Raw genomic sequence first — 288358 nt, forward strand, 5'->3', positions numbered from 1 at the left:
TGATCATCTTGTAACTATTGATTTTATACGCTTCCGCAAAACTACTGATCATTTGGAATGTAATATTTCCCTTTCCGCACTCTGATATTATATTGTTTTAATATTAGTTATGACTGTGCATTGGGACACTGTGTCAGTGATCCTGGCAGCTTAGTAGGATGACAAGCGTCGTCCTAGTCACCCCTTATAATGTATTTTATCCCTTGTTGGGATGGGGGCGTGACAGGTATCCCAAGACCAAGGACTTCACATTATCAGCATTTTCAGATGCAGATTGGGCAGGTGCTTTGGATGATAGGAAGAGCACCACTGGAGGTGCATTATATTTGGGTGGCAACTTAGTGGCTTGGCATAGTAAGAAGCAAGATTTAGTCTCACTTTCTACTGTAGAGGTTGAATATATAGCAGCCACATCCTATTGTACATAGGTGTTATAGATGAAATAGATGATGAAGGATTTAAGTGTTGAGGTTGATAGGCCTGTGATGATTTATTGTGACAATACAAGTGCTATCAACATCTCAAAGAATCCAATCATACACTCCAGGACAAAGCACATTGCTATCAGATATCACTTTTTGAGAGAGAAGGTCACGAGAAAGAGCAGTGAAATTGGAGTTTATCCCTACAATAGAATAGCCAGCAGATATCTTCACAAAACAATTACCCTAGGAGCAGTTTGAGTTCCTCGGACGAGTTGGGAGTGGTTCTTATTCCCAAGCATTGAGGTGCATAGGGGCGGGGAGCATGCTTGTTGTAGATGATTTTCCCATTATAGACTTAGGGGGAGTCCTTGTACCTCCCTTTGTATTTGTTGTCAAAGGCGGAAAAAGAGTTTTCATCACTGTATGGGGAAAATTCTTATTCCTAGTTGGGCGAGAATATGGAGATTTTGCAAGCGGGGAGGAGTTTGTGTATGTTATGTATGATTGCAGGCACACAGTTGATGGGTAAGAAGCAAGATTTAGTCTCACTTTCTACTGTAGAGGTTGAATATATAGCAGCCACATCCTATTGTACATAGGTGTTATAGATGAAATAGATGATGAAGGATTTAAGTGTTGAGGTTGATAGGCCTGTGATGATTTATTGTGACAATACAAGTGCTATCAACATCTCAAAGAATCCAATCATACACTCCAGGACAAAGCACATTGCTATCAGATATCACTTTTTGAGAGAGAAGGTCACAGAAAGAGCAGTGAAATTGGAGTTTATCCCTACAATAGAATAGCCAGCAGATATCTTCACAAAACAATTACCCTAGGAGCAGTTTGAGTTCCTCAGACAGAAGTTGGGAGTGGTTCTTATTCCCAAGCATTGAGGTGCATAGGGGCAGGGGGAGCATGCTTGTTGTAGATGATTTTCCCATTATAGACTTAGGGGGAGTCCTTGTACCTCCCTTTGTATTTGTTGTCAAAGGCGGAAAAAGAGTTTTCATCACTGTATGGGGAAAATTCTTATTCCTAGTTGGGCGAGAATATGGAGATTTTGCAAGCAGGAGGAGTTTGTGTATGTTATGTATGATTGCAGGCACACAGTTGATGGGTAAGAAGCAAGATTTAGTCTCACTTTCTACTGTAGAGGTTGAATATATAGCAGCCACATCCTATTGTACATAGGTGTTATAGATGAAATAGATGATGAAGGATTTAAGTGTTGAGGTTGATAGGCCTGTGATGATTTATTGTGACAATACAAGTGCTATCAACATCTCAAAGAATCCAATCATACACTCCAGGACAAAGCACATTGCTATCAGATATCACTTTTTGAGAGAGAAGGTCACAGAAAGAGCAGTGAAATTGGAGTTTATCCCTACAATAGAATAGCCAGCAGATATCTTCACAAAACAATTACCCTAGGAGCAGTTTGAGTTCCTCAGACAGAAGTTGGGAGTGGTTCTTATTCCCAAGCATTGAGGTGCATAGGGGCAGGGGGAGCATGCTTGTTGTAGATGATTTTCCCATTATAGACTTAGGGGGAGTCCTTGTACCTCCCTTTGTATTTGTTGTCAAAGGCGGAAAAAGAGTTTTCATCACTGTATGGGGAAAATTCTTATTCCTAGTTGGGCGAGAATATGGAGATTTTGCAAGCAGGAGGAGTTTGTGTATGTTATGTATGATTGCAGGCACACAGTTGATGCGAAGGTTGCCAACAACTCCAAAGGGGGAGATTGTTTGGAGTTGTTGCATATAGGTTCTCATTATTGGCAACCAAGTGCAAATCAGTGATGAGATGGCCAATTTTGAGGTGGTGCAACAGTTCACAGTGTTCATAGGCTTTCAGACATGTCTAGCAATATTCAAGGGCATTATGGTCCATCTACTATGCTCAGGGGAAATTCGGTAATTCGGTGCAGCTGATAGTACAATGGTAGTACTGGTTGAGATGCCTGCCAAGTGGCATGGTTCCCAACACTTAGCCAAATTTTTGGCCGATTTCTCAAGATGAGCTTCTGTTTCTTAAATCTCTACAGGGGTTTAAATATAATTCTTCACTAGTTATGTCTATAGGGGCATACAAAGGTGAGGCCAGGGGCTTGATTGTAATTCAAAAAAATTGAAGAAGTAAGACCGAATGAATTGATGAGGTTTGTGTTGAGTTGTTTTGGGGATTCCAAAACAAGGAATCTAATTGGGGGCAAAGGAGAGGATTTGGAAACAAGCCAACGTGAAGTCCAAGAGTTTAACGTGGCTCATTTAATTCTTTGAATTAATGGAGGAGCTTTCAAAAGCTCTTGATTCCATGTATTAAAGTCTGATTGGTTCTAAAAAAGGTCAGTTTTGTAGAACGTGTAATGTGCAGCGTAAATTCCGTTCGGCCTGGTGCTTGCATGCTAAGAACATACACCCAAGTGTAGTCCAAGATTCCAAAAGCAGCTCTCTTATTCATTGTTTTCTGATATTTCTCAATTTGAAATTCAAAATCTAGGGCCAATATTCCTTCCCGCCTAAGGAGACAAGATGGATGGATATCTGGATTTGGCGTCGTACGAAGACTCAGATGACGTTATTTGACGATTTCAGTAGTGATGGAATGAAACTCATCGAATGGTTCTATTATACTCCTTCGTCACACCATACGTCCCTCTTACATTCTAATGTGTTAGCTCCCATTGGCCCGTGCTATTCTGATCTAACGTAGTAAGTCTGATGACTAACGCGATCAGTCTGCCCTTATGACCTAGATCCAACAATATTTCTTCATGCACCACATCGTTGGGTTCTCATCTTGCGGTTATAGATGCTCAAGATTTTGTACACTCCTATGGTCCCATGATTCCATTGTTCTTCATTTCACCATACACATGCGAGGAAGATTCCACTGGGAATTTTTTTACTGGCCCAACTTTGATTGGCCATATCTCAACCATCCGATATCGGTTTGAGCTCCACCATATATCAAAATCTCCAGTTTAATGAGCTCAATCTCTCTGTAACTCAAGAATTGAACAGAGGAGAATGAAAAACAAAAACAGCGGAAAAATGGGAAGAATGGAGTTTTGGTTTTGAAAAATTGTGTGAAATCCATTGAGCTTTCTTCTTTTACCTTGTGTTATTGTTCTTGAACATACAATGAAGGCAGAATATGTGAGTAGAAGTTCTTGGAGGACATTATCGATGGTTTGAGTGAGTTTGTTGAAGAATACAAGAAGAGAAGAAAAACAAAAAAGAAAAAGAGCTAACATCTCCAATGGTCTCCAGTATATTTCATAGTCATCTTAGATTGTTGGTGTTATCTCGGGACAAGGGTTGTAAGCATTTTCCTCCATTATGATTATCTATGTTTAATCCTTGTTATATTGTATGCTAGTAATAGGTGATGTATTGTGGAATGCCTATACTAGTATGTGCATGATTGTAGGATATTGATTATAAACCCAAAACAATTATATTACAGTAAAAGTGTATTCGGAAGGGGTGTTGAATACTGGGAGTGGGTGCTCCTGGTAGTGGGTGCTATCATTGTATTGGCATTTTTTTAATGCCCTCTCAATTCTATGCTGAGTAAACCTGGGTGTGGGTGCTCCCAACTGTGGGTGCAGCGAAGTGGAGTATTGAGCAAATACGAAGCCTTTAGTGGCATTGCTCTGTGGATGTAAGAAACTTGTCGAACCACGTATACCTTGTGTTGTGCGTGTGGATTTTTGCATTATATCTGTATCAGCATTTGAAGTGTGTGGATTGCAGAATGGGTGTACACACCTGGTAGAGCCTTTGAGTCTGGCTAGGGTGTGTGCATGACTTTGTGATCATTAGTTTTGACTCCAACAATGGTTGCCACTGTTTGTGTGGGAAGAAAATATTTGAAAGAAATTCTATCACTGATTCACCCCCCCTCTCATCGAACAACACTCTTTAAACCTATTTGTTCACTTCTGATATATCCTTATGTTGAACAATAGGTTAAGCAACAAATTCATCCTTGTAAGGTAACAGTTCATTAAATGAACTCTCATGAAAGACACGTAAAGGGATAAACCCTTCATTTTCTAATGTGAGGAACAGTTGATTTCCCTTGCAAGTTTTAAAAACCCAGAATCGGAATTGGATCAAAATTGGCTTGGAAAACCTTAGACTTGGCCTATAGATCCCTAACCTACCGATTCAGATGGGATCGGTCTGATCCAAATCCATATCCAAATTAACCCGTATTGGTCAAACCGATCCGATTTGTCATACACTCTTTTCTCTAAGCCCACCTAGCCTCCAGTTTGTCTAGAAGGTGATCCAAAAAAATTTAAACTGAAACAGAATTAGTAACTGATTGATTAACTTCCATTACTCTCATAAACTTATTGTTCTTCTGGTGAAGTCATGTATTAATCAAATGGGCAAAAAAACATACGAATTAGGTGTTGAAATAAACCTGATGCGCAGCAAAATTTGGATCGGATCAATACTTGTAGTTCATGATCAAGAGTAGGGAAAAAACAATTTCAAAAACAAAATTCATAGTTACTTTAGAGTCACAAGTGTAACTCCTCCTATGGATAATAGGTCTTCCAACTTGTGCAAATATGGAGATTGAAAACTTGTTCAACACTTGAATGCTTGTTCAATCCTTGCAACTTTTAGAAAAACACAAAAATCACCAAAGCCTCTTGAGTTCTCAAACTGAAGTCTCACACACACCACTACAAAAGAGGAGAGAGAGAAATTCGTGGGAGGGGGAGAGAGCACTACCAAAATCGTGGAGAGGCTCCTCCCTCTCCCTTTTTATAATTTTGGAGATCCTTGGATCTCAAATAATCCCATCCCATCTTGGAATTGGCTCAATCTTCCATTTTGGTGTTTTGTGAATCGTCTAATTTTGCAACCAAATTTGCTACTAAAGTTGAAGATATCGAATTAGGGATGTAAATGGATAGCCAAAATCCGAATCCGAATCCACATCTGTTTAAGGACATCCGTATTCGTTTAAAGATATCTGAAAAATAATCCTAATACTCCAATTAAAATCCATCCGGAAAAAAAAAATCCAAATGCTTAATAATAAAAAAATTAAGTAAATAATGATTTTGAGGGTTTTTTAAGATTCAACAGGTTCTAGAATATGATAAAAAGATAATCATGATCTAAGAGATATGGATTGAGAGTGAATTGTATCCACTAAGAGGAGGAAGGTCCGGGTTACACAAGGCAGAGATGTAAATAGATGGTCAAAAATCCGAATCCGATCTACATTTGAATCCGTTTAGAGGTATCCATATTCGATCAGGGAATATCCGGCTCCGATCACATCCGATCCGTATCTGATCCAATTCCGATCCGTTTACATCCCTACATAGAATCTCAAAAAGGATACAAAGGATACAATCTTTCTAAATTATGATTTATAAGATATTCTCATAATATCTATTGCCATAATATAAAAAGATATTTAATCATAAATCTTTTGTTCTCCCATATAATGTCATTTGTCCAATAAAATCTTTTATTGCACATAAGCTCTTCCATTTTTCTAATATCTCATAATGAATTATAGAGTATGTACTTTAATGCTACTAATCCCTAATTCATCATGTACGTTGATTGAGAGAATATGTGATTGTGATCAGTTGGTCGAAAAACTGAAATCAATTCTCAATATAATTTATATAATAATTTTATATTAAAAATAAATTAATAAAAATATTTCAATTAAACACTGGATCCAAATTTAGTTCCGACCAATCACTTTCTCTCTCCTAAATATTCCTCGCATACGGGTAGTGGATTCCATGTTGAGCATCCTCTTTGTTTACAATGCGGGACCACGAATCCTACGCACTGGTTTATGACATCAACCATTGGTTTACCAAAACCCGTAACACTACACTGCAACAAATGGAATCTCCCAGGTCTAAGGGCCATCAAGTGGCGGGTACGTGTATCACTCACACAACCAGTAGCATTACATAAGATACTCGTATCAGATTCTTATTTATAAACGTTCTCGACATGTACCCATACCTATACACCGAAATCTCCATTTCTCGTGACATGCGGTACGACGACCATATAAACAGGATGTCCACTCCTTTTCCCAGTCGAAACCAGTTTAAGGTTAACACCTAAGGAACAAACCCAAATAATATAATTAAAATGCTAATAATTAAATTCATTAATTTAATAAACGGGTTTGATGGACACATTTCCAACATTAGGAAGATTGATTATTAGGCATTTTGGAGCCAATTAATTAATCCACTTATAATTTGCTTCTAATAATACATGGAATTTGCAGAAGTATGGACCGAATTTCCCTCCACCCTCAATGAATGGAATCTCATTCACCAAGAATGGGTATGGGGGGTATTTTGGAACATACTAAAACCCTAGGGGGGATTTATGAACCCTAGGATGGCGGGTGAACCATCCTCTATGAGTGGAGGAAACTTTGTCCCAGAAGTATTATATGGTTTACAATTAGTCATAATTGTCATGATACGTAGTTGAAAAGAAACCAATATTGATGGCTTTTGCTTTTCTCTGCCTTCCTCAAGTTTTGAGTTAAGGAATCAAGTTTCCTTCATACATTCCTTCATCATGGGCATTTGTACCATTAGATTGTCAAGGGAAAGAATAGTTTCGACTTCGTCAATGCCTTACAAGTCCAATCATAGGGTCATTTCAGCAGTGGAGTTCTTTCTATACGGTGAGGAAAAACTTTTCGCCATCACTTAATGTTTGTCTTTGATCTTACGGCATATGTATCTCAATGGCCTTGTAGCATTTTAGGATGTAAATTAGCGGCGTACCCAGTGCACGAGGCTCCCACCACTGCGGGGTCTGGGAAGGATCATTTTAGGGGGTAAATTACTGTTCCTTATATATCTTTTTTTTTTTCTTGCTTGCTTAAGGGATTCTAAAAAAAAAATTTCTTAATATAAGACGGATTGTGCTAAGACTAAGCAAAGAAATACAGGTGAGTTAGATATGTCCATGGGCTCCACCTGATATGGGCCTATAAAATTTCAGACCCGTGTTTTCTCATGATTAATGTTAGGCCTTGCCCAATAGAATTTGTCCTCAACAAGCCAAGATTAGGCTGAAAGCATAACCCGGCCCAGCCTTCATTTTAATTTAAAAAATAAGATAAGGGCAAGAGATCGCTGTCTGGGCCTCTAGAGCCTGTACGTGTGCTGGCCAATAGGAGCGGGTGCGCAAGCGTCACCCTGATCTGAATTTTCTTCTTTCCATGGGGCAAGGTGGTACTTTTTTGCACTTCTATGTCTAGGCACAGAAGCCATGCTGGCCATGCGATCAGGTAGCGTTCTTTACCCCATAAGATAATTTAAAGGAACAATTTCCTCGATCAATGTGATAAGAAAAAAAAATTAGAAAACAAGTATATTTACAAGACAAAATAAGTATAAAACAAAGTCAAATCTACTTATCTTGTAATTAATTTTCGTATCTAATAGAATTAGGCAATTTTTTTCTTAATTTTTCTTTCTCATACAATTAGCTGTTGGTCACACAGAATTAACCACTTGCTGCTTGGTATTTTCTCTTTTTTTTTTTTTTTTTAAATTCCAAATAGAAATTTTTTCTCTCTTCTTAGCCTTTTGATTTTAGTTTAGGGTGTCCTGGTTCCTTAGACACCTGTGGTTGGAACCTCTCTTACACGCCAACATTGAGTGCCAACAACTACCACTTGGCTGATTGGATGAGGTCAAAATTTTGTAGACAAGTAGACCTTGAGGTCTCATGCTTACATGTCAAATAACAATCGAAAATTTTCCATTTGGAAATTTGGAAAATAGAGATTGAAAATCCAAACCTGTATAAGAGTGCATAATAGTGGTCGGGGTATCATAGGTGTGTGTATGAACATACATGTGAATGCATGACAATACACGAGAAATTAAGTTAGTATTTGTTTGAAGGGGAAAGTTTTCATACACGGCTGTGTAAGCCGTGTATGTGAGAGGGTCTCTAACAAAGAGTTGGAAAAGTCATAAATCCCCACCCATTAATTAATGCCTTGAAACTCCCACCCTCTCACATACACGGTTTACACGACCATGTATGAAAATTTTTCCCTTGTTTGAATTAGGTTCTAAAATTTGACAAATGGCTAATCCAGATTATGAACTCTCTATCCAACAGTTATAATATCCACAACATCCAACCCATGTGGCAATATTTAAAGTGGTTGCATTCGAAAGGTTCCTACCATGGGCGTCTAGGAACCATTTATTCCCATTTATTTCCAAAGTTTAGTTGCATTAATCCTTGTCAACTGTATCTTAAGTTTCTCTTTGGCCCAAGTTTGGTGTCTTAAACTTCCTCCCATCCTTGTTCATGATGGTGTTGGGGAAGTTACCCTCATGGGATCTGTATTAGATGATTAATTTGACTGATAACATTTTCATTTTAGCTTTTAAACAAAAGTGGGGGAGGAAAAAAGATTTGACAAAGAATTGGATAGCTGATAAGTACGATACAATGGGTCATATGATTTAGGCTGCGTTTGGTATGTATTCTTGGAATGCATTCTAGGTCGTTTTCACATTCTCGGCTGATAAAAATAGTTGTTTTCATCGTTCAAGAATACGAAATCAACTTAGAATACATACCAAACACACCCTTAGTTTGACCATGAAAATTAAGATTGGCTAATAATCATGTTTCAAATTTCATGACCGTATTTTGCAGCACCTTGGGATACATGGTGAGCTGTACAAATTTTACACTCGGGTAATCCAAAGGGAGCCCCTAGTTAGCTAGATGGGGATATTGGAAAAATAAATTCTATATTAGACCCATTAGATAAATTGTGGGTACTTCTTCTTTAGTAAAATACCAGGTTGGTGACTGATGACTGAGAAGGGTTGAGCATGATTTAAGGGTTACATACGGAGCTTGAAAATAACAAAATTACCAATCCAGAATATATATTAGAATGGTTTTCTTCCTTGTCACTATGTCTATGCCTGGTGAAGTATAACACTTCATTATTTGTCACATGACAATACACAGGTTAGTCCATGTGATTGAGGATCAAACAAACATCTCATTAGTACAAATTCAGCTTAAAATGAGTAGAGGAGCTAAAATTACAAAAGATGTCATTTTGCATTTTAAATCCATCTCCATTTGACGGCATTTTGATAATCTTACTAAAACTTTGAATCAGAGTTTGAGAAACTTTTCTTTTTCTTATTTCGGAATAAAATTTGGTCATTGAGATGTATATGGGTCCTCTATCACATGGACTAATCCATGGAAGAAAGTTCTCTATGGAGGGAGTGTACCACCCACAACCAAACCCAGTGTTGGAAACAATCTTCCAAAACATACATATCATTATATATGTAATTAAGAGGTTAAATTACTTGTCTTAATGTAGACAAACCGAGATCAATGACGACAATCTCAAGCACTATATAACGCATGTGTCATAAGCCTGAAAAACATGAAGAAAATAAAAGAAACGGTGGAGCTGAGTCGTGACAAAAGTCACTCTCCTTAAGACTATAGATGCCCCCTATGGTGCAACCAGATCCTTGCAAATCAAACTCCAAGATAAAACAATGCTCCAGTTAAAGCTGTCTAGTACGTAATGATGCACTTCAAATACTAGACTACTAAGGGCATGAAGAGTTGCACTCAATTGGATATAAACAACATAGAAACAAAGCTGAGAGAAAAACAAAAAGTTTTCTCAAAAATTATTAGAGAAATGGACAAGACTCTTCTCTTTATATAGGAGAAGAAAAGGCACCCCCACGGGGTGTCTCCAAAAGATATGCCCATAAAATATGCCTTTTTTCAGAAGACTTGTTAGCTGACCATTCAAACAAGTCTTCCAATAGATACACCCATTGATCATTTAGGTGTCTATTAGGAAGCGACAAAACCCTCTAATAAACTTTTTAATAAAGAATAAAAATATTTTAAATGAATTTAAAATTCCAACACAGAGGAGGGCAAAATAACCCTACCGCCCCCAATGAAAATCAGAAATCCTGCCCCTAAGATGGCAACGTGCATGTTCTCATTGGTCCCATACACGTAGGGGACCAAGCTCCCAAACAAAGAACTTCAATCCTATATAACTCCATCAGCCAGTCATTGTATGTTTGGGCTCATAACACAACAACAGCTGTGAGTGAAAAAGTGGAAATTAAAGGTTCAGCTTCAATGTTCACTTGGTCCTGTGCAAGTGTACATAGATACTCAATGATCAAGATTCATAGCTATTGTCTATTTGTAGAAAAAAATTTCTTTTCAGGAAACACTTGTGGGAATCAGAAACCATACGGACAGTGGGTGCGTGCAAATCATGATCTCTATTCTTTGGATTCTTGAATAAAAAAATAAAAAAGATAAAGAACGATGTGAGGGGATTGTGTCCAAGGACAAAAGAAGGCTAGCTGTCTCTCCTCATCAGGACCTGTCACCAAGTCAAGTCTCCATGGAGGTCCCCCACAAAGGCAAAGTGCTAAGATGGAGACTTATGCTTAAATTTCTAAGCTTTGAATTCAATGTCTCAAAGAACAAAGAAGGAATGCCACTCACTTTAATCTAATCCACTACGGAGCCAGAAAGTGGTTCAACTTTTAACCCAAAAGAAATTAAAATGAATATTCAACTGGTAGAATACTCCTCAGGTGATCTTTCCAGGCGGCGGACAGCCTATATACGACTCCTCCGACAGCAGGTGGGTGGTGGGCTACCCTCCTTTCTTGTCCTTTGTTCCTATCAACAGTTAACACAGACAGATATGAAAGAGAGAGAGAGAGCTAGGCTTACATTTGGTACATCACATAGAGAGTGTACACACTTTCTGATATTAAAAAAAAAAGAAAAAAGGAGAATGAATGTTAATTGGGCATGTATGGGGTGCGGCGGTCATTTCACGTTCATCTATGTTTGGGTGCAGGAGTAGCACATTGCACACGCTCAAGTAGCGCTCTCTTTCTTGAAAAAAGGAGAGAGAGAGAGAGAAATACACACTAGTAATGTGTACTTCATTTACCCTTTTCCTAATTAGATAATTTTATTAACAATCAAATTTGGGAGGATCAGAATGACACACCTCTATAGATTTTTAATTTCACTTGTCTTATTTCCAGAAGCATTGATTGTAGTTTTTTAATGAGGGTAAATCTATAATTACGAAAAGGAACTGCATTACATGGTTTTAAACTTCTAGAAAACTTCTTTTTTAACCCTACATTAAGTACTCATTTAAATAGCTTTAGGGATAAAACAAAGGGGAAAAAAATGTTCTTGCAGATATTTAAGTTTAACCCCTTATTAAGGATCGATTTGTAAAATTATCAAATTACGAAGAGGGTAAATGATGGGTTATATAATAGATTAGAGCCCTAAAATTTGACATGTGATCGATCTAAAGATCTTTTTTTTTTTTTAAATAAAATATCTAAAGATTCCTTTATACATCCAACAATTGGGATTTGTCACATCATCCCTCCTTATGATCAAAATAAATTGAAGCAAGAATACATGATTTAGCCATACAGAGGATCTTAACACCTTTTATTTGGAAACTTTAGTGTGGCCCAACTTTCTTAGACATCATTAACCAAACTAATAACCTTATCACTCTCTTATAAATTGCACATAAAATGCATGGGAATGTGGACTCCGCCAAAAATATGTCATTGACAATGTGGTCATGTTTTTTCAGGGTTTTAGGAATTGATCTATATCGATATCGGGCGACACTGATATCAATATCTGGTTGATATTGGATCGGTGATATGGTATGGATAAAGGGTAAAATTGTTAAAATTTTGTATCAATATCTTTGAGGGCAAAATTAATCAATAGGCCAATACAGATAGATACCGATACCAGTTTTAATCCGATCCCAATACTTAAAACCCTAATGTAATGGTCAGTACTAACTAAAGACGATTATAAATACATGAATTACTATGGCTCTTTGAAGGTTCTTCAAGTAATTTAGTTTCTTTAATTAATCATCTTCATCATATCCATAGAACCTAACCTTAACTGAGGCCAGATCCTCTCCAATGATGCCACACCCCATGAATGGTGTGAGATCGACTCTGGTGGTTAGATGTCATTGGAGAGGATCCCAGTTCACCTTAACCCCTCTCCCTGGCCCCACGCAAAAAAAAAAAAAAAAAAAAAAAAAACACACCTACCTAACCTTAAGTTTGTAATGGATTGTTCAAGCACAAATTTATGGTTACCATTTTTTTAACATACGCAAAGCATTCCATGAAAAATCAAAACCATTTGACAGAAATTGAAAACCAGATAACTATAACCTTTGACAAAAAGGAACTTTCGAACCAGGATGCTTTTGTTTAATTCATATAAAGGGAAAAAGAAATGCAAGATCCTTCTGTGAAGGAATCTGCATACCCTTTCACATAATTAAATAAAAAATATGGGACTCACACAACAACTCCCTCTCCTGGCCTCAATAAATATATGAGCCCCCATTGGACGAGTCGTCCTCTCATTGTTGGGGTTCCCAGTTTGTCATTGTGGGTGGGAAATCTCTGTCTTTCATATAAGGGTTTTCTTTCCCTTCACTATGTCTAGTTAAGTATAACGTTTCACTATTTGCCACATGGCAGTACATGGGTTAGTCCGTGTGACAGGGTCACGGATCTCAGGTTCAAGTCCACACAAATGAAGTGTTATACGGGATGGGGTGAGGCTTCATGTAACCGGGATTTTTCCTTGGGCTTGAACCGTATACCTGAGTAGTTCAAGGGTTTCCTCGTTAGCTAAAAAAAAAAATGTCCATGTGATAGAGGATCAGGCAAGCATCTCATTGTACAACTTCAATTTAAAATGAGTAGAAGATGTCATATTGTATTTTATATTCATTTCCCTTTGATGACATTTTGATACTAAAACTTTGAATAAGAGTTTGAGCAACTTCCCTTGCTTACCTTGGACTAAAATTTGGTCGTTGAGATGTATATGAGGTCCTCTATCAGATGGACAACCAATGTACTATCAAGTGGCAAATAATGAAGCATTATACTTCACTAGACATAGTGACACCTAGAAGGACCCTTCATATAATATGTGTATCAGAGAACATCACTTTTTCTTTTCTTTCCCTCAATCCATATCACCAAATAACCGCAACTTTTCTAGATTTGGTTCGTTAGTTGAGTACATAATAAACAATAGGAAGTGTTTATAGAACAACGTACTAGGTATGTTGCTTAGGAGGAGAATGTGCCAAAAGTGTGTAGGTTGCACAAGACCATTTATGGGCTGAAACAATCTCTTAGAATATGGTTTGAACAGTTTAGAAAGGTTGTTACTGGTTGTGGATTTTCATAATGTTATTCTGATCATTCTGTATTTGTTCGTCGTCAAAATTCTAAGGTGATTATGCTAGTAGTTATGTTGATGATTTTATAGTATATAGACTTCTAATAGTCCCCAAGTCAAATGAACAAATGACACCAGCTAACAATAAGATGGAAAGAACTTACATGACCAGTGGCAAATGAACCTATAGCTATAAAAACCCAAGAAGGAGCAAGAACCATGAATAGAAAATGTAAAGGCTCCCATCCCTTTAACAATAACTACCACACAAAAAAAATGGATCTAATACTGATAAAAGAACCTTCATGACCACCAAGCAAAGGCTTATATATTCAGATATCAAAAGGCCTTTTGATAGAACCCATGAATCCTCTTCCATGAATCTTCCCTTTGTATCTTCAGCTGCTTATAGAAGTTCCCAATGAATGTCTCAGCCCTAGTGAACAGCTCCTGCCCACTAAGACCACTTGCCTCCTCTTCTTCCTCCTCATCTTCTCTCCTGTCTTCTGCTTTAGGATCATTACCTCCTATGAAGAAGAGACTAGGGGTGGAGGGACATTTCTTCACCTTAACAACAGTAACAATTTTCTCAACTACCTTAGGCTTCTTCTGTTCAATCCACTCTGGTGATTCATGGCAACCCACAGTGTTTGTGTTAAGTTCACCCACCTTGTCAAGAGAGTTATCATCAGCAACAGCAATGGGCTTTGGTGCAATGAGAAGAGCAGTATTCTTCTCTTCTGAATGGTTAGAGAAGGTGGAAAGAAGACCTGCTTCTACCCTTAATGCTATGATTAGGAGATTGGTGAGGAAATAGAGATAAGGAGGTCTCATGGAAGGTGATAAAAGAGGAGTAATGAGAAGGAGGGCAACAATGAATAATAGCTTCACAATTTGGAAACTGATCTTAGACTTGTCCATGCCTTCAAGCTATGACTTCTATGGACAATTTAGAACTAAGGGAATTAGGAAGGGGAGATAAGTAATGGATGAAAGAATAAGATCAGTAGTAGTAAACTATGAAGGAGCCTATATACGTATATATAGAATCATATAGGCATGGATAACGAGAAGAACAAATAAATGGAGAGAGAGAGAGAGAGAGAGTCACTTTTCTCATGTAGAGACAACTTAACATGGAGGGGAGAGAGAGAGAGAAACTGGTTAAGGAAGATCATAACAGTAATGGCAAAGGGAGAAGTGAAGGTTAATGAGATTGAGTGTCACAACTTGTGATGACTCACAAGATAAGGTCGGTGTGAGCATATTCTCTCACTTTTTAACTTTTTTTTAAAGTTTTGATTTGTTTGTTGGGCTCAGGAGTGAAGAACGTGAGCCTTTTGGGCTTCTTTTATTAATTCTTAGTGATAATTTGTGGGTCCCCAGCCCAAGACCCACCACTGATGCTTTAGGATCCTCGTTTTGGCTCTTTAACTAAAATCGAATCTCGTTATCCAACTCCCCCACTTGGATTTGTGCGTACATGGTCCCTACCATTTTTAGGTTCCTCTCTGTCTCTCTCTCTCCAAAATTACAAGGTAAAAAACTATGATCCAATCCCAACATGGGCTAAAAGGAGAGATGGCCCAGCTCAATCCAAAGGCCCAATAAATGTCGATTACTTTGGGTCAACATAGACAATTAAGGTGCAAACTACAAAATGAAAGACATAAAGTAGGGGTGTACATGTATTACCAAAAAAAAATAGGGGTGTAAATGGATAGTGAAAAATTCGTAATCAATTCATATTCGTATTTATTTAGGGAATCTGTATTTGAAAAATCAGTTCTATAAACTATCTCAATCCATTCGAGAACTAATCGCATAGGATATTTTCTGATATGTTTTAATTCGATTATAAAAATATATTTTTTGTAATAGTTTAATTATTAATATTTTATAATATTAAAATAACCTTATCAATTCACTGTATATTACAATTAATTAAAAAAGTTTAATGAAAAAACAAAGATTCATGAGGACATCCATGTAATTTCATATATGATGTTTCAACATCTACTTTAATGGTAGTGGATTCAATCCTTCAATTCTCTCATCTTCTCAAATTTTCTTCTCCAATTCTCCATTACTCAACATAGACAATGACATTGTCTCTCTCTCTCTATACCAGGGTTTTAGTAGTTGGTATCAATCTCGGTTGATATCGACCCAGATCAGTCTGTATCAGACAGATTTACCCATGTTTCTTTTGGAGGAAAAAAATGAACTTTTTTTTTACATTTTACCCTTATCCGTACTTGATACGGGTAAAATACCTCTGTCACTCACAACACGACACGTGGATATACGAAATTAGAAGCATAACACAGTGTACTTCCAGCTCATCTTTCCCAATATAGAAACCTACTACAAATCGGGCACAAAATATGGAAATCATACTGGCGGTAGGAAACTAAAGAACCCTGCACCACGGTGCCTAAGATCTTCTATAGTCATAATCCAACTCCCTAGTAAGGGAAGGATTCCTCACAAAGCCAACGGGAATTAGAAGCTTTTCATAACCGGACTTTCCAAGCTTAAACCGTCTTCCAAAAGGAAACTATTACATTGGAAAGACGACACGTATTCAAGAGGGACTCTCATCATAGCCTTCGGCTACCAGACACTTCAGTATTAAAAGAGCCTCCTCCAAGGGGTAAGGAATGTTCAACAATCTCAATAACTCTAGACTATTACGATCTTGCTCTGATATTCCTCTTAGTTATGAGCAATCTGACTTAAGCATTGGAGAGCCCTCGCCGGAGTCTGCTCCGGCCCTCTCCAGGTGTTCTGTTCTTTGAGTCCTGTAGGTTCATCAACCAGCATAGCTCGTATCCGCTAGAAAACAGTTTTCTGCTGCAATCCATCAATACAAGAACAGTCAGAAATCGACCGATACTGATACGAATCGGACGATCCTGCCGATCCAACACCGATTCCTCAAACCATGCTCCAGACTCACAACTCTAGTCTCCAATCTTCACTAAGAATGTAAATGGATTATCAAATATTCGTATTCAAAAATTCGATTTTCACAAACTATCAAGATCCATTTAAAAACCTAATCGTATGTGGTTACGGATGGTGTTATATACGATTTGAATTTGATTCTTTCCCAAGAGAAAAGTTAAGAAAATGGAATAATTAGGCTCTAATCACATCTCCATTAATTCGGCTATGGGTTTTGACAACATTCGTTATCTTATTTTCTTTAGAAACAAAGCTCATGCCCACCACCCACGAATGATTGGGGTATATCTTGTCTTTCCACATTGGACTGCCCATAAAAGAGCCAATAGTTTACCACAATGTACGATCACCATATCCTTTTTTTTCTTTGTTTTTTGTTTCCTGATCCGAGAAACTTGAATATGATAGATTGATAGGCGTCTGTGTTATTTTTCCACGTTTAAAGCCAACCTCTTTTCTATTCTTGGGATTATAACTGCAAATATGGAACGGAACTTTCTTCATTCTTTAATCCAAAGAACGGATAGCTTTCGAGCTTGACATCTGTTGAACAATTACATTCTTCCAGAACCTCGTGTGCTTTCTCAAAGCGTTGCTAGCTGAACGGTTGAACCAAATAAAGTAGTATTTCAAAAAGAGAAAAAATGATATTGCTTCACGCCTAAGGCCCTAAACATGCCACTTCTTTTTACCTGAGTTTATCCAAATCTTCTCTCTCTTTCTCTGGCATGTCTTGTGAAAGCATGTTCGGGCTTTGATCACTTGATAGAGCTTTTTGATGCGCATTTAATAAGTGTTGGCATGAAATAAATTCATATTACAATTACCCCTAGCTAATCTGTCAGGAAATTGTGTTAATAATATATGTTGCGTTTGGTATGCATTTATGTCGATAATGCATTCTAAGAAATCATACAAAACACAGCCCTGTGTTTGGTATGCATTCTTGGAATGCATTCTAAAGTAAGAACACGTTCTAGAATAGAAAAAATATAGTTTGATATGCATTCCTATTCTCAAATCCTAGAATGGGTCCAAGGCCCATTCTGAAATGCCCTTTTTGATCCATTCTGTGTTCTCGTTCTGCCCTCGACTTCGGCTTGCAAAATAGCAATGAGTTCTGAGAAGGCATAAATAGATGAACACCCTTACTCTCTTTGTCTCTCTCATGTGGGGGCCTTCTCCCCTCCTTCCTTTACATCTCACCTCCAAGGTTTTAGTGCATAGTATTGGAACCGGTATCAGTCAACTCGGAAACCGATACAGTATCGGATCAGTATCAGATCAGTATCAGCAAGGATTAGCCGTATTGGATAAATTTTCACCTAATCCTTGTTTAAAAATAGGTTTTTTGACCGATTTACCCTTTGTCCATACTGTGTCATCGATACAGTATCGGGATTGACAATGTGCAAAACCAGTACGGATCGCCTGTTACGGGCAACTGATACCGATACTTAGACACCTCCTATGTAGTGTCATCCACCAGACTTCAGTGTCTGTAGTCAGTCTCTGAAGCCCCCTGAAATCCCTAACCCCATTTGCTACTCTCCTGCTGCCACTACCACACCATCTGCCTCTCTCTTAAAGGAATGCAAGTCTGTCTCTGAAGCTTGATGTATCCATCAACAAATCCTAGTCAGAGGTCTCATAGGCATGGCAAGCAACACCGTCCATGTACGTCGCTTGCGATGCTCCCATCTACACCCTTGCCGCACTTGAACGCCTCCCACCATCCCTTGCAGCTATCTTCAGGCGAGATGTTCGTCTTGCACTTCTTGACGACACCCTTAGCCTTTACTGTCGAATGGAGAAATTGGGATGGAGGCTTGACTACTACACCTTCCCTTTTGTTCTCAAAGCTTGCGGCAACCTTCCTTCCGAAGATGTGCTGATATCCAAGCTGTTGTGTGCACTCGTGGCTCCGAATTGAATGCCTTTGTCTACAATGCTCCTGTGGCAATGGGATCTTTATCCCCTCAATTTGCATGCCCCTCAATTTCCTCAATTCCATCTAATAGGGGCAACAATGACCACCCTACCCCCTGCCCGAACACAATGCCCGGAGTGGGGTCGACCTCACTCTATTATAGGGAATTGAGGAAATTGATGGGCAGGCAAATTGAGGTGATATTTTTCCGCGGCAATGTACGGTAGATGTGGTGCCCTGAAGAAACACGGCACGTGTTTGAAGAGGTGTTGGAGAGAGAGAGAGAGAGATCTTTTCTTGCATATACTTAATGGTCCATTAGACCCTATTTGATGTCTTAGCATTTAATTTCAATTTTTATGTGTTGTATGACTGTTTCTATAATTTCACGCTTTTCCCTGTTTTGTGCAATTCTTGAGTTGAGCTATTTCTTTTATTACTCTTGGGAATGTTTGCTTTCTTCTATCTCTTCGGCTTGCACCAAAAACATGGTCTTAGTTGGGCAGATTATGACTTTTTGTTCATGATTAAGCAGGAAAGGGATTGAATGCCCAGATTTGGCATCCATCGAATCTTGCGTTTTGGTATTGCTTCTTCGCAGAATGATATTTATGTTCTCGATTTAAGTGACATTAAAATTATATTTTGCTGTTAATTTTCAATATTTGATGGTAGCACATGAGGTGTTTGATGAAATGCTTAAGCATTCTGAAATAAAGAATACATTTTAACCAATCAATGTTCGCATTCTCAGTTAAGAATGCATTCTGAGCTTTGAGAATGAGATTTGAGCTTTGAGAATGAGAATATGGATTCTCATAATGGGAATACATACCAAACATAGCCTTAATTTCAAGAAATCCGCATTTATATCAATAACGCATTCTAAGAAATCATACAAAACATAGTCTTAATTTTAAGAAATCTGCTACGCTTTTAAAATATAGTTGTATAGCTCATCCTGTTTAAACACGATTTAGGGTTGAGATCTTCAGGGACTCGGGTGAATGGAACTCATAAAATGTCAAGATTGAAAAGATGAGATGATAAATATACATTAATTAAATAGTAAATCCAGACTCCAGATGGTTAAGATCATGGATGGAAGACAAGGCTGCATTTGGTACTAATCATAGTTAATTCTCATCATTCCTCTCAAAACTTTCTTACTAAAAGTTCTCTGCAACTCTCTTCCACGTTTATCCATGCTAGGTATAAATCTTACTTCAAAATACAATTTAGCAAACTGACCTTCATTATTAGTTTAATCACATTTATGGACTTCAAGACGAGTTTGGGATTTTTTTTGTTTGGTAAAACGAGTTTGGGAATTGGTTAACATTTAAAATGGCCTATCTAATCACAGGATTGCGTATTTTGAAAATCTTTATGCATCTTCCAACCGAATCAATATCAGTGAGTGCCAATCTGATTTCCCAGCTAAAGTTTTTTATGCCCAGAATTCCTCTCTTTTGTGCCTCTATCTCTATTGAAAAGATAAAGTTGTCAACTTTTAAATTGGAACTTACAAAGCTCCTAGCTTTGATGGGAGTCCTGCAAAATCATTTCACTCTAACTGGGATATTGTAGGGGAAGATGTGATTGTTGTCACCCAACATTTCTTCAATAACAACTTTATATTACTTGATTTCAATAGAACAACAATCATTCTATTAGTCTTTCCTCTATTTTCTATAAAATAATTGCTAAATGTCTAATTAACAGAATGAAGCCTATGTTGAACTCAATACTAGGACCTTATCAAATTGCATTTATCCCGTCCAATTCGTTTCAGATAACATCTATGTGGCCCATGAGATTTTGCATTCCATGAGGTTGAAAAAAAGGTGGTAAGGATTCATGTCTCTCAAACTTGATCTTAGTAAAGTCTATGATAGGACTGAGTGGAGTTTCTTGGAACAAGAACTGCATTATAGGTTTGGGTTTTCTCACACTTGGGTGCATTAGATTATGCAATGTGAAAACACGATTAAATACCATCTAAAAGTCAATGACTCCATTGTTGGTCGTATTGCCTCATGAGGGGACCTTTGTCAAGGTTGTCCTCTTAGCCCTTACCTCTTCATATGTGTCAATAAAGTCTTACACACCACTTTGTTCATACGGAATCCCTAAATTTCCTCCTCGGCTTTCAAGCTAATAGGGTTAAGCCTTAAGTTTCTCATCAATTTTTTGTGGATGATTGTATGATCTTCGTAAAAGCCAATGTTCAAAGCTGTAGCAATATTATCTCTATCCTAAATCAGTATTGTCGAGCTTTTGGGAAAGAAGTTACTTTTAGTAAATCTTGTGTTCTCTTTAACCCTAATACAAGTCCACCTGTCAAAAACTGAAATTTTTTTTGTATCTAATTTGAAGGTTGTCTGTGATCTAAGGAAATACTTGGGTCTAAGCGGCTTGCTTTTCGAAACATCATTGAACATTTGAACGTGAGCAAGCCAAACTTTCGGGTTAGAAAGAAAACTTCCTCTCTGCAACTAGTAAGTAGGTCCATTTTAAATCAGTTCTCTCCTCAATACCAATATTGTCACCAACTTGATAAGCTTTTACGGCAATTTTGGTGGAAAGATAAGAATGATAGAGGCGTCTTTTGGGAAAAATGGGACAATTTTTGCACCAACAAAGCTTGGAGGGGATGGGTTTTAGGGATTATGAATGTTTCAATCAGGTTTTGTTAGCCCGTCAGTGTTGGCGCCTGTAAGAAAATAGCAATTTCGTTGTTGTTCTGAGTTTTCAAAGGCTGTTATTTTCTTAATACTAGTTTTATGGAAGCCTCTGTTTGCTCCCAACCGTTTTTGGGCCTAATAGAGTCTTATAAAAGGTCGGATGCTCCTTTTGACAGAGTTGAGGGGTAAAATAGGAAATGAGCTCCAAGTTGATATATACAATGATGCATGGGTTCCCTCCCCTACCAAATGGTTGCATACATTATTAGCCAGCCCCTTGAACCTGGACCCCGTGTAGTTGCATTATTATCAACTCCCCTTGGCATTAGGAATTAGGACCCTAATTGGTGGTGGGCTTTTACCAATACTGGGGTATTTAGGGTCAGGTTTGCTTATTTTACGACGTTTAACCCTAAAATGTCCACAAATCATGGGAACTCATCTATTAAAGACCACTTTTGGTAAAAAAAAATCTGGAGTTTTGACACCTTACAAAAACAAAAAGTTTTTTGGGTTTTTTTCAAATGCACCCTTACTTTCCAAACTTTGTAACAATCTAAGTCCAGCCGTTAGTCTGGGACATTATGTTCAAATGTCTAGTCTTTTTTGTACATGGTTAGACCATTCTGCCCTTGATAGGGATGAATGACCAAGTTGCCTTCACTAACATTATTATTTATTTATTATCTTTTCATGATACAATTAGGAGGAATCAGGGGAATATTTTCCTTTCTTCCCCAAATGCTCGAAAGAGAGAACCCTGATTAGGGTTCAGCCTTGAAGACAAATGCATGCTTTAAACCTTTGTTCATCAGGAGGGTTCTTCGAGTCTTGAGGATTCGGAAGCTAGAACAACTCCAAAAATTTTCTGTGCAATAAGAAGCGACGCCAAAGCTGGAGGAGCTAGAGTTTAGATATTGCGAAAACTTGAAGAAGCTTTCTGGAGTTCCAGAGACCCTTAATGAATTGAAGTTGACCAAAATGCCAAAGGAGTTCACCGAGAGGTTTGTGAATCATAAAGGGGTTGTTGTTGTTATAGTTTAATGCAGTAGTTTGCTCGATCCGGGTGTGTATTATTTCTGGATTTCAGGTATGTGTTGTTAGCTGTTAATGATTTCCTTCCTTGTCTAAGTACTAATCAATTAGTCGTTTGCTTTACCAGCAAAAATTCCTCTTTTGTTTGTCATACACGATTTCCTTTTTTTCAAATCCTAAACGATTTGGGGTAGATGAGCTGCAAGTTTTTTCTTCTATTTTTTTTTCTGAAGGCATTTTTGTCAAACCATAATATTTTCGATTTTGATCAAATTGCAAAAAAATTCGATTGGACCTGATCAAATGGTATCCTCTCTTATATAACCTATTCTACACAACTTAAGACTAGAAAACACAACATTCAAAAAAATCATTTAGTAATACACCAATTGAAAAGTGTCATAGATAATTAGTAGCGATTGCCCATTTAAACATATTTATATACATTTGAAGCATTACATGGGGAAAAAAAAAAGAGAAAAGAACTCTTAAAGTGATAGTTTGGCTTGGATACAATGACATGATGGCTATGTCATCCTCTACTTAAAGAATCTCTCAAAGTCCATCACAACATATCTATTGGCAGAAAATTTGAAATTGTGGAAATTTCAACCAAATGATTCTGCAAATTCACCCAAATGTTGAACTGGATGCTTCACAGTTGACCATAAAGCCTTGATTCAGTAGCAAAATGAATGACTTAGCCAAAAAAAAGACTAAGGGTTTTTAAGTCTTTTAGTAGTAAATGCAAAATCTCAAAATTTTGTCAAAATGGGTTGAAATTCCTCAAAATCTTACAGAAAAGAGCTAAAATTTTTCCGAAATAAGTCGAAATGCTGAAAGTTAGGCCAAAATCTAATATGCCTGCAAAGTCTCGAACCGAAATATTCATCAAAATTTCAGTCATTTCGACAGAAATTTCAAACTATGCAATAAAGTGATGGAATCTCTTCACCATGGGTGAGGAGAAACTCAGCCCATCTTTAATTTCAAATTCTTATAGTACAAGACAGAAGGAAAAATATAAATCACCTTCTATGTTCAAGGAGTGCTAATTACATTAGTCAAACAGGCACATTTTTTTGACAAACCACACATGAGTATTTAGAGAAGGCAAGTAAATCTATTGAATTTACATTATCTTTGGTATTTGAGCCACATGAAGGGTGGAACAAGCGTTTACCAAAAAAAAAAAAAAGGGTAGAACAAGCTTTGGCACTTGGAAATGAGAGTTACATCTACTACATACGCATAGAATTTTTTAATTAAAAACAAAAAACCAACAGATTTGGTTACGCATAAATCATGCCACATGCACTTCAGCATGAGGAAAGAATACATGTAGGTCATCCAAACTGGGACAATCATGGATTGTCAAGCCCTGCTCATTAGCTAGATGCAAGAGACATATAAAACACAAATGGGGGGAGATATCCTTACAAGCTGCAGCTTGGCACTCAGCAGGAAAGCTACCCAATACTTGCCTGAAGGATACCTGGGTTTTGGCATCCTAAAGACAAAGAAATTACAGAATTAAAATTAAGCACAATGAAATTAAGAATCATAAAAGATATCATATTGTGTTTCCTAAAACAAAGTGGTTGGAAGAGATCATCAGGTTAAGTAATGAACCATTTTACTCCTATTAGAAATCCAGATCCTTGATATTGAAGACCATGGCAACATTTCCAAACGCAGCCTATAATAAAAGAGGGCAGGCCAAATGGAAATTTTCAATTATCTTTCCATATTGTTACTTGTTAGGACAGTTTGATAAGTCAATAACCATATATGGAATGTCTGCCCTACAGATATTCCCACCTACACTAGTATGTAGTAACAGTACACCTACTTGCACCATCAAAACCCAATAAGGGAACCAATTTCTCCTACTTGGTCAACCTATTGGTACCGTTCTTTGTTTCCTCTGGTTCTCTGAAAGCAAAAAAGGTACCTTATGTTTTTAAGCTTGTGGGCATATTCCATTGGTGGAAGACTGAAGCAAATGACCCACACAACTATGGTTTACAGCAAGAAACAACTAGGAGTTTGTTAAAACACAGGTTTGGAAGCATCGAACAGTGGTATACGAGGCTGAGATTTTAGATGGAAGGGAACGGATTTGGTTGTGTGTGGGGGGGGGGGGGGTGATTAATTTAATTGAAATGTTGTAGCCATAGTTGTCACGGCGTCATGGCGATCCAAGTCGGTGGAGGGGTGTCTGATCGATATATCGACACGTCGCCCGCCATGGCAATCATGTCAACCATGGCAGAATTGTAATTAAATCCAAAGTTGAATGGCAAACTAGTAGATAAATCAAGATTTATAAGAGCAATGGCAGAATTGTAATTAAATCCAAAGTTGAATGGCAAACTAGTAGATAAATCAAGATTTATAAGAACAATGGCAGAATTGTATTAAATCTGAAGTTGTAAAGGAGTGGCAGAACTGTGATTTAATGGAGTTAAAGAGAAAACAGAATGGGCTAAACAGAATAGCAATAGAGAATATAAGGGATTTCATATAAATAATATAAATTGTCCTTACTTGCAATTTTAAAGACTTAATGTCTTCTTCAACCTTACAATAACACGATAGAAAGAGAGGCAGAGAGACGGTGAACTGGAGTAGTTCCAGTAGAGGAAACTCCTTATGACGATGATTCTCCCTGCAATTTCTGGAACAAAATCGCAGCACCAAGGTCTGCCGATCCCAACGAGAAATAGGCCCAAAATTCTACTGACAACCGAATGGTGAGATCTGAAATCAGATCTGGCGGATGTCTTAGTTGCAGGTTACTAAACCAAAGCTAAAATAGAAGATTTAGGGAAGCAGAGAGTGGGTCTAAGGTTGGGGAAGAAACAAAAAATTAAAGAAGAAAATATCAAAGAGGGAAAGAGAGGCAGGAAGAAGAAATTGAAGAGGGAAAGAGAGACAAGACGCCATGGCGTAGGTCGATATGCACAGAACTCCAATGCCAAGACGCCATGGCGACGCCATGACAACTATGGTTGTAGCAGGCCACAAACTAAGGTTTTGAAGAATACATGTGATGACAAAAACAATGGTTAAGCACTAGAGGACTTTTATTGAAAACTTGTAGCAAGCAAGAAAACTACGGTTTCAAGAATACATGTGCAGACAGAAGAAACTATGGTTAAGCACTAGATTTGAAGGATGAAACCTTTTTGGATTACAGAACTGTCAAAATATATAGAACAATAGAAGAAAACTAGCATTTTTCCTGGAGAAAATTGATAATATGATTAAAAACATCTAAAACAAAAACTTCAAGGTTAAATAGATTTCCAAGGTTCTAGGTGGAACAACGTTATGGGATCGATCTTTAAGGAATGAAAATATGGCAAATAAGACACTCTTGATTGGATTTGATAGTGGCTTCAGTCTTTCAAGTAAAGAAATCGAACTCCAACAGGATAAAAGCACAACCCTTGCTACCTTTAGTTTATCAGTAAGGCTCAGGTGCTACTATGCTAGGTTTTCGTAGGAAGTAGGGCTTGGATTAATTTGGTTGAGGAGTTGATGAAGGTTGAGGTGGTGGAACAATAGGTTTGTTGGACTTAGAAGGTTCCATTTATATATTATGTGTTTTGGGTGTACTAATATGTGTGCTAATGTGCTAAGAGATTGATGTAACCCAAATTGCTGAAGAGGTACAGTTAAAGAAAGATGTTGATTAAATGAAGAACTGGCGAAGACAGTCTTCCGTGACTTGAAAGATCAAAGAGCTGAAAGCTACATCAAGTTGAAGGATTCTTTCAAGTACCACATTAGGATTTGACTATTATTGGTACATATTTGTAATCCTAATGAATCAACAAGATGCAAAAATCCCAAAGAATGACATAAAAAATTACCTAAATGGAAAAACTAAAAAACTAGGTGTTCGACTGACAAACATATCTAAGTCTATTGTCCACGTTCTTCCATAAACAGGGATGGACGACCGAGCTTAATTGGCAGACCAAAAATATTTTATGCCAGAACTCACGGAAAACCAAGGTTTAAAGGTTTGTATTTGTGGAGGACAATCACGGTCTTCCATGCGATCTTTCGTGCATGTCCGAGAGTGGTTGAAACTAAGTCTACTCAAACGAACAATCTTGTGGTCTTCCACGAATGTGGTGCAGTCTTCCGTTCGGTAGGGTTTAATGTTGCATGGTTAAGAAATTGAAACGTCTTTGACTTATTATTAATAACTACTTGGATTCTAAACACTTGAGTGGAACTCTAAAACATCTTCATTGATGTTAATGAGCACCAATAACTAGTTTTCTTGAAAATCATAAGTTGAATATTAAAGACTAAAATGGATCAAAGCTTCCAACTATTTTGAAGTATAAGTAGTTCTCCAACAGCTAGTTTCTCTTAGAAATGAAAGTGGAATTCAAATGTTCAAAGGAAAAACTGAACTTGACTCTAACGACTAGTTTGACAGTTAGTTCGTTTGCCTATAAAAGGATAGAGTCATTTGATGTTAATTAATCAATAAAATCTACAGTTATTTGGTCACAATTCCATCTCTTGCTCTCCAAAGGCCTCTTCTGCTAACATAAAAGATCTTCCAATAGCCACATCCGAGAATCCGATCCTCCCTTGCGCTTCCAATCTTCTTCCTGGGAACCCTTCCCATGGCCAAGGAAGATATAAATCAGGCGTTGTCTACGTCTTTGCTGAAGCGAACTTTCGGCTTCTAGGTCTCCGATATACCACACCGTAGGTCGCCAGAACCTACCAATGGTCCCTAACACTCCTTTACCCAACGGTAGCAATCGGTTTGCAGTCTTGCACTATGATGATCCTAAAGATCTCAATACTGTCTCCAAGGCAAGGTTCGAAAACTCGGGTCTCGGTGCCAACTCGGACCCTAGAAAAACCGAGTCGAGTCCAGATCTCGCCGAGTTGGTGCACTTTTTTTTTTCTCGATTCAAAGCCTCATCTCGGTGGGTTTTAGACCTAGTTTGGGTCTGAAACTTGGTATTCAGCCTATTTTAGGCCATTTAAGCACAATGGCACTATCAGATTTTGCAAAAGCAAAGTCCAAATAGGAGTTTCAGTTAGTGGGAAAGCAGGATAGACACTTATGCTAGAAACCAGGACAGATACAGGACAAACACACTTAATTATGCCTAATATCATTTAAGTAAATGAATTTGTATTTCATTTACTTAAGATATTATTCATAAATAAGCAAATACCCCCTATTTGAATCCAATAAAAATAGTTAAAAAATCAAATTCCAAAAGGAGAAAAAGTGACCCCAGGTTCAAGAACAAAAGCTGGATTTTATGGTAGGTGCAATTTTCAACTTTTAATCTTGGGTTTTTCTCAAATCTAAAAATTCCATAAATCTTAATATGGTAAAACATTGCTAAAAACCAAAAGTGCGGTAAAATATTCATTTGTTTTGATGTCAAAAATATATTTTCATTGAGCGATTTTGCAGACATTCCAGCATCGAATTAAGTTTGACCGTACATAACTCCTTCAATATAAATCGATTTAAGTAATCTTGGACTTGTTGGAAAGCTTTTCAAACAAAGCTTTCCAACAAGTCCAAGATTGCTCAAATCTGATTTATATTGAAAGAGTTATGTACCGGTCAAACTTAATTCGTGTTGCAATGTCACAAAATCGCTCAATGAAAATAGTTTTGGACATCAAAACAATGAATATTTTACCACACTTTTGGTTTTTAGCAATGTTTCACCATAATAAGGTTTATGGAAGTTTTAGATTTGAGAAAAACCTCAGCATTAGAAAGTTGAAAATTGCACCTATCGCCGAAAATCCAGTTTTTGTTCTTGAACTAGGGAGTTGACTTTTTTTCCTTTTGGAATTTGATTTTTTAACTATTTTTATTGGATTCAAATAGGGGGTATTTGCTTATATATGAATAATGTCTTAAGTAAATGAAATACAAATACAAAAACATTAATGAAGTACAAATACAAAAACATTAATGAAATATAAATACAAAAACATTAATGAAGTACAAATACAAAAACATTAATGAAATACAAATACAAAAACATTTACTTAAATGATATTAGGCATAAATAAGTGTCTGTCTTGTCTGTCTTGGTTCCTAGCATAGATAGGTGTCTGTATACAAAGAATTTTCGACAAGATCTTGAGATCTGGCACTCATATAAAGGACCTAGATGGGCATTTTCCTATGTCAAACCGAGATCTCGGGTCCGAGATCCGAGATCTCGGTGAGATATTGACATTTTCAGACTCGTAGGCAGTCTCGTCTCGGGATTTCGAAAAACCGAGAAACTCGGCGAGATCTTGCGAGTTCTCGAACTATGCTCCAAGGAAACCTCTGGTACTGCCATAGTGAGACGTCGCTCTCCCTTGAGCTCCCAAGCAGTCAACTATGGCAGACCCACCTCTGCATCACGATCTCCTTCGACTCTATTGTCAGACAGTTCTCTTCGCTTGCAGCTCCCATCCAAAAAAGACATAAACGTTAACACTCCTTTAATTGTCCCCACCTCTAAACCCTCCCCCTTTGCTAACCTTCAAGCCCTTTCGACTTCTGTGACGCCCAGGCCCTATCTCCCCCCATCCAAGAGACCTTCTTACCTGTGTGCCCCACCATTCCTGTCATTGCACGTGGAACCCCAGGAACCTAGGCTCCTTGTGGGCCTTTGCTTAATGTAAGTACCCCTGTAACCCCAGCTCCTCGTGGGCATGTGCCCAATCCCTTGGCCCATAATCTCGTAGGCCTCCTCCCTCATGAGCCTTTCGCGTCAATTACCCGCCCATCCCCAAACCTCTCCAACCTCCTCCCATCCATAAGGCAAAGGGCCTTTCTGGGTAGGTTTTGCCCGTCTCCAACCTAGTTGATGGATCTTCTCCTTCGCCCAACCACCTCTTGGAGTCTCTCCCTCCCAACGGCAACCATGTGCCTCCCCCTCCCTCTATTCCCCCTCAAGCCTCTGTTGCTCCTCATCGCCCCATTCGTGTCTACCATCGACGTGATTTAGCGCCCCTTCCTTCCACAAGAAGCTGCCCATCCGGGACTCTGTCGCAACCAACATTGAGAAGCTTTTGCCTTTAAGTTGGATATCCGTAACCATGTTTTTTGCCAAGATATTTTGCTATGACATAAAGGGCTATCTTAAGTTGAGTCTGTTGAGTTGTATTTAGTTTGGGGCTTTTAGACATCTTGTGGTTTCAGGGTTTTCCCCTTGTAAAGGCATGGCCTTGTTCTTTGTTTCTTCCCCCCCCCCCCCCTTGTCTGTCCTTTGGTAATGAATTATTTATTCATCCAAAAATAATACAATCTATAGCAAACAGCAAGTATGCAAAGCAAATCATGAAATCATCTTAAGTTGTTGAGTTCGAGATTCATTGTCATCCTCTTGAGAAGCAGTTGAGTGATTGTGCTCAAGAACTACATCATATTGAGAAAGGGGCTAAAGAACAAGAATTGCAACGTGAAAAGTGCTAAAGAAGAAAATTATATTGTATCGATCAAATATGTGATTAAGTGTTTACAGTATCAGGCTTGAAAAGAAGAAACCATTTTTGTTGTAAGTAGGCATGTGTGGCTTAAGAAGGAAATCCTTGGTCAGTGTGGCCTAGGTGGAAATCCTTGACCAAGGTGGTCCTAGTGCTCAATCTGAAAATAATCGAATAGTAGAGAAATCCTTGGTCCGTGATCAAGGTAGTGGACGTAGGACAGTTGTGTCCAAACCACTCTAAATCATAAGTTTTGGGTTTGTGTTTTTTTTGTTATAATTTGTTTTAGGGAAAAAGATCTCTGTCCGGGAGTGTGGCCTACGCCAACACCGTTTTATATCATCTGCCATCGTGTGATGTTGTTAGGACTAGTTTTGGGTTTGTGTTTTATTTGTTATCTATATATTTTGTTTTAGGGAAAAAGAACTCTGTCTGGGAGTGTGGCCTACACCAACACACCCATGTGTCTATCTCTCTCCTCCCCAAGTGAAAAGACACCTCTGCCCTCTTTTTTAAGGAGGAGAGAGATAGACACATGGGAGTGCTAGCGTAGGCCACACTCCCGAAAAGAAAACTGCTTCCCTTTGTGTTTTTTTGTCACAACCCAATTCAACCCCCTCTTTTTGGGTTGCACTCAATCCTGCAATGGCAGATCTGTATAAACTCAGACAAATACCTAGGTATTCAGAGCAATCACACAAATTTCAAAACATTTGTTATATAAATATGTCATTTTTGCAACTACTATATGACTTATAGAAATCTTAATTTTCCAGAAATAATTTAAGAGCCATCAATTGAGAAGCGTGTTTTCTTTCACTTTGTAATGTGATTGCTCCAAATCGCAGGTGTTTGCATAAATTAAACTTATAGTTATTCTACAACTCCCCCCCCCCCCCAGTTACTCATAAGACCACACAGGTGTCACTCTCTCTCCCATTAAATAGTCTTTCCCTAGAATCTTGCATTAATGATTAGTTAGGACTGCCATCTATGTTTCCAAAGAAAATTAAGTATATGAACCACACAGCATTTACTTCATTTCTTAAGATCCATTATTACTAGATACATCTACGTTCAATTTAATCTCAACATGATACATATTGACACTGGTAGTAGATATGATTGGTACTTTCAAGCTCCTAGTGATGTAGATGCATCAACAAAAGAGGCTTATTTTAATGGGACTAAATCTAGGGTTGGGTTATATACATGTTGGGCCTTTAATCCCATGGGTTTCCTATGTAATAGGCCACTTTTATGGGCCTAAAATATGGGTAATTATGTTGCATACGGGATGAGTTGTTTTAGTTCCATACTTGGTTTTATTTTGGTGTTTTTGTTCATAAATTGAACCAGTTCAACCAATGGTTCAATTTAAGTGATTTTAGTAGTTTCTTTTAAGTGTCTAATGGGGCTAGATTAGGACTCTGTTTTGAGTCTATTCCAGTTTCCTAGCCAGTTTAAGTTACATAATAAGTTAAGGATTAGGTTAGGCCTTTCCTTTTTAGTGTAGGAGTCTATTTTTGAGTCTTATAAAAGGTTGTAAGGGGGGCAAGCATTGTACACGAATTTTGATATTAATGAAAAGCATTTGCTACTCTTCTTTTCCATTGAAGATTTTTGTCTTATGTTTGATCAAGGCTGGTTGGATCGGTGTTTGATCCAAATGACACCTTGCAGTTGGAAGCCCGGGTCGTTCGTTGGTGGGATTGGTGTTTGATCCAATCGACACCTTGCAGTGTGAAGCCAGAGTGGTTCTTTAAAGCTTTCTTTCAATTCTTTGAAGATCTCCTTCAAGTTCAAGATCAAGACCAAGATTTATTCAAGATCCTCTAACCAACTGAGCTGCCCTTGCAACAACAGTAAGTTTGATCCATCCCATCAATACCATTCTTCTCCTAATCCTCCAAACCACCCTAAAATCCTAATTTTCCCACCCATCTCCAAATATTCTTAACAAACCATTCAGCTAACAACACCTTCACATGATTGGATCGAGTATTCTCCTGCCCAATTGGAATACTCGAACCAAGCTGTTTTCCCATTACCCCATTCAAACCACAACATTCCACCTATTTCCGGAGATCATCCCATTACCCAAATTCTTCACAGACCAATCCAACCATCAAAAACACACCATATCTGGATCGAATTTCATTTCTTACAATAGGAATAATCGATCCAAACCCTAGCCCCAAATTCCCATCCTAAACCCCATCCTCCTTTTCCTCTTTTCCAGAAACCTGAAACCCGTAAACATAACCTGCTGCCATTCTAGTTTACACACTTCCGCCCATCAAAACATCTCATGATCTTCACTAGTAGACTCCCCTACACCTGCCTAGCATAACCAACACCTCAAACCCTAACCCTAACCCTAACCAACCCGTAACCCTATTTTGACCTAGCCGATTCACCTGTTCATAACAGATCCTAGTTTACTGGCAACTAGTTGGTCTTCTACCAATCTAGGACTACATTACCAACTTTCTGATTTTGAGATTAGTACTTCACTGTTTGTATTCTCTTTATTGTTAATAGATTCATTGTATATCTTCTTCACATACACCTGAACAAATTTATCTGCTGTGTAAGACTTAGATAATAGATGCATGTAGCTAATAACAAGACGTAACATTGGATTCTATTGGCGATCATAATAACCTGTAAAGTTGGCATAAGAAGGCTAAAGAAATAACATTGAGGTTTATTGATGAAGCTAGAATAGAGTATGGTTATGCTTCCATGAGACAATTCTATACAGTCAAATGCCGTACATTTGCACAAGTGCCCTTTAAGCCATAACAAAGCCCAAACAAACAGTAGAAGATCAAGTCAATCACTCTTGTACATGTCTGCAATGAATTAGTTTTGTCCATTTATTGATCTTAGCTAAATGGCCCTAAGCTGTGACTAGAAAATAAAAAGCAATTCAACCTCTCAAACATTTTGGGAGAAATAACAATAATGTAGCAACAAAATAATCATGCAAAAGCAAATAAATCAACTTACAATTTCAGGCATCTGTACGGATTCTCTTATGTGGCTCCAGAGTGTTTCTTTTAATGCATGAACATCAACTTGCTTGGAGGTTTTATCATACTGGACTTCAATTTTGTTCACCTAAATTATTAAGAGAAGAATACCACCATTAGTTTCAAACAGTAATGGAGTTTAAACATTTTTTGCAGGGGACATCTGGGATGCATTCAGAACGCTCAGGGCATCTGCGATTGTCCTGGCTGGCCCATGCTTTTTGGCTGTTTTTTATTCAGGACATCATTCAGGCCAAAAAAAAACAGGCATCTGTGACGGCCAGAGTGTCTGGTGGAACCCCTGACCATCCCAAACCATCCCACATTTTTAAGATTACTATTTCTCAAATTAAAAGACAAGTAAGATAACTGAATTACCCTTTGGTAAGTTGTCAAAGATGTAAAGTACATTCTGACTTAAAATAAAATTGATGAGGATGCAGGCTAGGATAAAAAAGCGCAAAGTCATGTCTTGTGATGCAGTAAGTCAACAATTGAGCTATGCAGTAAAAGACCAACATGCTTAGTAGAACTGCTTGGTAAAAAGTAGGTTTTTAGACCCACAACACTCTTTATGTTGCTCTATTACCTCCACAGGATGTCATGATATGGCAATCCCAAAGACATGAAATGTATCATGCAGTCGGCAAATGATATTGAAGCAGTGTGATTATGTGAATGCAGACCCACCTGGAGTGGCTGAGAGATAAGGGTGCTTGAGTCTTCCAAATCACTGTGAGCATTTCCATCATCGAATTGGCCATTAAACACACTGTCATTGTCCCATGATGGAAAGGGTCCAAAATCAGAGCTTTGCTGCACTGGCTCATCTGAAAAAAGAACTAAAGCATGTTAACCAAATTAGCAACCTTGCTCAAACTCCTTAAGAGGTTATATAATAAAGAGGTACTGGTCTAATGCATCAAAAGCAAACACATTATTTTCTCCACCCCCCCTGCCCTTCCTTTCGATAAATAGCCACTTGTATCTTGTGTCTTGGACCAAGATACAATAACACAACACTTTATTTTAATTGAAAATCTGAAAAAGTGTGTTACCAATCCCCAAATGAACAAATAATAACTTTAAGAAAGAATGTGCATTCAAACCTTGCAATCTAGGCCTACTATATGCCATGGGAAGAAAAGTACCACCAGAACCAACAAAATAATGAGCCCATGATAAAATGATATTTGGGTTGGATATTAACAATAATGTCCACAATGGACCCCTCATTATTAGTAAAATATGATACATTAAATCGACGTTACAATTGCGTATATATATGAAAAAAATTCCATGTCAATACCACATTAACATAATCGAACCCCCCCCCCCCCTGAAAGGGGAAAAAAGCAGCTATTAAGATATGGAACAGTCACATAGTTACCAGTAATTACAGTCGCATCAAATTCAGAAGAACATCAACCAAAGGGGGGGAAAATAAGAAGAATTAAATATTTAATAAGGATTGTGATGCAGAATTCCTGCAAGAAGAGATGATGGGTCTATTGCTTTGGGTCTGGTTTAGTTTTTTGGGTCCAACTGAACCTACAGTTCAAGTTTAGTTAAAGTTAGGCTTAATTTGAGTGCCCAGTGGATTACATGGGCCATGTGCTTAATATTTTTGAGTTTACTATTGTAATGGGTCAATTCTATAAGCCCAATATTATCTAAGTCCTATATGGGATTAAGTAGTTAGTTTCTAATTTATTAAGTTCTAGAATGTTAGTTTCTAATTTGGAGAGGTTTCTATTTTTAAAGAATCTTAGATTGTAAGGATTTCTTCTTTCCACGCATAGGAGGTTTCAATTGTGGCTGTTTTCTATGAAGAAAAAAATAAAGAGAAGATGTCATACTCCCCACCAACAATTTTGATAAAAAAAACACTCTATGGCTATTATGTTCTTTTCTTCTTGTATGAAGCAAGAACTTCCATGAGATGCAGAAAAATCCTAGTGAGAGACTAGTGGTAGTTGGTGAAAAGCTAGCAAGGCTCGAGTGAGAAGCTCTTGTCATATCCTATCATCTTTTGGTTTCTTCTATCATTTCAAATCAAATCTTGCGCATCCAAGGAAGTAGAGTGGTTGTTCCATTTGATTTAAATATTATTTAAAGGCATCTGAAGAGATATTCTGCTGTGCTACTTGTTCCTATTACCTCTGAAGTTTCTTTTGACCACATACATGCCTACAGTTTCTGTGTCCTGCCACTATTGGACTGCAACATTGAGGTACTGATATCTCTACATCTAGCCTTTGGATTGCTGAAATTGTAGGACCTTATTAAGTAGTACTCGACCCTAATATGAACTTAATCTGTCCTGCAGATAGGAATGTATGGGTAGTTACTGAATCTGATGTCTAGTTGCTATGTCTTTTGAGTTGCTGAAACTATGGTTTCTGCCCATTGGATTAACTTGAGTTTCATCAAATATGTTGTACCAAATGAATGGATGAATCACTATGGAGCTGTTCTGATCTGAGGTTGCTAAGTTATAGCTTTGTTTCTATTTCTGTAACTAGTTATTAATTTGGATTCACTAATCATACCCTCACATCCAACCACTGGATTGGAACCAAACTTAGAGAGACCTAGGGAGGCCTAATTGTGATAGTAGTTTGGGAGATATTGCAGAACTTGTACAGCTTGTTGTGTGCTCCAGCGATTCTACTGTGGGTAAGATTCTGAAATCTATGGTGTTAGATTCAATCCATTAGAATGCCTGGACGAGAAAAGAAAGATGGAAAACAACATTTTATAACTTGGATTACCAATTTAATATATGATAAAATAAATAAAAAAGAACTTCATGTTTTAAGTCTACTGCAACATATATGGGCTGAGATTTTTTTTGGGTAAATAAATATGTATTACCTTACCCCAAGGGGGGAGGGGGCAGGGAGAAAAGGAAGAAAAGTAATAAACAAGGGAAAAGGGGGGAGGGGGAGAAACAACAGCCAACCTACGCAGAGGTGGTAATAAAAAGAGAGGCCAGATCAAGACCCCAGTAGACTGCAATGTGCCTGTTCCTAGGGGTGTCTCTGATAGCGCGAAGAAGGGTATGGCTGAGCTTGGAAGAGAATTCAAAAGAGATGGCTTTCCAAATCAGATCGAAGGATCGAGAGTTGGAAGTCCATCTCCTAAGGTTACGCTCCATCCAGATGTGATGGATAGCAGCTCCAAAGATCAGCTTGCCGATGGTGTCACAGATCGAGGTCCCAAAGAAGGACTTAGCCACCCAATGCCATTCTCTGTCAAAGGGAAGGGGTCTCCTGCTTCGGTGCTAGATGGAGGAAAGGGCTTTTTTCCAGATGGTAGAGGTGAAAGGGCAGTTAAAGAAGAGGTGGGGGATGTCCTCAAGACCATTCCAACAAAGGGAGCAGGTAGGGGAAACATGGATGTGACGGTGAATAAGGAAGGCTTGGGTTGGGAGGCACAATATGGGCTGAGATTATTGTTCCTTTCAGGTTTACAAATCCTACAAACCCAAGTAAGTACATGAAGCACAATCTCTGAGCGAAGTATGACTTACCTGAGGCTTTTCTTCCTCTAATGGAAATGCACTGTAAATGGATCAGATATTTCATCACTCAATGGAATAAAAAGAAATTAAAAAAGAACAAAGACCTCGAACACCATTCCACAAGAACAGTTAACTGAGATCTTCCTTTTCCATTTTCTGTAAATCAAATCTTACCATAACATTTGGAAGAAGAAACAACTTGACGAGATCCTCTGGCTTATAATGACAATCTTCTGGAAGTGTGGTATTACAAGGGACTCTATTTGGACATAACCGCAACAATTTAGGACTTTTAGGTGGAGCAAAAATCTCCAGCAGTTCTTTGTCCAAGGATATCGTGAAATCAATATCTACTTCTGCTTATTTTCTATTCTTGGATCTCTTAGTTGTTATGGGTGATCCATTTTCTGAAACCGGAGTATCCACTGAAACAAAAAAATTTATATCAGATTACATAATGGAATTGTTTGCATCATCTCATTTAAGTACATAAAGAAATGGTAAAAGTCTTATTTTCAAACCTTACCTTTAGCCTTCCGATACTTCCAATGGTCTGGACCAGCCCAAGCATTCTGTTTCGTAATCAAACCCAATCCTAAATACAAAAAATTAGCAACCTTCTCAAAACTGTCATCTACATCAGGTTCATCAAATGTGTAGGGATCATTTTCCTGCAAGAGTAATCTAGTATTTGTCCAACTGATCCTTCAACCTTTTTTAATTTCAGGGAAATTAAATATAAGTAGAAGGAGAGGACTAGCGAAACAACTTTAACATTTAACATATAAAACACACCACATGGTGAGTTGGAAAACTAGGATCTGTCTCATCAATGACACTTGCATTGTCATCATGATCAGAAACCCAAGTGTTACAAGTCTCAAATGCATCACCGTTGAACTCAACTCGGTCATCAACAGCTGCAACAACATGCTCAGCAATTTTTGGGCCAAGAGAAAATGAAATTGATTTCCTTTGATTGGCTTCGTCAAACAGAACGATAATATCTCTCAGAGTTGGCGAAATGTGATCCTCTCTGCACATGTTGACAACCATCTTCTCAATGTCTTCTGCAAAAATGAAAGGGAATCAAGAAAGAAAGGATTGTCTTATTTGAGCTAACGCAAAAGCAGAGATCAGAATCATCTTATCTGTAAATGTGTCACACCTCTTACGAATGAAATATCAACCGTATCCAAGATATCATTTCGAGTTTCATTTGGCTTACACTTCCCTGGTGCTTCCAGTGAATCAAAAAGTACCCGACAGCCACCATATACTCCCAGATTATTCAATAGAAGACCCTTGGCTCCACCTTCGTCAAATTGTGCACATGTTTGATGATACAGAGGATCCACTGCAAATGCAACTAAAGTGGGGAGTAGGGATGAGGGTGGGGAAGAATATTATAACTCATATAAAGGTTGTCTATTTGTAAAAAAAATATGAAATAGGAAGGAAAATTACCACCAAGCTTTTTCACATTAAGATCCTCAAAAGATAAAAATGAAATAGGAAGGCAAATTACCATCAAGCTTTTTCACATTAAGAGCCTCAAAAGATGACTCCAATGTTGCTAAAGGCGACATCTGCACATATTAAAAACAGTGAGCCAATTATCTTATGTACATTAACATATTAAAAAATAGAAATATATTGACCTTCCTCTCTTCTTTCTTAGAACAGCCCTCATCTTGTTCAACACCACCATTATCAGCCTCCAAAATTGCTTCTGTATTGACATATAACAACATAAAGTCACTAACAAACATTGAATGTCAAATGAGACACTGTGCAATCGTGCACCTCATTGTTGGAATAAAGGATATATCGTAGCCGGTGGGGGGAAAAAAAGATGAATTAAAAACACCACACACACACAAGTAAAGACGGCACACATATGAGTCATAGACTTTAGGCACCAATACCTTTCCCAAGTTTGAAATATTAGTGATGAATGGATAGAAGATGGTGGATCTGGTGTGGAATCAGAATCAGAATAGAAGGAAAACTATAGTACTAAATATTAAGAGATCACCTCTGTTTCCCACTGTCTTTTTTTCTTTTTTAATGAATCTACTTGCAATTTGTGTCACCTGGGCATGTGTAAACCCTAGCAGCAGTATGCACAATTGAATCAACCTCAAGTCCCAAGAAGAGAGAATCGAAAAACCAATTTATGGTACTGCAGTTTATAATTTGACACGTGTATACAGCTCCTGTTTTGAAATACCAGCATATAACCCTCAAACTTCATCAAGAGGGCTGCTACTTCATCCTAAGATAGCTGACACTCATTTACTTCATGTAATTCAAGATTGTTACTGAGTATCTAATTGAACGGCAGCAACATCCTTTTTCTCCATTCAATGTGTCAATGGGTGTACTGATCAATAGATCCATGACCAGTATCATTCTTGTTACAACCGCAAATCCCAAAAGCTCAAGCTCTTAAGTAAGGACTACAACAATGTATATCAACACACATATACATTCCCTCAAACATGCAGGCTCCCACACACACACGGCACTGCACATGACACCATCACATGGTGGCCCCATCACGTGGCACCAAAGGGCATAAAACACATAACACAAACCCCTCGGACTTACCAGAGATCAAGCACCCAACCTCTTGGCTCTGATACGATGTTACAACCGCTTATCCCAAAAGCTCAAGCTATTAAGCAAGGGCTATAACTGTTAAACAGCATAGTGTGTGTAGGGGTTTTATGTTATGTTCTTATTACTAGGTGGGTTTAGCTGTAATTAGACTTAACTATCCTTAGTTGTAATTTCTGTTCATATCAACAGTTCTGTTGCAATCTTTCTTGTTAGAAATTGTAACGAGGCCAAGCATGTGCACAAGAAAAACTTGTCTCTTTCCTAAAGATGGTGGTTTAAAATTTGAAACGTTTTACCATTAGTCCATTACAAAGAAAAGGGTTTTAATTTAACAATGGACATTAATCGCAGTAGGCTTACACAACAGATCAACACTGATCCATGAATCTCTACTTAATTACTAATGAGTTGACCAGGATATAGAGAGTTCCTATGGTGGATGTTGATTGTTGATGAGATGTTTTTATTGACAGGCACAGAGAAAGTATATACCAACTAGAATTATGGAAAAATGCTAGAATCAGAATATTTTAACTAAGACAGACTTAGAAGGCAATGTTAGAATATAGGGTCACGAACATGGGAACAGTTGAGATCAATGGCTTGGTCGAATCATACATAAGAATGGGGAGTTGAGGAAGTCCCGGGTGTATGTTGTACATTTATGAGATGGTCTAGACAATAATAAAAAGTAAAAAACACCAAGTTAGAATCAAAAGATCCTAATGCAAGCCAAATTAAGAGAAAATATATGGATTTCAGTTCCAAGAACGGTAGGAGTACAAATGACAAAATAGTTGAAACCAATAATTCAACCATTTGTAGATGCACTATTGTTGGTGAAGCCTGATTTGGTCCAGAAAGTGCGGTTGAGACCTTTGGAGGGCCGTTTCGGCCTCAAAACGACCTCGGAATGCCGAAAAATGGCAGGACTTTGGCGTGGAGTTGTGTTGGGCTCGTCGAGATCTTCGAAATGAGTACTTTGAGTCATGTGTTATGTTTTGGTCCGCCTCAGGTTTTTTGGCAATTTTTGGGCTAGGGGCATTTGTGTACTTTCCGGGGTTTAGGGTTTTCTTATATATTGTTCTTATCTCTTTGAGATAGGGTTATGAGGGTTTGTAACATTTTCAGAGAAAATAGTGAAACCTGTTCCACTGCTCGGCCGTGGATGTAGCTTCCATCTTGGAGGTGAACCACATAAATCTCTGTGTTGTGCGTTGTGTGTGCTCTCTCTATTTTCGTTTTTCTTCTGCAAATCGCCATTCTGGGCGTTGTTTTCTTAACATGCACCCTGTTTGAACCTGTTATGTTATTTTATATGATAGATGGTTAATACCTCTGCTAGTGTTTGCTGTCAATCCCAAGCCCGGATAAAGGAGGGTTGGTGCGTGTCAGCAGCCTTGGTGCATGTCGGCAGCCGGCACTAAAAAAAACCGTTAGCTAGGGCGCCCCGTAAGCAACGCGTCGCTTCGGCATCCGGATGTAGTGACAAGTAGGTAAGGATTCTTGCACAATGGATGAGTGTGGGTAAAGAAGCTAGTCCAAAAGCATAGGATTAGATTAGCATCTTGGAACTTCGGATCTTTAACGGGCAAGATCCTAAAATCGATAGATGTTATGAGGAAAAGAAGGATTAACACAGCTTGCATTCAAGAGACTAGATGGAAGGGTAAAAATGCGAAGGGAAAATTGCCTAGATCTACTAGATTGTAAAAAGATTTATAAAATGGGTAGGGATAAATTATATTTTACATACACAAGTTACAATATTGAAAAGATTTACCAAATCTCCATATGAGTGAAAAAGCTAAAGGAATAACCAAAAATACCCCAGCATCTTTCTCTATCTCCCCTCATTTTTTATTCCCCACTCTTGATCTTCTTCGTTCTTCTTCTACCGAGAAGGCGGGGTTGCAGACTTGCAGGGGAGGGCAGTCAAGTAAAGGGGGGGGCCATGGGTCCGCAGGGGTGAGTCTAGCGGGGAAGGATGGAGGCAAGCTTTGAGTTGCAGGGATTGAGTGGATCGGAGAACAGGGGTGGGGCGGAGCTGAGTCTAACAAAGAATGTGATAAAGGAGGTTCTGAGCGTGTTTAATATGGATTAATGATTAATAGGTACTGGCAATGTAGGATTATGATATTCAAAATTCTAATAGACGCCCTCAACTGAATTTTTGGAAGCTTATCCTTCACTGGATGAAACATAGCTCTATGGTTTGCGGTTTAGGTGGTACTGATTCATATCCATGTATATTGCTTTGGATTTTAACATTTATATCCATTTGTAAAGAGTTAGATACAGTCATCCAGTCACCCTTTCCCATTCTATTCTTCTTCGATTTCAACAAAAATAGCCTCGGCAAGTTTTCGATAATGGCAATAACATCTTTCTGTTCCAATCCTGCGTATTTTCTTGGTTTTAATGATGGTAGTTGCTAGATCTTCTCCATCGTTGCAGTTTCTTGTTTGTGGATAAGATCCTTGATAACCGGCCGGACTCCACAAATTCACAGTGTGAGGGAGGGAGGGAGGAATGCAGGCGTGAATGATGAAACCTATCTCTCCTTAAGGTTCAAGGATACCAAGAGGATAGATTATTTGAGAATTTGTTCACGAGATTTGATAAGATGGAAAAATCTCATTTTCTATACCCTTTGCACCCCAGCCCACTGTTGTTCCTCCACCCACACCATCCCCTGTTCTGCACGACCTACCTCAATCCCTACAACTCAAAGCTTGCCTTCACTCTTCTCCATTAGACTCACCCCTGCCTACCCCTATGCAGCCCGACGTTCCCACCCCACCCCTTGCTTGCCCGCCCTCCCCTGCAACTCCGCTTCCTCTGTAAAAGAAGCAGAAGAACAAAGAAGATGAATGGTGGGGAATAAAAGAATCAAAAGTGGGTTGGTTTGATTAAAAAACAAGGGAGGGATAAAGAAAGATGTTGGGGGGCATTCTAGGTTAGCTCTTTAATGTTTTTTTTTTTCTAAATGCTGATTTGGTTGATCTTTTCAATATTGTAACGTGTGTTTGTAAACATAATTTATTCCTACCAATTTAGTAAATCTTTTTGTTAACTAGTAGATCTTGGCAATTTCCCCAAAAGCCAAAGAGTTGAATGACTTTAAACTTTGGTATACGAGGGATAAAAGTAATAGAAGCAGAGTAGGCATAGTAGTGGATAAAGATGTAACGAATGATGTGGTGGATGTTGAAAGATTTGATGATAGGATTATATCCATCAAGATTGTGTTGGGAACATATGGATAGATTAGTGCAAGGTTTTAGTCAAGGAGAAAAGATTTTATAAAGGGTGATCTGAATGGACATGTTGGGAGAGATCGTAAAGGCTATGCAGATTGAGATATGGTTTTGGAGAGAAGAATGAGGAGGGGATTTCAGTTTTAGATTTTGTTGTGGCTTACAATTTATCCGTTATAAACACATACTTTGAAAAGAGAGGTGCATTTAGTTACCTTCAAAAGTGGCTATCATAGTAGCCAAATAGATTTCTTTCTAACTAGAAGGTCCGATAAGTTGTTATGTAAGGACCGTAAGGTTATAACAGGAGAGAGTCTAACCCACAAAACGTAGATTAATGGTCTTGGATGTGTCTCATTATGCCAAATCGTAAGAAAGTTGAACTTATTTGCCCTAAGATAAGGTGGTAGAGCTTAAAAGAAGATATCTTGAAATCATTTACTGGTAAAGTGGTTAAACAAGGAAAATGGGATTTTAATGGGAACACTAATAAAATGTGGAATGAGATGACTGCTTGTATTAAAAAGGTTGTTAAAGATGTCTTAGGCGAATCGAAAGGAAAACGTCATTCCTCTTGGGAGACTTGGTGGTGCGATGATGAAGTTCAAGCAGCAATTAAAACTACAAAAGCTAGTTTTAAGACATGGCAAAGGACCAAGGATGTAGAGGCTCTAAAGAAGTATAAATTAGCCAAAAATGAAGCTAAGAAGGTTGTGGGAAAAGCAAAGGCAACAAAATATGAAAGACTATCTCTAAAATAATTAAACAATGAGGAAAGGAAGATTAGAGATTTCAATCGTGTTAGATGTATTAAAGTGAAAATGGGAAACTACATAATATGGGATGAGGACATTAAAAAGAGATGAAAAGATTGTTTCTACAGCCTACTAAATGAAGACATTTCGAGTAATAGAATCCGGGAAGACTGCATTACCCACCAAAACACCTTATGTCTTACATATATACGAAAAATTAGGGTGCCTGGAGTAAAAGATGATTTAAGGAGGATGAAAGTAGGCACTAGATCCAGATGGGGTCCTGCTAGAAGTGTGGAACAGCTTAAAAATCTTCGGTTTATCTTGACTATCTAAGTTGTTTAATAAAATTATGAGCACAAGGAAAATGCCAAATGAACGGAGGAGAAGCATTGTGGTTCCAATTTATAAAAATAAAGGTGAAATTCAAAGTTGCAATAACTACAGAGGCATAAAACTAATGAGTCATACTATGAAATTATGGGAGAGAGTTATTGAAACTCTCGTGAGACAAGAAACTACTATTTATTTACTTAGGAGACTCATGGAAAGATTTAGAGATTACAAGAAGGATCTCCATATGATCTTTATTGACCTAGAAAAAACTTATGACAAAGTCCGTAGAGAGATAATCTAGCAAGTACTAAAGAAAAGAAGTGTTTCAAGTAAATATGTAGACAGAATGAAAGATACGTACAATGGTGTGGTGACTAGTGTAAGAACTGTAGAGGGTCAAGGTAGTGAATTCCCAATTACAATTGGGTTACACCAAGAATCAGCTTTAAGCCCTTATTTATTTGTGTTTATTATGGATGATTTAACCAAAAAGCATTCAAATTGAGGTTTCTTGTTGTATGCTTTTTGTCGATGATATTGTTTTGGTGGATGAGACAAAAGTAGTGATTAACACTAAGTTGGAGCTATGGAGATTGTTACGGCGAAATCTGAGTTGTTATCCACCTGGCCGAGCTGATCTGCACAGGTAAACAACACAAGACAAAAGAGTGCCGGTCTGAGCCAGTTAGTACACTCCGATGCCTAAGTCAAACCTCTGCACAAATAAATTCTCAAATTCAAAGAGCTTGAAAGTGAGAGAGTCCCCTTTACCTGGAATGAGAGTCACTATTTATAGGTTTGAGTTGCCAAATCGTTATGGGAATCATTGGTTCGTGGACAATAATTCAAATCTCATGTAATCCTAGGTGTCGTTCTCAGGATTCGACATTTGTCAGATCGGGGGTCACGCAGAAAGCATGGTCTTGATCAAATTTGGCACATGGTTAAGTTATTTTACTGCATCGATTTTAGGTATTCAGGGCTCTGAGCATGATCCGAGTAGACTAGGCCGATCTCACATTTTACTCGACGGCTAATTTTGTTATTTCGAGCTTATTCGTTTATCCCCTGGTCAGCGGGCTGGTTCTACTCGTTGATTGGGTCTTTCGGTCCTGTCGTGGTCTGGCTCAATTCCGCCATTGGCCGGTCCACAATGTATCATCTGTTGATTGGCCAATTATAATTATGGTTCATCAGAGATCAACCTTGGAATCAAAGGATTTTAAGATTAAGTAAAACGAAAACAAAGTATATGCTGAGTAACTTAAGTTACACTAAGACGAATAATGAGGTGGTAAATATTGATGAGACGGAGATTTTGCAAAGTGATTATTTTAGGTATCTAGGCTCAATCATAGATAAAGAAGGTGATATAGAGGATGATGTTTCATAGGGAATTAAAATAGGATGAATGAACTGGAGAGGTACGTCTACAGTGTTGTGTGATTAATGTATTCCTTTAAAATTTAAAGAAAATTTTTATTGGACAATCATACGACCAGCTATGATGTATGGTGCAAAATGAGCAATGAAGAAGCATAATGTGGATAAACTCAATGCAACAGAGATGAGGATGCTGAGATGGATGTATGGCAAAACTAGGAAGGATAAAGTAAAGAATGATCATATTAGAGTTAATCTGGGAGTAGCTCTAATACATGATAAGCTAAGAGAAAGTTGTTTGAGGCTGCATAGCCATGTTCAACGGAGGCCTTTGGAAGCTCCAGTCCAAAAGAGTGATTTGATTCAAATTGAAGGAGCTAAATGAGTCAAGGGCAAACCCAAAATAACTCTAGGAGAAGTGGTGAGGAAGACATGCATATCTTAGGCCTTTTATCATGTATGACCTCGAAGATAGCTGATTTGGAGGGTAAAAATCCATGTAGCCGACCCCATTTAGTTGGGATAGGCTGAGTTGTGTTGTTTGGTGTATGGTTACTGGTTGGTTGTTGCTTGCAAGACGAAAAAAGGTGAACCGGAACTGTGGTAGGAACCAAGGTTCAATTTCAGATTTCGAACCCCATTTTGATTTCTGTTCGAAACCGAATTATTACGGTGAAATTTTGGTCCATTTTGATACTGCAGTTTCGATAGTCATTTCGTTTCGATTTCGGTCGAACCAATGTGGGAACCACCAGAGAATTTACCAACTCAAAGCAGTGGCATCTTCACCCCACCATATTTAGTCCTTTTGTTCACATACCAGCAGGAAACCTCAATAGTCTCAATTTTCTGGGACAGCTCAGTTTTCCGGGAATGGTCAAGGCATCAAAGTGCTCATCATGCAACGATAAAAAAAAATAGCAATAACAAGAACTTCAGCCCATATAGCATTAGAATTACCGCAACTCTATAAATAAATCAATGCAGCCGCCCAACTAATTGAACCCTGAGGTGCAAAGGAAAAGAGCTAACGGTGTTCATCTTCTCGACCTGCTCGATTAATTCCACCAAGGACCTTATATGCTTCCGAATGCATTGAATCCACCCTCAATGAATAAATTTTCACCCCAGCTTCCAGTGTGCAGCTTGCCTACACGAAATATAAATGAATGAAAGAAAGTGGCATTCACTCAAAAGAATTAATTCCAAATTACTCCTCATAGAGTATCAACCTTTTGAAAATTAGTCTCGACATCATCTTGTGCTTCAACTTTAATAATCTCACTAAGATGATCTATGAGGTTCAGTTCCCACGTGTTTTTCTGATTGATTTTCTGCAAACGCAAACGGTACATTAAAAAGGGAAAAACAAACAAACAAACAGGGAAATGAAACAAACAAAAGCCGTTGAACACGAAATATGAATTGAGCAACTGCAAATAGCGTGGGGAATAACTACGAACATTTTCGCTTGACAGCTTAACACAATTCTGGAACAACTCAATAATCTGCTCCTTACAGAGGCAAGGATCGGAAGGTGGAGGTTCAGTAGCAGCAATGGCCTTACGGCGGATAGCGGCAGCACGTGCTGCCCGAGCCTGGGCACGTTCTAGTTGATCGTCGTTGGAGCCCAAAAATAACGGACTGATCGGAGATTGGACACGAGAAGCCATGAGTGCCCTCTGCCTCGTCGCGGTTGACGGATTAGGGCTCAAAGCATCCGCCATTAGTTTTAATTAGATCAGAGCATTCTATGGCTTTTCAAACTTTCTATTCTTTCCCAGACCTTTCTTTCTCTGTTTCTGGTTTTCCTTTCGAAGGGAGAGAGAAAGAGACGAAACGTTTCTCGTCGGGGATCGGAGCACCAGTAGCTTCTGCAACAAATGAAAAAATGTTCCCTTAGTTTCTCTGATTTCCCTCTTTTATTTGAATCGACTGGGAGGAGGGGAAAAGATATGGCGTAGTGCAAGGACTAGATTTATAAAATGCTGTGGTCCCCGCGATGAACGATCAGTGCCGCATCATCGTCTAGCTAGAAGACCAAACACTTGGACTGATAAGAAACGCGCCACTTTGATTGTATGTTTCATCGCTTACGTGTCAAGAATCAGGGCCAACCTATCAAAATGCTGGATCCACTCATATGTGGAATCAGGGGCTCGGTAGTGGGACTCTGATTAGAAAGGCAGAGCATCATATCAATTGCATTTCTTCTTTATTTTTTTTGTTTCTTTTTGTTTTTGTTTTTTTTGGAAAGAGGGAGATTTTATATTGATAATTAACGAATACAAGGGATTTACATTTTGTATAATTTCTTCCCATTGACATTTATCTTGTATTAGAGGGGAAAGTGTCTAATGGATCTCGTTTTTTTTTGTTTATAAGCAAACTATTACTGAGGGAACAATGTTCCAATAGAGTCAGCATACAAAATAAGGGAAATAAACTGAGGGGGAGAAGAAATCCAACACAACGAATGCTGGGAAGACGCAACAAGTGAAGCCATAGAGTCTGCCATAGCATTAGCCTCCCTCAAAGAATGAGAAAACCTAACATCATCGAACAACGAGACCAAATTGAGCAATCGTTAATGATTGTCCCAATCCTCCAAGGAATAGCATCTGTTTGACCGCTAAGAAGATGCATCACAAGAAGATTATCAGTTTCAAAGATGATCTTTCTTAGATTGAGAGAAAGTGCTAGCTTTAATGCCTTCCTAATCGCCAAAGTTTCAACAACCAACACAGAATTCTATCCAACTCTTTCCAAAAAGCTGCAAATGAAATTGGAGTTGGAGTCTCGGCAAACTCCCCCAATACTGACATTGCCCGGATTACCCAAACTTGCGCCATCAATGTTGAATTTCACATATGGATGATGGGGCTGATTCCAACGAACCAATCTTCTCTCTCTGGCCGATGTGAAGTGAAAGTGGCTAACAACTTCTCTTGCTCCTATGATTGCTCTAAGAACAATCTCTCTTGGGTTGAAAGTCTCTTGGCGGAAGATCCAATCCCAATAATCGATCTAGATGTTCCACAAGATACTGCAGCAATAAGAAATCAACAGGATACAATCCCTATCGGAATCATTCTGGCCTTTAATTAGATTGCAAATTGTTCTAGTCATTGACTGATTCATGAAAAGATGAAGTAACCCCGCTTGTTGCCAAACTTGACTAGTGATCCTGCAACCGCCAAACAAGTGCTCCATAGATTGATAATGCTCAAGACAAAGAGAACAATAGGGACTCAGATTTAGCCCTCTGCTAATTAAAAGGTCAGGTAGGGGTAGTTTGTGATGGAGAATTTTCCAAATAAGGTGTTGCACCTTAGGAACTGCAGGGACATGCCATATCTTGAGCCAAAGAGGATCAATTTGATGAGAGAAGCCATTCAATGCAATATTGTATGCAGAAGCCACAGTGAACATACCATTAGACGTTGCTGCCCATATGAATTTATCCTCCCTAAGGAACATCAGAATAGGAATTGAAAGTATTCGAAATGCCACATCCAGAGGCCACCAATGAAAAATCATGTCTCTTTTCCAAGAACCATTAGAACAATCGATCAACTCCGCAACCCGCTTTGGTGCACTACTAAGCATTGGAAATGGAGCAGCAGAAGGAGGATGCGATGGAATCCAATAATTAATCCAAGGGTCAATAGACTGCTCATCCCCTACCTGAATAAAAAGGCCCTTCCTGATAAGATCTCTTGCAGAGCATACCGATTTCCAACCCCATGATGCATTAGAAGGGCATGATGCAGAATGCAATGAGGAAAGAAGAGTTTGGAAAGTATTTGGTTTTCATCAATCTTCCCCACAACGAGTACTAAGATGTGAGCAGTTCCCATGCTTTCTTGGCAAGTAAGGCTTGGTTCATAGCAGCCGACTATTTTATATTAAGACCACCAAACCTCTTTGGTTCGCAAATAGTAGCCCAAGTAATAGTGGGAACCATACTCTTGCTGCCATTAGACCAGAAGAAATTCCTGGTAGAAGCATCCAAGGACTAGTGAATGGAAGCCGGAAGCTTAAAGCAAAACATTACATATAATGGCATAACAAACAATGTTGATTGTACAACACTAATTTTCCGGCCGGGTTGAGGAATTGTGTCTTCCAATGTTGGAGCTGCCAAGAATGAAAAAAACCGGCCAAGAAATCAGCACATGTATTGACTTTTCCCAAGTGATGCAAGAATACATAGCTTCAAAAAAATTCACGAAGCCCGTGAATGTCGCCAATCAACCCAATAGCAAATCATGGCATATCAATTGTATTTCAACTTGCTGAGATTAAAATGTCTAATTCCCTAGATCCCTCATTTGTTGAGTCTTTATTTTCGTTGGTTATTTTTAATACAAATAATACATTTTCGTAGATTCTTGGATGAAAATGAGATTAAAAAGAAAATGTTTAACATCGTAGCCTTTAAAGCTCATGGGCTTGATAGATTTCAAGCCCTTTGTTTTTTTTATCATCAATGTTTGGATCTTCTAAAAATTGTTTTTTGTAACTTTGGAAATAATTTTTTTCCAAACAAAAATCATTATGTTTGGGGTTAACCATGATCCGCAAGAAACCTAATGCTTCTTCTGTGGATGAATTACGATCAATTAGTTTATGTGCTGCTTCTTATAACATAACCGCTAAAATTTTAGTTATTAAAAGATTGAGGGCCTCTCTGTATCTTTTTATTTCTCAATTTCAAATTGTCTTTGTTCTTGGAAGGCAAATTGTAGATAACATAATTATTGCTCAAGAAATTTCATGTTACTTAAAAAATAAGAAAGAGAACGGTGAATATATGGTAATCAAATTAGATATGTCGAATTTGAATTTTGGGGTTTGATTCTAAGTGGTGTAATCTTGTAGGATATTTCTACCCCCAAAAAAATAGTATATTTAATCTTGTAGGATATATGATGTCTTTAGTGTCATACTCTAAGTTGCATGGAAGCTCTTTTGATAATACAGAAGCGTCGAGAGTTTAGACAAACTTGCCTATTACACCCATTTTATTATAGTTGATATGAAGGTCCTTTCAAGACTCTTGCGAGTGTATGGAGATATTAATCTATTCAATGGGGTTAATATTGCAAAGAATGCTCCTAAGGTAACTCATTTATTGTTTGCAGATAATACATTTTTTTTCTGTCTAGCAACTAAAGAAGATGTTTTGACAATTAAGGCCATTCTTAAATTGTTCTCTAATTTGTCTGGCTAATATATTAATTTCAATAGAAGTAAAGTCTATTTTAACAGAAAATTCTCATTGGCCGAAAATATTTGAGTGACCAGTTAGCTATTAAGGTCATATCATCGGAAGTCGTGTATCTAGGTACTAAGCTCTTCTATCCAATATCTAGAACGAAAAGATTGAAATCAATTGTTAGTAGGGTAAGTGAAAAAGAAACTAGAGTTGTGGAAATACTGGAAGAACAATTTGATCAATCTTCACTGATTTTGCCTTCTCTTCTAAACCCAAGGCTATGGGTTTAGGGTGTTTGTCATTGGATTATCATGGTAAACTGGGTAGAGTTGAAAAATACCATATTTGTTGGCAAGGCCTTTGCAATCCAAATGGGAGTGAAGATTGTTGGAATTAGTAAGGTTAGACTTCTTTTTGATTCCCAAGTAATTATTTGTTATATTGTTGATGAACTTTCTCAACCGCCGATAATAAGTTTTCGTTGTTAATAGTGAAAACAGATTGCTTCATGATGTCTTCCTATTCTATGACTTACGGTATATTTGTAGAGAGAAATTATCCCAAAAGATCCTGTCCAGCATCCTGCCCGGGTTGCATGAGGGGTGAGGCGGTCTTTTCACACCTCACTCTGTCCAACATTGCATGTGCAGCCGGGCAGAGTGCTGGACAGGAGCCAAGTCCGAAATTATCATGCGCATGGTATTGCTAGGTGGGCCTTATGTTACCTAAGGCCGGGTTTTTTAAAACTTTCTTCTTCATCTACTTAGCTTCTAAAGTTTCGATTGCTAATCGGAACTTTTTACCCCCATTATAATAATGTGGCACTAGAATAGAAAGTTTAATTTTGTGATTTCACAATATGAGAGAGAGTATGTGTCAGCAAGGGTGGAGGAGGGAGATGCAAAGGCAGTCAGAGCTGTCGCAGTTGCTGGAATAGCAAGGGAAGCAAACAAGATGAGTGTAGCAGTTCTTAGTGGCCTAATGTTGAAGGGATTTGGTGGAAGACAAAGAAGCATTTGACCAATGTATCAACGAGCACTTCATGAACCTTGACATAGACAGTGACAAAGTCCAAGTCCTCTCTTGCTCGGAGCTTTGGAAGGGATTTCGTTGCCTATTGTCAATGGGGAACAATTGGAAACCGAGGAGGAGATCAAAAGACTCTACGATATTATCTTCGTTAAAGTTCGCCACCAATCATAGTAGAACCTTCAATCATGATGAGTTCCAATCAGATTAAGGAAATTATGCTTATCGTAGGTCGTAAGATCAACAACAAGGGGCTGCTGGGGTGGCGAGGTTGCGGGTCAGAGTGCGGGATGAGGGAAATGAAAGAGACGAGAGATGGGGGGAGTTATAGGGGGTATGGGAGGTTAGTTACATAGATGAGGTAGGGGTGGGGCAGAGGAAATATAGTTGGGGTGGGGGAGGCAGGGAGCAAAGCTGGGGGGGTGGGGCATGTAGGAGGGCGGATATGGGGTGGTGTGGGCAGAAGTTGAAGGAGGGGATGGGGGACGGCAAGGGCAAAGGTAGGGATGGAGGTGCAGGTGAGGTTGGGAAAATACAAAGTGGGATGGGGAGGGCAGGAGAGCAGAGGTGGGGGTGGGTTCATGGAAATACAAAGAGGGAGTGGAAGGGAGAGCTAGAGCCGAAGAGGTAGGGGAAGGGAGAGGGAGAGCCGAAGGGAGAAGGGTGCCGAAGATGGAGAATGGGGAGAGGGAGAATGTAAAATACCCAATCAAAATGAGAATGAAAAATAATGAAGGACAAAAAAGGAAAGAGAAAGTTGTAACCACAAACAGACTTTCCCTTTTTTATTTAGGCTCTCTTTGGTATAATTTAAATTTATGTTTATCTGACACAAACATAAATAGATGTGTTTGGTATGATTTATGATCCCTATTTTCCATTAAAATAAATCAATATAAACATAAATTCATTAACAGTTCGAGAGTTGTTTATGATTTATCACCATAAACTGTTAATGTTTGTTTATGCGGGTACCATTAATGAACATGTGCAGAATTGCTATTTAAGTGAGGGTAAATTAGTAAAATTAACAAAAATTAGAACAAAGCCTCTCTTTTGTCCCCCTCTGTCTCCAACCCCATCTAGCCCCCACCATAGTACATGATATATTCTTCACTTAAGCATATCAAACCTATTTTTCATTATATAATCTATTATGTCTAATAGTAACCAAATGATTATTGTTTATAGCCTATAACCTATTATCATAATTGATTATTCATAAATAGGTCATAAATATAAATATAAACTATGCCAAAGAGAGCCTTAAGCTATTTCCATTTCCTGTTATGTGCCTAATGGGGTTCGATCTAATGTATGGGCCCTAGTTTAGGCCAATCTAATATAAGATAGGTTAAAGGGCTTGATTTAATGTGTCCCATCAACTCTGGAGCTTTTGACGTATCGATCAAGTACCTAACATTTGGTATCAAAATTACACACCACGTTACGGGTTCGAGTCACAGTCTCAAAAAAGGACTACCTGGAGTAGAATGAAAACCATCAAGAAAAGGCTACCTGGTACCTAGTAAAAACCTTGACGAAGAGTAGAGCTACTTGGAAAGAACTATCTAATGGGGTTTGCTATTGGTGAAGCCCAACTTTGGTTTAGAGGATTTTTGGAGGGCCATTTCGGCCTCGAAATGACCTCGAATGGCTGAAAAAAGCATACATCATGGCCAGAGGCAAGGAGTTGTTGTATTGGGCTCGTTGAGACCTTCAAAATGGTATATTTTTCGATATATGTTATGTTTTGGTCCAACCCTATTCAGTTTGACAATTTTTGGGTCAGGGGCATTTGTACTATTTTTTTTTGTTGGGAAAAAGGGAGGTATATATTTATATAAAATAAATTGCTTTTACATGAGGGCTACATTCTGAAAAATTTCTTCCCATTGACATCATCTCTAACCAAAGCAGAGAGCGTCTCTGGGAGGCAATCAGGACTTAAATGAATCTCTTCGCAGGACTGAACAAAGCTTGCAAGGAAATCAGCACATTTGTTCACTTCACGAACTTGATGTGAAAAACCACAGCTTTGAAAGCAATCATGAAGGCAATGGATATCCTCAATCAAACCAAGTCCATACCACAGCTTTTGGTATAAGCCTGTGATCATCTGCACTGCACACTGTGAGTCTGACCGAACCTGAACCTGGGGAGGATTTAAGGCTCGTGCCTTCTGAAGACCCCCTCTAATAGCCATCAATTCCATCACCAGAATGTTGGTTTCCTGGGCACCACCCGCGATAGCAAAGAGCACCTTCCCAGCCGAATCACGGCCTATAGCACCATATCCACCATGATCAGCACATACAGATCCATCACAATTAATAGCAACCCATTGGGAAGGCGGAAGAGACCAAACATGAGGCGTTGCTATAGAATGCTGATATGAGACATTGAGTTGCCAGCGGTGAAAGAAACTTTTGTTCACATCATTATCTAGAACTGGTTTTTCCACGTCCGAGAATCGCCCTCTTGTATCATGAATAACATGTCTAAGAACAGCAGAATAATCTTGCTGCCTTTGCTTGAAAACTCCGTAATTCCTCTCTCCCCAGATTCTGTAGATCATTGATGCTAGGCTGAACCTTCGAATGCAATTTATGAGGGATTCACCCTCAAAGTGATCAACCATCCAATCAATTTCCTCCTGCCACGAACTCAATGGTCCTCTCTGAAATCCATTTAGAGTAACGATCTCTTTCCAGATCTTTTTGGAAAAGGAGCATTGAAATAGGAGGTGATCAATGGTTTCAGGAGCCTCCAAACATAGAGAACAAGTTGTGTCGATAGCAGCACCCCACGATGCAAGGCGACATTTGGTAGTTAGCCTACGATGAAACACCAACCAGGTTATGAAAGCGAACCTCGTTTGGGTCGAAGAAAACCACACAAGTCTATGCCATATTACAGCTGCACCCTGTTGGCGAATAGATTCCCAAGCAGTCTTAATGGAGAACTTTCCATTAACAGAAGCAGTCCAAACAGGTCTATCCGACACAAACCTTCCAAAGAATTTAGTGCTAGATATCTCCCCCCCATCTTTCTTGAAGGATTGGGTCAGTAACATTTAAAAGATAATGAAATCTGTTCTGTTGCTCGGCCGTAGATGTAGCTTCCCATCTTGGGGGTGAACCACGTAAATCTTGTGTGTTGTGCCTTGTGTCTTTTCTATTTTCGTTTTCTTCTGCAAATCGCCACTTCTGGGCGTTGTTTTCTTAACAGGGTTCAATCTAGTGTATGGTAGTTTAGGCCAGCCTAGTATGGGATAGGTTAAAGGATTTTGGCTCTGAAGCTTTTGGCGTATCAGTTTAGTTCTTCAATAATTTCTTCCCCCTTTCTCATTGTTTATGATTTGTTCTTATGAAATATTGGATTTACATTATTGAAGCCTATAGATGTTCCCCAAAAGAGATATCCCTTGACAAAAAGACAAGTGCTTTAGAAGTATACGACTGTGGCCCTCCAGAAAAAGATGAGCGGGTTTAGGCAACTTTCCTTAGATCAGTCAATTATAAACAAGTCGCTTCAGTAGGACTTTATACAAGTAACGATTTCTTTTGGATGGGTAAGGAAATGCTTCTTATCCATAGCAATTGTTTTGAATAATTCATCAGAATGATATTTGCAGACAAACATAAAGTCATAGAATTGACAAAATTGCTCAATATGTATCAGCCATATTTTACAATCCGTATCAAACTTAAATCAGCTCACAGTGACCAAGTATTTCCATAATTCTTGCCTTTTTATTTCATTTTTCTTTTGATAATCATAGCTTCCTTTTTTGTGTGTAAGGTTGAACAGTCACTGCCACATTGCAATATTTTTTATGAGCAGTGTCAAAAACTGTTCTGTATACATCATGTAATGTAAAATTCCTGTCAGCCTCTGATGGGTGCCTCACTACAAACTAGACACTGAGCAATGACTACATAAGGAGATGGTCAAGCCTATTGTTAAAAGATGAGCATTAGTGCACCAAGGGCAATCAACCCACCACTCCCTGGGTCAAAAGGTGCATGGCAGCACCAGGTGAAAACTTCCTCGCAAACAGGAAGCAGGGGACAAATGTAGAATTGGTACGACACCATTCTGTTCTGTAATCAGTCTCATAGTACACATGATAGATTTCCTGCAACATTGTATAACATGAAAATTTATTGTAAAGAGAAGCAAAAGAATAAAAAATTTACTAAATCAGAAAGCCCTAAAAACCATGAAAGAAGGTGTTTAAGAGCATGTACAACAAAGGTTTAAAACATGGAAGAAACAGGGCAGCTAACACAAACAAGTACTATAGTTTGAACAGGGAAGGAGGTGGACCTCTGGCTATGAAGAATCTAAATTTTTTAAGGTAGTGATAGACCATACAGTCTAAAAGGAGCAATAATCTTGGTGGCCCCCATGTTTGAGGGCACCCCTCCCCTTAGGGAAACTGCAAAAAAACAAAAGGAAACCCAAGGCTCCATCTAGTTGGATTTAAAATGACAAAAATTAATGTAGAACATTTTAAGAAGAAAAGAGCAATAATAGAATTAGAGAAAATATCAACAATTTGGATATTATTAGTCGAAAAGTGAAGTAAAACTGTCTGCATTCAAACATTTTTTTAACTAAAATCTAAGTAATTAGGTTGAAATGTAGTAAAATCCAACCTGTAGAAAGTAAGTTTCTGAGTTATTTACTAATTCATTATTGGCAGTGACTAGAATAGTTTCCATTTTGGTGTTGTTTAGATCTTACAACATTTGACATCCAACCAACCCCAAATGATTCCTTGGAACAACGCAGTTATTGATATTTTCTGCCTACCCTTCAAGAGGAAAGTCCTATTTATTGAAAGATTTTTTTTTTTTTTTTTTTTTTTGGGGGGGGAGGGGGGAAGCACTCTAAATCCCTTCCTAAAATCACAACCACAACCACAAAACCAGCATAAGCATAAAAATGATAATATAGCTATGCCGACGGAGCAATTTTAGGAGGGCCAACAGTAGCTGAGCACCCAATCAGACTGCTCCATATGTAACTATTTTACAGCAGAGAGAATATATACAACCAAGATTACACAGCATGGTCAGTCTATCTATTGAGGACTCGCATGGCCAAGTTGTGAAGCATCAAAGTGATTCAGAGAGAAGGCAAGGTAATTGACCTTTAATTTTTTTATTTGTTGAGGTCCTGCCTTTGCATAGTTAAAAGTCACAGGATGCCAACCGTGCACTTCCATGTTAGTTGTGGAATGGTTCCAAATGGCGTAGGTTAATGTTCTCCTTTCAACTTCACCTTCAAGCTCGCTCATCTAATGCAAATGTGAAACATAAAAAATAGTCGAATAAGTGATCACCAAAATAGTGTTGAAGTTTGAAGGTTCCACAATATTTTGCAGCTTAGAACCAATCCATTTTATTATGGGAAAAAAGAACGCTAATCGGTCGCATGGTTCCTGCGCCCAGACACAGGACCGTGCAAAATTACCGCATAGCGACCAGTGAACTAAGAACTTAAAAATCTCATTCAGTCAAATGATCCTGCATGCATTCTTATTGGCCCCCACACTGGTGCAGGCACTACACAACCAGACAGCGATCTCTTGCCCTTTATATATGATGGCAATACAATGAGCTTCTAGAGCAAATAAAATATAAATTACTTATATATGGGAAAAAAATTCCCCATGCTGCCAGAGTGCAATTTCCCTCTCACATGGATTTTTTTTATTATTTTTCTCTCCTGCTTTGAATATGTGGACCCCATGTGAATGATGCCCTTTTCAAGACAACCATTGGTGTGGTGTATAGCTTCCTTCCCACACTATCAGTATGGGGGCCAATGGGAGTGTGCGCCCCGGCATCCAACATGGGGGCAGGGTGGTCATTTCACCAACCCTTTGCCTGGGCTTAGGAGCGTGTGACCAGGTAGTCCCATATATATATATATATATAAAACTATCAATTTTTATGTAGATAACAGGAGAAGGCTTTAGGAAGCAACATATATCATTTTGCATGTGCCAGTTGTGGTTGTGGGCCAAGGGGAGGGGGGTGTCCAGGGGTCAATGTATTTCATAATAGCATCCTCTAACCTATATGCAAGTTTGAGCCTAATGAGCTTGGAGAAATATGTAATAAATAGAACCATCCCTCTTCCCCCATATGAACAGAAAAAACCTTGTTAATGATGCCACAATAGATTACTGGGCTTACAGTCTCAGAAGAATAGATTATTAGACTTAAACTTGCAACATGAAGCAACATGAAGAAGTGTGGCAGCAGAATACATGCAGCATTCTAGTGCCACCATATCAGCTTCTACTTGCCAAAGCCTTTCCTTGCAAGTTGGGATCCTCTATGAAAACATTTTTATTCCCCATAAAAAACCAAGGTGCAGGAGAAAGCCTCTCAGGGGGGGGATTTTACTTAAAACATTGGCTGAAAAAGTTACACAGAAATCCATGTATTTACAAAACTACCCCTAGGATGTTTTCCTTGCCCTTGTTTGAGCAGATGATCGAATAATTTTGTTGGAATGGGGAAATTATGTAGCCTACTTTTTAAAACCAGACAGGTTCATTAAATTGAAAATGGAGCCAGTTCAAGCTCAATCCAGCTTTGACCTATTAAATGGTAGTTTTGAAAAACGAATTAAAAACTAATTGAAAAAACATCAAACAAAATAATTGTTTTTGGAAACCGGATGGTCTGATTCCAGCTTTAGTCCTAGGTGGTTCTCTGTCCAGACTCCAGACTGACCCAAATAGAAGGGCTGTTCCAGTCTAACCTGGTTTCAGTGTCTGGTTCGCTCATTTTCTTTTTTTCCTTGAACTATGCTATGAAGTACATTTCAAGAAACATAAAAATCTAAATAAGAAAATTTGCAGTAGGAAATTAATGCTTACTGATAGTAATGTCTGTACATAGTGTTCGTCTGGGATACAGTTATGCTGTTTCTGCAATTGCTGCAATTGATAAACATATTAAGGACAAAAATCCATATACTTAGATAAGGAACTACAATTAGAGAAGAGATTAAGAGAACAGTACTTATGAAGCAATGGGACAGAAATCATTTCCTGAATTTTGCAACATATCGGCTCTAGTTACATAGAAACTGAATCAACTGAACTATATAACAAGAGAGATATGTTTTTCCTATGAGTGGACGAAGAAGAAGACACATAACAAATGGTGGACAATGAAAGGCCTTAATGGTTCATGTCCTGAACAAGAAGGGGTCCGGCGGACTGTAGATGAAGGATTTTTTTTTCTTCCTAATTTTGCATATTGACAGTTTGGTTTAATATTTCCTTGGTATTCTATATTCACAAGTCTTAATGAGAAGGGGTTTTATGACTAGACAAGAAGGTGCCTTTTCCCTGCACTCCTATTCATGCATCATCTGTGTTTTGGTTTATGCATTTCCTCGGTAATTCTATAATTCCCAAATTTAGGGTGAGGGTTCCCTCCAACGCCCAAGTACTAATTCAGGCGAATGGAGGGACGGATTACGAACGTAAAATGGGGAGGTTTTGAGAGGGTGGGGTGATGCAATCTGAAAATCCATATAAAGGATCTAAGATGCAAGTAGGCCCAATGGTCAAATCTGAGATAAAGGAAGCAACTGCGTTGTCAAGGGAAGAAATCAGATTGATGGAAGGGGTGGGAAGAGAGAAGAGATCGATCTTCTTGGGAGAAAGAAGGAAGAAGAAGAGAACAAAAGAGATCAGATTTGGGACACCAATCCCGTATGCACTGCTCAACAGCACCAAAACTCTTTAAAAATTTATTCAAATCATCTCTAATTGATGGGGATGTATTACATATATATAGACCTTCTAAAATTCTTAATTTTTTGTACTCATAATTGTTAAGAATAGGATTTTTTGTACTCATAATAGCCCGACCCCCCCCCCCCCCCCCCCCCCCCCCCCCCCCCCCCCCCCCCCCCCCCCCCCCCCCCCCCCCCCCCCCCCCCCCCCCCCCCCCCCCCCCCCCCCCCCCCCCCCCCCCCCCCCCCCCCCCCCCCCCCCCCCCCCCCCCCCCCCCCCCCCCCCCCGCCGCCGCCCCCCCCCCCCCCCCCCCCCCCCCCCCCCCCCCCCCCCCCCCCCCCCCCCCCCCCCCCCCCCCCCCCCCCCCCCCCCGCCCCCCCCCCCCCCCCGCATAATAGGATTCCTAATCACTCTAAAACACTCAATAAAGTAAATAAACTCAAAACAAGAATTCTATCTAGCTATTAAGTATCCTAATCAAACTCAAACACATAATTTAACTACTAATCCTGTGTACTAACATTATCCCCACTTTATAAGAAGCCTAAGGTCTATAGAACCCAACCATGGGCCAAAATAAAGTTTTATGATGCCCAATTGACCCAATTGGACAATCTTAAGTTCTTAACTGCATTAGGGAGGAGGGAGAGAGAGAATGGAGTCAATGGACCCAACCTCTTTTTGTCTCTTGGCGTGCGAAAGAATCCGCACACAGATGGCATGCAGATATTTTGCCCTTAATTTATATTCTCCTGAAAAATCTATATTGCTTCAATGTGTCTGAGATTCCACTTGGTCTTGATCCGTTTAAACAATTATGATTATTTTGCTTATCTAATGATCCTTAGGCATGGATTAATGCTTATTCTATCATTTTCAGAAGCAACATTAAAGATTGGGTGATTCCATAATGCATCAATAGCTTCTGTCGTTCTTACAATGCTTCATCTACCTCTGTAGTTTTCACAAGATTAAGTCTTACATCTGATGTCAGCACTAGCAGAAGAAATACCTACCCATTAATTTAAGCCACTCCAACCTCTTGTACTAAAAAGTGGGATTCCCCTATATATGCAAACATGAGTGACCTTGCTTTGGCCCCCACTTGTACAAGCCATCACATTTTGTAGGCTATATAAGTATAAAGCGCTGTATGTAACCTGGGTACGGTGTATCATGTACAGCACAGTAAAATGAAAAAAAAAAATTTGAGCTATAAACTTGAGCTGAAATGAGAGAATTTTAAGCAAAAATTTTGCTTAAAAGACTAGTAGAAGATTTGGTGCAAGGAAACAACATTAAAATTGAATATAAGAAAGTTTCTATCCCATATTTCCCATTGCATTTACTTAGAGGTAAAGAAAAGATCACTTACAAGATTCAGCTTTCCCTTTCTGGTGTCTAAGGGTGGCCTTCGCTGCAGAGTAAGAAGCAAAAAACAAAATTATTATTATTCAAACAACAAGAAAAAGCATCTTCTACCCTAGAATGCCTCAAATAATATGCTTCCCCGACATAATGTGGTAAAGATAACCATTTGCCCTCTAACTATGCAAATATAGTATCAACACCCCAGGGAAAAGAAAAAAAATCATAATTTGCAATTCATATCCCACTAGGGTAGAGAAAAGGAAAGATTGCATCACTCAATGTGTTAAAATTTGGTCAGAGATGTAAAGTTGTCTCACTCTCACCTTGCAGAATCTCTTGAAAACTGGAAAGATAATATCATCATCTACCACAACTCTTGCATGTTCTCGAACTAATGTAATCCACTGAAATTTTCAAAATCATTTTAATGGTAAGCTATAATTGGCATCGATAATTGAAAGCCAAAGTAGAACTCTATCTGGAAATGAACACAAATGTAACATTTTCTGATGCTTGATTGAACACCAATGTGATTGTTTCACTGGAAGAAATGGAAGAAGTTCAGGCCAACTCGTGCCATGGACAGTAAATGCCTGCTTTCAGCAAACATTTTCCAAAATAAGGGCTTCTATGAAGCAGCATTTACTATTCCCATGAACACCTGTGACTTGGACTTATTTTTAATAAGGAAAGCATCTCCTTGCAACCAAACAACCCCTAAACAGCTACTGGCTCATTCAATTAATTTATTTTGAATACAGAAAGAAAAGTTTAGCAGACAGAGCTGGGCTAAGATATGAGTAAGCACAGAAAATTTTGCAATAGATTTAGAATGGTCAATAACCTGAACAAGCTAGTGATAAATTTCTTGTATGGTGATTAAAATAATAACTAACTTGTATCTTCTCAAAAGTATGTTCTCTGTGCCGCAGCACAGCCTGCGCCCAGGCACATGGGCAGCCTGTGCAAGGGGCAGGGTGGTCATTGCGCCCACCCCCATGTGCCTGGGCGCAGGCTGCGCTGCGGCACAGAGAACAACACCCCAAAATTAATATATGAAAAGAATAAAATAAAAGAGAACGAGGAGAACCTGAGAACCTTTTCGCCATTTATCCTTTGGTATTACAGGAGACATCTTTGGATTGTAACGACCTTCATTTGTGTCATGAAAGCTAGAATACAGAAACAACTACAAGTAACTCAGATAAAGTGATACACTACATAAAGTTCAGCTTCTTTTTTTTTTCTTCTTTTTCTTATGCATTCTTAAGAACAAGAATAATGTCCTGGGTAGGGTAGGAGCTACATTGCTAAAACAAAACCAACTTTTTTCTTGTGATGGATATCAAATTGTGAAAAGAAATCAGTAGCAACCATGTCAGGGTCATGAAACTATATTCACCTTTCCATGAAACTCCTTGGCGAAGACATAACATAATTATATATGTAGCTGAAGTTGTACAAAGGTACACAACTGCACAATCCATTGGTTAATTAGAATATGAAAACCTGATTTTGAGAATAACAGGAAATATTCATGCATGAACTCAAAGACTATAGGGTAAGAAGCAAGAAGAGAAAAGTGCAATCGATTGGTCAATTACTAGTAAACTGCAGTACTGCACTGATCAAACCCTAATCAGGGAGAGGAAGATTTCCTCCTTGGAATCCCAAAAGAAGAAGATATCAATAGAAAAGGATTGACTCGTCCCTAACATCAAAATTGGGCTCATAGCTAAATGTTGAAAAGGGTCTGAAACTGGCTTTGACAGGACCACAGATAAGTTGGATTGTGAACCATTCATACAGCTGTGGGTTCCCCCACATTTTACCGTTGCAGCTTTTAGCTTATAGGTACATCACATATCAGTTCAGTAATATTTTTTAATGCATACAAGGACTAGTAAAAATTTTAAATTAAAGATATAGAGATGCATCAAATATCTAGGAGACCTGTTTATTTTTTTTAACTACACAAGGGCTATAAGAGAATCTCACCCTTATATGTATTCCACGAAAGTCAAAGTAAGATTTGAGAGATTAGCACAATAGAAATGTAAACTTAAACAATAAGAACTCAATGATATGATAGTACTCCACTTGTAAAGCACTTGAACTTGAACACCAATTTGCTGCTTCAACTTGCTCCAAATGAATGTCGAAGTGATGGTGGGGCTGAGTCGTGCCACCAGTCACGATTCTTAAGATTGTATTCACCCCCTATGGTGCAAGAGGGTTATTGTGAATCAATCCCCAAGTGAAACAGCCCCTAAGGCCCTCCAATAATTGTTGCACTCACTTACGGGGCTACGTTGGGGAACTTTGCTATGCTCAATCAGTAAAGAGAATGGGGAAGAAGGAACTCTCAAACAGTATGTAAAAACCCAAAACCGAGAAAGAAAGATAGAGTGAGTTTAGAAGGAAGTAGGAGCACTTAGACTCATAGAATGATCTCTAGAAGTACCAAAAATGTCACCTATTTATACAGGAAAAAAACGCCCCTTGAAGCACCTGTCCAAGGGAGGTATCTCTCAAGAAAAGAGAAATAGAAATTAGCTGTTGCTGGCTCAGAAGAGGCATTGGCTGGCACCTGAAGAGGTGTCGCTTGCGCCGGTAACAGGCTGGCCGGCGCTGGACCATGCTGGTGAGATATAACAAGGGTCAGACAAAGAGTGGGTTGTGCTGGATGGGTTAGTGACAAACTCGGACACCATTTACTCTCTGGATGACACTTAAAGCACCTAACGCTAGTGTCGGAAAAGTCCTATCCGGCACCAGCTAGGTGAAAAAACAAGAATTTAGATTCAAGTCTGGAGCAAAGAAGGGTTTCACACATCCCAAGGCATCGCCACACCACACCACGCCACAACCTGGCCCAGCACATGCGCATGTGAAAAGCACCCCAGACCAACACCCATATATGTGGGAGGAGAGATACTTATCTTCAAGGAACCCTACCCTTGTAATTCCCATTTCCATATATTAACCTCCCATCATACTCTTCCATTTCCAATGTGGGACTAAAGTTCCCACACAAAAAAGTGCTTTAAAAATGCAACTTCTAAAATATCAAAGGAAACAAACCTTGTGAGAGGGAAACACCAAAACCAATTCAAGGAAAAAGGAAAGGAATTTTGAAATTTCAATTTAAAATATATTTTACAACAATTCCCCCACAAATTACAAAATACCAACTAAACAAAACAAAATGATTGAGCACATAAGAGTACTAGGACGCTTCCTTATAGATGTCTTTTGTATGTGAATCTACATTAGATCTAATAATAAGCCACACTACAGAGTCCGGGTGCCAACTGACTTGACATCCATATCCTAACATCCGAGCTTATTAGTGTCCCTTTCGAGTAATAAGGACAATTTTTATCTGGCCTTCCCATCTTCAAAGGTGTTTAGAGAGTCGCCCTTAAAACTCTAATTGGAGGCGACCTCACCTCCTACATCTACTTAGGTAGCCCACAGTGTGCACCACAATTAACACACCCACACATTTTGTCTGGACCATGGCTGTTTATGAGTTCTATGACCCATCCTCCAGTCATTATGGTGAATACTACCTTCCCAAGTTATATGGTGACTTTGTTTTTACCCGTTGAATCTAATCCCACGGATCTCCTATCACATAGGTTGGGTTTTCATCACATAACTTACGTCAACAAACAACAACTCAGCCTTATCCCAACCGATGGAGTTGGCTAAATTGATCCTTGCAAAGCAAAATATAAAAAATAATAATAGTAAAAAAAGGACACAACAGCATCAACAGCAACACAGCATTATCCCACCTAAATAGGGTCGGCTACATGGATCATTGCCCTCCAATCAGCTCTCTTCAAGGTTATACTTGAGACAAGGCCTAAACTATGCATGTCTTTCCTCACTACTTCTCCTATAGTCAGTTTAGGTATGCCCTTAACTCTTTTAGTTCCTTCAATCTGAATCAAATCACTCCTCCATACTGGAACATCCCAAGCCTCCATTGAAAATGGTCATGCCACCTCAAGCGACTTTAACGGAGCTTATCATGTATCAGTGCAACTCCCAGATCAGCTCTAATATGTTCATTCCTTACTTTATCCTTCCTAGTTTTGTCGCACATCCATCTCAACATCCTCATCTCTGCTACACTTTGTTTGTCTATATGACGCTTCTTAACTACCCAACATTTTACCCCTTACATTATAGCCGGTCATACAAGTGTTCTATAGAACTTTCCTTTATGCTTTAAAGGAATACATCGATCACACAACACTCTGGACGCACTTCTCCACTTCATCCATCCCACTTTAATTCTATGAGCAACATCATCCTCTATATCACCTTCTTTATTTATGATTGACCCCAAATATCTAAAAAAATCACTTTGCGGCATCTCTTGCTCCTCAACCTTCACCACTTCGTTATCTGTCTTAGTGTAACTAAAGTTACACACCATATACTCCATCTTCGTTCTACTAATCTTAAAACCTCTTGATTCCAAGGTCGATCTCCATAACTCCAACTTAACGTTAATCCCTGCTTTTGTCTCATTCACCAGAACTCATACATGATAAGCGCAAACAAATAAGGGCTTAAAGTTAATCCCTGATGTAGCCCAATTGTAATTGGGAATTTACTACCTTGACCCCTCATAGTTCTGATGCTAATTACCAGACCATCATACATATCTTTAGTTATGTCCACATACTAATTCAACACCCTTCTCTTCTATAATACATGCCAAATTAATTCTCTAGGGACTCTGTCATAGGCTTTTATAGGTCCATAAAGACCATATGGAGATCCTTCTTGCAAACTCTAAATCTTTCCGTAAGCCTCCTGAGCAAGTAAATAGCTATCATGGATTTACCTGGCATAAAACCAAATTGGTTCTCTGAGATTGTAGTTTCTCTTCTCAAGTGGGCTTCAATAACCCTCTCCCATAATTTAATAGTATGACTCATTAGTTTTATGTCTCTATAGTTATTGCAGCTTTGAATGTTACCTTTATTCTTTTAGTTTGGGACCACAATGCTTCTCCATTCATCTGGCATTTTCCTTGAGCTCGTAATCTTGTTAAATAGATTGGTTAGCTAAGATAACCCACAAAAGCCTAAGCACTTCCACATTTCTATTGGGACCCCATCTGGTCCTGGAGCCTTTCCTACTTTATCTTTCTTAAGGCTTCTTTTACTTTAGATACCCTAACCTTTCATATGTACCTATGGCATGTGGACTGATGAGGCCAAAGTGCATGGAAAACAATTTCAATCCAGCCTTTTGGACTGATGACGGGTATTTCAAGATTTTCCCCCCAATATATTAGGAAAACAAAGAAATTCTAAGTTTTGAAGGTGTTGATGGATCTAAGAAAATTCACTTGCTTGAATAAAAGAAGACCCATCAGCTTTGTGCTTCACCTGATTCCTGGACTTCTTTTTGTGGATCTAAGAAGATAGCCACAAAATGTTGCCTCACCTAGCTTGGAACCTCAAGCAAATCTTCAAAAGCTTTAAAACCTTAGTTTGGAATCTGGAAATATAACAGCCATCTCACTTGTGATTCACAGACCTATCAGTTTCTCCAAAAGAGGATTCCATAATGGCTGCAGGACGTCAATTTAGTCTACTGGAGCTTCAGTGACAAAGGAGTTGGAGAAATGATTGAAGACAATCCGATAGAACCACCACATAGTTTAAGAATCCTTAATCTAGACAAGACCAACACTGGTGCAGAACTAAAATCATAATAAGCTTGAGATGCAATGAGCACTTATTCAATAGAAGAAACCAACCTATCGGAGAGGAGTATAAATTTCTGATTTGCGGGGTCCTTAAGAGCCACTGCGAGCAATAACCTCTCTGCCTGGATCATACTCGATTCTCCCCACATTACCTGGAGCATGAGACTCAAACTCAATTTCAGCGAAATAGAACCATTGAATTTCTACCCCACCCAAAGAAAATAAGCAAATCTTAAATAAGATAACGTTTTTCTTTGAGGTACCTTAACGCTCTCGTTCAGCTGCCGACCATAAAAGTAAGGTGATCTCGTGGTCAATTCATCAAACACGAAACCAGGCTCTGAATGAATATAAATTGAAAAGTTCCCCGTGTCTGCATTCTGGAAACTCCCAAACTCAACAATCACCAAAATATAAAGCTTCGAGTCCATATTGGGAAGAAAACCAAGTATTGGATTAAGAATGAAAATTTACCTGGAAGAAGGTGTCCCATATAAAATCGAGGGGGAGGTCCCTTCGCACAAGGAATAAGAAAGCGATCTTGGAAGTTCCAGAGAAGTGCTCATCCAAGTTACGAGATCTGAGAGAATGAGCTATCGAGAACTGTTGCCTCGATTGCGAGTGAAGTCTAAGAAGAACGAAGAAACAGAGCATAATCGAGAGCGAGATTACGGGCTTCGATACCAACCAGAAAACATAGCGAACTGAGAATGTATGTCTCTTCTTCGACATGACTTATTCGAGACCTCTTCCTGGTACCAGGGGGAGGAGCAGACCATGAACGATAAACAAACCTCTTCCCCTACCAAAAAATGGATGATTCGGAGGAAAAGAGAGCAAGAAAGAGAGGGAAATGTTTCAGTTCCTTACTTACATTGGAAGAATGGAGGGAAGATTTCGAGCTAAGCATTTAAAAAGTTGGCCGAACAAAAAATATGAGCTGTATTTGTTAACAGTTGCTGTTGCGTGCTTTGATTGAATTCTTCGTAGGTTTAAGTTTCTAAATTCTGTTTTTGATAGAGAGAGAGAGGCGTTAGGCACCGTGGGGACATTGACAGTTAGCTTTTTTTTTTTCCTGTTTTCAGGTTCTGTTGCACAAGTCATGACCGTAAATCCGTAATAGACGGAAGCTTTTCAGGGAAGATTTTAAATTTCAATTTTTAATCTTCTTAACTAACTATATATTTCTTTGCAACTAACCCTATAACAGCCTATATCACACCTCCAAAAAATTGACACATGTCACCAGCACATACGGTCAAGTGATACATCTGATCTACCTACTAGGCTACTACCATGGTTTGAGATATCGGTATCGGATAAAGATTCTATCGGATAATACACGGTTTGAAGGTGATCGATACCAAGACCAATACCGATACTGATACTGATACCGATACCGATACCGATACCTAGTTGATACTATATTGGTGAAATGGTACGAAAAAGGGGTAAAATTGTCAAACAACACATTTTAAAGGAAAATTAGGGGTAAACTTGTCTGCTACAGCCTATCTGTGTCGATCATGGTTTAATGCATGATATCAAAAAGGGTATCGATCAACTCGGAAACCGATACATTATCGGATCGGTATTGGCACAGATCGATTGTATAGGACAAATATGCTCTGATTCTCTTTTAAAAAATGGGGTTTTTGACCAATTTACCCCTTGTCCATATCGTATCATCGATAAGGTATCGATATTGGTCACTTGCGAAACAGATACGCATCGCTCGATACAGGCAATATGATACTGATACCTCAAACCATGGTGTCGATACCATATTGGTTTCATATTGGTTTTGAAGAAGACTCATACCCGATCTGATACTTTACACTAAAACCATGCCTACTAGAGCTTAGAATGAGCAAGGGAAGGGTTTCAATTTGGGACTGGAATTCGAGTAGGGATGTAAACGGATCAGATTCAGCTCGTATACAGATCGGATGTGATCAAATCCGGATATTCCCTGGCCAAATACAAATATACCTCTAAACGGATTCAGATGGATTTGGATATGGATTGAATTCGGATTTTCGATCTTCCATTTACATCTATGCCTTGTGTAACGCGGACCTTCCTCCCCCTAGTAGATACAATTCACTCTCAATCCATATTCTTAGATCGTGATTCTCTTTTCCTCATATTCTAGAACATGTTGAATCTTCAAAAACCCTCAAGATTATTATTTATTTAATTTTTTATTATTAAGTATTCGGATTTTTTTACGAACGGATTTTTATCGGAGCATTCGGATTTTTTCCCAGATATCTCTAAACGAATATGGATATCCCCAAACGGATACGGATGCGGGTTGGATTCAGATTTTCGGATATCCATTTACATCCCTAAATTCGAGACCCTTTTCCAATTGACCCCTTGAACCGAAGCAAACTCATTCCATTATTAAATAGGATAGTTTAAGCTCTCTTAGGTATTATTTATGTTTTTTTTAATGGAGAAAAGTATCCTACTTGGTCGCGTGGCCTGCATGGCTCTGTGCCTAAACACAAAAACATGTGAAAGTACCATGCTACCCATGGAAAGGCAAAAATCCCACCTAGGGCAATGCTTGCACATGCGCTCCCATTGGCCAAAGCGTACATGCAGGTTCTATAGGCCCTAGGTAGGGATCTCTTTCCCTTTTTTTATATTCTATTTTAAAAAATTATTACTGAAAAATAGTTTTGATAAAAAAAAAAAATCGTTTGGTAACCATTAGATATAATAGAGTACATAATTGGAAACCGTTTGGTAACTACCTACGAGTAAATAATTTTAATTGGTGAGTAAAGGGATTCCCTTCAACCATCTTCTTGCCCATATTATACTATAATATAAATGATATTTCATATATAATATATATAAATAATATTAGATATAATATAATAATATATTATGTATTATATTATTCGTAATTTATAATAGGGTAAATTACACTTCACCCCCTGATTTTCAAACGAAACTCAAAACACCCCTTGGTTTTTGAAAATACTTATCCGTCCCCCTCTACAGTAACGATGTTAGTTTTCTGTTAGTTGTTGGTGTGAAAGGACTATTTTACCCTTGTACTAAAACATTAGAATTAAATTTACAATACTACTCTTCCTTCATCTTCAACCTAAATAAACCCCACCCCTTTCCTGCAACTCTGTTGGCAGCACCACCACCACCGCCTCTGCTTATCCCTAGCCCTATGGTCCATTCGTATCACGCCCATGCTCTCTAAATCCTCAAATCGAAATTAGAAATCAGCAAAATTGAGATTTCGCTTTAAACCATATTCGATTCTCGTTCTATTTTTGGGTTCTCTTCTCTCAATAAGTGAGTGTTTTCAGTTCCAGAAGCAGATTCAGAAATGGAGAGCGGCAAAACTGCAAAGGGAGCAGGAGGCAAACAAGGTGGTGACAGGAAGAAGGCAGTTTCGAAGTCCATTAAAGCCGGACTGCAATTCCCGGTTGGTCGTGTTGCCTGTTTCTTGAAGAAAGGTCGCTACGCACAGAGGGTAGGAATCGGTGCTCCCATCTACCTCGCTGCCGTTCTCTAGTATCTAGCCGCTGAGGTTCTGGAATTGGCTGGGAATGCATCGAGAGATAACAAGAAGACTAGGATCATACCAAGGCATCTGCTGCTCGTTGTGAGGAACGACGAGGAACTAGGGAGATTGCTTGGTGGGGTCACCATTGCTAGCGGTGGTTGTTAGATAGATTGTAATAAGATGAGAGATTAAATAAATATTATGTTATTTTAACTTTAGTCCCACATCAGAAAACTACAAGAGTTATAAATGGTATTTATTATATTACCTTCTTTATCTCTTAAGTTAATCCGGATAAGGGAGACATTCTACGGGGTATATGCGGGGACGGCATAGCTGTCTGAGCACGCACGTGGTGGTGGGCCATAGAGGCGTTAGTGGCGTACCCACGCACTTAGCACTTTGCATCGCGATGCAAGAAATCTGATCTGGTACGTTGATTTTTGACGTGATCAGATCCGTCGGATTAGAAGATCCTACGGTCATGTTTGATATGATATGACTGTTGTGAACAACTTCATCTATGTTTAATCTGGACCGTTAGATCGTGTGGCAATCGATCTAATGGTTTAAATACAAAGTGGACAGATATGTCTGTTCAGAAGAGGTGCTTCACTTCTATAAAATGGAAGTGCAGTGTTCAAACGAATTATCTCTCTCTTTTGCAATCAGTGTCTCTCAAAGATATTCTTTGTCTCTCTTTTATTGCTTTGTTGAGTCCTGAAGGTGATTTTTTGTCGTGGGGGAGCAAATATCTCCTTTGAGATAACGAGTACGTGTTCAAAGAAGAATACAAGTTCCTTCTCTATTTGATTTTTTCTAACAGTGGAATAACCACATTGTTTTGTTGCCTAAGAAGTCTGAGAAGAGCGAAAAGAGTGAGAAGGCTTCTCAATCCAAATCTCCCAAGAAGATCGCTGCTTAGAGTTTAGAAAGTTAAGCCAACATAGCTTAGATATTACGCTTTGTAACCAGAAATGTTCCTTCTCTCCCTTGCATCTTCTTCTTCCCAGCGAATTTTCTGTTGCCCTGTTCTGCTGGCCGGTAGTAGCAGCCCCAACTTCTGGTTTGATCTCTTCTCTCAAAAGCCCTTGTTCTTTAGGCTTTAGGGTTAAGACTCCCCCACCTTAGGGCGATTCAATCTTCCTAGCTCAGATCCGAAAGCCCGCTACTATCTTGAGTTTGTAATCAACTTTCAGACCTGAAACTACAAGTATTGCCATAGCTACTTTTAGAGATTTGTTTCTCTCTCAGTTGCGTATCTTTAATACTATTAAGGCTTGCATTCAGTAAAGTTTGGGAGTATAAAATGTGACTTTAAAATCCCACCCCAACCTTGTTTGGTTAACGGGGTGGTGAAAATACAAAAACTCAAAGAACAACATTAAATACTTTGTCTGCTGACGTGGCATTTGAAAATCTCACCCCTATCCTATTCAAAGTCCCACCAAATTAGATGGACTTTGGTTACTGTTCTTGGTAAAAGTAAAAATACCACCTTTGTTCCCCAACCCACTACACTGGACCCAGTCCCAAAACATTCCCACTCTATCCTCTCCATCAAACAAACAGTCCTAGCGGGTATGAAAATTCTTTCTTGCCTTCTTTTTGCAAATGACATATTTGTATTCTTGAATGCAACTTCCAGGTGTCTAAGGAATATCAAATAATTACTTACTAAATATGAAGCTTGTTTTGGCAACATATCATCTTAGAGAGAGTAAATTATTCTTGGAAAATCTGGCTCCAACAAAAAGACAGTTAACTGTTGACATTTTGGGCATCCTTGTTTGCTCATTAGCCTATGCAATACTTGGGAGTTCAAAATTTCAAAGGTAAAGTGAAAAAAAGAGCCTCTCCTTCCTTTGATTGTCTTCGGACATTATCCAAATCCCTTGAACAACTTGAGTGCTCAGGTTGAGTCTATGAAGAAAAAATGAATCAGGTAATGAAATGCAATATGAATAATACAATGATTATCTTATAATCATTCAAATTATAAGAAAATAGAGTTAATCATACTGTAAACTGGTCTGGATGACATTCCTCTGATGCAAGAAAGTGCAACCACATTGCTGCAACTGTTGCATACTCCTTTTGTAACACATAGCATGTACAGATTAACCCCTCAGTTGATACTGGTCATCTACAACTACTTAACCTGTTCAATTTCTTTGCACAACATTTGTAGTTGTAAAAAAGTTGGAAACAATGTCACTAATAGGATGGTTTGATTGAGCCAAACCCTTGCATTTATTCAAACTAAAATTCTAATTAACCATGATCAGAGAAATAAAAATCTCATCAAATAAAAAATCTTAATTTTTTTTCCACCTCTAATTTTAGGTTTTTCCCTCTGTGAGGCCATCCTATCTTGGAAATTCAGATAGGATCATCAGGTAAGGAAAGCCTTACTTAAATGCAGGCCAAAACCATCAATTTGACCAAGAACCTCCACACGGCTTAAAAGGCCAAACCATCGAAGTGTAACCTTCGCACCAAAACCATTGGATTATGATCAGAATCGACACTTGTATCGGTTTTGGCCGATACTGATACCGATGTTGATACGGATCGATTGTATTGGATTAGATCAAACTATTTTAGCCTTAAAATACTTATACTTTGGTTTTTTGGATCATTTACCCTCTTTATACGGATACCTTTGCTATAGTATCGTTATCGGGTACCGAGGATACCAATATGTATAGGTCGATACGGCGGATATGATACAAATACCTTGAACCGTAGCTGACCAATGAACTGAGTTTCCCTTCATCTATGGTGAAATAGGAATTCCTTAACCGTTAGATGGACACAAGAGAGGGTAGTTTTGACTTCTCCAATAGGTAGTGAGAGTGTAATGAGTAATGACAACAAAAGAGTTTAATCATGAGATCACTTCACCCATGATGATGGAATTCTTCCTTCTTCTTCAGGGGTGAAAGGAAACCTATCATTCTAAATGAATAGTCTATTTAGATCGATAAATATTCAAGGAGAAAGTTTTCCTCTACCCATAAAGGACAGTTCACCCACCCTCCTAGGGTTTACAAACTCTGTAGGCTTTTAGTATGTTCCCAAAATATCATCCAGAGGGCCCTCTCTCGTCCCACAGTGAATGGAAATGCATTTTAAGTTGATTTTGCATTCTTGGACGATGAAAACAACTATTTTTTATCATCCGAGAATATGAAATTGACTTAGAATGCATTCCAAGAATGCTTACCAAATGCTACCTGATCCAACAATATTTTACTAATGAAACTTTGACTTTCATAAGGTGCCAATAAAAGTTAGTAGCTTGTACATCCCCTCCGCCATTTGTTTATTACTTTGATTGAAACCAGTGATCCAATCAATTACACTTATAACTTATAGGTTATCAAAACCAATATTTCGAGGTTGAAATTGGTTGGGATGTCTAAATGTTTGGTGTTCGTCCAACCTAACCCACTTAGGGACATGTCACCCCCCCCCCAAAAAAAAAAAGGTCTTCTTTATTGTACTTGAAAGGTTAGAGGACATTTTTGTTATTTTTTCAAAGATCCTTAAAAAGAGGGAGAAGAATGTATCAGAAATTAAAATTTTATGGTGACATTTTAGTTTTGTTTTGTTAATGGGTTTCCAAGACTTTATTTGTAGCATGGAAATTCTATTTTGGAAGAAATTTGACATGTGATCAAGAAACCGTAGGCCTCAATTAACTTGTCATGTGGTAGATAATAAGGCCATACAGGAAAATCTTCTAAGTTGGTCTTCCAAGAAACATTTCCTTGTACAATTTAATAATTTTTGTATAAGAACTAGAATGAGTTTAGAAATAAGGTGAATAGTAGTTTTGGTTAATACAAGGGATAAAGGTTGGCAGCTTTGTTTAGATTGAGTGAATATGTATTAACAAAAACTAAAATCTAACCATTTAGCACATTGAGTAAATCTACCATATGAAAAATTTTGGCTGAAAATATGACAATTTAGTAGAACTCAGATTAAGTGGAGATATTGTCATGACATAATAAAGTTTTAGGTTAAATTTTTGTGCAATTTCATGTTAATTTGACACATTAATTTCTTTTTGATTGATTGATCAATTCTATTCCACATTGGAGTGATGAGTGAACAAGGGCAGTGACCATATTAATGGGCCTTAATATTTTAGTTAAATTTAAATATCAAAGATTAAAAAGAGGTAAATGTCAAGGCAAGGAATCTAGCTGAAGAGAAAAGGAGGGCTTGGATTTGGCAAGGGATTGGTCAAGGATTGAGGGTCTTCTTTCCTGAGCCTGACTCCCGAGTAGTTCCTACACCTGTTGGTTTGAGGAAATGAGGAATATCAGGCCAACTGGGTTGAAGTAGGGTGGGACCATGGCTTCTTTGTGGAACATTGGGCAATAAACCAATTAGATTGTTGATTTTGTCCCCGGCTTTGTGATTGTTTCTTTTTCTTAATTTGGGTGCAAGGTCTTAAGAGTATCCCCTAGCCAAGGAGGGAAAACATCAAACAGAGAAAATGAAACCCTGTTTAAGACACCGATTGCTATAAAATGGGCAGGATTTAGAAAATTTTCCAAAAACCAAAGCAAAACTAAAAAACTCAAAATTTTCATAAAGATTTTTAGCAGTAAAAAACAATGAAACTAGTATCGCAATCAACATGAGATTAGTTTTAATTTAGCCTAAAATGGTTCTCCATTTGCATCGGATAAGATATGAAACCTTTTATGAGTCCATCTTTGTTGTAGTTTGTTGAAATTTCTCTTGTAATGTGAAGATCTCAACACAATACTGAAAAAAGAAAAAGAATAAGATGACATTGAGTGATTTTAAAAAATAAGTAATCTTAAAGGTCATATGAAATAGGGCTGCAAATGGATAACCGAAAATCCGAATGCGATCCGCATCCGTATTCGTTTAGGGGTATCCGTATTCGGTTAGAGATATCCGGAAAAAAATCCGAATACTCCGATAAAAATCCGAATCCGAATACTTAATTATAAAAAATTAAGTAAATAACGATCTTGAGGGTTTTTGAAGATTCAACAGGTTCTAGAATATGAGGAAAAGAGAATCATGATCTAAAACTATGGATTGAGAGTGAATTGTATCCACTAGGGGGAGGAAGGTTTGGGTTACACAAGGCAGAGGTGTAAACGGATGGTCGAAAATCCAAATTCGATCCGCATCCGAATCCATTTAAAGGTATCCGTATTTGACCAGGAAATATCTGAATCCGATTACATCTGATCCGTATCCGAGCCGAATCCGATCCGTTTACAGGCCTACATATCGCAAATATACACTTACTAAATAAATTCCTATAATTGGTTTACTCCAATGTCTTAATTAGTCTTATCATTTGAAGTTTCATCATCATAATTAATTCTGTTCCGGATGAAGAAGGGCAAACTGAAAAAAAAAAAATAATGTCTTGTAAATATTTAAGGGCAATGAGTAATACAAACAAATATCATGTTAATAATGCATGATGATTTTGGGTTAGAAGTTGCTCATAACAAATGCATGTCCTTACTCCTTAGTAACCACCTACTAGTATTTCACATGAATTTTATCAAGGTAATAACATCTTCGTAAAATTTCGAGTGGTTGGTGCCTTCTTGGATTAACCGGCTAGATTATAAATATCACAAACAAATCTGATGAATGGTGGATTCTCTCTGTAGCATGGATTACAAGAAATTGGGCTTTTGAAAAGCCCGCAAACACATAAAGCTGAGAAGATAACTACTCTACAAATATAACATGATGTGGGTTGTCTAAGTGTAATTGAGCAGAAAACGCCTGTTGGCGTGGTGGTGGCTGTCAATTGCAGTTGACCACCGGCCTAAGTCGTGGGAGAGGTTGCTTGTTTGACTCTCCCCCCATCGGATGCTTGACACCCTCTTATTCACCATTGTCCCCTCCCTCTATGGGGACCCCACCTTCTGATGGTGGTAGTTCAATAATCTTACATAGAACGGGAGAATAGGTACTTGAAAAATTCCTAATGGACAAAGGGTTTCCACCTGTAAAAACATGGGCATTGATGTTTTTTTGTCCTCTCGAGTGTTGGGTGGACAGTTTGATTCTTATGTATGGTGAACTGGGCAGTACACCGCACTTGAGAGGATAAATTTCCATGTTGTAATCTATCGGGATCTTTCTATGGAGTTGTATTCGTAGAACTACCGCTTGAGGTGGTGGTTGTTTATTATTCTTCTTCTATTTTTTCCTTTTCTTTTTTACTTATCTAGGAGATGATTTTTATTCTTTTGGGCTTGTTGAATATATTTTAGGGGGAAAGTTTCCCGCCACCCATATATGGAGGAGGGTTCAACCACCATCCTAAGGTCTTAATTACTCTCCCCCACAGAAAATACACATCCCACCGTTCCCGATTCCCATCCCAAGGCACTCACTGACACACATCGGTGAAGGAATTCCTCGTGAAGGGAAATTCGATCTTATATTTTATGTAAAAGGTCTCTTTGAGCAGTAGTTTGCTTTGTCATAGGTTTTTTTTATTAATTCGTTTCAGGCAGCAGCTTGAATACTTGAAGAACTTGAATAAAAATCAAAACTTGAACTAAAAACTTGAATGAGAGCTTCAAAGAACCACCTGGGCTTCACACCGCAAGGTGTCAATTGAATCAAACACCAATCCCACCAATGAACCACCCGGGCTTCCCACCGCACAATGTTAATCAGATCAAACATTGATACCACCAACCTTGATCAAACACAAGTAAAAAATCATCAATTAAGAAGAAGAGTAGCAAAAGCTTTCATTAATATCAAAATTCGTCTACAATACTTGCCCTCATACATCCTTATATAAAAGACTCAAAAACAAACTCCTACATTAAAAAAGAAAGGCCTAACATAATTCTTAACCTATTAGGTAACCTAAACTGACAAGAATAGTGAAATAACAAAGGAAATAGACTCAAAACATAGCTGGACTTATAGAGTCCTAATCCAATCCAACTTAAATAATAATTAAATAGTCACATGCATAGTTGTCAAGGCATAGTCTAGGCGCCTTGGGCACCTTGGTTGCCTAGTTGGTGTCGACTTGATTTTGACCCCTCTCCAATGCCTTGGGTCGCCTAAACACCGTGCCAACTATGGTCACATGATCACTTAACTAAGTCACATGGTCACTTAAGTAATCACATGACCACTAATTACATGTAAATAAAACTAAGTATAGAACTAAAACTTCATCCTGTCAGCAACCTAGTTACCCATATTTTAGGTTTATAAAAGTGGTTTATTTCATAGAAAGCCCATGGGATCAAAGACCCAACATGTATATAACCCAAGTACCCACCCTAGACTTTTTTTTTTTTTTTTTGGATGAATAAAAAAATTCATTTCCAAAGAGGAAAAAGGAAATACATCAACCCTCAAATTAAGAGTGAGAGGAGAAGAAAAAACAAAAAGCAAAAGAGCCATAAGACTCAAACAGGAGAGTTAGATGCTCGAAGAGAGCTAGAGGAAAGACCCCAGGATACAACAATAAGTCTGTTTCTTAGGGGTATCAATACAAGTGGAGGGTACAACCGAATTAAGTTTAGCTTTAATTTCAAAAGAAATGGAATCCCAAATCTATTAATGAGATCGAGATTTGGTAGTCCATTTTCGGATATTGCGTTCCATCCAAATATGATTATTGACTGCACAAAAAGCCAACTTTCCAACCGTGTCACAGAGAGAGTGGCCACTAAAAGTCATATCAACCCAAACCCATTTTCTATCAAAAAGAAGAATCTTACGATTTCTTGTCCAGTATTTTGCAAGGATGCCTTTCCATATAGAGGAGGAGAAAGGGCAAGTAAAGAAAAGGTGGATGGAATCCTCAACCGCATTCCAACAAAGATCACAACTGGGGGAAACCGCAATATGCCAATGTCGAAGAAAGGACTGCGTTGGAACACAATCTCCTCTACTGTAGGGTTTCCTAGTAATAGAAGGCAAGATATTCCAAATATTATTAAGCACTGGGCTGGAGGAGGACGGGGGAACCCAGCCAGCCGAATCAAGAATATCAACCACTAAAGAACTTCGAGTAAGCCCAGAACCTTAGATAGTTCTAGGGTTGACCCAATGGAGAAGAATTCCCATAGGGTGCCCATGAACTAGCCATTGAGAAGTGGAGTACCCAACCCTAGACTTATTCCTAAGCAAACAAGCCCTATTTGGTGATGAATCTGTATCACCCAGACCCCGCAGTGGTGATTACCTTATGCACTGGGTATACCTTTTTGATTTTGGGAAATTTACGAAACACCCTCTGAAAATGGGCTGATACTCAGATCACCCCCTCTACACTAACGGTGTTAGTCTGCTGTTAGTTATTGGTGTAAAAGGACTATTTTACCCTTGTACTAAATCATTAAAATTAAATTTACCATACTACCCTTTCCTATTCTTCTCATCTTGTGTTTTCTCGAACCCTAGCTGACGCCCAACGGTGATACCCGTGCCCATTGCTCAACGCCATCTCCGTCTCTGTTCACGGTGGCAGCCATCGGGTGGCCAGGGGGTGATTGCAGGTCCAAACCCTCATCCTTCACGGCTTCACCCCTACCCTAACTGCTGCATCTGCCGCCCCTTCTTCTTCTCGGCTGTAGATTTTCGTTTGTTTGTTCATGGCAAAATTGGAGTTGAGGCAGATCCAGATGTAACGGCGAAGGCGTTTTCTTTTGATCCTCCGTTTCTTTTCTTCTCGATTTCTTTTTGTTTCTCTTGAAATCTCTCTTCTCTAAGAATGATCCTCTCTCTGATTTTTCTCACTCTCTCTCCCTGATTTTTCTCTTCTGAAATCCCTCCCTCGAAATCTCTCTTTCAGTTCTGTTTCAATCCATCGAATTGAGATGGCAATTGGGTTAATTTCATTATTCAGGTCAACCAAGCCAAAAAAAAAAAAACAAATCTTGATTTTACTGTTTAAAGTTTAGGACTTTAAAGATTCAATTTTGGTTCCTGTTCTGTTTGATGGGGATAGATTGTAGATTAGATTATAGAATGGCCTAGTTCAAATTGTAGAAAATAGAGTAAGGGCCTTTGTTCACTGATCTTATAAAACTACTACTACTACTGTTCACTCAGATCAGTTGCAGAGATGTTTTATAAATTGGAATCACTTTGTTCCACTGTTTAGTAAACAAAAAAAAAAAAAAAAAAAAAAGAAAAAAGACTCTTTTCTTGTTCTGAATTCAAATGGGTCATTTGAATCTGTAAAAACAATTCAAAGAAGAAGAAGACACAAAGATCCAAACGTACAACAAAACTGATAGTTTTCTAAAAAATCTTCCTTCTTCAAAAGAAGGGCCTCGAAACCTCAGTTCTGCAAAAGTAAGAAGCTCTTTAATTAGGCTTAAGGTGCAACTATAATATTTAGAAAAGAAAAAAAAAAGTTGAACACTGTTGAAGAACAGTGGAAAAGTTGTGATAGATTTAAACAAATCAAGCAAGCAAAACTAAGGATTTTGCTATGAGGCGGAAGGAAGAGGAGATGAGAGAGAAGGCCTTGAACTCATACACTATTTGGAACATGAATTGCAGAGGTGGGGATTGAATCAGGGTAGTTCAAACCCTAACTCCATTCGGTTTAGCAATTTGGGGAAGAAGGAGAGGGAATATTCCCTCTCCGATTCCTTATTTTAATTAAGAGAAAAAAAAAAGAGTATATTTTTTGGGTTTTAAGATCTAAGGGTAAAATAGTAATTATACTCTTCTCAAGGGTAGTTTAGGGTTTTCAAAAAATTTAACTAGCTGACTTCAACAGTTAACTAACTGTAGGGTCTAATTTTAGTATAGGGCTCTAATGCAGGGGGTGATCTGAGTATCAGCCCATTTTCAGGGGGTGTTTCATAAATTTCTCTTTTTTTATTTATTGTAACATTATATTTGTTAATTCAAATTTATACTGTCAATATATATTTTTCACTTAGAGCATCAGACTTTATTTGTGAATGGATTGATCAGATTGGATTGTTTTATCTACACAGGGGAATTGTTGCATTCTGTCAGTATAAATTTTTCACTTTCAAAACCATTATTTGCTCTATTAGAGGTTATAAACGGTACCTAAAGAAAAAGAAAAGAAAAGTCATACAAATGATTCCAAATTAAATAAATTAGGATTTGCCAATTTTGGTGATATGGGTGTTGTGTAACTTAGAGGGGGGTGAATGGATTACCACTAGTGGATTTTGTCTCTTTTTCGATTAGTCACACACTTAGATTGATTATAGCAATATAAAAGGATGAAAACAAATGAGACATAAGATTTATAATGGTTCGGCTAACTTAGCCTACATCCACTCCTCTCAACCTTGAGAGAATTCCACTAGTATTTTTCTTTCAATACAATAGGTGGGGAAATGATACATTTACAACTTTTTTTAACAGGATAAGAGGATCCTTACAATCTTAGTTCTAGGACAAGAGTATCCTTCAATCTCTTATGGATGAGAGGGTCCTTGTACTAATCTAATTATGGTCTAGATTAATACAACAATGCTTTATCAATTCAAAAGGGTAAACAATCAAATACAATAGAAAGTTTGGTATAAATACCTATCAAAGAGTAGTGACACTTTTACCCTTTGAGTGATGATGCACAATGATATGAATGAGAATGATGCACCTTGAATCTCCTAAATGATTCTCCTTGATGGCATAAATTGGAGAGAGTGGAGTGATGAGAGCTTGGTAAGATTTATTTGAAGAACTTGAATTGAATAACTTGGCTCAATGACAAATTTGTATTTTTTCACTTTCACAAATGTACTATGCACTTTTTCTATCAAAAGATGTGTTTTGTTTCTTGTTTGGATGTCTTTTATAAAGCCAAAAGTTGAAGTTTGTTTGTTCTCCAACGGATATAAAACATTCATATTTTTAGTCTATCGATCGACCTATAAAACTTGTCGGTCGACCGTAAAAAATTAACCATTGAAAAACTAGCCATTAAGGCCAATTTTGAGGCTGTCGATCGATTATCGGTCGACCTATGGATCGACCTACAAGTGTTGATCGACTGGCAGTTCTGTCGATTGCACTTGACAGGTCACTGGAATCAGGCTTGTGGCTTTTAATTGCTGTAGGTCAACCGACAAACAGTTTGTCCTGTTTTTAACTGTCTGTCAAGTGCTTCTTGGCCCGGTTTGTTTGGGACTTCATGGGGCTTTGTCTAATATATTTATAGCCATGTTTCTTGAGTCTAGGGCATGGGAACGAGTTCCTCCTAAGGTCTCTAACATGTGAATGCAATGTGTGTGCAATGTGATATGCATGTGTATAGAATGTGTTCTATGTGCACTTGAATCTTCTTGGAGGTTCTTTGTCTTGTGAGTGTGAGTTCATGGTCTTCTTTACTGATGTTCTTCAATCTTCAAGCTTCTTCTTTTCTTTAATTCTTTTATTATGAGCTCCGTTGATCGAGTCCTTCCTAGGTGCGTGATATCTTCCAACGTCTGACTATGAGGCTTGCTTGAAGATTGGAGCATTAGTATTAATCTCAATGTTTGTTATCATCAAAATCAGTTTATGGAGGAATGTGTTTTTCAATAATCTCCCCCTTTTTGATGATGACAAACATGTGACTCAAGATAAATATGCATTATTCTTTGTAGGCATGTAATTCAAGATGAATATGCATTATCATACATAATATGAATATTTGAATCACAATTCAAGATAAATATGCATGATCATATTATCATACATAATATTGATAAATATGCATTATCACAATTCAAGATAAATATGCATTATCATATTATCATACATAATATTGATAAATATGCATTATCATATTGTCATAGATAATATGAATATTTGAATTACAATAACTTCTGCCCCTTTTGTCAACACAAAAAGGAGGTGGAGAACATGATTGGCTCCCCCTGAGCCAGTGCTAGTAATCAAGAACAAGCAAAAATAGTCTTAGGGTGGCTCCCCCTAAGGAAATGACTTCCTGTATGGTTAGAAGAATAGAGAGCAAGGAATATTAAGCCAATTAAAGTATTAATACTAAAAACATCATTGCACAATAAGGTGTAGGATGCTGCAAATTAGAAGTTTCAAGTTTCAAAAGTGTGCCACAAGTTAGAGGTTCCAAAAAGGTGTGCCACAAAAGTACATATCAAGAGTTCTAATATAGAGTTAGTAATGTCAACCATCTTTACTATGGAGGAGGAGGAAAGAAATACAGATTGAGACGCTGCAGGATCACTTGGTTCTCCCTTTGGATGCAAAGAATCTCCTCTTGATCTTGGTGGATGGAGGTGAAATGATCCTCAAAGCCCTTCAAGCGAGTATCAAGTTGTTACTGAAAGCTTGAAAATTCATCTCTAGTGACATAGTCTCCTGAAGGTTCACCAACATAGTCTTCATCCTCACTATCTGCCTCTTCTTGTGAATCTTCTTCTTCACTTGTGACATGTTGAGTAGCTCGCTTCCTTCGAGCTTGTAGCGAAGTAGGAGCATCAACAAAACCCAGGTTCATCTTCTTGATTGTGGATGAGTCAATGTCAAGCATCTTGGGGTCAATGAATTCCCCAGAGAGATCCACTTCATGGAATTTAAGGATGGCAATTATGAGTTTGCCATATGGAAGGTTCCCCCTGTAATGAGGTACTGCACAGTGCTCCATGGTCTTCATGATCAAGTATGGGAGATTGATAGGGTTGACAGTGACAAGACACCAAGTGATATAGGCCTGAAAGGGATTGACTTGGTCCCTATGACCTCCTTTGGGCAGGATATTGTAGCTTACAATGAAGCTAATCAGTCTAGGTAGTTCAAGAAGTTCAATGGCTTTAATAGTTGGTTCAAAGCCAACAAAGTTTTTCATGATTGGTTCATAGACTTCATCTATATTCATAAAGGTCTTGGCATCCCCTTTGGGAGGAAGGTATCTCATGTCTCCAAAGGTGGGAATTCCCATGATTTTCCCTAGGTCTTCATAAGTAAACATGATGGGAACACCCTTAACTAGGGATATGATGACAAGCCTATCATTCACCATTTGGGTTCTAAGATTACAGTAGAAATGTCTGACAATGTCAGGATAGCAGGGAACAATATAGACTAAGGTATTTTCCTAACCTAAATATTTAAAATATTCTTCAATTTCATAGTTAAGGAATTGAGAAACTCTTACAGTTCTTTCCTTGTTCACCTTTCTCTTCTCAAACCTTCCCCAGAGAATGGAGGCTTCCTCTGAGATGAAGAGAGACTTGTCATATGCTGTAGAGCTCTCCCCAACTTTGGCTTTCTTCTTTGGTTGCTTGCCCTTGCTTTGCTGTGAAGCCATTTGGAACCTAGGGTTTTAGAGATTAGAGAAATATAGAGATTTTTTGGGTTGAAAGTGGGTAGAATGAGTAGGAAGAGTGATTTGGGGTTTGGATTTGATGAAATCTCAAGGGATTTGGCTAGGGTTTGTCTTAGAACACTAGGAGGGAGTGTTTTGGAGAGAAAGGGAAACCGGACAAGAGGGAAGGGTAATGAGCAAATGAGTTTCGGTTTTGGTTTTTATAACAGATTTTTTTGTGTCGGTTGACCTACACGAGTCTGTCGGTCGACCGACAGGCCAAAAACAAAGGATTTTGAGTTTTTAACCCAGATTTTTGCTAGCAGTCTGATTTTTGGGCTTTTTGAGGATTTAGAACTACTCAAAAAGGTTGCAAATCCCAAGTTCTCTCCTCAAGTAGCAGAATCTCTCTTCATTTAATGGTTTGGTGAAGATGTCTGCGAGTTGTTTCTCAGTTTCAATGTATTTTAGAATAATTTTTCCTTTTTGAACTGTGTCTCTAAGAAAATGATGCCTAATGTCAATGTGTTTGGCTTTTGAATGGAGAATGAGATTTTTGCTTAAACTGATTGCACTTGTATTGTCGTAATTAATTGGAGATGAATCTAAATGTATCCCATAGTCTAGGAGAGTTTGCCTGATCCAAAGGACTTCGGCACAACATCTACCGACCGTAATGTACTCGATTTCAGTAGTGGAAAGAGCAACAGAATTTTGTTTCTTGCTAAACCAAGAAACCAAGCAAGATCCTAAGAAGTAGCATATACCACTTGTACTCTTGCGATCAATATGGCACCCGGCAAAGTCGGCATCCGAAAAACTTATTAAATCAAAATTTTGATTCATTGGGTACCATAATCCTACATTTGTAGTACCTTTAAGATATTTAAAAATTCTTTTAACGACACTAAAGTGGGATTGCATTGGGTTAGCTTGGAATCTAGCACAAGCACACACGCTAAACATGATGTCTGGCCTACTAGCAGTGAGATAGAGAAGGCTGCCAATCATGCCTCTATAGCGTGTAGGATTTATGTGAGTGTCTTCCTCATCTTTAGATAGCTTTAAAGAGGTACTCATGGGGGTACTAGATGACTTTTGTCCATCAAAATTAAATTTCTTGAGAAATTTCTTGGTGTATTTAGTTTGACATATAAAGATTTCATTTTTTGTTTACTTAATTTGAAGTCCTAAGAAAAAATTTAGTTCACCCATCAAGCTCATTTCAAATTCATCACTCATGCATTTGCTAAATTCAACACAAAGATTTTCATTGATAGATCCAAATATAATATCATCAACATATATTTGCATAATAATAGAGTCTTTTCCTTTATGTTTAACAAATAAAGTTGTATAAACCTTATCCATTTGAAATCCACTTTGGATTAAGAATTCACATAATCTCTCATACCAAGCTCTAGGAGCTTGTTTGAGTCCATATAAAGCTTTATGAAGTTTGAAGACATAATCCAGATGTTTTGTATCCATAAATCCGGGAGGTTGTGCAACATATACTTCCTCCATGATAAAACCATTTAGAAATGCACTTTTGACATCCATTTAGTATAGTTTGAAATTTTTGTGACATGCAAAAGTAAGTAGCATTCTAATAGATTCCAATCTTGTTACCAGTGCATAGGTTTCATCAAGATCTATCCCTTCTTGTTGATTATACCCTTTGGCAACTAATCTAGCTTTGTTTCTAATGATTGAGCCATCCTCATCAAGTTTGTTCCTAAACACCCATTTGGCTCCTATAATAGAATGATTTTTGGGTCTTGGGACAAGCTCCCAAACATTGTTTCTTTCAAATTGGTAGAGTTTTTCTTGTATAGCTACAATCCAATCACTATCTTCCAAGACTTCTTTTATGTTTTTAGGTTCAATTTTTTATATGAAGACAACAGTATTGCAAATGTCTTGAGTTTTAGATCTAGTTTGGATTCCTTTGTCTAAGTCTCCGATGACATGATCTAAGGGATGGTCTTTCCAAGGTCTAACCTCCTTGGGTAGATCCTTTGGTTGGTCATCGGGTTCCCTTAGAAATTTTTTTTTATGCTTTCCCTAATTTCAACAAAGGTATCATCATCATCAACCAATGGCTTGTGTCTTTCTTTGGGAAGAGATTCATCAAATTTTATATTCTTTGATTATTCAATAATCAAGCTTTTCTTGTTGAAGATTCTATAGGCTCGACCATTTGAAGAGTATCCAAGGAAAATGCCATCATCGGCTTTAGCATCAAATTTTTCTAAGTTATCCTTAGTGTTCAATAAATAGCATATACACCCAAACACTTTAACATAATCAACCTTAGGTAGTTTATTATGATAAAATTCATAGGGTGTTTTGAGTAATATAGGTCTAATTAGGACATGATTTAACACATAACAAGTCGTATTGACCTCTTCGGTCCCAAAATATTTAGGAAGAGAGTATTCATTTATCATTGTTCTAGCGGTCTCTTGGAGTGATCTATTCTTTCTTTCAACCACCCCATTGGATTGAGGTGTTCTAGGAGCGGAGAAGTTATGAGTTATGCCTTGCTCATAGCAATAATTCCCAAATTGATTGAGATTGTCAAATTCTCCTCCATGATCACTTCTAATGGTTGTTATGAGATATCCCTTTTGGTTTTATATTTTCTTGCATAAAGATGCAAATTCATCAAAGGCTTCATCTTTATATTTTAAAAATAGAGTCCATGTGAAGTGAGAAAAATCAACTATTACAAAAGTGTATTTTGAACCGCCTAGGCTAGGTGTGGTAATAGGTCCAAACAAATCCAAGTGTAATAGTTCTAGGGGTCTAGTGGTAGACACTTCATTTTAAGACTTATGAAATACTTTGGTTTGTTTTCCTCTTTGACAAGCATCACATACATGATCTTTTTCAAATTTAAGTTTGGGTAAGTTTCTAACCAAATTCTTAGATGCAATAGTCTTAATTACTTTTATAATAACATATCCTAATTTTCTATGCCATAGGTAGGGATCAACATCATTTAACATAAGACATGTATTACTAGAATTAGCTTCATCCAATAAATAAATATAGATATTATTTTTTCTAATTCTTTTCAAGATAGTCTTATCATTCGAGTTTTTCACTAAACAATAGGAGATTTTGAAAATCACACTATATCCTATATTATATAGTTGATTTACACTAAGCAAATTATACTTTAAATTGTCAACTAGGCATACATTGGATATGATTGTACTTTCAATGGTGATTTCACCGATGCGAATTATTTTTTCTTTGCTATTATCCTCAAATGTCATCATTCCTCCATTTTGCTTATTTAGCTTGGTGAATAGATTAGGGTTAGCCGTCATATGCTTGGAGCATCTACTATCAATATATCATTCGATTGCTTCCTTGCTCTTCAAGCATACCTACAAAAAGAATCAATCATATGTTAGTCCCCATAATCTCATGGGTCCATTAAAGTTAGGATCGATCATACCCTCAGGTATCCAAACTCTTCTAGAAGTATGATTTTGTGTTGTAGGTGTGTGAGGTGTAGGTCTTTGATGTCCATATGATCTTTGGGTTCTTCTTGGTCCTTGGAATTCATAGTATCTATATGGAGCATAATATTTTTGTGATGTGTAAGACCTATTGTTGATATAGGGCTTTTGGTGATCACAGACCCTAGTGTAAGTGTTTAGCCTATTTATCATTTATGGTCTTTATTGTGTTCTTGGCCTGTAGTGATTTTGAGGTCTTTGGGGGTGCATATGGTATATATGAAGCATTTTGCCTATATGGTTGATATGACTTAGGCCTGGGGTATTGCCTTTGTGACCTTTGGGGCACAAATTCTCTTTGAGGTTTGTTGGTCTTCTTTTGAGAAGTGTAATAGAATGCATGATGCTTTCTTTTAGTATCCGATTCTTTATATATCACTTTGCCATCAACATAGACACCGATACAAGTTTCATGCCCGTGTAGATGACATTTTTCACATACAATAGGATGTGAGGTTAGATTTTGGTTTGGTTTTCTCCATTTTGGAGTTCTTATCTTTCCTTTTTCTTTAGCTTGATGTGGTCTTTTACCATCATAGCCTAGACCTTCTTTATTTTGAGGTCCCTTTTGTGGGGTTCCTAGCAATGTATCTAAGGTCTTTTGACCTTTAGTGAAGGTGTGCAATGTGGAGGTTAGATTCTTATTTTCTTTTTCTAGGTTGTGTGCATATGAAGTCAACTCATCAATTTTATGTAGAAGATTGACTACTTCCTTTTCTAAGGCCTTTTTAGAAGCTTCCTCTTGAAGACTTACATCATAAAGCTCTTCAAAGACCTTTTGAAGTTCTTCATATTCTAAATCATTATTGCAAACCGACAAGGAGCTATGATAAAGAGAGTTTACCTCGTTATCATCATTGTTGTGAGCCATTAGTGCCAAGTTGACAGTCTCTTCTTTGGATTCATTATTTTCTTCTTCACTATCACTTGAGTCCCATGATATCTCAGCGGTGCAAGCCTTTTTTTTTCTACTTTCCTTTCCTTCATTTTCTTTTAGTTTGGGGCACTCGATTTTGAAATGTCTGGGCTTTCTACTTTCATAACACACAATATCCTTGTTGGTATTGAAAGATTTTTCCTTTGAGTGTTTTACCTTTATTTTTTTTTTATGGTTGTCCTTTGTTCAATCTTTCTCCTCTTTTTCTTAGGAATCTTAGAAATTTTCTTATGAGTAGAGAGATTTCTTTCTCTAGATCCTCTTCATCGCTTTCTTCTTCTTTGGATTCACAAGAGGTCTTGAGTGCGATGATATTTCTCCTTGGTTCTTTTACTTCCACAACTTTATCATCTTCAAGGAGTTTAACTTCATGGGTTTGTAAAGTACCCATCAATTCATCCATGTGTAGGACCTCTAGATCTTTTACTTATTTGATGGCGGTCACCATTGGTCTCCACTTGGAGGGTAGTGATCTCAAGATCTTCCTTATATTCTCCACTTTGGTGTATTCCTTTTCTAAGCTTTTCAACTTGTTGACAATGTTAGTGAATCTAGTAAATATGTTAGAAATACTTTCATCATCAAGCATTTTAAACAATTCATATTCATGAATAAGCTTGTTAATTTTGAGTTGTTTAACTTGTGATGTTCCTTCATAGGTAACCACAAGAGTATCAAACATCTCTTTAGCTGTGCTACACATACTAGTTCTATTGAATTCCTTTTCACTAAGAGTACATTGTAGAAATGCAATAGCTTTGTAGTTTTGTTGCATGTGTGTTTCATCCGATGGTGTCCATTCAGATTTCTCCTTAGTTACAGTTTTTCCTTCAACTTCTTTTGTGATTTGGAGGGGTCCCTCTTCAATTACAGTCCATACATCAATATCATGAGCATACACATAGTTTTTGAACTTACACTTTCAATAGGTAAATTCTTCACCATCGAAGTATGATGGCCTAGAAGTGTTGAATCCCTTAATTTGGTGTGTAGATGATGATGATGCCATGGATCATTTTAAGCACAATATAAAGATAAATATGATCTTAGTTTTGAGGTCTCGCTCTGATACCAATTGTTGGGTAACCTAGAGGGGGATGAGTGGGTTACCACTAGTTGATTTTGCCTCTTTTTCGATTAGTCACACATTTAGATTGATTATAGCAATATAAAAGGATGAAAGCAAATGAGGCATAAGATTTAAAGTGGTTCGACTAACTTAACCTACATCCACTCCTCTCAACCTTGAGAGAATTCCACTAGTATTTTCCTTTCAATACAATAGACATTTATAACTCTTTTTAACAGGATAAGAAGATCCTTACAATCTTAGTTCCAGGACAAGAGTATCCTTCAATCTCTTATAGATGAGAGGGTCCTTGTACTAATCTAATTACGGTCTAGATTAATACAACAATGCTTTATCAATTCAAAAGCATAAACAATCAAATACAATAGAAAGTTTGGTATAAATACCTATCAAAGAGTAGTGACACTTTTACCCTTTAAGTGATGATGCACAATGATATGAATGAGAATGATGCACCTTGAATCTCCTAAATGATTCTCCTTGAAGGTATAAATTGGAGAAAGTGGAGTGATGAGAGCTTAGTAAGATTTCTTTGAAGAGCTTGAATTGAATAACTTGGCTCAATAACAAATTTACACTTTTTCACTTTCACAAATGTACTATGCACTTTTTCTATCAAAAGATGTATTTTGTTTCTTGTTTGGATGTCTTTTATAAAGTCAAAAGTTGGAGTGAGTTTGTTCTCCAACGGATATAAAACAGTCATATTTTTAGCCTGTTGGTCGACTTATAAAACTTGTCGGTCGATTGTAAAAAACTAGCCGTTAAAGCCAATTTTGGGGCAATCGATCGATTGTCGGTTGACCTATGGATCGACCTATAGGTGTCGGTCAACCTGCAGTTCTGTCGACTGATCGACCGACAGGTCACTAGAATCAGGCTTGTGACTTTTAATTGCTGTAGGTCGATCGACAAACAGTTTGTCCTATTTTTAACTGTCTGTCAAGTGCTTCTTGGCCCGATTTGTTTGGGACTTTATGGGGCTTTGTCTAAAACATTTATGGCCATGTTTCTTGAGTCTAGGGCATGGGAACGAGTTCCTCCTAGGGTCTCTAACATGTGAATACAATGTGTGTTCAATGTGATATGCACGTGTACAGAATGTGTTTTATGTGCACTTGAATCTTCTTGAAGGTTCTTTGTCTTGTGAGTGTGAGTTCATGGTCTTCTTTACTGGTGTTCTTCAATCTTCAAGCTTCTTATTTTCTTTAATTCTTTTATTGTGAGCTTCGTTGATCGAGTCCTTCCTAGGTGCTTGATATCTTCCAACGTCTGACTATGAGGCTTGCTTAAAGATTGGAGCATTAGTATTAATCTCAATGTTTGTTATCATCAAAATTAGTTTATGGAGGAATGTGTTTTCCAATAATGGGGAAGTATAAAAAGGATGAAGATAAGAAAGATAACATGATGTGGGTTGTTTAAGTGTAATTGAGCAGAAAACGCCTGTTGGCGTGGTGGTGGTTGTCAATTGCAGTTGACCATTGGCCTAAGTCTTGGGAGAGGTCGCTTGTTTGACTCTCCTCCCGTCGGATGTTTGACACCCTCTTATTCCCCATTGTCCCCTCCCTTATGGGGACCCCACCTTCTGATGGTGGTAGTTCAATAATCTTACATAGAACAGGAGAATAGGTAGTTGAAAATTTCCTAATGGACAAAGGGTATCCACCTGTAAAAACATGGGCATTGATGTCTTTTTATCCTCTCAAGTGTTGGGTAGACGGTTTGATTCTTATGTGTGGTGAACTGGGCAGTACACCGCACTTGAGAGGATAAATTTTCATGTTGTAATCTATTGGGATCTTTCTATCGAGTTGTATTCGTAGAACTATCGCTTGAGGTGGTGGTTGTTTATTATTCTTCCTCTATTTTGTCCTTTTCTTTTTACTTACCAAGGAGATCATTTGTATTCTTTTGGGCTAATCGAATATATTTTAGGGGAAAGTATTCCACCAACCATATATGGAGGAGGGTTCACCCACCATCCTCGGGTCTTAATTACTCCCCCCCCATGGAAAATACCCCTCCCGCCATTCCCGATTCCCATCCCAAGGCACTCACTGACACACATCTGTGAAGGAATTCCTTGTGAAGGGAACTTCGATCTTATATTTTATGTAAAAGGTCTCTTTGAGCAGTAGTCTGTTTTGTCATAGGTTTTTTTTTATTAATTCGTTTCAGGCTGTAGCTTGAATACTTGAAGAACTTGAATAAAAATCAAAACTTGAACTAAAAACTTGAATGAGAGCTTCAAAGAACCACCCGGCCTTTACACCGCAAGGTGTCGATTGAATCAAACACTAATCCCACCAACGAACCACCCGAGTTTTCCACCGCACAATGTCAATAAGATCAAACACCAATATCACCAGCCTTGATCAAACACAAGTACAAAATCTTCAGTTGGGAAGAAGAGTAGCAAAAGCTTTCATTAATATCAAAATTCGTCTACAATGCTTACCCTCTTACATCCTTATATAAAAGACTCAAAAACAAACTCCTACATTAAAAAGGAAGGCCTAATACAATTCTTAATCTATTAGGTAACCTAAACTAACAAGGATAGTGAAATAACAAAGGAAAAAGACTCAAAACATGGCTAGACTTATAAAGTCCTAATCCAACTCAACTTAAATAACAATTAAATAGTCACATGCATAGTTGTCAAGGCGTAGCCTAGGCGCCTTGGGCACCTAGGCGGGCACCTTGGTCGCCTATTTGGTGTCGACTTGATTTTGACCCCTCTTCAACGCCTTGGGTCGCCTAAACGCCGTACCAACTATGGTCACATGACCACTTAACTAAGTCACATGGTCACTTAAGTAATCACATGACCACTAATTACATACAAATAAAACTAAGTATAGAACTAAAACTTCATCTTGTCTGCAACCTAATTACCCATATTTTAGACTTATAAAAGTGGTTTATTTCATAGAAAATCTATGGGATCAAAGGCTCAACGTTTATATAACCCAAGTACCCACCCTAGACTTTTTTATTTTCTTTTGGGGTGAATAAAAAAATTCATTTCTAAAGAGGAAAAAGGAAATACAGCAACCCTCAAATTAGGAGTGAGAGGAGAAGAAAAAAACAAAAAAGCAAAAGAGCCATAAGACTCAAACAGCAGAGTCGGATGCTCGAAGAGAGATAGAGGAAAGACCCAAGGATACAACAATAAGCCTGTTTTTTGGGGGTATCAATACAAGTGGAGGGTACAACCGAACTAAGTTTAGCTTTGATTTCAAAAGAAATGGAATCCCAAATCTATTGATGAGATCGATATTTGGTAGTCCATTTTCGGATATTACGTTCCATCCAAATATGATTAATGACTGCACAAAAAGCCAACTTTCCAACTGTGTTACAGAGGGAGTGGCCACCGAAAGTCATATCAACCCAAACCCATTCTCTATCAAAATGAAGAATCTTTCTTGTCCAGTATTTTGCAAGGATGCCTTTCCATATAGAGGAGGAGAAAGGGCAAGCAAAGAAAAGGTGGTTGGAATCCTCAACCGCATTCCAACAAAGACCACAACTGGGGGAGACTGCAATATGCCGATGTCGAAGAAAGGACTGCATTGGAACATAATCTCCTCTATTGTAGGGTCTCCTAGTAATAGAAGGCAAGATATTCCAAATATTATTAAGCACTGGGCTGGAGGAGGACAGGGAAGCCCAACCAGCTGGATCAAGAATATCAACCACCAAAGAACTTCGAGTAAGCCCAGAACCATAGATAGTTCTAGGACTGACCCAATGGAGAAGAATTCCCATAGGATGCCCATGATCTAGCCATTGAGAAGTGGAATATCCAACCCTAGACTTATTCCTAAGCAAACAAGCCCTATTTGGTGATGAATTTGAATCACCTAGACCCCGCAGTGGTGATTACCTTGTGCACTGGGTATACCCTTTTTTTTTATTGTAACATTATATTTGGTAATTCAAATTTATACTGTCAATATATATTTTTCACTTGAAGAGCATCAGACTTTATATTTGTGAATGGATTGTTTTATCTACACGGGAATTTTTGCATTCTGTCAGTATATATTTTTCACTTTCAAAACCATTATTTGCTCTATTAGAGTATTATAAACGACTTAAAGTACCTAAAGAAAAAGAAAAGAAAAGTCATACAAATGATTCCAAATTGAATAAATTTGGATTTGTCAATTTTGGTGATATGGGAAGTATAAAAAGGCTGAAGATAAGAATGATAGAGCCACCTCGAATGAATAAATGAAAGCTAAGTTCTTGGTTCCTGTAAATCAGCATAATAGTTTAAAGGATGCAATAACATATCTTCCAGACCATTATGGGAGATGTAGCTTCACAGTTCACATTGAGCTGAAGGCAAGCACGGTGATAGAGGAAGATATACATACTAATTAATAGACAAATTTTGCCTAATAGCTAAAACAAATAATTCAATTTTGTAATTGTTACATTTCCCAACAAGAAGAACATAAGGGTAAATTACACGTTATCCCTTGGTTTTTAAACGAAACACAGATCATCCCCTGGTTTTAAAAAAAAAATAAAATCACCCTCTCTACAGTAATAGTGTTAGTCTGCTAGCTATTAGTTATTGGTGTGAAAGGACTATTTTACCCTTGTACTAAAACATTAGAATTAAATTTACAATATTACCCTTCTTTCATCTTCAACATTGGTCAAGGGTAGTTTAGGGATTTAAATTTATTTAACTGGCTGACATCATCACTTAACAACATAAAACTAATAGTAGGGACTAATTTATCATATTGGGATCTAAATCAGGGGGTGATTTGAGTTTTTTCAAAAACCAGGGGGTGATCTGAGTTTCGTTTGAAAACCAGGGGGTGACGTGTAATTTACCCAAAATATAATGAGGTCATAGTAGCAACTTCAGCCTACATTTAAAGAATAGGGAGAAAATACAAAATAATTAGCAACTTTGCCTAAAGATCAACTCATATTAAGCTTAATTACCAGTGAGATGCAAGCAACTGGTATGGTTTCAATATCAGTTTATGTCAGAGTAAATGGTGGAATCAATATTATCAGATGAGATCTTCATAACAAGAGAGACAAAATAAATAAACATTAAGTATCATTGTTTCACAGACCGTTGAAAAGATCAAGAAACAGGATACCATTGCCCATCTCAAAGCATTTAAGATTGATCTGTCATGTTTCCAATCAATTCAAGCCAACATTAAGATTTTCATATTGATTTGAGGGAGATTTTTAAACCCAAACTAAACCTATTAAGCCTGATTACCTTGGTTCTCTCTCGCTATGAATCTCTTATCCAAATGTGGGCTGTGTTTTCAGCGTCCTTGCAGATGTCAATCCGTTGAGAACAAGGAGGGGGGAAAATTATCGTCCCCAGTACTTGGGGGTGGTGTTGTGCGCATCATGCGGCGCAGCACCGCCCATGTGTGCACAGTGGGGCCCACCGTGTATACATAAGCGGGATTCCGGAATCCCGGAATCTTACTTTTAAAAGGTAAAGAGGAAAGGGTCCCCTAGAGAAGATGTGTTTCAACAGAGACGAGGTTGGAATTCCCGAAGAAGAGTCATGTCCAGGTTTAAAAATCAGGAATCGGTGACGGAATCGGTCCTGCCAATTCTGATTCAAATCGGATTGGAACCAGCCGGAATCGATCCGATTAACCCTAGCATCGGTTTAAATGACAGAAATCGGGGGACTCTGCCGGTGAATATCCCATCCAAAACGGGGGAACAAAAAAACGGAATCTAACCAATGCGATTTATCAATTTTTGAATCCTTGGTCCTGTCTGGTCGAAATACACAAGCAATCTCTAAATTGCTGAGATGTTGATAATGACATCGAGTCTGTGACTACTTCGAATTTATGTAGGGTAGTCAAGGTTAAAAAAAATCGATGAATCAGATTGAGAATCCGCCTATTTGTATCGCCGATACCGATCCGATCTGAATTTGAATTGAGAAGCCGATTCCGTCAGAGCAATAGTCATCTCTGCATCGCCCAGACAAAACACTGAAGTGAATTAAATTAAAACCCTACCTCCTCCATGATTCTTGAAAGAGAGCGTCCAGACTAGTCCCCTCTCTGTAAGAAAATGAAATAGGAGGAGGAGGAGGAGAAGAAGAAGAAACTCATTCCCATAATCCGGAGTCCGACCTTCTCCCATAAGACTTTTTAATAAAGGTATCAATTCAGACTTAAAACGAAAACTCAAGCTTAAACCACAAGTAAGACCAAGGGTGTCGCTTAGAATTGCAATTGCAAATCGTCCGTTTAAGATTTAACTGAATCGAAACAAATCGATCGGTTCCATTTTGACTTCAAAATCTAAATTCCTTTTTTTGTTCAATTTTAGTTAATGGATTGACATCAATGATTTGACCGAACCAAACAAATAACTTAATAAATAAAGGAAAAAAGTTCTCTGTCTGAGAGTGTGGTTTACGCCAGCACTCCCATGAGTCTATCTCTCTCCTCCTCATGTGAAATTATACCTCTGCCATTATGAGAAAAAGATTCTCTTGAGCCACTATGACTTGTAGGGGTGTCAATAGGTCCAATTTTGGGCAAACCATGCAAACCATGTTCAAACATAGTGGGGGTGAAATGACCACCTTGCCCCCCATGAAAGGCAGAAATACTGTCCTCCGAGATGCCAACGTGTGTGCTCTCATTGGCTGTCGCGCGTGTGGCCTTTGTTCTTTGGGTAGATACCCAGGTGTGCTCCCCCATTGGCCCAAACACTTGTGTAGAGACCATGCCACCAAGTAGAGATCTCTTGCCCTTACAATAATATACTATTTTATTCACATGAGATATGCAACCCATTATCATTTTTCCCTCAAATCATGAAACTAGTTCATATCATCTCATTTTTTGTATCCAGTTAATAAGTAGGAATACCACCACCCTCATAAGTTAGGATTATTTTAAGGTATGTTCTTAAGTTAGCATTCCCAAATAGACCTTTAAATTGACTACCAACTCTTTGGCAAAATAGTATGTGAGACAAGTGCTACCAGTCAAATGAAAAAAAAAAAAAGGTTTAACCTTAATTCTTAAAAATTATATAATATATATGATTAACATGTGAATATGTTCCAGTTCCTAATTGGTCTATTGATTTTGGAACCGTCGGAAAACCAATAATATAATTGGTAGATCCAAAACCAGACCAATAACTTATCAGTAGATCCAGAACTGGACCATTAAGCTATTGGGTGGGTAAGTTCCGGTTCCTAGTGGGTTGGTTTTAGTCCAAAATTGACGCCCTTAGCTGGGACATGGTACACTAACATCCATGTGTCTCTCTCTCTCTCTCCTCCAAAGATGAAATGACCTTACTGCTTGCCCTCTCATGCACGATATAAAAAGAATAAAAATCAGAATCGAAATCAAAACCAAACCAAATCGCTTGATGTGAAAAATAGGCTCATATTGGGTTTTGTTTTCCAAATTCTGCGTTTAGCTCGAACCAAACCAAAAAAAAAAAAAAAAAAAAAAAAACTAAATTAATTTGATACACATAGTCTCCTTTGAATAATTATCACCTCCAATTCGTGGGCACCTCTAATTCCTCTAATAGGGGGGAGTGGACCCCACCTTGGGCAGTGTTTTCGGGTAGGGAGTAGGGTGGTCATTTCTGCCCCCATGTGAGGAATTAGAGGAATTGAAGGAGACATCGAATTGGAGGGGATAACGATTCAGCCTCCCCTCATCCGAAGATTTCATTTAACGCCACGAATCTTTTACAACAGCTGAGCATTTTTGGTTTCTCACTTGGGCCACTAGAAAGCCGTCAAAGGGGAGATCTTCAGAAGGATTTTGTTTTTTAAAATGTGGTACTCCCCAACACTTGCCTCCACTTATGTCTGCGGCACATCTAGTCATTTTTTGCTAAAAGGTCATTTGCATTAAAAAGAAAAGAAAAAACAACCGGCATAGAGCTAGACACAACTACAAAAAAAAAAGAAAAAAAAAAAAAAGGAAAAAAAAAGAAGAGCTAAGTTAGATCCCCACCTTTGGCAATGCCAACAGCAGGAAACTAAAAGAGCAAACCACAAAATCAAAAAGATAACACCTGAAACCTCGATCTACACTGAGCAACCATTACAAGATCATCTTGAACAGAGGGAGGGAAGGGCACCGTTGAAGATGAGATTTGAAATCTTGCTGCTGGTTTTGCTAAAAAATCCACTACGGCACATCTAGTCATGAATCTCATGACTAATACTAAAAATGATTCATTTGCAAAAACTCAAGCCCCTACTTGACCATCCATTTAGATTTCAGTTCATAACTAAGGTTTATGGTATTTCAACCTTCATTGTAACAATCACATTCGGCCTTGAGTTTTAAAATACAAGACGACCCAAACGGATATGAATGTAACTTATAAATAAATTACAAATATACAAATTTTCATAGTTCCACACAATCTTCCACCATATCTCCGGCATATCATCCCAGGGTACATTCAGCTGTCTATAGCAAAATTTGTGTAACCGGGGGTTGGTTAAGCTGTTAAAACCAAAACAGCTGCATCTGTTCACTAGTAATCCCCTGTGTGCGTATAATTTACAATCTCCATTCCCCACCACTACTGCAACTCAACAAATGTACAATGAAGTTTGAGACACATGAAATCGTCAAGGTTGCTCCTGAACAACCTCAGACAAGGAGGGTGATGATGAACTACTGTATTTGCTTGGTACCGGTGTGTTCCTTCGGGACTGTCGTTTTGTGGGGACCAACACTCTATCCTGTTCCCAATCTTTGGTAACTGCATCGATATCGTCATCATCACCTTTGAAATTGGGATGGATATATGCATTTTGGAGGTAACCTTTCAAATTTAAATTTGGCTTCCTTGCATGTTGTAGTATGTCTTTCGTCATTGCCTCCTAATACCCAATAGAAAGGAACCAATGAGCAAATTGCAAGAAAATAGAACATGATCTAATAACCAAGAAACATGCCATGTTTAATAAAATAATGTGAATACAAGCCCAACTGAAATTACAACTTGCTTCCTTATCAAGCTCTTTGTTTAAGTTAGAAGGCAACATGGTAAGAGAAGTGTAAAAATTATTTCAAATCCCAAGTACGACACGCAGCTCTCATGACAAATAACAATACGAACTACCCGTTTGTAGTTTAATTTTACTTTCACCCATATAAAGTTGCACTCATTTACCATGACACAAAGCAGTAATTTCTGAATACAATTTTGAATAAAGATGGCGAAAGCTATAAAGAGGCAAATAGACTACTAAGATTGCATAGAAAATGACAATCAAACCACAGAATTTTCATGGGTATTCAAGCAGATTTTCAATAATTACTGCATTCCACATTACAATTTCCAACAAACCTGTAATGGGTATTTGACAAAAGCAGATTCATAACGGCCTTTGCAGAACCTATGGAACCATATTGTCAGAACCGGAAGTGCAATTAGCAATGGTGTCGACTCAGCAGCTTTCTTTGTACTCAACAATCCCATCAAAAGCAGCTGTGAGATGATCAATGCAGCAATAATACGCCCATGGACATCAGGCCAGAATGCTGCACCGCTCTCATATTCTTGATTGTAAACGTTAATGATCTACAATATCACATAAGTACAACAATTAGGAAAGGACTTAACAATGTCTGATTAGATTCTTGAGGCATAATTTTTTTCTTCTGAACATCTGAAGTAGGATGTGTTACAGTTAAGAGAGCTTATAATCATTAAAGCACCCCCCATGAAATAGTGACACCATCATAAATTCATGAACATCGTTTGGTAATATAAAGGAAAAAGAATGAAAAGCAAAGAGAAATAAACTACTTCTGAAGACAACAAAAAACTGTGAAAAACTTTTCAGCTCTCAAAAAGAGAAGACCCAGACTAGATATGACAACGAGAACCCAAGATATTTTGTATACCAATTTAAACTATTACCTGATGGCGGAAGACAACATATGCCAGGCCAAAGAATATTAATATGAAAGGAAGAAGAAACGGCGTCACCACAGCATAGACAAGGCCAAGTAAGAAGTAAAACTGTATTTGAGGTTCGCCTGTATTAAAACCAAGACTTCCTGGATCCATTGCCTCTTCTCTATCCTTTTCAGTCTTCACCAAGAAGAAATTCTTCAAGTGGAAGATTATCAATGGTTTTAACATCAAAATTTCCCCAGCAATTCCAGCCCAACCATCAACCATAATGTAGGATATGAAGAAAGTCGCTTTCATCGGAATTGAGACACCAATTGTTTTAGGAATTCTGCACCAAATAAACCAAATTCATTCATACTTGGCATCTCAGCATCTCAAACTAAAGCAACAGTTAACTTCATAGCAAAAAATTTAGATGGAGCAAACAATAAAAATAAATGTTAGATGACTCTATATCGAACCTGACTATAGAATCTATATTCATGAATCCTAAAATGTTAAAGAAAATTGAGAATTCCATATATATCATGATCAGGTAGGATGTGATATAAATTACATAGAATAGTACTTTTGCTAATAATATTGTGAAGAATAAGAGAAGAAGAAGAAGAAGAAGAGAGAGAGAGAATTTGTGCAACTTTGGGAGTCGCAACTTAGTGTTGGATCTCCCACTGTATTCACTATATATAACTAATCAAGGGCATAACAGGAAAAATAAGAAAAAGAAAATAAATACATAATGCCAAAACTATCCTAACCATCTTGGTATTAGTGCCAAGCGCTAATACCAAGACTACATAGTCTCGACTAACAAATATCACAGTCATTATGATATAATAGACTTAAAGACCAATCATATAGGCCATAAGAAACAAAGTAGAAATTTCAAGTCTAAAGAAAACATCAAAATCAAGGGAATCAAAATAGAGGGACTCAAATCCTAGACATAGAATCATGATGGACCCTCCACCCCCACCCCCCTCCTCCTCCTCCTTCCTTGCCTCCGATGACCTCCCTAGCCTCCACCTCCTCCGTCTCCACCTCCATCCTCTCCCCATCCATCACCTCCATCCCCAATGCCGTTGGTTCTAAACCATGGACCTCCCTTTTCCCTCAGTCACCTCCATCCTCCTCCTCGGGTACCAACCTCCACTTTGTCAAACCATCCTCTGAAAATGGTTTACCCTTCGCCCACTGCCTTGACTTCCTCCTCTCACCTGAAATCTCTAAATGGAAGTCTTGTTTGGTGGGTCATTTCCTTGGCTCTAGACCCCCTTTCAACATCATTAAAGCTTCCCTTTCCAAGCAATGGAAAACTTCTGGCTCCCTGGATACCTTCCTTCTTGACAATGGGGTGTTCATTTTTCGTTTCCTTTCGGATGAGGCTAAGACCCGTGCTCTTGATGGTGCTCCCTGGATGGTTGGCCCCAAACCGATCTTCCTCTGCCAATGGTCCCCTCATCTACTGCTCCACAAGGTCGACCTCAGCACTATTCCCTTGTGGATCACCCTTCCTGGTCTGCCTCTGCAATATTGGACCCAAGAATGCTTTAGTCATTTAGGCTCTATCATCGGCTACCCGCTCCACACCGATGCCCGAACTCTCAAGATGGATCGACTCTCTTTCGCTCGCTTATGTGTTGACATTTCTGCTGATAGTCCTCCTCCCTCTTCCATCACCATACTGGAAGATGACGGCTTCAGCTTTGAACAACTTGTCAAGTTTGAGTGGATTCCCCCTCCCTGCAGCCATTGTAAAACTTTTGGTCATCACACTAAGGCTTATGCTGCCTGTGCTCCCTTGTCGCTTGCTGCCCTGGATGCTTCTCTGGCTTCTCCAGAGAAACCAACGTCGACGCCTTCAACGGTGGTCCTGTTAAGAATAGTAGTTTCAGGGGTATTCTTGTACATAACCCCATGTATTTTATGTTTCTTCTGTTATTTGTATAAGGCCAGGGGCCCCTGTGTAATTTCTAATTCTTTTCAATATAAGCAAGTTAGTCTCTAGTTTGAGACATAATAAATTTATCGCCAAACCGTTTTTGCTCCTCTCTTCTCCTCTCTTCTTCTTCCTTTCTAAAACTGAACATGGTGCCAGAGCATCTTGCTCCAGGAGTTTGAAGGTGATAGAAGGCTGCTTGGAAGGTGAAGAGCAAACCCTTTCCTTCATTTCTTGTTGGTCTTTGAAGGAAAACCGAGAATACCTTCTCAGATCTGTTTCTTTCTTGTTTGCAATCCAAATGGAGAGCAACCAAGGGCTCTAGTTTCGTTTGGAAGCCCTTTTTCTTTCCCTTGTATCCCCTCAAGCCTCTTGGAAGCTGCTAAGGGTCAAAACTGCATTTTGGCCAGGCCATTTCTGCTCTTTTTTCCGCCAGCCAGAGTTGTTGATTCAACAGAGCACTTCAATAGAGCTTGGTTTGGGAGTTTTTTTGGGCTATCTACTATCGTTTCTTGGTAAGGAAGGTTATTCCTCTTTACTCCGCTACTGTTTGATGATTGTGTGAAGTTCGACAAGCTATTTCAAGTTTTTTGGTCTAGTTTGTCTCTGTTTTTTGCTGCTGGTTCTTGAGAACCAACTGTTTTTGCTTGTGGTGCTGTTGTTTACTCCTCCTAAGTGTTTGCTTTGAAGTCACAATGGGTGAAAAAACTGTTGAGACATCTGAAATCCCAACTGTTGCAGCAGCCTTGCCTTTATGCCCTTCATATGAGAATCCAAATGTTCAGCTCCCCATTGTCAAGTTTGACAATCATAATTACTAGGATTGGTCACGGTCTATGAAGCTCATTCTTCGGAGTAGGGGGAAGTTGGGATATATATCTGGGAGCTTTAAGGCTCCTTCCTCCACTGATCCAGGTTACTCCAAATGGGAAACCGAGAACTCCCTTGTGATGACTTGGCTTATTTTTTCGATGAAGCCGGAGATTGGAAGAAGATTTATGAGCAAGGAGACTGCCAAAGACATTTAGGATAGTGTTGCTCGTATTTTCAATAGAGTGGGGGACTCTACAAAGGTTTATCAACTCCTCCAACAGATTGTTAGCTTGCGCCAAGGTGACAAAAGTATCTCTGAGTACTATAGTCTTGTTGTGGGACTTTGGGAGGAGTATGATCACTATAGGGACCTCCAGCTGTGTCCTGTTGATGAGCCTAAAGTGCATCAGTTGTTTGAGAAGGAGAGGGTCTTGTTCCTTCTTGGAGATCTTAACCCTGAGTTTGAACCCTTAAGGGTGCAGATCCTTGGCCGACCAAGTCTTTCCTCCCTGGAGGAGGTCTGTGGTTATTTACAGAGTGAGGAGACCCGTAGAGGTGCTATGGAGACCACTCCCATTGTTGAGCGCTCTGCTCTTGTTTCATCCACGCCACAGGACCGTCCTCCCTTCACTAAGGGGGTTGGTAAAGGTCGATTCTCCTGTGACTATTGTGGCAAGTTTGGGCATAAGAAGGAGTTTTGCTGGGATCTTCATGGGAAACCATCCTCTACTGCATCTGGAGGACAGAAAGGACAGAAGAAGAATGGGCCTAAGGCCCACGTTGGGGTTCATGAGTCTGATCCATCCTCCCTCTCCAAGGAAGACATAGCTGCTTTTCGTCGGATTGTAGCCCACTTGGATGGTTCCTCCTCCACTGCTACCACTACTTCCACTGCTCTATAGGTCTCTACCTCTTCTGGCACCACTCCCTGGGTCATTGACTCAGGGGCCACAGACCATATGACTGGTAGGTCTCAACTTTTTAATTCCTACTCTGTTTGTTCTGGGAAAGATAAGGTAAAAATTGCTGATGGTTCTCTTTCTTCCATTTCGGATAAGGGAGATGTCCAAGTTACTCAATTTATCCCTCTGAAGTCTGTCTTTCAAGTTCCCAACTTTGCTACTAATCTTCTTTCAGTTAGCCAATTGACTAAATCTTTGAACTACTTTGTCACCTTTTTTCGTACCCATTGTCTCTTTCAGGATTTGGTGACGAAGAGGGTGATTGGCAGTAGACGTGAGGCTGATGGATTATATGTTCTGGACACTTGTGCTTCCCCTGTGGCGAAAGCTCAATCTTATGTGTGTGGGCAACATGGCGGACGTACACATGAGGATATTTTGCTTTGGCATCAGCGTTTGGAACACCCTTCTTTTTCTGTTATGAGGAAAATGTTGCCACATTTATTTACCTCTTTTCCTGTCAATCATGTTTTTCATTGTGAACCTTGTCTTTTTGCAAAAAGTTGTAAGACAGTTTATCCATCTTCTAGTAATAGATCTATTTCACCTTTTCGCATTGTTCACACTGATGTTTGGGGTCCTTCCCCCGTTACTTCTTTACGTGGCTTCCGCTACTTTGTCTCCTTTATTGATGACTTCTCTCGAGTTACTTGGGTTTATCTCTTGAAACAAAAGAGTGATGTCTATGCCGCGTTTAAAAATTTTTATGAGTTGGTGTATACCCAGTTTCAAACTCGTATTCAGATTGTCCGTTCTGATAAAGGTGGAGAGTATATGTATGGTGGTTTGGAGTCCTTTTTTTTTACTATGGCATTATCCACCAGGTGGCTTGTGTTAATACCCCTCAACAAAATGGGGTTGCTGAGAGAAAAAACCGCCACCTGCTGGAAGTGGCCCGATCCCTTTGGTTTACAATGCATGTTCCAAAAACCTTTTGGTCCGATGCCTTACTCACTGCTGTCTTTCTTATCAATCATATGCCCTCCAGTGTCTTGAACTTCAGAGTCCCTCTTGAGGTCTTACCCTCACTTTCTTCTTCTTTCTCCCTTTCCCCAAGGGTCTTTGGTTGCATCTGCTATGTCCATATTAGCAAATCTGCCCGCACTGAATTGGATCCTAAGGCCTTGAAGTGCCTCTTTCTTGGGTATTCCTCTACCTCCAAAGGATACACATGTTATCACCCTCCTACCCATCGGTGGCTTATCTCCAAAGATGTCCATTTCTTTGAAACCATCCCGTATTTTCAGTCACCTCTTCAAGGGGAGTGTTCATCTCTTGGTGGTGAGGTTGAAGAGGTTCCTGAGTTTGTTTCCTTTCCTCCTCCTCTCTTGTTCCTATTTCCCCTTTTCAAATTGACAAGGGAAAGAAAAGTTTTGAGGATACTGTTGTTGAGGGGGAGCCTCCGAGTGCACAGGTGAACAGAGAACAAGGGGAGCTACTGGTGTATAAAAAGGACAAGAGAAACCCTTCTTCATGGCTTCCTATAAAGAAGACCTGCCAAAATTCTTCTTCGTCTCCTCATCCTGAGCCTCCATCCATTGCGATAGGTATACCTTCCTCTACTCCTACAGCCTCAGACTTAGATCTTCCTATTGCTCACCGCAAGGGAACTTGGGCTTGTACTAATCCCATTGCCAAGTTTGTCTCCTATGATTCTATCTCCCCTACAGGTGTTGCCTTCACTGTGGCTATCTCCTCCATCTCTATTCCTAAGAATGTAGCAAAGGCTATGGCTGACCCAAAATGGAGAGAAGTAATGAATAAAGAGATGGTGGCCCTTGAGAAGAATTACACTTGGGATCTTGTTGAACTCCCAAAGGGGAGAGTTCCTGTTGGATGCAGATGGGTATTCACAGTCAAGTTCAAGTCTGATGGTACTGTAGAGAGATATAAGGCAAGACTGGTTGCCAAGGGCTATACCCAGGTGTATGGAATTGATTATCAGGAAACCTTTGCTCCAGTGGCCAAGCATAACTCCTGATTGGCCATTGTACCAGCTTGATGTAAAGAATGCATTCTCACATGTTGACTTAGAAGAAGAGGTCTACATACACTCTCCTCCTGGGTTCAAGCATCCTAGTGGCAATGGAAAAGTGTGTCGTCTTAGGAACGCTCTTTATGGCCTTAAACAATCTCCTAAGGCTTGGTTTGAGAGGTTTAGACAAGCTATCCTACAGAATGGATACACCCAAAGTCAAGCCGATCACACTTTGTTTATACAAAGGAAGGGCAGCACTATTACAACTCTTATTGTATATGTTGATGACATTGTGGTCACGGGAAACAGCGAGGCTGAAATCTCAAAGCTTAAACTTTACTTGGCTCGGCAGTTTGAGATCAAAGATCTTGGTCCATTGAAGTATTTTCTGGGGATTGAAGTTTCAAGATCCAAGCAAGGGATCAATGTTTGTCAAAGGAAGTTTGTCCTTGATCTACTTACAGAGACAGGATACTTAGGATGTAAACCAGTCTCCTCCCCTATTGAACAGAATCACAAACTAGGGGAAGATTGTGGTGAACCTCTTGTAGATGCTGAAAAATATCAGAGATTAGTAGGCAAGCTAATCTATCTTTCCCTTACCCGACCTGACATAGCCTATGCTGTTGGAGTGGTAAGTCAGTTTATGCATGCACCCAAAATGGGACATCTTGATGCAATTTACAGGATCCTCAGATATTTAAAGTCATGCCCTGGAAAAGGTCTTCTCTTCTATAGAAATGGTCACTTGAGGATTGAAGCATACACTGATGTTGACTGGGCTGGATCTATTTCAGATCGAAGATCCACTTCAGGATACTGTACTTTTGTTGGTGGAAATTTGGTTACTTGGAGAAGTAAGAAGCAACCTGTGGTGGCTAGGTCAAGCGCTGAGGCAGAATTTAGAGTCATGGCTCACGGAGTGTGTGAAATCTTGTGGCTGAAGAAACTTGTTCAAGAATTGGGATTTGACATTGTTAAACCTGTGAGTTTATATTGTGACAACAAGTTAGCCATAAGAATTGCCCATAACCCAATGCAACATGACAGGACAAAGCATGTTGAGGTTGATAGACATTTTATCAAGGAAAAGATTGAGTTAAAGACCATCTGCACTCCTTTTGTGAAGACAAATGAACAAGTGGCCGACATCTTCACCATAGGACTTAGTACTCATCACTTTAACTGGTTGTTGAATAAGCTAGAAATGTATGACATATACCACCCAGCTTGAGGGGGAGTGTTAAGAATAGTAGTTTCAGGGGTATTCTTGTACATAACCCCATGTATTTTATGTTTCTTCTGTTATTTGTATAAGGTTAGGGGCCCCTGTGTAATTTCTAATTCTTTTCAATATAAGCAAGTTAGTCTCTAGTTTGAGACATAATAAATTTATCACCAAACCGTGTTTGCTCCTCTCTTCTTCTCCTTCTTCTTCTTCTTTTTCTTCCTTTCTAAAACTGAACAGGACCAAGCCTCTTCCTCTCTTGTCGCTTCTTCGCTGGTTCAAGCTTCTACAGTTTAGTCTCGCCTTCGTTCTTCCTCGAGTCTTCATGACCCTTCTAGGTCCCCAAGATGAGGAAGATCCTCTGCTCGTTACCAACACAGTTGTCGCTGCTTAGATCGTCTCGCTGCCAGCCCTCCGCCGTCTATGGCGGAGCCCTCGATCTCTATTCCCGAGAATACTGTTGCACTTGCTGCTCTGGCTCCTCCTCCGTCAGATCCCCTGATGTCTGAGCATCTCCTTCTAAGCCACGAAGACCCTATTGGACGAAGTATCTCATTGCCTGAAGCTCCTCTTGCTGCTTGTACGATTTTGCTTGATTTCTCTGATCAGGCGCAACTGCTGTCCTTGTAATTACCTGTTGTTGCTTACTCTGTGCTTGGCAGACACGATAAGCCTTTCCCATCGCCTGATCTGTGGACTTGCAGGTTGCCCTGCCCTTCGGCTCCTCCAATCATTGTCACAGTCGAAGCCCAGGAGAGCCAGGTCGCCAGTTGCAATTATCGTGCTAAACGATCGCTTCCTACGAGAAGGTTTGATCCCCCCTTTCCTTTTTCTGGTTGTCCCCCCCCCCCCCAAAATCCCTTTTATTCTCTCCCTACACCATTTTGGCCCCCTTCTACCTAACCCCCCCGCCCACGTAGTCTCCTTTTCGATCCAAACCCCTTCCATCTCAATCCTTCGTTGGGCCCTCCCTCTTACCTTTTTCTCCCCTATCTCCTTTGGTTCCACCCCACAGGCTGCACCTTTGTCCCTACACCTCTTTCCCCTTCCCTTTCCTCCCCTACCTTCTTCGAGCCCATTTCTCAGGCCCACCCTCACCCCTCTACCTAGTTCAATTCCTTCTTCTCTTACAACCTCCCCATTATCTAACCTCCAGCCCATCTTTACCAAAAATACTACCCAAACCCACCCAACTCCTTTACCACTCCTACCCTTACCCAATCATTTTCAGACCGTCTTATCCCTTCCCTTTTGCCTACCCCCTTTGTCCCCCCTTGTTTCTCGTGTGTCCCCATCGCCCCCCTCCCCTGACCTTCCAACCTTATCCGCTAAATTCCATCCCTTTCTTCCTGGTGAGGTTCTGCCTCTTCCCCCTCATCGGCCATTTGTTAGCAGCCCCACCATTACTTATTCCCATTGGCGGTACGACAATACCCCTCTTCCTCTAGTTTCCCATGTCGGTTGGATTTATCTGGAATGTTTGAGGTCTTAACTCCCTGGCTAAGCACCAGGATATTAGATCCCTCTTTAAGTCCTCTCACTCCTCCTTTTGCGCTCTTCTTGAAACTCGGAGAATGCGGTCCGCATAGCCGCATCCATTGCCCCCTCTTGGTCCTTCCTGCCCAACTATAACCATTAGGGCCTAATGGTCGTATCTGGATCCTTTGGGACCCCTCTAAATTTCACATTTCTATCTCTCATTCCTCTCTTCCCAGCTTCTCTATCTCTGTTTCTCCTTTCCTAATTCCCCATCCTCCTTTATTTTCGTGATCTATACTTGCAACCAGGCTGCTGATTGTGTGTCCCTTTGGACTGATCTCACTCTTCTCAAATCTGGAATGAATTCCCTCCCTTGGGGAGTTGGTGGCAATTTCAATGTCATGAGGTCCCAATTGGAAAAAATTAGAGGTAGATCCATTGATCCCTCTTCTGTCAGTCCCTTTAATGATTGCATTGAGGATCTTGGTATTAAGGATCTCCGCTGGTCGGGCTCCCCTCTCACTTGGCACAATCGCAGAGTTGGCCCTGATCGCATTGCTTGCAAACTAGACAGATTCCTCATCAATAAAGCTTGACTCCCCTCCTTTCCCCATTCCCATGCCTCTTTCCTCCTCCAGGGTCTGTTCGACCATTGCCCCTGCCACATCCTTTTTCAGCCCTACTCCTCCTTTGGTCCCATTCCTTTTATGTTCTTCGACATGTGGACCTCCCATTCTCTCCACCTCCCCACCATCCTGAAAGCTTGGCGCATCCCTGTCTTTACCCCCTCCTTCCCCCTTATAGCCTTTGCTAGGAAGCTCCACCACACTAAGTCTGCCCTTTAAAGCTGGAATCTATCCACTTTTGGCAATATCCCCTCCCGGCTCTCCTCCTGCCGGACTGATCTTTCCCTTGCTCAATCCAAGCTCCAATCGGACCCTCTCAACCCTAAGCTGGCCAATGGGGAGAAACGGCTCTCCGAGGAATTATCCTCTCTTTCTTACCTCGAGGAAAGTTTCTTGTGCCAAAAATCTCGCATTAAGTGGTTGGAGTTCGGAGACTCCAATTTTTCTTACTTCCACCGCTCCATTAAAGCTAGGCAGAACTTCAACTCCATCACCTTATTGCATGCTATCGATGGGACCCCTCTTTCCTCTGTCCTTGAAATCAAGTCTGAAACAATTTCCTTTTACTCTTCTCTTTTCAATCCCCCCTTCCCCCCATCCCCCCTTCCTCTTGGCCTTATTGATAAGTTTATCCCCCTTCTCTTAGTTGATTCCCTTCTAAAAGGGGGTGTGATTAGGATGAAACGTGTCACCCCACACCGCCAGGATCTCGATTTGCAGTGTATTGAATCACAGTCAGAAGCTAATATAATCATTACAAATATACTGGTAAACGGAAACAAAGGAATATTACATTTCCAAGGTAAATCAGAATTGCGGAAGTGCTTAAGTAAGAGTTACATAATGTTCATCTGCCTAGTGTTAGATTATACAATAATCCAGTGATAATTCAAATGACCATTACATAACTGTCAAAACATAGTTTATACGATGCATGGTATAAACTCAAAAGAAACATGTTGAGATTGACTACTTTACCCGATAGGGGTAATTTAGTCCTTATTAGTTTAGTTATTTTATGCTTTAAATTCTTTCTTTTTCTGTTTTTTATCCCTTCTATCTGATCTCTGTTTGGGAGTCCTAGTTGTACTAGGAATTCCTAATAGGAATAGGCTTGGGGATTCATACTTGGATTGTAACTTGATTTTATTATAAATAAGGGGCTGAGTGATCGATCTAAGACACTCAAGCATTCATATTCAAAGCTGCTTACATGGTATCAGAGCCTCCTCTGATCTGAAGAGCAGCCCCCCCACGATTTTTTTTTGGTTTTCTTCTCAACTCTCTCGGCTACTGGTTTTCTTCTTCTCCAACACTCTCGGACTCTCTATCTCATTCAGGGCAGCAACTTTGAGGTGATCCAATGAAGATTTAGCTGCTGCCCTCAATGACACCTCACTGAAGCTTCTACAAATTGGTGTGATCAGAATCTGCCGCAGGTTTCTTCCAATCCTTAGAGATCGAGCTGCTACCTTTTACAAGCTGGATTTCTGTGTTTTTTTCGAGATTGATCCCTGCCCTTATTGATCTACACCTTATTCAATTTCAGACTGCAGATTTGAATCCAAACTACATCAGATTCAAAGCTGCAATTCCTTTACATTCAACTATTCCTAAATTTCTTCAAATTTAGGGCTTCTTATTGGCTCATCAGAAGGGGTCAATTTTTGGAGGGTGCCTTCTCCACTACAAGGGAACTATTCGATCACTGTTGCAGCCTGTTCTGACGGCTGAAACTCATACAGTTTCAAAACCCAGGGTTCTCCTCGATTGTGTAACCAGCCCTATTAGGGTTTCTTATTGCATCATCAGAATTTTCTGAATTTTTGAAGGCTTATTCCCCACCACTTGCAGGGAATTCGATCCCAGTTTCAGCCTATTCTGACGGTGGAAATTGCTGCAACTTCGAAACCCATACTTCAGATCTGATTTAGTTTTTGAATTTTTTTTTTTTTTTTTCAAATTTGTGGATCGGTTTCTACCTAAACTATGGGTGATTCAGAGACAACTACTGCTACTTCTGGAGGGGATGGTCAGACTAGGACTGACTTCCTTCCCTATGCTGCTGCCATTAAGCTTGATGGTACGAATTACTTAATTTGGGCCAGATCATTATCCTTGACTGTGGCTGGTAGGGGACTCACTAGCCATCTTACCGGCACCACCAAACAGCCTGCTGAAGAAAGTGCTGCCCGTACTAAATGGGCTGCCAATGATGCTATGGTGATGTCATTTGTTCTAAATTCTATGACCACTGACCTTTCTAGTCAATATCTCCTCCTTGACACTGCTACTCAGATATGGACTGCTGTCAAGGGAACTTATGGTCAATCAGGAAGTGGTGCTCAAGTTTATGAAATTAGGAAGACACTCCAAAACACTACTCAGAAGGAGATGTCTGTCACTAAATTCTATGCTGCCCTCAAGTGTTTATGGCAGCAATTGGATCATTATGCTAGGTTTCAACCTACCACTACTACTGACATTACTGCCTATCATTCTTATGTTGATCAGTTTCGGGTCTATGATTTCCTGGCTGGACTCAATGATGATTATGACCCTATCCGGATACAAGTCCTTAGTCGGGTTCCTTTCCTCACTTTAGAGGAGACCTTTTCTTATGTTCACAGTGAAGAGACATGAAGGGCTGCCATGATGCTTACTCCCAAAGTTGAGAGATCAGCCTTATAGACTGCTGGCTTCACCCCTATTACTTCTTCTGACAGTGTTGCTGCTATTACTACCACTAAAGAGCCTGTGAAGTGTGAGCATTGTCACAAACCATATCACACTAAGGCTCAGTGTTGGAAATTACATGGGAAGCCTGCGGATTTTGGGGCCAAACGTGGTCGTGCTAAATCTAAAAATAAAGCCAATCACACTGAAAGTGTAGCTCCAACTCCCACTGCTGATATCAGTTTCTTCCAGGAAGAACTCCAGGCTCTACGTCGAAGGTTGAACACATCCGCTGCCTCTACTACATCTGCTGCCAATTCAGGTTCCTTCTTTGCCCGTATAGGTATTTCCTTTCTTGGACATTGTGCATCAAGAGTTTTCACTCCATGGATCATAGACTCGGTGCTACGATCACATGACAAGTTCTTCCACCTTTTTAATACATATTCTCCCGCTTCGTAAGGATAAAGTCAAAATTGCTGATGGGTCCCTCTCCTCCATCTCAGGGAAAGGATCCATTGGTTGTTCTCCTTCCCTTACCCTGTCATCTGTGTTGCATATTCCCAAATTTACAACTAACCTTCTTTCCATTAGCAGTATCACTAAATCCCTGAATTGTAAAGTGATTTTTTTTCCCACTCACTATGTTTTTCAGGAACTGGACTTGGGGAAGACGATTGGATCGGGTAAAGTGCATGGCGGATTGTACCTGCTTGATGGCGATCCTACAACTACCCAAGCTTTACCGTCGGCATCTCTCTCTTCTGAATTACATAAATGGCACTCTAGGCTAGGCCATCCTCCTTTAGGTACTTTATCAAATTTATTTCCAGCATTAGTTAAAGACTGTACTAAGGAAGATTTTTTTTGTGAGCCTTGTGTCTTGGCTAAACAGACACGTTCAACTTATCCTATTTCTAATAAAAGATCATCTTCCTTATTTCATGTTGTCCATACTGATGTGTGGAGTCCTAGTAGGAAAGCTTCCCTGTCTGGCCATCGTTACTTTTATTAATTGCTATTCTAGGTTCACTTGGGTATACCTTATGCACACAAAAAATGAAGTTTTTACATGTTTTTAGCACTTTCATCAGTTGGTTAAGACCCAATTTAATGCCACTCGTCAAATTTTGAGGAGTGACAATGGGAAAGAGTATATGGAAGGTCAGTTCCAAAAATACCTTGGGCATCCTCCATCAGACCAGCTGTGTCGACACTCTAGCCCAAAATGGTGTGGTTGAGAGAAAAATGTCCCTTCCCTTTATTGGGGGGATGCTGTCCTTACTATAGCCTATTTAATTAATAGGCTGCCCAGTCGGGTTCTTCTTGCCAAAACCCTTATTGAGCTATTACTTGGCTCTTCTTCCTTTATAGTCCCACCTAAGGTGTTTGGCTACGTTTGTTATGCCAGGGATACACGGTCCCCTGGTAAACTTAACCCACATAGTCTCCGCCGCATTTTCTTGGGTTACTCTGCTACACAGAAGGGGTACAAATGTTATTACCCTCCATTCCGCAAGACTTTTGTCAGCATGGATGTTATCTTTCATGAAAGTGTTCCATATTATATGTCCCCGCCTCTTCAGGGGGAGAGTGTTAGTGAAGATGTGCTGACTCTTGACTCTCCATCTCTACTTCAGTCTGTTTACCACGAGTCTGAACCAGTTCGGCCTGCCCTTAGTACTCCCCCTGAGTCAGGGAGAGAGGTTCCTATACAGGGGGAGACTATTTCTATTCAGGGGGGAGCAATCTATCCTGGTTCAGACTCCTATCCAGAGGACTATTAGTGAATTTCAGAAGAGGATTGATGACAGTACTGTGAAGACCTATGCAAGGAAACATAAGCAGGTTCAATCAACTGTTGCTCCAGTACCCATCCAACTGTCGACCTCGGATCTAGAACCTGCCTCTCCACCTGGTAATGTTCCTTCTCATGAATTACCTATTGCTCTTCGCAAAGGTGTCAGAACCTGAACTCAGCATCCCATATCTCATGTTGTTTCTTATGATTCCCTTTCCCCATCCTTTCGTGCTTTTGTTTCCTCTCTTTCTTCTGTTCGTATTCCTAACACTTAGCAGGAAGCTCTATCAAATGGAAAGTGGAAGGCAGCTATGATGGAAGAAATGGAAGCCTTTAAGAAAAATACCACACGGGAGCTTGTGGTTCTTCCACCTGGGAAGAAAACCGTTGGATGTAAATGGGTGTTTGTGGTGAAACAGAAGGTGGATGGCACTGTGGATAGGTATAAGGCACGACTCGTTGCCAAGGGGTTTACTCAGACATACGACATTGATTACTAGGAAACTTTTGCGCCTGTTGCAAAGTTGAATACTGTTCGTGTGTTATTATCTTGTGTAGTCAACCTTGGATGGGACTTACACCAGCTAGATGTAAAAAATGCCTTCCTAAATGGAGCACTGGATGAGGAGGTGTATATGGACATTCCACCAGGGGTCTCTTGTGACAGAAACCAAGGAAAAGTGTGTAGGCTGAAGCATGCACTTTATGGGCTGAAATAGTCACCTCGAGCATGGTTTGGACGGTTCCACATGGCCATGATTTCTGTGGGCTATAAGCAGAGTAATGCTGATCACACACTCTTTATAAAGAGGGCTGATGAAAAACTCACTGTTCTTATAGTCTATGTTGATGATATAGTGGTTACTGGCAATGATGGTGATGAGATCAAACGATTGAAGACCTTCCTTGGACAAGAATTGTGAGATTAAAGATCTAGGGAAACTACGATACTTTTTTGGGATTGAAGTGGCCAGATCTTCTAAAGGCATTTTTCTCTCCCAGAGGAAGTATGTCCTAGACTTATTGGCTGAAACCGGGTTGCTAGGCTGCCATCCTTTAGATACTCCTATGGACCTTACTGTTCGACTCAAGGAGAAAGAGGGTGAGCCTGTTGATAAAGACCGGTACCAAAGACTTGTAGGGAAGCTGAATTATCTCTCACACACTCATCCTGACATTGCTGTCGCCGTGAGTACTGTGAGCCAGTTTATGCATGATCCCTACTCTTCTCATATGGAGGCTGTTATTCGTATCTTGCACTATTTGAAGTCAGCTCCTAGAAAAGGAATTCTTCTGTCTATGCATGGTCATCTACGGATAGAAGCATACACTGATGCTGGTTGGGCTGGTTTTGCAGATCGCAAATCTATTTCTGGGTATTGCTCCTTTGTAGGTGGAAATCTTGTCATATGGCGTAGCAAGAAGCACAATGTAGTTACTCGTTCTAGTGCCGAAGCTGAGTATCGAGCTATGGCATAAGGTATTTGTGAGTTACTTTGGCTTAAAGGTTTGCTACAAGATCTTGGTGTTCCTATTCGTCTTCCTATGATGTTGTACTGCGACAACAAGGCTGCAATCAATATAGCACACAACCCAGTACAGCATGATCGTACCAAGCATGTTGAGGTGGATAGGCATTTCATCAAAGAGAAGTTAGAAGATGGGCTCATTTGCATTCCCTTTGTGACTTCTACTGATCAACTTGCTGATATCTTCACCAAGGGATTGTCTGGGAAATTATTTCATCCCAATCTAGTCAAGTTGGGCATGATCGACATCTTTGCTCCAATTTGAGGGGGAGTGTTGAGATTGACTACTTTACCCGATAGGGGTAATTTAGTCCTTATTAGTTTAGTTATTTTATGCTTTAAATTCTTCCTTTTTTCTGTTTTTGATCCCTTCTATCCAATCTCTATTTGGGAGTCCTAGTTGTACTAGGAATTCCTAATAGGAATAGGATTGGGGATTCATACTTTGATTGTAACTTGATTTTATTATAAATAAGGGGCTGAGTGATCGATCTAAGACACTCAAGCATTCATATTCAAAGCTGCTTACAAAACAGAAGTAAGTCTCTGAATCAGAATGCCCCGTAGGTACAGTCATCACATGGACACCCGTCGCCATGTTCCTCTGTCAACAGCTCTGGGTCCTCTACGCTCACAAAATCATACTCAGATGAGTGAACCTCCAGATTCGCCACAAGTCCATCATCTGCAGCCATATCTAAAAAGGTGTACACAAAGGGGGTAAGCTCCACTAAGCCCAGCGAGGGGATGGGGAACACACAAGCAATAACATATAGTCCATGATGCATAATGCAGTCTAAATACAAGAAAGGCAGAAGTCAGGCATTCTCGGCTTTACCTGAGTAGAAAACAGAGTTCCACGAAGAAGAGTTGTGCTCATATAGGGCCTTCAAGCAGCAAGAAGGAGCACATGGACCATAACCAGAACCCTTGGGCGATTCTATTGCACCATTCCAAATCTTAAACCCATTTCGAGAGAGAGAGATACAGAGATTGCAAGCGGAAGCTGGTGGTAACTCTAGCAGTGGCTAGAAATGCTTCAAATCTTCAAGAGAGCTTCATCCAAGCTCAAACAGTAGATGCAAACACAAGAATGGGTTGTATCAAACCCATTTCATGCTCCTTTCAACAGATTTTTTACATAGGGAGCTTCTCCTTGAAATCCTTTGTGCCCTAGGATTTCAAAGAGAAGGAAAGAATAAGGAAAAGAAGCTGAATGCAACTCTCAAAACCTACGCTCTGATACCAAGTTGGATTTTAGGTTAAGAAAGTAAGTAAGAGAGGAGGAAGAAGTTGGAGGAGTAAGAAGAAGAGGTAGAAGGAAGAAGGAGATAAGAGAGAAGAAGGAGAACAATATTACGGTAGAATGTGTGTTGTGAGAGATAGCTCTCCACACCTATATTACTTCATTAATAGACTTTGAGAATATTACATACACCTCCTTAGGAAGGTAAATGGTAAGAAAGGTAAAAAGTAGAAAATACACAATAGGGCAACTAGATATAAAACTAGTTCCCAAACTACCCTTATCACATGAGTTCTAACAACATTAACAACGACAGCGGATGAATTATTTAAAGACCTTTCAGCTTGATGAAATTGAGAATAATGGCTTATGACATTCTGCCTATAGCCCACTTTATTTATAATAGACTAGAGAATGTTTTAGAATAGGTACAACTTTCTACACATCCATCTTAACATTCTCATCTCGTCTACACAAAGCTTATCAATATGACACTTCATAACTGCCCAACATTCTGCCCCATACATCGTGGTCGATCGAACAACAGTCCTATAGAACTTTCCTTTAAGCTTTAAAGGAATGCATCGGTCACACAGCACTTCAGACGCACATCTCCACTTCATCCATCCCACTTTAATTCTCTGTGAAACATCATCCTTTATGTCACCTTCTTTATTTATGATTGACCCCAGATATCTAAAATAGTTACTTTACGGTATTTCTCTTTCCTCAATTTGCACCATATCCGTATCCATCCTAGTGTGATTAAAATTACACATCATATACTCCGTCTTCGCTCTACTAATCTTCAAGCCTCTTGTTTCCAAGGTTGACCACCAAAGCTCTAACTTAGAGTTAATCCCTTCTTTTGTCTCATCCACCAAAACAATATCATTGGCGAAGAGCATACACCATGGGACCTCGTCTCGAATGCTTTTGGTTATATCGTCCATCATAAGCACGAAAAGGTAAGGACTCAAGGCTGAACCCTGATGTAATCCAATCGTAATTGGAATTCCTTGCCCTGACCTGCCCCAGATCTCACACTAGTCACTACACCCCCATACATATCTCTAATGACATCCACATATTTACTTTACACCCCTCTCTTCTCTAGAACATGTTGGATTAGATCTCTAGGGACTCAGTCATAGGCTTTTTCCAGGTCGATAAAGACCATATGGAGATCCTTCTTGCTTTCTCTATATCTTTCCATAAGCCTCCTCAATAAGTAGAAAGCTTCTGTCGTAGATCTACCTGGCATAAAGCCAAATTGGTTCTTTGAGATATGAGTCTCTGTTCTCAAACGGGCTTCAATAACCTTCTCCCACAGTTTCATAGTATGACTCATTAGCTTTATGCCTCTATAGTTATTATAGTTTTGGACATCACCTTAATTTTTTAACATCGGGACTACAATGGTTCGCCTCTATTCATTTTGGCATCTTCCTTGTCTTCATAATCCCGTTAAATAGATTGGTTAACCAATAAACCCCACAACCACCTAGGGTTTTCCATACTTCAATTGGAATCTCATCAGGGTCTGGTGTTTTGCCTGCTTTCATCTTTCTTAAGGCTTCATTAACTTCTACCACAGTAACCTTTCAAACATACCTATGATGTAAGGGGTCTTGTTTAATAATGTAATCGTCCGGGTCATTTTTACTCGACCTATCTCCATTTAGTACGCCACAAATATACTCATCCCATCTCTTCACAATGTCCTCATCCCTTACCCAAACTCTTCCATCATCACCCTTTATACACCTGACCTGATCGAAATTTCTACTCTTCCTTTCTCTCATCTTAGCTAGCTTATATATAGCTTTTCCCCCTTCTTCTGTGTTTAGGTTGCTATAGAGATACTGTGGACAGATTTAAAATTAGGGAAAGCTTGGATGATCTATTCATCCCAAGCACTCTTTATTTATAAGCGTAATAAAACAGTAAACATCTGTACGGTAGCAATGTGGGACTAAACCACATAATACAAAACTAATAAAATAACAAAGAAAAAAGGTCCAGAATACCCTCACGGTATTCTGGCCATATATCTAACACTCCCCCTCAAGTTGGAGCATATATATCATGCATGCCCAACTTGACTAAGATAGGATGAAACAGTTTGCTACTTAGTCCCTTAGTGAACACATCAGCCAGTTGATCAGTAGACTTCACAAAGGGAACACAAATGAGGCTGGCCTCAAGCTTCTCCTTGATGAAATGTCGATCAACCTCCACGTGTTTAGTACAATCATGCTGGACAAGGTTATGAGCAATGCTAATGGCTGCTTTATTGTCACAATAAAGCATCATGGGAAGATGGACAGCAACACCGATATCCTGCAATAATCCTCTAAGCCACGAAGTTCACAAATTCCTTGGGCCATCGCACGAAACTCGACTTCAAGATCTGGACCTGGCCACAACATTCCGCTTCTTGCTACGCCATGTGAGAAGGTTCCCACCAATAAAGGAACAAGAACCAGAGATAGATTTCTGTCGGAGAACCAGCCCAATCGACATCAGTATAGGCTTCAATCTTAAGGTGACCCGTGGGAGATAGAAGGATTCCCTTTCCTGGAGCAGACTTCAAATACCTCAAAATACGACGGACGGCATCCATATGAGAGGAATAGGGATCATGCATGAACTGGCTCACCAAATTCACAGCAACTGCAATGTCAGGTCGTGTGTGAGAAAGGTAGATTAACTTGCCCACTAACCGCTGATAAACACCCTTGTCAACAGGCTCACCCTCTTTCTCCCTAAGTTTTATAGTAGCTTCTATAGGAGTATCTGAAGGATGACAGCCTAACAGCCCTGTTTCAGTCAATAGATCAAGGACATATTTTCTTTGAGAAAGAAAGATGCCCTTTGAAGAGCGAGCAACTTCTATCCATAGAAAATATTTCAGAGGACCAAGATCTTTGACCTCAAACTCACGGCCAAGGAGGAGCTTCAAATCCCTGAAAGCATCACCATCATTACCAGTGACCATAATATCATCCATATAGACTATGAGAAGAGTTACCTTGTCACCAACTCGTCTGATAAACAAAGTGTGATCAGCATTACTCTGCCGATAACCTGCTGAAATCATAGCCTTGTGAAATTTGCCAAACCATACCCTAGGTGACTGTTTCAGCCCATAAAGTGCACGCTTCAGTCTACAGACCTTGCCCTTGGTCCTGTCATCAGAGAAGCCTGGTGGAATGTCCATATATACCTCCTCCTCAAGCTTCCTATGGAGGAAGGCATTCTTTACATCTAATTGTTGAAGATCCCACCCAAGATTTACAACACAAGATAATAGCACCCGGACAGTATTGAGCTTCGCCACTGGTGCAAAAGTCTCCTGATAGTCAACTCCATAAGTTTGAGTGAACCCCTTTGCAACCAGACGTGCCTTATATCGATCCACAGAACCATCAACCTTCTGTTTGACCACGAAGACCCATCTACATCCAACTGGTTTCTTTCCCGGAGGAAGAGTCACAAGCTCCCATGTATTATTTTTATGTAGTGCTCTCATTTCTTCCAGCATTGCTGCCTTCCACTTTCCATCTGTAGATGCTTCCTGCCAAGTTTTAGGAATCGAAACAGAAGAAAGAGAAGATACAAAAGCAAGAAAAGATGGAGAAAGAGAACTATAAGAAACAACACGAGATATGGGATGTAAAGTACAAGTCCTAGTACCTTTGCGGTGAGCAATAGGTAGGTCGGAAGAAGAGGGATTACCAAGAGATGGAGGATCTGGATCTGGAGCCGGCAATTGGATGGGTATTGGTGCTAAAGTGGATTGCAACTGCCCTCTATTGGTTCTGCCCCTTGTGTAGGTGAGTATGTTGGAGTTGTCAATTCTCTTCTGAAATGCACCACTAGTTCTCTGGACTAGAGTCAGCTCCCCCTGAATAGGAACATTAACAACACTATTTTCTATGGTCTCCCCCTGTAAAGGATTCCCATTAGGTGAGGGAGGACAGCCGGAGGAGGGTAGACATCAACCAAAGGAGGTTGGGCATCAGTCAAAGGAGGCTGGGCAGCAGCCGTGGGTGCCGTCAAAGGAGGCTGGACAGCAGCCAGAGGAACCTCTAGTGGAGGAATCTCGAAGGGTCTAATGGAAAACAACATCCATACTCACCAAGGTACGACGGGAAGGGGGATGGTAACACTTATAACCTTTCTGGGTTGGAGAATAACCCAAGAAAATACAACGGAGCCCACGAGGCTCAAGCTTGCCTGGAGATCTGGTATCCCTAGCATAACACACACACCCAAATACTTTGGGAGGGACAATAAAGGAGGAATGGCCCACTAAAATATCAGAGGGGGTACGGGAATTAAGAACCCGAGAAGGGAGCCTATTGATGAGATAGGCGGTAGTGAGAACCACATCCCCCCAATATTGAGAAGGAACATTCCTCGCAAACATCAAAGCCCTGGCCATTTCCAACAAGTGACGGTTTTTTCTTTCTACCACACCATTCTGGGCAGGGGTATCAACACAACTAGTTTGGTGAATAATGCCATGATCAGCCAAATATTTTTGAAATTGTGATTCAGTAAACTCGGTTCCATTATCACTTCTCAATATTTGGAGAGTAGCGTGGAACTGAGTTTGAATCATCTTATGAAAATGTTGAAAACATGAGAAAACCTGATTTTTAGTGTGCAAAAGATATACCCAAGTGTTCCGAGAATGACAATCAATAAAAGAGACAAACCAGCGATGATCAGAAATAGAGGGTTTGCGACTAGGGCCCCAAACATCAGAATGTACCAAATTAAAACAAGTACTCCTTTTATTTGAAATATGATAAGTTGAACGTGTCTGTTTGGCCAGAACACAAGCCTCACAAAAAAAGTCATCCTTAGTATGTAGGGTGACCAAACTAGGAAATAAATGAGCTAAAATTCCTAAAGGGGGGTGACCTAACCGAGAGTGCCACTGGTAAAGTTCAGATGGAAAAAAAGTGACTTTGCAGTTAAGATCACGAGTAATACTACTAATGGAAAGAAGGTTAGTAGTAAAAATAGGAATATGTAGAACAGAAGACAAGGGAAGAGAGGAAGTGCAGTTGATGAGTCCTTTTCCAGATATTGAAGAAAGGGACCCATCAGCCACTTTGACCTTATCTTTCCCAGAAATGGGAGAATATCTGTGAAACAGACTAGAGGAACCGGTCATATGATCTGTAGCTCCAGAATCTATGATCCAAGGATGGGAAGCCACAAAAGCATAATGACCTACAAATGGAATACCTGACCGGGCAAAGTGTGAACCTGAAGGAGCTGAGGAATTGGCAGTAGCTGATGTAGTAGAGGCAGCAGCAGCGGAAGTCCTGAGCATACGTAGGAGGGCCTGTAAATCATCCTGGGATAGACCAGTGTTAGTAGTAGGGCGGCTGCAGTAACAGTCTCAGTTTGATGGGCCTTGGTCTTTGTCTTTATCTTTGTCTTGGCAGCCCGTTTAGCTTCAAAATCAGCCGGTTTCCCATGAAGTTTCCAGCACTTCTCTTTGGTGTGATAGGGTTTGTGACAGTGCTCACAAACAACAGTCCCTGTAGTAGAATCACCAAGAGAAGCAGTGCCACTAGGTGCAAAAGGGGCCGGGGCAGCAACCTTGAGAGCTGATCTATCAGTAATAGGAGGGTGCAACATGGTAGCCCTACGGTTCTCCTCAGATGAAACCAATGCATAAGATTGTTCGAGTGTTGGAAAAGGCTTATGGCCCAACACTTGAACACGAATTAGATCATACTCCACATTCAAGCCAGCCAAAAAATCATAGACCTTGATCTTGTCCACATGCTTCTTATAGGAAGCAATATCAGCAACTGTAGACGGGTGGAAGTCAGAGAAGTGGTTTAATTGCTGCCACAGATCGTGAGAGTAGCATAGTACTTGGCCCGAAAGTTCACCTTGAGTGGTATGGAGGACCTTATGCCTAAGTTCATATACCTGGGCATCATTGCCAAGCTGCTCATAGGTTTCCCTGCAAGCAGCCCAAATCTGTGCAGCTGTGTCTAGAAGAAGAAAGTTATGCTGCAAATTTGTAGTCATTGAACCAATTAAGTAGGACATGAGAACACCATTATTAGCAAGCCACCTGTCCTGACCAGGGCCTGGGGCAGTAGGTTGAACACTAGTGCCATTAATATGGTTGGTGAGACCACGGCCAGCAATGGCAAAAGAGGCAAATCTAGACCATAAAAGGTAATTCGAGCCATCAAGTTTAATAGGATTTGGTGTGAAGCTGTGGTAGTCAATCTTGTGGTGACCATCGGTAGGTGGCTGATCTGAAGTAGCTGAAGAATCGAGAGAGTCACCCATACTGCCAGTAAAGAAGTCCAATAATGTCTTCAAGTGAAGGCTGAACTAACTCCAAAAAATCAAAGACAGCAGCAGTGAAGAGTCCTATATCGATAATGTCAGGGTTTTTTGATAAAACCTGAATTGCTGAAATCGATGAGGTTAATAAGGAGTCCAAAATTCTGCAGAAAAAATGGCTTCAACTGAGGTCAATTAACCCTCTATACTGGAAGAAACAGCCTGCAGAAAAATCAAGAACACTGGGCTGCAACAACTCCAAGATCGATAGGTGTCAGGGTTTTGCAAAAACCCTGTGATAGTAGGATCGATCTCAAGGAGGTCTTCAAATCAGAGATAAGAACTGAACCAATAAAAAGGAATCCTGCTGCAGTTTGTGGTCTTCAAAGGAAGGAGTTAATGCCTTGTAGTTGTTGTAGAAGCAAGCTCCAAAAAAACTGAAGATCCAATATCGCGACAGGCTTGGCGGTCCTTATCGAGCAGAATTATAGTGCATAAAAAGAGGCAATGGGGGCAGCAACTGGATCGTATGATCACCTCATCAGTGCTGCCCTATATGGGAATGGAGAACAAGGGAGAAGAAAGAGAGAACTAGAAGAGAAGAAGATCGAAAGAGAGAGGGAGAAGAAAACTGAAATTCGAAGGAGGGGTTTTGTCCCTAACTCGGAATTTGCTCTGATACCAGGTGGACAGATTTAAAATTAGGGAAAGCTTGGATGATCTATTCATCTCAAGCACTCTTTATTTATAAGAGTAATAAAACAGTAAACATCTGTACGGTAGCAATGTGGGACTAAACCACATAATACAAAACTAATAAAATAACAAAGAAAAAAGGTCCAGAATACCCCCACGGTATTTTGGCCATATATCTAACAGATCCTAAACATGCCCAACTTGGAAATAATTGGATGAAAAACTTTACTAGATAAGCCCTTAGTGAACAAATCTGCCAACTGCTCTACAGATGTGATAAAAGGGACACAAATGATGCCTTGATGAAGTGCGGATCAATCTTAATATACTTCGTCCAATCATGCTGAACTGGGTTGTGTGCAATACTAATGGCTGATTTGTTGTCACAAAAAAGTTGCATGAGAAGCTGAACAAGGACACGCATATCTTGGAGAAGACCTTGAAGCCAGAGAAGTTCACAAATACCGTGGGCCATAGACCTAAACCCAGCCTCTACACTAGAACGAGCAACCACTGCTGGTTCTTGTTGTGCCAAGTAATGAGGTTTCCATCTGATCGAAATCTCTACTCTTCCTTTCTCTCGTCTTAGCTAGCTTATATATAACTTTTCCCCCTTCTTTTATGTTTAGGTTGATATAAAGATCCTAAACATGCCCAACTTGGAAATAATTGGTTGAAAAACTTTACTAGATAAGCCCCTTAGTGAACAAATCTACCAACTGCTCTACAGATGTGATAAAAGGAACACAAATGATGCCTTGATGAAGTGACAATCAATCTCAATATGCTTCGTCCGATCATGCTGAACTGGGTTGTGTGCAATACTAATGGTTGATTTGCTGTCACAAAAAAGTTGCATGGGAAGCTGAACAGGGATACATAGATCCTGGAGAAGACCCTTAAGCCAGATAAGTTCATAAATGCTATGGGCTATAGCCCTAAACTCAACCTCTGCACTAGAACGAGCAACCACTGCTGGTTATTGCTGTGCCAACTAATTAGGTTTCCACCAACTAGAGTATGGTATCTGGGGGTGGAATGTCTATCGTCAGGAGAACCTGCCCAATCAGCATTAGTGTAAGCTTTAATGTGCAGATGATAATAAGAAGAAAAAAAACCCCTCGACAAGGAGTAGACTTTAGGTACCTCAAGATCCTATAAACAACTTCCAAGTATCCAGATATGGACCATGCATGTATTGACTGACCATACTAACAACAAATGCAATGTTTGACCTAGTATAAGAGAGATAAATCAATCTCCTAACCAATCTCTGATATCCCTCTTTATCCACAGGTTCACCATCTTTCTGCTTGAGATGAAAATTTGCCTCAAGGGGAGTATCTGCAGATTTGCACACTAACATCCCAGTGTCGGGCAAAAGGTCGAGTGTATACTTACGTTAGAAGGGAAGATACTTCGATTTGATCGTGCAACCTCAATCTCAAGGAATTATTGTAGCTTTCCTAGATCTTTAATCACAATTTTGTACCAAGGAAAGTCTTCAACTGAGCCATTTCATTAACATCACTTTTGGTAACCACGATGTCATCGACATATACAATAAGAACAGTAATCAGCTCATCATTCTCCTTGATAAACAGAGTATGATCAACATTACTCTGTTTGTAACCCACAAACATCATAGCATTATGAAAGCACCCAAACCACGCTCGAGGTGATTGTTTCAACCCATGCAATACTTGTTTTAATTTGCATGTCTTGCCATGGTTTTCGGACTAGAGAAACTAGGAGGGACATCCATGTATTTCCTCTTCAAGTTCCCCATGAAGAAATGCCTTTTTCCCATCCAATTGTCGCAGCTCCCATCCCTAGTTAACTGCACATGAGAGAATCACTCAAACAATGTTTAACTTGGCCACAAGAGCAACGGTCTTCTGGTAGTCAATGCCAAATGTCTGGGTGAAGCCCTTGGCAACCAATCGAGCCTTGTATCTGTCAATCATACCATCCATCTTCTGCTTCTTAGTAAACACCCATTTGCATCCCACAGGTTTCTTCCCCGGAGGAAGAGTGACCAAGTCCCATGTCTCATTTTTTCTAAGTGCCCTCATCTCTTCCACCATAGCAGACTTCCAGTTTGGATCAGCCAAAGCTTCCTTCCAGTGCTTAGAGATAGAGATAAATGACAAGGAAACGGAAGCATGAAAAGAAGGTGAAAGAGACTCATATGAGACTACATTGGAAATAGGGTGTAGAGTGCAAGTTCTAACAGGTTTACGAATGGCAATAGATAAATCAAGTGTAGGATCAGAAATAGGAGAAGACTTACCAGATGGAGACTGTGTAGGAGAACTTGGATTAGGAGGTGACGATTGGAGTAGCATAGTGGTAGTGGTGGTGGCTTCATCTTGCTGCCTTTCAGACTTCCAAGTGAACAAAAACATTCAATGAAACCATGGGCTTATCTTGGACAGAAGCCGTGGGCTCCCCTTGGGCTGAAACCTCCCCTTCTTTCTGGTCTGAAATCATGTCTTCTTTTAAAACCGAAACCGAATTTGGGATTGGAGCAATCAAAAGCACATCTTCCCATGAAGAGGACTCCCCATGAAAAGGTGCAACAACGGGAAAATATGCCTCATTCTCATGGAACACCACTTCGAAAAACATACGGTGAGAGGGTGGATGATAGCATTTATACCCTTTTTTAGTCGCCGAGTAGCCAAAAAAAATACAGCGGATGCCACGAGGATCAAGCTTACCACGCTGGTGATGATTATGGGCAACGCATACACAAGTAAAGACCTTCAGAGGTACAATGAAATTTAGGGAACCCATAAACAACTCCAAGGGGTAGCGAGAGTCTAGAACACAAGAAGGCATCTGATTAATGAGATATGCAGCCATAAGGACAGCCTCACTCCAATAAGGGACAGGGACGTTCATTTGAAACATCAAAGAAAGATCAACCTCCAATAAATGCCGATTCTTGCGTTCGGCCACACCGTTTTGAGCAGGGGTGTCAACTGTCAACACAACTTGTTTGATGCATGATTCCATTGTCACCGAGATATGTTTGAAGGACCCATCAACATACTCACTCCCATTATCTGTGCGTAGAATCTTGATCCTGGCATCAAACTAGGTTTTAACTATCTGCTGGAAGAGCTAGAAACAGCAGAAGACTTCACTCTTTTGGTGGAATAAGTAAATCCAAGTAACCCGTGTATGATAATCAATAAACGTAACAAGCCATCGGTATCCAGTAACAGAAACACATCGAGTAGGGCCCCACACATCAAAATGAATTAAATGAAAAGGCAACATACTTATATTATTAGAAGGGGGATAGACCGAACGAGTTTGCTTTGCAAAAATGCAAGCATCACAAAAAAAAATGGTTCGGGTTACATTTGTTAAATAAATCAGGAAAAATCTGAGCCGAATTCCCAAGAGGTGGATGACCTAGACAATGATGCCATCTATATAATAGGTTAAGGCAACTTTAGAAGAATTAGGAGGAGCTTGTGTTATCAATGCTGAGGAAGATGAGTCTACAGAATCAAGCAAGTATAAGCCATTGACCACTTTACCACTGCCAATCGTTTTCTCTGTCGCTAAGTCTTGTAAAATACAATGGGAAGGAAAAAATGTTACTTTGCAATTCAAATACCAAGTAAGGCTACAAATGGAAAGGAGATTAGTAGCAAGATTGGGCACATGCAAAACAGAGGATAAAGAGAGTAAAAGAGAGCATTTGATAAAATCCTTCTCAGAGGGAACCATCAACAACCTTAACTTTAACCTTATACCAGGGAAATACTAAAAGAAAGAATGAGATGAACCAGTCATATCATCAGTGGCCCCTGAGTCAATGATCCAAGGATTGGATGCAACAAAGACACAATGATCACAGACAGAAATACCGTTGTGGGCAAAGTGGGAATCTGAAGAGATTGGCATGAAAGTGACAACAAATGCTGATGGAGAAGAACTGGGCGGAGCAAGAAGACGGCGGAGCTGAGAAGTGTTCGGAGAAGGAACAAAGGAAAGCCGCGATCACTAGAAGTGTTCGGAGAAGTCACATCGGTGGTCACACCCGACATAGTCAATGGCCAGAGAGCAAAATCTTCAACCAAAAGGCTTCTAAAAAACAAAGGGCATAGCCAAATCAGACAAAAAATCAGAGTTTCTGGAAAAAGACAGATCTCTAAAAGGGAAAGAGAGCTCACTCAAAAAAAACATGGATTCACCAAAAAAAAACCCTCCCTCGGTGAAAGAAATTACCACCGAGGGGTGGAAAGAAAGGAGCATCGGATGGTGAGAGGCCCTAGAGACGAAGGAGGCAAATGTGGTGGGTTAAACCGAGAGAGAGAAAGGGAGGCGGAAGCGGTGGCGCTGGAGAGAGGCAGTGGCGGTGGCAGCATTGAGAGAAGGAAAAAACTAGGGTTTTGACATTTTGGGTTCGGATCCCAAGGTTGATCCTTGCTCTAATACCATGATGAAATTGAGAATAGTGGCTTGTGACATTATGTCCCCAGCCCACTTTATTTATAATAGACTAGAGAATGTTCCAGAATAGGTACAAGTACAAGAATACCCCTAAGGGATAAAATAAGACAAAATTACCCCTGTACCCAAATTACAACACAGCTAATTAAATATCTTTTCTGGATTGGAAACTTTGATTTTTTAAACGATTGTGTAAAATAGGGTGATCCCACGACGGATGGCCCCCCCCCCCCCCAAAATAAAATAAAATATATATATAAATAAATAAAGAAAAACCCCGAGGAAGTAGTAAAGCTGAACTGGGGTGGGTGTTCCTTGGGTGTTTCACATAAAATTTTATTTACACCTTGAGTCCTCAAATTAGCCTGAAGCAATACAGGCCATTAATTTGGATATTATAGTTCTTCTAGTTTAATCAAATCATTGTCAACAGTTCACATATATTTATCATCATCATTTTCACCTCCAACCAACTGATTTCCCTATCTCTAGCCTGGTCAATTGGATTCCCTCCCGTCTTTTTGGTCAATCTCTCATCAAAGCATTCTTCTAGATGCTAGGCAAAATGTGAGTGTTTTGTGTACAAAATATGCTTTGCCAACTCATTGTTAGCTGATTACCATATAATATTTTGAAAACTTCTAGGCCTCAATACATCATTGCCAATAAGATGATAAGAAGAACGACTCTATGAGATCAAAGGAAAACAGAACTAAGGCAGCTCAAACTGGTGATGATTTTCAAACCAATAAAATTAATATTCTTATGCTGTAAGAAACCAAAAAAAGAAACAAAAAAAAAGAACATACTCATTTGCTGACTGGTGGATGAAAGTATCTAATTGTTCAAATGCAGTTCCTGTGATTATGCTCCCAAGAAACACATTAACAAATATGAAAAGATAATATTTAGCTGCAGATTTCCTCTCTAAAGCTGATAGTGATATAAAGCCTTCAAATTTTGACATCATCATCAATATTGTTGGCAGAAGAATGAGGAAAATCTTTAACGCAATCCCAGGTAGAAAACCTTGGATGAGTGATTTGATGAATTTCCTGCATGAAGAATGCATGACTGTGAGTATGCATTAGTAGTAAAAGGTACTGAACAACAGAGCAAGTAACTGGTGTTTTTCTTTTGTTAGAAGTAACTAAGTATTGAAATGAAATGCAGCAGTTTCAAGATAAGTGAATCTCAACAGACCTACAAATTAGGAACTACTTTTAGGTTCTTTTTATGACTGGACTTTGAGGATTGCAAACATCAAAACCTCTGAAGTGTTAACATTCCTGGGTTGAGATGCTACAATTGATCTCTGTTTTGAGTTGGTGGATGGAGAAATTATCTGGCTCATGGAACTCAACCTTTCTGATTCTAAATTTCTGCTCTACTTCGAAATCCCAAAATTGAATCATCAAAGTCTGATTGGAGAAGTTGGATAAGGACAAAGATGGAAATTTCACTGTGAGTTCCATATTTGTTCTCCTGCTGGACACAAGAAAGAAGCCCTTTACAAACCGATCTGGGAACGGAAAATTTCCAATCAGGTATGGTTTTTTCAATAAACAGCTGTGAAGGATGCAAACTCAATGGTTGACCATGGCAGTAACATTACTAATTCTTGTTGTTTCTCTAAGACCATAGCTGTGACATTCCTAATTATTGTCATCTCTCTGAGAGGCTGATAAATCTGACTTGTTCTCAAGGTGAACATATCCTTGGGCTGTGTGGTGATCTATAACAGAGACGTTTGGTTAGGTTTGGAACTGTTCTCCAAGTTTACTTATCCTTATTGAAAACTGGAAAAGCAAAAGCTCCATATCTGAAAGGCGCTTTGGACTTTGGAGCGTATGCCCTGTGGCTATCTTATGGATCCTTTGCATAGAAAGAAACAACAGTGTTTGATGACTCCAGAACTGATAGGATGAAAGCCTTCTAGGCTTCAATTAGAACAAAATATCTAGAATCAAGTATGCCTACTTCAACTCTTAGCTGGTTTACAGTCAAAAGGAAGAGCTTACCTTGCAGAGCAGGTTTCTTTTTTATTGCCAGGTTTTGTACCTTCTGTGTGTTTTTTTTTTTTTTGGTATATTCTGCTTGTAACAAGTTGGCTCACATTGTGTAATCTTGTATCTTCTTGTGGCTCTTCACCACCTTCCTTTCAAATACAGTACTTTTCAGTATTGCTCAAATGCAAACTTCCTCCCTCCCCCCTCTTTGTGTGCGTGGGGAGGGGGGTGGAAGGGGTGACGATTAGTACAGCTAATGCTACATGGTTCACAGTCAAAAGGAAGAGCTTAGATTGCAGAGCAGGTTTCTTTTTTGTAGCCAGGTTTTATATTCTGCTTGTAAGGAGTTGGCTCACATTGTGCAATCTTATATCTGCTTGTGGCTCTCCACCACCTTCCTTTCTAATACAATACTTTTCAGTATTGCTCAAATGCAAACTTCCTTTTCTCTTGTGGGGGGGGGGGGGGGAGGAAGTGGCGACGATTAGGATAGACTGTATAGTTAATGCTACATGGTAATTAGGCATTCATACTAGTCTCTGTGAGGAGCACATGGGTCAGTGATAACTACTAGATGAGAAATTGAGATTTTGAGTAGCTACAATTGGGGTGCATGTTTGGCCTGACAAGCCTGTCCCTGTCCAAGGCCCTCCCAAAACTTTCAGGGCCTGGTTTGGGCTTTTCAGTTCTCAGTCTGGGCTAATCTAACATATATATATATATATATATATATATATATATATATATGAGATTGTCTAAGTACACTCTATAGGTGTATTTAGAACACGTGTAACCTTCTTTTGATTGCCCCTTGTCTTATTCCCAAAAGTTATTGAAGGTAGGGGTAAAAGGGATTTTCAAAATAATTTGAAAGTGGCTTATCATTATGTCATTATCTTGCACATTTTTCGAATACGCATGTGAAGTGACAGGATTTAACCTTGAAAAAAAAGTTTGTACTAAAAGGGTAAAAAAGAAAGGAGTAGAGCATTCAGGCCCAGTCCGGCCCTCCCCTTAGCCCCACAGGCTGAGGGTATCCCAGGCCGACCATGGGCCAAGCTGGGCTTAGCCGAGGCATATATATACAATACAAAACTAAAATCATGTAAAGTTCATAAGTATTTTGAGTTTCAGGAGTATAGAATTTATTCCATATTTAATGTAAAACCATGCACAGAAATAATAACTTCAGAAAGAAGCCTAAGTGAAACTCACACTTTGATTATGGGACTCAAGAATGGAGCTGCTTTCACGATTCCTTCAATATTTGCAAGGGACTGAACAAAGAGTATCGGGATCATAAAAAAGAAGGTAAGGAAGAAGAATGCAACAGCTATGATCAACCTCCGAACTGTGAGTGAAACAAATGGAATGGCCAAATTGTCCCAATAAACATCCCGGGGCTCTGGAGCCCACTCAGTCAACCATATAGTTGGGTTTCTGGATTGTTGAGTTTGAGCAGCGACAGCAGCACCCCACCGAGTTTTGAAGGAAACAAACGCTGCAGCCATAATTGACTTTGGATTGTTTCTAACACTCTCTCGTTCTGCCTCGATCTGAATACAGACCAGTGAATCCAAAATAATCAAGATCAGCTTAAATAACAATGTTCAAATTGCACGGGCATAAGAGAAAACACAATGACCAAATATATCAACACTCCATTTTAAAATACAACTCAAATCCCAACATCTGGAGCCAGTCATTCTAAACCAAAATGTAATATGAAATCTAAAATTCAATCCTAATGCTCGCAGACAAAAGAAGGGGTGGGAGGGGGGGGACTAACTGATCAAGTTCTATACTCCAGTATAAAATTTAAAAGGAAACTACACAAACACCCCCCATAAAGGGCGACTTGCATGAAAGAATCTACTAGGCCGATTTGCATTGAATTTAAAGTAGCTCTATGTCACATGTGTCACATGAATATGGATTTTGGTGTAACAACCTGAAAAATGACATGAAGCATCAGACTAATTAAAACCACCTAAGTGCCTGAAAAGATATAAAACCACCCATAATTTTTAAATATTTTGAAATTATATTGTTAGCAAAACAAGATTTGAGTGAATGGCTTGAATGATCTAATTGATCAGACAAGCCCTTTATTTATAATAAATGAAAAATTACAAAGGGGACAGAAATTCCCCTACACTAGCCGACTCTATAAGAGACAAGACTATACCTAATGAAAAAATAATTAAATTACCCCAAAATGACCAAAATACCCCCATGGTATTCTGGTGTACATATTCCAACACTCCCACTCAAGCTGGAGCATACATATATCAAAAGAAAACTCCAGCTTGAACTAATAAAAAATAAATAAATGCACTCCAACATTCTACCACTCCCCCTCAAGTTGGCGCACTAATGCCCAACTTGAACAAAATAGGAAGAAACAGAGTTGCAACAGAGTCCAGCTTGACACACTGGCGGATAGATGAAGCTCCCAAATAATGTTTGACATAATAAATCTTCAAGAACTGGAGATAATTGATCTTCAAAACCTGGACAGTCTTGATCAGCAAACCGGGACAAGAATGTTTTGCAAAGCCTGGGAAGGGTCGATCTTCAAGATAGAGAGAACCACCAACCTCAATAAAGGCAGAACACAATCTTCCAAAAAAGGCAGCTTTCAACGATCTTCAATAGCTGTCCTGTAATGAATCTCTGATCGTCATAGTGACATTAAATTTTGAAGATAAATAACTAGGGCAGCAATAGGGCAGCAAGCAGCGGAAAAACATGAATCAACTCAGCTGTAAATCCTCAAATAGGGCAGCCAAATAAGATTCCCAAAATATCTTCAATACTCTTCAATACTTCAATCTCCCCCTTATGGCAAGTTCAACCCAATAACTAAAGATACCCAATGGCAATGGTGGAAAACAAACTGATATTCAAAGTTTTGCACAAATGTTCCTGCAAGTTCTGCAATGTCTGCAAAGTTTCTGCAAGTTCTGCAATGTTTGCAAGTGAATTGTACTACAGTCTCCCCCTCACGTGTAGTAGTACACGTGGACAAATAACGGAGATGATGTAATGGATAATGGCAAAAGTATAATTTTCCAGAATTTTCCAAAGGTGCTATGGGTAATTAAAGAGGAAGGAATGACAAAATTTTACCAGAAATTTCCAAAGTTGTTACAGGGTAAATACCAAAGGTATGGGATATGGGTTATTGAAGAAGCAGTGGGTAAAAGTATTGGTTAAACCGTGGGTCAGAGAGAGGGAATAAAATAATGGAATGGCTTGTTGTATTGATAGGTAAGCCCCTCTATTTATAATAGAGGGGAAATTACAAATAGTCTAAGCTAGGCGATGTGGGACTAAAACCCACATAATCAACATAAGCTAAGTACACTTAATAACATAAAAATACCCCAAAAGGACTAGAATACCCCCACGGTATTCTGGAGTACATATATTCTAACACTCCCCCTCAAGCTGGATTATACAAATATTAAAGAAAGAAGATCCAGCTTGGACTAAAGAAAAAAGAACTCCATAACAATGCTAACACTCCCCCTCAAGTTGGCGCATACAAGGTACTAATGCCCAACTTGAATAAAATGGGAAAAGATAAGTTGTAGCAGAATCCAGCTTCAAGATGTATGCAGCTCCCAAATAAACCTTCAAGAACTTGTAAAATTAGATCTTCAAAACTTGGGCAGACTTGATTAGTATACTTTCACCAATCTTCGGCAGCTGTCTAGTGATGAATCTCGGACTGATAATCTTGAAGATAAGTGACTAGGGTAGCGAGCAGATGTATCAAGCAGCAGTAAAGAGCAAGCAACGGAAAAAAACAACCCAATTGTAGAACCTCATATAGGCAGCCAATAACCAAACATCTTCAAAATTTTAAGACCAACCTCCCCCTTATGGCAAACTCACCCCAATAACCAAGTAGATACCCATTGGCAATGGTGAAACCTCTGACCTTCTATGTTGTGCACCAAGTGTTCCTGCAAGTTCTGTTTTCTGCAATGGTTGCAGGTATACTGTATATAATCCCCCCTTCAAGTGTAGTGCACGTGGACATAAGAGAGATGATGTAAGAGATAGGGCAAAACATAATAATCCAGAATTTTCCAAGAGCTGCCAAGGGTAATGGAAAAATAAGAAATGGCAATGAATAGAATACTATTAATTTCCAAGGTGGTTATGGGTTATGCCAAAGGTATGGTTTAGGAGGTGGTGAAGAAAAAAAACAGTGGGATAATGAAGTACGGAGTAAGTAATGCAACATATAAATCTCCAACCATCTTCAAACAATCAAACAAACACTTTTGATGGAAACTCCTGCAGGGGAGAAACTCCAAACTCCAATATTCAAATCTGACAAGTATACAGATCTGATTTGAAGTAAGGAAAAGCTCCATTCGTCAAGGCTTGATCAATCTTCAAACAAGGAGGAACAAGTGTGCAAAAACCCCAATGTATAAACTCCCACATGCTTAAAAGAACAAACGAAGATATCCGGACAGCAATGGATTGTAGAAGCTCCAACAAAAATTTGGATTAGATCTCAATTAGTAACAATGCTAGGATTCAAGCTCTGGTGAGCAAGATATGAACCAGAAAAGCTTCACATAATTGAATAGGTTCGTAGTTGCAACCAAGAACCGTGGAATGCACTGTTGTAGTCCCAAATAAACTAATCTCCAGGGTAGCAGATTCGAGTCTTCAATAACGAAAGAAATTAGATCTCTAATAGTAGGAAACTCAGTTACAATAATAGGGCAACAGTCACATAAAGGTAGCAGTAACATGTCAACCGGTCATGCTTACAGAAGCCAATCAATAACACCAGCCAGGTAGGTATGAAAGCTCAAAATAACCAGCAAATATAAGATAGATAACCAGACAGATCCATAGGTAGTTGAAGCAGCCAGCCATATAGGAACAAGTAAGAAACATAGGTTGATAATTGGAGAAACCGAGCCATAAGAATGAACCTGAATTTTTCCAAAAAGAACTGATGAATGATGCTGAAATAGGGGCTGAATAATCCTCTGATGTTTATAAAACTCTCCTAAAAAAATCAGCAATAGTGGACTGCCCTAACCCTTAGATCGATTATAGTCAGGGTTTTGTAAAAAACCCTGAAAAAGGAAGATCGATTGTAGGGAAGGGGGCTTCAACAAAGTGATGATGACTTGTCAAAGGTGATGTCTTCTGGTAATAGATGCTGACCACCACTGCTGGAATGGATCTCCAGTTCGAATAACCAATCTCCTTGGTAATTGAGACTTGATCTTCACGTGGGAGAAACACCAAAAAATTGCAGAAAAATAGGGCAGCAGCTATCATGTGCAATAGACCTTCTTCAAGCAAGGAATAGTTGAAGTAGAATGTCCTTCTTGATGGTAGAAACACCTCCAAAAAACTCCAATAGCAGCAATCAACCCTAACCCTAAAATCGATATTTGTCAGGGTTTTGAAAAAACCCTGAAAAGAAGGATCGATTGGGGTTAGGGGTCTTCAAACTCTTGGAAAGAGGCTGAAACTGAGGTCGAGTGATCCTTGTAGGTGGAGTAAGCATCCCACAAAAAGGCAGAAAAAACTGAAACTTATAACCCTCATGTCGATTTGAGTCAGGGTTTTAACAGGTAACCAAAAATAGCAGGTTGAGAAGGTTTTGCTGTAGGTACAAATCCAGCCATCAGATAGTGGCCAAACTAAGGTCGATTAAGGCTGGTAGTAGTAGGAAATTATCCCTGAAAAATTAGCTGCATCTGACAAGGGAAGCCCCAAAATCGATTGGAGTCAGGGTTTTGAAAAAAAACCCTGACAAGGTGAGATCGATTTGGGGATTGTGGCTGGAAAACTTAATAAAAGATGGAGAGAAAGAAAAAAGGGAAGTTAGGTTTTGGAATAGGGCAGAATAGGGCTGGAAAAGGCTGCATAGGGTGTTCCAAAATTAGAGGATCAGTTTTCATAGAGATCTGATCTCAAAGAAAGGGAACTCCAAATCGCAGAGAAGGATCCAGCAGAATTTTAATGGAAAAATTCGAATAGAATGAAGGAGGGCAGCAACTAAATCATTGGATATTTTATTTTCCTCATTAGTGCTACCCCCTTTACATGGGTAAGAAGAAGAAACCCAGTAGGAGGAGAAAACTGAGAAAAGGGAGAAGAAGAGAGAGATCGATTGGAGGAGAAGAAGGGAGAAATATGGTTTTTTTTTTCTCTCTAACCTAGATCAGACCAGCTCTGATACCATGTTGGTTGAACCGTGGGTCAGAGAGAGGGAATAAAATAATGGAATGGCTTGTTGTATTGATAGGTAAGCCCCTCTATTTATAATAGAGGGGAAATTACAAATCTTCTAAGCTAGGCAATGTGGGACTAAAACCCACATAACCGACATAAGCAAAGTACACTTAATAACATAAAAATACCCCAAAAGGACCAGAATACCCCCACGATATTCTGGAGTACATATATTCTAACAAAAAGAGTCATGGAGCAATGCAATATATCAATCTTCAACCTTCTTCAATCGATCAAACAAACTTCTGAGATGGAAACTCCTGCAGAGCAGAATCGAACACCAACCTCCAATGATCATATTTGATTTAAATAAGAAAAAACAAATGTGATTTGTAACAAAGGAAAGGCTCCAATCTTCAAGACTTGATCGATCTTCAAACAAGGAAGAACTAGTATGCAAAAAAACTCCAATCTATAATCTCCCAGATGCTGGATAGAACTAATGAAAATATTTGGGCAGAATCGATGTAATAACCTTTCAGAAAACTTGGATCAGACCTGAATTAGGGAATAAGGCTTGGATCAATCTCCCAGAGTAAGCTGTATATAAACCTGTAGAAAAGCTTCACACAACTGAATAGATTTGAAGTCGCAACCAATAACCATGGAACAAACTGTTGTAATCCCAAATAGAAACTGATCTCCAGAGTAGTAGATTCGACTCTTCAACAAGGTGAAAGAACTTCGATCTCTAATAGTAGGTAGACTCAGTCTCAAGACCAGGGCAGCAGTAGTCCTCATGAAGGCAGCAGTAACATCTTAACCAGTCATGCTTACATAAGCCAATCAAAAGAACCAAAAAGTGATGAATTAAAGCTCAATAGAACCAGCTCATAGAAGACAAATAACTCAGCAGATCCAGCAAGAATTGATACAGCCAGCCACAGAGGAACCAGAAAAATATAGATTGATAGTTGGAGAAATCGACCAAAAAGAAGAAACCTGAATTTTTTCAAAAGAATTCCTTGAATGATGCTGATATTAGGGTCGAGTGCTTCTCTGGTATGTATAAGACTCCCCTCAAAATATTAGCAAGATAGGACAACCCTAACCCTAAGATCGATTAGAGTCAGGGTTTTGGAAAACCCTGAAAGTGAGATCGATATAGGGAAAGGGGGCTTCAATTGTTGATGTAGACTTGCAATAGATGCTGATCAGAACTGCTAGAATGGGACTCCAATGCGAACAACCAATCTCCAGTAATAATGAGACTTGATCTTCAAGAGGGAAAGACACCAAAAATTTGCAGAAAAATAAGGCGGCAGCTATGGTAGAAACACCTCCAAAAAATTACAGCAGCAGCAAGCAGCCCTAACCCAAAAATCGATATGTGCCGGAGAGATCGATTAGGGTTAGGGGTCTTCAAATAATTGGTAAGGTCTAGATAGATGCTGGTTAAGGTTGCAGATGAAGCTCCAACAATGGAAAATCAGCCCTCAATAGTAATAGGGATCTGATCTTCAAAAATTCTGGAAAACTCCAACATCGCAGAGATGGTTCCAGCAGCTATTGAGCAGAAATTAGGTTATGAAAAAAAGGATTAGTTGGTTGGAGGGCAGCAACTAAATCATTGGATCACCTCATTAATGCTGCCCTCTTACCAGTATGAGGAAAAAAAAAAAACAGAATAAGTAGAAGCCGAGAGAGAGAAAGGAGGGAGAAAGTGATAGGAAAAAATTTTTTTCTTTCCTGTAACTCTAGATCAGATTAGGAGGCTCTGATACCATGTTATCAAAACACGATTTGAATGAATGGCTTGAATGATCTAATTGATCAGACAGGGAAAATTACAAAGGGGACAGAAATACCCCTACACAGCTACACTAGCTGAATTTATAAGAGACAAGGCTATACCTAATGAAATAATAATTAAACTACCCCCAAAAGGTGTACATATTGCAACATATATGAACATCATAATAAAAATCATTCTACAAATCTTATAAAAAATATCAAGTATTTTTTGTTTATGTTCTCTCTTGAAAAAAAAAAAAAAAAAGAGGGAAAAAATGATTACAACAATATATCAATTATTTATTCCCCTTAGAGCCATAACTATAGTAGAATAAGGAAATCCCCCCGATCTGTCTACACCAGCTTCACTATACTACTCTAACTAAAATTGTGTCAAAGATGGATTTGGCTCCTATTTTGAAATGCTTGGTAAACATAATTGATGTGATCCCAAGCTCAATAAACCCTGATTATGGGTTGCTATGGGCCCATAGGTAATCAAACACTTCAAGTTTTAAAGAGCAGTGGAAAACTCGTAAATACTGATGACCTTTTAGGCCAATCAGGGATGAAATAGGAATTAAAATTTCAAGAGAGGATACTTCTGAAATTTACATTTAGGGAGGAGAATGAATGGAATAAAGCAAGGATTAATGGGCTTAGCTGTAAATAAAAATATTACAGTTAAATACATAGTGAGAGGTTGATGAACCGCTCGACCAAGAGCAGAGTGGTAAACCAGGGTAGGTTCAAGTGGTCGAACTCATCAAGGAACACACTGATCAGGCCAAGACTTCAGGGGGAGGTCAGATTCTTGAGGACCAGTTGATTTCAGCAAGCACTCGAAGGATCGAGCAACTTCAAAGAAAACCTGCAGTAAGATAGCACTTTGTTCTAGTTGAAGGTAAGTTCGCACAACAGAAACTGTTTTCAGGGTCAAGCACTTTGAGTCGCCCGAGAGTGATGAACTGACACCCAAAATTTCAGGGTAAACCAACTTTTTATGATGAGGCGGGTAAGCCACTCAAACTCAACTTCTATACTACCGTTAGCAGGGAAAAAGAAAAAAACAGAAGATAATAAAAATAGAAAGGAAAACAAAGAGAAGGGTAATGGAACAGGAATACCTAGGAGAATGACAAGAACTGAATAGATTCAAAGAGAGGGGAGAGGTTTGCACACCCGCAGCTCTTGCCAGCCAACGACGTAAACTCAAATTTGATTCATTCCAATCTGAATATTATGATGCTTTAAATTAATATGAAGACTTGTAACAAAAAGTAAACCTATTCAAACTCAATGACTGAAGTACAGTTTGAATCAAACTCCACAACCCTATCTCCTACAACTCTATCAATATGATAAAAGGAATAAAGAAAATTACCAAAAAAAATCCTAAATAACTCTTCGTATAACTGCATCAATAATGGTAGCCAAAAAGGACCATTTGTGGGAGAACATATATCAGGAGGATTCATCATATTTGAGCTTGGAGATTCATGTATAACTGCATCAATAATGATAGTCAAAAAGGATCATTTGAGGGAGAAGAGCATATATCAGGAGGATTCATCATATTTGAGCTTAGAGATTCATGCCATACAGGACCTAAATTAGCTAGAGAAATAGTAGCTTTAGGAGATAACCGATAATACCATGCATCAATATATGGACACTGAATCACTGTGAGCCATAAACAATGAGCTGAAGTAGGAAATTAAGGCAGTTATCCCAACCTATCCCAACCAATCCCAAATAATTAAAAGATGACATAATGGCATAAAATTAAAATTATGATCATCAGGGTTTATTTCCTGGGGGAAAAAAATGGGTTTTTACAGAAGAGCTAAAGATATTATCATTGCATGGGTGCTTACATCTTTTGATAATTGATCAGTCTTAGTTGTGTAAAAATCAATTGCATCCACTCTTTCTCCCCGAAGACCAAGAAAACCAGTCTGTTCAATGAATCAAGAAACAATTTCAAAAGTGAGAAAAAACATAGTACCAACATAAACAATAAATACACGTCTTAAAATTACAAGACATTCCAAGTAACTACAAAAATATAACCATACCTTCATAGATGGCTTCTTAGATTTATTTCTAGAATATTTGAGCTGATAGTAATCTAACCAGTTCTGCATCTGCTTCTTCTTTTTAACTAATTTGGCAAGTTTGTTTGCATCATAAACAACCTGAATGCAATTCTCAGATTAAGAATGAGAGCATAAAGCATCTTCTCCTCCTTGATAACATATATTTAAAATATGTAACTGCTTGTACTTGTACAAATATTACACTAAAGAGAAAAGTATGTGAATTATGTTTAGTGGCTTCATATGATTCGCTTTGCTGTTATCTAGACCACATGAATATTTGATAAATAAGACTTTAGAATTGTTCAGGAAGCACTCATTTGCCACAAGACTCCATGTATCTTATGGACTTGGAGATAAAAATTGTGCATCCATGATGGCTGTCTTCAACTAATACGTTCTTTACATCTTAGGAATTTCACTTAGTATTTCTTTTTGGTGGCTGTCGTCAACTAATTTGTTCACTCAGTATTTCTTTTTGGTGGGTTACTCTCCAATATCATTATATGATGGAGACATGCACTCAGCTATAGCTTTGAGCCATTATCACATAATGTTCCCTACAACTCTTCTCAAAATATCCATGGCTGAGGGAGAGCTAGAGAGATCAGGATGCAAAAATATTCTAACATGGTGTAATCCCATTCACAGGCAATGCAAAACAATTTTGCACCACATACAATAAAATTAATAATGTAACTACAACATAACAAACATTTTTATGTCAACTATCAATATATCTGATTAAACTTATCCAATCAGCACTATCTCTTTATCTTCTTGTGACTAAAGATTTGGATTATTGAAACTGGGTGTAACAACAATGTTAAGACAATTCATGATGCATGGCATTTTTGGCCCAAGACCAAGCACAGCTGTGGGTTAAGCTGGCCAAGCCTAGGCCTGCGACTTTCTTTACTGGTGGGGCCCTCGTAGGCTAGCCCAAGAAGCCACTAGAATATTTTAATGTGTCTTTTAGTATTCTCAAATGTATTAATGTAACATTTAAAATCCCTAGACTAGAAGTTTAAGAGTTAAAGTCTAAGATTTTAATACATTATTGGTATTAGTTTCTAGGGTGAGTTATAAGTCTAGGGAGTCCAATAGTTATGTGCTAAAAAGTAATTTTCTTGGAGTTAGTTTCTAGGCATTTATATAGTTAAGACTTACTTTTTCTTTAAATACTACTTTTGTAGCCAACGAATGTAACAGTGAGATTGAATTGAAGATTGAAAACTGAAGCCTTTAACCAAAGTAGTGCATTGAGCACCTTTTCCCTCTCACTTTATTTGGTGAGTTATATCTCTCCCCCATATTTTCTTCCTCTTATCTTCTTTAACTTTCAACCTATCATCTTCTTCTTCTCTATTTGAATTTGACCCATCATCTTCCACTTGACCCATCACTTTTCCTCATCCCTACCCCTTTGCTTCCCCTACTCTCCATCCTCTTTCAGCCCTCAATAATCAGATTTAAATCAAATGCTCATTGTAGGACAAATCCTGGTGTGCTAGTCCTCCCAAATTGCACCAAATTGGTATCAAAGCCAGAGTGGCCACTTTGATGTTGTGTATCACATTCTCAGATATTTGAAGTCTTCTCCAGGGAAAGGACTGTTGTATGCAAGGCGCAATCACTTGAGAGTGGAAGGCTTCCTTGATGCCGATTAGGCTAGATCCATTATAGACAGGAGATCTACCTCAGGCTATTGTACCTTTGTGGGAGGTAATTTGGTTACATGGAGAAGCAAAAAATAGCATGTCGTAGCCAGATCCAATGCAGAGGCAGAATTTAGAGCTATGGCTCATGGAGTGTGTGAACTCATATGGTTGAAAAGGCTTGTTCAGGAACTGAGATTTGACACTGAAGGCCCTATGAGACTCTACTATGATAACAAGGCAGCCATTAGTATTGCCCATTATCCAGTGCAACATGACAGGACCAAGCACATTGAAGTGGATCGACACTTTATCAAGGAAAAGATAAACTCAGGCTGCATTTGTACTCCTTTTGTGAAGACCGGTGACTAACTAGCGGATATCTTCACCAAGGCTCTGACCTCTGTTCAGTTTGATACTCTCCTGTGCAAGTTGGGAATGCATGACATTTATTCTCCAACTTGAGGGGGAGTGTTAGTGTTGTTAGAACTCATGTGATAAGGGTAGTTTGGGAACTAGTTTTATATCTAGTTGCTCTATTGTGTATTTTCTACTTTTTACTTTTCTTACCTTTTACCTCCTTAGGGAGGTGTATGTAATATTCTCGAAGTCTATTAATGAAGTAATATAGGTGGTGAGCTATCTCTCACAACACACATTCTACCGAAATATTATTCTCCTTCTTCTCTCTTGTCTCCTTCTTCCTCCTCCAATTTCTTCCTCCTCTCTTACTCACTTTCTTAACCTAAAATCCAACTGATTCGTGTTCAAGTGTTGGGCCATTCTCCATTTCCCACACTTGAACAGTCCTATGCCTTGGTCTCTTCTAAAGAAAACCGTAGGGCTGCTATGATGCACCCTCCTATTACTGACCAATCAGCCCTCCAGACTGTTGCCCCAGCTACTCTGCACCTGTTGGAAAATTTTCTCTTGGTGATTCTACTATAGGCACTGTTACTTGTAAGCACTATCACAAGCCCTACCACACCAAAGAGAAATGTTGGAAGCTTCACGGGAAACTAGCTGACCTTGAAGCAAAATGGGCTGCCAAGAAAAAAATTAAAGAACAAGGCTCATCACACTGAGACTGTTACCATAGCCCCTGCTACTGACATTGGTCAATTCCAAGATGATCTACAGGCATTCCTACGTGTGCTAAGGTCTTTTACTACTGCTACTTCTACTACATGAGCTACTGCCAATTCCTCTGCTCCTTCAGATTCACATTTTGTCCGGTCAGGTATTTCATTTGGTGGTCATTGTGCTTCAGTAGCTTCCCATCCTTGGATCATAGATTCTGGAGCTACATATCACATTAATGGTTCCTCTAGCTTTTTCCATCACTATTCTCCCACGTCTAGGAATGACAAAGTCAAGGTAGCTGATGGTTCCATTTCCTCCATCTCTGGAAAATGAATCATCAACTGTACTTCCTCTCTTCCTTTGTCTTCTATTTTGCGCATTCCTAATTTTACTACTAACCTCTTTTCCATTAGTAGTATTACTCGTGATCTTAACTGCAAAGTAACATTTTTTCCTTCCCATTGTGTTTTTCAAGATTTGGTCTCTGGGAAGGCGATTGGATTGGGTAAAGTGTACGGTGGATTGTACCTGCTTGATGATGGTTGTCTTACTCCACCACCAGTACCTTCTTCGCCACACCAGGACTCTTTGGTCTCTTCGGAACTTTACCAATGACACTCTAGATTAGGTCACCCTCCATTAGGAATTTTAGCTCATTTATTTCCTACTTAGTCAAAAATTGTAATAAGGAGGATTTTTTTTGTGAGGCTTGTGTTCTGGCCATACAGACTCATTTAACTTATTCTATTTCAAATAAAAGGAGTTGTTCTTGTTTTCATTTGGTGCATTCTGATGTTTGGGGTCCTAGTCGCATAACTTCTCTTTCTGGTCATCGTTGGTTTGTTTTATTTATTGATTGTCACTCTCGAAACACATGAGTCTATCTTATGCACACTAAAATCAAGTTTTTTCATGTTTTTAGCATTTTCATAAAATGGTCTAAACTCAGTTCCAGGCTACTCTCAAAATTTTGAAAAGTGATAACAGAACCGAGTATAAGGAATATCAATTTCAAAAATACCTTGCTGATCATGGCATTATTCACCAGACTAGTTGCGTTGAAACCCCAGCCCAAAATGGTGTGGCTGAAAGGAAGATCCACCACTTATTAGAAGTGGCAAGAGCATTGATGTTTACTCGATCTCACTGCAGCCTATCTCATTAATCGGTTACCTACTCGGGTTCTTGACTCTAGTAGTCCGACTGAGGTTTTACATGGGAATTCCTCCTTTGTGGTTTCACCAAAGGTGTTTTGCTGTGTGTGTTATGCTAGGGATACAAAATCTCCTGGCAAACTTGAACTCCGTCGGTTACGATGTATCAAAATCTCCTGTTAAACTTGAACCCTATGGGTTACGATGTATCTTTTTGGGTTATTCTCTAACCCAGAAAGGTTACAAATGTTACCATCCCCCTACCCGTCGTACTCTGGTTAGTATGGATTTAATTTTTTATGAAAGCCTTTTATGCTATCCTTCACCACATCTTCAAGGGGAGAGTTCTAGTGAAGATGTGTTGACCTTTGAGGTTCCTCCTCTTTTATCTCCTCATTGTGATGAGGCTGCCCCTACTTTAGCTGCTGTCCCTACTTTGGCTGCTGCCCCTACTTTAGCTGCTGCTCCTACTTTGGCTGCTGTCCCTTCATCCAAAGGGAATCCTATACGAGGGGAGATCATGGAAAATAGTGGTGGTAATGTTCTTATTCAGGGGGAGTTAACTCCAGTCCAGAGAACCATTGGTGAATTTCATAAGAGAATTGACAACTCCAACATTATCACCTATAAAGAAAGAATGTTCCAGAAAAGGGCAGCTTCAATCCACTGTAGCACTAATACTTATCCAGTTGCCGACTCAGGATTAAGATCCTACTTCTCTTGGTAAGATTTCTTCCAACCTACCTATTTCTCATTGCAAAGGTACTAGGACTTGCACTCAGCATCCCATATCTCGTTTTGTTTCTTATAGTTCTCTTTCTCCCTCCTTTCGTGCATTTGTGTCCTCTTTTTCTTCTGTTTCTATTCCTAAAAATTGGCAGGAAGCATCTACAGATGGAAAGTGGAAGGCAGTGTTGGAAGAAATGAGATCATTAAAAAAAATAATACGTGGGATCTTGTAGCTCTTCCTCCAGGGAAAAAACCAGTGGGATGTAAATGGGTGTTTGTGGTCAAACAAAAGGCAAATGGAACAATGGATCGATACAAGGCACGTTTGGTTGCAAAGGGCTTTACTCAGACATATGGAGTTGACTACCAGGAGACCTTCGCACCGGTGGCAAAACTCAACACTGTACGAGTTTTGTTATCCTGTGCTGTAAATCTTGGATGGGATCTTCAGCAGTTGGATGTGAAGAATGCCTTCCTCCATGGAGAGCTAGAGGAGGAGGTATATATGGACATTCCATCAGGCTTCTCTGATTATACTACCAGGGGCAAGGTTTGTAAATTGAAGCGTGGTCTTTATGGGTTGAAACAGTCACTTAGAGCTTGGTTCGACAGGTTTCACAAGGCTATGGTTTCTGTGGGATACAAACAAAGCAATGTTGATCATACATTGTTCATCAAACGAGTTGGTGATAAGGTAGCCATTCTCATAGTATATGTTGATGATATTGTGGTAACCGGAAATGATGGTGGTGAGATCAACAAATTGAAGCTCTTCCTTGGCCGTGAGTTTAAAATAAAGGATCTGGGAACTCTAAAATATTTTCTAGGGATAGAGGTTGCTCGGTCTTCAAAGAGCATCTTTCTTGCTCAAAGAAAATATATCCTAGATCTATTGTTTGAGACTGGGCTGTTAGGGTGTCATCCTTCAGACACTCCATGGAAGCTACTAAAAGACTCAAGGAGAAGGAAGGTGAACCAGTTGACAAAGGTCGTTATCAGCGACTGGTGGGCAAACTAATCTACCTCTCTCATACACGACCAGACATAGCTATTGTTGTGAGTTTGGTGAGCCAGTTTATGTATAATCCTTATTCCTCTCATATGGAGGCAGTTCTTCGCATCTTGCGATATTTGAAGTCTACTCCAAGAAAAGGAATTCTTTTATCTCCCAATGGTCATCTAAAGGTTGAAGCTTACACTAATGCCGATTGGGCTGGCTTTACCGACAGAAAATCCATTTCTGGATATTGCTCTTTTGTGGGTGAAAATCTTGTCACATGACGTAGCAAGAAGTAGAATATTGTGGCAAGGTCCAGTGCTGAACCCGAGTTCCGTGCGATGGCACAAAGAATTTGTGAACTATTATGGCTTAGAGGATTATTGCAGGATATTGGTGTTGTTGTCCATCTTCCCATGATGCTATATTGTGATAATAAGGCTGCCTCATTGCTCATAACCCTGTCCAACATGATTGTACTAAGCATGTGGAGGTTGATCGACATTTCATAAAGGAGAAGATTGAAGCCGGACTCATTTGTGTTCCCTTTGTGAAGTCTGCTAATCAGTTAGCTGATGTGTTCACGAAGGAGCTAAGTGGCGAAATGTTTCATCCTATTTTAGTCAAGTTGGGAAGCATGACATATATACACCAACTTGAGGGGGAGTGTTGGATTGTATGGGCCAGAATACCCCCACTTTTTACCTCTTTATTATGCTTTCTATTGTGTAAGGGCAATTCTGTCCATGTTTGTGTCATTTTCTCATATAAATATAAAGCTTGGGATCGTCTAAGATCAACCATGCATTATTATTGTCTAATATATATATATAGAATCTTTAATTCGATTCCAACAAGGAAACTGAAAACTATCGTATGTTATCCAACTTACAAAAGTAAACAACATAAAACAAAATAAATAAAAGATAATATTAAGCCCCACCAACCCTTATTGGACCAAAAGCTCCAGTTCAACTTGGTCTGGCTTTCTAGATCGGGTCATGCGGTCCAGTCATGATAATGCCACTACATGATGAAGTCCCAATAATAATTGCATTCAGTCAAGGGTTTCACACTCGGCAGGTAACTGCGTCCTTCGTAAGGCTTAGTCAGCTTCAAGGTAGGATCTTCTTTGAAGCTGTCTCATTTACATACCTATTACTATGCTAAAAATAAATTTCCAGACATTCAAAGGCCAGAAAGCATTGTTAGAACCATATCCAATTAGCAATTGGATGGTATGAAAGAAAAGGCACATTTTTTTAAGATAACGGAGGTCAGAGGAAAGCATTCTGAATGCCCCTTGGGACTATAAGAAAACAAAGCTCTCTGTTATCCGTTAGTTTGCCGAAACTATCTTTCTCTCCTATAGTGAATTGGGTGCTCCCTCATCATAGAGTAGCTCGGCCAGGTGCTTTGCTTGGCATCTTTATGCCATATAAAAATTTGAACTTGTATCCAAAATCTGGGTAGACCTCATCAGAGAGTAGCGGGGTCAGGTGCTCTGCTAGACATCTATATGCCATGTAAAATATGTAATCGTATCCTAACACCCACCCCCACAAGTCTCTTACATTTAATAAGCTTCTAGGTTTTCACCCTAGAGGGGAGGATGTGTATTTGACAGATTATATCTATTTGTTTGAACTATTTTCCTAACTCAAAATGTAAAGCTAAGCTATACCACCTTCTTGTATAAAATACAGAATAAATGTAATGAATTGAAATAATTTAAAATATTAACCTCTCCAACGAAAAAGAAAATGAAAAATTTAAACACAATTAGTCATTTCACTGTTTTCTCTTCATCCTAGGATTTCAAAGTATAAATGAAGTTGTATGAGTTTGCAAGAACTAACCTGATGGGTGAGATAGTGATCCGGATTGTTTACAAGAAAAAAATGCTCCACAAGCTCACTGACTGATTCATCAGGGTCCGGAGGCACATTTTTTACAAGAACCTGCAGAAGATCAAGTTTCATTTTATATCTAAGGAATAGGAAGTACTTATTGAAAGGGTAGTTGGAAACATTGCAGCTTAGAACATTTCAAGCATCTATGGCCTTACTAATTATAATTAAATGCATGTACATATATATAAAAAATATATAATTAAATACGGAATTAAAATTCCACCTATTTTCTAACTTCAAATATAAAAGGTCCAAAGTTCTAGCAATCTGCATTACTCTTATAAGGAAATCAAACATCTTAGAGACTACAAATATTCCAGAAAACAACCAAACAAAGTAGGTATTGGCACAAAGAACACGATGCAGTGAAAATCTTGAACTTCTCAATATAATGGTCTTTTGCAACAATAGCCACTAGTAGGAACTCCTGGCAGAGGAAAGGGAAAGGGAATAGAAGTACAATGTATAGGTTTACAATAAAAATCTCAATCTCCTCTTCCTCCCAAAATATACACACATAAAATACATGACACATATGAGGCACTTGAACTAAACCCTTACTTAGAGCCAAAATTAAATGGTGACGATTTGCAAATGTACAGGGACAGTGATCAGACGTAAATCCAAGACCAGCAAATCAATTGGACCCTCGAAATGGAATATCTGCACTGGGACTATGTTGGTAGAATAGTTCAAGGGCCTCAAATGAAAATCCGCCTATTCTAGTGCCATATGCATCAACACAAGACCACTGGAACAATTAGAAATGTGAACATAGTGGCGGGGAAAAAAAGGAGTTGCATTTTCTAGTTGAACCAAGAGAGTAAGATAAGCCACACATAACTGCTTTAAATCGTCTTCACACATTATCCACATCCCTTGAACAACTTGAGTGCTTAGGGTGAGTCTATGCAGATAAAATGAATCAGGTAATGAAATGCAATAAGAATAATACAATGACAAAATTAAATTCTCTTGTAATCACACAAATTATGTGAAAATATTGTCAATCTTACGGTAAACTGGTCTGGACGGCATTCCTCTGATGCAAGAAAGTGCAACCGCATTGCTGCAACTATTGCATACTCCTTTTGTAACACATAGCATGTCCAGAAGGTAAAGACGTAAGCCATTACTAAATGAGCCCAAAACCTGGGGAAGGGGAAAGGAATTGTTATGAGACACTGAGGAAGCAAATCAAATAGGTGCAAGGCTGAATTGCTCAATAGTAGGTTCGATAATTCTGAATAAAGCATGACTTTATGTAAAAAAACAAACAGAAAATACAATTCCTGCTTTTGAATTCTGTATTGGTTTGATTAGAGAAACTTGTTCAAAGAGTTGAACATTTATAATAGTAAATTTTTTCCCTTATACAAAATTGTTGTGCAGAGGCAAGACAAGAAAATGGTTAATATATGGATCTCTTTGAGTTTTACCGATGGGAATGGACACTAAAATCATACAGACAAGGCATTGGTCATAAAATCAACACATCTGTTTTCCAGACAAATTAACCCTCTGTTGGTTCTGGTCATCTACAACTACTCAACCTGTTCAATTTCTTTGCACAACGGTTGTGGCTGTAAAAAAGTTGAAAACAATGTAACTAATAGGATGGTTTAGATATGCCAAACCCTTGCATTTATTCAAACCAAAATGCTAACCTGATGATCAGGAAAATAAAAATATCATCAAATAAAAAATAGTTCAGATAGGATCATCAGGTAAGGAAACCCTAACTTAAATGAAGGCCAACATTCAAGAGAATGCCAATCAAAGGCTCTCTCCCCCCCCCCCTCCCTCCCCCCCCTTTTCTCTTGAACAGGAAAGCTTTATTTGAAGGCAGTAAGATGCCCCCAAGGCTAAGAAGAAAATAGGCAGCAGTTGTTTATAGAGATTCCCAATAAAACTTAAGAGTCATCTGAATGTGGTCTCCTTTAATAATTTTCCAAACAAGAACAAAGAGTACAAGGATAAGGTGCAGCCAGAAGAAAAAGAACTTAACGAAGATAAGAAAGCTGAATAGAATCATATATATATATTTTTTTAAAAGAAGAAAGATAAACATTTTAACTTGAAATATATATTCACCATCTATTGATACCAAGTTTTATGGGGGGAGGGGGGTAGTAATATAATAAACGGCTTCTAATAGTGCATGGTATAGAGAATAATGCAGATGGAATATAAATTATGCCCATCAGTACAAAATGCAATGTGAAGTCATCCTTTTCTTTTTTAATTCAACAATTCTTATGTGACATGAGTTGATGGTGATTAAAATGTGCAAAAAAATAGCAACAGAAAATGACAACACACCTTTCTGATCCTGCTGGAATATTTGAAATAGAGAGCTTGTCTATGTCACTAAAAACCACATTTGAATGTTCAAGGGTGCCATTGGTCCAATTAACTGGTACCAGGATTGCCAAAGCAAGGAATGTAATAGGAACAAAGATTTTAAGCCTGCAGGAAGGGGGGAGGGGAAGAAGAAATCAGCATCATATTCTTAACAATATAAAAAAATGAGCAAAGAAGAAAAATTGTCAAACAATAAGCAGCAAGATCTTTTAGTACTGTAACTAAATTGACAAAGATTGAGCAAATAAAATTTGGTTAAGAAGTGACCTTCCTCTTCCCAAATCCCATACTTAAAATATTACCTGCCTCCTACTTAGCAACTAAATATATTCTTAACACCCTAAGAAAAGCACAGTTCAAGTGTTGCTAAAACTGTAGACCTTCAAAGAAACAATTCTCTAGCAGAAGAAAACTTGAAACATAAATAACATGCCAGTGGGAACTTCAATGCGGGGTTTGCACAAAAGATCAACAGATGAAAAACAAAAATGGTATGTGGAGAATTGAGAATAATGGCGTGTGACTATATGATCATAGCCCCTCTTTATTTATACTATATGAGAGAACATTCTAGAATAGGTACATGGACAGAATACCCCTAGGACAAAAATACCTTGACCACTCCCCCTCAAGTTGGTGCATAAATATCAAACATGCCCAACTTGCTAACAATAGGTACAAAACTTTTACTACTAATACCCTTAGTAAAGATATCAGCCAACTCATAACCAGACCGAATGAATGGAATGCATATTGCTCCTTGCTCCAACTTTTCCTTGATGAAATGACGATCGATCTCAATATACTAGTACGGTCATGTTGAACTGGATTGTGAGCAATACTTATTGCTGATTTGCTATCACAATATAGACGCATAGGCAGCTCAACAGGAACACATAAATCACAATGGAGTCCTTGCAACCAAAGAAGCTCGCAAATATCATGGGTCATAGCCCGAAAAGGATCAGGCAACTACAGCTTGCTTCTTGCTTCGCCAAGTCACTAAATTCCCACCAACAAAGGTGCAAATCCCAAGGTAGAACTGTTAGATATATAGGCCAGTTCCTGAAAAACACAATGGGAAGGAAAAAAAGTTACTTGGCAGTTAAGATCACGAGTAATACTACTAATGGAAAGTAGGTTAGTAGTAAAATTAGGTATATGTAAAACAGAAGACAAAGGAAGGGTGGAAGTGCAGTTGATGATTCCTTTTCCAGATATGGAAGAAAGGGAACCATCAGCCACTTTGACCTTGTCTTTCCCAGAAGTGGGAGAATAGCGATGAAATAAGCTAGTTGAACCAGTCATGTGATCTGTAGCCCCGGAATCAATGATCCAGGGATGGGATGCCACAGAAGCACAATGACCACCAAATGAGATACCTGACCGGGGAAAATTTGAACCTAATGGAGCAGAGGAATTGGCAGTAGCAGCGGAAGTTAGATGGCAGCAACTACCTGCTATGGTCACGATCTGCATCTTTTGCTATTGCTGAAAGGGGCCTCACTGGCCACATTGATGGCTCTATACCCATGCCGACTGCTCCAGGTGCTGTCCAGACTGGATGGCTTGCCAACAATGGTATTCTTATGTCCTATTTGGTTGGCTCTATGACTTCAGACCTTGCACAGGGATTTCTCCTCCTTGATACGGCTTCTCAGATTTGGTCTGCCTGTAAGGAGACATATGGACAGCTTGGTAATGATGCTCAGGTTTATGAACTTCGAAAAAAGGTCCTTCATACTACTCAGGGGGAATTGACTGTCTCTAAGTATTATGCCACTCTCCGCAGCCTTTGGCTGCAATTTTGACAACATGGTATCAGAGCCACGATATCTCTGATCTGTTTTCAAAAAAAACCCCACCCTCCCATCGTGTTCTCCTCTCTTTCCCTTCTCTCTCGATCTTTTTTCTCCCCCTTCTCCTTGCTTCTTCTCCTTCTCTAAGGGCAGCACTGCAGAGGTGATCAGATGATCTAGTTGCTGCCCTCTTCCCACCTCTTTTTTTTTTTTTTCTTTTTTCATGACCTATTATTCCTATTCGATGGATGCTGCTGGTTCTCTCCTACGGTAATTGGAGTTTCCAATTTTTTTTGAAGATCAGGCCCTGTGATTTATTGGGACTGTTTCTCCCTATATTGGAGACCTTCTGCGACAATGGACTGCTGCTATCAAGCTTCATACAGGTGCTGAAGACCCCTTTTCTCCCATTCAATCTCTTAATTTCAGGGTTTTTCTCCAACAAAACCCTGTGCATTATCAACATTGGGACTACGGTTGCTTGCGGCTGCTGTTTCACTTTGGATTTTTTTTAATCTGAGCCATTCCCTACAGGCTCTTGGACATATTCAGACAGGCTTCTTCTGCAGCAGGTTTTTTTGGGTTCCCCTCCCCACATCGATTTCTCTTTTTTGGGTTTTTTCCAAAACCCTAACACAATCGATCTTGGGGGGGTCACCTCTATTGCTTCTGCCTTTTTTGGGGGTGTGTTTCTCATCACAAAGGGGCACTCGGCTCTGCTCTCAGCCCTTGGTTTAGCTTTTGTTTGGGCTTCTCTACATCACAGCCCTTCTCAGCCCTATGGGTGACTCCACTGATACTTCGACTGCCACCTCTGATCAGGGTAGCCATGATAAATCTAATTATCGTGATCTTCATCCTAACCCTATCAAGTTAGTATGGTCAGCCATTCATGCATGATCCTTATTCTTCTCATATGGAGGTAGTCCTTTGCATCTTACGATACTTGAAGTCTGCTCCGAGACAAGGGATACTTTTATCTCCCAATGGTCATCTGAAGGTTGAGGCATACACTGATGCGGATTGGGCTGGTTCAAGTGATAGGAAGTCCATCTCTGGATATTGCTCTTTTGTAGGTGGGAACCTTGTTACCTGGCGTAGTAAAAAACAGAATGAGGTGGCAAGGTCCACTGCTGAGGCTGAATTCCGTGCGATGGCTCATGGTATCTGTGAATTGTTGTGGCTTAAGGGGCTATTGCAAGATATTGGGGTTGCTGTCCAACTTCCAATGATGTTATATTGTGACAATAAGGCTGCCATAAGCATCGCTCATAATCCTGTCCAACATGACCGTACTAAACATGTGGAGGTGGACAGACATTTCATCAAGGAGAAACTTGAAGCTGGACTAATCTGTGTTCCCTATGTGAAGTTTACTGATCAGCTGGCTGATGTGTTCACGAAGGGGCTGAGTGGCAAAGTGTTTCATCCTTTTCTAGCCAAGTTGGGCATGCGTGACATTTTTGCACCAACTTGAGGGGGAGTGTTAGATATATAGGCCAGAATACCGTAGGGGTATTCTGGTCCTTTCCTCCTTTTGTTTTATTCTCTTATGTTTATTCTTTCTTTTCCTTTGTTTATGCTATGTCGGCTCTGTAGGGGCATATTTGTCCATGTAATTCTGTTTTATTATTATTAATAAAGGGCTTAGGGAATCATATTGATTCACTTAAGCATTAATCAATTCTGTTTTCACAACAAGAACTCCTATCATCTGGACATCTTGCCCAATCTGCACCAATGTAGGCCTCAACTCGTAAGTGACCCAGAGGAGAAAAGAGGACACCTTTCCCGGGAGCAGACTTTAAATATCTCAGGATCCTATATGCTGCCTCTAGATGAGTAGAATGAGGATCATGCATATACTGGCTCATCACACTAATTGCAAATGCTATACCAGCCCGTGTGTGGGATAAGTACATCAAACGACCAACCAGTCTTTGATAGCTGCCTTTTATCAACGGGATCTCCATCTTTACCTTTTAGGTGAGTATTCAGCTCCAATGGTGTATCTGCAAGCTTACATCCCAACATTCTTGTTTCAGATAACAGGTCAAGGGTATACTTCCGTTGTGAGAAGAAGATACCTTGAGCTGAATGAGCGACCTTGATCCCAAGGAAATATCTGAGTTTTCCTAGATCCTTGATCTCAAACTCTGCCCCTAAATAGGTTTTCAGTTTACCTATTTCATCAAAATCACTTCCAGTGATTACAATGTCATCCACATAAACGATCAATGCTGTGATATGATGGCCTCTCTTCTTGTCCTCTTTATAAATAAAATGTGATCAGTATTACTTTTTTGTAGCCAATCGACACCATGGCTATATGGAAACGACCAAACCAAGCTATTGGGGAGTGTTTTAGTCCATATAGAGCCTTCTTGAGGCGACATACCTTGCCCTGAGTTTCTCTAGCAGCAAAACCAAGAGGAATGTCCATGTATACCTCCTCTTTAAGCTCCCCATGAACAAAGGCATTCTTCACATCCAGTTATTGAAGATCCTAACCTTGGTTAGCAGTGCAGCAGAAGAGATGATGACTCTGACAATATTCAATTTTGCTACTGGGGCAAAGGTTTCTTGATAGCCGATCCCATGTGTCTGAGTGAATCCTCTAGCAACCAACCTTGCCTTATATCTTTCCATTGTTCCATCTGCCTGATGATTGATTGTGAAGAGCCACTTACAACCAATGATTTCTTTACTGGAGGGAGACTCACCAAGTCCCAAGTGTCATTTTTTCCCAGTACGCTCATTCCTTCATTCATTACTTCTTTCCATTTTAAATTGGCCATTGCTTCCTGCTAGGTGTTAGGGATGAAAACAGAAGACAAAGAGGAAACAAAAGCATGGAATGATGGAAAAAGAGAAACATAAGAAACGACATTAGAAATAGAATGCTGAGTACAAGTTCTTTGGGGTTTACGAATAGCAATTGGTAAATCTAGACAAGGATTTAAGTCTCGGTGCGTATCGTATCGTCTCGGCCGATACGTCTCGGTATCGGTCGTGGTCTATCACGATACAGGCCGAGGCGTATCTTTTTTTTTAAATGTAAATGTCTCTTAGTATCGAGGCGTATCGACCGAGACGCATCGACCGATCACGATACGATCGATACGTATCGATACAGCGAGAGTTTTTAAAAAATTTATTTTATTATATTTAAAAAGCGATATGTATCGAGACGTATCGATACGTCTCGATATGTATCAACCGATACATATCGAGACGACTCGATACGTCGGTATGTATCGTTAACTTAAAAACACATGGCCATTTCATCATTTTCACCCAAAACTCGATTTCTAGCAGTCCAGCGGAAAAAAGGTCTTCCCTTTGAGAAACCCTTCCAAAAACACATTTAAACTTGCTTTTTGGGTAAGATTTCTTGAGGGCTTTCAATTCTTTGCCAAAAAGGAACTTAGAGGAGCTGAAATCACATCATTTGGTGGATCTAACAGCCTACATTCGAATTCAAAAGCTGTTCTTGAAGGGTTAGGTAAGTTTTTGAAAAAAACTTGAATCTTTTGCTTTAATCTTTGATTATTGGTATGTTTTTGGTATGAATCAAAGAGAATATGTTAAACAAACATAGAAATTGCATTCTTTGTATGCATTTACAAAGATTTGGTTTCAAATCCATGTTTCTTTGACCATTTTTACCCAAAACCGAAAATTCCTTCTTTAAAATGAAATTTTTTTTTTTCTTCTTAACTTTAAAACAAATGGTAATGTTTATAAGATATGGAGTACATTATGTATAGATGTATGACATCCCAAGAAGATTATACATTTACCCTAAAATCTGTTTTTTTTTTTTTTTTTTGGTATTTTCTGAATTTATAAAATACTTAAAAAATGTAAAAATCTGATTTTTCCATCTATACTCTTTCATTATAGTTTGATAAAATGTATAATTGGCTGAAATAGAATCAAAGACTTAGATTCATATATGTAGTACATTATGTCATTTTTTTAATTATTTAAAAATTAAATAATGTGTAACTAGTTGTACAAAATATAAAAATGTTTAAATATTGTTTATGGCAACTTTGCTAGGTAGTAAATAAAAGAAGATGATGCAATGCATGACATGCATCATAATGTGTGTCTATACTTGTATAGTTGTATAAATAATAAATTATTGATGTGTGGATTTGAATATTGTTTAATATATATCTTATATAGTTATCTACTTTTGTTTGGTATTTAGGACGATGCCGCGACAACAAGACATTGGGTGGTCTTATTGTACCAAAATAAATAATAATAGATTGCATACAGTGCAACTTCGTGACACCCAACATCTTGGAGGTGGGGTAACTCGGCAAAAAGAGCACATGGCAGGAGGATATGGAAATGTTTCCAAGTGTACACAGTGCTCTGTAGAGTTAAGCGGGCAATGCAAAAACACCTTAGAGATTCCAAAAAAATCCAAGCAAGCACATGATGATGTTGATGCATTGGTGAAAAATTTGATGGAAGATTTTGAAGATTATGAAGGATCGGATATGGAAGCAGAGGAGGACCCGAGTTGGCGTTGGCGATGAACAATCAAGACATGAAGCAAAAGAGCAACAATGGAGAGCGAGCAATTGATTAGAAGTCAATCAACTTGACCTAGCCAGGGCCCCTGTAGATATTGGTGTTGGCTCCTCTTGTCGTCCATCTCTAAGTAAGGGTAAGCACTGTTGGCCTTAGTAGAGCAACCAAGTGTGAAGGGGATGTTTGACCGGTTTACAAAGAGTGGTAAGGGTAAGAGAAAGAAGAGCCCGGATATCGAGACATGGATCCTAATGTCTATAGAGCAAGGGATGCTAGCCAACAGAGGATTGAAGAAAGCTTTCAACCCAAAACACTTAGTAAAAGGATAGGCGAGCAATCTCCGGATGGTTCCGAGTTCTATGATTCCACCACATAAGGCCAAAGATCCCCTTGAGGCCATGGTAAAGGAGATTCAGCGGTGTGGGAAAAATGTTAAGCCACCCACACCTCATGAGATTGCTGGGCCTTACTTGGATGATATTGTCCAAGAGGTGCATGAGTATGTAGAGAGGTTCAAGGAGAAGTGGCCACTATATGGGTGACCATCAGTGTGATGGATGGAGTGGACCAACAAGATTATCCATCATCAATTTTCTTATCTAGTGATGGAAGGACGATTTTCCACAAGTCGGTCAATGCATCTAGTGAAATCAAAGATGCCAACTACTTGTACAAGTTAATGGATGAAGTTGTGGAGGACATAGAGAAGAAAATGTTGTCCAAGTAGTAACCGACAATGCAGCAAATTTCAAGAAAGCTGAGTTGCTTATGTTAAAGAGGCAACATTTATTTTGGACACCATGTGCAGCTCATTGCATAGATTTGATGTTTAAGGACATAGGAGAATTGCCCAAGGTCCAAAAGTTGGTTGGTAATGCAGGAAAATCACCAACTTTATTTACAACCATAGTTGGGTTTTGGCATTGATGAGGAGTTATACACAGGGGATTTAGTGAGGCCTGCAACAACAAGATTTGCAACAAATTACATTGCAATTGATAGCCTCATTTCCCGAAAGCATGGGCTGCTACGATGTTCACCTCTTGAGTGGTTGACTAGCAATTATGCAAGGTCTGAAATTGGGAGATTTGTTCAAGATCTTGTTACCTCCTCAAATTTTTGGGCTGCAATGGGCCGACTTTATAATGTTATGATGCCACTCTTTTATGCGCTTCGAGAGGTTGATGGGGATAAAGAGCGACCATGGGTAAGATGGTAGATGCCATGGGATGTGTGAAGAGAAAAATACATGAGAATAATCCAACATCAAACAAGAAGTATTTGAAGATTATATCCGATCGATGGGAAAATATGTTGGTTCAAGATGTTCATTGGGCAGGTAATCTTATAAGTATATGACTTTGGTTTCATTTTAAACACTTAGTAGTTAGTAAGTTACTATTTATTTATTTATTATTAGAATTTCTAGGTTTCTAACCATCCATTACAAACCATGTGCAGCAATTATTTGAATCCGGATATCCAATACTCCAATGATATAGGGTGTAGACCGGATCTATTGCGTGCCTTAAGGAATGTTGTGAACAAAATGGAGCCGGATGTAGCGAAGGCCACACTTGCCATGGATGAGGTTAGAACTAAATTAGTTGTATAAATGATTGAAACCAAGAATAGAGTGATTGGTGGAAGTGGAACTAATATATATATTTTTTAATACCTCTCTAGGCTAAGTATTTTCGGGAGGCCACTCGTGGTTTTCTTTGATAGAATGGCTATCCATGCTAGGAGCACACAATGCCCGGTAAGTTAGGTTTACCTAATTTATTATATCATTTAAAATTTGTTTTAAGGTTTTGTCTTTTAATATTTCATTTATTATTGTGCGGCTGATTGGTGGCTCAATTATGGGGTACTAGTGCTCCACACTTAACCCGAATTGCAATCCGAGTATTATCCCCGACGGCATCCTCTAGTGGTGCGAACGAATCGGAGTACATTCGGGTTGATACACACCAAACCCGGAATCGTCTCGGTTATTCAAAGTTGGAGAAGCTAGTGTATGTCCATTACAACACGAAGCTGAAGCTTAAATATTTAGAGTGGAAAGAGAAGGAGATGATGTAGATGTCAACCCAATCGACATCAACCACCTACTTGACGATGAAGATCCGTTAGAGCATGGATAGAAGATACTGATAAGGTATTGGTGATGGATCAATTAAGTGAGGATCGCCAGACAACCAAACCTGATCCAGTGATAGAGAGCATCATTCAACGAGATGGATGAGGATGCAACACGACCACCATCACAAGATCCTTGTCCTAATGTTGAAGAAAATGAAAGTAGCTCGAAGAAGGTTTAGTCGGAGGGACGAGGTCAGGTCATCCGTATGGAGGAACTCAACAACATTTTGATGATGAGGATGAAGAGACGCGATGGTGATGGTGATGGTGATGGTGGTGGTGGTTCTGTTGTTGTTGCTGCTGCTGCTGATGATGATGATGATAATGATGATGATGATGATGATGATGACGATGATGATGATGGTAGTGGTGGTGGTGGCCATGAGGCTTCACAACATCGTGCTGGGGTTCAATTCACATGTGAGGCGGGATACACACATACTACCCAAGATATGGATCATGGTAGTCAACCTCTGGCCATAAGACTTACTCGCGGAAGCCGCATAAGGGCAAGTCGCAAGCGCTCCCACAATCCATATGATAGTGATGTGCTTATGAGTGGCATGGAGTCACTTAGCATTAGTTCGATTATCTGGTGCTTCATCGTGCCATGGGCATTATGCATCGAGTTCTTCTTCAGCTATGGACATGGGGCTTCGTAGGGTATGGAAGTTATGGATACGGAGAGAATCAAGCACAAGCACAACCTAGTCTTTGTCGTGACATTAGCCACTCCAGAGCAAGACACACGATTCTACTATGAGTGGGAGAGTCACTACCATCGTATTTTGATGGGCTCGATGATTGTGCTTATGTTCGGACAGATACACAACATCATCCTAGTCGCTCCTATTGTTAAAGACCCTTACAGACATGACTTTGATCCACCCCGACATTCTTCATGGCAATAGAGTGACTCTATATGTAAAGAATTTCATCATTTAATCTTTTATAACAATTTCAAAGTGCTACACTTGTCGGTTATTGATTATTCACAATTCTTAGTATATATGCATGATATATGACACAAATTGCTTGTTTATATTGTTTTTGTGTCCAAAAGTGTATTTTCATGTGTATTTTGATCATTTTCATGCGTTTACGCACCGATCGTCACGTATCTCCGATACGAACGATACGATACGTCTCTTAAAATCGCCCGACCGATACGATACCCGATCACGAGACTTAAATCCTTGAATCTAGAGTAGGATCCAAAGGAGACTCACCAGGAGGAATAGGTGAAGAACTTGGATCAGGGAGCAACAACTGGTTAGGTGCAGTAGTGGTGGTATTATCAACTTGTTTTTTTTATACCATGTCCCTCGAGTAAATACCTTTAAGGTGTTTGATTTCCCAAACTCCCCCTGGACTTGAGATTGCTCCTGTTCCCGCCTCGTTATACCATCCTTGAGTTCAACCGATGTGTCTTCTACAGTGGGCACATCCAGAGAAGTAATCAAAGGCACCTCTTCACTGGCAGATTCCCCTAAAGAGGGGCGTGAGATGGAAAATATGCCTCTGTCTCTTAAAAAACAACATCCATGGTAACAATCAATTTTCTTGATGGAGGATGGTAGCACTTGTATCCTTTCTGGGTAGCAGAATAACCCAAAAAAATGCAACGCAACCCTTTAGGATCAAATTTTCCATCAACATGGTGACTGCGAGCAAAGACCACACATCCAAATACTTTGAGGGGCACCACAAAAGTCGATGAGCCCAATAACACTTCAAAAGGGCAGCAAGATGCCAACACCTTAGAGGGCAGCCGATTGATAAGGTATACTGCTAGCAGTACACCATCACCCCAAAAACCAGGTGGAACAGACATGGCAAACATGAGAGATCTAGCTACTTACAAGAGATGTCGATTCTACCTTTTGACGATGCCATTCTGAGTTGGAGTATCTGCACAACTTGTCTAGTGTACAATACCATGATGGGATAAATATGCCTGAAAAGAACCATCAGTATATTCCTTCCCATTGTCAGACTGAAGTATCTTGATCTTGGCATCAAATTGAGTTTGGACCATTTTGTGGAACAATTGAAAGCAAGAAAATACATCACTCTTCTAGTGTAAAAGATATACCCAAGTGGTTTGACTAAAACAATCAATAAAAGTTACAAACCACCGATAACCAGAAGTAGAAACACAACGGGCATGGCCCCATACATCAAAATAAATTAAACTAAAACGAACCAAACTTTGATTATCAGAAATAGGACAAATGGCTCTAGTTTTCTTTGCACAATGCAAGCATCACAAACAAAATTGTTGGGGTTACAATTATTCACTAAACCAGGAAATAAAATAGATCAAACGCCTAAAGAAGGGTGGCCCCAACGACGATGCCACCAATGTAAATCATCCAATGTAGATGTAGACGAATTAAGGAGAGTAGCCTGGGATACCAATGCTGACGGGGAACTATGAAGCAAGTAAAGACCACCATCCACCTTACCACTGTTAATCGAATGACCTGTCAATCTTTCAACAAGTCCTAAAAAAGACAACGATCAGGAATAAAGGTTACTTTGCAATTTAGGTCCTATGTAAGACTACTAATAGAAAGTAAATTAATAGAGAACTTGGGAACATGCAAAACAGAAGAAAGGGACAATGAAGGAGTGCATTTGATGATGCCCTTCCCAAAAACAGAAAAGAAGGAACTATCAGCTACTTGAACTTCGGTATTACCTAACAAAGGAGAGTATTGGGAAAATTGAGTGGAAAACCGGTCATATGGTCAGTAGCCCCTAAGACAATTATCCAGGGAATGGATAGGACTAAGGAACTATGGCCACAAAAAGAGATACCTAGATGATCAAACAAAGAAAAAGGCGGCGGTTCAGAGTGCCCTGGCAGGGAGGTGGCCGAAGCTGCAGATGGAGCTGGTGAAGAAGATGAGTTAGCCAAGTCATCAAACGTATGGAGCTCCTCCTGAGAAAGAGATTAGTCAGTAGCAGCGTCCTCAGATGAAGTATGATGTGCTCTGGCAGAAGACGGACGACTTTGTCCACGACCCCGAGTATCAGTGGGGCGCCAATGTAATTTCCAACATTTGTCTGACATATGACATTCCTTGCCACAATAATCAGACTTCACTGGAGCCCGATCAAGAGTATTACAATCACTACTACCACGAGAGAGCCCACTATAGGATGAAGTTTGAAAACTAGTGGAAAGGGCTGATCGTTCTTGAGAAAGTGGGTGAACCATGGCATTGCGACGGCTGTCCTCTGATTGTACCATGGCATAGGTCTACTCAAGTGTGGGAAAGGGATCTTGATTCAGGACATGAGCTCGAATCTGATCAAACTCAATGTTGAGCCTTACGAGGAAGCTGAAGACACAAAGACTCCTCCCATTTTTTAAAGGCAGTAGCATTAGTATCGCAGGTAGCAGTTAATGACCCATAAAAATCCAACTGCCCTAGGCACTCCTTCAATGTCTGAAGATCCGTCAACCGTTGCCTCCCCACCTGATCCTTTCTCCTTCTCCGCCACATCCCTGTCTCCCCATCCTGTATCCTTCGCTGGAACGGAACTGAGGACATCAACCACCATTTCTTTTCTTGCCCCCTAGCCTCTTCTATTTGGAAAAGAGCTTTACAGTCCATTTGGCCCCGCTGTACATGCCCCCCTCTTCCCTTTGCTTGAGAGTGGCTTTGGCTTGATAGGTCCTTTTCTAGTAGCTCTATTTGCGATACTATTGGCAAGCTTGTGTTCGGGGCTGTTATATCCCATATCTAGATGGAGCGGAACCTTCATAGATGGACCTCCAATTCCCAGTCCCTTGACCTGATTTGGAAATCCGTCTTCTTCGATGTCAGCTCTAGGCTTCACTCGCTCCCCCATGGCTCTCGTATTGACTCCCCAAGAAACAGGCTCATTGTTGTTACTTGAGGCTTAAATTCTTCTATCTTTTGCCCCCCTCACTAGGCCCTCTTGGCCTTGGGCTTGTATAGTTCTCCTTCCCCCCCCTTTTTTTTTCACTCTCTTTGTGTATCCCCCCCCCCCCCTTTTTCCTTTCTCTTCCCTTTAAGGTTTTGGTAATGAATTATTTATTCACCAAAAAAAAAAAAAAAAAAAACCTGGAAAAGACATAACTCCCCTTCTTTGGCTGCATGAATTTTCTGGTGAAGTTCATAACACTGGGAAGCGTTACCAACCTAAGAATACGGTGTCTTTGGTTGTCTTCCAAATCTTGGCAGCAGTGTCGAGAAGTAGATAGCCCCCGATTATGGTAGGATCCATGGAGTTGATGAGATAGGACTGTTGAATTGTATGGTATACCGTGGGGGTATATGGGTACTTTTTTATGTATTTTTCTGTTTAGTCATAGTAAGGGTACTTGTGTAATTTTCCTCTTTGAGGCTTATATTATAAATAGAAGCTTCGGTTGTCCAATAGAACAACCAAGCATTCATCTCTAAAACACTTTCTCTCATCTTCTCACATGGTATCAGAGCTTAGAATCTGATCTAGTTTTTTCAGCCTTCCTTCCTCCATTCTACCGCAAACCCTTCATCACACTTCTCCGTCCCTTTGTCCTTCCCTTTGTCCTTCTAAACCATGGCAGGGCAGCACTAATGAGGTGATTCTTATGAATCTAGTTGCTGCCCTATACTCACCTCAATGAGATAAACAATCTGTCCCTGCAAGAATCAATTGGAGTTCTTCCCACTTTTCTGAAATTTCTGAATCTTCCTTTTTTGGAGTTTTGAGTCTACATCATCATTGAAGATCAATACTCCTCTCCCTTTGAAGATCCAGTACTCCACCTGTGGAAGAATCCATCACTGCATGCAAGAGTGAAGATCATCTATCGATTTCAGCTTTTAGGGTTTTTGGTCAAAACCCTAACCTCATCGAGTTCAGCCTTTCCCTTCTCAGATCAAGCCAATACTTTGAGGATAACTTCAGCAGCATAAAAGGGGAACTCGATCCTAGTTTCAGCTCCTTCTGCCTAATTTTTGGAGTGAACCTTCTTCCTAATATTTGGGTTTTCTCCAAAAAATCCTACAGGATCGATCTCAGCTGTTACTTTTTCAGTCATCTCTCTTCAGACTGGGCTGATTTTTTTGAGGAACTACTTGACTATCCCAGAACAGAACTCGATCCACCTTTCAGGCAGTTCTGATTTCTGGTTTGAAAGTTCTCTGGAATCTCCCTTTTTTGACCTAATCTTGAGATTTTGGCTTTTTTGTTGACTCATTAGAAGTTGCTCATTTTTGGAGCACATCTCAACCATTCCAAGAAAAGCACTCGATCCAGATTTTAGCCTATTCTGACGGCTGTATTTGGAGCTATTGCTGTGACTATTTTTCAGAAATCATTCTCAGTTTTGCTGCTAATTCTGGAGATTTTTTTGGGATCACCATGACTGGTTCAAACCTTACTTCTGCTTCCTCTGGAACTGATGGACAGCCTTGGAGTGATTACCTTCCTCATTCAGCTACGATCAAGCTCGACAGTACCAACTACTTGATGTGGTCTAGATCTACCTACTTGACTATTGCAGGTAGAGACCTATGAGGACACATCGATGGCACCACTGCTAAACCAACTGAGGACGGTCCTGCCAAGAAAAGATGGACTGCAAATGACTCCATGGTGATGTCCTTAGTCAGCTCTATGCAATCTGATATTTCTAGTGGGTACTTGCTGATTGCTACCGCAGCCCAGATCTGGGCTGGTGCAAAGGAGATATATGGGAATGATGCCCAGGTGTATGAACTCTGTAAGAAGACTCATGACACCACCCAGAAGGAACTATCTGTCTCCCAGTACTGGGCAGCCCTGCAAAGCTTATGGCAGAAACTTGATCATTATACCGACTACCAGCCTACCAATGCTATGGACATTGCTACATACCGCAAGCATGTGGACAAGATTCGAGTGTATGATTTTCTTGCTGGTTTAAATGTTGAGTGTGATCAGATTCGGGTTCAAATTTTGGACAGAGTTCCTTTTCCTTCCTTGGAGCATTCCTATGCATTGGTCCTTACAGAGGAGAATCGCCGAGTTGCTATGTTGCACACTCCTACTATTGATCGATCAACCCTCCAAGTTGGGGCCAGCCCTACTACTACTGACAGTTCCTCTCATTTGGGTGCCTCTTCGAAAGTAGCTGTTCGATGTGAGCATTGCAATAGGCCATTCCATACAAAGGCTACTTGCTGGAAGCTCCATGGGAAGCCTGCTAACTTTGAAGCCAAACGTGTAGCCAAAGGTAAACCCAAGACCAAAGCTCATCATACAGAGATAGTTGCCACTTCACCTCCTACCAAATTGGGTTTTTCTCCGAAGGAGCTCCAAGCCTTCCGTCTCATGCTGAGGGCCACATCTGCTTCCGCTGCATCCTCCACTGCCTCTGCACCGGCCTCTTCAAGTTCCCATTTTGCTCAGTCAGGTATTCCTTTCGGTGGTCATTGTGCATCGGTTGTTTCCACTCCGTGGATCATTGACTACGGTGCCACTGACCACATGACAGGTTCCTCCAACTTATTTCATAATATAATCCTTCATCTGGAAAAGACAAAGTTCGAGTGGCAGATGGATCTCTCTCCTCTGTCTCTGGAAAGGGTTCCATACTCTGCTCTCCTTCTCTTACATTGTCTTTTGTGCTACATATTCCTAATTTTACTACTAACCTTCTCTCCATTAGTAGTTTGACTCGAGATTTGAATTGTAAAGTAACCTTTTTCCTTGATCATTGTATTTTCTAGGATCTGGAGCATGGGAGGACGATTGGATGGGGTAGGATGCATGGTGGTCTCTACTTGCTTGAGGGCGCTTCTACATCAACAGCCTTACCTTCTCAGCTTCATTCGGTTCCTCCTCAGCTTAGTTCACCTTCTTCTGTTACGTTGTATCAATGGCATTACCGTTTGGACCATCCTCCCTTGGGATCTTATCCTTTTTATTCCCTAAAATTGTTAAAGAATGTAATCGAAATGAGTTTTTTTGTGAGGCATGTGTTATGGCCAAACAAACTCGAGCTACCTATTCTCCAGTTAATCAAAGAAGCAGTACCAGTTTTCATTTGGTTCATACTGATGTGTGGGGTCCCTCTCTGTACTTTCATTTCTGGTTACCGTTGGTTTGTTACTTTCATAGATTGACATTCCCGTATCACTTGGGTTTATATGATGCAACATAAGAGTGAAGTATTCCATTGTTTCCAACTAGTTCATAAATTGGTTCAGACCCAGTATCAAGCTACCATTAAAATTCTTAAAAGTGATAATGGCACTGAATACACTGAGGGCCAGTTCCAGAAATATCTAGTTGATCATGGAATCATTCACCAAACCAGTTATATTGACACTCCTGCCCAAAATGGGGTGGCCGAAAGAAAGAACCGCCATCTTTTGTAAGTAGCTTGTGCACTCATGTTTGCTCGTAATGTTCTTTCCCAATACTGGAGCAATACTGTCCGTACTGCTGCTTATTTGATAAACCAAATGCCTACTCGGGTCTTGAATGTTAACTCTCCTATTGAGGTTTTGAAGGGGTCCTTCTCTTTTGTTGTCCCTCCCTGCACTTTTGGTTGTGTGTGTTATGTCTGTGACACTCATTCCCCTAACAAATTTGAACTTCATGGTCTCCGGTGTATTTTCCTTAGGTATTCTCCCACACAGAAGGGTTATAAGTGTTACTTTTCCCCTGCTCGCCGTACTGTGATGAGTATGAATGTAGTCTTTCATGAGTCAATTCCCTATTAATCCCCGCCACCTCTTCAAGGGGAGTGTAATAGCGAAGATGTGGCTGTCTAGGAACCTCTTCTCCCTATTTGTGTTCCTTCACCATTGCCTATCACTGACATTTCAACATAGGGAGAGCCTTCTTCTCAGGTACAAAGGCTGAGGCTAATTACTGTACCCAACCTCAAAGTCTGTCACAGAAAGTAGTCAAAGAAAAAGCAAGTTGAGATCTCCACCACAACAGCACCTGAACCTGTTCAGTTGGAATCCCCTGAGCCAGATCCAAGCTCCATTGGTAATCTCTCTTCTCCTCAACCTTCTCTTGATCTTGATTTACCTATTGCACACTGTAAGGGAATTAGGTCTTGCACTCAGCACCCTGTATCTCATGTTGTCTCTTATGATGCATTGTCTACTTCCTATCGTACCTTTGTTTCTTCCCTTTCCTCTGTTTGTATTCCACACAAGTGGCAGGAGGCCCTTGCAAATGCAAAGTGGAAAGCAGCCATGGTAGAAGAAACAAAGGCTTTAAAGAAAAATAACACACGGGATATTGTAGCTCTTCCTCCAAGAAAGAAACCAGTTGGGTGCAAGTGGGTGTTTAAGGCGAGACTTTTGGCTAAAGAGTTCACTCAAACCTATGGGATTAATTTCCAGGAAACATTTGCCCCAGTTGCCAAGCTGAATACAATGAGAGTTCTGTGTCTTGTGCTATGAATCTAAGGTGGGATCTACAGCAACTTAATGTGAAGAATGCTTTCTTTCATGGAGAGCTTGATGAAGAGGTGTACATGGAAGCTCCTCCTAGGTTCTCATCTGACACAACTAGTGGCAAAGTATGTAAGTTGAGGTATGCTCTATATGGCCTCAAATAGTCCCCTAGAGCTTGGTTTGGCAGATTTCATAAGGCTATGACCTCTGTGGGGTTCAAACAGAGGCGATGCTGATCATACTTTGTTCATCAGACGCCATAGCAACAAGGTTACAATTCTTATTGTATATGTTGATGCTATAGTTTTGACTGGGAATGATAGGGAAGAAATGAATCGTCTCAAGGAGTTTCTTGGACGTGAGTTTGAGATCAAGGATCTAGGACAGCTAAGGTATTTTCTCGGGATTGAAGTTGCCAGATCAGCCTAGTGAAACCCCTTTAGAGGCTAACACTAGGCTGAAGGAATGTGATGGAGAACCAGTTGACAAAGGTCGTTATCAGAGGTTGGTAGGAAAGCTGATCTACCTATCTCACACACGGCCAGACATTGCCTTTGTTGTGAGCTTGGTAAGCCAGTTCATGCATGATCCCTATTCCACTCATATGGAGGTTGTTCTTCGTATTCTTCGATACTTGAAGTCAGCACCAAGAAAGGGAATTCTCCTATCTCCACATTATCACTTTCGAGTTGAAGCCTATATGGATTCTAATTGGGCTGGCTCTTCTGATCACAAGTCTGTGACAACGTATTGTACTTTTGTTGGCGGCAACCTAGTCACATGGTACAACAAGAAGCAAAATGTGGTGGCTAAATCAAGCGCCGAGGCTGAATTTCGGGCAATGACCCAAGGTATTTGTGAGCTGTTATGGCTTCGGGGGCTACTTCAAGATATTGGTGTTCCTATTTCTTTTCCCATGATGCTATACTGTGACAAGAAGGTTGCAATCAGCATAGCCCACAACCCAGTCCAGCATGATCATACTAAACATGTGGAAATTGACTGACATTTTATTAAAGAAAAGCTTGAGAGTGGTCTTGCTTGTATTCCCTTCGTGAAGTCTGAAGATCAGCTCACTAATGTATTCACTAAGGGATTGAGTGGAAAACTATTTCATCCTTTTGTATCCAAGTTGGGCATGATAGATATCTATGCTACAACTTGAGGGCGAGTGTTAAATTGTATGGTATACCGTGGGGGTATATGGGTACTTTTCTATGTATTTTTCTGTTTAGTCATAGTAAGGGTACTTATGTAATTTACCTCTTTAAGGCTTCTATTATAAATAGAAGCTTGGGTTGTCTAATAGAACAACCAAGCATTCATCTCTAAAACACTTTCTCTCATCTTCTCACAAGGACATCACCAGAAAATTTGACGCCATCCATTTGTCTTGGCAGGCCCAGTAGTGGTAGGCATAACAATATCGCCTGTAAAATAGCCTGACAGACCACGAGAACCAACGGCAAGGTAGCAAGATCGTGACCACATCAAATTATTGCTTCCATTTAATTTAATGGAGCTAACAAGGAAAGGAAGAAGATCTCTTTGATCGACTCCTTGTTGTCCAATAGATGCGGAGGATATCTCAGAGTCACCCATGGCTGCTAGTCAAAGAAGATTCACAAATACATCAACACGACGTGGATCCAAAATAGAACATCAATCAGTATGAATCGAAGGAGAATCAGACCACTGAGTGGTCAAAAAATCCCTTGGTAGGAGAAAAACAAACCACAAAGGGTGAACCGAGAAGGAGGCGAGGGCGGTGGAGCCACTAAAGGTGGTGGGAGGCGGTAGCGGTGGAAGGTGTAGGTGGCGGTGGCTGAAACCGAGAAGAGAGAGAGATGGTGGAGGTGGAGGTGGTGGTTGGTGCTTGCGGCGCAGAAACCGAGAAAGAGAAAGGGAAAGAGAAATGATTGAGAGAGCCTAGGGTTTCAACATGGTATGCTACCAGAGGCAACCATTTGTCATCAAAGCTAGTGATCCAGGCATTTAAGCTCTGCTTCACCAAAGCTAGGAGTAGTCCAGGTCATATCGAACCCACAGTCACTTTGTTATTCATATCTATAAGGTTATCCAAATTGTCTTGTAAATCAACTAAATACATTTACTGTCATAGTATATTCTTTACTATTTGTTTATATCTCTGGAAGTGATATCATCCTAAACATTATACAAATTACTGAAAAGAAAAAGAACAATTGAAGCTGTTTTAGAACATCTGATCCAAAACACCTGATTATTCAAGAACTCTGTATTTGGTCCAATATCAGGAATGTTTTGGAATTTCGATATAGGCATTGTGCTAATTTTGTAATGGGTCTAAATTATAAGCCTATAAGATGGGGGTGAATCAGTATAAGACACTAGTATCTTAAGTTAAGAGTTTGAGTTAGATTAGGATACTTACTAGTTAGAATAGAGTCCAGACTCCAGATTTGATTTTGTTTTTCTTGTTCATGCTATGAGAGTGATAGGAGGTTCTTTTTTTATTTCAGTCTCCCATTTATCAAACGTAGGTGAACCAACTGCTGGAGCCTTGATAGTACCTGTGATATATCCAAGTTTTCCCTTACTCCTAAGGGAAAGTCTCACGGAATGTGACCAATCTAAGTAATTAGTACCATTAAGCTTCACAAAAGAAATCTGTTGGTGAGTACTATCATAAGCCAGCTGAGGAACAACAGTAGTGGGCTGGGAATCAGCAGTCCCAAGCACAGATGTATCCGAATCAGGCATGATGGCAGGAAAAAAAGGCACTCTCATATAAGAGTTAGAAGTCATGTAATAAGGGTAGTTTAGGAACTAGTCTCTTTACTAGTTGCCTTAGTATGTAATTCTGTTTTTCTTCTTTTATTTCTCTTGTACCTCCCTAGGGAGGTGGATGTAATTCTCTTTATTATGATTGAAGTAATATAGGTGTATGGAGAAGTCTCTCCAACACACAACATTTACAACCGAAACTATTCTCTTCTCTCTTCTCTTCTCTCTTCTCTTGCCATCTTCTTCCTCCTCCAACTTCTTCCTTCTCTCTTACTTACCTTCTTAACCTAAAATCTAACTGAGAGGGGGTTGAGAGGATCGAGGAGACACAGTGGTGAACCCCACTCCAGAAGTAGTGACTGGGAGAGGTAAGAGGGGGGGTATGGAGGAAAGGCGAGAGGCAGTAGTCGAAATAGGCTGAGGTGTCAAGAGTTCACAAGGGTATTTTAGGCACATGCTTTATATTGTAACTTGATGTAATGTGTTCTTTTCTTTTTACCTTTTATCTCCCTTGGCTACCTTATATTAGTATAGGGGGGAAAGGATGTAATTCTCTTTTCTTAGTTAAGTGAGCAATATATGGAAGAGTTGTGAAGATATTCACAACACATTCCACCGAACTATCTCTCCTCTCTTTCCTTGTCTTCTTCTTCTCTCATCTTCTTCCTTCCTTCTTCCTCATCTTCATCTCTTAAATTCCAACTTGGTATCAGAGCTGGTTTGAGACTCGACCAAGCTCACCTTTCCTCTACACCTCTCTTTGGAACCCTAGAAAGATAGAGGGTTCCAATAGAGGCTATACCATGTAAGATACTACACATAGCAGGTTTATTGGAGTTCTATTCTTCAACATAAGACTTAATGGAGAGAGTTTGAGAGCAGTAGAAGACGATTAAAGCTCGAGAAGCCCTAGACAGAATTACCGCCAGCCACTACTTCCCTGTTCCGATTCTCGCTCACCAAGCCATCATTTTTGATGGGGATAGGCTAGTTAGAATCGCCCAAGAGTCCTCAAAGTGAGCTATATGCCTATATGGTCCCCTCTGCTGAAGACAAGATCTGTGTAAACACAACTCATTATCATGAGGACTGCCAGGAATAGACAGTTTTGATTTTTTTCCTGCTTTTTTGAATTTGGAATACAATGCACGATGATTTCCAGTTATAAAATGGTTGTGGAATGCCTTATATGGTTCATTGATGTGTTGTGAGATGTTGTTACCCTTCAAAGGGTTTGTTTAAGTCGAGTTACTTCAGATTTGGTGTTTGTTTTTTCTTTCCTTGGCTGGAATTCTTTTTTTTCTTGAGGGGTTCCAAGGAAGAGATTATTATGTGAAATGTTTGACAAAATCTTGCAAAGCACATGAACAAGAACCATGGAGACACCAAGAGAAGATCGCAATTGAAGTTTAGAGGTCAAATCGAGCACAACCAGCCAAGGAAGGTATTACCGCCAGCCCCTGGTTTGTCTCTATTTTGCCTGTAATATTGATCTGTGATGCTTTTGACTGCTTGGTGTTGATGAGAAGTGTTGTCTGAGCTTCCCTAGTGGTTGTGTGATGAAGATATGCCTTGAAAGTTTTGGTGGAGTTGCTTTTCTTTGAAATGTTTGTCTTGTTTGATTGCTGGACTGAAATTACCAGTGTTTGAAAGGTTTTTTTTTGGGCTTGTTTGGGTAGAGTGTGTACTCCCCATTTGGATTAGGTATTATCCCTATTTTTTGTGTATTCCTACATTACGATAGTTGTTAGAGGGAGAGGCTTAGTTCCACCCTAAGGGAATGACAGGAAAAGATTCAGCTATAACTACTGTGGGAAATTTGGACACACTCGAGAGAGATGTTGTATACTTTATGGCTATCCCGGGGTAGCCAGAGCACACACTATGATGCGTGAGGTTGAACCTATGGGATATTAATCTGGGCTACAAACAGACACCAGACCTCTCAATTAGGATGATATTGCAGCATTTTGCAAGGTTTTGTCATATCTGGATAGCTCTGCTTCTACACCTGTAGTGTCGGATTCTTCAGCTTCTACTCTGCAAGCCTCTACATCTGTTCCTTCTACTGCCTCTATGTGGGTCATAAACTCTGGAGCCATTAACCATATGACTGGCATATCTCAGTGTTACGACTCCTACTCCATCTGTTCTGGTAAGGAAAAGGTTAAGGTCGTTGATGGTTCCCTTTCCTCTATTTTTGGTAAAGGTAGTAGTGTCCATGTCACTTTTCTATCTCCCTTGATTTTGTTCTTCATGTTCCTCAATTTAACACTAACCTCTTATCTGGGAGTCAGTCATCTAACCAAATCCTTGAATTGTTGTCACTTTTTTTCCGTCTCAATGTGTTTTTTCAGGATTTGGTGACAAAGAGGATTATTGGCAGTGGACATGAGGAAAAGGGACTTTACCTTCTTGATCCAGGAACATCCTCTCTCCCTACTACTTAGTCCTATGCATGTGGGCTTAGTGACAATAGTACCGTTGACTCTGTGATGTTGTGGCATCAAAGCTTGGGTCACCATTCTTTCAGTGTTATGAAGCACAAATTACCCCATTTGTTCTCTTCTATTCCTTCTTCCCATGTATTTCAGTGTGAACCATATCTATTTGCTAAACATTGTCCTTCTTCTTATCCTTACAATGGCAATAGATCCACTGTTCCCTTCCATATTGTGCATACTGATGTTTAGGGACCTTCTCCCACTACATCTTTATTTGGTTACCGTTATTTCATTTCGTTTGTGGATGATATTCTCGGTCCACTTGGGCTTTTTTGATGAAGTATAACAGTGATGTCTATGATGCCTTAAAATTTTTTATCAGATGGTTCTTACTCAGTTTGAAACTAAAATCAAAATTCTTCATTCTCATAAAGGAGGGGAGTACATGTATGGTGGGACTCCAAGAATTTTTCACTGATTATGGCATTATCCATCAGCTAGCTTGTGTTGATACACCCCAACAAAATGGGGTAGCTGAGAGGAAAAATCGTCATTTATTGGAGGTCACTATGAGTCTTTTATTTAGCATGAATGTCCCTAAAATTTTCTGGTCTGACGCTCTTCTTACAACTGCTTTTCGAATCAACTGCATGCCCACTAAACTCCTAGGCTCCAAGTCCCGTCTAGAAACCCTTTCACCTCAAACTCCTGCTTTTTCCCTCCCTTCTAAAGTGTTTGGGTGTGTCTGCTATGTTCATGTCAATAAATCGGCTCGGACAAAGCTTGACCCCAAAGCACTCTAATGTATCTTCCTTAGCTATTCAGCTTCTACTAAAGGGTATAAATGCTAACATCCTTCCTTTCGAAGGCGACTTCTCTCCGAAGTTGTCACCTTCTTTGAGTCTATTCCTTTCTTTTCTCCTCACAGCATCCTCTTCAGGAGGAGACTAATGGAAGTGAACAGGCTGCTGATTTCATTCCTACCCCCTAGGAGGATCCAATGGTTAACCCGAATACCCGAAGTATTCAAACACCTCCAGGATCCAGATGCTGTAAATACATGTCACAAGCATAAAAGTTTATAATATAATTAAGGTTTCATTGACAGAGTGCGCTCAAAGTTAATATTTACATACAGTTCCAGTTACATTGTCTTCATTCTAATCCCTACATTTAGATTACATTTTATAAACAATTCCCCCAAAATGGAAAATTTAACCTATCTAATATTTACAATGGATTTTCATCCATCAAAAGAATGTAGGGAATTTTCAAAAAGAAACAGAAAGGAAGGTCTTCATCATTAGTCCCTATTCTCCCGGGACACCCTAATCGTCCGGATAATAGGGGTCACACCCCTCTTGGTCCATACCAGCATACACATCATTATCATTATTGTTGGAAGAACCGTGGGTTAGAAAAAAGAGAATGAGAGAAAATAATAACTAGTATTCACTGATAGGTAAGCCCCTCTATTTATAATAGAGGGGAAAATACAAAGGGACTGAAATAGGCGATGTGGGACTAAAACCCACATAGCCGACTATAGACATAATTACCCCTAACTAACTGTCTCTATAAGAGCAGTGACTTAAACCTAATAACATAGGAATTAAACTACCCCAAAAGGACCAGAATACCTGGATTACATATTCCAACACTCCCTCTCAAGCTAGATTATACAAATAAGTAAAGAGAATCTCCAACTTGAACTAATAAGAAAAAACTCCATAATAATGCTAACACTCCCCTCAAGTTGGTGCATATAAGGTACTAATGCCCAACTTGAACAAAATGGGAAGAAACTAAGTTGCAGCAAACTCCAACTTGGCAGATGGAGAAAAAGAAAAAAGGGAAGGAGGACAATGGAATAGGGTAGAAAGGGGCTGGAAAAGGGTGCATAGGAGTCTCCAACAAGGGAGGATCAACCATCTTTAGTGATAGAAATCAGATCTCCAAAAAATTCTGGAAAGCCCCAAATCGCAAAGATGGTTCCAGCAGAATTTTAATAAAAAAAAAATCGATAGAATGGAGGAGGGCAGAAACTAAATCATTGGTTAAGGTTTTTACCTCATTAGTGCTGCCCCCTTACAAGGATAAGAAGACGAAAACCAGAGGAAGGAGAACCCGAGAAAGAGAGAAGAAGGGAGATGTCGATTGATTGAAGAAGGTCTTGTTCTTTCTTCTAACCTAGATCAGACTAGCTCTGATACCATGTTGGAAGAATCATGGGTTAGAAAAAAGAGAATGAGAGAAAATAATAACTTGTATTCATTGATAAGTAAAAGCCCCTCTATTTATAATAGAGGAGCTTATACAAAGGGACTGAAATAGGCGATGTGGGACTAAAACCCACATAGCCGACTGTAGACATAATTACCCCTAACTAACTATCTCTATAAGAGCAATGAGTTAAACCTAACAACATAGGAATGAAACTACCCCAAAAGGACCAGAATACCCCCACGGTATTTTGGATTACATATTCCGACAATTATCCTCTCCCTCGAAATTATCCTCCCCGCCACCATACTATCCACCTGTAGGATTATCTAAAAGAAAGAATTCCACAGGGGTGAGCTCCACTAAGCCTAGTTAGCAAAAGATAAACCACACATAAGCATATTCAAACAAAATCCTATGTGCATGAATTCAATTTTATTCTTAATTCCACCTATCAAAAGTCTAAGTCACTAAGTCTGTACTACGCCAACAACTTGGGAGAACAGTCCCGGTTCCATCTCACTTCCCTGAGACGTAATCTCAATTGTTGTATGGAGCCCACACCGGTCATAATCTTCCAGATCCCCCCCCTCGTGGGTAAACCCCGATAATCATAGCCTAAACCCCATCCCGGCGTATCTCCATCACCCATTTCCAGCTTGACATTGGGAAATATAAAGAGGTGGATGTTGTTGACATTGATACTCATTCAGGTGTTAATGCTAGCAATGACAAAGAGTTGGCTATCAATGAAAAAGAATTAGTTGTGTACAAAAGAGGTGAATTCTTGAAGGGAAAGGGAAAGAAGACCTGTCAAGAGTCCTCTTTGGTTCCACATCCTGAGCTTCACCTTCCTCAGTCAGGTAACACTGTCTCTCCTCCCTCTTGAGTTAGATCTTCCCATTGCAGTTCGAAAGGGGAAGAGAGCTTGTACTAACCCCATAATCAAGTTTGTTTCCTATGATGCTCTTTCTCCTATAGGTATTGCCTACTCTACTGCTCTTGCTTCTTCTTCCATTCCCAAAAATGTCACTGAGGCTATGTCTGACCCAAAGTGGAAGGAGGCCATGTCTAAGGAAATGATGGCTCTTGAGAAGAACTGTACTTCGAAACTGGTTGATCTTCCCAAGGGGAGAGTTCCAGTTGGATGCAGATGGGTTTATACCATTAAGTACAAATCAGATGGTACTATTGAGAGATATATGGCCAGGTTGGTGGCCAAAGGATACAATCAGATGTATAGCATTGACTATCAGGAAACTTTTGCTCCTGTGGTTAAACACAACTCGATTAGAGTTCTCCTATCTTTGGCGGCAAATAGGGATCGGCATTGTTCTAATTGGATGTGAAGCATGCCTTTCTCCATGGTGAATTATAAGAGGAAGTATACATGCAGACTCCTCCTGGCTTTACCATTCCGTCAGCTGAAGGGAAAGTGTGCCTCTTAAAAAAGGCACTTTATGGTCTCAAATAGTCTCCCAAGGCTTGGTTTGAGAGGTTCAAACAGGCCATTTTGAAAAATGGGTACTCTCAGAGCCAAGCTGATCATACATTGTTTACCTGGTGAGGTAATGACACTATCACAGCCCTCACATTATCTATGTAGATCACATTGTGGTGACTGGGAATGATGAGGCTGGGATAATGAGACTAAAGTCTTATTTGGCCAACAATTTGAAATTAAAGATCTTGGATCTTTGAAGTATTTCTTGGGAATTGAGGTGTCAAGGTCTAAGAAGTGAATAAACATCTGACAGAGAAAGTTTGTGCTGGACTTATTGAAAGAGACAGGAATGTTGGGTTGCAAGCCAGCGAATTCTCCTATTGATCAGAATCATAAACTAGGAGAAGACTATGGACCTCCTTTTGTTGATGTAGGGAAATACCCGAGGCTTGTAGGGAAATTGATTTATTTCTCTTTGACTCGCCCAGATATCACCTATGCAGTTGGGGTGGTGAGTCAGTTTATGCATATGCTCCCAAGAGTGCACTTAGATGTCATATACCGGATCCTCAGGTACTTGAAGTCCTACCTAGGAAAAGGTCTTCTTTATGCTAAGCACAACCATTTGAAAATTGAAGGCTATACTGATGTTGATTGGGCTGGTTCAGTTTCAGACAGACGAACTACATTAGACTATTACACATTTGTGGGAGACAACTTGGTTACATGGAGGAGCAAAAAGCAACCTGTGGTAGCCAAATCTAGTGCAAAGGCACAATTTAGGGCTATGGCCCATGGAGTCTGTGAACTTTTATGGTTGAAGAGGCCAGTTCAAGAGTTGGGGTTTGATATGGAAGCATCTATGAGACTTTATTGTGATCACAAAGCTGCTATAAGTATCGCTCACAACCATGTGCAACATGACAGGACGAAGCATATTGAAGTGGATAGGCACTTCATCAAAGAGAAGATTGACTCCGGCCATATATGCACTCCTTTTATGGGAACTGGTGTTCAGTTAGCAGACATCTTCACCAAGGGCCTTATTTCTCATCAATTCAGTTACTTCAGTACTCTCCTGTGCAAGCTGGGAATGTATGACATTTACTCCCCAGCTTGAGGAGGATTGTTTGAGTTCATAAGGGTATTTTAGGCACATTCTTTATATTGTAACTTGATGTAATGTGTTCTTTTCTTTTTACCTTTTACCACCCTTGGCTATCTTATATTAGTATAGGAAGGCAAGGATGTAATAATCTTTTCTTAGTTAAGTGAGCAATATATGAAAGAGTTGTGAAGATATTCACAACATATTCCACCAAACTATCTCTACTCTCTTTCTTTGTCTTCTTCTTCTTCTCCTCCTCTCTTCTTCTCTCATCTTCTTCCTTCCTTCTTCCTCATCTTCATCTCTTAAATTCCAACTAGAGGATAGCGACTTGACATGGGTGCTACAGAAGGGTTCTCGAGGTCTGGAGTTGGCAAGACGAGGGCACAGGGGGCAGAGCAGGTGGTCCTTCACCAGAGGTTTGAAGCAGGGGGAGATAGCTTGTACCAACGGTCCCAGGAGAGGAAGGGACCAGCAGGATGGAGCTCGAAGCAGTGTCGTGACCAATCGGAGAACCTGAAGCTCGTTTCTTGCAGAGTCGAGATCGACGACAGCAACGGCTTCTGTGACGCAAGGGTTGGGAGTGCGAGGGATAGCAGAGGGCGAAGGGTCAGGGTGAAGAAGAGGAGGGGGAGGAGGGTACATGGTATGAGGAAGGGTGGTAGTATTGTTGTTGGCAATGGAGGTCGAAAGAGGAGGGAGGATGGTCAGAACTTCTTTGTTAGAAGACCTTGGAATGCAATTTTTGGAGTCATGCTCAAAGGCCTTACAAGCAAGGCATTGGGGGGAAAGCCACTCGTAGGTGACATGCTGAATGAAGAAGAAACCTTCATCATCAGAAATCCTGATTGAGGGTGGAGGGGCTTCAGTTGCTGAGATCTCCACACAAATCCTAGCAAATGCCAAGCAGTGTATCCTTTTGGTGCAAGCATCAGAGTACAGAGGCTTACCAACGACAAAGCCCACTATACTAAGGCCCTCTTTACACTAGAAGTGCTGAGGGAGACCCAACTAGGAGATCTAAACTGGGATGGAGCTAAGGTTGATGCGGTGGAGCTAAAGATGACGATCCCATTGGCACAGCAGGATAGGTTTTCAACCGATTTGCCAGGGACCTCCTTCAAGGGCTCGAAGCTTGTCGTCTTCAGAGGAGAATTTGAATATGAAGAAGCCGTTGTCTAATAGGTAAGTGTCTAGAGAACGAGTTAGTTTCCATTGCTTGGAGAGGGAGGTTTTTACTATGGGGAATGGGGGTCGGCTGCGTATGAAGTGGCCGACCAGAGAGTTGCACCATATCGAGGTTGCTGAGTGCAAGAGACTGAGGGGCAGAGAGCCACTTTGGAGTCGCCGTCAAAGGAGGGAGGGACAAAGTGGAGGGAGAGACCATTCCCCAGGGAGGAGTGGGGCTGGGTGAAGAGAGAGCTCCAAGTCACCCTGGCTGGAGGAGAGTTGGCGGAGGGATAGGGACAAGGGAAAGGAGGAAGAGGAGGGGGGTTGGGAGGTGGCGGCACCTCGGGAGGTGGTGGCACCACCGAGAGACAGTCACTCATATTCCCTCCATGCAGTGTTTTTTCCAGTTATAATATTGAACTAAGCATGATTTGAGTAAAGGTTATTCAGTTTTCTTAACAGTTTAAGAGTTTTTGAGTTGTTAAGCTTATGCATATGGGACTGTTGTTTCATATTTGGCTGCTTATCTAGCTGATCAATTACTTAACCAGGTGTTCTCTTCCTTCTCTTCTTCAGCTTATCCCTCTTCTTCTCCTTCTTTTATCTGATCGATTACTTAACTAGGTGTTCTTGAAATCAGTTAAGCATCAATAGCTCTTATACACTTGTCTCACTGAGTAGCACATTTAATAGAATAATAGTTTATCATAGACCCCTGATTCAGGACCATTTATTTCACGTGCTAGTTATCTTAATTGTTAATAACTTTTTGTCACTTGTAAAAAAAGTTTTTCTACTTCAACATTTTTACCTTGTAATATTTATGTTAATGGATGTGTAAGTTGTCCAGGTTCGATGTATCTGACTAGATTCAATGTACCTTGTGTGTGCTAAGGTGGAGCTGAGTCATCTCCACCAAGCATACCTTATCTGTTATCCTATTTCAATCTATAAATAAAGTGGGTCTCTGTCCTCTATAGACAACCGAATATTCTGATATTCAACTTGGTGTCAGAGCCGAAAACCCTAAAAAGTTTTTTGGTTTTCTTTCCACCGCCGCTAAAGGCAAGATGTATTAACAACTTGCATCTTTTCATTCCAAGCAGTTGGCTCCAAGCTCAACTCGGCCATATCAATAGATTCCTATGCAGAGTAGCTACGTCGAAACGAATGACCCAGCGGGAAGGAAGAGATCTCGAATCGAGGAAGTCACTAATGGAGAAAACTGTTTGAAAGAGAGTAAAACGACACAAAATCCTAGGAGCTGATCCAAAATCACCTACTCGATTGACAGGCATAGCTTTTGTAGCTGCTTTATCTGCCTGAAGTCGTGTAAACCAGAAATGAATTAACAAATATGAAGCAAGACCTACTCCCTCCCATCCCAGGAATAATTGAAGAGAGTTATCTCGTGCCCTCTTCTAGGCCCCGCTGCCTAGCACTCTAGCACTGTATTTCACGTTACTGATGATACAGTAGCCCTTCCCACCACTACTCTTTGCATTCTTCATTTGCTACAGCACCCTTTCAATTACTTTATTGAGATTCCAACTCCTTAGCGGAGGATAGTGATGTTAATGACTCCGCGGGAGATATTGGGGGTAGTGAGGTGAGTCGTATTGGGATTTATTGCCAAACCTCTCACTCAAACCGGGTCCTACAAAATTGAATGGGTAATTACCTCACATGGTCACAAGCATGCCTCTTAACTATCCATGGAAATCACCTTTTAGGGAATTTGACCGGAGACACCCCCATACCATCTAGTGGTACTGCCAAGACTACCTGGCTAGCTAATGATGCCATGGTAATATCTTTCCTCATGAGTTCCATGGAACCTCCGATTAGTGCCAGCTTTGTTCCTCTAAATTCTGCACAAGAACTTTGGGAAGTTGTCCATCAAAAACTTATTCTCAGACAAGCAACTATGCTCAAATTTATGAGCTCCGCCATCAGGTTTGGGAAACCACACAGAAGGATATGTCCCTTACCTCTTATTATGCTGCCTTGAATGCACTCTAGCAACAACTGGAATTTTATCATCCGGTCCCTATGGTATGTTCACTGATACTACTACCTTTCAGAAGGAACATGAGATGGAGGGTCTATGGTTTCCTCACGGGTTCAAATCCAGAATATGGCCAGATTTGAGTTCAAATTCTGGGCCGAGAAAAGTTCCCGACTCTTCTTCAGGCATATAACATTCTGCAGCATGAAGACCGCTGCCGCTCCATGATGATGCCATCTACTCTGCCTCCTCGTCTACTGAGGTTTCTGGACCTGCCACTGGGTAGCCTGCTGCCTCTAAGGCTCCTACTAGTGCCAGAGAACCAGTTAAATGTGACTATGGTGGCAAGCCTCGGCACACTCGAGAGACGTGTTGGAAGCTCCACAGTCGCCCCAAGGGACACCAGACGCATCTGATGAATCCTCTGAAGCTTCCCTCACTAGACAGCCTGCACCTGCATCTAATTCTGCAGCTCCCTTCTCTTAGGATCAGTAATTAGCTTTACAGGGCATGATGTCTCAATTGGGAACCCCTTCTGCACCTTCGCCTGTCTCTACTTCTAATCTGGACCAATCAGGTATTTTTCATGTTTCCTTTGGCTCTAGTCCTTCTTGGCTCCTTGATTCTGGGGCCTCCAATCATATGACTAGTTCCTCAGACTTCTTCTGCTCCCATCATCCCACATCAGTTAAGGACAAGGTTCATATAGCTGATGGATCTTTATCCTCTATATCTGGTAAAGGTCCATTAAGTGTTCCCCTCATATATCCTTACCCTCTGTTTTACATGTTCCTAATTTATACACAAATCTGATTTCTATTTACCATCTTACTGTAGATCTCAATTATTGTGTCTCATTCTATTCTACCAACTGTCTTTTTCAGGATCTAGTGACAAGGGCAACGATTGGATAGGGTAGGGTACATGATGAGCTAGTGCACAGACTGCACAAGTGACCAGGAGCAGCAGGATGGTGATTATGATGCTTGATAGACTTGAAGATTTGAATAATGGATATTAGGATATTTTATTAATTGAATTTGGATTTAATGGTTGGATGTAGCACAATTTGACTTAGATACTGTTTATTTTCTTTTATGTTAGCTCTTATGCTTGTGGGATGAACATATAATGATTATTTCGAATTGCCACTAGATTTGGATGAAAACATATATTTATTTGATGATATGCTGCTTGATAATCTTCCACGTAGTTAGAAAAGGTGGCATGCTTGTATGTTAATGAAATATAAAAAAAAATTTCAGCCAATATTTAGACACATGCTAGGTTAAGAAAACGATCGCACGATCACCGCCCGCGAGGGTTGTACTCTTACCCTTATCCCGGGTTTAGGTTGTCACAACATGGTAATACTACTTGGATATGGGTCCTCCTCAATTGATGCCTCCACTCTCTGTTCATACCTTTCGTGTTGACAGTACTCTCCAACAGGTTCATGGTTGGCACCAACGTCTCGGTCACCCTTCATTTCGAACTTTACAGTTAATGTTTTCTTCTTTAATAAAGGATTGTAATTCCAATATTTTTCATTGTGACATCTGTAAGTTGGTTAAACATACTAAAACCTCTTATTCCCCAAGTTATAATAAAAATGATGTTCCTTTTTCTGTCATTCACTCTGTGTTGAAAATGGCCTTCTCGTATTATTTCCAGAGATAGTGATAAGTGGTTTATTTGGTTTATTTCTTTTATTGATAATTGTACCCGACTCACTTGGGTGTATCTTCTCTATAAAAATCAGAAGCCTTTGCATGTTTTAAATCTTTTCACAATATGATTCGGACTCAGTTTAATGCCCAAGTCCGAGTCCTTCATAGTAATAATGGAATTGAAGATGGGGGTCACCATTTTCAACACTATTTGGATGAATTGGGCAACATTTTCCAAACCTCCTATGTTCGAACTCCTAAACAAAATGGTATTCCTGAATGGTAGAATAGTCACCTTCTTGATGTGACCCGTTCTCTCCTCTTTACCATTCCGAAGTTCTATTGGGCTGATGCCATTCTCACAGCAGCTTTTCTCATCAATCGGGTTCCATCCAGTGTCTTGGACTTTAAAACCCTTATCACCATTCTCTCTGATCCTTCCATAGCATCCTCTATCCCTCCTCGGGTCTTTGGGTGTGTCTATTTTGCCCATAACTCCTCCCCTACCTGCTCCAAGCTTGATCCCAGGGCCTTCAAGTGTATATTCCTTAGGTACTCCGGCTCTCAGAGAGGCTATAAATGCTATCATCCTCCCTCCAGCCGTCTCTTTGTTACCATAGATGTCACCTTCCATGAGACTGAACCTTACTATCAGTCACCTCTTGAGGAGGAGCTTCTTGACATACTGCCAAAGGTTCCTTCAGGATCCATAATTGAAACTGTACGCATTGAGGGGGAGAGATCTCTTATGCCTCAAGATGATAACAATGGTACAGGTGTTGCTCAGTAGAAGGATCCCATTACTTCCAGGCAAAAAAAGCAAAAAGAAAAAGAGTTTGTGCTTGACTTACCATGTCCAATGGCACCTCCTGATCTTGATCCACCTTCCTCACCTTAGCCAGGTAACTCCTCTACACCATCTGACCTTGATGTCCTATTGCTATTCTATGAGCCCTTGTCTCCTTCCTATTGAGATTTTGTTTCGTTTCCTCCATATCTTCTGTTTCTACTCCGTATGGATGGAAAGATGTTATGGCTGATCCCAAGTACAAGTCTACTATGTTAGAAGAGATGCAGGCTCTCAAGAGAAATGGTATGTGGTTCCGCATCCTCATGGGAAGAAGCTAGTAGGATGTAAGTGGGTGTACACATTAAATCATAAGGCTGATGGAACCATTGAACGGTACAAAGCAAGGCTGGTTGCTAAAGGCTTCACACAAACGTATGGCCTCAACTACCAAGATACATTCGCCCCTATTGCTAAACTGAATTATGCTCGTGCCTTGTCATGTGCTGCCAATTTAGGTTGGAATCTCCAACAGCAGGATGTCAAGAATGCGTTCTTGAATGGGGATCTGGAAGAAGAAATCTACATGGGACATACATCCTTGGTTTGAACCCTCTTCTACAGCAAGGATGGTATGATGACTGAAGAAATCTCTCTATGGCCTAAAACAATCTCCACGAGCCTGGTTTGGGCGGGTTTTGAAGGCTAAATTGAAATTTGGTTACAAGCAACAAAGCCAAGCAGATCACACTTTGTTCGTCAAGCATGGAGGTGGCAAGGTTACAGCCCTCAAAGTATATGTCGACGATACTGTTGTGACTAGCAATGATGAGGATGAGATTACTAAAATTAAGACTCCATTGGCACAGGAGTTTTGAAATTGAAGATTTGAGACCTCTCTAATATTTGCTGGGAATTGAGGTTGCTCAATCTAACAGGGGAATCTTTATTTCTCAGAGAAAATATGTCCTAGAGCTTCTCAGTGAAATTGGAATACTAGGATGTAAGCCAGCAGAGTTTCCCATTAAAGTCAACCATCATCTTAGCAGCACAAGTGGTGATCCAGTTGACAAAGAGAGCTATCAGAGATTAGTTGGCAGGTTGATCTAACTCTCTTACACTTGGCCAGACATAGCCTATGTAGTAGGAATTGTCAGGAATTGTCAGCCAATTCTTACATGATCCTCATACTTTATATCTCGAGGTTGTTTACCGGATCTTAAGACACTTGAAATCAGCCCCAGGCAAAGGTCTCTTATTCTCCAACAACAACAATCTTTAGTAGGCTGGTTCTATTGATGACCAGCACTCTACTTCTGGGTACTTTCCATGGAGGAAACTATGTTACCTGGAGGAGCAAGAAACAAGCTATTGTATCCAGATCTAGTGCAGAGGCTGAGTACCGAGCAATGGCGTAGGGAGTCTGTAAGCTAGTTTGGCCCAAAGTGTTACTAGGCAATTTGGTCATAGCTGTTGCAGCACCTATGCATTTATATTATGACAACAAAGCAGCAATCAGCATAGCACCGGTTCAGCATGACAGAACCAAACACATCGAGACCGACAGACAGTTCATCAAAGAGAAACTGGGCCAAGGCACCATTTGCATTCCTTTTGTCACTACAGCAAATCAATCGGCTGATGTATTTACAAAGGGTCTCCATTGTAAAGTGTTTCACTCTCTAGTCTGCAAGTTGGGCATGCGAGACATATATGCTCCAACTTGAGGGGAGTGTTAATGGGTGTGTAAGTTGTCTAGGTTCAAATGTTCACTATACCTCGTGTGTGCTAAGGTGGAGCTGAGTCATCTCCACCTAGCATACCTTATCTGTTATCCTATTTCAGTCTATAAATAAAGTGGGCCTCTGTCCTCTATAGACAAGCAGAATATTCTGATATTCAACTATTTATGTCTGTTGTAATTTGGGGTACAAGGGTATTTTTGTATTATTTTACCCCTTAGGGGTATTCTTGTACTTATACCTATTCTAGAAAGCTTCGTAGTCTATTGTAAATAAAGTGGGCTGTGGACATAAAGTCACTAGCCATTACTTGCTAATTCTTCTCTCTATTTCGTCATGGTATCAAAGCGAAGACCATTATAGGGATCCAAACCCTAATGAGCAAACCCTAGAAGTTCTCCCTTTTTTAGCACTGCCACCGCCTCCTTCCCTTTCCAGAACCAACGCCTCCCTCTCTCAGCTCCGCCTTCTCTCGATTTCGCCTCTGTCGCCTCTGCCTCCTTCCCTCAGCTCCGCCTCTCACCTCCGCCACCTTCTAGTGGCTCCCCTTCTTGGTGCTTTCTTCTCCCACCCCCTCAATGGTAATTTCTTCCACTAAGGGTTCTTTTTTATTGCCCCATGTCTGTTTGAGAAGATCTCTTTTTCCTTTTTTTTTGCGATCTATGTTTCTCTTCGTAGGCATTGTTTATTTTGCTCGAATTGCCATTGCCTTTTTTCGAAAGGCCTTTTGTTGGAATTGTTTTGATCTCTAACCAGCCACCATGTCGGGCATGACTACTGACGTTAATGGATGGGAACAATTATTTGATGTGGTCTTGTTCCTTCTTTGTTTCTATAGCGTCCCGTGGATTTTTTTTGTTCTCTCACTGGTGATGCTACGAAGCCTGAAGAAGCTTGTCCTATTTAAACAAATGGCATTCGGACAACTATCTAATAATGTCCTATCTTCTTAGTTTCATGCTCCCAAATATTGCACGGGGTTATCTCTTGTTGGATTCTGCCGCCAAGATCTGGAAGGCTGTGAAGATGCTTTTTTCTACTCCAGACAAAATAGAAAGAGATGACATTAGCCCAGTGTTTTTCTGAGTTGCGGAGTATGTGGCAAGAGTTAGATTATTATGAAGATTTCTCTGCCTCTTGCCCCACTGATACCTTGAAGTTCCACAAGCGAGAGGACAGGTTTCGTGTGTACGTGTTCTTGGCAGGTCTTACTAATGAATTTGATCTGATTCGAGCTCATTGAGTCATGATCCTTTTCCCACTCTGGAGCAGGCGTATGCTATGGTTCAATCAGAAGATAGCCGTCGTATAGCGATGCTATAACCTGCTGTTCTAGATCGGTCTGCACTTTTTTCGGGGAGTGGATCCTCTTCCCATATGGGAAATCAATGTTCCAGTGATCACCCTAGTTCTGACAAGGGTCCTATTAAATGTGAGTACTACGGGAAGGAACACCACACCAAGGAATTCTGTTGGAAGCTTCATGGGCGACCTACAAATGGTAAAGGTCATGGTCGTGGCTGTGGGACTGGTTCGGCTCAAGCACATCAAACCAAAACTACTGAAGGTGCACCCATTGGAGCGTCTCTCTCTGGAAGATTTGATAGTCCAGCTCCGCCATCTCCTTACACCGAACAACCCTTCTCCATCTGCATCTGTCGTTTCTTCCATGCCAGCCATCTCTGATTCTCATTTTGCTCACAAAAGTACTTTTGTCGGTGGTCACAGTGTCTATCTTGCATCCAATCCTTGGATATTTGACTCAGGAGCCAGCGACCATACGACTAGTTCATCCCACTCCTTTTTTGAGTATTTTCCTAGTTCAGGTAAGGGTAAATTCGGGTTGTTGACAGTTCTCTCTCCTCCATTTCTGGGAAGGGTTCTGTCAAACGCACTCCTTCACTCTCGTTATCCTTTGTTTCACATGTTCCTAACTTTGCTACTAATCTTCTTTCCATTAGTAGCCTTACTAGGGATTTAAATTGTAAAGTAAACTTTTTTCCGTCCCATTGTTTGTTACAGGACTTGGTGACAGAGAAAACGATTGGCAGTGGTAAAGTGGTCAATGGGTTATACTTGTTGGATTCCAAAGACTCCTTAGCCTTCATGACACAAGCTCCTCCTGGCTCTTCTGAAGTTTCTCTAGCAGATTTATATAAATGGCATCATCGATTAGGTCATCCTCCTCTTGGGACTTTGGCCGAGATTTTTCCTGATTTATTTAGAAAATGTAACCCAAACCATTTCTTTTATTTTTTGTGATGCTTGCATTTTTGTAAAGAAAACCTGTTCAGTTTATCCTCCTTCTGATAATATTAGTTTGGAACTTTTTCATTTAATCCATTCTGATATGTGGGCCCTGCCCGTTGTGTTTCTATATTGAATACCGATGGTTTGTTACAATTATTGATTGTCACACTCGGGTTACTTGGATCTACTTGTTGCGCCAGAAGAATGAGGTCTTCCACTTTTTCCAACTCTTTCACCATATGGTTCAGACTCAGTTTGATGCCAAGATCAAAATTCTTTGTTCAGATAATGGGCGAGAATATGTGATGCTTGCATTTTTGTAAAGAAAACCTATTCAGTTTATCCTCCACCTCATAATATTAGTTTGGAACCTTTTCATTTAATCCATTCTGATGTGTGGGCCCTGCCCGTTGTGTTTCTATATTGGATACCGATGGTTTGTTACATTTATTGGTTGTCACACTCGGGTTACTTGGATCTACTTGTTGCGCCAGAAGAATGAAGTCTTCCACTTTTTCAACCTCTTTCACCATATGGATCAGACTCAGTTTGATGCCAAGATCAAAATTCTTTGTTCAGATAATGGGCGAGAATATGTGGATAGATCTTTTGAGAATTATTTGGGTGAGCATGGCATAATTCACTAGACCAGCTATGTGGATACCCCTGCTCAAAACAATGTTGCAGAATGCAAGAATCGCCATTTGTTGGAAGTTGTACGTTCCTTGATGTTTCAAATGAACATCCCTGCCCCTTATTGGAGCAAAGCTGTCCTCACAGCTGCCTAACTAATTAATCAGACGCCCTCCCATGTCTTGAACTCTCACTATCCATTGGAGCTGCTTATGGGATCTATTAATTTTGTTGTGTCCCCAAAAGTATTCGTTTGTGTGTGTTTTGCCCAGAACCATCATCAACATGGTAAACTGATCCTCGTGACAGCCACTACATTTTCCTTGGCTACTTGGCCACTCAAAAAGGGTACAAATGCTATCATCCTCCCTCTTGCCAGGTGTTTGTCTCTATGGACATGGTCTTCCATGAGACTGAAGCATATTTCCCAAGTGTCGCACCTCTTCAGGGGAGTCCTTATCACCAGAAGATGTGCTTCTTGTTGCACCTCCAATTTCTGCTCCAAATAAACAATTTTAGCTCTAGAAGAGTAGACATGACTTTGGTCAAGAGGGAGCCCATGGCTATCCAAGAAAAGTCCATGGTTCCTTTAAAGGTCTTTGTTTGCAACAAAAGTAGAAGACAGTAAGACGAAGCCACCACCACTACCACTATACCACTTTAATCGTCTCCTCCTGATCCGAGTCTCCTACACAGTGTCTCCATCTAGTAAGTCTTCTCCTACTTATGATCCCACACTTGATTTACCTATTGATGTTCATAAACCGGTTAGGACTTGTACTCTTCATCCTATTTCCAATGTGGTCTCCTATGAATCTCTTTCTCCCTCTTTTCATACCTTTATTCCCTCTTTGTCATCCATTCCTATTCCTAAGCACTGACAGGAAGCATTGGCAGATTCAAATTGGAAGGCTGCTATGGTAGAAGAGATGAGAGCACTTGGAAAAAATGAGACTCGGGACTTGGTCACTTTACCTCCGGCGAAGAAACCAGTGGGGTGTAAATGGGTATTCACTATAAAGCAGAAAATGGATGGTATTGTTGATAGATACAAGGCTCGATTGGTTACCAAGGGCCTTAACCAGACATTCGGCAAACTACTAGGAGACTTTTGCTCTTATGGCCAAGTTAAACACTGTTCGGATAATTCCCTCATGTGATGTGAACTTGTGATGGGAGCTGCAACAACTAGATGTGAAGAATGCTTTCCTTCATGGGGAACTAGAAGAGATTTACATGGATGTTCCTCTTAGTTATTCCGGTCCAGATACCCAAGGCAAGGAATGCAAGTCAAGGCAGGCATTGTATGGATTGAAGCAGTCACCACGAGCATGGTTTGGACGCGTTCATAAAGCCATGATGTCTGTGGGTTACAAACTGAGTAATGCTGATCATACTCTATTCATTGAAAAGAATGGGGAGTTGATTACTGTTCTTATTGTGTATGTCAATGACATCATTGTTACAGGAAGCAACAGTAATGAGATAGCCCGGTTGAAGACCTTTCTGGGCACCGAGTTTGAAATTAAAGATCTAGGAAAGCTTTGATATTTCCTTGGAATTGAGGTTGCAAGATCAGATCAGGGTATCTTCCTCTCTCAACGGAAGTATACACTTGATCTTTTGACTAACATTGGGATGTTGGAGTGTAGACCGGCAGAGACCCCTTCAGAGGTAAATTTTCATCTCAAGCAAAAGGATGGTAAACCCGTAGATAAAGGGAGATATCCGAGATTGGTTGGGAGGTTAATTTACCTGTCTCTCACTAAGCTAGAAATTGAATTTGTTGTTAGTATGGTCAGCCAGTACATGCATGATCACTACTCTGGTCATTTGGAAGTTGTTTATAGGATCTTGAGGTACCTGAAGTCTGCTCCTAGTCGAGGGGTTCTTTTTTCTACTCATGACCATCTCCGCATTGAAGCTTATAATGATGCTGATTGGGCTAGCTCTCCTGATGATAGACGTTCCACCACTAGATACTATACTCTGGTTGGTGGAAACCTTATAACATGGGGCAGTAAGAAGCAAGCAATGATCGCTCATTCATGTGCAAAAGCAGAGTTTAGGGCTATAGCCCATGGTATTTGTGAACTTCTCTGATTTCAAGGTCTTCTACAGGATCTTTGAGTTCCTGCTCAGCTCACCATGCAACTTTTTTGTGACAGCAAATTAGCCATCAGCATTGCACCCAACCCGGTTCAGCATGATAGGATGAATCACATTGAGATCGATAGTCACTTTATCAAGGAAAAGCTTGAACAAGGGGTCATTTTTGTTCCTTTTGTTACTTCAGCGGAGCAACTTGCAAATGTGTTTACCAAGGGGTTGTCTAATAAAGTTTTTCATCCGATTATTTCCAGGTTGGGCATGATTGACATCTATGCGCCAACTTGAGGTGGAGTATTATAATTTGGGTACAAGGGTATTTTTGTCTTATTTTATCCCTTAAGGGTATTGTACTTGTACCTATTCAAGAAAGTTCCATAGTCTATTATAAATAAAGCGGGCTGTGGACATAAGTCACAAGCCATTACTCTCTAATTCTTCTCTCTATTTCGTTAATGTCCTTGGTTTTGTGTCACTGAGTCAGTGACTCTTAAGACTTGCAGGTAGCAAATAATAGTTAATGCTATTTGGAAATAAACTTGAAAAAGCAAGACTTGCACCAGCAGACAACCCTTTAGAAATAAACCTAATATTTACTACAAACATAGACTCCCATTCAGTTATCTATCTTTTGTCCTAGGAAGAATAAATACTTCTATCACCCCATGTTATACCTCATTTGTTTGTTGGATTTCATCTTTTAGCACCCTCACTTATTTCACTGGTATACTCATCATCTAATCACAATACAAGCGAGACAAGTCAAACACTAAGCTTGACATAAACAGGCTGGTACACAAACTGCCACAAGAAGAAGATATGGAAAATTGATATCTATTGGAGCGTACCCAAGCAAGTAAATCCTCAAGTAAACAGCAGAGTCAAGCCCAGCATGCTGAATAAGCTCACGTTCTGGCATTTGCAGTGCAGCGGGCATCCAATTTAGAAACCTCCAATATGATCTAAAGTCCAAATTGACAAACTTGCGTACGGATGTGCCTGAGTGTGATGGACTGCTCCTCAAACCACTGAGATACCATTTTGGAAAGTACACCCTATCATTGAAAGGTTGGATTCGTAACACAGCAAATGCCAAGAAGAAAACAAATGCAGTGACAATATTGATAGCTGCTGCAACTCCTATATCTTTAAGTGTAGCCATCTACAATTTCGAAGAAAGAAGAAAAATATTTCCCTGGAAAAAAGCAAGATATTGAGTTAGATAATATACATATAAAGCAAACTATGAGAACAAAAATGAAACAGACTGCTAGAGTATGTGCAGATTATGAAACCCAAAAGCAACATATCTTGGTCTAGTAATCAGAAAAAAAAAAAACAAACAATCCAAAAAGAGAAAAGCAGAACAGAAAAAACTTATTAAAAAAAAAACTACAGTTCAACTGACATTTAAGAACAAATTGAAGCATTTTAACATAAAACAATGAAGGAAAAACAAGGGACCTTGATGATGAAGCTTACAATAAATAGAGATGTGTTGAGAAACTTGAGACATGAACAATGTGTTATTATAGATATCATTTTATTGATTCAGTACATAGCAAAAGGAGTTGTTAAGGGAAATTAATGGGGGGAAAATGTGGGACTCCCTGCCACACCTCTTGAGAGTAAGTACAGTGGAGCAACAGGAACCATATTAATCAGAATTTCTAGGCACTTATCATCCCATATAATAGTCTTTTTGAGAATAACTACATGGGAGAGTGTTCTCTGAGCAGGCGGCATAGAAAAGTGCACCAACGAAGTGTGGAAAACAGTATCGTACATTGGAGGGCAGTAAGGCCATTTTATGTGAAGAGGAGAGAGAGACATAGAGGTGTTAGTGTACCTTACCTCAGCGGTTCAGAGACCCTTTTCCCCTACATTTAACAGGTTCTTAAACATGAAATCTAAAAAAATTTCCATGGGAAACAAGTAGGTAGGATGTTCTACATAATGGTGTCATTTGACGGGGTAATTTAGTAAAGGAGACCTCTAAATATCCAGAAAGCAGTGTGCCCTAAGTTAGAACTCAATAGATATACATGTATGTGGCCTCAAATATAGGGATAGCTAACAGTGACTAGAATAGGGTTTCTTCTTCTCTTTTTCTGTTCTCCAGCTTTAAAGGGGAAAAGAGAGTAGAAACTCAATAATATGATGGAATGTGTCCAAGAAAAGACAAGAAATAAATAACCAAAACAACTGAAAAGCTGAGAAGGTTCACAATTTCTGTTTTCATGCAGCTTTACACTGCGGCCAATCCAGGGTGTTGATGGCACCTGCTGTGGCAGATGCATCATGGAACAATTCAAATCAGCCCCATTGCACACACACACAGACTGTACCATCACTTTTAATCATCTTCCAAGTATGGACGCACACATGAATTTGCTAATCGATCCAACACGATCTTCCAAGAAACCATTTAATTGCCAGAATTAAAGAAGACGGACAAGTAGATGAAACTAAATCTAAGAGGAAATTCATAAGATAGAAGTTCAAACAGCTCATACTCTTTGAATTATCCTTCCGAACTCCGTCTGGCGACTGCCAAATTCCCACCTGAAACAGAGACAGCAATCGGCGATGGAATACGACTGAAAATACCGATAAAATTTTAGGAGGCAGAGAATAGCAGATCCAAAGAAGAAAACGATAGGAGAAGAGTTTGGTTTCCTTCAAGCTCAATCAAAGTAAGAATATTACATAACATTCTCTGGCTTCGACAGGTAAAGTTAGATTCTGGCTAAAATGTGACTTTATCCTTATTCTAATTCCTTTTTGGAGGAGAAAGTAAAATGAAAGGCATTACTGTTTCTGTTTGAAGGTGAATGATGAATGAAATGGATAACTGTAAATTTGATACAGAAATGGAAAGAACAGTAACAGATAAAGATATGAAGTGAAAAACCAAAAAATCTCGTCCACTCCTCTGCCTTCACTGGGTCCTCTGTAGTGACGACCTAGTGTTAGTTCTTCTCCTCTAATGGTGGTTGGCATGACGTTTCCGTTGATTAATGGCTTCTGCTTCGGCATTTTGGTCTTAAAAGTATAAGTATTGAAACGACAGTTTAACACTAGAGACTTGTTAAGATTTCCGTTGTCGGCAAGAACTCACATGTAACGAAGGGGGATAACGGGCCTAACGGCTAGTTTTTTGTTTTTTCAGAGTTCTGTTAATCTTCCAGAATTGACTTGTTTATCAGCAGATATTAATCTGGATTGTTCAGGAATCAGCCAATTGAACGATCCAGATGGGCCAGATTCTAGTCCAACGGTCGAAAGCACCTGGTTTATGAATTATTGAATGGATCAGGTCACTTGAAAGAGAAGAGGGAACATGTACAAGTGGAGGGGCCAACCGGTCCCAACTTGTTCATCGTTCAAGCATGAGAGCTTTGTGCAAATCTTTCTCTATGGTTTCTACCAAAACAAAAAACATCTTTCTCTATGGTTTACTCACAAAAAACAAAAAAAAAAAATCTCTCTATGGGGGAAGCTAGGAAATAGTGACTAGCATTTTTTTATCTTATTTAGCAATGATTAGTTGCTGGTTTTTTATTTGCTTAGAGTTGATTTGGTTTATCCGTAATAAGGGTAAATATGTCATTTCATAAGAAAGAAGAAAGATAGATATAGGAAGGTGCCAACATATGCTACCCAGTCTTGTTCTTTTCTTCATATATTTTTTAGATTAATGAAGCTCTTTTTTTATATTTTAAAAAAAAAAATTTATTTCAAACATATATTACATAGTACGTCTTGTCCAGTCTCCAATCATCACTTTTTTTTTTTTATAGGGGGAGAGGGGTTGAGTTGGAAGAGTGTGCTAAGTATTATGATTTTTTTTTTACAAAACCACTACGTATTGGGCGCACATTCTTTGTCCAGGAGCGCATCTAAGTGTAAGCTCTGGCCAAACACATGGGATGGAAAATGGGCAGGATTAGGGTCATCCGGGGGGCGGGCCGGTCATTTGGCCCACCCCCCATGTGTTTGGGCGCACCCTGTGCCCCAAGTGCAGAGAACTTTATCCCTAAAGTATATTAGCCACATTCCACATTCAACAAAAGCTGAATTAGGGGAAAAAAAAGAAAAATAAATAATTTTTTTCATTGGGGGAGGGGGTTAAATGTTTAATGGGAGAATGTTCTCTGTCCCGGGGGCGTAGACTGTGCCCAGACACATGGGGTTGGAAGCAATGACCACCCTCCCCACCTGAGTGGCAGGCCTATGTGTCTAGGCACTGCCTGTGCTACGGCACAGAGAACATGAGCCCATGTTTAATATTACATTGAATTTTTTTTTGTTTGGGGGGGGAGTAGAAAACTCAAAACCTCCTGGGGCCTAGGCCCAACTGCACTAGCTTTAAGCTGCCAGCTGTGCTAGCAACTATTCTCAACTTTGATGAGGATGTTGCTTGGTTGTGTAGCTCCTGCGCGTAGACTCGGGAGTGCACAAAGTTACTGTTCCACTTCTTTGTAGAAAAAATCCCATCCATGTTAATGCTCATGCGAGTGCTCTCATTGTCCCCCGCGTTGGTGCAGGGGCTACACGACCTAGCAGTGATTTCTTGCCCTTTTTTATGATAAACCAAACAAAACCTTATTCATATATATAGTTAGATACATCTGATTCAATAGTTTGGTTTATCTTACCATCCTATAAGCTAGTATAATAGAAACAAAAAAGACATACTTATCCTTGCACATTATAATTACATGAAGTTTCTCAAACATAGAAACCACCGATAAAAGAGAGCAAAATAAATCCCACACCCAACCCGAAAAGTTTCTCTGTATTAACCATCGACATAGCTCTTCATTATCCACCCAAATTTCTATCTTCCTGAATCTTTTTGTCATAGCTTGTTGCAGACTCTGCATGATGCCTCCTCTGGTCTTTGACACCTATAAATTGGATTTAAAAAGTATTACATAAGCCCATCCACTATTATAAGAAATAGTATCCCCATAGAGCCATCACAAATGAGGATTGGGTGATCCTCAGTAAATAAGGTTTTATATTCAACTAGAGACATAATAAATCCAAAGACAAAAGAATAATAGAAACATCAACAGAAATTACAGAATTAGAAACCCCCTCATATAAATTATATCAACAACATTAGATTGAGGTAAAGTATGATTTTGGAACACATTTATTCAAAAAAAAGATCAAACAAATTACATAGTTATGAAAGAAATAGAAAGAATGCGAGAAAGCTCAAAGTTGGGGAAGTGAATCATTAAGCCAAAGAGGTCATAGATTGAAGAAGCCTGGAGCAATTTTGTATGCAATCCCAATAGCCCAGCAACCCAAATATGTTTCGATACCAAATAAAACAAAAAAGAAGTGCCAAGCTGACCCATTCTCAACTTTACACAAAGGACAGGTAATATCAATAGGAAGAAAATGACCAACCCTATCTTTAGTATACAACTCATTATGCAGTATTCCCCAAATTCTTTGAAACAAGGGTGCACCTTAAATTTCCAAATAACAAACCAAGTCCTTCTTTTATATTGCAAACATGATCCACCTAAATTATTTTTAATAAGGTACTTAGCAGCCAAGCATGTAGATAACATGCCACTACGAGATAAAAGGGCAAAACCAAGAATCATGATTCAGGAAAATGTCAACTGGTGTCCTACAAATTAGCCTCGCAATTCTAAAGTGAAAAATAGAGTAAAAAAGATCCTCATTCCAACAGACCTTAATCAACAGCTCATGAATAACACAAAATCAATTTGACAGATGACAACTCTTCAATATACATTAATTATCTAAAAGGGGACACATGGCTCATTCAAAATAGGGATGGAAGTTTGAGGATGAATCTTACGATACACCATTTGTTTAAGAATAGGCACAACTTGACAAACTGCATCCCATTTAAGAGAACATCCCTTAATAAGTAAGACTTGATGTTCAAATAAGTAGGAATAGGGAAAGTACTTAGCTTTCAAGACACGAACCCAAAGTTTATAAAGATGGTTTAACAATCTATGTCAACTTAAATAACAAAGCCTGCATATGAAGAGAACTAATTCGAAATCCTAACCCACCTAGAGATCTAGGTAAACATAAAGTATTCCAAAACACAAGAGACCAATTTTCTATCATTTGATCAGCCTTAAAACTCCGTTTGTTTAGAGGGGAAGGTGGGGTGGGATTGTTGGGAAGATGAGACCCACATGTAGGAATTATTTAATTCTCTAATTGTGTGTCCCACATGAGCCTAATTTATTGATCAAGTATGTCTCAATATAGTAATTGAATTTAATTAAAGAAACCTATTGACTACCAACTTGGGGATTAGAGTCCTACTCTAAATATCAATCCTTAATGGGAGGAGTGCATCACAATATCTATATAAAGGACTCTGGGTTCTCTCTCTGTCTGTGCTAAGTTTCATATCAGTTCATCACTGAGAAATATTATGGGAGATCAAAAGGGAGAAACTTAGAAGCTCTACTATTTGTCCTTTTTACAGTCATTCGAAGACAAACATCATCATGACTAGTGGGCGCCAAGAAATCGTCACACAACATACGTAGTGAACAGTATGCGTTTTCTCTCTTATGTTTGTGATTCTTAAATGCATTGGCAAGATTCTTATGAATTGTGTAAATGGGGATATTAATCCCACACCACATGTTAGTGGGGTTTTTTTGGGGTGGAAATATTGAGGTAAAGTTTTTTTTCCTATGAATAGTATTGATAGCACTCTGGATAGGCTAGGGGTGGGATTTTGAAGTGCCACACTAGCAGACAGCATTTAATGATGTTTTCTAAGTTTTTGTAAGTTCACCACCACAGGATAACCAAATAAGGTAGGGGTAGGATTTTTAAGTACCACATCAACATTCTTCCACCCCTAAACAAATGGGGCATAATAAAATCTAACTAAGAGAGCATTGCCTCAGCAAAATGGAACATAAAAATCCAAAAGGTTGGCACTGAATTAAGCACAAATTTGATTCACACAGATCTTCCAGCATGAGATAATAAAGGGGCCTTTCGTGGACCCAATTTAGAATTAGAGCACACTCAACAACATTATTTCATATCACTTTCCTCCCTTTTTTTATACTAAAGGAGTTCTCAAATATGGGGAATCAGCCATGAGAAACACTCCTAATATATAATATTTTATCTCTAATGGCTAAATAAATGTCCTTATGAAAACGCTATTTTTAAAAAAATTGATCTATTGACCCAATAAATCTTGAAAATGTTTAACACAAATAATAAAGAAAGGGCATCATGCTCGATGCCCTAAAAATCAAAGTGTCATCACAAATAAGAACGCATAGTTAGTACAACTGGACCAAGATTGCATAATCTAAGAGTGCATATTTAGTACAATTCGACCAGGATTGCATAATCTAAGAGTGTATATTTAGTATAACTTCCATCTAAATCACCTGTTAACTCAAAAGCATACTAGTTATGATAGCTAAATTTTATTTTACTTTTCATTCAAAATATCTCTGAAATTTTAGTTTCCACGTTTCATAAGCATGTTGTTGAGATAGTTATATACTTATTATTAAGTGATAAGTGTAAAATTTTATGGGAAAAATGAGTTTGTCTGGGAGCATGGCTCTTGCGCCCAGACATAGGCTCCGCGAAATGATTGCCCTGCCCTCCTCCATGAAAGGCAAAAATCCTACCATTGTTGATGCTTTCGCATGCTCTCCCATTGGCCCCATGCTAGTACAGGGGCCACGCCCACGCTCCTGAACAAAAAACTCTCCCCCAATTTTTTATTTTATTTTTATAGTAATCTGAATTTATTTAAATAAGAGATAAAAACTATATAATTTTGGAAGAAAGATTACAAACTTGTCTCATATCCTATATTACCCCATACATTTCTAAATCAACAAGGCATTATAACAATTACTTCCCTTCTTCATTTAAATAAGGGACCCAATTTTTATGCATGGTTGTGTACGTACACAATCGTGTCTTTCAACCGTTGGATAGATATGAGTCAAGTTTGTAGTCTTTCCTCCATAAAAAAATATGTAGGTTTTCTCATTTAATACAAAAGGTTTTATGCATAGTCGTGTACGTAAATGCTCGTGCCTTTCAACCGTTGGATCGGGGGAGAAAACCTACATACTTTTTTATGGAGGAAAGACTACAAACTTGACTCATAGCCTATATCACCCATACATTCTTTATCAATAGGCATCATAACTTTTACTTCCCCTCTTTATTTCGGAAAAATCTTGTTGTCACTATGGTTGGTTACAACAAGATTATAACCTTAATTTTTTAACTTTTTAGTTTAACACACTTCTTTTTTCCATAAGGATAAACCGTGTGATTTCACGTGGATAATTACAACTATTGAAAATGAAATAATGATAAGTCACTTTCAACTTATTTTGAAAATATATTTTTACCCTTGAATTAAATAACTTTCGAGAATAAGACAAATGACAAAAATGTGAGGTTACAACTTCTTAGCTCACCTTCTTGGTGACAACAAGATGCACCATTCCACACAATAAAGAAAAAAAAAAGAACAACAAGAAGATCCATGCTTATTTAAATAAGGGACACAATTTTTATGCACGACTGTGAACGCACATGGTCGTGCCTTTCAATCGTTGGATGAGGATAGGGGTAAAACTGTAATAACACATCCTCCTCTCCCCCTCCTCCCATCTAACAGTTGAAGGCACGACTGTATACATACACGACCATGCATAAAATCTTTATTTTATGGAAGAAATACTGCTAACTTGACTCATAGCCTTTATTACCCACACATTGCTAGATCAATAGGAAATCGTATCATTTACTTCTGTTCTAATCAAATAAGGTCTAAATGTATTTCAACAGAACAGTGGGACCAAAAAAAAAAAAAAAGAACATTGGATAAATTTCTCTAGATACCATTTTACACCAAATATGATTATTAGGTCAATAGTAAGTGAGCCAATCACTACTCAAAGGTTTATTTGGTACATGATATGCATAAAATCAACTCACCAATGGATGACTGACATGTGGCAGGAGACTAAGCCAAAACAAGATTAGGTTAAAACCATACATTTCTTTGGGACTCTGACTCTTTGCCACACAACGATCTTGAGACTCTTCGTAAAGGTATTTCCCCATGAGGGCAAAAATGATCTTTTAGTACTCATTGGGATTAGGGTTACATCACCTCCATCTTATAAATAGAAAGCAGGGGCACAAGGTACGGGGTTCAAATTCTTTAATCCTTTCTCCTGTCTACCCCTCTTTCAAAGGGAAAAGCAAGAAATATACATATAGGGTACTAGCATACAACATACCGCTAGCATACCCAGTATTTTCTCATAAGTGAACTGAAATAATTTTTCCAAAGAAAAACGTTGTAAAAAACATGGCAGCTTTGTACTTCTTTTATGTCTGTCCTACATACATGGGTTTAAGGCTCAAATTGGAATCAGTGAAAGCGACTTGTCAATTCTAATTAAACCTAATTTTACGTATGCAATTACGACATAGTCCGAATGATTTTTGGCTGATTCTAGGACAATTCGAATCAAAATAAAAAATCAATGAAGACCAATTTGTAGTATTTCATGCTTTTTTTTTTTCTAAACCAAAATTACAACCCATACAAAATAAATCACATTCAATATATACGATTAAGGTCAGGCTCCCTTTTTTTCCTTGTGTTTTTGTAATCGTCTAGGGATGCTTAGACGGAAATTCTGTATATCCTCTTTTTTTAAATTAATTAAAATTTTTTACCCTTAATAAAAAAAATAAAAAAACCAAAAAATAGAACCGTTACCGTTTTGTTGCATTTAGTAAAAAAAAAAATACTATAAAAAATAAAAAATATTTTATAAATAAAAATGTATGAATAGCAGACATTGACGCAACAATAAAGTGGCTCCATTGCAATTTGATGGTCACAAGTTTGAATCAGGAAACAACCTCTCCATGTAGTCGGGATGAGACTACGTACATATCTGTCCCTCCCCAAACCCCATAGTGGCAGGAGCCTCATGCATTGGGTATGCCCTTTTCTTGCGAATAACATTCTTTGACTTCATGAAGAAAGGTTCCAAACATAGTTACAAAAAATGCAAAACATTAATTCAGGTATAATTTAATAAAAAGATCAAGAATTACGATGAATAACTAAACATAAACAGGTAATAGAAAAGTTTTTTTTTTATTTTCTGATTTTTAAACTCTAATCCTTTTTTTATTCTTTGATAAAATGTGTATATAAACCTTTTTTTTATTATTATAAGAGATTTTCTTATTGACACCCTTAGGCCCTGTTTGTTTGCCAGTAAAAACTGGGGTGGGATAACTGTCTTTTTCCCTAAAATTCCCAAAATGATAGTTGAATGGATACATGGGGTGAGATTTGAACAAACAAAGATCTTTGAATTAGGGATTGTGTCTGCCTACGTGACTCCTTATTTCTCCTAGCCCATCCCTCCCAAAAGTCCCACCAAATTTAATGGGAGTTTCTCATTATTCATGGAAACGAGCAACATGGACCCACTACACTATTTTTCCTTAATTTTCCCATCCTTCCCTTTACTGTTGACTCATTCCACTACACAAGGGACCCATCCCATCATCTTACCCACCTCTTTTTTTCTATCAAACAAACGGGGCCTTAAAGTGGCAAATAATTTATAACCTTATTTTCTATCTTCTTAGTAGAACACACTTCTACTTTAGCGAGAATGAATTTTTGTCATTTCACACATGGTACTTGAAAAACATGCAAAAAATGATACTTCCTGACAATGATATTATGGTAATATACTTTCAAATTATTTTGAAAACTTTTTTTATACCGTTAACATAAAAAAGTTTTGGGAATAAGACAAGGGGCAATCAAAAGAAGGTTACAAGTTCTAAATACACCTATAGGGATGTCATTTAGGCAATCCCTTGACTAAAATTATCACTTATGCAAAACAATTGTAAACTCTCTTTAGTCTTTACATCATCATTGGTTAAACTGGTCTTTATGTTCCATTAAAACAAAGTTGGCCAAAAATATCTTGAGTTAAAATACATGAAATCTTTTACCTTTTGTGAATCTTGTAAGGATAAAAAGACATCAAGAAGAATTGAATCCATGACCTCTTAATTATGAGGTGTTATCATTGCCCTTGCAAAATTTCATTAAAAAAAAAAAGGAGAGGGTTCCCTGAAAGATAGCATGGCCCTTGCTCCAGCATAGAGTTCAATGGAGTGCACACGGAAGCATCAACAGGGGCAGGATTTTTGTCTTTCTTAAGGGGTGGGCAGTCATTTCATGTCCCTTTGTGTCTGAGTGTAGGCCATGTTGCTTTTCAAGGTTCTTTTACCCTAAAAGAAAATACTATTTTCAAATAGGACTAAGTAAAAAATTGTAACTAAAAACTTATATTTAAGTAAAAAATGGGGATGAAGGAATTAAATGCACATGACCACTTAGCCTGCATGTCATTGGGAACCCATGGGACAATAATGGCACAATGGTCCACTGGTGACGGGCCCAACCCTCATGAATGGAATCGATACTCATCCACTGTTATAGATACTCTTAGCATTTTCATGGACCCATGTGCCCATGCAACACTGAGACGGTATGGTAGTGTTTATGGTGTCCCATGTTTGATCTAGACATTGGACCCAAGTCCCACCCATTGGCAGTTGTCACTAAAATCGCCAAATGTCTTAGGTTGTATTTGGTAAGTATTCTCGGAATAGATTGTGAGTCTAGAACGTATTCTAAAACCAGTAAAAATATTTTCTTACTTCAAAATGCATACTAAACTTAGAATCTATTCTGAGAATACTTATCAAACATAGTCTTAAGGTTTTTTTTGGAAATATAAACTATTCCAAAACCATCTATGAAGTCAAGCCACCAAATTATTGGACCAAGGTCTAGCAAGATTGAAAATTTCGAAGCCCAATCAGTAAACTCATTTTCATCTAACCAAAACGCAAGTCCACTTGGGTGATCCTCTGTTAGGTACTTGACTAATACACTAAAATCTCCAAAGCTCATGGAATGCGTTAAATCAAGCCCTTTAACCTATTCCATTCTAAGTTGGCCCAATCTAATGTCCATACACTAGATCAAACCCCACTAGGCACATAATAAACCATCACACTTTCCTACTCGTCGTCTTCAATTTTTGCCAAGCAACAAGTAGCTCTTTCTTGATGGCTGTCACAGTACTCCAGGTAGCCCTTTCTGTGACTCGAATCCATGACGTAGTGTCCGGCTTTGATACCAAATGTTAGGTACTTGACTGATACACCAAAAGCTCCAGAGTAGATGGAACGTGTTAAATCAAACCCTTTAACATATCTCATACTAAGCTGGCCTAATCTTGTGCTCATACACTAGATCGAACTGTTAAGAAAACAACGCCCAGAATGACGATTTGTAGAAGAAAAACGAAAATAGAGAGAGCACACACAACGCACAACACAAAGATTTACGTGATTCACCTCCAAGATGGAAGCTACGTCTATGGCCGAACAGTAGAACAGATTTCACTATTTTCTCTGGAAATGTTACAAACCCTCATAACCCTATCTCAACGAGACAAGAACAATATATAAGAAAACCCTAACCCCAAAAAGTACACAAATGCCCCTAGCCCAAAAAAGCCAAAAAACCTGAGCCAGACCAAAACATAACACATGGCTCAAAAGTACTCATTTTGAAGATCTCGACGAGCCCAACACAACACCATGCCTTTGGCTGGATCCCCACCATTTTTTGGCATTCCGAGGTCATTTTGAGGCCGAAACGGTCCTCCGAAGATCTCAACCGCACTTTCTAGACCAAATCAGGCTTCACCAACAACATGAACCTCATTAGGCACATAACATCCTCACTGTCATTAAACCCTATAACCACCTGGTAGATGTAGTCGGGTGGTCAAGTGTATCATGGAATTATTTATGCATCAAACAAAGATTAAAATATTAGCAAATAAAAAGAGTTCTTGTCCATTCCAAATTGTAGCAAATATAAGGGAAAATTTGCAGAATAAGGAGGGATTTTTATCTGCTACTATACTGACATGCTCCATTTTGCTACTGTACATACTTAGATGCTTGACACGTGTACTGACATAATCCAACAGTCATAAAACAGTTAAGTAAAAACTTGCTTTTTCTTGTTTTCACTTTTACTTTTAACGTTTTTTTATTTTACTTTTTCATTTTTTGATTTTCACATTTCCCTCTCATTCTTTCTCCCCCTTTCATGAAACCTTCCTTCATTTCTCTCTAGTCTCCGACCACTCTGAAGAATCTCTGCCGGTGATGGAGCATCTTTGAAACACAATCCTAGCTTTTCTGCTTTGATCAAGTTGAGAGAATAAAAGGCAATAACTTGTAATGCTCTACTCTGCCATTCTTCCTTTTTATGGTGAGGCTTTGCCACTCTTCTTGGGTGGGTTTTTAGATAAAGAAAAAACCAAGAACAGCAAAGAAAAACTCAAAACAGAAAGGGATCGAACAGTGGGAGAGTGAAAAATGAAGACAAAATTTAACAGCCTAACCATGAGCGTTATTGGAAGCTCCCTATCATTAATCTCCATCTGACCCCCTCTCTCTCTCTCCATCTCCTTAACATCTGCCTTCTTTCTCTCTATTTCATGTCTCGATCCAATACTCATGTTAGAACTCATACTATGGAGAGAAATGAAAAGAAACAGAGCAAGAGGAAGATAGAGAGAGAACACATAAGTTTAAAGTGGTTCGGTTGAGGCAACCTACATCCACTGAAAAGGATATTTCTCAATGTTCAATCCTTTGGTATACAGTCCTATTTAAGGAAGATTTCTCTTGGTTATTTACAGTAATAAGAGGTGGCTCTTTTGAGAGTTTCTTAAGCTGATTCATTCCTATAGCTGTAGCTTTAGTTTTGCCAACTTGATCCTGTGTAGAGCAATCTTTTATATTAGAAAACTTATCTTGACAGCCTAGAATCCGGCCTTGATTGTGTGTCATTCCATTGTAGTTGATGGAGATATTTTTGAGAGGGAAATCATGCTGATCCGATGAAGCTATAGTATTATCATCTCTAACACTCCCCCTCAATTGAAAAGGGGGTGGAAGCACCTTGAGATTGGCCTTGAGTGAGCAGAATCTTTGATGAGATAGCGGCTTGGTAAAACCATCGGCGATCTGATCTTTTGTTGAAATGAAGCGAACTTCTACTGACCCTTTTGCAACCATGTCTCAGACAAAGTGGAAATCAAATTCCCACAGGCATGAAAAACTGGGTTTGTCGTGAGGTATGTGGCCCCTACATTGTCACACCATAAGACTGGAGCCTTTGGAAGAAAAATATGCATTTCCTTAAGTAGCGACTGCAGCCAGGTGACTTTGGCTGCTGTCTTAGCCAAGGCCCTGTACTCAGATTCCGTGCTTGATCGTGCAATTGTAGCTTGTTTGTGGGAACTCCAAGAGATTAAGTTATTTCCATGAAATATAGCATAGCCGCCAGTCGATTTTCTATCATCAGGGCACCCTGCCCAGTCAGCATCAGAGTAGGTAAGTAATTGCATCACATTCTGTTTTGTCATGAATAGTCCATTATTAGCTGTTCCTTTTAGATAGCGTAAAATCCGTTTCACGGCAGGCCAATGATCTGTGGTTGGGTAGTGCATGAACTGACATGCTTTATTGACTGCAAACTGAATATCTGGTCGACTTAATGTTGCATATTGTAAAGCACCCACCGTGCTACGATACAGTGTGGCGTCTTGCATTGGTTCCCCAGAGTGTTTTGACAGGGAAGGAGAGACGGCCATTGGTGTAATAACAGATTTGGAATCTACCATGTTAGTCCTCTTGAGTAAATCCAAAATATATTGCTTCTGTGAAAGTAGCAAACCGTTGGTGTCGCGATGGACACCTACCCCTAGGAAGAAATGAAGGGGCCCAAGATCCTTGACTGCAAAAGCAGAAGACATGTCTTGAATAAATGCAGTGAGAAAGGTGGCACTGTTTCTTATGAGGATTATATCATCCACATAGATGAGGATGTAGATGGTGACCCCGCTCTTGTGATAAATAAACAATGATGTATCTGTTTTTGAACCAATGAACTCTTTTTCGAGAAGAAAGGAACTCAAACGGTCGAACTAAGCACAGGGCGCCTGTTTGAGACCGTAAAGAGATCGATGCAGGCGACATACATGATCAGAGTGCACTGGATCAATGAAACCAGGGGGTTGATGCATAAAAACTTCCTCAGTAAGGAACCCATAAAGAAAAGCATTTTGAACGTCAAGCTAACGAATGGGCCAATCATTTGACAGGGCTATAGAAAGGACAATACGGATTGTTGTTGGCTTGATTACAGGACTAAATGTTTCATTATAGTCCAACCCTTCTTGTTGATTATATCCCTTTGCAACTAGTCGAGCCTTATAACAATCGAGAGTCCCATCCGCCTTCTGTTTGATTCGATAAACCCACTTACAGCCGATAATGTTCATTGATTTGGTGGGTGGAACTAGTGTCCATGTTCCATTCTTGACTAAAGCAATGAGCTCAATATTCATGGCTTTGCGCCAGTCAGGGAATTTTGAGGCTATAGTAAAAGAGGTTGGTTCAATCTCTTCAGGAGCAATGGTTGCATTGTAGACCTTAGGCCGGCGGGTACCATTTTGGTTTCTTGTTATCATTGGGTGACGGGTAGGTGGTGGAGGGCATGGAGAGGGTGGATCCATAATTTGGGTGGGTGGAGGTGAGGTGGAGGAAGAGGATTGGTCCATCATATGGGTAGGTTGACGTGAGTCGGTTGGAGAATTGGAATGGGGTGGTATAATTGGAGACGAGTGTATTACTGGAGACTTGGGTGGCTGATTTTGTGCTTGAGTGGGATGAGTAATGGATGGCCAATTGATAGTGAGTGGTGGTCCCAAGATAGATGATTGATTTTTTTGTTGGAGTGGTGGCAATGTTATATCTCGAAAGGGAACCCGGTTCTCATCAAAAACAACATGGTGCGAGATGATGCTTTTCTTTAAATCGATATTGTAGCAGATATAGCCACGATGGCATGCACTGTATCCCAAGAACACATGCAACCCGGACCTATAATCCAGTTTATGTTGATTGAAGGGGCGCAAGAGTGGATAACATGTACACCCAAAGACCCTCAATTGATCATATTGCGGATGTACCCCATGCAACCGAAAATGAGGCGAAACATTGTTGAGTATCGGTGTGGGAAGCCGATTAATTAAGAAGACCGCAGTCTCAAAGGCATATGTCCAAAACATTCTGGGCACATAAGCATGTGCAAGTACGGAATCTGAGTACTATTTGTCGATGACGCCGTTCAACAGCCCCATTTTGTTCATGGGTGTGAGGACATGACACCCTATGTTCGATGCCCACTTCTTTAAGCATTGTGGAAACAGTACGGTATTCACCACCCCAGTCACTGTGAAAACGCTTGATTTTCCTGTCAAATAGATTCTCAACAAGAGCTTTAAAATTGTGGAAAATATTAATAACCTCTGATTAGAGAGTTAACGGGTATAGCCAAATAAATTTGCTATAATCATTAAGAAAAATTACGTAATACCGTTACCCATCAACCAATGGAATTGGGGAGGGCCCCCAGACATCAGAATACACAAGATCTAGGGGGCCTTTAGAAACAGAATTTGATTTATTGAATGGTAATTTATGGCCCTTGCCTTTTTGACATACCTCACAAATAAAATGAACAGAGTCCTTATTTACTGGCAAATCAAAGTTATTTACAATATGTTTCACTAAATGGGGTGTAGGGTGGCCTAGTCTGTTATGCCACTACCTAGTAGATGTTCTTTCTCCCAAAAAGACCTTTGCATTATGCCTGCCATCCTCCTTATTTAATACCAACTGGTACAAGCCATCTTTATTTGGCCCCTGAAGTAGAGGCTTCCCCGTGCGACAATCCTTCACAAGAAAAAAGTTAGGATGGAACTCAAAGATCGCGTTATTATCGTGAGTAAACTGTGGCACATAAAGCAAATTACGAGAAATGGCTGGTACATGCAAGATATTGTTTAGAACCATATTAGAAATCTTTGAACTACCAGTGTGTAAGATGTGCAAACCTATGCCATCTCCAATTTGAACGTTCTCTGCTCCACTATATGGTTTGGAGAGATTCAGATTGGCCAAGTCCGCAGTGAGGTGGTGGGTTGCTCCAGAATCAGGAACCCAAATACTTTCATTAGCCGAGGGTGGGTAGTCAACCAGATTCGGAGGAGGGTTGACAAAGCTAGTGTGAAATGCATGATTAAAACACTATCGACAATCGATGGCCTTGTGACCCACCTTTTGACATATTTGGCATTGTAAACCAGCATTAGTATTTCCATGTGTGCCACAACTAAAAGAACCATGGCCAGAATTAAAAGAACCTCCATTTCCAGAATTAAAAGAACCATCATATCTTCCACGATTAGAACCACTATACTTGCCGCGGCCATTGCTGCGATAGGGGCTTCCTCCCCCGCAATTCGAGGTATTGCTAGCAAAATTAGCGGTTGGAGAAGAGAGAATGGGAGCCCCCAAATCATCCTTCAAACGTAATTCCTAGGTAAGGAGCATACCTTTGAGATCGTTGTAAGTAACAGGGGTTGCTCGTGTTGATACGACAGTAACAAACGCACTGTAATCAGCACCTAAGCCGTTGAGAATATGGAGACACAAGTCTTCATCCTCCACAGGTCTTCCTGTAGCAACAAGTTGATCACAGAGCCCTTTAATCTGAAGAAGATAATCATGGATACTCATCGACCCACAACGTGTTTGCTGAAGTTGGAGCTTGAGTTGCATTATACGAGCAGAAGAGGTGTTTGAGTAAAGACGCTCCAGGCTATTCCAGACGACAGCAGATGTCACACCCCAAACCACCCCCTGGGAGTATCCGACGGGTGACCCGGATATCAAACCACATCCGCCAAACCCCAAGCATCCAGAAGCAGTACTTACATGTCACAAACCACCAATAGGGGTAAAAGATATTAAATAAATATCAGAGTGCAACGGAAGACCAAACTACTCACTGATGATTTATATCATTTATAATAAAATCCCAAATACCTATGTTATACCATATACATATCCATTTATGTTCAAAAGGTACATTATCATGGTAATTACACTTCCTGAAAGAGAGAAATTCAAATAATAACAAAATCTTCGTAGATCAACAACATGAGGAAGATCTACAGTCCATCAACAGCTTCATCGTCCATTGGCAAACCAGTACCTGCATAACCACCTAAAAGAGAATATACAAGAGTGTGAGCTCCACCGAGCTCGTGAGTGAAATATAAACCATGTAAGCACAACCAAATGAGTCCTACATGAGGTACTGTTCATTTTATTTATTAGCCACCTAACATCACAACTAAGGCGGGTTAGTACTACTACAATCCCCAATACATGTATCCCTGGTGCGGGCTTTTAACTCCTTCCCACGATACACCCATTGAGTTGTCGGAGAAGACCAGTCTGCTTCAGCATCCCTCCCTAGGTCAACCCGACCGGCCCTCTAGGTTACCACTATGCTACCACCAGCCCGATTGACTAGTGGACCTATCGACCGAACAATGTCTTCTTAAGACATTGGCCTTACACATTTCTCTGCTACCACCACGTCCTAATGATCATGATGGGTTAACTGACCGAGCAATGCCCTTTAGGACATTGGCCTCACACTTTTGTGGTATCCAACACCTAAACCCCTGTTGGCAAGGGTTCGTAGCACGGGTGATGATTTCTTAGCCATATGCATTCTACATGATATAGTATGAGTCGGGTGGTGCCCCGCATCCCATTCTATGGGTCACCACTAGCCTCATTTCCAAGCCGGCTACGGCATATAGATTAGCAGTTTTAGTGATATCGTACGAGTCGGGTGGTGTCAACCGTATCCCATTCTATGGGCTACCACCGGCCTCATTTCTATTTAGGCTAACAAGTTATATGCAAGCATTCCATCAACAGTTCTCAACATAATTCCAATAAGAACATGAGAATATAAATATAAAGACAAAAATATAAATTGTTATTGTTATCATACTCATTAGTTATGCTACACCTACATGTATGGTGTAATTCCACTCACCTTAGCTATGCTCCACTTACTCGAAGGACTGTCGGTCCTCAAAAGCACTTTGATATGCATCGCCGGACAAATAGTTAAAACCTATGGTAAATAAATTAGAATTTTATATTAATACACATTAAATTATCCTAGGAGACTAGGAGTAACCATGGTTTAGTTCCCAAACCAGGGCAAGACATAAAACTGCCACGACAACAACAGTGGTCGATTGGTACTGGTCCATCCAATGGACCAGTAGGCTGCTGTGGCCAAAAATCAAAAGGGGGTTTATGGTCTTTGACCCAAAAGGGTGCCCAAGTACTGTCTTAAGTAATTACAGGGGTTAGGGTCATGTCCTTCATTCATGGCTTACATTGGTTGATTGGACTGGTTTGTCCAATGGATCGGTGGCAATCAACCCATTGCTTAAAGTGTAAGGATAGGGCTAGAATGATGTGTTTTATATTATGGATTGTACCAATGACTCTAAGAAAAGTGTTTCCGTCCTCGGGGTAGGTCAGGGACAACACAGGTTTAGATTCCCTGAAGTGGTTGATTGGTACTGGTCCATTGGTGGACCAGTAGCAATGGACCAGTAGGGGTTTCAGTCACAGAATTGGAAAGGGTTCACACCAGGGGTTTTAGATGGCACTGCAGTAGTTCCATCAGCGATTTGGGTTATAATTCCATACTGAATATGAGTTTGGTCGCCCAAAACCTATCCCGGGGATGTCAAATTGGCTCCAAACAGAGGTACAGTGCATTATTTTTAATAGGGATTTCATGTAGGACCCTATGCAGGGCATTACAGACCCAAAGCTAGACTAGGGGTAACACAGGTTTCAATTTCCTGCAGTGGTTGATCTAATCGACTAGTGCATGAGCAGCTCGAGATTTTCAAAAGCTATTGTTGTTTTGGCTTGGATCTATGGATCAGTAGCGTGCATGGATGATCAGAAGTTACGGTAGGGTTCCATGCATGACCATCAACATATGTATGGTGAAAAATCAAACATGCATGGGGTTCTTGGGGGTTTGGATACCTATGCAAGCATGCTTGGCTGCTCATGCAAGGAACAACAGAAATTACACAAGAGTAGGTTTAAATCTGTGCAATAAAAATTCTGTTTCAAGAATTACAGCCATGGATTCATCATACATTCAAAGCAAGCATGGCCTACACTTATTTCCATGGTCTAACTATACACCAAAGCATGACAATCGATTATGCAAAGCTGGAAACAGTATGCACAGCATACAAACACCAAAATAGAGTGGGTGAAGGGCCAGGTACAGCAGGTTGCATAAGCTTGCATAAATTCACATCAAAGCTAGGAAAGCATGACAAATATAGTAGGCACCAGAGAACATGGCTGTACAGCCAACAACAGGGAATGGATCATGGTTACAGTCATGATAATGGCTATTAAACAACAGGGAACATCTGCGTTTGGGTTTTACCTTGGAGGATCCAAGCTCAAGGAGGTCCCAAGCCTTCTCTTTTCTCTTCTTCTCTTCTCTTTCTCCTTCTCCTTCTCTTCCTTCCTCCAACGAAATGAACAGGGCTGTTTTAGGGCTAATGGTTGGCTTATATAGGTACTAGCCACTAAGGCCTGTTTGCCAAGGGTGTTTTTATGGAGAAACACATTCTTGAAACCATTTTTCCATGTAAATGGCTTCAAAGTGGGCCCCACATGATCACAATGTTAGGGCAATATTTTCTTGGGTCATTCTAAGTACGGAGAGGTGACCCAGGGTGCGAGACACTGGGCCCCACGCATCTGAGATGCATTCTGTGCAGTACAGCAGCACTGGTCCATTGGACTGGTTGATCCAGATCGACCAATATGGATGGACCAGTAGGTAAATCCCTGCTGTTTTTGCATTTGGGTCCCACTGAGGCCTGTGCCATGCTTAAGACATTGTCCTTGTACAATTTGTGGCCATTAAACCATGTTTAAACATTTAAAATTGAATTTAATCCTGTTTTGATTAAGCAGGGGTTGTACCTTAGGTTGCTCATCAACTGGTGTATGGAACAGCAACCCAGGTCGAGTAGTTGCCTCCGGACCGGTAGATATGATATTACCGGAGATTTTCCTTAAAAATGAGTACTGGGTCGGTGCACCACAAGTTACTAGTGGGTAAGACCCAAGATCCATCGGGTTCCGGACGTACATTCGGAGTTTGGGTCAAGGTCCGAGCACGGGTGTAATAGCAGAGGTGGTGCATCCCACAACTTGGGCATGCACAGGTTCTATGAGTGATGCGAGCAACGGCCAAGAACTCAAGAACACCTTATCAATCCTTATGGCTCTCTCTCTCTCTCTCTCTCTCTTGGGGCTAAGAGGGTTTATTGTGATTACGTTTGTTGTTTTTGGAGTGTTTTGTGATCTTGATGGTCTTATGGAATGGTAGATGGTGATGAAATCTTTCAAGAGAGCCCACAAGATAGATGGAATGACTCATGGTGTTTATTTGATGGAATCAAACAGTCTTTTTGGATATCTATACGCTAAAAGCATTCAAGGCCTCAATAAAACCAAATTCCATCTCTCCCTGGTAATGCCTTGGTTCTTAGAACTTCTCCTTCGATCCTTGCTCTCTCCCTTGCCACACCCACTTCATCTGCGGCATCTCCTGCAGTCCCGACCTATTGGAGCAAATCTGATCAAACCAAAATCCACTGTTGGAGCAGATCTAATCTCAATCGCAAACCAGAGATAGACGAAAGCTGCCTTGGAGACGGAAGAGGTCGGACCAGAGATTCTTCAGACTACCACACTCATGGCGAAGACTTTAGCTCTTCACATTACATGTGCTCCATCATCGACGGAAATTCTTTAGAGTGGCCGGAGACCAGAGAGAAACGAAGGAGGTTTCATGAAAGGGGAGAGAGAATGAGGGAAAGGTCTCGTGAAAGGGGAGAGAGAAGAGAGAGAAAGGTAAAAATAAAAAAGTGAAGAATTGAAAATTAAAAAGCAAATTTTTATTTAGCTGTTTTATGATCGTTGGATTATGTCAGTACACGTGTCAAGCAATTAAGTATGTACAGCAGCAAAATGGAGCATGTTAGCACAGCAGCAGATAAAAAGGAGACCCAGGTGATCAAGTACGACCAAGGGATCTGTCTATACGTTTTAATGATTTGGATTGATCACATCAACCATCCACACTAATCCCAATGGGATAGGCTGTTAACCCAATCAAATATCAGAACCCAATGCCCCACTTTTATTTCACAAGTAGTACTTTAAAGTGACATGATAGGAATATAGGATCAGCCAACAAGGGGAGGTCATAAAGGCAATCCCAGACAAATACCGGTTGTACAAATCTAACAATTTTCAAAAATTAACTATTCCGAATCCATCAGAACCTGTACATTTTAGGGATAATACTCATGTGTCATCTTCACATTTAGGTTCCATCTGGTTGAAATTTAAAGGAAAAGAAGTGAAACCACCTTTAGCTTTTGAAAGATGGGTGAGATTTATCTAAGCAAGCAATATAAGGGAGAACACTAAAGAGGGAGACGGAATAATGGATTATGAAATAAGACCTATTTATAATTGACTTATCAAAATAGACAAGATTAGGAGATTAATTATAGACCAATATTCTATTAATAAGGAACATAGAAGTCATCTCATGTGTGATGAGAGAGAGAGAGAGAGAGAGAGAGGAGTATGTGTGTGTGTGTGTAAGAGTTGGAAGAGAGGTAATTAGAGAAGAAGAAGACAGACAATATTTACCGTGGTTCGTAGGTTCTAGGAACCTACGTCCACACAACAGATTATTTCATTCACTTGCTTGGAATAGCCATTACCCTTCCCTTTAATAGAGATGAGTTGGGAGAGGATACGGTAAGGGATTTACATATCTTTGGTAACACATGTCGCACCCTCTCTGTAGAGGATTTACAGGAAGATTTATAGCTATTTGTTCGCTTATTCTCAGTGATGTCAATCTTGGTTGAGCTGTGATTCACCGTGAGACTCTCAATTTGTGAGAGATTTGCTTTGGCTTTAGTAGATGGGATTGACGTGTCATCCTTATCTCTTATACGCCCCTCAAGATCAAAGGGGTGAAATCACCTTGAGCTTGGACAGAAGATACTGAAAACGTGGCTGAGATAGGGCCTTAGTGAAAATGTCGGCAAGCTAATCCTTCGTCGAAATGTACTTTACTGCAAGATCTCCTTTTGCCACCTCATCACACACAAAATGGAAATCGATTTCTACGTGCTTTGTTCGGATATGAAACATTGGATTGACCGTGAGATATGTGGCTCGCACATTGTCAACGACCATGGGTTCCAACTTACCTTCAAGCTCTAGTCCTGGGAATCTCACTGCACCCTCTCTGTTTCCCCCTCAATCACACTATCTCCATCAAACTATCAGAAAGCAATTACTTATTGTGGCGTTCTCAATTTATTCCCATCTTGCGTGGATATGAACTTTATGGTCTGGTGACTGGTGCAACTCCCTGCCCACCCGAGTTTCTTCCCGCTGCCGACGGTGACACTGCCGCCACTACTATTCTCAATCCTGCCTATGCAACTTGGCAAAAGCAAGATCAGTTGATGATGAGTCTTCTTTAACAGAATCTGTTCACGCCCAGATTGTGGGCTGCTCCACCTCTCATGAAGTTGGAGTACACTTGAACGTGCCTACAATAGCATGTCTAATGCACGCCTCATGCAATTGCGCCTTCAGCTTCAAACATTAAGAGGGGTTCAAGCACCATTCCAGAATATCTCCTCAGGGTAAAATCAATTACTGATCTCCTTGCTGCCGCTGGTAAGCCTATTGGATTCAGAATATGGACCGTTTGTAACCTCCATCACCACTAGACGTGATGCCATTTCATATTGTGGCGTTCTCAATTTATTCCCACCCAGGAAATCTGATTGCTAAATGAAAACCCACCCCTTGATGTCTCTAATATTTCTGCCAACACCGCCACTGCTACCCCTTCCTCAGGCAGTGGTGGTCGCAGTAGAAGTAGTTCTTTCCGAGGGCAGTCCTTATCTCTTATAGTGTGTGTGTGTGTGTGTGTGTGTGTGAGAGAGAGAGAGAGAGAGGAGTGTCAATTTGGGATCAGAACTGGATCCCAAAACCATCCGGTAAAACCCTACCGGATTGTCCCATTAATAAAGGGTCAAAATTGGGATATGATTTTGTTAATGGATAACAAATGGGACGAACGGTTCCCAATAGTATCAGTACCTAAATACTGGTTAGATATCAGAACCACCAATATTGTTTCAAATGATAGATTTCATGTCTATCTATTCAAGTTTTATGGTTATAATTTGATGTATTTAGATGATATATCCTCTTATAGAGGTTTCAGATGATGGACTTTTAGCTCTATTACCATTAACTTGTTTGGTGATGACATTAAAACCATATCAGTACTTGTTTATTTGCCCATCATTAATATCTAGGTCTTACATTGCACCGGCTGACAGACTTGCTCGTTTTGCTAGGATTAACTCTATTACTTCAGACTGTTTAGGGGATCTTGTAAATATTATGTTTACTTAGTAAAGGTATTCTCGTTACCCAAAAAAAAACCTGTTATTTTTGACAAACTCACATTGATCTTAGAAAGTTTGCCGAATTAAATCATGACATTCATGATGATTTTGTATTCTAGTTTTCTCTTTAAAGTAAGAGCCAACTTAGATCTCATGATACTGAAAAAATCCACAACACTAATAATGCAACCATCTCGTTAAGACTTAAGAAACATTGAAGTTCTCCCTTTTCTACACTGCCTAGAACCTAAGAACCAATGTCGTGCCGTTAAGTATTGGCCGTTAACTAAACAGGATGGTTGTGGGATTAACACCTTTAGTATCAGGACAATTCTAGACCCGTGATAAATACCAGGAACCGTTACCGATTGACACCGAGAAAACGATTACAGAAGTTGTTACTTCGATTTTAGTTTGGTTTTATTTTCTTGCCATTATTTCCCTTACAACTAGATGAGAGTCATAGGGAGAAAGAGACGGCAAATTAAGTAATTTGGTATTCAGAATTTGAAATTGACCAAGTGACCCTTTTGACTATTAATCCGTGGAGTTCCATATGATCGACAACCTGGATACCTGATTAGCCTCATCCCATTCAGAATTGGCCTGAACCCTAGAAATGGATAACTCTTTGAATGGGGAATTAGATCCAGCCCATTCCGATCTGATTTGACCGGAATCAGGTTGCTGATTCTGATCTCTCAAATAATGGCTACTCCACCAGCATCCAGACTTTACCATCCCAAATCCCGACTCCTCACTAAAAAGCAATATTAGTTTCATATGAAACGATCAAATAATAATAATAAATATTTTTTGTGCATATACAAATCCATCAACCAATCAAACACCATGAATTGTAACGATTATCCTGCTCACAAACCAGAATAGCTAGGGTGACTGGTACAAGTTCAATATTTTTCAGTTTCGGACGAAGAAGCAGTCTTTCGCAGTTCTGGCATTCCAACGGGTCATGCATGTTCTGTCATTTTAAAGAGCTAATTAAAATTTCTCTTTTTTGCCAACCCCCCACCCCCCTTTTTCACAGTACGGAATGGAATTTCCTAAATCAACTCTATAAATAAGGCTTCTTGCTTGCTCGTTAGACCTAGTTCTCCCAGAGATAACCCACTCTCACCATCACTGAAAGCACGCCGAGGATATGGCCTCACCTGTCCAGCATGAAAAGAGCAAATAGTGTCAGCCATCTTCCATTGAACTAGTGCTGCAATTATCGGGCAACTCTTGCATTCTTGTAACATTTCAATTAGAAGAAAAGCAATGCTAGGGGGATCATCATGAACTCCAGCTGTTCAATCTCGGATACTCATGATGCAAAGAACCAGCAAACCATTTCTCTTGAAAAATTTTCATTCTCATCAATACCTCTGCAGTTATCATAAATCAAGAGAATTTTGCTCTTATTTTAATGCTTTTCTGATAAAATGATAAGGAGGCTACTAGGGCATACCATTACATCATCAAGACACAAAAGATCTTCAAACAGACAGATAACAAGCAACAAAGCCTCAGCCATAGTTTTAAAATCACACTGGAGCGCTAAACCAGACGGTTTTCTGAAAATCACCCGCTAAGTTGGATGATTTTCTTTTCTTTCAGTGTTTCGGTTAAGGATTTATTCCAAATATTAATCAGTACCCTGATCTGATTGGTCAAAATGAGTGAAACAGAGCCAGGACCCTTTTCGTACCATCCCTGCTTCGTTTTTAAACTATCGACTCGCCCACCACTAACTTAGGCTCAGAGAATGGATATAAGGGGCAAAATTCAGGTGGTTAATGTCAAAGTACTGTAACAGGCTATCATTTTCATAGCAACTCCACAGGAACACAGAAGTAGCCCTATGATCCTCCTAGCATTATGGATGCCAAATCACACACACACACACATATATTAGGGTGAAATTATTGCTGCTCACGAGTGTCCTCATTTTTCCTCCATTTGTACTTCCCATCTTATGTCAGATGCTCAATGTGAAAAAAAAAAACCATCCAGGGAAATCTTAATAATTGTTAGAATATAATCAATTTTCTGTTATTAATTTGAACCTTCCCTCCTGCACCAATACCCAAAAGTACAGCATAGGCACAGAAGGATATATTTGCATGTTTATTCATTAGGTTGCAACCCACTAAGCACAGATGTAAAACTATCAGAAATCAAGTAGACATGGGCATAGAAAAGTTACCAATTTGTAGGTACCAGGTTTAACACCCCTACCCACATCGATGAAGTCAAAGAGCGACTGTGATGCAAAACAAAGCAGACGTTAGATTGAGCCAAGATCAAAGAATCAAGAATAATTTCTACATGAATGCAAAGGACGATATGTCCATCAGTTCTACCTGAAGCTTGTCTGACTTAAGAAAGCGACGGCCACGGCGGCTACCATCTGACATCCGGACAAGAAGAGTTACAGCATTCTCATCATCTGAAGCAGGTTCCTGAGGAAGAGAAGCTTCTTTTGCAGCTAGTTGTCTTTCAAATTCCTGCCATCAGTGAGGGACCTAGTCAAACATCAAGCATGAAGCCACAAACATTGAATGCGATACTCCCTGTCTACAAGAAGGTTTCTGATGTAGTATATAGGTACTAGCAGCAGTACCAGGAAGAAGATGGGCTTCTGCAGCAAGCTAGAGCCTGTGGCCAGAGATTACAAGAATTCCAGCAGCATGCGGCTCTGAATTTTCCAGATGCCTCAGTTTTCCTAGTCTCTCTAAGAAACTGATGACCATCGGGAGGTACTGTTTGGGTGTACTTTTGTTTATTTTGATTAAACTCCAGTCCTATTTAGGTGTTTTTTTTTAATTAGCAAAAGTCCTAGTCAGTGAGGACTCTCCAAAGTAGCTGATCGATGGGGACGTTGTGGAGTCAGTTTGTGATTTTTTTTCCCTTTTTCCATGAAGATTGCCATAGGCCTCTCCTATGCTGAGTATGAGACAGCTTTACCTATTTCAATAAATAAGTGTATGTATAGGGCTTCAGCCCTACCAACTGATTTTTGAACGAAGAAGTAGGCTATGCTGTTCTGTTCAGGGGTTTCCGTGGATTCAGTAAGTGTGGCTCTGGTGGATTCCAAGCCTGCAATGGTGGATCCCTGGATTAATATCTTTCCCTTGTATCTCCTATGTTTCTCCATTCAGCTACATGTCAGAATGCGCATAATATATCAAACCCTGCGGCTATAATATTTCTCTAGTTTTAGAAATTTCTGGTTTGAATTGATTAAGTTCCGGTACCTGAATTAAGTGCTATTTATACTCTAAAACTGTTGCTATCAAATTACTTGTTGAGTTCAGATTCAGTTCCTGATTTTGATCTCTAATTTCTAAATTGATATCAAGTTTCCTGATTCAATTATACTTCTTCAAATTCGGGATTTTGAATCTGATCAACGTTTTTGGTTTTCTGGTTTTTATTACTTGCCTGATTAACTGATTATTACATCAGTAGAATTCTGTTTAAAACCCTAAAGCCTGCCATCGATTTACTGTTCTTCTCAGTTTCTAGAATCCTAGTCCTAATAGGATTCTTCCATATCTTGGAATCCAACCATTGGATTTTCAACAGACTTGGCAGAACCAAACCCCCTGCAATATTGACTACTAGACAATAATTCCAGGCCTTTCTGAATTGTCTTGGTTAACTATTCTGCTTTCTCTTGAATCTGGTTTATTGTTCCTATCCCTGCGGCTCTGGAAATCTTCTAGGATTTCTAATCCTAATCCCTTAGGTGATTAGTGACCCCATTACTTTCCTTTACCATTGAAGCAAAGGCGCAAACAGTTTCACTTGTATCTAAATGTTTCCACTCAAATTTTACTTCGTCTTAATGCTTAGATGATGAAGAAAAATCACAGAAGCAGGATTATTATAGTGGAAATAAGCCACAGGTTTGGTTCTATACATGTTAGGCCTTTGGTCCGATGGGTTTTTGGACCAACTTTCCTTCACCCATGGTGAAGACAGAATCCTTTTAGCCATCGAATCTCAGCCTCTGATTCAACCAAGGGTATTTCGGACCTTCGTCAAAAGGGGAGGGAGCTAATGATGAAACTCATTGTTCCAAGATTCCAATCATAGTGGTAAATCACTGTGGATGAAGAGATTCTCTCTTCACCCCGGGTGACGAAAAACTTACGCCATGGGTTTTTATTATAATAGGCCACTTTAATGAGCCTACATATGGGTAAGAAAAATGAACATGGGATTTATTAATTAATTAAGTTGTGGGGTTTAGTCAGTCCTATCCAAACCTAGTCACTCGGGTAAAAATCAAGTCAAGGCCAGTCATGTTTCTTGAGTTGTAAATGTTTCAGGGACAATAATATTCACCATACTTAAGGGTGTAAAAAGCTTCACTATTCCTTTCGAACACTTTAGCTACCAGAAACAGTTGTCAAGTAAGGGGGAAGCACGGAATTTAGAACTTTCCTTAGATGTTTCTTCGTGAAGAAGAGGGGTTAAAGCAGGTTCTGTTCAGAATTGTAGGCATTCCGGCAGCAAAAGAAATTTAACACCTTCTAATGCAGAACCCAGGTCACAATACCATATTTGGGTTCACTTATGGGCCCACAAATATGATAAATAACTCAAATTAAGAGTGTAGTGGCAAAACAGTAAATACTGTGAATGTTTGCAAGGGTAATGGCAGAATGGTAAATAAACTGAAAGTTATAACGGAATGGCAGGGCTGCAAATAAAGAGAAACTATTAAAAGGGTAAACAAATAAGAAGAGGAGACGAATCTGGTATTTCAGCAAAATAGAGATAGGAATAGGACCAACAAAAGTAAGAACTTTTATGTAATTAAAACATATGATCTGGGTATGATGTATGGTTTGGGCAGTTAAGAAGCATCAAAACTCTGTAGCGGAGATGAGAATGTAGAGATGGTGAGTAGCAAAACTAGGGAGGATAAAGTAAGTAATGATCATATTAGAGCAGGTTTGAGAGTAGCCCCGATACATGATAAGCTACGAGAAAGTCTTTTGAGGTGGCATGGCCATGTTCAACGGAGGCCTTTGGATGCTCCAGTACGGAGGAGTGATCTGATTCAGATTGAAGGAACTAAAAAGAGCCAGGGGCAGACCTGAAATGACCTTAGGAGAAATGGTGAGGAAAGACATGCATAGCTTAGGGTTTGTAACAAGTATTACCTCGAATGGAGCTGATTGGAGAGCAAGGATCCATGTAGTCGACCCCATTTAGTTGGGATAAGGCTGAGTTGTTGTGGTTGTGGTGGTCCTTATTCGTAAATTCACAAAATTTACTTCATCTTCAACCTCCCAACTTCTCAACAATGCACAAAACCAGAATTGATTCGTTTGAGAAAATTCATTCAAGAACGCACAGATCAACCTGAAACTTCAGGAAATGAGTCGCTACCACCAGTCCTATTGGATGCACTCACTAGTAATCCCAACAGACAACAGAGGTGAGGTTTATACTTTTCTTGAACAAACCCTGGCGGTCAGTGAGGAACCAGACTTGAGTTCTGGTTAGAACTTTCAACCAAGATCAGATTTCGAACTCAAAACCTACGAGTTGGGGTCCTCTAGCATCCAGATCACCTCTTAAAATCTAGAGTCAATCCAATTAGAACCACAAGAGATTGGTCTCGGTATTTGGGCTGCAAGGTACTGCCCAAACAAAAACTGGGAAATTTATGACAGAATAACAAGAAAGGAGAGAGAAAGAATAAAGAAGAATAGAAGGAAGAACCGTACCAGAGAGTCTTGAGACTCGGGAGAGAGGATCGGGGGTGGAGAAAAAGAGATGCACAGTGTTAGAAGTCCCTGTTGTGAAGGTATAAAAGTAAATATTTAATTAGTTTGGGAAACAAGCCCACATGTACAGGTTAACTTGTAAGGGATCATTTATGTAATTTCCTTATAATTTTCTAATGACAAGTGAATATAGAGGAGAGGTACCAATTGACCTCTCCCACCAACTTTGACACCATAACTCATCTTCTTCTTCTTCTCCCTTCTCTACCTGCCTTCCATAGTTGCTGTGTGCGAACTTCGTATCAAAGCGAAGAAAGTTTTGAGAGTCGATTCTGAACTCAGCCTGGTCTGCTCTCTTACTTTGGAACCCTAGAGTGTAAGAGGGTTCCAGGGAAGAGACATAATTTGAAGACTTCAAGAGAACATCATGTGAGGACTTGAATCAGATTAAAGGAGCAGAATAAGAAGTGTTAGTGAGTGCTGAGACCAAATCTCGCAAAAACAGAACCAGAACATAATTACCGCCAGCCCTGGAAACCAGTCTCTCCTGAACTCAGTTGGAAGGGGGACCAACTTAATTGAGTTGACCTAGGGTCCTTGAATGGTAATATAAAGGGGTGAGTATAGAAACTGCCGGATCTAGTTGAAGTGATTCAAACATGAAAGCATTGTTTTAGCGCCTCTTTGAGCTTTTTTGGCATCCTTAGAGCTCTTCTGATCAATAGGCTCACATTCGGTCAAGTTGGTTAGTAGCAATCGATGATTCCACCTCATAATACAAGCTAGAAGTGATTTACAGTCGAAGTATTATTGTTATGGATGCTTTATTACTGTTTCTATGAAATTCCTGTTTTCTTGGGGAAGTCCTACTTGGGAAGAATAGTCTCTGTTGTTAGTAGAGTGTGAAGTGTGAAAGCTTTGTTTTTTAATCTCCACAATGGATAGTTGCTGAGACATGATATCTTGGTCCGTTATTGTTAGTTGAAGTTCAACATTCTGTTGTTGGGAAGAAGATTGGGTTTAGTGTAAACTCACCACCTGGTTAGGGTATCAAACCAAGTACCCATGAATATTTGTAAGCCATGTCTGGGTTAACGGACAAGTGGAGTTCTTTGCTAGAGGATCAATCAGTGTAAATCCCAGCATGTTTACTTTGGAGAGCTCCACTGCTTAAATTTCTATTGTCAAGCTGACAATACAGATCATATGGACTATACACACTTTGTGAGACTGTCCTTGAGAAGTAGAGGGAAGCTGGAATACGTCAATGGAATGACTAGAGTACTAGACTTCCAAGTCCTAGTGATTCAGCATACCAGAAATGGGTGACAGAGAACTCAACAGTTACGACTTGGCAATTCCAAGGTTGTGGTTTCCCATGTGGTCTTGGGACCTACATGGGTGTAACCCCTAATATGATTCTACGGCTTCTTAGAAAGTGTTCCCGCAGTGACAAAGAATTGCGCGGGGCTAATCTCTGGATGGTTCTTCGGTTTGTAGCCGTGGCTTCAAGAGGAAACATTGTGTCTTCTAGGCGAGGCGGAGCCAGGACTCTCACTGTGTTGGCTACCACTGAGTGCTTGGGGCCCTGTTCCTGACGGATCACGACACAGTTGAGCAGTACTCCTCCCACAGCTACATCTTCCCTCTTAGTCAGGTATTTCAGCCTTTGCCCTCCATGCCTCCACCACCACTCCTATTCTATTTACTCTGGTAGAGATAAGGTTGCAGTTATTGATGGTTCCTTTTCTTCTATTTCTGGGAAGGAAAGTGTCCGTGTCACTTCCTCCATATCCCTTCATTCTGTTCTTCATGTCCCAAATTTTGCTACTAATCTTCTTTCAGTGAGTCCTTTAACTATAACCAAGTCTTTAAACTGTTGTGGTACTTTCTTTCCTTCTCACTCTCTATTTCAGGATTTGATGATGAAGAGGGTTATTGGTGGTGGACGTATGGAGAACGGGCTCTACCTCCTTGATTCCAAAGCATCCTGATACAGCACCAAGTAGGAAGAAGAAGAAGAAGAAGAAGAAGTCCTGAAATTAGGACTTCGTTTGGAGCCATAGCTTTAGGATTCCATTCTAGTAATTTTCCATTCCATAGTATATTTTTCTGTTTTTCAATTGAACCGGTTCAAATTGGTTGCATCCAATTGGCTCAATTGGCTCAATTTAAGTAACTTAAGTTAGATTCTTTTATTTTAAGTTAGTAGGGGTAATTGAGTCTTTTTCTTTTAAGAGTATTAAGTTGTTTCAATTTTAGTCCCACCCTTCCACGATTTATATGGTAAGAGGTTATGCTGTATTAGGATTTGGCCTTACGCCTTTAATTATAAAAGAACAATCATGGGAGGCTCCCCCACAGTTTTGAAGTTTAAAAAAGCAATTGTATTTTCTGGCCATTGCTGCTGCCGACTGCTCTTTATGAGTGTTGCCTTGTGGTTCCATCAAGGAAGAAGGGCAGGTGGATCTCCTGCAACTCTTTACACCGTGATGGCTGGGAGGGTCTCTATCTGAAGTTGGTTCCATCCATAGTTGTCAAGGCGACGCCTAAGCGTCCAGGCGCCTTTCTCTCACCTTGAATTTGGTTGTCTCCTTGGTCACCTAAGCAACGCCTTGTAGCCTTGTTGGTGCCGACTTGATTTTTAGTCCTTTCCATCGCCTTGGTTCGCCTAGGCGCCTTAACAACTATGGTTCCATCCTTCATTACTCAAGCTTGCTGTCAGTGGAGTTCTGCTGGAAGTTTGAAATTTAAATTCTGTTTCCATTCCATTACTTTCCCCAATCGATCCTCTTTGTTTTTTTGTTTGATTCATGAACCCTAATCTCTCTTAACCCTATCCAGCCTGAATCCCTCATCAGAATCCCATCAAATTCAGGCCACAGCTTCCCTTCCATAACCCTTCCACTCGATTGTAAGCTCAGTCACATTCAGCCTTTCAAACCCTAATTCCCCCCACCTCTAGTAAAACCCTAAAAGCTTCCTAGACCTAACCAGCCATCAGAATCATATCCTATTACAACTGAACCTCCTTCCCATTGTCCCTAGCACTCGACCAAAAGCCTTGCCTCAAAATCCCATTAACAACTCTAGTTTCAGCCTAAGTTCTAAAAACCAAAACCCGAAACCCTAACCCTAAAATTCTGGAATTTTAAATTCTCATCTAAACCTAACCAAGCCTAGTTCATTACAGTCCCTAAAACCTGCCTAGTTTAATCCTATAAACTATATTCTCATTACCCTACCCTAACCCTAGAATTTTGACCTAAAACTATAATTCTGCCCTATTGTAACTGCAAAACCAGTAGCCCCTTAGCTCCTTGTTATTGGTCCTGGTTTAATTGGCTTCTAGTAGGGCTTTACCCTATCTAGAACTACATTAAGTGGTATCAGAGGCCATGGCTGAATCCATGGCTGCAATGATCGAGATGTTCCAGAAATTTGCTGCTGAACAAAGGGCTGCAACTGAAGCTCAAAAGGTTACCACTGATGTAATCATGACTAGATTGCAACAATTGGAGGAACAAAGAGTTCCCCCTGACAGAGACAGCAACTTACCTATAGATGAAGATAGGTACCAGCTCAATTCTGTGGTACAAAGACTGCCTAACAGAGATGGGGATACCAAAGGTGATTACAGAGATCCCAGAGATGGATACAGAGTTCACAGAGAGGAACCCAGAGATCACAGAGATGGATACAAAGTTCACAGAGATGAACCCAGAGATTACAAAGACAGACTCAGAGATGACAGAGACCATTACAGCGATCATCGGGACAGAACCAAAGGTACCTGTGAATCTTCCTGGGAATACAGAGATCGAAACAGAGGTTACAGAGACAGAGATAGAGAAGACTGGGACAGAAATAGAGGTCGACAACCCACTTTTGAGGAGTATAAGAGATCCTACTTCACTGGAGATCAAGGTCCTAATCGGCGCCACACAGATAATCAGAAGGTGAAGCTTGAACTGAAAGAATTCGATGGAGATCATGACCCTCAGGTATTTTATGACTGGCTTGCTGCCCTAGATGATTATTTTGATTGGTATGATCTGTCTGAAGAGAGGAAGATGAAGCTAGTTCGTACTAAACTTGTTGGACCAGCACGTGAGTAATGGAGGAACACTAAAAGAGAGATGGACTTTAATGGAATAGCACCCCGCACTTGGGAAGATATGAAGTACAACCTGAGTAAGAAATACTTTCCAAGGCACTTCAAGTTTCAGCTACAGGATCAATTCAATTCCCTACGCCATGGGACTATGACTGTGTCTGAGTACATGAAGAGATTCAATGCACTCTCTTCTCGCACTGGCATTAGAGAGGAGGGCATTCAGATGCTTTCACGGTTCAGGTTGGGTTTGACAAGTGAGATCAACAGGGCAATTCGAGTGATTGAAGTTACAGACATTCGAGATTGCTTTGAGAAGGCCTTGAAAGCAGAGGAGCTACTAGCTTCAAGCAAACAGTCAGGTTCTACTTCCAAGCCAGCCTACATCAACACTAGCACCTCACGACAAGGTCCCTCTATAGGTAGCACCTCACGCCCTGCTGCCCCCCATGTGTGGATAAGGTCAAAGCTCCTATGGGACGTAATGAACCCTTCACTTGTCTCTATTGTCAAGACAACGGGCATATTGCTAAGGACTGCCCACACAAGAAGAAGTCCATCAACGTGGCTGCCAAGGAAGAAACCCACGATGATGATGAAGAAAAGGGCTTCAAAGCTTATACCTGACCGTTGATGATGATGATGTGGCTGCTTACTTTGAAGACGAGGGTGCTGATGGCAAGAGGTATTCATGTGATGATTCAAGAGGCTGCTGCCCAGCCAGAATTCCAGCCTTCCCCACCCATCAGAGAGCTGCTGTCCGCCTACAAGTTCAAGCCATCTGCAGAGGATGATCTTAAGAAGCTTGACCCTGATTTGGATGACCATTCCATGATCTCCAACCTAAGACGGGGAGAGTTGATGCAGCACCAAGTAGGAAGAAGAAGTCCTGAAATTAGGACTTAGTTTGGAGCCATAGCTTTAGGATTCCATTCTAGCAATTTTCCATTCCATACTTAGTTTATTTTTCTGTTTTTCAATTGAGCCGGTTCAAATTGGTTGCATCCAATTGGCTCAATTGGTTCAATTTAAGTGACTTAAGTTAGATTCTTTTATTTTAAGTTAGTAGGGGTAATTGAGTCTTTTTCTTTTAAGAGTTTTAAGTTGTTTCAATTTTAGTCCCACCCTTCCACGATTTATGTGGTAAGAGGTTAAGTTGTATTAGGATTTGACCTTAGGCCTTTAATTATAAAAGAACAATCGTGGGAGGCTCCCCCACAGTTTTGAAGTTTAAAAAAAATTCGTATTTTCTGGCCATTGCTGCTGCCGACTGCTCTTTATGAGTGTTGCCTTGTGGTTCCATCAAGGAAGAAGGGTAGGTGGATCTCCTGCGACTCTTTACGCCATGACGGCTGGGAGGATCTCTCTGAAGGTGGTTCCATCCTTCATTACTCAAGCTTGCTGTTAGTGGAGTTCTGCTGTAAGTTTGAAATTTAAATTCTGTTTCCATTCCTTTACTTCCCCCAATCAATCCTCTTTGTTTTTTTGTTTGATTCATGAACCCTAGTCACTCTTAACCCTATCCAGCCTGAATCCCTCATCAGAATTCCATCAAATTCAGGCCACAGCTTCCCTTCCATAACCCTTCCACTCAATCGTAAGCTCAGTCCCATTCAGCCTTTCAAACCCTAATGCCCCCCTCCTCTAGTAAAACCCAAAAAACCCTAAAAGCTTCCTAGACCTAACCAGCCATCAGAATCATACCCTATTACAACCGAACCTCCTTCCCATTGTCCCTAGCACTCAACCAAAAGCCTTGCGCCAAAATCCCATTAAAAACCCTAGTTTCAGCCTAAGTTGTAAAAACCAAAACCCGAAACCCTAACCCTAAAATTCTGGAATTTTAAATTCTCATCTAAACCTAACCAAACCTAGTTCATTACACTCCCTAAAACCTGCCTAGTTTAATCCTATACACTATATTCTCATTACCCTACCCTAACCCTAGAATTCTGAACTAAAATAGCAATTCTGCCCTATTGTAACTGCAGAACCAGCAGCCCCTTAGCTCTTTGTTATTACTTATTAGTCTTGGTTTAATTGGCTTCTAGTAGGGCTTTACCCTATCTAGAACTACATTACATCCCCTTTGAAAGAGGCACAATCATTTGTTTGTGGGTATTGTGACAGTAGTTCGGTTGATATTGTGATGCTTTGGCATCAGCGTTTGGGTCATCCCTCTTTTTTTGTTATGAAAAAACACTTGATTCCAAACCATCCCTTTGAAAGAGGCACAATCATTTGTTTGTAGGTATCATGATTCGTGACAGTTGTTCTGTTGATATTGTGATGCTTTGGCATCAGTGTTTGGGTCATCCCTCTTTTTTGTTATGAAAAACCACTTGCCCCACTTGTTTTCTTCTGTGTCTAGTTCTCATGTATTTCAATGTGAACCATGCTTATTTGCCAAACATTGTTGGTCTCATTATCCATATATTGGTCATCGGTCTACTACTCCTTTTCATTTGTTCACACTGACCTTCTCCCACCATTTCCCTGTTTGGCTATCGCTATTTTATCTCTTTTGTTGATGATTGCTCTCGTGTCACTTGGGTATTTCTGTTGAAATAAAAAAGTGTTGAGAACTGTAGGATTGGAATATTTTCTCTTTATGTTAGGGTTTGTTTAGGGTTTTATTCATTTATCCCTCTTTACTATTTTGCCCTTGGGCTTGTAATCATTATAAATAAAGTGGACCTCTGTCATTAATGACAAGTCAATTCATTCTCCTAACTCTGATCTTGAACTTGGTATCAGAGCGCAAAACCCTAGGAAGATTTTTTTTGGTTTTTACATTGTAAATTCTCCACCGCCGCCGCCACCTCTCTTAGAGGCTCCGCCTCCTCGTCTAACATGGTAGACGGCTCTCGCACCATGCACACTTGAACTTCTGTCCACCGCGCCACCTCCCTGCGCTATCGCTGCTGCCGCTACCTGTTGCCGTCGGCCCTTCTCTCTCCCGACGTCATCCCTGCAACCGCCTCTTCTGTCCTCCGCGACCTCATCGTCGCCACGCCATCTCCGCCTAGCCCTCCTCTTGCCGGTGTGCCCTTGTCGCCGCACCACATCCGCTGGCCCTCCTCTTGCCGATGTGCCCTTGCCGCGACACCGTCGTCACACCACATCCGTCGGCCCTCCTTGCCAATGCTGCCATCGCCGTGATCCGTTGATCACACGGCCACTCAGCCGATCTCTCCGCGCTCGGGGTGTTGCCGCCTTCTCCTTGCGCTACTTTTGTGTCCTCTTCTCGAAGGATCCCATGGATGATGAGAATACCAGTACTATTTCTTCTCGAGTTTCTACAGGGCAAATTATTGGTCGATCAAGCACCAATGGTCATCCCTCACTCCAGCATGGAGCTATTAAACTCAATGGCCAAAACTATCTCACTTGGTCCCAAGCATGGCTTCTCACACTTCGAGGACACAACTATTTTGGCCTTCTCACATGGGATACTCCCAAACAAGCTGATCCTATAACTGCAACTACTTGGCTGTCCAATGATGCACGGGTCATGTCGTTGCTGTTGAACTCAATGGAACCCTCTATTAGTCCCAACTTTGTGTTACTTAATTCAGTCAAGGAATTATGGGACATTGTTCGCCAGCTCTACTTCTCGGCAAGCAATTATGCCCAGATTTATGAGATACGACGTCAGGTTCGTAATACTACTCAGAAGGAGCTCACTCTTACGGCAAACTATTCTGCCTTGACTACTCTCTGGCAACAACTGGAATTCTACCATCTGGTTCCTATGGTGTGCCCTGATGATGCTGGCACCTTTCAGAAGGAACGAGAAATGGAGCGCATCTACGATTTCCTCACTAGTCTCAATCCTGAGTATGACCAGGTTAGGGTGCAAATTTTGGAATGTGACACCTTTCCCCACTTTCCTTCAGGCTTATAATTTGGTTCAATCTAAGGAGCATTGCCGGACTATTATGATGCCTGTCGTTCCTCCCATTCGGTCTGCTCTGCTGACTACACCGGCCCCATCCACTCTGGCTTCTACGAACATCTCCAAATCTTCCACTCCTGCACGAGCACCTGTTATGTGTGATTATTATGGTCACCTCCGTCATACTCGGAAAACATGTTGGAAGCTGCATGGGCGCCCTAAAATTGGGCGTAACCCTAAACCTGGCGGTGACCGTTCCCAGGCACACCTCACTAAGCCTTCTAATGCTGCACCTCCTACTGTGGCACCCTTCTCTCCGGATCAGATGGCTGCTATCCAAAAATTGGTGACACAATTAACCTCTACTTCTACCTCTTCCTCTGCATCCAATCTTGCTCAGCCAGGTAATTTCCTTGTTTCCTCCTTGAGTCCTTTGTGGTTGATTGACTTTGGTGCTACAGATCATATGACTAGTAACTTTGAGGTATTCCATACCTGCACCCCTAGCTCTGGGCGGGATAAGGTATGTGTTGCCGAAGGGTCTATGTCTTCTATATCAGGTAAACATGTTGAGATAGATAGACACTTCATTATAGAGAAGCTTGAAGGAGTGATCTGCATCTCTTTTGTTAGTATAGAAAATCAGTTAGCTGATGTTTTTACCGAGGGCATAAATTGTAAGATATTCCATCCATTGGTTTCCAAGTTGGGCATGTTTGATAATTTTGCACCAACTTGAGGAGGAGTGTTGAGAACCTTAGGATTGGAATATTCTCTCTTGATGTTAGGGTTTGTTTAGGGCTTTATTTATTTAACCCTCTTTACTATTTTGCCCTTGGGCTTGTAATCATTATAAAAAAAGTGGACCTCTATCATTAATAACAAGTCAATTCATTCTCCAAACTCTGATCTTGAACTAAAAGTGATGTCCATGATGCTTTTAAGAATTTTTACCATATGATGAGTACCCAATTTGACACTAAAGTCAAGATTGTCCGATCTGATAGGGGGGTGAGTACATGAATGGGGGGCTCCAAACCTCTTTTACTGATAATGGCATTGTCCATCAGCTTGCATATGTTGATACCTCCCAATAGAATGGGGTGGCAAAGCGAAGAAATCACCATCTATTAGAAATTGCAAGAAGCTTGTTGTTTGGTATGCATGTCCCTAAAATTTTTTGGTCTAATGCTCTTCTTGCTGCCACCTTCTTGATTAATCGTATGCCATACTCTATTCTTGGCTTTAAATCTCCTTGGGAAATCTAGTCTCCCGATGCTTCTATTTTTTCTGCGCCCCCCCCCCCCAAAGTGTTTGGGTGTGTGTGCTATGTGCATATTAACAAATCAGCCCACACTAGCTTGATCCGAAGGCTCTCAAATGTGTCTCTCTTGGCTACTCTCCTGCCATAAAAGATTACAAATATTATCATCCCTCTTCCCGAAAGAGGTTTATATCTCGTGGGCCTTTGATCCCATGGGTTTCCAAAGTAATAGGTAGCTTTTATGGACCTAAAGTATGGGTAATAGGGTTGCATACGGGATTAACTGATTTAATTCCTTATTTAGTTTTATTTTCATGTCATTAGTGGTCCTGTGATCACTTAAGTGATTGTGTGACTTGGTTAAGTGGTCAAGTAAAAACTTGAGTGGTCATGTGACTATTTAATTGTTTTGTAAGTTGGGCTGGATTAGGACTCTATAAGTCCAGCCATGTTTTGAGTCTATTTCCTTCAGTATTTCAGTTTTCTAGTCAGTTTAGATTATCTAATAGGTTAAGGATTGGGTTAGGCCTTTCCTTTTTAGTGTAGGTGTCTATTTTTTAGTATTTTATATAAGGTTATAACTTATAAGGGGGGGCAAATATTGTATATGAATTTTGATATTATTTAAAAGCTTTTGCTGCTCTTCTTTTCCATTGGAGATTTGTCTTGTGTTTGATCAAGGCTGGTGGCATTGGTGTTTGATCCAATCGACACCTTGCGGTGTAAAGCCCGGGTGGTTCTTTGAAGCTCTCATTCAAGTTCTAGTTCAAGTTTTGATTTTTATTTAAGATCTACAATCAAACAAGCTGCTGCCAAGGAATTCTGCAACTATAGTAAGTTTGAATCATCCCCAACCCCTACCATTCTTCTTCTAATCCTCTCACAGCCCAAACCCTAAATTTGCCACTTTTGCTTTCAATTTTCCCAATACCTAAATTCTTCCCAGACCTAACCAGCCATCAAAACCCTCCCATATTTGGATCGAATTCTCCCCTCATCCATTGGGAAACTCGATCCAAGTCTGGTCCACTTTTGACCACTCTAAACCCTAGATTCCATCTTCTTCCTCTTTCACAAAACCCAAACCCTAACCTTGCTGCCGATCCATTCCAGCTCACTTCCATCCATCAAAACTTAACGTAACCTTCACTGGAAGACTCCCCTACATCAACTTGACCTAACCCCACCATCAAACTCTAACCCTAATTTTGACCAAAACCACCTATTTGACCTAGCCAAACTACCCTATTCATAGCAGATCCTGATTATTTGGCTCCTAGTTTAACTATTCAAACCCAGGACTACATTAGACATTGAAGAACTAGTTGATCATCACCTGTTGTATATTCGTCCATTTCTCAAGGATATGGATGCTGATGTGCCCCCATCAAAACCAGGGGGAGCAGGTATAGAAGGGGAACCTAGTCTTCTGGGAGGTAACAAGCAGGAGGAGGCAGGCAAAAGAAGATAAAAGAATACCTACCAACAGCCCTCCTCAATTCCACTTCCTCTGCGGCTTTGCCTACTGTTTTTTATTAAGTAACACCTCTCCTTCTGATTTTGTTCTTCCCATTGCTGTTCAGAAAGGAACCAGAACTTGTACTAACCTCATAGGAAAGTTTGTTTCCTATGATGCCATCTCTCCTACAGGTCTTGCTTATTAGGTTGCCCTTTCCTCAGTTTATATTCCCAAAAATGTCAATGAGGCCATGGCTAGTCCCAAGTGGAAGGAAGTTAAGCGTGAGGAGATGAGGGCTCTTGAGAAGAATTGTACTTGGGATCTTGTTGATCTCCTTAAAGGAAGAGTGCTAGACTGCTAGTAGGTTGCAGATGGATTTACTCAATCAAGTACCAATCAAACAGCACCATTGAAAGATGTAAGACTAGGTTGGTAGCTGTTAGAAGAGAAGTGTTGTGGGGCCCATTACAGGTCTCGGGATTAGCGCCAGACTGGTGCACGACTTACGAGATTCTCTTTCCCTCTTTCTTCTTTTCTCCTTTTTTTTCCTTTTCCTTTTCTGCGATTCCGGTTGACCTAACCAGAGATCTGCAATTTTAAGAACAGGGGTTTCACCCCTCCTTTTCGTTCGTTCTTTGGTTGCGGGTTCAATAATATTGATGATGGATTAAATCTGCTTCTTCTACAACACACAAGCAGATTTCGGATGTTATTTATGGTGCTGGTTGTGAAGGATTGATGACCGCAGGTTGCTGGGTTGGTATTTTTTCGTTTCGGATGGTGTTTATGCTGCTACTTGTGAAGGATTGATGACCGCAGGTTGCTGGGTTGGTATTTTTCTGTGATTCTGGTTTTGGGTTTCTGGAATCCTTTCTTGGATGACCTGAACCTTCATTAGGAAGAGGAAGGGTTTGCTTGGAATCTGAGTGTGGAAGGGGAGAGAGAGAGAGAGAGAGAGAGAGAGAAGGCTGATTTTCAGCCATCGCCATATGAGGGAGGTGAAGAGAGGAGACAGAGTATCAAAGAGAGAGAGGGAGAGAGATTCCAGCTCTTCGAAACAAAGATGGAACCATGTTGATTTGTCTTATGATTCACCACCATCAAATCTGCCACAGAAAAAGGGGGCCTCTCTCTCTCACCCAAACAGAGACAGAGAAGGATTCCAAAGAGGGAAAGCGCTTGGGAACGAAATGAGGGATATGATTCAGGTGTTAGGGATTTTGGACAAGGAGTGGTAAAATAAAAATGACAAGACTCGGCTATTCTCGTGTGACTATAGGATTCGGGTCTTACAGATTTTGCACAAGGAGCAGTAAAAAGAAAACTGAGAAGACTCGGCTATTCTCGTGTGAGTACGGAGAGAACTCCAAGTCAACTGCAAATTGAGATGACTTGGACAGAGTACCAACATTTTTATGCCTGAGCGAGTCCACATAACTCTTGAGCAGGTTTTCAGTGTTTTTTACTCAACCTGGGTGGGTCGCCCGGGTGCATACTGGGTTTTCCAATAATGATTCTTTTATTTCTAGTTGTTTCAAGTGTTCTTCTTGGGCTAGATTAGGTCTTCATGAGTCCAGACTTGTTCAAATTGTTTTCTGTATTATTTTATAGTATCCTAGTCAGTTAAGGCCACCTCCAAGCTAAGCAGCTTCAGCCTTCAGTTTTGTGGTGATTCAGTACGGTCGCTACTGTAATGATTCAGTAGGCTCTCCCGGCAGTGATTCCAAGGTAGTGTTTCAGCTGGTGATTCCAGAACACATATCTTCTCTTTTTATTCTTCCAATAATTCAAACAGGTCAAAACTTCTCTCCCCTATACTGAGGATACTTTCCTATTCTGTTCCTAGTTTATTATTGATTTGTTAGTTGTGGTGTTGTTCTATAACTTCAGTTTTCAACTCTGTACATCATTCCTAAATTGTATTCAGAATCAATCTTCAAAATTCAAACTTATCTATCCATTTCTAGAATCATGCTTGTACTTCACTTCCTCAAAATCTCTGATACTAGAAGTGGATCTTCAAATCTGATTTTAGAATACCTCTGTGGATGAGCTGGTGAACATTTTTGTTATTCTTGTTCAAGATCCAATCAGTGTTTACCATCAAATTGAACAATCCTTACAAGTTTGTTTTCTAAAATTCTTGTTTTCTGAATTGAATTTTGGAGATCTGATCTCAAGACTATGTTAAGATTTCATTCTGCTGTCAATCCATTACAACCAATCAACATTGACTACCGTTTTGAATTCAGAATTTCCTGAAATCATACTCTGTCCTGTACATGGTTTCCTTGTTCCACTAGGAAACTTCATTAACTTGAAATCCAGCCGTTGGATTGGTCTCAAATTTAGATATCTTATTCCCATACATAAATTGAACACTAGACCAGCTTAGTAGCCAGATCAGACCTCCTGGATTTCTTTTTTCCTAATCCTTAAGTGATTTAAAACCCCATCATTAGAGTAGAAAACACAACTAAGAGTTGACGAGCATAGAGTAGTCCTAAAAAAATAACAAATTTGCCGAAGACACAAGGGTCAACATATTACTTTAAATTTTAGTTATGTCTCAGTGAGCAATTACTTCAAAACCAGACAGATAATATGCTTGAACTATTCGATGTCGCTGATGACCTGAACTGTTCAACTTGGAAACTCTTGTTTTTCAAAAACTGCTAGAATTAAAAATACAACTGAACCCACATGACGACGCAATCAGGAATTTGTAACACTGACCTCATAATGAAAATGAATTTTGCTCATTCAGCAGAGATATGCATACAAGAACTTAACATATTACGGGGAACTAAAGATGGAAAAATCATTAACCTGCATGAAAAAAAAAAATCCACCCAAGTCGGAATTTCATCCTCTCAAGTGCGTGCACCACCACTTAAGAATCCAACCGTAAAAACATGGGCAGTGGCGTCTTTTCATCCTTTCAAGTGCTGGGTGGACAGTTGGATTCTTAAGTGTGGTGCACTGACTGGAGAGGATAAATTTCCAAGTCTTTCGCAGCAATTCTACTGAGGTTAATAAAAACATGCCAAAGATTTTTTTTTTTTTTCTAATCACTCCATATATCACTGCTGATGCGTGAGCTTAATTGGCATTACCTCTTCTTCTAGCAATTTCATGCGAGCTTCTTCCTCCTTACGTCTCTCTTCTTCAAGGGCAGCTTCTCTAGCAGCTTCTTCTTCTAAGCGACGAGCTTCAGCTTCCTCCCTGGCCTTCAATTCTTTTTCTCGATCAGCTTGTAGTGAAGCAAGATACTCATCATCCTACAACCTTAGACTATCATCAATGGCTTGATAAATAATAATATCATAGATCATGGCCACAAAAAGAAAGGACAAACCTGCTGTTCTCGCAGTAACCGTTGAGCTGCTAGAGTGGGAGAAGGAGGGCGTGGTGTTCGAAGAGGATAGGAACCCACATCAAAGCGATATGCAGTCCCTTCAGGAATTCGACCAAAAAGTGCAGCTTCAAGCATAACTGCTTCATCATGTTCCTCTGAAGATATGCCTCCCCACTTCATCAAAGCAAGAATGTAAACAATCAGAAAATCTAAAACATATCTCACTAGCCTGGTCAAATGACTATGTTGCACAGCACAAATGAAATATGTATGTCACAGCAGACCTACTTCATCAGAAGGGAAATTTTCCCTATTGCGCTCCTGATCAGTACCAACATCATGAGGTCGAGGACTTGACGGGGGACTGTCGCTCATTTCTCCATCATCTTTTGCAGATTCCATAGATCCAAAAGAAATACGTCTAGACCTGTGCCTCACCAATGGCTGCTCGTCTACATCCTCAGCTTCATCCTGCACAGATGAGCTTCCTGCCTCCAACTTAAATTGACTTGAAGTTTCCTTGCCCAACGAACCAAATCCTTGCCTCCACCAGGAAAAAGAAAAATCACAAATCAGGAACATGGATGAAACACCATCCACTCCCACAGACAAGCCTAGATGTATGCACAAGCATGCAATACTCACACAAAGTGAAAGGCTAGAAAGTTCATTTATAGAGAAAATGAAACAGCGAAATGAAGTATCCACCTCTCATTTGTTGATGGTAGTTTTCCCAACCCTCCTACATCAGATGGGCTAAAAGCATGCTGTTGAGCTGCTCCAACTGACTCACCCTGCTCACGGCGTGCTTTCTCTTGCTCTGCCGTCTGAATTCAATTGGAATTACAAAATGACACAGAAAAGCAGAAAACAAAATTCTCAAAATGAAACCATATTGCAAAATAGATACCCTTAATGACAATGAAACTGCCTGTGCAAGATCAGTATCATCTAATGGAGATTGTGTTTGTTGTTGTATTCCAGGACTTGATGAGTCCTGCATTAAGATGAAAATCTGTCAATATATGCAATTCGACGTACATCAAATTGTACAAGTCATGCTCAGTTGTTATAATTACTTTACATACATTAGCAATACCAAGTTGCCGATTTGGATACCCCTCTTCAACCTCTCGCTTTGAAGCTTCAATGGCAGCTCGGACCATCTCTTCTTCTATATCATTACTCCAGTCGCTGTCTAAATCAGGAGCACTTGCGACACGTGCCTGATGAAGACTGTTACCTGAAAAGCTAGTTTCTCTTTCATTATGGCCTTCAGTATGTGCAAGGGGATCAATCGGAGTAATTTCATCCACTTCATCATCAATTATGACACGTCCATGAGTTTCAGGACCATGTGCATATGCAGTTCCAGTGACATCTTCGATAGTAGGAGCAGGTCCAGAATGACCAGGCTGGTCATTTACATCCTTGACCTCTATGGGGATCTCCCGAACCTCTCTTGGATGTGAAACAAATGGTGCACGGCTGGAAAACTCGGAAGCACCCCTGCTTTCAAAAAAACTTCTACCAAAATTGGGGTCAAGAAGTGAGAATGGGTTCAAATTTCTACCAGAAGATAGAAATGGTAAAGGAGGCTCTCGGGTTTCAAGTCCAATTGGATCATCTATTTCCATGAAATCATTTTGAGATGCCGCAACAGGTGCCCGTTGTGTTCTGGACATCATAAACATGAAATGTAACACAATTATTCAGAAGAGATAACATCCCCATGATGACAGTGACCTTTATGATAATAAAAAGAAAATGAGGGAAGAAATATTATAGACCAACAGTCACATACGTGTTTCTATCTCCTGCACTAAAATGTGCATTGACAGCTTCATTGAGATCACCATCATGATCCTAATTACCAATCAGGAGAGAGCACAAGCATAGAATATTAGAGCAACTATATGGGTCTCATGAAGAGAAAATGAAAAGGAAGATAACAAATAGTACAAAACAGTCAACATAAAGAAGTGGTAAAATAGATCGAAACAGGAAAGTAACAAGATATTCTAGTAGACACTTGAAACCAGCAACATTAGTAACATGCAAACAATATGCTCAGTAAAGATCAAAACCTGTAAAGGAATGTCTTCAGGAAGGATAGTTTGTTCCATACTAAATAAATGAGTAAACAACAACTGATCATTGTGGAGTCTGTTGAGACTTTCCAAAACTTCACGCACAAATAAAAAAAGGTGAATGGTGCATGTGAAGGAATATTAAACCAAAGATCTGGAGTAAAAAACCAGAACATAGCACCATAGCTCAAGGTTTGTAGTATCAAATACATTATTTATTAGCATGGACAACAAGAATTCTCAAACCAAAAGAACATAAACTAATGTCATTTTTAGTGATTTTCTTATCTTTAAGAATAAAATTAATAAAACAAATAATCCATTAGACTCTTATCCTATTAGGTAGCTGATGCTTCAAGAGTGTTCCCTACTTGAAAGTTAAAACTGAATTATGGAACAAGTGGTAATGGCATCAATGAATTCTACGAGGAAGATACATATTTCACTCCAAATGTCATACCACATGACTGATTCTTGCTTGCAAATTGAGAATGAATATGCTTCTTAGAAGCTCCTTTTAACCAACGGTAACATCGCAAAAGAGCATGGATGGCTTGATGGTTCCTCCAGGGTAGTATGGTGCACATACTGAAAATTTGATCTAATTTGATTGTTCCTAAAGGTCTAGATTGATGTTCCCATGGCAAACTACTTCTTAAGCACATTATCAACCCACCTACCGGGCCACCTAGCAACCCGCGCTTTTTTTTTTTTTTTGGATGTCCTTGTTTCATTGCATAGATGAGCAATCCCCAGAAATATCGATTGCTGAATATGATAAAATCTGTTAAATGAAGGAATTGTTTGGTTGAAGCTTTCTGCATTACTGGTCCATAAGCAAGGAAAAAGTAGAGAAAATTAGTGGTATAAATGCCTAGATAGACACCTTAATTCAAAAGAGCAAAAGGCTCCCAAGGATTTGCACCATAACGGTACTTACTGCTCGGTATGTAAGTAAAATGTAAAGAAAGATTTCAGGAGGACTATTAAAAAGAGACTTACCTATTCGCATAGTTTTCTAACCATTGTGTCATCGCTCATAAAGGAATATCAGTGGATGACTGCTTCAGAATCAATGTGACATAAATCACCCATTTTAGAAAATCTAAAGGACTGGTAAAATCACTTGTTAACTGACCTTCATTCTCATGCGGAAGAAGCTCGAAAACCAACTACAGCTATTAAGTTCCTACACTTGACTACAGCTATAAAAGACATAACAATTAATTTAGAAACAACTTCATACTGTCAACCACCAAGGTCCTTTTAGCAGTTAGCAAACCGTCTCCAAAGTAGCCTGCTTTGGGGGCAGAGTATCCTTATATGAAATATTTACAAGCGAAAGACAATTTATAATATGGTCGAAGACAAATAACCAAATCAATTAAACATCTTCTCGCCCAATGCGGCTGCCCAATTCCGGGAGGAAACATTATTTGTAGCGTTAAGAAATTTCAGCGGATCCATTAGAAGTCACACAAACCCTAAAGCTTCCTCCATCGGTCGGAGTAATCCATAACGTGTTATGCAAGGTAAACCAACAATTGATGAAGATAACGAAAATCATAACTGCTCCAAAACCAAACTATTCCAACCCCCTCCCGAAGAAAAAAAAGGAAAAATAGAAAATTAAAGAAAAACCTAACAAAAATTCGATTTTAATCAGATAATCGGAAGCCAACGGAAGAATGAAAAAATTCATTAACCAAAGCCGAAACCCTAGATAGTTCAACAATGAAATAGTTGCATAACTCGAAATTCGATCAGAAAGACCAACCTCCAGTCTCTGTAACGCCACATCCTCGGATGCACCGGTAATGCTCATAAACGTATCGATTGCGTCTCGATTAGCTCTCGCCATTGAAGCCAGAATTTGCAGAAACTTAGCTTATTTCACACGAAAATAGAGAATGAGATACAGAGACTGAGAGAGAACGGTATCGACTTCTGAATTCTGAGTCTGATAAACCGGAAACGTGTTCGCGTTAATTGTTGCTCAAGAGTCCAGATATCGGAATTGAAATTAAAATTGAAATTGAAATGGAATGAAATGTCCGAGTTGTATTACAATTACAACTTACAAGTATCGATTGCTCCGGAACTCAATAGTTAACACTGGCGAGGAGGCACGTGCTACGTTGCAAAGCGCAGCGCGTGCCTTTTCTTGTGGGAAGGTATGAAGGGTGTCAATCCGTTCAGTTTCCAGTTGGTTCGATAACATTTTGATAAGCTGAAATCAAAATCGATAGGAATCAATCATAATTAGAATTGTTTTGCATTTGGTCCAATTTTATTGGTTTTTATTTGATTTTTTGAATCTGGTTCACAACTAATTTACATACGGTTTATAATATTGATTTTGGAAAACAATAACGAAGATAACCTCAGTTTTTCAAACCCTATATATTCTTGTGTTCCTCATTCTCTCACGGTCTCCCCCACTCATCTTATTTCACATGCCTACTCATAAAACAAAAAACACCATCTCATCTTCATCGACCCTTTTTTTACTTTAATGTTCCTTATTTTCTCAAGTTTTTTCTCGACTCTTACGTGTTAAACAAACTATTCCTTCCATTAACATGCAAGGTTTTGTTAATCCATCTTAACATGACCCATCATTTTCATTTTGTATTTGAATATATATTTTATGTAATTAGTCCCAAAACATGCTTATGTTATGTTTCAAGTGTGATGCAACAATTGTTGCTCATTGAATTATTTATTATTTTATATATTAAAACAATTGATGTGTGTACTAGTTTTCAAATTAGAGGTACTAGTTTCTATTCAATTTTTTCGGTTCCTGTTTGGTTTAGAACTGTTGGTTTTGCGGTGCAAATCAAAATCGAATGGAACGAGATCCTATGAAATCAAAACCGGATCATGTTTCTGAGGTATTGTTTGGTTCGGTCATAAACGGTCGGTTCCGGTTCCGATTCCGATTCCATTTTGACACCCTTAGTATGCTTTCACTTTTGTGGCTTGGAAACCTCAAACCCAAACCCCATGGGATTCAGTCGCAACCATGGATGAAGGAATCAGTATCGGATCACTAGAATCGTCCTATCCATGTATGAATATCGACGATTAGCGATACCAAATCTGGGGTGATCATGTATCAATAAATCAGGACGAACCAAGGGTAAAAAAGTATAAACAATTTTTATTGAAAACCAGGAGCAAATCAATCTGACACCAACGATTTGAATCGATGTCAGTCGAGACTAATCCCATGTTCGATACTGATTCCTAAAACCGTGGTCCCAACTCCCAATAGGTCCAACGCTAGCAGGTAGCAGTGTTAACCGATCAGTTTCGATTGGAGTTAAATTGTTCCCCATCAATTTAAGGCCCCACATCTTTCTGAGTATTCAAGTTTCGTAGGCTAGGATATGGACACATATCTATTCGATTGGTCGGTTACCAGTCGTAATTGGGTTGAAGATAATCAGACTATAATCATACTTTAAATGAGCGAGCTAATTCACTAATTGGGCTATAAACAATCATTAACGGAGCATAAGCAGGTTATAATCGAGTTACATGGGCTTAATCAGACCATAAACACCGGTTACAATATTCGATCGATCCAACTCAACCGACTATTGGGCCACTACCTTGCACCGAGGATGAATGATTATTAATGAGTCAGTATTTGAGCCCGACATGTTTAGCAATTGGTCGAGCCGTTCTCAGGCTTCAATCGGTCCGTTCAAATTGGGCCTACCAATGCGGGCTAACTTTTGATACCACTACTAGTAGGCATGTTCACTTGTGCATCAATTTGGTTGTCCCAAATAGGGGTGTAAAAAACATAATCGAACTGGTTAGACTGATCAAAATCGATCAAACAAAACCAATTTGAACTGAACACTTACCGATTTGGCTTCAGTTCAAGCTATGTCACTCTATGCATCTCCATTCAGTCTAGACCAATGGGCGCTAGGTATGCCCATTTGTTATGACTGAACTAACCCGAAACATGGAACCAGACCGGTGAAACCGATTTTTTTTTTTTGAAAAAAAAAACCTTGGTATAAGTATCCTTATTTCCTATGTTATTGTCAAACCCTCAATGTTAGTAAATCCCTAATCTTCTCCAGTTCTCCTTCTCAACTTCTCTTCTTCTTGAATGTTCTAGCATCTCAGCGACTCAATCTCTCACCTCTTAGTCTCTTGCTCTTTGCCATCTCAAACACTTTCACCTCTTCCTCCTCTCTTATCTAATTTTTCTGTTCGAAAATATCTTTCAAGCCAATTACCTTTTAAGTCCTTGATTAAAGGTGTCAAAACCAAACCGATGTAAGATAACCTAGAGAGGGCTGGATAGGTTATCACTAGTGGATTTGCCTCTTTCTCGATTGTTTGTGAATTACAATGTATGATGTGAAATTATATTAAAGTAATTCACAATAGATAGATAAACAATTGCAAAAATAGGAGAGACACAAGATTTATAGTGGTTCGACTTTACAAGTCTACATCCACTCTTCTTAATACTTGAGAGAATTCCACTAGTATTTTCCTTTCAATACAATAGGTGGAGAAATGTCACATCTACAAATCTTTTTCAAGGATAAGAGGATGAGAGGATCCTTTAATCTCTTTCAAGAATGAGAGGGTCCTTGCAATAGTCTAAGTACGGTCTAGATTAAAGCACATTAATCTCTTAAGAATGAGAGGGTCTTGTACTAAACTAAGTATGGTCTAGATTAATACAATGCTTGCTCTATTTTATAGTTCACAAACTCAAGAGTTAAAATCAATTACAAATAGAATGGTAAAATATTACCTATCAGGGAGTGTGATACTTTACTCCTTATGTGAATGCATAATGATATGATGATGAAATATGATGCACTTGATTCTCCTAATCAACTTCTCTTTATAATTTGAGTTGAAGAAGATGTAGAGAGACTTGCATGTTTGAGTTCTCGTTGAAATAGAACTGAATGCAATAGTTGAACTCAATGCCAAAAGACACTTTTTTTATTTTTACTCTCAAGAATAAACCCTTTGTTTGTATAGTAGTTGGTTATGTTAATGAAGAGTAAAGTATGTCTTTAAAAAGCCTCTTCGATGCTTAAAAAGTTAGTGAGAATAAATCTTTAATGGTTATATTTTTGCCTATGACGGTCGGCCTTTAGGATATGACCGTTGGTAAAAAATAGTCACTGGAGGTCTAATGGTTGATCACCGATTTGCCATCAGGTGATTGTCAGATCCCAGTCGACTGTCAAACTTTTTATACTGGTAGTCGTAGATCATCTTAAGTATACTTGTTTATCGATCAATCGTCATAAACGGCCGTCAGGTGCTCTGCCTTGTTTTTAGTAATTTGACTTTGGAAATTTTTTTTTCAACTTATTCCAACTTAATCTAAGGTCATTTATGGGCTAATGAGATACCTCCTAAGGTCTCTATGACATGCTTATGCTTTATGATATGCATATGCAAAGTACATTATGTGAATGTGTTCTATTATAGAACTAAGTGCACACGATCAATTCTTCTTTTGATCTTGTTTTCTTCAAGTGATGTTCTTCATACTTCAATCTTTACAATTTCTTGATCATCATGTGTGATGTCTTTTAGTCTTTAAGTGATGTTCAGGAGCAACAATGGTTGACTCAATATTAACTCCCCTACTTACTACTTAAAGGCAGCCAACCTACCTTTGTAAAAATTACAGTAGAAGAACTTCGTGACAACAAAAGGTACCACCGGAGCAAAGTAGTCCTTTTTTTTCCATCAAAACCCTATTTTCTTTTTCTTAGCGCTATTCTTATTTTCTATCTCCTAATCGATCCTTCAAACTGCTCACCTATTGTCTGCTCATCTCATAGATCTGCTCATTTAGCGTGAGTTCTTTAATCTCCATTTAAACTTTATATGAATAGTTATAGTCCTTCAAGTATTTCTTGAGCTTCAGTGGCTTCCAAGAGTTGACTACTTCAAATGATCATTCATTTTGAGCATGATGTTAGTAATTTTCATGTGTTTGTTATCATTAAATTATTATATGGAGAGTCATTTCCCAACAACCGAAATCATTTAACAAAACCAAACCATTTAAACCAAAACCGTAAAACCATTTAATAAAGTGTTCTTTTTTTTTTTTAAATTGAGACCGTTTAATTAAACGATTTAAACCAAACTGAACAATATAAACCAACGGTAAACCGTTCATGTAAGTCATTTAAAATCAATTAATATATACATAGTAAGTTAAATCATTTATGGTTAAAATAAATAACCATGGTAAAAAAAATATCCTATTCAAAACTTTTGAATAAAAAATAAAACATATAAAGAATTATAACCTTACAATTATTATAAAAATATATATAATAATAACCAATTCGATTCAATGTTAAGTTTGCATCTATTTGAATAATAATTAAAACATATAAACAATTATAACCTTACAATTATTATAAAATATATATAATAACCAATTCAAATCAACGCAGTGGGCGGGTCAGAATTATCGAGCTATGTTATATGGAGCTAAACCGTTGGGTCAAAGAAAGTTGGGGGAGGATTTTCAAAATATATTATTTGAATAAATGTTTTTGCTGGAGTACTAGGGGATTAAATGTCCCTAATAAGTAATGTGCTACTAAGAGAATGTTTTCTGATCACAAAATAAAAATGGGAGTGCTTATTGAGTCTGAAGTGAAGGAAGAAAATGTTAATACTATTTTCAATGGTTTGAAACATGGTTGGAATTATACTCACAACTGTGAAAGTGGGATTGCTATTCGTATTTGGATGGGTTGGAATAATAATTTTTTTAAGGCGGAAGAAATAAAAAAAGATTAACTAATTGATCCATTTTAAAGTAAGTGTTTTAGGGAGTTCTATGATGTTTTACTGTACAACAATGTATGTTTTAAATAGTATAGAAGGGAGAAGGGACCTTTGGAGGGATATGGAGGACATTTCTCATTACATGAATTACCCTTGAGTTATAGTAGGAGATTTTAATGTAGTGAAGCATCAATGGAAGAAACTGGGAGGGGATCCCATTCGTCACTCTACAGTAGATGATTTTACTATTTGTATTTTTTATACTGAATTGGTGGATTTAAAGTGGAAAGGTAAATTTTATACTTGGAATAATGGTCAGGTTGGTTCAAATAGAATTTCCTGTAAGTTGGATAGGGTTCTGATGAATCACCTTTGGGTGGACATTATGAAATTCTTAGAAGCTAATTTTTTGTGCCCAAGCATTTTTTATCATAGTCCTATTAGTATTTCAGTCTTAGAAAATAAAAACTTTGACCCAAAACCATTTCGATTTTTTTTATACTTGGACTGTTCACTTGGAGTCTGATGAGGTGGTTTGAAGAGGATGGAACCTATTAGATTGAAACAGAACCCTTTACTTCAGTTTGCTTCTAAATTGAAAAATGTGAAGCAAGAATTGAAGCTCTGGAATAAAAGTAAGTTTGGTGACTTGAAGCAAGATTGTAGCATGTTCAATTGAGCTTATCTTTTTCCCTAGACGATACTTCTCTTGTTCTCTTGAAGATAAATATGACAAATAAATTGTACAATACCTTACAAGTGGAGGAGATGTGAAGCATGTTCAATTGAGCTTATCTTATTCTCCAGATGATACTTCTCTTGTTTTCTTGGAGATAAATGTGACAAATAAATTGTGCAATGCCTTACAAGTGGAGGAGAAATTTTTGAAGGAAAAATCTCAAGTAAAATGGTTGGAGTTAAGTGATGGTAACAATAGCTTCTTTCACAAAGCTATAAACTGTCTTCAAATCGAAACCAAATTCTTGAGATTAAGAGGGGTGATGAGGTGATTTTGAAGAGCCAATTCTCATTAAGGAGGAGGCGATTTAGTTTTACAAAAACTTATTTGGAGAGAATTTTGTTGATGAGGGGTTTTGTCCGCCTAATGTACCTATTGACAAGGTCCTATCTCTAGATCAACAAACTTATTTGGAAGTGGATGTGACAGTTGAGGAAATTAAAGAGGTTGTGTTTTCTTTAAAAGATCATAAAGGTTCAAAACCTGATGGTTTCAAAGTTCATTCTTTAAGCAGTCCTGATCGTGTCGTTAAGAGATAAAAAATACACCCTAAATTACTGCTAGGACAGTGGTAAGAAGAGATCGAATCCACAGAAAACTGGAAGACTAAGTTACTTAAGATGATGTAAAGTAATTTAAAAAATAATTACCTAGAATGCAATTAAAAATAAACTATGAACTAATGAACAAATAAAAATCGATGAAGAAGAAGAAAACGATGAGAAAAAACTGTCTTCAGGTTTCGAATCCGCATTGATCTTTATTAATTAATTACTGGTGCACATTTCGGTTCATTAGAGCTACAAGCCCAATGACACCACAAAATGGTAAATTCCAATTCGACCTAGTTATAACCTATCTTGTTGATCACTATTGTCTTTCGCTTTTGGCTTAGCATGCGTAGTTCTGTCAATTATATACTATCATCGGTTTCAATTAAAATCAAAGGAATTCCATTGCTTGAATAGAGAAGATGAATCACAGAGACAAATTCTTTAAACTAGATTTAGCAATAAAATCCATTCAATGAAATAAAATTATAAGTCTTAACATCAAGCAATCAAGTGTACCAAACCAGAAATTTAATTAACAAAATTTAATGCTTCATCTACACCTAAAGACAGAAGATACTTAGCTACTCATAGGGTTAATTGACAGGGGTAACAACTATTCTTCATGTTGATGAAACACAGGTGGAGAGTTGGAGTGGCTGCAACAGTGACGCAATGAAGGATGCGGCTGATGTGCGTAACGCGATGAGAAGACTGTTGGTTCGGTGGTGACTTTGTTGATTCCCAGATCTAGAAAAAAAAAAGTAAAAAGAAAAAACGAGAGAGATTTTTATTTGTAAAAATCGTGAAAGGGGTTGGGATTTGGGAACCGTGAGGGAGTGAGAGAGATAACGAGAGATGGGAGAGATAGGGATTGTGGAGTTAGGAGAGAGGGATTTTGCGACTAGGACAGGTGGGAGAGAGAGAGAATCATAGAGGGATTTGAGAGAAGAGATAGAGAGCCGTAGGGAGATGGGAGAGAGATGTGGGCAGCATGTGAGAGAAGAGAGAGATTTTAGGGAAGAGAGAGGTTTAGGAGATGGGACTTGGGAGACCGTGGGCAACACATGACTACCCTCCTCTTCTCTTCAAAATCTTATTCTCCTTTTAAATCCCCTTTTTGCCCTTACACTTAAAACTATTATATTTTTACATTTTTTTCCTCTAAAACTTCTAAAATTACATCCGACCCACCAAATCAGGCTTGACTTTGATTGCATCATCCCTGCGTACATTGATGCCGAATCTGCGAATATCTTTAAATCATGCGAATGTGCTTCAAATCCTCGGGCTGCCATCAATTGCCTACAATCATAAAAATTACAAAGAGATCAATTTGATCATGAATAACAAATTAAAAACATAAATTAAATATCAATTTACGGCCCGATCACACTCCCCAACTTGTACTTTTGCTCGTCCCGAGTGAAAGAAAATAAAAACTACTCTGCTCATACAAGAATTCAGCTTAATTCAACTACTTCAAAACAAATAAAATTCCTATCAATGAATCAATAACAAGAGCCGCAAAGACCGCCAATGCATTCAACATAAACCTAAACAAAGAACAAGAAATTCTCCCACAATTAATTAACGTCCACTTAAATACTTAAGTTTACTCATCTCAAGTTACACCTTAGAGTCCAGGTACTAAACAATTAAGTCCATTCTTTTGTCATATGCAACCATATCAGCACTTTATTTTTTTTCTTTTTAGCACATGCTACTCAGTCCGTGCAATGTCTTGACCTCTTATGCTTTCTAGGTGGCCCTTGTAATGAGCTTTAGGCCAATTCCTCTCAAACCAGATGACTTTAAAGAATTAGGTGTAAAACACCCATCGGGCTTACTTACTCGAACCAAATAGGCTACAAGCCAAGACTGGACCAAAGAGTGAATTTGCTTTCATCGTTTTTTTTTTTTCCGAGACATTCCAATTGTTGGACGCGAAACTCAATGCTTGTGGCAAAAAGGCTCGGTTACTAAGAAGCATGGAACAAAAACTCGATCGAAACCTGTCGAAACCACCAAGTTAACTCGGTTTCCCAGGTTTCTAGGACGAGTTAAAGGGGGATTTTATAAAATCCCTGGATTTGGCTAGGTTTCGATGGTTTCGACCAGTTTCAATCATATTTCAGTGGTTTTGACACATATGCCCATCGAAACTAGGGGAAAATTGACTCGAAACTAGGACAGACAGGTATTTATGTCGAAAACTAGGTCGAATACCAGGACAGACACTTAGTTTTGTCTAATATCATTTAAGTAAATGTTTTTGTATTTGTATTTCATTTACTTGAGATATTATTCATAAATAAGCAAATACCCCTTATTTAAATCCAATAAAAATAGTTAAAAGATCAAATTTCAAAAGGAAAAAAAGTCAATTCTCCAGTTCAAGAATAAAAAGTGGATTTTCGACGGTTGGTGCAATTTTTAACTTTATAATGTTGGGATTTTTTTCAAGTCTAAAAATTCCATAAATCTTAATATAGTAAAACATTGCTAAAAACCAAAAGTGCGGTAAAATATTCATTTATTTTGATGTCCAAAAAAATATTTTCATTCAGAGCGATTTTGACAGTATTCACTCACACCATATTAGGTTTAACCAGTACATAACTCCTTCAATATAAATTAGATTTAAGCAATCTTAGACTTATTGGAAAGCTATCAAAACAAAGCTTTCTAACAAATTCAAGATTGCTTAAATCTCATTTATATTAAAGGAGTTATGTTCCGGTCAAACTTTATTTGATACCATGTCTAAGAACAATATACAGTATCAAACTTGGATCAAAACCACAAGTAATATTTTTAGTGTTCTCTATGTGAAACTAATGTATGGATTGAGTTTAAAATGTCAAAAATAGGCAGCACAACAAGAATCAGGGCAAAAAAATAACTTCTGGGCCTCGAAACCAAGGTTCGAGTTAGCATAGAGAAAGTCCCAAGTTTCGATCGAGATATGGTCGAAACCGAGACGAACTCGTTTTTTGACTGGTCGAAACCTAGTCAAACGTGAGTTTTAGAACCTTGCTAAGAAGGAAATATGAAATGCATATATATATATATATATATATTTCACAAACTAAAGCTTGCATAGATACATCCGAATCATTCTTAGCGTACAAAAGATGAGAAATTTTTTTTTGTGTGGACACTTAACAAACTATGGAAGAATAATAGTGTTCTATGTTTAACTAACTGTTGAGAGCATCAACAAACTCTAGAATCACATACTACAACTCTTAACAAGAACTTTAAGTGCTCTAAAGGTGAAGAATCTAATTTGAAAAAAAAATTAAAAAATCAGAGTTGTTCTCATTGGTTCATTCAACTCACATCAACCAATCAATTTATGGCTTCCCTCCCTAACTTAAAGGACATTATCCCCAATGGCATGTGAAAAGAATATAGCAATAGAAAACAAAGGGAATAAGCAATACAACCTTGTGAAATGGAGCGCTATAACCATCAACCTGCACCTGCCATAGTTATCTACTATCAACCAAAAAAACTAAGAAAAAATAGAAACTGAAGTAAAACGGTGGGTTGCCTCCCACAAGCGCTAAGTTTACTGTCTTCAGCTAGACAAAGAGTGGAAACTGAAGAAAACTCATAAATTGGGTCAATCAAGTCAACAGACTCTATGACCTGCCTATCTATGATACCATCCACATAGGGCTTCAGACGCTGCTCACTAACTGTAAAAGTGTGCCCTGTTTGTGGATTTTGAATGGTAATAGCACTATGGGGTGACATTTGGGTGACAACAAAGGGACCATCCCATCGAGAATGTAGCTTACCAGGAAAGAGGTGTAGTTTAGAGTTGAAAAGCCACACTTTCTGATTGGGTTTCTTGTCGACTCTCTATCCTAACACAGCTCCAACCGCATAGTCAGATGCATCACACATAATATCAAATGGCAGCGACCAATCTGGGGGCTAGATTATGGGTGCTGTAGACAATGAAGCTCTCTAAGGGTATTGAAGGCTTGGAGGCAGGCATCATCAAAGACAAAATGTGCATCCTTGGCAAGCAGATTGCACAAGGGTCTTAGTATATGGCTGAAATCCTTAATGAACCGTCATTAAAAGCCTGCATAGCTTAGAAAGGAATGGACCTGCTGAACAGAAGTGGGGGGGGGGGTAGGAGATTGGCAATCCAATTAACTTTAGCCCTATCAACCTCTATCCCACATTGAGACACAATGTAACCAAGCACAATCCCTTGTTGAACTATGAAATGGCTCTTCTCCCAACTCAAAATCAGATTTGTCTCCATGCAACGTTTCAAAATTTTAGTCAACATAGAGAGATAGTCATCAAAGGAGGAGCCAAATATAGAGAAATCATCCATGAAAACTTCGATAAACTCCCCCACCATGTCAGAAAAGATAGACATCATGCATATCTGGAAGGTGGCGGGTGCATTACACAAACCAAAGGGCATCCGCCTAAAAGAAAATGTACCATAGGGGCATGTGAAAGTGGTCTTTTATTGGTCCTCTGGGCACACAAATACCTGATTATAACCTGAATAGCCATCTAGGAAACAATAATTGCTTTGGTCTGCTAATTTCTCAAGTATTTGGTCTATGAAAGGGAGAGGGAAGTGGTCCTTGTGGGTGACAGAGTTCAGTTGCCTATAATCAATGCATACCCGCCAACCTATGGTTGTACGAGTAGGGACCTTGTCACCCTGGTCTTTCTCAATGACAATGATGCCCGATTTCTTAGGCACAACCCGAGTGAGACGGTCTAGAGGAGTAGGGGCATCTAATAACGCATTGACCTCAGCAGTATACGCATCAGTTTAGAAATCATCATCTCTAAATAAGGTCAGATATTGCTGCAATGGATCATCTGCTAACGTCACTAGTGTACACTCTGCTACTACCTCATCTATAACATCAACGGAGAAGCATTCTTCCTCATGTTGGGGCCCTAAAGAAGCATTGAAGATGTTCAATCGAAGCTTTTTATTACCAAAGAAAATATCCATTGCACCTGATCTACAGTTGATGCATGCATTGGCAGTAGTCAAGAATGGATGTCCTAAGATAATCAACTGTGGTTTTCCATTAGTTGGTGATTCCATGTTAAGGATTAGGAAATCCACAGGAAAATAGAGCTCATCTACTTTAACTAGCACATCCTCAATGAAACCTCTATGCACTTTAATGGAATAGTCAGCAAGTTGGAGAATAATCTCTGTAGGCTTCAATTCTCCAAACCCAAAATGATGATAAACTGAGCTAGGCAAAATATTAACACTCACCCCTTGTAGACACTGAAATTTTGCCACTACCCTTGGCAATGATGATAACGGGACACGAATGGAAAACATCGTACCCATACCCCCTGAGAAACCCAAGAAAGAAGCCCAAAATAGGCCCAAACTGGCCCAGAAAAGCCCAAAATGCCTGGTGATGGGAGAGATAGGGGTTGTGGAGGATTCTAGGAGAGAGAGATTTTAGGATTAGGATAGTGGGAGAGACAGAGAACCGTAGATGGATTTGAGAGAAGAGATACAGAGCTGTGGGGAGATGGGAGAGATTTAGGAGAGATGGGAGAGAGATGGGAGAGAGATGTGGGCAGCATATGAGAGAAGAGAGAGGTTTCGGAGATGGGACTTGGGAGACCGTGGGCAGCACATGGCTACTCTCCTCTTCTCTTCAAAATCCTATTCTTTTTTTAAATCCCCTTTTTGCCCTTATACTTAAAATTACTACATTTTTACATTTTTCTCCTCCATAACTTTTAAAATTACATCCGGCCCATCAAATCAGGCTCGACTTTGCTTACATCATCCCTACATACATTGATGCCGAATCTGCGAATATCTTTAAATCATGCGAATGTGCTTCAAATCCTCGGGCTACCATCAATTGCCTACAATCATAAAAATTACAAAGAGATATCAATTTGATCATGAATAATAAATTAAAAACATAAATTAAATATCACTTTTCATGAATATTTACGGCCCGATCAATTCCCAGGAGGTGTTAGGTGGAGACTTAATTGATGCAATTAAGTGATTTTTTTTTTAATAATTTGATCATGCCTCATTCCATTAATGCTACCTTCATTACTCTTATTCCTAAGACTGTGGATGTATCTTCTTTTGTTGGGTATTGTCCTATTGCTTTGTGTAATTTGAACTATAAAAAATTACAAAGATTCTCACAAATAGATTACAACAAGTTATTGGATATGTGGTGAGTGATACTTAATCGGCTTTCATAAAAGGGACGTTTCATTGCTGATAACATATTGATGTCATGATATTGTTTAGGGTATTGACCAAAAGGGTGCTAATCCTACTACAATTCTAAAGATAGATCTTCACAAGGCGTATGATTCCTTGAGCCAAAATTTTTTGTTTGAAGTAATGGAAAGGATGGGGTTCCCAAAACGTTTTATTGGTTGGGTGAAAACTTGTGTTAACTCCCCAAGCTTTTCTATTCTTATTAATGGAAGTCTTGCGAGATTTTTCTTTGGTAGAAGAGGTATTCGGTAGGTGGACCCCATCTCCTTATCTCTTTATTATTGCTATGGAAGGCTTCTCAAGATTGATGAGGAAGCTAGAAGTCGAGGGTCATATTCAGTTATTGCCACGGTGCATGGCATTACATCTCTCTCATCTTATCTTCGTGGCCGGATGACCTAATGATCTTTGTGAAGGCCATTCGTGAATCTATTATCGCTAGTTTGGGGGCTTTAGAAGAGTTCGCTATCTACTCTCAGTTGTATCTCAACAAAGCTAAGTCCTTTATTATTTTTAGATATCTTGGTGTGACTCGTATTTTACGGAGGTTATCTTTGGTGGATTGTGCTCCAATCTTAGAACTAGTGCGGAAAAAATTGGAGGGATGGAAAGCCAGATTCTTGTCCTATGCCGGTTGCTTGTAGTTGATCTCCTCAATGCTTCAAGGATGCTATATTTACTGGTTGGAATTTTTTAGATTACTGGGTAATGTAATTACCAAACTTAATTGAGTCCTTATTTTCTAATTTCCTTTGAGCGGGTCCTTCTCTTGAGAGAAAAATCCATTATATATCTTGGGATGTTATTTGCAAGCCTAAGGATGAAGGTGGGTTAGGAATTAAACATATTAAAGACATGAATATAGCAAAGATTATGAAACAAATTTGATGGATTGTTTCACAGAAAAATAGCCTATGGGTTAAATGGGTCAATAAGAAATATTTGAAGCATGATTCTATTTGGACTATTAAAGTTTTCCAAAATTGTTCTTGGGTATGGAGGAAAATTTTAAAATATAGAAATAAAATGGAACCATTGATTCATCACAATATTGAGAATGGTCTCTCCATAAGATTATGGTTGGATAGTTGGCATCCAATGTAAATACTTTTCAATCATTTTGGGGATGGATTTCGGTATGATGCAAGCTTTAATCACCTATCCTTGGTTAAAGAAATTATGCAAGCTGTCAATGACATCCTAGACCCTTTAGATCTATTGTTTTGCATGATATGTGGAGGGAGTTACCCGACTTGAAGAAAAATCATCATTCTGAATCTGATATGGTAGCATGGAAGACAATTCTACTAGGCTGTTTACTACAAAATCAGTCTGAGATCTTATTCGGAATAAAGTAAGAAACATGGAGTGGTCTGCTACGGTTTGGTTTTTTTGAAATATTCCAAGACAGTCTTTAACACTTGGAGATGCATTGTGGATGCTATCCCAACCAAGAACCATCTTATTAGATGACAAGTTATGGTAAATCCCAATTATGTTTGTTGTTGGGCAGATTTGGAGAGTCGGAACCATCTATTCTTTGATTATTCATTCACTTTAAAAAATATGGGGGGATATTCTTTCTTCTTGTACCCAAAGTAGAAGACAAGTTCAGAGTGTGAAAGATGAAGCTATTTGGATTAGATATGAGTTTAATGGAGATGACCTCATTCAAATAGTTGGTAAGCTGGCTTTTTGTTCTACTATTCAGTATATGTGGCAAGAGAGGAATTTTAGATTATTCCGTAATAAGACAAGAACAAGACCCCCAACTTGTTGTTGCAATTAAAGAAGATGTGCTTTCTAGGTGCACTTCCATTTCTCTTATTGGCACTTACAATCGTAGAAATCAGTTTCTCAGTTTCTTGTTGATAGATGGGGAATTAATGTGAATTGGATTTCTACTATTTTGAAGGTATGTTCATGGTTTTGACTTCCTTAGTCTATATTTGCTTTGCATTGTGATGGTTTTCTATCCCAAGAAAAGACAACTTATGGTGGGCTGATTTGTGATGCTATGGGTTTCCCCATTATTGCTTTTGCAGGTTTGGGTATAGATAGATTAGTCCTTTGATGGAGTTGTACGCTATCTTCCGGGGTATAACTCTATGTATTGAAAAAGGTTTTTATGAAGTGTCCATTCGCTCAGATTTCAAATTGACTGTGGCCATGCTAAATGGAAAGATTAAAGGTCTTTGAGCATTACAGTGGTTGAAGAGCAAAACCCACCATTTGGGTGCCTCTTTTTCATTTTTGGAATATAAGCATATGTGGAGGAAAGTGAATCAACCAACAGATTACATTGCCTCCTTACCTATGAGTGATGTGGAGACTATTCTCCAACCGGTTCATTTCCAAGAGGAACTTTGTAAATTGGTTAAGGGGGATGTTGAATTCTGTATCTACTATCGGTTGTAAGTTCTTTTTGTTTTTTTGACACTTTTGTTGATGTAGGGTCTGTCTCATTTTTTTTATGGGTCTGCCATTTCCCTCTGTAAGCTTGTTTTAAAGGGGGTTCTAGGTGGCTGTCTTTTTTTTTTTGTATATTTAATTTTTTCCTTTTCATTTTTAATATAATTTACTTATAAAAAAATAAAAAAGAAAGAAATTGTTTGAATAAAGAATAATAATCCGTTTAAAACCATTTAGAACCACAATCGGACCATTTCACACCCTTATCCTTGATAGTTGACAAGGTTGCGCCTCTGCCTCTGCGATTCCTGCATATGCGTCTCTGGTTATCCCACTCAGTTGCGATTGCAAGCTTGCGACCGTGCGACGCTTGCGCCTCCAACCTCCTTGTCCTCTATCCACTTCTGCTCCTTTTGGTTTTCTTGGGCTGAAGTCCTGAGGAATTCTGCAATATTATCGTGATCAATAAGTAAAGATAGAGGCAAAGGTTGCAGCAAGATGGAGAGACGGTTCAATACATGATTTGAGAACTTGACAACCTAGCATCCTCACACATTGAACCATAGTACCTAACCTTCTTGCCCACAAGGTCCTTAACCACATGATTTCCGTTGATCTCTTTTCATCGACATGGCTCTTGATTTTGGATGTTTGGGTGGGCTATATATTGGTCATAGATTGCTTTTGGCTCTCAAATCCTCTTTGAGAGGCTTTTGTATTTTCTATTATGTTTTAAGGAAAAATCTGGGCACATCGTCAAGGTGCTCAAGCTTATCTCTCTCCCACCCCCTTGGAAAGGACCACCATGCCCCTTCCCATGCCACCTGCCCATTAGTCCAAGTCGTCGACGTGTCTGAAGTGGGCGGCGTTCCCACCCTTTGCCCTATGCTTTACTTGATGACTGTTTGTTTCTGTTTATTAAAACAAAAAAAGGAATAAAATACACTACATATTATGGATATGGTAAAAAATCACTTTTAGGCTGCATGGCTTTGCACAAGCACGATGGCCAATGAGAGCGTACGTAGAAACATCAACGGGTTGAGATTTTTTTCATTTTAAGGGGGTGGGGTAATAATTTTACACGATCATGTGTCTGGGTGCAGCCTACCAAGGATCTTTTCCCCTTCTGGGAAATATGATCCCATTTTAATTGGACCGTTTTCTCCATTGTTTGTAAAAATCAATATGGGTGTGACAATTAGAATACTATGAACAGTTGTAAGTTTCATTTGCTTGTCTGCAATCATTCTAAAAAATTGTTGTTTGACCTATAACAGTGTTGTACTATAAACCTATTGAAATTTTAAAATGTCTCATGTGTATGTTCCCTAGACCCTGTTACACGCGGGAGCCTTGTGCACTGGGTATGGCCTTTATGGAAAAGATTCTATCGTATAAAATCTCATATAATTAGGTTGCATTTCTTTTCTAAGTTCTCATTTTTCTTCATTAATAGCTTCCAATATCAGTTAACTCACTGAGCCACTAGCTGATGAGGTGGCTAAGATAGGATTCTCCTACCTTATATAGTCCACTTGAAAAAAGGAAAAGGAAGGGAGGAGCCACACAGACCAATAAGAGGAAATGAAGAAGGGAGCCCATAGCGCATAGCCCATTTGAAAAACATAGGAAAAGAGAGCTAACACAGCCCAACTCGGCCCAGCCCAGCTCACTTGAAAAAACTGAGGATGGGAGCCTATTTGAGAGCTCAGGCTACAATTGGACTTATAATAGGTTAATTCGGTTTAAGCCCGAACACAAATTAATCCAAACTGATACAAACCCAGTAACGTACGTGAAACCGAAATAACTTGAAAAGCGACTAAAACTGAATGTTGGCCTACTGGTTCGGCTTTGGTTTACCCATTATCATCCTGAAACCAGTTCAATTCGATCAAAACCAGACCAAACCAACCAACTGACACCCTTAGGTCCAAAATTTGGATAAGTATATGCGTAAGAGACCTAGTTTCTATTCACCCATGGTGAAACAGAGAATCTCTTCAACCATGGGATTTGACCCTCTACTTCAACTGAAAAGAATACTTTCAATGACCTCATACAATACAAGAAGGAAATTAATGATTGATCTAAAGTCTAATCATAATGTCACATCAATTATTCATGCACATGAAGGCATGGTTCTAGGTATCAGTATCATATGGGCCGTGTTGGCCGATTCATGTTGGTATCATTGTTATCCAATACTGGCAATGTGCAGTGGTATTAGTACAAGGGAGAGTAAAATGGTCCAAAAGACAAAGTATTGTTATTTTAAGGGGCAAAACTATCTGATTCAACTCGATATGATTAATCCATATCAGTATCAGTATCAATATCGACCAAGACCGATACAAATGCCTGAAATCTTACATGGAAGTTCATCTATTTGGAATGGGGTTTAGATTTTTGGTTAAAGTTTATGATTTAAGGTTTTAAGTAGCTAGAGATAAAGCTAATTAATTTGAGAGTTTATACTTTAAGGTGTCAAGTCACTGATCGATATAGATTCTAGAGGCCAAAGCTAGAGAGTTCGGATCAACTATCCACATGGGGACGGGTGGAGACAGATCTAACCCGTTCATGGGGCATGGGTCCCACACCCTAGGGTGGAGAGTTCAGATCCATCCCCATCCATCCCCATGTGAGTAGCAAATCTGAACTCGAAACTAGAGGCCTTCTTAAAGGGATAAAAATAGCTTTTTTTTTTTTTTTTACGTTGGATTAACCTTTACATTTATAATGTTACCCAGGGATTACAAGCTATGCTTCGGGAACCTAACACACATACATGGCCTTGGACATCTATTCATGTTTAACTCATCTTTCTGTTTATATTTCATTTGTAATGAAGAAAATAATGATATCTGCTCTATTTTCCAGAGGTTGGCAGCCAAAGCTAGTTGAAGTAAGTTATCTCTATCGACCTCTGTTCGTGTGAATGATGTATTAAATTTTTTTGTTTAATATAATTTTTCTATCATTATCAAAAAAAATAAATATATATGGCTGATCCAGACACTTGATGGTGTTCAAAGTAACCCAAAAACATGGTTGCAAGCAACCAATTTAAGATTTTAGGTGGCTAACTACTATGTCTAAAGGAGGAGATGTGTTATGGGATCTTCAGGAATCAGGAACATCAGCTGTTAGGCGAGCCTTTTTACAAACTAAGGTATTATTACATGTTCAACCCCAAACTCTTATAAGTGATGATACCAAGTTACCAATATTAATAACTTGTTTGAGAAAGTTTTTCTTCATCTACGGTGAAAGGTTCCTTCACGATTCCAAGGGTATCGTTACTCCCCCTCTCCCCCCTTTTACGTTGGAAATCCGAAATGTCATTCTAGAAGTTGGGATTTATTTAATTCACGCTACCAGGGTACCAGTATTGATCGTCATTGATACTGATATTGATATTGATATGAATCGACTGTATCAAGTAGAAACAAATGATTTTGCCCTCTTTGGTTTTTGTACTTTCGAGTCAATATTGGTCAAGTATCGATATCAACCACATACGAATCATTGATCCAAGACCGATTCCTAAATCCATGTTTGGAAGTGAGTTAAATTTCTTTTAAGAAAATTTCAGTAGTTGGTATTACATATATAGAAATTGCATTCTTCTAATCTTATAGGGAAGCAATTTTATGTCCGGGAGTGTAGCCTACGCCTACACTCCCATGTGTCTATAGGACCTGGCTGCCTAGCTTTCCTCCAGTTGTTGCGGGAGTTAGAGGATCCAGCCTAGCAAAAAACAGGGGGGGTTTGGATCATTTCATTGGAGGGGGGGGGGGGGGGCTCACCTGTGAAATGACCCAAACACCCCTATTTTTGCTAGGTTGGATCCTCCAACTCTCTTCACGGTTGGAGGAGAGCCAAATTCGTGTCTATATCTTTCCTCCTCAAAATAAGGGGGCAGATGTGTCTTTTCATATGGGGAGGAGAGAGAAAGACTCATGGGAGTATTGGCGTAGGCCACACTTCCCATCAGACTTCTTTTTCCCATAACTTTAAACTCATTTTTTAGTAATTCCCATTGAAAGCATAAATTACCATAAAAAAGCATAGTTAGAATGTGTGAAAGATACAAAATCCTACTCGAAAATAGTGAAGAAAGGAAGAAAAGAAGAATGTCTCTTTCACAAGAAACCCACCCTTTCCTTGATGTCTTCTTTGTTCTTATTGGGTTAGTTATTATCTTATGAATGTTAGGGGTTGTCTATCTAGTAATGGAAATTTTGAAACTCTATAGCCAAAAAAGCAACAAGCAAAACGTGGGTGCTCCTAATTCCTCTCAAGCTACAGTATTCATTTTTTATGAATTTCATCCCACGTTCTAGTACGTGTTCACTTTAAATTGGAAAAACCACACCAGATCAAAATCAAGCATGAAGTAGTAAAATCCTAGAAGTTTCCTTTGCTTGCTTGTACTGAGTCATTTCACTTTGATAACAAAAGAGAGGTGATTGATAAGGTTAATTTATGACTTGTAGTCTAAAATGAACAAATTGTAGGTCCCTTCTATAAATTACTTGCCATGTATTGCTAAAAGCTAAATAGATCAGTAACCCAGCACAGATTGGAGATGTTTCCACAGAATTTTTTTGTATTTTTTTTTGAAAAATCTTGTTATAATCTAATCTTATTGTACTTTTAGTGTTTTATAATAATTTCTTTTTAATAAATGTAAATCCTATCATTTCACATGGACAATGACAACTCTTATTTTGAAAATTCTTTTCTTTACTTCTGACTTGATAATATTTGAGAATGAAAGAAGGGACAATTGAAGAAGGCTGCCATTTCTTACTTCACCAAGTTGTGACAAGGTGCACCCATCATTTTTTATGTTTTGGTAGAAGTTTCAAGTATTGGATATATCTATAGGACTAATAGAGAAATTATAAAAAACTTATGGAAGCATTGAAAATATATGGTGACTTATTATTGTCACAAAAATTTATTACTTTTTTCAAATGTTACAAGACGTCTATTCTACCACGTGGAAAGATGATATATCAATTACAACTGTTGGCTAGAGAGGGCATGGTCTAGATTAGCGATGTGTCAAATTTCAAAGTCTAATTCAATCAAATATACCTTTTTATATTCATATACATCCTTATATATCCATGCATATGCGACAGTACTCTTGATATTATTGTGCACTTTACCACCTCTAAGTAGGAACATACAAGTTAGATTTAAAAAAAATAAATAAATAAAAATTGATGGTTCAAGGTTATCTTGTGATTTTTAGAAACACCACATTCCATTATTACATAGATAACTATCAAATAAAAAAAATAAAATAAAAGAGAGATTTTCTTAAACAACATAGTTAATTGGATAAAACTAGTCAAATGTGAAGTTTTAGGTTGATTGGACTTCATTAAGTGGCAAAGTAAAGTTGTGAGAATGTAGGGGGGAAAGAAGGCCTCCAAAAGATAATTGGGAACAAAATGAACAAAGGATAATTATATAAAATAAAATGTCAACAGGGCACATGACTAATCTATACAATTATCCCTAGATTTCCAATAATTGGAATGACTATATTCACATTTCCCGTGACAACTAGGTTCTTAATATAGAAGTTTAGGAAAAAAAAAATTACCACAAAAGAATTTAATGGATCCTAAATAGAAATTTGGATGGTTTTTCTTCATCCATAGTAAAGAGATAATCTCTTAATGGGAGAAAGGTCTCTGAACCACCGGAGTAGGGTATGCTAGCACCTTTGTGTCTATCTCTCTTTTCCTCACATGAAATGGCTTTGCTGCCTTCCAGTTTGGTATACCATTTTGTCACACCTCATGGGTGTACCCACTTTGTCATTTGTTGAGAGAACCTTCTCCCTCTCTTAAGTCTTAAAATATGGGTTCTAGTGGTTGGATGGGATTCTTAGAATAGTGTCAAGGACATTTCGACTTTGTGCAATGAAAGAAAGAATGAATAATGACACCCCAGTGAATTCTCTCCACTCAAGAAAAATTCCTATCTTAAAAATTGGTTATTTTTTCAAATGTCACAATGCATCTATTCTATCATATGAACAGATACTGTTGGATAGAAAGGACATGTTCTAGATTAGTCACGTACCAAATTTTAGAGTCTACTTCAATCAAACACTCTTTTTTGTATTAAGACATATCCTATGTGTGTCCATGTATATATGTTAGTACTTGAGATATTACTATATACTCTCCCAACTTTGATTGGAAACAAATGATTTAAATTATAAAAAAAAGGAAAACTTGTATATTTGTTTCCCTTTATTATTTATATGGGAGAAAGATCTCTTCTTGATTGTGTAGATGGCGCATTTTCCATGTAGGCAGTCTTCTTTCCGTCAGATTAGGATTATCCATTTAAGACGCTTGATATAATTAAGACAATAAAAAAAGATTGATTGAATGAAATAAGTATTCCATTTGTATATGAATGTTACTTGTACAGATATCCAGTTGATATAATTAAGGTTTACTATTAAAAAAAGTTTGATTTAATTATGTCAAGGTTCTCTGCCATAAAATTAAGGTAATAAAAAAAGACTAATTGAATTAAATAAGGTAGATATTTTCTCCCTCTCCTTCCTTTCGGTTTCTAGCGGAGTCGTTTGACCAAAACAAAAAACATCATGTCCTATATTTATTTACTCACTTGGGAGTTTGCCTACAACATAATAAGAGTAAACTATAGTCTAGTTTACTCACCTTCAACTCTCCATTAGTTTGTGGAATCCGCAAGCAAAAGAGAGAGAGAGAGAGCAAGTATCTACCTTGTTTAATTCAATTGGTCTATTTTTTATTACCTTAATTTCATGGGAGAGAATCTTGACATAATTAAATCAAAATTTTGTTATAGTAAACCTTAATTATATCAACCGATTACCTATAAAAGTAAAATTCATATACAAATGGAATACTTATTTCATTCAATCAGTCTTCTTGTATTGTCTTAATTATATCAAGGGTCTTAACTCTTAAATGGATAGTCCTAATTTGACAGTAAGAATACTGTTTATGTGGAAAATGCGCCACCTACGATACTAAATAGAGTTTTTTTCTTCCTATTTGTATAGGTGTTTCCTTATACTGTTTACATGGATAATTACCATTTTTCTAATTTTTTTTTAATGAAAATTTTCATATGGATATGGATTAAATATTTAAGCTTATTCTTGGCCAATAACTATACTAACCCTCTATTAAAGCAGGATCAGGTCTTGATGTGGTCCTGAATCTATCTGCTTTCAAATCAGATTCCATGTTAAGCCATAGGGTTGGGGGACCAGCTTTGATAGACTCCAACACACTTTTCTGTTTTTTGGCATAATGAGGGGGTGAGTGGAATCTTTTATTTTTTGTTGGTAATGGGTCTGAGGGCATTTATGTTTTTTTTAGTGGGTGTGAAAGGGGATTTTCTTTTTGTAATGGGTGTGAAAAGGGAATTTTATTTATTTATTTTTTATAATAGGTGTGAAAGAGGAAAAATTTTTTTTTCTGATAATGGGCACGGGGGGAATCTATGAAGGTGGAAAGTGACAATCCACACATGGTGTCTCCCTGATATTATTATATTTGAAAAACATTCAATTCATTCGTCTTCGTCAAGCACTCAAAGCCAAGTATTTGCCAACCGACATAAATTACACAATAACACATGTGTTTCCTGCGGGGTCCACCGGCACACAGCAGGCCCACCTTGCTGACGTCGTAGCCTTTACGGACGGAAGAGATCCGTCAAGTCCTCAGAAGCTGGAGATTTTAAAGGCTTTTCCAACTCGCAAGCCACTAAAGCCACGCACGCACTCACTCACTCACTCACTCACTCACTCTCCTCCTCCTCTTCCTTGGATTTCAGCTTCCAAGTTTCCACCAACCAACCACCACATTTCTATCCTTTCTAACTTTTCATAAGTAATCATAATCATTTGCAAATTGCAAGTGGAATTTATTCCTTCCTGTTTCCATTGCTTCTTTCGCGTTCAAATTTAGCCCCACCTAAATAGTAGGCAGATAGGGTGTTATCAGATAAATAATCTAAAAATAAGATAAATAAAGAGAGAAATAATATGGAGGGAAAGAGATGAGAAACAAAACTATAATAGGAATAGATGTTTTGGGGTTTTACTGAAAACCCCATCTTGTCCTATTTCCCCATCTCCTTCTATTAAATAAGTTACAAAGTAATTATCAAACTCTTTTAACTCCTCTCTTAACTCCTACAACTTCTTCTCATGTATATCACTATTCCCGAACAATAACTCCCGTTGTAATTATTTCAATTTTTAAAACTACACAATTTAAATACAATAACTACATATTTTAAATAAATAATAACTACTACTTATCCAGTCTTTCTCGTACACGTAACATAGAGGTGTCAAGACCTAGTCCGAACCTGCGAAACTAAGTCTGAATCGATTGAAATTGAATCGAATTGAAAATCGATCCAAACCGACATTCCTAGTAGCAGATGATTTTAAAAGTAACAAGGTTTCCCACTACACTAGAGTGAGAATCTCCCACGCCCCCTCTGTTTACGGATATTAATAAGGAAATTAAAAGAACTTTGTGAGGGAGTGCGCGCTACTCCCAAACATGGAGGGGGGGGGTATGACTACCCTGTCTCTCATAAAAAGTGGATTCGCCACTTGTATTGATGCTTCTGCATGTGCTCCCATTGGCCCTCACATGCACGTAGGGGCCACACTCCCCCACCGAAACTTATCATTGTTATGGGAGGGGGAACCTTGTACTAGCGTGATGGTTAACGAGAGTGCAAACAAGGACATCCAACATGGGTGGGTTGATCATTTCATCTTTCTTGTGTCTGTGCCCGGTCACCACGTAGCCTGACAACCTTCTTTTTACCCAATATTATTTATACATAACCCACCAATGGTTTTTTTAGGACAAGAGAGAAATAAGGGCATATCCAATGAATGGGGCCCTGCCTATGAAGTTTGGGAAGGGTCATGATGTATGCAACCTTACCCCCATTTGCGAAGAGGCTGCTTCCCAACTTAAACCCGCAACCACTAGATCGCAATAGGGTATGAAAAAAAAACTCATGTAAAAGACGTCAACAGTACCATGGTGATATGAGATCTTTTTTTCTTTTTTTGTAATTACAAAGGAGTAAGTAATGCGGCAGTTTAAACTGGTGTAGTATGGGGATGAGATTTTAAGAACCTGGGTACCTAAACCTTCCCTCCTCACCCTACATGGCACTGTTAAAAATCAAAATTGGATTGGGCAATTCGAATTAGAATAGGCCGTGACCAATCTCGATCTTGACCGTTCTAAAGCGGCCAATTCTAGGGTTTTCTTTTTTAGATTTGATCGCTGGGTTTCAAATTTAAGGAACCGATTCTAGGATTTGTGGGATTATTTCTGATCCATAACCTATTGGAATAAGAAGGGACTGATTTGATCCCTAATTTCGAGTTTAAAATCCTTGCTAATGGCCATACGAGTAAGTTGGTTTCCATGTAAAACCGGTGATTTTCATACATTTTTCTCAAGTTGTGTCAATTTTGTTGTAGTGATAGTTTGTAGGGGGCAGATAATTAAAGTATTGGTGAAACCCACAACGAACATGCCTATAAGCTTATGGGCTTTGACTGAATTTTACATGTGAATAAGGGACTTTGGGGCCTAACTATCCTTTCTAAAATTTGGATCACATCTAATCCGTTACGTGGTAGATATTTTGGTTACCCTGACAAGCTTATGAAGGTGAATTATAAAGGAAATACTTACCCTATTAAAAATTAGACTCAATTCGCACAGAGATGCGAAGAGAAGTGAAATAAGTTTGAAAAAGAAAAAGAAATTCTTATAATCATGATTTTGTGATTTTTATCTTAATATTAAAAATGATAATGATAATTTTCAAATATAATCTTTATATTTTTCTTCTTACTGAAAAAAAAAAGAGTAAAATTTGATAACCAGATTTAGAATGTTTTGGAGTCAATCACATAGCCATGTCAATAATGATTTCAAAAAATTCTATTTAAGTTTTGGTTTGATTTCACTTCCACTTCCTTTATTTCCCTTGCAACGAGGAAGTCTTAGGCTATGTTTGGATGTCAAGAAAAACAAAAAATTCAATTTGAAGAGAGAGAGAGAGAGAGAGAGAGAGAGAGAGAGAGAGAGAGATACATAAATCAACGTTGGACATGAGTATATGTTTTGGATTAGTCATGAATCCAATTCATATCCTAATTCAATCAAATATCCTCCTATGTATTAACTTGTATCCCCATGCACGTCCGTGCATTTTTACGATATTCCAACAGCTATTGTGCAATATCCTACAATCTTGAATTTTCAAGCTTCAAATTTATCACTTGGAAAGCTTTGTTTGAGATAAGAGTTTACATATGAACATGGAACCTTAAGGTCTATATCTCCACAGGGCCCATCCAATTTTCCATGTGACAAAATATGGACCACTTCAATAAGTTTATCCAAGTGGGTCATTCAAGTAGTTTTTTCCCTCCTAATTAATGAATAGAGAACTCAACAATTTTATTTTTCTTCAAACTTTGTATCAACCTTGCTTTGATTGACTTTTAGTCTACATTCATCAAGTAAATATTTTCATTATTTTCTCATGATGCCAAAGTATAATTGATTTCTTTTTTCATATAATTTTTTTTTATTGTTTTCTCTCTCCTATTTTAAATATCCGAGTCCCACATGGATGATACTTTTTCAAAATATCTATTGGTATCATGTGGAGATTCCTTCCCATACTTCATCGTGGGGAACCTTCTTCCCTAATAGATTTAGGTAGTGATGTTCTCTTTGCTTGTACTATGATTTATCTTACAGCCTTATTATCTCTAATAGATGCCTTTGATCCAATCAACCCCTATGAGACTGATCTTTACGATGTCAATGTATAGTTTCCTATTAATAAAGGGGTGGGAAATTGAATCGTGTAGTAAGGGTTTAATGACAAGAGAGTGTGGAGTCCATATGTGGGATGTGAGTGGTCAAGGACATGAATTTGTACACTAGCATCGTGGTAATCTTTTTTTCATATAACATATGAAGGACTTGGTTTTCTTACATGGATGTTAAGGAATCAATATTCTTAAAGGGCACATAGATCTACCACGTGATAGGTCAAATTAGATTGTATTTTTGTGGATAAGTAAATCCTAAGGTCCCTTGTTCACATTTCAAGTTTCAAAACAAACAAAATTTACCAAGTAGCAAAACAAAACATAATTTAAGAGAGTTTAATCAATAGTAGTTGGAATACCTGCATGAAGATACTTAGGAGAGTATGATATTAGGTAGAAGGGTTAATGATTAAATTTGAGGCTGAAATTTGGCTTGTGTCCTACTCAGACCATTCCCTAAAAACACTATGATAGATTTGTCAGATCATTCTTTCACATGGCAAAACTAAATGTGCCCATTAAAGAGCTTCTATCTTGAATGGCCATGTGAAAAAACCTTTTGCAATATTCAATATTGGAAAACAAAAAATTTATCCATGATCAATGGTGAACTTTTCTCCATTGGCCATGGTCTTTGGCCGTGTGACCGACTAATTAAGTCAGCCTAACTATTGGATAGATAAATCATTGTTTGGACGGAATCATGTGTCAACTTTTATGGTCCATCTTTTTTTTTTTTTTTTTTTTTTTGGGTGAATAAAATAATGGATAAGAGATCCCTGCTTGGTCGTGTAGCCCTTGCACCAACACAGGGGCTAATGAGAATGCACATAGGGGTATCACCATGGATATATATATATATATATATATATATATATATATATATATATATATATATATATTAATTTCGTAGGGTGTGGGACAGTAAATTCACACACTCCTATGTTTAAGCGCAAGAACCACATGATCAAGCAACGTTCTTTTTCCCTAAACTAATTTATTAAAAGAGAAAATATTCAAAGCTAATAGACAACAGACAAACCAATTAGCGAGAAATTAAGAAGCATCACAAAAGTCTTAGACAAGAGAAAAAGAAAAAGAAAATACAAGGACCATATGGTCAACCACAAATTAAATTTCTCATTCCTTAAAGCGAAGGTAGTATGGCCCAAGTCTTAAGCGGTAACTATGCCCGGTATAAACATAATGGTCATCAAAAACCCCAGGCCATCTTAACTACATGGTTCGAGAATGAGCTTGAAGCTCAATAAGCACTGCCAGCTATAGTCTGGTTGCAAGACGCCGAAGGTCTGGTGTTTGACTCTCTGTCCTTCCCACCTTATCCCCTCCTCTTTGCCTATGGGGTCCCGGTGTGTAGGTTCTAATTAATGACTGATAGCAATGACCCCAAAAAAAAAAAAAAAAACTACAAAATTCATCATATATTGATTTTTTTTTTTCAAAAATAATATTCCCCATGGTGCGAGTGTGGAGAGAATCTCCCATGTCACAGAAATGGCAATGACGCAGGGAACAATTTCATCCATATGGGCTACTGATAAACAGAAAGAAAAATAACAATAAACTACCATGTTGAGGGAGATCGTACGGTAAATGGATTGGGGAAAACTTTTTTCTATACGATGTCATATGATTAATCAATCATTGATAAGCTCTTTCCCATGTTTATCAAAATATATATTTTTTTTTTGGTAAAGAAGATAAGCTTTTTCCCATACGATGTCACATGGTTAATTAATTATTGGATAATAAATTTTTTTTGGTAAGATATTGGATAATAAGTTTTTACCCCCTTACTTTATGGGTTTCGATGACAAAATATTATTATTTTACCAAAAAGAAAAAAAGATGACAAAATATTATTATACGACACATCCTCATATGATATTACCTTAAAAGCATACTTTTCAACATTTTCACTCCTTTGCCTTACCAAGCATGGTTGGAAATCATACCTTTTTCAAATCTGATTGACTTGGGTGAGTCAAATTTGGTTAGGGTAATTCATTTTTTTATTAAAATTTTTAATATTTTTTTCATCTCTGACGCATTAGGACATATATAGGTTAGATCTCGTTCTAGCTCTCACAATCATCGAATCTTCAAGCTAACGAAAGCCCTAATTCTAAGGAGGAAGAAGAACAAACAAAAAGAATTATGTTATAAACTTCAAGAAGATTTTATTTTATTTAAACAAACCTTATAAGGAAGTCGGATTATGAAGGAAAAGAAAACCTAAATAAAATTGAAAACAAAATAATATAGAAAAATAAAATAGAAAACTAATATTCTCTGCCCAAAACTTCAGAGGCTATGTACACCCCTTAAATGTGTGAATTTGACTCTAAAATGTTATTTATATGAATGAATTTACTGGAAAAACTTGTAGAGCAATGGCTGCCCTTTCCAAAAAGGTATTATGGCTCCCATAACTTCATTCCCGAATGAGAAATTATGACCATCGAAAGTTGAGTTGGGGAATTAATATTTTCGACCCAATCGGGTGGACTTTTGTCAGTCCAATTGATCCAGGAATTCTTCAAAAGCTTTCTCTATACCAATCTTTTTCTTTGAGTGAAGATGGAGTGAGGTTATGATTGCTTCATAAGTGAGAAGAAAAAAATGTACTGAATATCAAAGACAACGAACAAAAAATTATATGATTATGTTTAGTTTTAGACTAAACTTATTGTCTGAATGATATATGACCCAAACAAAACTAGACTCAGTGAATTTCACATGACTCGGATAAAAACATAGAATCAAGGGTAAATTACACGTCACCCCTGGTTTTCAAACGAAACTCAAATGATCCCCTGTTTTTGAAAATACTCCAATCACCCCCTGTATTAGACCCCAATATGACAAATTAATCTCTACCGTTAGTTTTATGCTGTTAAGTGATGATGTCAACCAGTTAAATAAACCTTTGACATCCAAACATAGATTTTGAAGGGTAATATTATAAATTTAATTTTAATATTTTAGTACAAGGGTAAAATAGTCCTTTCACACCAATAACTAGCAGCAGACTAACACCATTACTGATAGAGGGGGGCAGATGAGTATTTTCAAAAACTAAGGGGTGATTTGAGTTTCGTTTAAAAACCAAGGGGTGATGTATAATTTACCTTAGAATCAATGAAAACTTGGACTCACTCGGACATGGTATAATCATTTCTTAAATCTACCCGAGTCTTCATGACTTTGACTCTTTTATGTTCTTATACTTAACCTGATTTTCCAACTATGCTACCAAGCGTGGGAGTTACAGAACCACGTACCGCGATTACTTAATATGGATTTAATGTTATAAAGAGTTAAAGACACCCCTACCAAGCGTGGGAGTTACAGAACCACATACCATGACTTCTTAATACGGATTTAATGTTATAAAGAGTTAAAGACACCCCTACCAAGCGTGGGAGTTACAGAACCACGTACCGTGACTACTTAATACGGATTTAATGTTATAAAGAGTTAAAGACACCCCCAATTGAATTTGTATACAATCTTATAAATACTCTCGGAATTGAATTTGTATTCACAAAAAACACCCTTTTCTTCTATGCTTCTTGTGCATAGAAGAAGCATGATGCCTAGTGTCTCTGTGACTATGAAAAGGGAGTTGACAGAACCTTTTCACATTACTCCTACTGCTGAATTAGACATTTATATTGGTATTCCAATGATCACAGGAAAACTCAAGAAATCACACTGTGACACTCTCAAACAAAGAATTAATGGGAAGCTGCAGAATTGGAAGAAGATATATAATTCTTGAGTCCTGCAAGTAAAATAACTCTTATCCAATCCTCTCTCTTGTCCATGCCATTACACTACATGTCTTGTTTCAGACTACCTGCAACAATCCATCAAGAAATGGATGGAATCTGTCAAAAGTTTTTTGGTCAAATGGAGAGGACTCTCATTCCCTACTCTCACCTAGGAACTGATTTGCCAACCTAAACAATGTGGTGTCTTAAATGTTAAGTTAAGCGTTCTCTTTTTAGTTTTACCTATGTTTTATGATGTTTTTGGTTGTATCCGTCCAAGAAGATTTCAATAAAGTTTCTTCCACCCCCCCCCCCCAAAAAAAAAAAAAAACTTAGGTGAGTCAAATCTAATCAGGCCGAGTTATTTCTTTTTTATAATTTTTTTAAGAGCAAGAGAACGCTCTTTGGTTGCATGGCCTCAGGGCCTTGAAACAGGTGGGAGTGCACTGATCGCCCTGCCCTCATGGAAAGACAAAAATCTCATTGCCCATGGTGCTTATGCACATGCTCCCATTGGCTCCCATGCTAGCGCAGGGGCCACACGACCAGGTAGCATTCTCTTGCTCTTTTTTTAATATCTTCCTTCCATTCTTTCTCTAAGTGAAGATGGAGTGAGGTTATGGTTTGTTCACAAGAGAGAAGAAAAAAATGTACTAAGTATCGAAGACAGCAAAATAAAAATTCTAAGATTATGTTTAGTTTCAAACGAAAGCCTAATAGAAAAACTAGACTCAGTAAATTTCATGCTTGAGTGAAAAGCATAGAATAAAAAGCATAGTCATTTCTTAAATCTAAACGAATCTTTATGAATTTAACACGTTTTTCTTGTTTCTTTTTTTATGTAATCTAATTTTCTAACTATGTGTCTACCAAAAAAAATTTTCCTAACTATGTTCAATGTTATCAAGATTGAAAGGTACTAAACCCTCCAAAAACAAAAAAACGCTTGGGAGTTACAGAACCACGTAGCATGACTACTTAATGCAAATTTAAATTAATTTTATAAAGATACCCCAACATGAATTTGTATTCATAAAAACCACCCTTTTCTTATGAATCACACAACTCTTGCGTCGCTACTCGGCTTGGATCAGCTGGTTTGCTTATCCCCATTGGCCCATTCCCCACCTCTTATCGTTTCCGTACGTACCACGTTGGGGCTGTCTCTGCCGTTCGAGCCGTTTTCCTGTAAGGTTAAAAGAGTAAATACAGAGAAAAAGGAAAAAAATCTCTTTCTCTCCTTTCCTAGTCAAGTCCGACTTTATTGAAGAAAACAAGGCAATAACCAATGCATGCGTGACACGATTCAAGAATCACGTGATACAAATCTGACAAGGGTAGTTTCGGTAATAAAATACCTCCGGTAAACTGATTTTTTACCATATCAGTTTTACCCTTCCCCTCTCCCCACCTCTCTTTCTCTGCTCCGTGATCTCAAATTTTCAATTATTGGACCGTAGATCTTACAGTTTTACTCTTTCTAACCACCAACTCACCATTTCTTCTTCGTCGCTTCATCATTATATATTCACTCCTCCCACTTGCAAGGTCACCCTACAGAGCTTATCTTCTGCGAGAGAGAGAGAGACTTCTTCTTGGAAGGCTTGCTTGTTTCTTCTCTTATCCTACCTGATCGTATGAGTGGTTCTGGTCTTTTGGGTTTTTTTTGCATGATACAGTGATTCCTTCTTTTGTTTCATGATCTATTTCGGTTTCTGTAGCAGTAGCAGAAGGTGAGTGAGAGAGAGGGAGATAGAGGAAGGGATTCAGGGGTTGGAATTAAATCTTTATGCACTTGATCATAATTGTTGCAGAGGAAAAGCAAAGGAAAAGGGGTAAAACCCAGTTTGCAGAGTTGTAGACATCACGGCTATATATAGAGTTCTCCGGCCTCTCATTCATGTCCAAGCTGTACGACGTAAGGGTTGTGTAGTCGAAACTAGCAACCCTTCGCCGCACGGAGGACGTGGTGCTCTGCCTTCCGAAGGCGGGAGCCCATCCGATCTTCTCTTTCTTGCCGGCGGCGGCCGTCCTTCATTCTCTTTCTCCTTCTAACTGTACACTTTACTAATTAAGCATATTAGAAGAAAGATTAGATTAAGAGATTAGTCATGATGTTGAAGATCAAAAGAGTTCCCACTCTGCTTTCCAATTACCAGAAGGAGGAGTCGGAGGGGTCTGGTTGTGGTCGGAATTGTCTGGGCAAGTGTTGCGTTCGAGGTATTTCTATTTTGACCCTACTTCATCTGCTGCATTTCTTTCTTCTCTCTGCTTTTGTTTGGTGTTTATCATGGGTTAGCTCTCTTGGGTTCTTCATCCCTTGACTAATTTGGGCTGGAACAGGCATGAAGCTCCCTCTGTACGCTTTCAAGCCCATGGACAAGATGGTTCATGAGAAGGATATGATCGGAGATGAGAAGAGAGAGCCGCCGGTGGCTTTTCTGGATTCCCTCCTTCTTGGAGAGGTATATCTGCTTCATTCCAAGATCATTCTTTTTTTTTTCACTGTTCATCTTCTTCATCTTCTTCTTCTTCTTCTTGAACCATCATGCTTAAATTTTACTTCTTATTGGCAGTGGGAGGATCGCATGCAGAGAGGACTCTTCCGCTACGATGTCACTGCCTGTGAAACCAAGGTTTCATCTGGATTCTTTCCCCTTTTATGTAATTTACGATACCGTTTTTTGGTTTCATTTTTGTAGGTAATTGGGGATCGAACATGTGACCCGAGGGTTGCAGGTTGCAGCAATTTCAATTTCTCTCCCATGGGGATGGGTTCAACCCCAATTCTTTCTACTAATGTCTGTGCAGGTGATACCGGGTGAGTACGGCTTCATCGCTCAATTGAACGAAGGCCGCCATCTTAAGAAGAGACCCACCGAGTTCCAAGTTGATAAGGTTCTCCAGCAATTTGATGGGAAGAAATTCAATTTCACAAAAGTTGGGCAGGAGGAAGTGCTCTTCCAGTTTGAACAGAGTGAGGATGATGAAGCTAACTTCTTCCCATATGCTCCAATTGATATTGATAACAGTCCTAGTGTTGTTGCCATCAATGTAAGTGGATTCCTCGACTTACCTCCTCTTCAAACTTGAATGTAGCTTGATCTTGTCCTGTACTTTGCAGGTGAGCCCTATTGAGTATGGGCATGTCCTTTTAATCCCTCGAATTCTCGAGTGTTTGCCACAAAGGATCGATCATGAGAGCTTCTTGCTTGCTCTCCATATGGCAGTGGAAGCAGAGAATCCATATTTCCGGCTGGGTTACAACAGCTTGGGTGCCTTTGCCACCATTAATCATCTTCATTTTCAGGTTGCTTTTACATTCTTTATATTCTACTCTAGATTTTTCAACTTCATGGGCTCCATGAGCTCAATGTAGCTCTTTTTGTTCCCTTTTATGATATCCGCTAAACATGAACAGGCTTATTATTTAGCTATGCCCTTTCCGATTGAGAAGGCACCCAGCCGAAAAATCACCACCTTCCATGGTGGTGTGAAGATCTCTGAACTGTTGAATTATCCAGTCAGGGGTCTTGTCTTCGAGGGTGGCAATACTCTGCTTGACTTGTCTAATGCCGTCTCGGGTTCCTGCATTTGCCTTCAAGACAACAACATCCCTTACAATGTCCTCATCTCTGATTCTGGGAGAAGGATCTTTCTCTTCCCTCAGGTAATTAATCTTTTCTTCTCTTAGCTCCCTTATGCTTTTGATTTCAAAATATATCTAATTTTTCATTTTCCTGTCTCATGCCATTCTGTGAAAATCAACAGTGTTACGCTGAGAAGCAGGCTCTTGGCGAAGTGAGTACAGAGCTACTGGACACTCAAGTAAACCCAGCAGTGTGGGAAATTAGTGGACACATGGTGTTAAAGAGGAAGCAGGACTACGAGGAGGCTTCTGAGGAAAATGCTTGGAAGCTCCTTGCAGAGGTATCCCTATCTGAAGAAAGGTTCCAAGAGGTCAAAGATCTCATCTTTGAAAGAATTGCTTGCAAAGATTATGAAAATGGAAATTTGAACCTGACAATGGCTGATGAAGATGATGATGGCTCACCCCAGAGTCCCAATGAAATAGATGCCATGAAGAACGGAACTTATACTAAAATGGTTCCTGGGGAACAGGAATGTGTGGTTCTGCAATAGTGAGATATGTCATATATGTGAACATCTCTGCTTAATTTAGCATAGTATTTACAGTTGTTTAAGTTTATATTGTCTTGTATATCGTGTGTTATTGAAGTAACTAAAGAAAGCGAACTGGTTTGCTTCTACTATGCTCAGTGTGATGAGCCTAGGCTCAAGGGTCTTGTGAGTTGATATTATATGTCTATATGTATTTTCTCAGATAATGAAATAAGAGTCTGGCTTTGGTGTGTTCGTCTAGTGTGGAGTGTGCTAATGATTTTCTGCATATTTCAGTTCTAGAAGTGAGCTTTGTTTGATACATGATGGATGGCCGATGGCGCTGAAGAAAGAGTCTAATTTGTGATGCATTGCGCATCATTCTCGGATCCTTTTAAGACAATTAGGGTAAATTACACTTCATCCCCTGATTTTCAAATGAAACTCAAATCACTCCCTGGTTTTTTAAAATATTCAAATCACACCCTGTATTAGACCCCAATATGACAATTAGTTCCTACCGTTAGTTTTATGCTGTTAACTAATAATGCCAGCCAGTTAAATAAATTTAAATTCTTAAACTAGCCTTGCCCAATGTAGAGTTACTATTTTACCTTTGAATCTAAAAATCCCAAAATCTATTCTCTTCCTCACATGACCTGCAACTCCAGTCCACCGCTGCAAAGTCCTCTCTCTTTCTCTCTCAGGCTGCCTTCTACTAGTCCACTGCTGCAAATTACAGCAGAACCGGAACCCTAACTCTGTTGGTTTCCATATCTATATTTTTGTGTTTTTATAAAAAAAATTTCCCTCACCAAATCGATGAATCCTCTTCACAAAAAAAACCTCCATTTATTTAACACAAATCTGCCACTTTCTCTCTCTTCCACTCCGTTCCTTTCTCTATATATATATCTAAGCTTCAAATGGTCTACATTTCTGTTAATCAGTAGATATTTTTCCTCCATTTTTGATCTCGGAGACATGTATTCATTAGAAATGGACAACTGAATTCCAATCAAGGTGGTCAACTGGAATTTTTTACATTATTGCACCAAAAGAAAAGCTAAAATTCAGGCTGTTGAAAAGAGGTCCCAGTCCCACAACCCATCATAGTTTTTTAACTCTTAAATCAAAGATCAGATGGCAAATTGGGGAGCAGTGAACAACCATAGAGAAAGCATAACGGTAGAATCTAAGTCATCATGTGCAGAATCCGGTGATTATTCCGACGTTGATTCGTCTTCGGCTTCGACTATGTCGACCTCATCGACGGTTCCAGTGTTTTTGGGTCAGTTTTCAGGCTCTGGATCTCTCCTACAATAAGCTTTCTGGTCAAAACGTTGCCCCTTGGGTTCTTGCTGGTGATTATAAGGAGCTCAAATACTTTTATGTGGGTAGAAACAAAATCTCTGTGAATATTCCGGTATCAAATTGCGTTGAGGGTCATCTCAGGCGAAAATTGGAGAACACCCACCTGCGTATGTTGCAGAGAAGGCAAGAAAATGGTACCCAGGACAGGAAACTGGGGTTCCTTAACGTCGGAAATGAAGAAGAAGAAGAGGAAGAGGATTTGGAAGGAAAAGATGGAAATGGGAATTTGACGCCCTCGTACCTACGATGACGGTGAGGAAGAGATCAGAATTAGATGGATCTACTTATGAGGAAGAGAAGCAGAGAGAAAGAAAGAGGAGAAGAGCCTGGGAAGTGTGAGATAGAAACCAAATGCTTCAGAGGTGTAGTGCCAGTGGTAATGGTGGTGAGCGAATGAGAATCCGGCGGCAGGTCCGATGGTGGTGGTGGTGAGGCTATGAAGTCCCAATTCACTGGACATTCGTGGAGAACGATTGAAATAAAACCCTAAGGGTAAATTACACGTCACCCCCTGATTTTCAAACGAAATTCAGATCACCCCTAGTTTTTAAAAAAATTCAAATTACCCCTTCTACAGTAACGGTGTTAGTTTCTTCTGTTAGTTATTGGTGTCCACAAAAAAAGTAAGCCCCCCCCCCCCCCCCCCCCCCCCCCCCCCCCCCCCCCCCCCCCCCCCCCCCCCCCCCCCCCCCCCCCCCCCCCCCCCCCCCCCCCCCCCCCCCCCCCCCCCCCCCCCCCCCCCCCCCCCCCCCCCCCCCCCCCCCCCCCCCCCCCCCCCCCCCCCCCCCCCCCCCCCCTCAGAAAGAACTATTTTACCTTTGTACTCAAACATTAGAATTAAATTTACAATACTACTTTTCCTTCACCTTCAACATTGGTCAAGGGTAGTTTAGGGATTTAAATTTATTTAACTGGTTGACATCATCACTTAACAGCATAAAACTAACAGTAGAGACTAATTTTTCATATTGGGGGTATAAATCGGGGGGTGATTTGAATTTTTTCAAAAACCAAGGGGTGATCTAAGTTTCGTTTAAAAACCAAGGGGTGGCGTGTAATTTATCCAAACCCTAATTATCAATTTTTATTTGTTTTGTTTAAATCTGAAGGGGTAAATATGTCATTTCACTTTTTGATTTGATTTAAGTTAACACCGTTATTTTAGAGGGGGACAATCGAGTATTTAAAAAATCAGGGGGTGATTTGACTTTCGTTTGAAAACCAGGGGGTGTCGCATAATTTACCCTGAATTAACCACTCAATAGAACAACAATTAACAAAAGAAAATCGAAAAAGAGATCACACATACACACACAAAACACAGATTTATGTGATTCACCCAAGATGGTGCTACGTCCATGGTCGAGCAGCAACCAAAGCTTCCACGATTCTGATGAAGGAGTTACAAAACTCTCGTACACATCTCCTTGCAAAATCAACCCTATATATAACGTTTTGATGTATTACAATATAGAGAAACTTAATCCTTGAAAGTACAAAATTATCCTAGTATAAATGACTAAAAAAATTTGGTCGGACCTCCACCCACTACACCCCCTGGACAATGGGCTGCCTGCCCCCTTGCAATCCCATGGCCCATTCACTGCTGTTATTGGGGATGAATGAACAATACTTCCTGCATTAACCTGAGATCAGGCTTCATCAATAACAATCTCCCACTTGAAGATTGATATATGCACTTCACTGAAATAGCTTCAAAACTCATGACTTATCACTCTCACATCTACCAATCATCCACGAAGATCTATCAAAGTTGAGCAGAGGCTCAATTTAATATATCTGCAGGATTCTTGCTGCCATCTGCCATCAATCTTGTCAAATTTTAATTGTCCATCCTCCAAACTTATCGAATGAAGTGATATCTCAACTGAATATGCAGGTGAATAACATTCTGACTGTTACTTCATAGTATGTTGTTCTCTTACACTCTAGCCAACTCTTCCATAAATCTCTGAAGCCAAATCAACTTATTGCTAGCTTTAATAATTACAACATATTCTGCTTCTGTTGTTAAACGAGCAACTACCTTCTATAACTTTGAAATCCAGTTGGTTGTTGTTCCACATATAGTAAAAACATATCTTGTGGTACTTCTTCCACTCTCTCTGTCTCCTGAATGATCTGAGTCAACATAATCTTGCACATCAATGTTAGTACCACCAAAATATAAACAATAATTGGATGTACCTCTAAGAAACTTGAGTATCCACTGAACTTCCTTCTAATGCTCCTTTTTGGGTTCTACATGTACCCACTGACAACTCCTATTGCATGTGCAATATCCGGTCTTATGCTTATCATTGTATATATCAAACTTCCAACTACTGAAGAATATGACACTTTTGTCATGAACTCCTTTTCCTCCTTTGTTGAAGGACACATATCCTTTTGAGTATAAAGTTAGTTTAAAGTGACTTGCCAATAAAGTAACTACCGGCTTCGTCTTATACATATTAAACCTCTTGATTATCTTCTCGACATAGCCTTCTTGAGATAATCAAAGGTTCTTCTGTAATCTGTCTCTCATTATTTGCATGTCAATAATTTGCTTCCCCTCACCCAAATCTTTCATGTCAAAAGCTTCGAACCGATTTCTCTTGAGATCCTTAATTTTTTGCATATTTGATCTTGCAACATGCATATCATCTACATACAATGCAAGAATTATAAAATCTCTATTCTCAAAATTTTGAAAATAAACACAATGGTCAGACTGACATCTTGCAAACTTTGAGTCCTGCGTAAACTTGTCAAATTTTAAATACTCCACTGCCTTGGAGTTTGTTTGAGGCCACACAAGCTCCTAATTAATTTACAAAAAAGTTTCTCCTTACCCTTTACTTCAAACCTTTCAGGTTGATGCATGTAGATCTTTTCATCCAAATCACAATAGGGAAATGCAGTTTTAACATCTAACTACTCAAGATGTAAAGCTTCTACAGCTACCTGCAAGTTCAACATAATACGAATTAAAGTCATCTTAACAACAAGAGAATTTTTTTTTGGAAATCAATACCTTTCTTCTGTGTAAAACTATTTAGTACTAGCCTTGCTTTGTACCTTTTTATTCCCCCCGACTTCATCTTTCACTCTGTATCCCATTTGTTGTACAATATTTTCTTTCCAATTGGCAAATTCACCAAATCCTAAGTTTTTTTTTGCTTCAATGGGGCCAACTCCTTATTCATGGTTGGTCCCACTTGACTCTGAATTTATCCTATGTTGCTTCTTCAAAACATTCTGATTCATCAGAATCAATATACAAAACATAATTTAAAGATGGGGAATCTCTACTAGGAGGTTTAATGGTCCTATAAGATATTCTTAGGATGGGAGTTTCTGGTTTATATACTCTTGAAGATTATCACCATAACTGCTTGTAGACTCACCATCTGAATTTTCAGAGTCATCATGCGAATTTTCTAGAATTCCTTGCACACTAGGTACGACCCCACATGCAGTCTCATCGAGTTTAAAAACTTTGTTTCATCTTTTCCACTTTGTTGCTGGCTATTTTTGTATGTGCAAAACTCCTTGAATATATAACATCTTTGCTCCTGATGATTTTGTTAGGTTCATCATCCCATAAATGATAACCGAATTCATCACCACCATATCCAATAAATACATACATAACAGATTCAGGATCAATTTTTTTCCTATGTTCTCTATTAACATGGGTATAGGCAATGCAACCAAAAGTTCAGAAAAGAATAATTCACTTATTTTTCTATCTAAACCAGTTATCAAAAAAATTGTAGTGTCAACAGAAATTGTTCGAAAATGCAATGGCAACCCCAAATGTATCCTCTCTTACACATTCCAATATGTTTTCGTTCCTTATCTCTACGACACCATTTTGTTGTGGTGTCCCTAAGATTGTTTCTATTCTTCTGCTTCCATTGAGTGCACATTATTTCTTAAAACCTCCATCACGGTACTCCGTACCATTGTCAGTCTTGAGATACTTGACTTTGTTTCTTGTTTCAATTTCTACAAGAGCTCTCCACTTTTTGAAAACAACAAACATCAAATTTTTTAATTGCATGAATTCATGTTTTTCTAGTTGCATCATTGATAAATGATACAAAGTAAGATTTTGTACCAAAATATTTTGCCTGAACTGCTCTCCAAACATCAAAATGAATCAGTTCTAAACTTTCCGTTTTCTTTTTGTGCCCTCCTTTATGAAAACTAACGCTTTTTTGTTTTCCATACACACAATATTCACATTACTCACAATCAATTCCCTTAAAACCAGGTCGCAGATTTCTTGAGTGTAGGTTCTTCATGTCTGTCTCACTCAAATGCCCAAGCTTGTGACATCAGAGTGTGGTATTCCCATCTGCAGAAGTTAATGAAACAATGTGGTCATTAGTACTAGTAAACATGAACAAAGTACCAACCATATTACCCTTGGTTACTACCAGAAACCCTTTTGTAATCTTTCATTGGCCATTATCGAAACCAATAAAGTACCCTTCACTGTCCAACTTGCTTATTGAGATGAGATTCTTTTTCAAGTTAGGAGCATGTCGTGCCTTTTGTAGTCTCAAGTGGCCACAATTAGAAAATTTTAATAAGATTATTCATTTTCTTACAACCTTACACTATTGTCTGTTTCCCACAGTTACATGTCCATAATCACCAAGAACATAATCTTGAAAATAATATTTATGGCAAGTACAATGAAACAAAACAACATAATCTATGAACCAAACTCAGATTAAACATCTACTAATACAGATAAAAACAAATTACAATGTACTTGATCAGTGGTAGAGATCATGTTTTTGCTTCTTCATCATTCGTCTGCTTACCCTTTTCATCTTTGCTCTTCTTGTCTAAATAATTTTTAATCATGTGTCTCATCTTGCTGCAATTCCAGTACTTGTCTTTGATTTTCCATCAGTGATCCCCTTTCCTCTTTCTTTCGACTGTGATATGCTTTTGGATTGTGAATTTTTCCCATTTAAACTAGTTTCTCTATCTTGCTGTCAACCCCTTGTTTCAATCGACAATACAGTACCAGATGAAACCTCTAGACTTTTTCTTGGCATCTCGTCACTTAGTATACAAGTGATGACATCGTTGAATACTAAGGTTTCAGTCACAATATTACTCACTGCCATAACTAAGTTATTCTAACTTTCTGGCAAAGAACATAAGAACAACAAAGCCCTAAGTTTATCATCAAAAGTCGCATACACTGATTTTAATTGACTAGTGACCATATTAAATTCATTTAAATGATGTGCAATTGAAACATTTTCAGCCATCATCATATTGAAAAAAAATTTCATAAGAAAAACTTTATTAGAAGCATAGGGTTTTTTTCGTATAACTTAGGTAGGTCTGCCATGAAATTAGCTATTGTACTCCCTTTGGAGATAATGAAGGACACCTGCAATGTGAGAGATAATCTCTCTGTAGCTAACGTCTTTCTATTCAAAATCTTTCATTCATTATCCTTCATCGCATTTGATCTTTTGTCTTCCTGTGGTAAATATAGATCCTTCTGATAAAGGAAGTCCTCCATTTGCAACTTCTACCACTGAAAATTTTTTCCGTTGAAATTCTCAATCATCATTTTTTCAACTTCTACCATCTCTCCCACTCAAGAGAAAATCCTTTAATATCCCCTTCCTGAACCTTACTCTGATACCAGTTGTTAAGAGTTAATAATTTAGCAGATCAACGATTAACAAAAAAAAAAAAAAAAAAAGAGATTACGCACACACAGAACACAAATTAACGTAATTCGCCCAAGATGAGCTACGTCCACAATAGAGTGATAACCAGAGCTTCCACTATTTTGATGAAAAAATTACAAAACCCTCACACATACATCTCCTTACGAGATCAATCCTATATATAGCGTTTTGACACGTTACAATATAGAGAAACCCTAATCCCCGAAAGTACAAAGTTACTCCCAATATAAACAGCTCCCAAAAAATTCGATCGGGAGGCTCCACATCCTACATCCCTTGGAAAGGGGGTTGCCTGCTCCTTGCAACCCCTACAACCCACTCATCGGCGAGTGGGACCATCTTTATTGGGGAAAAATCAACAGTCTTTCATAGATTAAGCTGAGACCAAGCTTCACCAATAACATATCCAACAATCACTCAGCTAAGACAAGACATTTTCAATTAGAAACCCATTCTGGTCCTAACCAAAGAATGGAAGTAGTGATGCAGAGAGAATAGAAACATGTCCAGTAATCTGCCATTAGGGCATGAATCTCCAAATAATAATAGTTAAGAATGAGACAAATGAGGGGTTTGAGAAGAATTTATCTTCATATTATTACAATAATAAGAATAAATTTTCATTAAAAATATAAGAAAAATAAATCATCAAAATGATCTCTCTTCTCCCCTACTTCATTTGTTAACCTTTTAAGAGAACATGCCATCTTTAAATTGTTAACATTTAGCACTTGGCAATTAAGCATGTATTTCATATGATAGCAGACTCCATGGTCTGTGCATATATCATCGATAAAATTTTTGTCCAAAATGACTAAATAGTTCATTTAAATCTAAAATTTAATTAAAAAAAAAGTTTTAATTGGTGTAGCCACGGTTCGTACGAGCCTATCATCATAACTTTGCTTACATAAAAGACAAGTCAGTGATTATAGGCTCCACATATAACAAAGAATAACCCTAAATAAAATTCTGAAATAGTTGAGTTCGACTATTGGATAACTTTAATGGACCTGGTGTTGTAATGTAGGCCTGACTGTTGAACCATTCATTCATTAACTTTATTCCTGTAGTGCAGATTTACTTAGTCTAATTGTTTAATGTGTAGAGCATTCTCTCGATTGGCCACCTGACAAACTTTACGACCTTCTCAACCCATTATTTTTTTTAGGGGGGGGTTAAAAGATTCTCCAACATCAAACATGTTAACCCAAGTAGCACATTTATTGAATCTTCTGTCTTTTCCTTGCCACTCTTGCCAAAAGATTTCACATTTGGCCAAGTTTGATCCTTTTTTTTTTTTTTGTTCTAGGCCCCACATTGGGGCTAGACAAGGACCCATTAGGGGCTAGACATGGACCCACAAGGGGCCTCACTTATTACTACAATGCTATACTCTATGTGAGGACAATGACCCTATGGAGGAGGATCGCCACGTGTCCTCGACCTCATGCCTCCTTGGGGGAAAGAGAGAGGTGAAATGTGTGTTGGAGTCGCCACCTAGAAGAGGGTCTAGGGCCCAAGATTATAAATATAATGACTCTTATGCAACATCCTTTTGGGGACAAATGGTTCGTTGGTCTAGGTACAGTTCAAATTATGGTCTGGGGATGGTATTAGGCACCCTAGTCCACCCGGACTCGTTGGTCTTCTATTGCTAGGCATTGTGGAATGAATAACATGCTTTGGTAGAATGTAAATGCAAGTAAAAGTGCAGAAAAGTAAAGTACAAGGAGAGTGAAGGGAACACATACCTGGAGGTTCGACTGCAAGACAAGGGTTAGTACACTAGAATGTAAAACAAAGGACTCGAAGACCTAAATAACCTAAACATGATAGACTCTAGGCTAAGCATAATGATGTGATGAATGCATATAAACGAAGATGATAATTTAATATGTATGTATGGAGGAATCTGGGAATAATACAGGAAAAATATGCCAATGGTGAGTGTGCATGAGGGAGTCTTAAACTATGGGGGATTGGGATCATGGAGGTGCATGCTTGAAAAATGAAATACAACACAAGATAGAGCATGAAGAAAAAGAGAAGAAATAACAGGGTGAGATCACCGTCTAAGGAGACAGGATCACACTCCTCTTGGAGATGCAAAACATAATAAGAATAAGAAAACAACGTAGATTGAATAATATCATAGGCCGAAGGGCCTACCTAATGAAAGAAGACTGAAATAAGAGCGTGGAGGTTTTCCTTGTGTAACTCAGGAGATTTGTACCTTGAGCAAATATCGCCGCTTGTTGTGGCTTCTCTTGTCTCTTATACTCGAATGCTTTGTCAGCCAAGCACCGAAATTACCGGATTGATGTTTCTAGGCTTTGGGGTGGGGAGTTTTAATGGAGGATTGTGGTGTTTAAGTGATGGAAAAGCAATGGACTAATGCTAAGTCAAGGCCAAAGGCTAGAAAACTTAAAAACACTTGAGAGGGGGAGCAAGCAAGGTACACTGGCCAACTCCAGCTTATGCAAGGGTTGTGTGTGTGTAACCCTCCTCAATGTGAGAGTGGTTGTATTTATAGATCTAGAAAGGTGTGTGCACTCCCAAATTCGTGTACGTATGGCTGGGTTAATCCGGATCGTCCAACGGAGGTGTCTTTGCATCGACGGTGAGTGTAAAGCCAAGGTAAGGACTAATGGGGTATAGGCAACTATTTTATTACCTTTGGGGGTGTTTCTTGGGGCCTAAGGGAGCCAAGATTGAGATCTAAAGTGCCAAAATTAGGCTAGGATGCGAAAGTAATCCCAATCGAATCTAAACATGGCAAGTTTGGGCTTCTCGGATTAGTAGTTATTCAACACTGAAAGTGCCCAATTCGACATCAAAGTGGGGTACACTCGACGTCGAGTGGCTGTCGATGAACGGGACTCAACATCGAAGGTTGATTTGTGAGTGTCGAGTGCCATTGTCTAAATGTCGAGGTGAGATAGACAGTAAAGGGCCATCCAACGGTTCATGTATAAAGGGCCCATATGATAGGAAAGAGAAAGTTTGAGAGGGGTATGTGATCATGGTTTAAGGTATCAGTATTGTATCGACCGTATTGGGTGAGATGTAATGGTTCTGCTAGTTGCTGATTCTGAAATCGTATTGGTGAAATGGTATAGATAAGGGGTAAAAGCCTTAGAAGAGGATACATGAAACCCTCCAAATCAAGGAAAAAAAATGACCAGACTAGTTACTTTACAATGATGTAAAAATTAAAACTCTCTCTTGGCAAAAAACAATGTTAAAAAAAAAAAAAAGGGAACAGGCTAGGTACACCGCCCATGCGCCCGCTGTGTGTGTCTCTCTCTCTCTTCCCCCTTCAAAATGACCCCATGCCCCTCTTATATGATGCCCCGTCTCGCACCCATTGGTGCTAATGGAGTGCAGGCCCAACGATTGGGTTTCAAAGGAGGTTTAAGTCTGGCCCTTATTTTGGGGCTATTGATCTAGTTGAAATCTGAGCAGATTTTTATCTTAATGATTCAGATTCTGTGAGGCCCATGGCCAGCTAGCGGGAGGTATGGAGGAGATAAATCGTGGAGTATTGTGGGGACCATGGACAGCTAGCGGGTGGAGGATTATATAACCTTTCAAGCCCTTAATTTTAGGAAGCTTTTTTATATCTTGCGTGGGATTTTATTAGCTAAAGTTTAGTTTCTATTTTTCGATTTTATGAATTAGTAGTTTTCTTTTTTTGAGGATTCAATGGTTTCTTACTTAGATTAGGATTGGGTTGCTTTGTAATTGGGTTATTATAAATAAGAGTATGAGACAAAGCAGAAGAGGATAGAGATTGAAGAATTATGGTTGAAGCTATGAGACGTAGTGATGGTCTGGTGAGAGGATGAGAGGCTAAGAGAGCCGACCCTATCCCCCCTTCCATATCTCCTTCTCCTTCTTCTTATCCTTTATGTTCTTTCATATGTAAACAGAAAAAAGCAATTAAAAGTTTCAATTATTCAATTTGTTCTTCCTTATTTGTTGATCCTGGCTACAATCGATCTCTCATGGGTTTTTCCCTTGTTCGAGTTCCAATTTGCATTAGATGTTGCCCGCTAGCTTACCACACGCCTCCCCACAAAAAAAAAGGAAGGGTAATGGATTATTTGAAGAAATTAAAACTTTTCTTCACACCATTTTATAGTTTTTATGACGAACCCCCCACCCCTCCTTGGATTTTTCTCCTCTCCATTTCTTGATCTGTAAGTTCTTGTAAGTTCCATCCTACCTGTGTGACAAGTGGACAAGTTGCATCCAATGGTCATTTTTTAATCCTCTCAAAAACCCACCCAACCCTAACTCAATCGGGTTTCCTCTCTCACACCTTTTCTCCCACCTCCCTATCTCATTGACCAGCGTTGTTCCTCTCCTCTCTCTCTCTCTCTCTCTCACTGCCGGAGTGTTCCAACGATGACGACGGTTTGCATCAAACTAGAGCTTCTCCCCCATGAGCTGCGAAGAGCCTCTCTCAATTGTTGGTATGAAATAGCAAGGGTTCTAGGGTATTTTAATTATTTTATCTTAGTGGGAATTCAAATGGGCAACCCCCTACGTACAAACATCCCAATAGACTCTCTATGTTTGATATTGATTTCCTATAAGCTGATCTAGTCCTTTACTAGCTTGAAAAAATAAGAACGCTGTTAGTTCAGAAACCCAGATGAAACCAGAATCGCAGGTCAAGGATAAAACCCAGATTCAAAAGATATTTAAAAATTCAATGGAGACAAATCAAATTTGGAAGATATTCTGGTCGAAAGGTCTTTTCAGTAAGGTGAATAATCCAAAAACATCCTACTCGAAGTTAGATTCTTGAAACCCAGACAGGATTGAGAAATCGATTGCAAGATGTAAGGGATTCAAAAGAGTAAACCAATTGATAAACCAAAAATATACGGGCCAATCCCGAGGTGCCATGTGTCCTGACCCGAAGAGGAGGCCAGCTCAAGCCCGGCCGCGACAGAACTAGTTCAATAACCTAAGAGGCCATCCCAAAGGCCAAGTCTACCATGCAAGCCACGGGGTCCAACCATGATGTCATCGGCAAGATCAACATTATCCTATCACTAAAAGATCATAACTGGAGGTATACCAAAGGGAGGACTATACCAAAGAGGTATAATCCTAACCAAACTCAACACGAGAAGAGGACGCTTAGGGAACCTCTTCCATACTAGGACTCTTCATCTCATAAGGAGCTATTCCAAGTACAAATCTACTATGTGATGATCTACCCTGCATAGCACATTCATCACCGATGAGGACTCTCCACACTGCCATACTCAACTATAAATACTCAGGTATTCCAACCCATTATTCATCTTGAATTCCAGTAATTCATCTGTTGTTGAGAGAGATCTAACTTTTGCATCAGAGAGTCCTAGGCTGGAACCACACCATTTCTGCTAGCTCGCTTCCTCAAGTACTCAATGACACCGCGTAAGAAGGCCGCTCCCTCCACCAATGCTCTGAGGGAGAGGAATGAGACACCACCATCGGAGAGCTCTCATTGGAGAGCCAATAATCATGAACTTCAAGAGACATAGAACCCGGAGATCAAGCATGTCGACATTGGAGAAGTAAATCTCAATAACGTAGTAGCCGTGGAGGTGTACCTAACCCAAAAGTGCCAACAACTGTGGGTCAGATTAATGACTTACAGAGACAGATTCTCCAGGACCAAAACCTTTTTCGGGATTATTTGAGGCAGTAGGTGACTTCCCACAGGAGGATGGTGCCACTGCCGAGGATAGAACCAATCTCTTGATAGGAGCAAAACCCTAGGAGGTCACTCCCTGGAGGTGAAAGATCAGAGAGACTCGCGACATGCACAAGTTTGACCCATCAACAAGGAAATCCTTCACATCATCCTGTGAGAATCGTAGATCTGCCGATCCGATCGGAATGTGGGGCATCATCGACGCATAGATCGATGGAACCTAATCAGGACGGTTTGATTAGAAGATCGGTATTTCAAGGGTGACTAGGAGGAGTCGCACACCAAGGCCGAGTCGTACATATCATAAAGAAAGTCCCTCATGTTCACGTCAAGGCTCATCACGTCATGACCACTCTCCATCATGTCAAAACTCATCGTGGGAGGAAACATCAAGGAGGGGTCAAGAGCGGGTTCATAGTGAACGCGCAACCAGGCATGACGGACAATCACATGATGAGGAGCTAGATAAAAGACTCCGACTCCTTAAGGTGGGACTTCATCTGTGATGTCATGACCTAGATGTCCTTTCCTCCAGTCTTTGTCCGCTGGATCCATTCTTGGATCTTTTCCCCCTCATTCTTGATCATTGTTAATGGCTCCCCTGCCAAGTTTTTCCCTTCGAAAGTAGGAATCCGCCAAGGCTGCCTCCTCTCTCCTTTCCTCTTCTCCCTTGCTCTAGAGGTCCTCTCTAGAAGCATCCAGGCTAAAACTTACCAACACCTCATCTCCCCCATCCCCAAATGCAAAAGTCTCAATCTCACCCACCTTGCCTTTGCAGATGATCTCCAAGGCCTCTCCCTCCACTATCTCTTCCATTATGTCTTCCCTCTAACTCTTTGAATCTCTCTCGGGTTTGCGCATTAACCTCTTAAAATCCAAGTCTTCTTTCCTCGGTCTCTTATCATGTCAAAGCCACCCTCCTCAGTTTGACTGGGTTTTCCCTTGGGTTCCTTCCCGTGAAATACCTTGGCCTTCCCCTTATTCTTGCCAGGCCGACTGGTCATCACTGCACCCTTATGTTAGATCTCATCTACAAGAGGCTCCAGCTTTAGAAGGGCAAATTCCTTTCCTAACCGGGTAGGATCATTTTGATCAAATTCGTTCTCCAATCCTCCTTCATCTACTGGTGTGGGTTTCCATAATCCACAATCCACAATCAAAGCTATGGAATCTCTCTTCTGTGCTTTCCTTTGGAAAGGCCAAAAGTCCTCCAAATTCCTCCACCCAATTAGCTGGGCAGCAATTTGTCGACGCAAATTTGAAGGAGGCCTAAGCATCCGTTGTATTTGTGATTACAATATTGCTGGCCATCTCAAGCTGATCTGGAAAATCTTGTCCAAGCAGGACTCGATTTGGGTTAATTGGGTATACATTCACCTCCTCAAAAATGATTCCATCTGGACTGTCCCCCATCCTGCGTACTCCTTTTAGGTTTGGCAAAAAATCCTTCTCTTTCATCCCCTTACCCTTAGTGCCACCTCCTCAGTGATTCATTGATGGTACCTCCATCTCCTTTTAGCTTGATCCTTGGCATCTTGCAGGAGTCCTTTACAACATCTTAGGTGATCGAGGGGTCTACTCTACTGAGTATGGATCCTCTACTTCCACCTGCCCGTACTTCTATGTGCGCCCTACACACAATGGGGCATGTAAAGACCGCCTTACCCCTACCTGACCGCCTTACCCGAATGGGGGTAAGGCGGTCTTTGCGCGCCCCATTGTGTATAGGGTGCACATGGAAGTAGGGGCAGGCAGAAGTAGAGGATGTGGATATCTACTCTATTGGCATCCCCAAATCTACCCCTCTCATTAATTATCTCCCATAGCTCTTGGTCCCCCCTGGTCTCACCCAGGTCTGAGCCTTTCTCCCCCCCTCCGCCTCCCTATCCCACTCATTTGGACAGAGTAACCTGGCTCCCCTCCCACAATTGGTATGTTTAGCTCCCGCTACGCTTGGGATTTTGTTAGACCCTATGGCTCATCTGTCACCTGATGCAACCTTGTTTGGTTCAAACGGCATATCCCTAGACACTCCTTCAATGTCTGGAGAGCCAAACCTTTGTCTCCCCACCCAATCTTTCCTCATTCACCGCCACATCCCTGTATCCCCCTCCTATATCCTTTGTTGGAATGGTATTGAGGATGTTGATCACCTTTTCTTTCCGTGCCCCCTAGCCTCCTTTATTTAGAAAAGAGCTCTTCAGTCCATTTGGCCCCGGTCCAAATGACACCTGCACTTCGCTAGGGAGTGGCTTTCGCTCGATATGTCCTTTTCTGGTAGCTCTATTTGTGACACTGTTGGCAAGCTTGTCTTCGGGGCTGCTATCTTTCACATCTGATTGGAGCGAAATTTTGTAGATGGACTTTCGACTCTCGGTCCATTGACATGATATTGAAAGCCATCTTTTTTTATGTCAGCTCTAGACTTCATATGCTTCCCCATAAATCTCTTTTAGACTCCCCAAAGAACAGGCACATTGTTGTTACCTGGGGTTTAGATTCTTCTCTCTTTCGTTCTCCTAGCCAAGCCCCCTAGGCCTGTGGCTTGTTTTTTGTATAGTTCCCCCCTCCTATTCCCCTATGTATTCCCCCCATTTTCTCCTCCCCTGCCTTTGGTGTTTTGGTAATGAATTTTTTATTCACAAAAAAAAAAATCTCATGTAAAAATAAAATCATTTGACCAGTCAAGCTTCTTAAAGAACAAAAATATTTCTTAAAACCGAAAGCAGTTTAATTATTTATAGATAAGATCATATTTTCTAAGAACAGTATAAACCAAATGTGAGACTAGGTATACTAGGACAATGACCAATTCCAAGAATAGTATAAACCAAATGTATGTTTTGATTGTTTTAAACTTCCAATAACTTGCTTATTAAGTTCTGTTGTCTTCTAGTTCTATGTTGATTTTTTATGATTTGATGTAGCTTAATATTGATTTTTGATGACTTGATGTTGCTTAAATGAGATTTTTTTATGACTTGATGTGGCTTAATGTTGATTTTGTTTACTTTTTTTTTTTGGTGAATAAATATATTACCAAACCCCAGGAGTGGGTAGGGGGAGAAAGAGGGGGGGATATACAAGGAGAAGGGGAGGGGAAAGAGAGGAGGGGGAGGGGGAAGAAATAAAATCAAGCCATCCTAGAAAGGGGAGGCCGCAAAAGAGAGATGTCTAAACTCTAGGTAACAACAATGTGCCTGCTCCTTGGAGTGTCAGTAAAGGATCTATGGGGGAAAGTGCTAAGCTTAGAGGAGACATCGAAAGAGATGTCTTTCCAAATCAAGTCAATAGATCTTGATTTGGAAGTTCATCTCCTAAGATTCCTCTCCATCCAAATATGATGAACGGCAGAGCCAAAGACAAGCTTTCCAACCATATCACAAAGAGTGCTGCCTTTGAAGGTCTTGATCATCCAGAGCCATTCTCTATCAAAGGGTAAGTGTCTCCTGCTGCGTGGCCAAATGGACAAGAGGGCTTTTTTCCAGATTGTAGATGTAAAGGTACATGCAAAGAATAAGTGGGTAGTGTCCTCAAAACCATTCCAACAGAAAATGCAGGAGGGGGAGACAAGGATATTACTATGAAGGAGGAAGGCTTAGGTTGGGAGGCATAAGTTAAGAGATCTCCAGGTGGTAAGGCTATGGCGAGGGTTGAGGCCTCTTTGAACCAGATTAGGTTGTGCCAAGGGATAGGGGGGCTAGGGTTACGAACAAAATTTGAGGCTGAACTAAAGCTGAATCGGCTAGAGGGGGAGGAGAGCCAAACAACCTTATCCGCAAAAGCTGGGGCGGAGGGGAGGAGAGGAAGGGGGGGGGGAGAGGACCAGATCTGAGAGAGGATAGGGATGGGGGAGGGGAGGGGGGAAACCAAGAGCTAAGAGAGATGATGGAGGATAGGGGACAGATTTGGGGATGCCAGAAGAGTAGATTGCTCAAGGTCCAAAGACATTGTAGAAAATTCCAAGGGGGTACTAAGGGTCGAGCCAGAGAGAGGTCAAACTTCCATTAACAATGGTCGTGGAGGTGGCTCTAAGGGCAAGAGGGCGATGGTGAAGAATCTTTCGCTAGACCCAGGAGGAGTCGAAGTGGATGGGAATAGTCCAGATGGAATCATTTTTGAGGAGATGAGAATAAACCCAGTTGACCTAGATGGAGTCATGCCTAGAGGAGATTTTCCAGATGAGCTTGAGGATTCTAACAGTATTGGAATCCCGGATGCGACGAATGCCTAAGCCCCCTTCAGCCTTAGGAAGGCAGATGGATTTCCAATTGATAGGATGCAGAAATTTGGAGGCTTCTTTTCCTTTCCAGAGGAAGGCACAGAATAGGTTTTTCATGGCTTTGATAGTGGCTTTGGGGATACCAAAGATGCCAAACCAGTACATGTAAGATGATTGGAGGACCGATCTGATGCATTCGAGCTTACCCACATAGGAGAGGAGTTTGCCCTTCCAAAATTGGAGACACTTACGGATATTGTCAAGCATGGGGGGTACAGTGGTGGCTGGAGAGCCTAGCAGGGATGAGCGGAAGGCCCAAGTACTTGACAGGGAGGGTTCCAATAGTGAAGCCAGTAAGGCGCAGGAGGGCTTCTTTGTCAGAGTCAGGGATACCGGCCAAGAAAATTTTGGATTTGAGGAGGTTGATCCAGAGGCCGGAGAGGTCCTCAAAAAGGGGGGAAGACATGATGGCGGAGATAGAGGAGGGGGAAGCCTTTGAGAAGATCATGAGATCATCGACAAAGTCCAGGTGGGTGAGGTTGAGTTGCTTGCACTTGGGGATGGGGGAGATAAGGTGGAGATCCGTTTTGGATTGGAGACTCCTAGAAAGGACTTCCAAAGCTAGGGCAAAGAGAAAGGGGGAAAGGGGGAAGCTTGGCGGATACCAACTTTACAGTGGAAGAATCCAACAGGGAGCCATTAACCAGAATAGAGTAGGAGGGAGAGGAAATGCAGGCGAAGATTCAGTGGACGAAAGTAGGGGGAAACCGCATTTGGGAGAGCACATCACAGATGAAGTCCCGGCGAAGGGAATCAAGAGCTTTGTGGAGATCGATCTGCATGAGGGCCGCGAGTGAGTGAGATTTTCAATTGAAACCTTGCACAATCTCCGAGCAGAGAATAATATTATCCGCAATGCTTCTCCCAAAGATGAAGGCCGATTGATTTTGATGACTTGATGTGGGTTAATGTTGATTTTGATGATTTGATGTAGCTTAATGTTGATTTTGATGACATAAGGTCATAGTTGTCAAGGCGCCGCCAAGGCGTCTAGGCGGATTTCTAGGTCCCTAGGCGGCTGCCGCCATATTGTAGGGCACCTTGCACTGGTTCAATTGGTATCAAACTAGGTTCTGGCATTTATTTATGCTAAATATCATTTGTAAAACATTTACTTCAGATATAATTCATAAATAAGCAAATACCGCCCTATTTGAATCCAATAAAAATAGTTTAAAAAATCAAATTCCAAAAGTGAAAAAGTCAACCCCCCAGTTCAAGAACAAAAACTTGATTTTTGACAGTAGGTGAAATTTTCAACTTTCTACTGTTGGGTTTTTTCTCAAATCTAAAAATTGCATAAATCTTAATATGGTAAAACATTGCTAAAAACCAAAAGTGCTGTAAAATATTCATTTGTTTTGATATTTAAAAAAATATTTTCATTCAGAGCGATTTTGATAACATTCGCGCACACCAAATAAGATTTGACCGGAACATTACTCCTTCAATATAAATCGGGTTTAAGCAATCTTGGATTTGTTGGAAAGCTGGGTGACTCATATAAAAATAAAATCATTTGATCAATCAAATTTCTTAGGGAACAAGAACATT

General features: G+C 39.4%; 8 protein-coding genes and 1 pseudogene across 12 annotated transcripts; 2 read left to right on the forward strand and 7 right to left on the reverse strand.

Annotated features, from left to right (window-relative positions):
- Window positions 1-23692: 23692 nt before the first annotated feature.
- Window positions 23693-46561, reverse strand: LOC122641659 (condensin complex subunit 2-like). Its single transcript, XM_043834945.1, has 11 exons — window positions 46296-46561; window positions 46065-46166; window positions 45865-45982; window positions 38135-38205; window positions 38002-38062; window positions 37642-37842; window positions 37269-37543; window positions 37000-37144; window positions 33638-33777; window positions 32925-33035; window positions 23693-23922 (listed from the first exon to the last, which is right to left on the reverse strand). Exons 1-11 carry the CDS (start codon window positions 46557-46559, stop codon window positions 23716-23718), a joined length of 1695 nt encoding a protein of 564 aa, XP_043690880.1. The 5' UTR covers window positions 46560-46561; the 3' UTR covers window positions 23693-23715.
- A 6391-nt stretch (window positions 46562-52952) lies between these two features.
- On the reverse strand, window positions 52953-54158 carry LOC122643620. The gene has a single exon (XM_043837229.1). It carries the CDS (start codon window positions 54156-54158, stop codon window positions 52953-52955), a length of 1206 nt encoding a protein of 401 aa, XP_043693164.1.
- A 763-nt stretch (window positions 54159-54921) lies between these two features.
- LOC122641925 (glycosyltransferase BC10-like) lies at window positions 54922-66698 on the reverse strand. 2 transcript variants are annotated; one of them, XM_043835261.1, is made up of 10 exons: window positions 66442-66698; window positions 66231-66347; window positions 66019-66119; window positions 61630-61701; window positions 61318-61399; window positions 60551-60631; window positions 60232-60273; window positions 57987-58046; window positions 56244-56390; window positions 54922-55223 (listed from the first exon to the last, which is right to left on the reverse strand). In XM_043835261.1, the coding sequence occupies exons 1-10, from the start codon at window positions 66619-66621 to the stop codon at window positions 55080-55082; spliced, it is 1026 nt and encodes a 341-aa protein (XP_043691196.1). In that variant the 5' UTR covers window positions 66622-66698; the 3' UTR covers window positions 54922-55079. The 2 variants fall into 2 exon arrangements, with proteins under 2 accessions (XP_043691196.1, XP_043691197.1); XM_043835262.1 differs by having other exon boundaries at window positions 66231-66340; window positions 66442-66607.
- Window positions 66699-69308: 2610 nt separating this feature from the next.
- LOC122643621 lies at window positions 69309-93461 on the forward strand (annotated as a pseudogene).
- A 3426-nt stretch (window positions 93462-96887) lies between these two features.
- Window positions 96888-198572, reverse strand: LOC122641924 (calcium permeable stress-gated cation channel 1-like). Of its 3 annotated transcripts, none has more exons than XM_043835260.1 (12): window positions 198562-198572; window positions 188274-188620; window positions 148109-148255; window positions 146803-146938; window positions 145733-145834; window positions 138232-138351; window positions 138031-138111; window positions 129350-129690; window positions 126935-127180; window positions 98350-98674; window positions 97774-98007; window positions 96888-97303 (listed from the first exon to the last, which is right to left on the reverse strand). In XM_043835260.1, exons 2-12 carry the CDS (start codon window positions 188585-188587, stop codon window positions 97049-97051), a joined length of 2301 nt encoding a protein of 766 aa, XP_043691195.1. In that variant the 5' UTR covers window positions 188588-188620; window positions 198562-198572; the 3' UTR covers window positions 96888-97048. The 3 variants fall into 3 exon arrangements, with proteins under 3 accessions (XP_043691195.1, XP_043691193.1, XP_043691194.1); XM_043835258.1 differs by lacking the exon at window positions 198562-198572 and adding an exon at window positions 189991-190198; XM_043835259.1 differs by lacking the exon at window positions 198562-198572 and adding an exon at window positions 189942-189956.
- Window positions 198573-202730: 4158 nt separating this feature from the next.
- LOC122643622 (uncharacterized mitochondrial protein AtMg00820-like) lies at window positions 202731-203171 on the reverse strand. The gene has a single exon (XM_043837230.1). The coding sequence runs from the start codon at window positions 203169-203171 to the stop codon at window positions 202731-202733; it is 441 nt and encodes a 146-aa protein (XP_043693165.1).
- Window positions 203172-212880: 9709 nt separating this feature from the next.
- LOC122642601 (plant UBX domain-containing protein 8) lies at window positions 212881-236056 on the reverse strand. Its single transcript, XM_043836118.1, has 11 exons — window positions 235816-236056; window positions 233753-233814; window positions 233037-233625; window positions 232859-232945; window positions 232657-232775; window positions 232237-232492; window positions 231949-232122; window positions 231707-231871; window positions 214472-214615; window positions 214315-214371; window positions 212881-213277 (listed from the first exon to the last, which is right to left on the reverse strand). Exons 1-11 carry the CDS (start codon window positions 235897-235899, stop codon window positions 213170-213172), a joined length of 1845 nt encoding a protein of 614 aa, XP_043692053.1. The 5' UTR covers window positions 235900-236056; the 3' UTR covers window positions 212881-213169.
- A 10907-nt stretch (window positions 236057-246963) lies between these two features.
- On the reverse strand, window positions 246964-247497 carry LOC122643623. The gene has a single exon (XM_043837231.1). The coding sequence runs from the start codon at window positions 247495-247497 to the stop codon at window positions 246964-246966; it is 534 nt and encodes a 177-aa protein (XP_043693166.1).
- Window positions 247498-267295: 19798 nt separating this feature from the next.
- Window positions 267296-278921, forward strand: LOC122644116 (GDP-L-galactose phosphorylase 2-like). 2 transcript variants are annotated; one of them, XM_043837719.1, is made up of 8 exons: window positions 267296-267789; window positions 267913-268034; window positions 268146-268205; window positions 268381-268623; window positions 268694-268879; window positions 268991-269239; window positions 269341-269720; window positions 278907-278921. In XM_043837719.1, the coding sequence occupies exons 1-7, from the start codon at window positions 267681-267683 to the stop codon at window positions 269710-269712; spliced, it is 1341 nt and encodes a 446-aa protein (XP_043693654.1). In that variant the 5' UTR covers window positions 267296-267680; the 3' UTR covers window positions 269713-269720; window positions 278907-278921. The 2 variants fall into 2 exon arrangements, with proteins under 2 accessions (XP_043693654.1, XP_043693653.1); XM_043837718.1 differs by lacking the exon at window positions 278907-278921 and having other exon boundaries at window positions 269341-269992.
- The last annotated feature ends 9437 nt before the right edge of the window (window positions 278922-288358 follow it).

Source organism: Telopea speciosissima, chromosome 10 (assembly GCF_018873765.1).
Source record: "Telopea speciosissima isolate NSW1024214 ecotype Mountain lineage chromosome 10, Tspe_v1, whole genome shotgun sequence".
Lineage (NCBI taxonomy): Eukaryota > Viridiplantae > Streptophyta > Magnoliopsida > Proteales > Proteaceae > Telopea > Telopea speciosissima.

Coding starts and splice junctions, on each gene's coding strand:
- LOC122643623 (XM_043837231.1), bottom strand. CDS start 247,497: ATGTTTTCCATTCGTGTCCCGTTATCATCATTGCCAAGGGTAGTGGCA.
- LOC122642601 (XM_043836118.1), bottom strand. CDS start 235,899: ATGGCGAGAGCTAATCGAGACGCAATCGATACGTTTATGAGCATTACC. Junction 233,815..235,815: donor TGGCGTTACAGAGACTGGAG/GTTGGTCTTTCT, acceptor ATTGGTAATTAG/GATCATGATGGTGATCTCAA. Junction 231,872..231,948: donor GGTTACTGCGAGAACAGCAG/GTTTGTCCTTTC, acceptor CTAAGGTTGTAG/GATGATGAGTATCTTGCTTC.
- LOC122641925 (XM_043835261.1), bottom strand. CDS start 66,621: ATGCTCTGTTTCTTCGTTCTTCTTAGACTTCACTCGCAATCGAGGCAA. Junction 61,400..61,629: donor CCAAGGAGTTTCATGGAAAG/GTGAATATAGTT, acceptor TCTGTATTCTAG/CTTTCATGACACAAATGAAG. Junction 58,047..60,231: donor GAAAGGGAAAGCTGAATCTT/GTAAGTGATCTT, acceptor TATCAATTGCAG/CAATTGCAGAAACAGCATAA.
- LOC122641659 (XM_043834945.1), bottom strand. CDS start 46,559: ATGGCGGATGCTTTGAGCCCTAATCCGTCAACCGCGACGAGGCAGAGG. Junction 38,206..45,864: donor AGGTCGAGAAGATGAACACC/GTTAGCTCTTTT, acceptor ATGTCAATACAG/AAGCAATTTTGGAGGCTGAT. Junction 37,145..37,268: donor GTTTTCCAACTCACCATGTG/GTGTGTTTTATA, acceptor TTACTCTTGCAG/GAAAATGATCCCTACACATT.
- LOC122643620 (XM_043837229.1), bottom strand. CDS start 54,158: ATGTTACTGACCCAATCCTTCAAGAAAGATGGGGGGGAGATATCTAGC.
- LOC122644116 (XM_043837719.1), top strand. CDS start 267,681: ATGATGTTGAAGATCAAAAGAGTTCCCACTCTGCTTTCCAATTACCAG. Junction 268,624..268,693: donor CTAGTGTTGTTGCCATCAAT/GTAAGTGGATTC, acceptor TGTACTTTGCAG/GTGAGCCCTATTGAGTATGG. Junction 269,240..269,340: donor GGATCTTTCTCTTCCCTCAG/GTAATTAATCTT, acceptor GAAAATCAACAG/TGTTACGCTGAGAAGCAGGC.
- LOC122641924 (XM_043835260.1), bottom strand. CDS start 188,587: ATGGCTACACTTAAAGATATAGGAGTTGCAGCAGCTATCAATATTGTC. Junction 146,939..148,108: donor ATTCCAGCAGGATCAGAAAG/GTGTGTTGTCAT, acceptor CCCCTTCCCCAG/GTTTTGGGCTCATTTAGTAA. Junction 98,675..126,934: donor ATCCACCAGTCAGCAAATGA/GTATGTTCTTTT, acceptor TATTTGGTGCAG/AATTCCTAAAACAATTGGTG.
- LOC122643622 (XM_043837230.1), bottom strand. CDS start 203,171: ATGGATCCACCCTCTCCATGCCCTCCACCACCTACCCGTCACCCAATG.